At 40.3% G+C, this 288,358-nt stretch overlaps 2 protein-coding genes and 1 non-coding gene across 15 annotated transcripts; 1 reads left to right on the forward strand and 2 right to left on the reverse strand.

The window, feature by feature from the left end:
* Window positions 1-22,915: 22,915 nt before the first annotated feature.
* Window positions 22,916-89,665, forward strand: MCF2 (MCF.2 cell line derived transforming sequence). Of its 12 annotated transcripts, XM_078065280.1 has the most exons (30): window positions 22,916-23,055; window positions 24,406-24,496; window positions 39,572-39,691; window positions 40,439-40,555; window positions 42,091-42,240; window positions 44,075-44,208; window positions 44,501-44,615; window positions 47,245-47,364; window positions 49,515-49,706; window positions 50,643-50,834; window positions 52,138-52,309; window positions 53,598-53,645; window positions 57,206-57,243; window positions 60,044-60,132; window positions 61,291-61,357; window positions 62,039-62,154; window positions 62,269-62,338; window positions 64,159-64,251; window positions 67,436-67,528; window positions 68,197-68,322; window positions 68,992-69,213; window positions 74,906-74,998; window positions 76,128-76,206; window positions 76,770-76,836; window positions 79,283-79,392; window positions 80,822-80,934; window positions 83,211-83,323; window positions 84,228-84,328; window positions 87,982-88,047; window positions 89,105-89,665. In XM_078065280.1, exons 1-29 carry the CDS (start codon window positions 22,931-22,933, stop codon window positions 88,023-88,025), a joined length of 3,210 nt encoding a protein of 1,069 aa, XP_077921406.1. In that variant the 5' UTR covers window positions 22,916-22,930; the 3' UTR covers window positions 88,026-88,047; window positions 89,105-89,665. The 12 variants fall into 12 exon arrangements, with proteins under 12 accessions (XP_077921406.1, XP_077921405.1, XP_077921407.1 ...); XM_078065279.1 differs by having other exon boundaries at window positions 87,982-89,665; XM_078065281.1 differs by lacking the exon at window positions 87,982-88,047.
* Window positions 89,666-99,302: 9,637 nt separating this feature from the next.
* Window positions 99,303-131,472, reverse strand: F9 (coagulation factor IX). 2 transcript variants are annotated; one of them, XM_036075840.2, is made up of 8 exons: window positions 131,385-131,472; window positions 125,864-126,027; window positions 125,638-125,662; window positions 121,616-121,729; window positions 113,860-113,988; window positions 111,455-111,651; window positions 101,782-101,896; window positions 99,303-101,108 (listed from the first exon to the last, which is right to left on the reverse strand). In XM_036075840.2, the coding sequence occupies exons 1-8, from the start codon at window positions 131,470-131,472 to the stop codon at window positions 100,561-100,563; spliced, it is 1,380 nt and encodes a 459-aa protein (XP_035931733.2). In that variant the 3' UTR covers window positions 99,303-100,560. The 2 variants fall into 2 exon arrangements, with proteins under 2 accessions (XP_035931733.2, XP_077920007.1); XM_078063881.1 differs by lacking the exon at window positions 131,385-131,472 and adding an exon at window positions 130,139-130,791.
* Window positions 131,473-254,334: 122,862 nt separating this feature from the next.
* LOC118543970 (U6 spliceosomal RNA) lies at window positions 254,335-254,441 on the reverse strand. The gene has a single exon (XR_004921354.1). It is a non-coding gene; the product is annotated as a U6 spliceosomal RNA (small nuclear RNA).
* Between the last annotated feature and the right edge of the window lie 33,917 nt (window positions 254,442-288,358).

Here is a 288,358-nt window from a genome sequence, read left to right on the forward strand (position 1 = left end):
GCTCTTGTCATGAAAATGGGGTGCAGATATCTTTTTGAGTTCGTGTTTTGTCTTCTTCAGATAGATACCCAGAAGTAGAATTGCTGGATCTTATGGTCGTTCTATTTTTAATTTGTTGAGGAACCTCCATTCTGTTTTCCATAGTGACCACGGCAGTTTGCATTCCCACCAACAGCACACAGAAGCTCCCTTTCCTCTGCATCCTCCCCAGTACTTGTTATTTCTGGTCTTTTTGGTAATCGCTGTCCTGACTGTGTGAGGGGATGGATAGCTCACTGTGGTTTGGGTTTGCATTTCCCAGATGATTAGTTACTGTTGAGCACCTTTTTATGTACTTGTTGGCTTATTTTTGACTCATGTCTCCTGAGCTTTTGGTGTCCTATGTAAGAAACACTGGCCTAATGCAAGGTCACAAAATCACACCTATTTTTTTTTTTTAAAGATTTTATCTATTTATTTGAGAGAGAGAGTGAGCAAGTGTGAGAGAGAGCATGAGCAGAGGGAGAGGGAGAAGCAGACTCCCCACTGAGCAGAGAGCCTTGATGTGGGGCTCGATCCCAGGACCCTGGGATCATGACCTGAGCCGAAGGCATTTGCTCAACCGACTGAGCCACCCAGGCGCCCCTACACGTATGTTTTCATCGGAGTTTTATACTTTCAGTTCTTATATTTAGGTCTGATCCCTTTTGAGTTGATTTTTGTGCACTATATGTGAGTTAGGGGTTTCTTCTTTTGCGTGTGCATATATCCAGGTGTTCCTAGCACCATTTGTTAAAAGAATATTCTTTCCCACTGAAATGTCTTAGTACCCTGGCTTAAAATCAATTGACCATAATGTAAGGGTTTATTTCTGGACTCTCAGTTTAATTCCACTGATCTATCCCTAAGTCTATCATTATACCTATATCGCTCTCTTGATTACTGTAGCCATCATACAAAAATGTGAAATCAGAAAGTGTGAATTTTTCAACTTTGTTCTTCTTTTTCAAGATTGTCATTTGCTATTCTGGGACCCTTGCATTTCCATGTTAATTTTAGGATTAGCTTGTTGTTTTCTGCATAAAAAAATGGCTGGGATTTTGCCAGGAGTCGCATTGAATTTGTAGATCAGTTTAGGGAGTGTCTGATCTTCACTTTTATAGTTGTACCAATTGAGGTTTTCCTAAATATGGGGTATTCACATTTAAGGTATTTGGGAATTATTTACTGTGGTGCATGCTGGCCCCTCAGTGCTCATTTGGGGTGGTTATTCATCAGTAGTTTTTCATGAGTGTAGAAGGATTCCAGTGTATTAACGCATTCCTATTAGGAGGCTTATTCTAGAGACCCTGCTAAAAGCTTAAGAGGCAAAAATGTAAATATCCACAAGAGTTTTTCCAAGGAAAAACAAAAGCACAAATGAAGACAAAAACAGTGAACTATAATCACTAACTCAATTGACTTAGTGTTTGTGGTTCAGCATCCGGTATGCAAGTCTGTGTGGGACCAGGATGGGACAACATCGGGGCAAATGAGAGGCACGCGTTTTGATACCACGTTGACTAGGAATCTGTAAAGACCTTTCCGGGCTGGACAAGACCATTTGTCAGTCAAGTGTGTGATCCCCATCCCTGTGGCAGGAGAAGTCTTTGAGGAAAATAGATCGCGGGGCCTACACAGGTAAGCTTAGGCCAGCTCTGCTGTTGCTTGAAGAAGGAAAAAACATTGATTTGTCCCTATTTTTACTTATAGTAAATCACGTCCTATGTGTAGTTCTCTTTCTGGAATGATTTAGTCCCTCTGAAAATTTCCCTCCACGTATTGGGTTTCTGAGTAATGAATTCATGATGCTGTTGTATTAGGAAAACCCACTGTCTCCATTGGGTGGTTTTTAATCTGAAGTGGGGGAGGAGGATGGAAAAGCTCCATAGCCTTGCTCAGAAATAAACACCTGCTGGAGACCTAGGCTAGGCCAGGCCCTGCTACCTGGGGCAGCAAGCTCTTGGGTGGAGGTCTTCCCCCGTCCCTTCCCATGTGCCGCACCTCATTTTCCTCAGGTGCTTTTTAGCCCTTCATCCCTTTCTCTCCTTGCTTTCTTCTCTTTAGCTCTCTCCTCCTTGCTGAGTGCCTTAGATACTCATTTTTCCATGGATGGAGTGGTTTTTGTTTGTTTGCTTTTGGAAAGGAAGTATCTTTTATTTTTCCATTTTCTTCTGTGTTTATTTTTAATTAAAAATTTTTTTTCAAGGTTTTATTTTTTAAGTAATTTCTACACCCAGTGTGGGATTGGAGCTCACAACCCCGAGATCAAGAGTCTCAGGCTCCACTGACTGAGCCAGCCAGGTGCCCCTGTTTAAATTATTTTTATCTGAACTTTGTAAAACATCTAAACAACATATGCCCATAAACTAATAAGTGGAAGTCACCTTTGTGCCTAGCCCAGTCCTACTCTCTGGAAGAAAACACTACTAACAGTTCAGGTCTGTGGCCATAGGAAATTTTCTATGGACACAGATATATCAATTCAATTAAATTCAGTTCAATAATTGATCACCTCCTATGGGCTAGACACTGTTGGGATATTTCAGTCAACAAAACAGACAAAAATCCCTGCCTTCAGGGAGCTTATTGCTAACTGGTGAGAACAACAATGAAAGAATCCACATATATCTAGGTATTTTACCAACCTCGGCTCATATCCCGTATGCTGATACATGGCTTACATGTGAATGTGTTTATTTTTAAATGATTTCATCATGAAATTTTTGATGTAAGAGTACAGGAAACAAAATATGTGAAGTCAGTCTATTGTGTTATTTAAACGTTTCCCTTGCATAGAGCGTAGAGACGCTACTGCATCTTTCCAGCCTGAAGAAAGCATTTGTCCAGTTTTGTCTTAGTGGGCTCGTATTTTCAGTAAACCCATGGAGAAGCTGTTGTTTTCGAGAATGATGCATTCTTTACACAGTTATTCACACTGCTTATGTCTGAATCAGTACATACAATTTATTTAATCTTTCTGTATTTCCTTGATAGAGACTGGCCCAATTTTATATTGAGACCACCTCCCTCTACTTAGGAAAATAATGAACATTAATGGGAGATTTTTTTTTTTTAACAGGAGATTCTAATACGGACATTATTTAAGAAATTGATCCTCATTTGTCTGATATATATTTATGGATGTAAAGAGCCAGTGGCTTTAAAATCTAATTTCAGTGTCACCATTATTAATTTATTGATAGTCAAATGATCTCTTATTCACTTTGTAAGAAGTAGAAGTTCGAACTTTAAAAAATCAACTTATCACTAACCCCCCCCCAAGACAGTTCCCTGATAACATTTTCTTCACTGGAAATCGAGTTTTAAAATCAAGTTATATAGATTTTTTTATATGTGTGTGCATATGTGTGTATCGTTATATACATATTTCATCTGTATTACATATCATTATGTACTGACTTCATTTTCAGTAAGTTGCTAATGACTCTCTTTGTAAAGCTTCTAGGCAAAATAGAAAGCTTGTAGATGCTACTGGAGTATTCATTTTAAATAGCTTTGCGGCCAGAAAGTCTGGTCCGGTCGTGGTTGAGCTGCCTTTTCGAATATACTTTGGCTGCGTCGGCACCTGCTTCTGTCAGCGTTCGGGGGATGTTGTGGGTTTTCGCTTCCTCAAGCCTTCATCTGCACCGTTGTGCCACTGTTAGTTGGGTTGGAGCATTGGCTCTTCAGCTATTCAATATACACTCTGATGAGAAAAACCATAGGGAATGATTTTCAATGATCTTTCCTCTGTTTAAAAGGAAGCGCTGTGATTAGATATTCTTAGGCTCTTTGATGACACCTACACTTACGTGTATTTGAGGGACAGATTTGAGTGTGCAGTTGCAAGCTGGGTCACGTGAGTCATCACAGCAAAAAGTAGCAGCCAGCCTGGTTTTTATTTGCCATTTTGTACTTGACAGTTCACAAAAGAGGGTCAGGTTTGCTTCCTTAGTTAACACATTCCAAGGACCACGAACAGATGTTGTGTGTTCTGCATGCCTTATGAGCCAAAGTGAGTCATTTTAATTGGATTTACCATTGCAGGTGCTGTGTATTTCAAAATTAGATTTTCTGAACCCAAGAGGTGGTGAATAGCCACAGCATAGGAGATCTGGCATTTAGTCCTGTGTCTACAACGGCTATTGTGAGTTCTGACATTAGTGGGTCATCTCGTCTATTTTTATAGCTTGTGCTTTAAATAGCTACTCTCGAGAGGCCTGAAGTTACAATAAAAATTTAAGAAGAGGCTAGTGTTAATATTTACTTATTGCCAAGCTAGTGTGTTCCGAATTATCTAGTGGTGGCGGTGGCTGTAGGGTTGGGTAGTAAAATTTTGTCTTGAAGCTCATGTTCAAACATATCCCTGCTCCTTTGTACCGCGGGTAGTGAATCAGGATGATTTGGATGAATAGGATGATGCTCCTTTGATTCACATGCCTTTTCCCCAAATTTCTTTTGTTAAGGAATAAATTGGAACATTTAAAATTGTGTGATGAGGAGGGGTTTTTTTTTTTTTAACTGTGCCTTCAGAAGTATCCAAGGGAGCTAATACTCAAAGATACTTCTTTTTTTCTTAAGGTTTTATTTATTTATTTGAGAGAGAGAGAGAGAGCACATGCACAGTGGGGAGAGGCAGAGGAAGAGGGAAGAAGTAGGCTCCCTGCTGAGCAGGCAGCCCCATGCGGGGCTCGATCCCAGGACCCCGGGATCATGATCTGAGCCGAAGGCAGACACTTAACTGACTGAGCCACCCAGGTGCCCCTCAAAGATACTTATTTTCAAAGATTTTATTTTTAAGTCATCTCTACACCCAACGTGGGACTCGAACTCATAACCCCAAGATCAAGCGTTGCATACTCTACTGACTGAGCCAGCCAGATACCCCTCAAAGACATTTATTTTCCTAACAGTTTTACAGTTTTGAAGATGATGCCGATACAGTTTTAAAAGTGCTTTTACCATAGTTCTGGCATCAGCAAAGCTTATGTCAATTTGGGGGGACTGTAAATTTATTTTATTTCATTTATTTTTTGAGTATAGTTGCCTAAGGGGCTGCAAATTTTAAGATACGCGATCAAGTCATGAACGAGCTTTCGTGCTGGAAGAGTAAGAAGAGGCTCCCCACTGCAGTTTTTACCTTTTCCCGTCACTGTGAGCTTCGTCATACTGCAGACAGACTTTGCAAGTGATTTTAAAGATGGAAGAGGGCACTTTCAAAACCAGCCATTTTAACTGCAGTAGTTAAAATTTTCACATTCGTGTACTACATGCATGTGCATAAACACATAAACATCAGTGTTCGCAAAAGTTGCAGAAATGAATAGTTCCCCTTCATCTGCAGGACCCGGTCACAAGTATGTCTCATCTGTGAAAAGGTGGGGCAGCCCACCACCATGTTGTTCTCCTCCTTGGAAGCAGGGCAGAGTCCATCGACCTTGGAGTAACATGGAGTCATGACCTGAAACTCATATGCTGAAATTTGAATCCCAGGAGATATTCAGCATAGGTTAGGGCATCAAACCATTTGTTTCTGGTTTTGCTTTTGTTTTATTATTCTTTTTTTACATGTGATCCCTTTTATCGGGTTAGTGCTAGGTGTCCTTTCTCAGTGTGCACCCAGCAGCCTGGGCTCAGTACTATTTTAACTCCGCACCCTGGGCTGTCACTGCCTCTTGCTCCTAGGTGAAGAGCCCTGTGGGATCCAGGCCAATGTTTTAACTGGTTTCTGTGACCCCGGCAGCGCACAGAGCCTGGTATAAGATAGGAGTCTAACGAAGGTTTGTTGAAAGAAGAAATACATGAGTGATTAGAGTGGCTGGTAGATAAATGAAAGACACCTAACGTGTTGAAATGTGAATTCCTGTTTTGTATTCCTCTTCTTTCCTTCCTCCTCTCATTTCTTCCTTCCGTTTCCCATATTCCCCTAGAATTCCACTTCGTGCTACTGGGGGTAAAATCATCCCACGGTTCCTTCCTTCAAAGCGCAATTAAAAGGTTGAGCATCTGAGGACAGCCCGATCTGTGGACGTTCTTCCCTGAACTGGAACCTATTCATTATTATGGGCTGTGTAAACAAGTGCTAAAACGACGTTGAATGCATAGTAGGTACTCAGCCCACAGTTCCCAATGTTTGATTTGACATTCTACAGTGTCTTTAAAGCACCCTCAGAGTTCCTTTGGTCTTTGTTGCCCTATCTGATTTTTTTCCATTTTAGACTGGCCAAGTCATCGTATTTACTCTTCAGCTCTATCAGGGTAAAAACTCTACCTAATTTGTTCTCTTACTGTTACTCTTGTCACTAAAACAACTTTTAAGGTGGTCTTTCAAAACGGATGCTTCATGAGAAAAGAAATCTGTGGTAAGAACCAAGGCCAAAACCAAAATAGATCTGTGATTATGTTGTTGCACATTTCGGTGCTTGCTAATGTTGATTTTTTAAAAATTGTTGTCTAAATGGTTGGCATAAAAGATTATCTTATTGTCCTTGAGATTTGCATTTCACACATTACAAATGCAATCAAGGATCTTTTTAAATGTTTTTTCTTTGTGAAATGCCTGTTTGTGTTATCTTTTCACTTTTCTATGAGGTGATTTGTCTTTTCTTATTGACTTATAATCTTTCATATATCCTTGATTCTATTTGTTCGTCACTGTATGCATTGCATATATCTGCGCATGATTTGTGGCTTATCTCATCATTTTCTTTATGATGTCTTTTGATGAAAGAAAATCTTGAATTTCATGTAGCCTAAATTATCAGTCTTTTATGCTTTGTACTGCTTGTATTCTGTTTATATAAGAAGTTCTGTCTGCAGGTGGTACAGATAACTCTCCTATATTTTCTCTGGTCTGATTCCCAGTGCTCTAGGCTTTGAATCTTCACCAGTGCATGACCATTCGAACCAAGGTCGAAGTCACTGGGCACTGGCCTGGGAACTGGCCGATGCCGATGCCCTAGGGCGGCTACCATTCTCCGCCGGCTTCTCTCTCAGGATATGCGCCCTTGAAATGGTTTTAGCCTGTGAGGGTTTCCTTGTCTTCCTGCCAGTGTAGCCATGCATTTGAAAGGAAATTTAATTTTATTTTTCCCACCATGCTTTTGTGTTTTGTAACAGGAAGGTTTTTCAACATTTTTAGTTCCCCATGTAACCAATAAGGGAAGCTCCTCTGTGTTTTTTAAACTTGAAAGTTCAAGTCTTTTACTTTTTTTTAAAGATTTTATTTATTTATTTGAGAGAAGAGAGAGGGAGCGGGGCGAGAGCATGTGTTGGTGGGGAGGGCCAGAGGGAGAGGGAGAAGCAGGCTCCCCGCTGAGCTCAGAGCCTGACCTGGGGAGCCCCCCTCCCTGGGATCATGACCTGAGCTGAAGTCAGAGGACGCTTAACCGACTGAGCCACCCAGGCGCCCCGAAAGTTCAAGTTTTATGTTCAAATATGAGATCTTCTAAGAGTTTTCCTGTATGCAAGACCTGAGATAGGGACAAGGAACCATGACGTATTCCCCTATTTGCAGATGAACTAAAAGATGGAAGTGGTATTTTGGCCCCTGCGCACTTGTGACTGGGGAAGGGGAGAATTTAAATCTTTGTAGGACCGCACTGCTAACCCAGTCATTGTCTGCCGCTTCCTGAATGCTCCCTTGTACACGAAACCTTTAACATTACAACGTTGGGGGCGCCTGGGTGGCTCAGCCGTTAAGCGTCTGCCTTCAGCTCAGGTCCTGGAATCGAGCCCCGCATCGGGCTCCCTGCTTGGCGGGAAGCCTGCTTCTCCCTCTCCCACTCCCCCTGCTTGTGTTCCCTCTCTCGATGTGTCTCTCTCTGTCAAATAAATAAATAAAATCTTTAAAAAAAATTATGTTGGTTTTTCCTTATTCTTTAACAATTTAATATTTATTGAGCACTTACCACATACTAGGCAGTGTTCCAAGTCTTTGTCTTTGTATTAACAAATTTACTCATTACAATCACCCTGTGAAACAGGGACTATCATTTTCGTCATTTTACCAATAAAGGAAACTGAGGCACCTGTTTAAGCAAGTTGTCTAAGGTCATACAACTTGCAAGTGCTCGAGCTGAAATTGGAATCCAGGCACTTTGTCCCTGGAGCATGTACTCAGAAGTACTATGCTGTATTACCTCTATAAGAAATATTTATTTTGTGAAAAAAAAATCAGAATTTTGTGTATATACATCACCTAAGATAAAAGCCATATACAGCCGCCATGTCACTGTGGCTTATCTTTATGCACAACCTTCATCTTTTCTTTTTCCTTAACATGTATTTCCAAAAGTTGAGCTTCTGTTTGTTTTTCATGACTAAATTCCATAGGAAGGGGAAGTAGAAAAGGTGCATCCTTTGCTCTAGGGAACATTTTTCTTACAAACACCAATTCTTCCCCTCATTTCTTTTTTTGTCAGTTTTATTGAGATATAATTCACTTACCACACAATTTACCCATTCGAAGTCTAAAATTCAGTGTTTTTTAACACATTCACAGAGTTGTGTAGCTATCACTGCAATCAATTTTAGGACATTTCATCATTCCTAAAAGAAACTCTGTATCCTTCTGCTGTCATGCCCCCAAATGCCCCATTTCCCTAGCCCTAAGCAACCACGAATCTACTTTCTGTCTCTCTCTCTATGCCTATTCTGGGTATTTCCTATAAATGGAATAATATAATTTATGGCTTCTTTCACTTAGTAAAATATTTTCAAGATCCATCCATGCTGTAGCATGTGTCAGTCCTTCATTACTTTATTGCCAAATAATACTCCATTGTATGGATATACCACATTTTGTTTATCCATTCTTCAGTTGATGGATATTTGTGTCGTTTCTACCTTTTGGTTTATTATGAATAATGCTATTAACATTCCTCTGCATGTTTTTGTGTAGATGTATGTTTTCATTTTCTTTTTCATTATATTTCATTTATTTCATTATATTTCATTTTATTTTTAAGTCATCTCTACACCCACTGTGGGGCTCGAACTCACAACCCCGAGATTAAGAGTTGCATACTCCATCGACTGAGCCAGGCAGGCACCCCTGTTTTCAGTTTTGGGGGGTATATACCTACATGTAAAATTGCGGGGCGATATGGTAACTGTCCATTTAACCTTTTAAGGAATTAAACACAACTGTTTTTCACAGGGGCTAAACCATTTTATATTCCTATGTACAGTTTATGAAGCTTCTAATTTGTCCACATACTTGCTAACACTTGTTATTGTCCATCTTTGATTATGAGTGTGAAGTGGTATCTCACTGTGGTCTTGATATGCATGTCCATAATGACTAAATGATGTTGAGCATCTTTGCATATGCTTATTGGCCATTTTTATATCTTCTTTGGAGATATGTGTTCAGATCCTTTGCCCATTTTTAATTGTGTCATTTGCCTTTTTATTATTGATTAGTAAGTGTTCTTTATGTATTCTAGATACATACTCCTTAACAGATAAATGATTTGCAAATATATTCCACCTTTCTGTGGATTGTCTTCACTTTCTTCTTAGTGTCCTTTGAAGCACAAAAGTTTAAATTTTGACAAAGTCAAATTAACAGTTTTTCTCTTTTCTTGCTTGTGCTTTTGATGCCATACATATGAAGGTTTTGCTTAACACAAGGTCCCAAAGATTTATTCCTATATTTTAAGAGTTTTATTGTTTTAGATCTTACGTTTCAATGTTTGATCCATTTTGAATTCATTTTTATATATGGTGTAAGGTAGGGGTCCAACTTTATTCTTTTTTTCCCCCAACTTCATTCTTTTGAATGTGGATATCCTGTTGTTCCATCCCCATTTGTTGAAAAGACTATTCTTTTCTCATTGAATTGTCTTGTCCTTGTCAAAAATCAATTGATAATGATGTGTGAGTTTAGTTTCCTCAATTGTGACATGTACCACTCTGGTGGGGGATGTTGACAATGGCAAAGACTGTGCATATGTAGGGGTAAGGGGTATATGGCAACTCTCTGTATTCTCCCCTCAATTTTCCTGTAAACCTAAAACTGCTCCAAAAATATAGTCTTTTTTTTTTTTAAAGATTTTATTTATTTATTTGAGAGAGTGAGCAAGTGAGAGAGAGAGCATGAGCAGGGGGAGGAGCAGAAGGAGGGGGCGAAGCAGGCTCCCTGCTGAGCAAGGACCCCTATACGGGGATGTAGGGCTCCATGCAGGGCTAGATCCTGGGACTCCTCCGGGATCATGACCTGAGCCGAAGGCAGACGCTTAACCAATGGAGCCACTCAGGTGCCCCTAAAAAATAGTCTTAAAAAAGTGAACTTGATCATTGCAAAAGAAAAGTGGAAAATATGGCCCCCAAATGAATTTTATGGCCCAGAGGAAAAACCCTATTGAAACTGAAGTATATTGCTTTACAGATTTTGTTAAATATGTACATAGTTGACATCATGCTGAATGGACAGGTTTTTTTTTGAAGATTTTATTTATTTGTTTGTCAGAGAGAGAGAGAGAGAGAACACGTACAAGCAGGGGGAGTGGCAGGCAGAGGGAGAAGAAGGCTCCCCACTCAGCAGGGAGCCTGATGCGGTTGACTTGATCCCAGGACCCTGGGATCATGACCTGAGCTGAAGGCAGACACTTAACCAGTTGAGCCACCCAGGCGTCCCTGATTGGACAGTTTTGATTTCTTTTTTCATGCCGCATTATCTTATACTATATGACATCTAAGACAACAGTTGTGGAGGTGCCTGGCTGGCTCAGCTGGTAGAGCATCTCACTCTTCATCTCTCAGGGTCATGAGTTCAAGCCTTACATTGGGCATAGAGCCTAGTTAAAAAAAACAAAATGACAATTGTGAAATGTAATGACATATGTGTGATATATATATATATATCACACATATATATATAAAATGATATATATGTGTGTGTGTATATCTCAACCCCAAAGAGGTTGGGAATTTATTTTGTAATTTCCTATTTTTCCTTTTCGTGTTTGTAATTGATTTGTTATAAGGTACTTAATATAGGTTTTTTTTAACTTAAATTCAATTAGCCAACATATAGTACATCATTAGTTTCAGATGTAGAGTTCAGTAATTCATCAGTTGCATATAACACCCAGTGCTGGTCACATCACGTGCCCTCCTTAATGCCCATCACCCAGTTACCCCATCCCCCCACCCACCTCCCCTCCAGCAACCCTCAGTTTGTTTCCTAGAGTTAAGAGTCTCTCATTGTTTATCTCCTTTACGTAGGGTTTTTGGATGGAGAAATGAAAAACTGAAAAAAATGTGATGGCGAATCTAAGATAGCTCCAGATTTCAGAAATGTTAACAGTGAAAAAAAATGAGTATTTTAGAATAGTACTCAAGTCAAGTTTTATCTGGAGTTTATAACACACAAAATAGGGACTTTCACTTTCCTTTTTCTTCGCACACATTTTGTTGTATAGGTGCTTATAAACAACCTGAGTCATGCGGACCTTCAGTGAATTGTCTGAGGTTCTACTGTAAGCTCGTGGCTAATTGATTATGGAATCCACCAGTTGCTACATCCCTGCTGTGGTGTTACAGGAATTGCCTGCTTGGAAAATATCTTTGCGCTAAGTCGGTGGTCCTGGGTCAGAGGCATTTCAGAAGCCTGCTCTCCTCTCCTGGAGGCATGCGGAGTTCTCCACTTTTTGCTTCTAGTCTTGCTTTCTAGCTGTAGCTAGACTAGACCGTGCTCTAAACTCAAACCCTATCAGGCTACATATAGTCCCTGATGCCTTCACCTACTCCTGCACTGGCACCTTGTTTCTTTTACCTGGAATGCCCTCTCTTCCGCTGTCCATGTGTGTGAATCCTAGTCAATTTTCAAGGCCCAGCTCAGATGCCACAGCATCTATGAAACTTCCCTTTTTCTCACTTGCTCAATTTAGATGTAATAATCTCACCCCCCATATCCTCCCTTGTATGTTTCTCTTATAGCAGATATTGTCCTATATTTTATGGACAGGTGTCATATCTTCTGTTAATTTGTAAGCTTTTTAAGGTGAGAAACTCTTGTTTATGGAGCAGAAGGAGGGGGACCACAGCACCCAGCAGAGGAACAGATAGAAACCCAGGAGATTATTTGGTGAACTGAATTACAGTGGATTGGAAGGAGGCTGCAGTACATCGTTAGCAGAAGAAGGATTTAGCAAGAATCTTGGCTGTCTTTTGTTAGTACAGAATTATGTGAGTCTTTCATACTGTACCTTTGTTGTAGAACAGAATCTGGCATAGTTTGTTCTATTGTGGTGTAATAGGAATTCATTTTGTGATGGTTCAGGAATTATCCTTTTGTTTATTCCACTGTTTAAAGCATAACACAAATCAAGACAGCACTTCAATTTGTTGCCTGTGCTAAGTCATTACTGTTTACAGATGGGTAGTGTATCTGCCTTTCACACTGAAAGGGAAAAATTACACTCGTAGAATCCCATCTGCCTTGCAACAGGATTTAGAACTCAAAACCTAATTTTATCTGAGTTCTGCACATCAGCAGTAGGGAACTTTCAAAGAGATGATTGCTAAAAGTAAGCATCATTGTTAAGAATTTCAGGCTGTAAAAATAATGGAGTTCCTTGCAAAAGATTGTTTATAAACATTCCTGATATAGTTTGGAATGATACTCTTCCTGGAAGAAAATGGGAGGTCATGGAGACATATCTAGTTAGTAATTTGCATTAGAGCTAATTGAGTATATTCTTCTGAGGGCAGATTTTAGATGGTCTGAAGAAGGTTAGGGAACCAAATAGATGACGCAGTAAAAGCTTCTTCTAAGGCTACTAGATTCTACCTTGGGTCTGAATAGTGCTTGGTGCCTGGCAATTGTTCAGTATGAACTTCTTGAATGAATAAATGTGAATGGGAGCCTCTCCAAGCCTGTTTCCTCATCTGTAAGGTGAGGGTTTTAACATCCATCTTGGAGGATTATTGTTGAGACCAGAGCAAACGCATCCAAAGTGCTCTGTGCTGAGCCTGGCAAGTAGGAGGTGCTCGGCAAATGATAGCTATTGTCAATCATACCCGGCACTTTTCCCCTCTGTTTTCATGCTGGTGGTGGCAGTGGGTTGATGGCCATAGAAGAGACTGTATCCCTCTGGTGGACATTTCCATTACTTTCCCTTCTATTTTATTTTATTTTTTAAATGATTCTATTTATTTATTTGAGAGAGAGAGCACAAGCAGGGGGAGCAGCAGAGGCAGAGGGAGAAGCAGGCTCCCCACTGAGCAGTCCTGATGTGGGACTCGATCCCAGGACCCCGGGATCATGACCTGAGCCGAAGGCAGACGCTTCACCGACTGAGCCACCCAGGTACCCCTTTCCCTTCTATTTTAACCTGAACCCCATTTTCGCTTCTTATTTTTAGGAAAACTTGAGAATATAGAGTTACTTCCCCTTTGAAGCATTTTGTTTGCCATAGCTTTTTAGTGCCTGGACAGAACGGGATGTGTGTACAGCATGGTTCAGAACTTGTTTTCTTCTATTGCATATGAACAGAAACCCCAGAGAAAGGATAAATGTACATGAGAGAGTGTCACTGTGAAATAAACCTCAAGGGTTGGAATTACTGCTCTTATACACCAGAATCTAGAGTAAAAATGCTTTCTATAAAATGAGAATGCTTACAGGGGTGCCTGGCTGGCTCGGTTGGAGGAGCATGTGACTCTTGATCTCAGGGTTGTGGGTTCAGCTCCACATTGGGTGTAGAGATTACCTTTTTTTTTTTTTTTTTTTTTAAGTAGACACCATGCCCAATGTGAGGCTTGAACTCACAACCCTGAGATCAAGAGTCACATGCTCTACTGTCTGAGCCAACCAGATGCCCTGGGTATAGAGATTACTTAAAAAAAAATTAAAAATCTTTAAAAAATGAGAAAGCTTATAGATAGCAACTTACTTAACTTTACATTCTTTTTTTTTTTTAACTAGGCTCCACCCTCAGCATGGAGCCCATCGTGGAGCCCACTGTGGGGCTTGAACTCACGACCCTGAGATCAAGACCTGAGCTGAGATCATGAGTCAGACGCTTAACTGACTGAGTTATCCAGGCGCCCCCCAACTTACTTAACTTTCTAAACTATCATTTTCCTTATAGGGTTGATAAACTCAGTAGAATTTAAATTCCTTGGAAAGGTGATACTATCATGGAGGCATAGACTCTTGAAGAAGTAGGACATGAAAGATCATTTATTCTAACCCAACTACACACTTGATTGTCTTCGCTAGCCTCCTTACCACAGAGCAGCTTGGGTTTTGTTCAAACACTATTTGTGATAGGGAAGGGCTGCTTTCTGTACCTACCATGGCAGTCATTTCATCTACAAATAGATCTGACTTTTAGAACAAAATGCTTCTTTACATGGAGTCTCGATAGCTCTCTCTCTCTGTTGCTTTGTCTTCTCTCTCTCTCTCTCTCTGAGGGGAAAAACCAACCAACCAATGAACCAACTACCTAATTAACCAACCAACTAATAAACCAAAAGAGTACATGATCAAATAGGTATGCATACTGCATACATAGCCCAAGGAGTTGCATCGTGTGTATGTGTATGTGCTGGGAAGTGTTGCAGTGTGCTTAATACTCAGTATTTCACAAACGTATTTGATCAGGAACCGGTACTATCCAAACTTAACAGTATCTAACATAGAGTAGGTACTCAATAAATGTTTGTTTAAAAAAGTGAATGAATACAAAATCAATCTTTGAAAACTATGAAGGGCACCTTGTATCAAGGTGACAAGTGTTCTCCATCTCTGCAAGTGACACAACCAAAATGAATCAACTAATTGGATGGGTATACCTGCCTCCTCTGTGAACCATTAATCTAAAATATATTATTTATTTCCACACCTTTTAGGACTTTTAAATTCTTCATATTTGAATTCTGAGCTTGTCTCCTCATTTGCACAAATCCTTTTTTTTTTTTTTTTTAAGATTTATTAATGTATTTGAGAGAGAGAGAGAGACCCCGAGCAGGAGGGACAGAAGGAAAGAGGGAGAGAGAATCTCAAGCAGATTCCGTGCTGACTGTGAGCCCAGTGCAGGGCCCGATCTCACAACACTGAGATTAGGACCCAAGCTGAAACCAAGAGTCAAACACCTAACTGACTGCGCCACCCAGGTGCCCCAATCCTTTTTTCTTTTTTAATCTCTACACCCAACATGGGACTCAAACTCATGACCCGAGACCAAGAGTCCCATGCTCCACTGACTGAGCCAGCCAGGTGCCCCTGTACAACTATCTTCTATGAAAGAAATATTAGTAAAAAAAAAAAACAGTAATATTAGGGGCGCCTGGGTGGCTCAGTGAGTGGAACGTCTGACTCTTGGTTTCACTTGGGTTGTGAGATTGAGCCCCGCATCAGGTTCTGCGCTCAGCAGGGAGTCTGCTTGGGATTCTCTCTTCCCCTCTCCTTTTGCCCCTCCCCCACTTGTGCTTTCTCCCTCGCTCTCTCTAAAGTAAATAAATCTTAAAAAAAAAAGAAATATTACTGATGAGTTTGTGATTTATGGTCAAGGCAGTAAAAGCTTGTCTGTCTTGCTTCCTAATCCTATGTGTAGATTGAATGTCGGCAAGCACTTTTCTTGTCTTTTGTCTGCAGTTTGTACCTGACCGTGCTCAACTGTGCAGGTGTGTGGTTCTGCAGCAGAGGTGAAGACCTCCTCCATCGGGGGGTTTTTAGGGTGTTTGTCAGATTACCTATGGAGTTAGTGCCCTTTTTTTGGCTTCCCAGTCAGCTCTTTTTTTGGTTGAGCAACTAGTCCAAAGTAAGAAGAATGCATGCCTTTCATTTGTGTGTAATTGAGCTTTCCACATGGGCCAGCCTGACAAGCCTCCTGTCAAATGTGAATCTGGCCAACTAGGAACATGCTGTAAAGGAAACTTGATCCAGCTTTGGTGACCTAGGCTATTTATTTCTCAGGCCCAGATGAAAAGAGTTTAAAGGCTCAGCTAAAGGAACGTTATAAATCATATTTCTTCTCACTTTTATATTTCAGGAGGAAATGTGTGTGGAAATTCAAGAGGGTCAGATATGAAGCTGGCTGTAACTCAGTGTCAGCTTTGTCCCAAGTCCCTTGTCTCTCTCTCTGTTCCCAGCAACCATCTCACCTTGTGTTTGCGACTACTCACTGATAACCTTGTGTCTTCTGTCTCCTTTCCTCTGCTGTCTCCTCTCTCTTCAGTCCGTTTCCCATCCAGAACTTGATTATTTCTTAAAGTAGTGACATCTTCTCTTTCAACCATTATCTCATCCTTTTCCATTAGTATGGAAATGTGACTTGTTTTGGCACAGTCATGGGAGACATTTTACTACAGAAACATCGGTATGTTTTCCTTGTAACTCTGGATTTTGCCTGCTCTTGAATCTCCTAGAACGCGAGGGGCCCGAGAAAGCATTTGTTGTAGCGCCCTCACTTCTGAGATGGGGGCCAGTGGGGCAAGTGGTGGGGCGTGACTTGTTCAGGATCACAGAGCTGCTCGGTGGCCGAGCCAGCACTAGGCCCAGGTCTTTCCATTCTCAGCCCTTGGCCTTTTATTTTATGCCCTGGTGTCTTTTATTGTACAGTAGGTGGACGCGGTTTCTGGAGTTGTGCATGAGCCTGAGTGGTAATGGGAGGAGTCAAGTTGCAGATGTTAGTACTTCCAGAGGCGTCATCTGACATACAACTCATCGATTTCTCTCGAGAGATCTTCCTACTGATCAGGATGGGGGAGAAATTTTGGTCTTATTATATAGGAATGTTTTAATGTCTAATGCCGTGTCATTGAAATAGTACGACACCCGTGGAGCATTGCCATTTTGCAGGCCTCTAAGGGCAGAGACTTCTAGTCCTCTGCATTTTCCCCATTCTCACCCCTTCTCCACGTCGCCATACCTAAGCATGTCAGTGTGGGACCCACATTTGCGGCTGCCACAAAGACATTCTTTTAGCTGAGGAGACCTACAGCGTTAAAAAAGAATAACTGTTCAGCAGTCTGGATGTAGAGGCTCAGAAATGTGAATGCACACGCCTTGGCCTGGGACATATCAGGAGTCTACTTGTTTTCGTAATTACAAGGCAGTTTTAGGAATTGATTTTTATGTCCTGACAAATTGCAGATTTTTAATGGTCTGTGTCTTAGGAAGATAAATATGTCACGTAATTTTTTTTTACCTTTCAAATCAGGAGTATTTAGGTGAGGGGAGGATCATCCTGCAACAGATACCCATTCCTCTGTCGACTGTGGACTCATGGGGAACTTGTTTTTCTAATGCCCTTGAGCAGGATTACTTCTGGTAAACAGCATCCATATGGTATGATTTGAGGAGCACTAAGGAGGGTAATGTGTCATCAGCCTGACACCACCCGATACCAGGCCTTTGAAGGCCCTTTGTATCAGAGAGCAGTGGAAAATATGGCTTCTATCAGAGATGTGGAACCACAGGCATTAAAACCAACCATCCAAAATAGCCTTGTTTGATGACCCGTTTTCTTTAAAAAGTTATCCTTGCTCATGGACCAGAGGCAGGTAGTAGACTTTGATTTTTGGCCCCTGGAGAGTGCCCTGGAATGGAACATTACAAATTAGCCCTTGAGATCTGGGGCAACTGAAACATACTGAGCAAAGCGTGGATGTTGTCCTACCCATGATACTCAAAGACAAGTTCATATGTTACTGTTGACAGAACACCAACTACTATGCCAGTTCCTTTGCAGCTACTTGGCACAGCACCCTGTGAGGTAGATGTTATTGTCTTGCCCAGTTTATAGGGTAAGGACATGTTTCTACGGCCAATAAATGCAACAGGCTGAGATTTGAATCTGTGCTTGTCTGGCCCCGAAGCAACACGCTTGACCACTCCACTGTACTCTCTCTGACGCTTTTCCTGACTTCCAAGATGGAATAAGAACACCTTCTTCAGGGTTATTTTAAGGATCCAATAAGATAAAAGGTCCGAGAAGTGCTTTGTAATTGCTAATAAACTTTGCAGAATGAAAGGCATTCTCAGAAGTAGAAGACAGTCTGCCACCGTGTGTCTATGTGACAATCTACCCTTTAAATAAATCTGGATGTCCTGTGGAATTGGGACCTTTGCCCCTGGCTTTCTGGTGAGTGAGAGTAGTTTATGTCCTAGGTATAGATTCTGAGAACTAGGACACTGGTCCTACTTACCCAGTGATATTTTCAAGGGTGTGATTTGCTTGCCATGTAGCTGGGAGGAGGAGAGAGGAGATCAGCAGTGTGTCTGCGGGCCCCCCAGGGTTCCTTTCAGCATAATGAGAAATCATGTGGATGCTTCCAGCTGTGCTCTAACGTTCGTGTCATCTTTCTCCCTTTCTCGCTTGTCATAGAAACTGAGCTGCTTCTCCGTGCAAAGGACATCAGTCATTTCTTAATGCAAGATATCGCCTTCTTGTCTGGTAAGCAGACTTTTCATATATTTAGACCATATAAATGTATGAACCTCTTAGCAAAATGAGTGTGGTCTTTATATAATAAGTAGCCATACACACATGCGTGCGCGTGTGTGCATGTGCGCACACACAGAGATTGAGAAGCACTATTTTATTTTTTTAAGTTTTTATTTATTTAAGTAATCTCTACACACAATGTAGGGCTTGAACTGAAGACCCTGAGATCAAGAGTCGCATGCTGAGAAGCACTATTTTGATAAACATTTATGCATTGTGCACGTAGTTGCTAAACAAATAGACATTTAGAGGATGGAGGTTTTAAGTGTGTTTAGATATGTGATGAAAACAATCTTACCGCCCTCGTACATTTGACTTCCAGGCACGCCTTTGGAAATCCACGGTAGGTGCAAGTAGAGTTCATCTGGGTGGGTGCAGACTGAGAGAGAGGGTGGCAACTGATGTGACTTCTTGGAGATTTTCTCCTCCACCATAGCTCTGATTATTTAAGTGTTTCTTGCAAATGCTGTCAAGTCACCCTAATTAAGAGCACATACTGAGTTTTTTTAGGGTTTCATTTACACATGATAAAATAAGTTTACTTTTCATATATATATATATATATATATATATATGCACACTGGTATATTTATGTGTATTTTATATATAATTTTTAAAAATTATGGTAAAATACTCATAAAATTGACCATCTTAACCATTTTTTTTTTAAAGATTTTGTTTTTATTTATTTGACAGAGAGAGAGCGAGAGAGCACAAGCAGGGGGAGCAGCAGAAGGAGAGGGAGAAGCAGGCTTCCCGCTGAGCGGGGAGCCCAATGCGGGGCTCGATCCCAGGACTCTGCGATCATGACCTGAGCTGAAGGCAGACGCTTAATGACTGAGCCACCCAGGCGCCCCAATCTTAACCATTTTTTAAAGTATGATCTCCATTTTATTTTTTTCCCAGAGAACAGTTATTCTTCAGTCCTTAAGGATTTAACTCCTTACATGAGCTTTGGTGGAGGTGGTGGGGTAGCACCCGCGGGTGTAAATCGGAGTGGCTTAGTCGGTGAAGCGTCCGCCTTCGGCTCAGGTCATGATCCCGGGGTCCTGGGATTGAGTCCCCCATCCGGCTCCCTGCTTAGTGGAGTGGGGAGTCTGCTTCTCCCTCCACCTCTCCCCCCTGCTCATGATCTCATGCTTGCTCGCTCTCTCTCAAATAAATAAAATCGTTAAAAATAATAAAAAGTAAAATCGGGGTGGGGGTGGGGGTGGGGCTGGGGGTGTTGGGTCCTTCCGTGCTTCAGGAGAGCCATCCTGGACTACGTTGCTGTGAATGGCGCCGCTCGCGCAGTAATGTAGTCTCACAGCTTGGGACGCACATACGCCTGGAAGCCATTCGCTTTTAAGCCCCTGATAGAGGCGGTCTTTACTGTGGTCCCAGTAGCAAACCTTTTTTTTTTTTTTTAAAGATTTTATTTATTTGAGAGCAGCGAGCGTGCGTGCATGCGCACGCGCATGAGTTGGGGAGGGGCTGAGGGAGAGACTCCGCAGTCAGACTCCTCTCCCAGCGCAGAGCCTGATGCGAGGCTCCATCCCAGGAGCCTGAGATCATGCCTCAAGCTGAATCCAAGAGTCGGATGCTGAACTGACTGAGCCACCCAGGCGCCCTCGAATAATGAACTTCCCAGTGGCCTTGTCCTTGGTAATGCAGTGGGCGCAGTGGGCGCAGTTGGTGCTGTGAAGAGGCTGCCGTGGCTGAGGCCCTTTGTGGCACAACCGTTATTCCTCCTTTTCTTGGTCATCTTGGAAGCGAGGGCCCGAGAGAGCCCATCTTAACCATTTTTAAATGTACAGTTTGGTGGGCATTAAGTACATTCATATTGTTGTGCAGCCATCCCCACCATCCATCTCCAGAACTCTTTGATCTTGCAAAACTGAAACTCTGTACCCACTGAAAAATAACTCCCCTTTCCCTTCTCCCCGTCGCCCCTGGCAACCACCATTCTACTTTCAGTCTGGATATTTGACTGTTCTAGGTACCACATAAAACGGAATCATACAGGGTTTGTCTTTTTGTAACTGGCTTATTTCACTTAGCATAATATCCTCAAGGTCCATCCGAGTTGTGTATGTCAGTATATGTCAGAATTTCCTCCCTTTTTAAGACTGAATAATATTCCATTGCATGTATGTACTGCATTTCATTTGTCCATTCATCCATTGATGGATACTTGGGCTGCTTCCACCTTTTGGCTATTTTAAGTAGTGCAGCTCAATAGCCTTACTTATTTTTAGAGATATAACTGGTAAACCATCTCTCTCTTTTTGACTCATTCAGAAATCTAGGGAAAGTTTTGCTTAAAGACAAGCAAATGACTTTCAAGTATTAATTTGAACTATACCATTAAACATTATTATATTAAACAGATATGAAAAATTTATGAGTTTGCATTGTCTGCATGGAAATGAATGCTTCTTAGGAGTTGAGAGTATAAAAAATGATCTTATTCCTTTTAAGTAGTTTAATTATTGCTCCTGAAGTGATATCAGCATGCTCAGTTTACTAAACAAGCCTTTACTTTATAGATGATCCTAATTGGACACTTTCATCTGGCCTCTGCTTTAGTGATTATAATTAACGGTAATTGTGAATTAGTGGTGACTTAATTAATGTGGCTTTATGTTTTATTTTATAAGTGCTATAAATGTGTGACATACTGTCACTCTTGAGATTTCCCCAAATCCCCAACTGTGTTCCATACACAACGACCCTCAAGGCTTGTTCTCTCACCCAGACCTCTGCCACAATTTCCTTATCTGCTTTTGGTAGTTGTTTTCAAAATGCTTCAGTATATTGGTTCTTTTGAAGAAAGGGTTTCCAGTGGGAAAAATAATTAAAACCTCCCAATTTAGAATATAAACCCTTCTCGTTCTTTTCTCACACATTTACTACCTAGTGCAACACTCAGTGGTAATAACAGTTTATAGACTGATTGATGATAATTTACCCTTATAAGAACTTATAAGCATTCTTTCCTTTGATAGATACAGCTTTCCTAAGTGCTAGCTGGTTCTGTCTTTAACTGGAGTGCTTACCAGCTTGCTTGGCAAGTCTGTTATATTAAATATTATATATATACATATATATGTTGAATTATATGTCATATATTATTTATTTTTTACGTGTTTATTTTAAGTAAAATAAACGAGCTCATGACCCCGAGATTAAGAGTCACATGCTCTACCTACTGAGCTAGCCAGGTGCCCTTGTTATATATTACTCATATTACTAGTTCTATACTATACTCTACCTGTAGAGGCCCTTTGTTTAATGATTTGCTGTATCTCTTGGTTTGGAGTTGTACTAAAATATATATATATATTTTAGTAATCTCTATACCCAACGTGGGGCTTGAACTCACCACCCCAAGATCAAGAGTCACATGTTCTTCCGACTGAGCCAGCGGGGTGCCCTGCAATTGACATATTTTTATTGCACATTTAATTTTTTTATAGCCTTACATCTTTATTCACTTAAATTCAGCCAAATGAGAATTACAATTAAACTTCTCAAAAAATTTCTATTAGCAAGCTAAATTCAAAGACCACCCTGTAACTTTCCTCCTAAAATCATCGTTCAACTTCCATTTAGCACTAAATATTTATTGAGCACCTACTCTGTGCCCAGTTGTTGGGCCAGCTGTTGTAGGGTGGGACCATGAACATGTATGAGGCTCATCCTTGTACTTAGGTGGCTTTCATTCTCAATGTTCCTTATCCTCCAAGCTGTGTAGAGGGCTCTAGAGTAGGGTGCACACTGAATTTTAACCCACAGAGAATTCATGGTCTTTGTTTTTTTGCATTAGTAAGAGTCCTAAACCATTGTTGCTGTTACTGCTTATGTTGTTTCTTCGACAAATCCATTAGAACAGCACTTATTTCCTGCAGTTTATATCCTGTATTCTTTAAGGCTCACCATAGCTCTAAGTGGCTGATTATATCAAGTTGCCCAGTTTGAATTGAGGCCCATAGCATTGGTACAGAAACCGTTATTTCCCAGTATCCTTGGTTGTCCAATATGAGGGTCAGCTGTGTTTTTAATTATATTTATTATATGTATTCCATGAAAATTTCTTCTGACTATAATCACTCATTTTGCCTTCTCTCTCTCTCTCTCTTTTTTTCTTTATTACATTCTGTTTTCATTTAGAAACTACTCGGCTACTTTTTTTCTTCTTTTTTTAAGTAGGCTCCACGCCCATTGTGGTACTTGAACTCAAGACCCTGAGATCAAGAGTTGGATGCTTTACCGACTGAACCACCCAGGTGCCCCTTGGCTACCTTTTTTTTTTTTTTAAACTTAGGGGCATGGTGCCATTTTGTTTTATGTGGAGGCCGTCATCCTTATAAAAGTTACATTGGCCCAAACCTGCCCCTCTCAAATCCTCTTTCTTGCATTGCTGTCACATGAATTGTTAATTTGGTTGATTTTTTTTTTTTAATATGGTTTTAGGTGGCCGGGGAAAGGATAATGATTGGATCATTACTTTTCCAGAAAATTGTAATTTCAGATGTATACCAGAAGAAGTGATAGCAAAAGTGCTGACTTACTTGACATCTATTGCAAGGTATAGCATTTCATTACATTTCTTTGAATTTGTTATGTGTTAGATACCCATTTGAATGTAATAACAGGAAAATGGCTTTTTAGTGTGACTCTTACTATTATTGTAAGTGATTACAAGACTCACCTTCAGAGTAGATAAGAAAACTTAGAAGGGGAAGCCGACAGCTACCTAAATTGCTATAGAAATTATACTGAGGATCTATGGAAACAAAATTGGGAGTCTAGAAATATTTGTCTTCATGAAGAAAAACGTAGGTTGAAAATGATGATCATACGTAAAACCTTTGATTTGCGTAAAAGGAAATCTTCCTAGCCCAGAGTGAGGGTAGCTATTCTTCCAAGGGTAAAATATGAAGACCAAATGTTAAATAGACTCAAAAGTGATATTGGAATTTATTAGGAGGAACTTCTTGATATTAGAAATCGTTTGAGACTAGAATGCTTTAAAAGGTAAGTTTCAAAAGCTTCCTTGAAGATTTTATTTAGGTTGAAAATAAAATTCTTATCTATTTAATTTTTTTTTTAAGATTTATTTATTTATTTGAGAGAGAGAGAGAACATGAATGGAGGGGAGGGGCAGAGGCAGAGGGAGAAGCAGGCTCCCTGCTGAGCAAGGAGCCTGACACGGGGCTTGATCCCAGGACCCCGAGATAATGACCTGAGCCAAAGGCAGATGCTTAACTGACTGAGCCACCCAGGCTCCCCCAGGTTGAAAACAAAAATTTTTAAAGGAAACATTTTCCATTTATTAACCCTGAAGACTAAGAGGCCATAAATCTACAATGGTAAAAATACAGAGTTTCATGAACAAAAGTCATATCACAGAAAACTGAATTTGTAGTGCATCCCTTAAAGCTTGAAAGTCTTTTAGGTCTTTTTAGGGCAAATAAAAGTTTTATTATTCATTAAACTGCCTTCTTAAGGCACAGACGAGATAGAAACCTATATTTAATAGTGTTTTTCTGAGTGAATAAATGAATGGATGGATCATTAGTTCTTGATGGATTGCCATGAAAAGTTAAATCTGATATCATAAAGGACAGCTGTCTATAAGGTTGTCTCATATCCAAGATTGCAGTATGTCAAATTCATTTTAGTGACCTATCGGCATTATCCTATCACTTGACTATTTAAAAGAATGATGTTAGTGCCAAAAAAGAAATTTTAAATATTGAGTAGTAGAACATGGAATTAAATTGGTTTTCCAGCATAGCACTTTGTGATAGCTTTCCCAATCCAAATTTATCTTTAGTTAAGACATCAAATGTAAATGAAATAGTCAGAATTAAGGACACAACCTAGCAAATTTGGGTAGTTACTAAGAAAGACATTATTTCCTCTTATCTTGCAGGCAAAATGGATCTGACTCCCGGTTTACTATTATTCTTGATCGAAGATTGGATACATGGTCTTCTCTCAAAATTTCTCTCCAGAAAATCTCAGTAAGCACCAGTGCATTCTTCAGTAACTTTTTATTTTTGTTTTACATAATGCTTTCTGTTTGTGGGAGTACAGAATATTTTGGTATTAGGCAATGAAGACAATAAAAGTACACGATGGAAACAATAAAACAAAGATGGGATGGTGAGATGGGAAAGTGGGAAGAAGGGTTGGTAGAGAACAACTCATCCAAAATAAAACCTAATGGGAAAGAATGAGTAGTTAGTGGTTCAAGTTATGAGTGAGAAGACACTCATGGTTCCCTATGCCTTTCAGAGCAAGGTGAGTTTTTATGCGAGCTTTTTTTTTTTTTTTTTTTTAATGGAAATAGCTCTGTTGTATACTCACTGTATATGGAAAAGTATAAAGAAGAAAGTTTAAAACAGTAGTCAGTAATTCATCCATCCATAAATAAACACCTCTTAACATTTTGATGTGTGTCTTTCTAGACGTTTCTCCCCCTGGGATAGAGTAGGGAAGTGACTCAACTGCAATATGACTTATCTCCCCTTTCGGAATCTAGCCCCCAGCTTCCCAAGACCCAGATAGAGGAAACAGTTTCCCTAAGAGAAAAATACAAGAGTTGCAGTCCTACCCCCAGCCAAGATGATCTTTCACAGTGTTAGGCTCAGCTGGATTATAGCGGCGTTCTCTGACATTCTTCCTAGAAGAGGAGGGAGGTGAGGAGCCTGTAGATTACTGAGCTGGCAAGACTGGGGCTGTCTGCAGAACTACCATGTGGCTAACTTCCTCTATCAGACCAGAGTAGCTGGGAATCAATATGTTTTTTTTTTCTTTGAGAGCCCAACATCATCAGTCATCAGAAATTCTTTGTCTCCTGACTGACACGGGAGGCCACTCTCACCAGAGGAAGCTGATTTGGTTGTGAAGGCAAGCCAAAAATCTAAGTTGTTGGACTTCTGAGCCAAGTGTTCTTTTTGCTACACTAACCTAGCTAATGAGCATAAGAAATATACTGGCGCTCACATGGTAAAATGGATGAGATCATTATTTTCATACCCAACTCGCTTATTCTTCATCTTGAGCAAATCAAAGTGGTTTTTTTTGTTTATTTCTTTAACAGAAGTGTGTAACGATAAGCAATGGAGAGAAGAGTTAACACGAAATTCACACAAGTTACTAAAATAAAATAGCAAAACCTTGACTTCATGTAATATATTTTTGCTTTGCAGGTGGGTATTATTATAATTGTCCCATAGATGAGAGAACTACATTAGTATACACACTTAGGGGAAGGTTTTGTGATGAATCCGAGGTCAAATAGCTAAGGAACAAAAAGAGGCAGAGCAAGAATTGAATTTTCATGAACTTCAATTGGTGCTCTTTCCACCTGCTGCTTTTTATCGTTTTCCAAATGACTTGTGGATAGACAAATACATTCAGTGTTTTTTTTTAATAAAAAAGTAAAATTCCTTTGGAGAGAGTAAATCTGCCCAGCATATACTGTTGAGCCCTGTCAATGGGTCAAAGTTAAGTAAAAGCTATTTATTTACCTTGCTCTGGCCTTTTAAGATCCGTCCTTGGGCTTGTTGAGATTTCAGTTCATGATTCTTTTATACTAAATAAAACACTTTTTTAATAATAAAACTTTTTTTTTTTTTTTTAATGCAGCCCAGCTTTTTTCTTTTGGCCAAAACTATCTGCCTGATTAAATTATTTTTCACTGAGTGACCGTTTGGCACATGGCATTAAGTTTCTTGTTAAGGTTTTATTTTTATTAATCAAATAGGCCACTTGGAACAAGTCTTGTTTTTTTTTCTAAAAGAGAAATATAAGATTTGGTCTTGATTCTGTTGGTTGGGGGTCAACAGAGCAATAATGATTTATTTCTTGAGAGGGGAAGCTCCCCTTTCTGTTTCCCTAGGGATGGTCTTTCAGTGGGGAAGTATGAACCATATTCAGCATGGAGCTTGGCACTCAGGGTCCCTTCATTCTCTTAACTGCCAAATTGATGGTGCTAGGCAAGATTGGGGGCACCAGTGATGATGACATGTAATCGGCTATAGATTAAGCGTTGTTTCTTTTTAACATGTTAAATGTTTCTACTTGTGGTATAGTTTCTATACCCATACTCAAGAGCACATTAATTACATCCCAACCATCACTAGCCACTGGGCACTGTTTGCATTAAAGATAAATAATGAATGCAAGCTAATTTCAAGAGCAAAAGTTACATTCAGAAAAGATTTCTGGTGAAAATTGCCCCTGTATAGATAGATGTAACTATCTTTGGTATATTACTTTAAACAAGTATCTTTGAAATAATTATACAGCTCAATTTGAAGACCTTAATTTGTAAATTCCAAAATAAACTATGCAGTTAGGTTATACTTCATAATTAATGATAGGGAAACAAGATTTTTTTAAAGAGCTTTTATTTATTTATTTTAGAGAGAGAGAGCAAGCATGAACAGGGGGAGGGGCTGAGGAGGAGGGAGAGGAAGAGCAAAAGCATCCCAAGCCGACTCCGCACTGAGCCTGAGCCCAGGTGGGGCTCAATCCCAGGACCCCGAGAACATGACCTGAGCTGAAACCAAGAGACTGTTGCTCAACAGACTGAGCCACCCAGGTGCCCTGGGAAAAAAGATTTTTTTTTTTTTTTTTTTTTTTTTTTTTTAGTTCTACAGTGTGGGGAAATGTCAATTTGGGAGAGAATCCTAGCCATATTAGAAAGTTTGTGTGTTCTTCCTGGATTATTATCAAAATTTCACAAACCGTTGACCTTTCACAAGGCTTAAACTCTGAATAGAATTTAATAATTAAAAAAAAAAAACACCAAATCCTGAAGTGAATTTTAAGTTACTGATCCGGGTAGGGCAAGAATAAAGGTATCAGTTAATACTACCTTCACAAAGATTCTTAGCATTCCACCTTAAAAATCAAACTGCGCAGAGGAGAAAGCCAGTCCCAGCAAGCCCCTAGGAGGAGAGTCGTGTGTTTTTTGTTTTTTTTTTTCCTTCCTCCACTCTTAGGACATGCCTGATCTTCTAGAGCAGTCCGGCACCAGCTAATCCATGAGGCTCAATCTGGCTAAGTAATTGGGGGAATGTGTCCACTCTGAATTACAATGAGCAGCCGGGAAGGCTCTGTCAGCTGACTAATCAGGGATAGTGGGGTTTTTGCAGTGCTGCCGCCGTGGTAATGGAAGCAGCTACCGTAGCTTTGTTTGATAGAGATTTTTGGCTGCCGCTTTTAAATACTACCCCAGAAGCAGCTCATATTTCATCAATGTTGCATTGACAGTTGGAAAAGAAGAGTGTTCTTGTGTATAGGCGAGATGGCAGAAGCAACTCCCCCGAGAGGCAAGATGAGGTTCAGAAGGAATGCGGTAAGGGCTCTGCCTGCAGTCCTGGAAAGCCTGTATTCCCAAGTTCAAGTGCAGGGATGCTGCAGCATGGTGTTAGAGCACAAACTGATGCTGAATGGGGCTTTTAAGGACAGATAGAGAGAATGGAGACGTGTATTTGTATGAATTGCATTGATGTGATTACTGTGATATTGACAGGGAAATGGAAAGGAGTCCAGGAGGTTGAATGTGATTTCAAAATCTAAATGTGATCAAGTTGATGAGAAAACCTCATTAGTCATGTTATTTGTTTAAGACCATATGAACAGTTTTGAATTGTTGGGCAGGGTAGCTTTAAATCACTAGTGAAAATAATATCTAACAAAAGGATTCATCCTTTCTTTCACCATGGTCAAGTAGAGTGTGATATCATGGAAAGGTCTGGAGCCGACTTCATTAGCATCTGAAAAGGCAGCCCTTCCTGGGTGTTACTTACTGTTCAAGTGAAAAATTTTAAGTCTAATGATTTGAAATCTTTCAGATTTTCTCTGTTCTCCAAATTCAAACTTTAAAGATGCAGAATTCTAGCCTGTTGACAACTTTTTTTTTTTAAGAGAAAAAAGTGACTCGCTTTTCATTATAGACTAGAATTTAGAAATCTCTCCTGTCAGATAGGTTTCAAACACTTTTCTAATTAAAATTTTCCCTTCATTGTTTCACTTGAATACTAAATTCCCAGCAAGTTTCTAAAGTGATATTTAGATGTATTTTGGGGAAATGTGAAAGAACACTGCTAATTTAATAACTGGTCGTCTTTTAAATGCCACTCTTTTTCTTTGAAAACAACATTTTGATGTTATGATTCAAAATATAATACTTGCTTGTTTAAAAAATCGAGACAACACTCAAAAACATAAGAAAGTAAAAATCAGCCTTCGGAAAAAAATGACATTTGGAATCAAAAGTAAGATAAGGGAACTAAACCAGTAAGAGTTTTATTGGTGTTGGATGAGTGTTAACATCATTGGTTGAGTGAATGATTTATTTTCTGAAAAAGCTTTTAGGACAGAATGATATTTTAAAAATTGCAGTTTAGGATAGCAATCTTTTTTCTTTTGACAAAATTTTATCTTCAGCTCTACACGTGATTTTGTACTATGGGAATAAATAGTTTCAGACTTTTAACAAAATTTCTAACTCACAGGAAATGCCTGTGTATGTGCTTAGCGGTATTGGGTGCAACTGGCATTGGTACTTTTGTTATCAAAAGAAACTGACTTAAACTTTCAGAAAGTTCCTAATTCCTTTATGTGCATAGATGTTTTCTCAGTGCCAAACCTAGATTCATCTATATGAACATATGTTAATATACACACAAATAAATACAGCACACGAGTACTCATTGAATAGACCTATCTAGTCTACTACTGTGCTACACACAGTGTAGGTTACAAAGGTGACCGTGGCATGGCTACTGAGGTGAAAGGGCTCCAGTCTAGTTAGAGAAGGTAGGACACGTTCATAAATAACTATCGTGAAAGAACTTCTAGGTGCTGAGGAAGGCTCCATGAAGATGACATTTGTTTGGACCTTAAACAAGAGCGTATGTTTCTCTTACTTTTCTTTGTTTCTGTCCTCCATTTTTCTCTTCAATGAATTACTTTAAGTGGCCCCTAGGAATACATGTCTTGAACTGAAATTTACTGGAGTAAGTTCAAAGTCCAGAACTATAGTGGAAGATACATTTGTTCTGTTTACATGGGTAGGCTTGACCAGAGTGAAAAATTTGAAACTCACTGGTGACACAATGGTTTGACCTTGTGGTATATCTGGAGTTGGGCCAATTTTGGAGGCTGAGATAGGTAGCACCTGAAAGGATGGGACAGTGGATTTAAAGTCCAAGGAGGGGGTTAAACGGGTTACTCGGTGGAAATTGCAAAGACTGTGGCCATCGAGAGGGAGGGGATGAGAACAGAAAAGAAGGGCAAACCTCAAGGAAGGAGTATCGCCCAGGACTCTTCTGCCCCTGAGGTTACATGGCAAGTTGTTTGGAGGTCTGTGGAGTAACTCATACTTTCTGTACTCTTTAAGGGTGGGGTATGGGAGAAGAGTGTATAAGTAGTTCATGACGTTGGAAATTCTTTTCTTATAGTTTGAGGTCATGAGATTTTCCCCAGGGTATTCTGAAGAGATAGTTCGGACCTTATCAAGGTCAATCACATGCCCACACCTCAACATTATATTCTGTTTTGATATTGGATTATAATAGTCTCTATTTAGTGGGATCCATGATGCTAAACTCTTTCCAACAATTTGTTGTGACTGTTAACATTTGTCCCATTTCGTAGATGTTAAGGTCAAGTCGTTCCTAAATGCTAGGCAGCAAGTCTGAGTGTGCGTTCAGTCTATGCATTGTTAAGTACACGTCCTGGGAAGTGTTACATGTCTTGGAAAGAGCTTACCCTTAGGATTCACAGAGGCCCAAGTGCCGCCGCTCACCAGCTGCAATGTTGGATGCATCCCTGCCCCACTCTGTGCTTCACTTAGCTCATGTGTAGAAAGGCCACACTACCTACTTCACTGCAGTGTTACCAACGCTGCATAGGATAGTATACGTACCAAGCCTGGGACATGGGTCCTAGGCTATCAGTCAAGGGTTCCTCTGATTATTACTGCATTCCCTTGCCCTGAAGATCAAAAAAAAGAGTCTGTGGGAACAGAAGTTGTTTTATAGTAAAGGAACCAAACTTTCATGATGTATAAAACATTTTCAAAGAAATAACTAGAATAGCTGATAAGTGTGTATAGGGTGTATGAACTGCCTCTCTTAGATACCGCACAAAGGATTTAAATGAGGTTAATTTCCAGACTTTAGTAGTGAAATGATGCATCAAGTTTATGCCTTTTGTTGTTATTGGTGTCCTTACCGCTGTAAGGGCCATGTAACTGGAGAATTTGAGGGTAGGCTTGAGAAGGGAGTAAATTTTCTCTAGGTGGGAAAGGTGAGAGCTAGCTAATTCTGTGCCCATTAACTTGAAGAACCAGTAAGAGCTGCTACTGAGGGCTGGGAAGGGCTGGGGGAGGGCTGGGGAGGGCTGGGGGAGGGGCTGTGCACAGTGACTAGAGAAATGGCTCTGAGCCCTGTGAAGGTGGGCAGCATATTCATTTTACTGAGGTGCCTTTAAGCAGTCACATGTTGAAACTCCAAAAAAAAAAAAAAAAAGCCTGCAAGAAGCTTTTTAAAAGCAGTGCTGTTTCCTCTCTCATGCTGTCTTTTTTCTTCTTTTTATGAAAATAAAAACAAAATAAGGCTGACCTTTGCCCACATCCCTTTGCTTTTTTGACAGGTTCTCAAAAACGATTTATAGTTTTAAAATGTAGAGTTTGTGGAAAAAATAGAAATTGTGCTTTTTCATGTTTATATAACCATACAGATTAGAGATTCTTAAAGCAGCATACCAAAGAATTTAGAAATATAGTATCCCCAAACTGAAATGGAAAAGCTCAGTGGTCTTGCATGATCTTTGCTGTCAGATAGGTGCATTGGATATGCCTTATGAGAGGTGGTAGGCTGTTTGTTCATTTAAACACTAGTTTTAAAATGGATTATCTTGAAACTTTTAGACAAATATCTGCATATAGAAAAAAAGCACTCTCTATACCTATGTGTATGCTCACACTCGAATACATGCAACCCGATCTTAAATCCCTATGGCCTTTCAGGTTAAAATTTCTCAAGTGCTCTGTCCCCTCAAGATTCTCCTAGCCAGCGATCACAGAGGAGTACATATTATCGATCCTGGCCCATGTTCAGATACTCGAAACTTTAGTTCAGAGGTTGCAAACTGGTAGTCCAAAGATGTATTTTGTTCAGACAAATGTGTCTAAACACAAGGATGTGTCTGCTTTGTTTTAACAAACGTTGAACTTGTTCACCATCTTTAAAAATCCTGAAGTTTCACACGAATCTGGATTTCTGGCTTCTTTTGAGAAATCAATGACTTGGCAAAGCCCACTTTCTGTCTTACATTTAGCTGAAACTGACTAGTGAGTGCCTTCCCTCCCCCAAGCCCCAGAGCTTTTCAGTTCACCAGAATCTCCACCATTTCCTGTTACTTCTCATCATCTAGGGAGAGTGTGAGTTGTCATTTTCTACCTCATTCAGGCTGTCTTTTGATTAAGCCCTGCCTACTTCACATGTTTACGTGGTCCCCCTAACACATGGTAGGCATTCATGTTTGTCACGTTTGCTGTAGGTTTCAGGTTTAGACTCTCGACCTTGAACCTGATCCTTATACCATCTTTGCTATGCTTCTCCAAATTCCTCCTGTTGCTACTTTTTCTGTCCATTAGGAGTTTCTCCAGAGGAAGGAAAGCTAAAATGAAAAAATACATCTTCTTTTTATTTTTCAATCATAGCCCGTTTAAGAGTCTGGCTCTGCAGTCAGATGAATCTGGGTTCTTCATTCTGCCACTCCCAAGCTAGAAGTTCTAGTGTATTGCTGCTGTAACAATTTAACTACAAACGTAGCAACACAGATATATTCTATTAACAGTTCTGGGATCAGAAGTCCAAAATGAGTCTCACTGGGCTAAAAGAAAGGTGTTATTAGCAGGGCAGCGTTCCTTCTGGAAGCTCTAGAGGAGAATCCATATTTTCTGGACTTTTCCAGCTTCTAGAGGCTGCCCATATTCCTTGGCTCATGATCCTCATCACTGACCGCTGCTTCTGGTGTCACATCTTCTCTGACTCTCCTGCCTCCCTCTTTGTTTAATAAGGATCCTTGTGATTACATTGTTCCCACCCCAGTAATCCAGGATTATCTCCCCATCTCAAGATCCTTAATCATATTTACAACGTCCCTTTTGCCTTATAAAGTAACATATTTATAAGTTCCAGGGATTAAGATGTAGACATCTTTGGGGAATCATTATTCTGCCTACCACAGTCAGTTTCTCCAGTTGTGAAATGAGTATTAAAATAGAACCTAATGTATGTAAAGTACTTAGCGCAATGTCATAATAATGCTCATGATGATCATAATTCTTATAATAGCGCTTTCAATAAAAGGCAGTATTCTCACCCATGGCCACCTAGCCAGTCTCTTTTCCTCTACCATAAGGCCTTGAGAGGTCCTAAGTATATATGAATGTGTGTGTGTGTGTGTGTGTGTATTTTAAAAATTCTGTATTTGGGACGCCTGGCTGGCTCAGTTGGGAGAGCATGTGACTCTTGATCTCAGGGTTGTGAGTTTGGGCCTCATGGTGGATGTAGAGATTACTTAAAAATAAAATCTTAAAGAAACAACTCTTTAAAAAAATATTTATTGGGGCGCCTGGGTGGCTCAGTCGTTAAGCGTCTGCCTTCGGCTCAGGTCATGATCCCAGGGTCCTGGGATCGAGCCCCGCATCGGACTCTCTGCTCAGCGGGAAGCCTGCTTCTCCCTCTCCCGCTCCCCCTGCTTGTGTTCCCTCTCTTGCTGTGTCTCTCTCTGTCAAATAAATAAATAAATCTTTAAAATAAATATATTTATTTATTTGACAGAGAGAGTGAGAGCACAAGCAGGGGGAGCGGGAGAGGGAGAAGCAGGCTCCCTGCTGAGCAAGGAGCCCGATGCGGGGCTCCATCCCAGGACCCTGGGATCATGACCTGAGCCGAAGGCAGATGCTTCACCGACTGAGCCACCCAGGCGTCCCTTAAAAAAAAAAAAAAACTTTGAAAAATTTTGTATTTGAGTCTAGTTGACACACAGTGTTACATTAGTTTCGGGTGTACAGCATAGCGATTGGACACTTCTTTGGGTTATGCTGTGCTCCCGATGAGTGTAGCTACCATCTGTCACCATACAACGCTATACGATCTCATTTTCTATATTCCCTGTGCTACATATATATACATTTTTTTTTGCTAAAGAAAGCTATGAAAAGTAGTCATTCATGTGAGGTTGTGGATTTGCTGTAACTGCACAATATGGCAAGCACCTATTTAGGTTTGGGATAAGTAAAGGGGACCGGGATTGAAAAATCCAGTATATCTGATTTGCACATGGGATTTGATGGGCGTGAGGGATAGAAACCATATACCGGGTCTGAACTTTGTGATTTCATTTTCTAAAAAAACATAACTGACCATTCAGATGGAATTGTTTGAGTGCTACCCAGCTGTTTGGTGGTTGTATAGCTATTGCCTACAAGGTATTTATTGCTCCAAATGGCTAGTAAATTTGAGAGTAGCTGTTAGTTTAACAGAGCACATGTGTTCTAGGAAGATCTGCATGGTAGCAAAATAAAGATTCTAAAATTATCATATAATGAGAAACATTGTAAATGTAATTATACAGGCAATAACTGAAGTTTTCATCCTTGAAAATACATTTTCTTTAAAAATGCTAATTTTTGTGGGCTTTTTGTGACAAGCAAATCACTAAGCATTTTGAAGGAATTAAGGAAGGAGAATGTCTGATAAAATAATCAGGAAGTTTTAAGAATGATCTGATTAGAATGTAGAATTATCTTTAGAAGGATTTTTTTTTTTAACAGGTGTCAGTGTTTGGGATAAACCACTTTATCAAATATAGGCAGTAACTGATTTTTTTAGATTTTATTTATTTATTTCAGAGAGGGCACAGAGGAAGAGGGAGAGGGAAAAGCAGATTCCCCACTGAGCATGGAGCCTGATGCAGGGCTTGATCCCAGGAGTCTGAGATCTTGACCTGAGCCGAAGGCAGATGCTTAACTGACTGAGCCACCCAGGCACCCTATAAACAATAACTGATTTAATAAACAGCTAACAGGGGTGCCGGGCTGGCTCAGTCAGAAGAGCGTGTGACTCTTGATATCAGGGTCGTGAGTTTGAGCCCCATGTTGGGTGTAAGAGATAACTTAAAAGTAAGTAAAATAAAAATAAATGACCTTGAAAAATAAAATGGTTAAAATGTTAAAAAAAAATAGCTAACATAAAATCCCTGACTTATAAGCAGCTGAATACCCCCAAACCCTGTCTGTACTTGCTTTCCTGTGGATTCTGTGGGCAGTGCTTCTGCTTTTCTCTCCTCTCAACTTTGTTCCTTCCTGTGTTGTCCTTGGACCTAGCTGCTGGGACAGCGTTGCTCTCCTAGGAATGGCAAGCTGGAGACCAGGGCCTTACCTAAGGGCAGAGAGTTGCCACATGGCCTTCTGTGTTTCTAATAGTATCCTCACCCTGCTTTTTTTGCTCTGTACCCCCTGACAATTTGGGAGGTGGATGAGTATTCCAGGCTTTAAGTTGGTCAGCCCTAGGGCCTTGCATCTAGAGATTTCCTATGTGATACCAGAGAATATGAATGTTAAGGAAAGTCAGAAAAAGATGATGAGATCAGGTCAACCTAGAGTCCATGAAAGAATAAAACAAATTTTGCTTGAAGTGTTGGCAAAGGTAGGGTGCTTTCAATTTCATTTAAGAGAAAAAAAAAAGTGAAAAGGCAAGCTGGGTCAAGACAGGTAAGTATAATAATGATTCTGGGAATCTACCTATTTGAAGAAGAAGGAAAGGCTTCACTCCTAAAGTGAATGGGATAGAAGTAGAATCTATGCTCTCAATCTAAAAATAGGTCCAGAGTTCTTACAAGTCTGTCAGAGTCTCCCCATCAGCAAGCCTTTATCGATATCCCACAAGTTTTCTACCTAAACCCACTTGCTTTTAGATCCAAGAATCCAAGGTAAAATTTAAAAATGCTCTTATTTTTTTAGGGTTTACAGAATGCCTTTATATTCATTATTTATTTTAATCCCTACAATAACTATAGGAAGTATGTACCCTGTTTAGCATAAAATAAAATACACATTATGTACATACTATAGGGTAGGATATATATCCCATTGGGGCTCTCTGTCTCTACTTCTGGTTCTCTTTCCATGTTAGCTGTGTTCTTTGAGATAAGCTTCCTCTTGCCGCAGGGCTTGTGGCCGCCAGCAGTTCTGGAACTGCCCCCTCCAAGTTTTCCTCCCACAGCACCAGTTTGAATAATCCCAGGGTGGGACTTGGGTCCTCCTTACATCAGCTTTTCATCCCACTGCTAATCACGGTGAGGTGCGTTGGGAGGGCAAGGTCAGGTAGAAAGATGGCAGTTCTCATTTGGAACCCATATTAACACTAATAAGAGGCTATCTGAGTCTGTTTGGGCTGCGGTAACAGAATAGCATAGCCTGGCTTATAAACAACAGGTATTTATTTCTCACAGCTGTGGAGGCTGGAAGTCCAAGATCAGGGTGCTGACAGATTCGGTGTCTGGTGAGAGCCTGCTTTCTGGTTCAGATACGGCTGTCTTTTCTCTGCGTCTTCACGTGGCAGAAGGGGTGAGGGGTCTCTCTGGGGTCTCTCTCTCTTTTTTTTTTTTATAAGATTTTATTTATTTATGTGACAGAGAGAGACCCAGCGAGAGAGGGAACACAAGCAGGGGGAGTGGGAGAGAGAGAAGCAGGCTTCCCGTGGAGCAGGGAGCCCAACACGGGGCTCGATCCCAGGACCCTGGGATCAACGACCTGAGCCAAAGGCAGACGCTTAATGGCTGAGCCACCCAGGCGTCCTTGGGGTCTCTTTTATGACACTTACGCCCTTATGCTCGCTCCGCCATCATGACCTAATCACCTCCCAAATGCCTCACCTCCTAATACCCTCACACTGAGGGCTAGGTTTCCACATGAATTTTGAGGGACATAACCATTTAGTATACAGCAGAGGGGAAAAGGTTTCTCATGAAGGGAGAGGGTAGCACACACATGGCCATCTGGGGGAGTAATGAGTTGTACCATTTGTGTCTATTTAGAATCCCTGATTAATTTATTGATTTGATTTTAACCTCTTTCACCTATTCGTGAGTCTCACACTCAGTCCTCTTGCCTGCTGTGGTTCTCATTGCCACTTAACTATTGATGTTTTATTACCGTCTCAAATTGAATTTAAAGATTTTATTTTTTAAAGATTTTATTTATTTATTTTAGAGAGAGAGAGAGAGAGAGAACGTGAGTGGGGTGAGGGGCAGAGGGAGAAGCAAACTCCCTGCTGAGCAGGGAGCCTGATGCGGGGCTTGATCCTAGGACTTCAGGATCATGACCCAAGCCAAAGGCAGACACTTAAATGGCTGAGCCTCCCAAGGCGCCCCTAAAGATTTTTTAAGTAATCTCTACATCCAACGTGGGGCTTGAACTCACAGCCCTGAGATCAAGAGTCCCATGCTCCACCGACTGAGCCAGCCAGGCACCCTCAAATTGAATTTTTTTTAATTTTTAAAATTTTTAAAGAAGATTTTATCTATTTGAGAGAGAGAATGAGAGAGAGAGAGCGCACAAGCGGGAGGGGCAGAGGGAGAAGGAGAGAGAATCCCAAGCAGACTCTGTGCACAGCCCAACACATGGCTTGATCCCAGGACCCTGGGATCATGACCTGAGCTGAAGGCAGACGCCTAATGACTGAGCCACCCAGGCGCCCCTCCCCAGTTTTTTTTTTTTTAAAGATTTATTTATTTATTTTAGAGAGAACAGGAGGAGGGGCAGAGGGAGAGGGAGAAGGAGAGAAGCAGACTCTGTGCTGAGTGCGGAGCCCAACACGGAGCGCAGTCCCAAGACCTGAGCTGAAATCAAGAGTCAGAGGCTTAACCGACTGAGCCACCCAGGCACCCCTCCCAAAATCCCCAGTTTTAAATGTGTTTTACCCGAGAGTCTAGGTCTTATACCTGAGTGAAAGTTACTCTTTTTGTTATGAGATTTTATTTTTTAGAGCAGGTTTAGGGTCACAGCAAATCGAGCACAGAAAGTGCAGAGTTCCCATATAACCCTGTCTCCACCATATCTTATTAATTTTTGTTTTATAGTTTGGTTCCATTATTAATATTGCAGCATGCCTGAAAGATGGCTCTATTTTAAGCATTTTTGTCATGTTTGTCTTTGTTCTGCTTTAATACACTGTTTGGGGGCTGATGACTTCCAGCTCAACATTCCCAGGCTAGACTTCTTTCCCTCTGGACTTGTCCACACGTCTGTCTGATGGACATCATCTGGATGTCCTGCTGACCCTTCCAGCCCCATGTGTCTGGCCAGGAATGGGGAATCACTATCTTGTCCCCCTCCTTAAAACCTGCTTCTCCTGGGGCGCCGGGCTGGCTCAGTTGGAAGAGCGTGCGACTCTTGATCTCAAGGTCGTGAGTTTGAGCCCCATGTTGGGTGCAGAGATTACTAAAAAAAAAAAAAATTAATAAACTTAAAAAACCTGCTTCTCCTGCATTCCCCATGTCAGCAAGGGTCATGCCATGCACCCCATTACTTGAGCGATTGGTTATTGACTGGCCCAGTCTCTCCTTTCTTATCGGACACATTCTGTCATCATGTCTTGCAGATTGCACCTCCTAAACTCATCAGCCCTGGTCTGGATTACTGGACCGGCCTCCTAGCTCATCTGGCTGTTTCCACTCTTGTCCAAATCCAGTCCTTTACTAAAGCCAAAGTGATCCTTCTAAAATGCAGATCTGATTCTCTTGCTCTGCTGCCTAAAACCTCTTAGAGTTTCCCCTTTCCCCCAGGGAAAAATCCGAGGTCTTTCCTGATCTGGCTCCTGCCCATCTTTCTAACACCACCTCCCATTGCCACACTCCCCCGCATCATTTTCCTCTACCTTTCCTGACTGGGACCTCTTGAAGAGATGGGGCAGTGCACAGTGATTAAGAGCACAGTCTCGGGTGCAGATTAAGACCTCACCAGCTGGGGCAAGTTATACTTAAAGTCTCTGAGCCTCACTTTCTTTATTTGTAAGAGAGGATGGCCTAACTACTTCACAGGATTATTATGAAGAGGCTCTATGATAATGTTGGCAAAATACTTGACACAGTAAGCATTTGATATGTGGTGGTTTATTATTAATATTGGGCCACACTATTCTCTCTCTCACTAATTTTACATAGTGCTTTCCTTGTCTTGTAGCAATTATGCCTTGACCACCTACTGCCTGTCAGTATTCTAGGAACTGGGGGAAACATTGGTGTTTCGGAATGAAATTCTGATCCAGTTAATTCCTTTTTATGCTTCAAAGAGACCATTTTGACCTTTCTAGGTCTAGGATGCTCTGTGCTACCACTTCCTGTTGCATATTATTCTATAATTCCTTTGTTTCACTTATCAACTTGGGTTATAGAGTTAACAGTTACTGATGGACTGCACTATTAGACTGTCATTTTCTTGCAAGCTGGGGAGGGACTACATCTTATTAATTTGGGCACACTGAATGCTAACAGTGCGTGCACTTAACTACATGGAGCGGACACGTAGATGATACTCAGTGAATGTTGCTTGGATGAAAATAAAAATAGGATTCCACAGAACAGGTTTCTTCCATCGTTTAGTGCAGGTACACAATGTTGAAGCTCCCTTTGGCTTTTAGGGTTATCCCAGGAGCCTGCCTCCTAATTCTGTTTCCCAGGGAATAAATGCAATTCAAGTGCAAATGACTAACTTTAAAATGAAGTTCAAGAGTAGAATTCTTTGTAACTTGGGATTTACTGTAGTGTGAGAAATTCCATGCCGTGGACGTTGCGAGGGTCTGATCTGATGACCTTACGCTAGTTTTATTTCTGTTTCCGTGTTTTTAGATTCTATCAATATCCATTTTTAAAGTTTTGTCCTTTTAGTGGCCTTTATTACTTTTAAAGTCATTTCCTTTAATTACATATTTTCTGCTACGTGCTCAGTTGAGTGCATGTTTTGACAATTTTTTCTTTCTTTCCTGTGTTTCTTCTTTCTGCAGGTTTCCTTTCCTGGGAACTTGCACTTGGTTTTGGTTCTGCGTCCTACCAGTTTTCTTCAACGAACTTTCACAGACATTGGATTTCGATTTAGCCAGGAAGACTTCATGCTCAAATTACCAGTAAGAGTATATTATTTAAATGTTTTCTTTCTTTAGTTCTCATGAAGACTTTGTACCATGCTGTTGATGTTTTACCTGTGCTCACAGAGCATTTAAAAGAAAAAGATAGAATTTGTCTTCCCAAACTATAAATTTGAAACGCCTAAAAGTCTTCTGCTTCTGTTGTTAAAATAAAGGAATAGTCTAATCAGTTTGTAACAAGCAATTCCTTTTGAAAAAGATCTATGTCACATACGTTACATGTGTGTGTGTATATGCGTGCGTGTGTGTATATAAAATCAGGACATTTTATTTTTAGAAAAAAAAATTGAGTGTGTGTTTTATGTATTTGACTCCCATGAACTTACATCCTGAGCTAGTTCATAGTACTATGATCTTTTTTTTAAAAAGCTATTTTTATACGTTTTTAGGGTAAGGAATAGAGTCCTCATAAATTATGATACTTTTGCCAAGATTAGTCCCTCCTCATAAGTTCTAACTTACCACATTAAAGCCCTTTTACTTTGGTGTAGGCGTAACATTCTTTCAAAGGTGCAAAATTTTAGATCAAGGAGAATTAGGCATTTGGGTTTCTATGGAGATTAATTTTGCTTTACAGAGAAATGTCTTGTAAATGAAAACTGATTACTTAAAGAACCATTTATACAAGATAACTTTGTGCTAATGAATGCTAAAGTTCATTGTACAGTTGAATGGAGGGATGCCATGAAGGGCAGTTAACAGTATCTTTCTTGCTTATTTATATAGGTGGTTATGCTGAGCTCAGTTAGTGATTTGCTGACATACATTGATGACAAGCAATTAACCCCTGAGTTAGGCGGCACCTTGCAGTACTGCCACAGTGAATGGATCATCTTCAGAAATGTATGTTGCTTTTGCCCTTACTGTAGAGCCTATAGTTCATATTCACCTTTAAATCTAGTTCTAGAATTTTTTCCTCTTGGGGAAAAACAGATTTCTGGGGCTCCTATTTTTCAAAAACATATAATTCAACATCTTGATTTTCTTCCATAGGGAATAATCTAGAAATGATGAAGAGTCACTGAGGATGGCAATTGAAGGAAAGGCTTAGGGAATAAGGAGATGATGCTCTGCCCACCCCCTCCTGTGGCCATGTAGTAACTTGAAGAAACAAAGGGTTTGGGTTCAAATCGTAGCACTGCTATTTTTAGCTATACAACCTGGCACAAGTTATATAACCTCTCTGATTCTCAGTTTACCCAATTATAAAGTGGAAATAATAGTACTTTAGCTCAGAGGGATATTGGGAAGATCAAATGAGATAAGCCCTCAAAAATGCGAGTAATATTATTAATCTCATTATAGTGATGCTTTTGAGACAGATTTATAGCAGAGATTCCTTCTGTTCTAGAAATTTACAAATAGGCAAGGGCCCCATGCCTCAAGGTGTGAGTTTATAGTATAAGAATCTTTACTCCAAATCCCAGAGATTAGGGAACGCTTCTGAAGGAAATGATATCTAATTAAATCAGGATTCTTTTTTCCTCATCTTTATTTGTCGTTCAGCAGTTCTGTTCACTCGTATGGAAGTGTATTGTCAAAGTTAGTGGTGTCTAGCCTTTAATTACCTATGAAACTGTAAATAAAAGAGCAGATAACCTTGAGCTGCATGGGAAACAGAGGGTTTATATGGTCTCTACATGTTGCCCTTTTTTTTCCTGAGTCACTAATTTTGGAAACAATCAACAACACAACCTTACTTGACATTTTAGGGCAACAGAGCTTTTGGGATCACAATTTCAAATCTTCTGCCTGAATGAATTGTTGTGACCAGTTTGTTACCCCATCACCTTTGTCCTTTGCTGTGTTTGGAATGTTAATGCTTGCTCCTAAGTTATAATAAAGGAATGTCAAGTGGCTTTGATGTTCTCATCTCTTCAGAAGTAAAGTTAGTATAAAGCAATTTTACACTTGCAGAGTTTAATAGGATAGGCCTAAACAAAGGCTGAAAACAAATTTCTCAGTACATGGCATCTTTAAGAAATTGTTTTCAGGGCCGCTGGGCTGGCTCTGTTGAAGGGGCATGCAGCTCTTGATCTCAGGGTCATGAGTTTGAGCCCCATGTTGGGTGTAGAGATTATTAGAAAAAAGAAACTTGAAAAAAAAAAAGAAATTGTTTTCAATGGTGTTCAAGAAATAAGTACAGATGTTTGGGTAAAAGACATTCACGAAGACTCTTAACCTCACATTAGTTTTGTAGAGGCTTAGATGCAAAATTAGAGTTGATTGCCAAGGGCAATGCCAACTTTCCTTAGCAGAGGAGAGGTCATAGTATATGTGTGTTGTCAGAGCTAAATAAAAGTAAACACAATTACTGATCCAAGTATTGATATGCTGTCAGTTTCCATGGAATTAAAAGGATCACTGGCTCTTTGCAGGCTATAGAAAATTTTGCTCTCACAGTGAAAGAAATGGCTCAGGTGTTACAGTCCTTTGGAACCGAACTGGCTGAGACAGAACTACCAGATGATATTCCTTCAATAGAAGAAATTCTTGCAGTTCATGCTGAAAGGTATCACATGTTAAAGGTATGTCTGATAGAGTTAACAAACAAAAGTTATCCATGGTCTTTCTTTTCCTAGAAAGGTGTTCAGTGTATGTCCTTTTCATGCTGATTGGTGGGTAGGGAGACAACAGGGGAGAACGTCCTGGATGTGTTGAATGTAAGTGTCCCCTTTGCAAATGGTGCCTTCTCTTGAGAAGTTCTTTATTTGTTGATAGAATAGTTTTTAAGTGCCCCGGAAGTAGAAATCCATAGTGATCTTTGTTATCGTGTATTCTTTATCTTATCAAAAGGCCCTCTCATTTAGAAAGCTGGAGAATCAAAAGGCAGACAGGTGTTCTAGTTTAATATCCACCACAGGTGCAACGTGAAATGGAGAAGGAGAACTTGAGGAGGAGTCAGGGGGCCTGTGACCAAGGCAAACATTGCTAAATGATTACAAGCTTTCTTTTCCATAGAGTACTAGTTTGTTTGTTTGTTTGTTTTTTTAAGCAGGCTCCACACCCAATGTGGGGCTTGAACTGATGACCTCGAGACCAAGAGTTGCATGCTTTGCCAACTGAGCCAGCCAGGTGCCCCAGAGTACTAGTTTTTGATGTTTTGTACAATAGACCTTAGATGGCAAGTTGATTTTGCCCTCCTGCCCAGTTGTCTGGAGTGTTGGCTTGTGAAGGATTCTGAGTCACCATTCAGACAATCACCAAGTACTTTGAGATTCACCTTCCCCAGAAAGTTTAAGAATGATGTGAACAAAAAAAAAAAGATTGATCTAAAGAAGCACCTGTATAGTAATTCATGTCCTTCATAGGATAGTAGGCTTGCTGGGGGGCACTCACAGGTACAAGCTCTATGTAGAGGTGACATTTTTATTTTATTTTTTTATTTTTTTGAGGTGACATTTTTAAATTAAGAAGAGGAGAGAAACTGAAATTTTGAATCATAATCTAAAAGTAAAACTGTTCAAGAAAAGACAGCTCTGTCCCTCCTAAGCTGTGTGATTGGAGAATTTGTTTACCCTCTCTCTGAGTTGGAGTTACCTTACGTGCACAATGAGGTTGATGATGATGATGCATGCATACCTTGTAGGTTCGCTGTGAGGATGAAATGGAGTATGTGATGTATGTACAACAGTGTTTGGCACGTAGCTGGTACTTCATAAGTACTTGCCCTTCATGTCTGTGTTCTTATTCATATTGGTGGTGGTGTCCTGAAACTTGTTCCCAAATACACGTACGCCTGAATTTTTTGCTTAACATTTCAGAGGACCCTTGGATCTCCTGAAGGAAGTCATAGATCACTCTTAGATGCCTGAAGAATCTACCCACCAAGGTTAAGACCTTCTGAATAGAAAGAAGAAGCATATGCTTCATGACGAATTAATTAATCCAAACATGAAGTAACGTCATATGTATGGCAGGCACTAATTGGTAACGATTAAGGTTTAGTAGGAAAGGCATCAGACTCTATTTGAATATGCATTAAATATTATTTTAGCTGTATGCTTTCTAGTGTGCTAGACTTCATTATGCTACTTCTGCTTTATTGGAGCATATTAAAAATATTAGTAGAATAGAATAAATGAGAACTTTCTACCAGTAAGAGGAGACTACAATGGAGCACCAAGTACTTCTGCCCATAAAGATCTTATAAAAATACTGATTGCAACATCCATCTCAGCATGCGGAGGCTTCTTGGAGATCCTCATGGGTTTTAGATTCTGTGGTACTGACATACTCTGTAAAGGCCATTCTAGAACGGCTGTTTCTCTTCTGCGTGCTGTAGGTGTGTGCTTCTTTCTCTTTAGGTCATTCAGATTAGGGGACTAGCGGGCTAATTCGTCCCATTGCGCTTTTTTACAGAATGATATTACAGCAGTAACCAAAGAGGGAAAAATCCTCCTCACAAGTCTGGAAGTGCCTGGCATTGAAGACGCTGTCGGTTCAAGGCTTGAACACCGTCACCATGTAAACGGTGACTGGCAGACTGTTAACAAGTGAGTACTCTCCTTTTGGTTTGGAGTTATTTATTTTATACTTTTGAAAGGGAATTATACATTTGCTGCCATCTGTTAAGTGGGAAAATATTCCTGGACCTCTGGGAATCTGAGAACACCTTCCCTGGAAGAGATTAGTTTGCTTGTAAAAGAGGTTCCATGGACATCAATGGTCTCTTCATGGACCACGTGTCACGGTCCTGTAATTCTTAATGTCCAGACCAAGTTTGTGTACATACCTACAAGACAAATCGTTGTTGTGAAGGAATTCTAATGACTTTTCTTTGTTAAGATTGCTGACTCAAGTACATGATATGGAGATAGCTTTTGATGGATTTTGGGAAAAACACCAATTAAAAATGGAGCAGTATCTGCAACTGTGGAAGTTCGAGCAGGATTTTCAAGAGGTCAGTTAACATTTTTTTTTTCATTATGCCAGAGGTTCTTACTCCTTGATCATCAGAAATATAGTCTCACAAGATGCCCATTTATACCCAGAGAGAGATGGAAAGGGGGCAAATGTGAGTGAACCCTGCCCAGATGTCTTTCTTTAAAAAAAAAAAAAAAGTTATTTAAATTCTAGTTAGTTAACATATAGTGTATTATTAGTTTCGGAGTAGAATTTAGTGATTCATCAGTTGCATATAACACCCAGTGCTCACTCCATCACGTGCCCTCCTTAATGCCCATCACGCAGTTACCCCATCCCCCCACCCGCCTCCCCAAGTTGTCTTTCTTGCTTACTTATTTCCTATAAGAAAGCATTTAAGTGCTAACATATAAGACAGGACTAAGTTGCTGTTCACCCTGATGTTTATTATTGTAATTTATTTTACATATAAAATGTTTTCAGCCTGAAATTTCCTTTCAGCTTTCCAAGGAAATAATACCCACTTCCTTCTTGATTTTTTTTAAAATACCATATACCTATACTGACTATATTTAATACGACGTAACAAAAACATTTTTTTTTTGGATCCAGTAATTTATTTCTATGAAAAGCCTGATGTATGAAGCGGCATCGTGTCTAATTATACATTATTTTAAAGGTTACAAAAAAGTACCTTCTAGTTGGATGCTTCTGGAAAATACATCACACATGGTCAGGCTCCTCACAGTCTCTATCATAGTACTTTACCAGGAGGTCCAAGGAAAACTCACTGCTTTTCTGTCTCGCATGTGGCCAGCCTGTTTTCCACCCATGACTTTCTCACATGCTTGGTATTTCATTTGTTCTGGACACGGGGCTCAGGTCCTGCCAGCCCTTTGCCTTCTGTGATGCCGGCAGATTGGGGAATGCGGTGCTCTCCGTGAAACCTTCCGTAAGGAAAGAGTAGGCCAAGTTGCTCTCGGGCCTTCCAGATATTTGTGTCTTTCCCTCCTCCCCAACTGAATACGTGCAAAAGTCACGCTCTTCCCAAACACACCCATTGGGCCTCTACTTATATGTTAATTTGTACCCAGACAAAATTCTTGTCCTGTAGCTATTTTCTTTCTTCAAATCATTGTTGCCTCTAATTAGTGTTGTTGTCGTTGACCTTGGATTGGAATTTCACTGATGTGATCTGTGTCTCATGGTCACCTGCAAATAGGTTCTATATATATGTAGGAACTTAACTTTAAAAAAATCTTATTTGTAAATTCCAGCCATACAGAAAAGTTTGAATATTCTCAAACTTGAAATGTTTTTGAATATACAGGATAGGAATATCCTCTTGCATAACCACAGTACAGTTAGCAAATTTAGTACAGTTAACAATGATGCAGCACTTTCTATGACCTACCGTTGGTATTCCAGTTTTATCAATTGATTCAATAATGTCATTTCTATCATTTCTTCCCCCGCCAGTACAGGATTCAGCCTTAGAGGGTTGGGTATTGCATAAGTTGTCATGTCTAGTCACTTTTAGTCTAGAAGATTTCCATAGCCTTTCTTTGTCTTTTATGACGCTGCCATTTTTGAAGAATCCAGTTCTTTTTTCACATAAAATGTTCTTCATTTTCCATTTGTCTGACATTTTCTCACGATTAGATTAATCTTTGTGTACCCAGCAAGCATACTATATAAGTGATGTGTTCTTCTGAGGGTATCGCATCTGGTGGTAAGTGAGGTCCACCTGCCCCTCATTGTTGATGTGCACTCTGATTACCCAGTTCTCCACTGTATTATTACTTTCCTCCCACTTGTAACTAGTAGGAAATGGGTGGGGAGAAAATTTAAGGTCATGCAAACATCTTGCTGCTTATCAAAATTTCTTCATAGGTTTAGCATCAATTAATGATTCTTGCTTCAACCAGTCTTTACTATGATGCTTGCTTCAACCAGTCTTTACTTTCCAACTCCATTGTTCCCTCCATATTTCCCAGTTCCCATAGGCGTGCTGCGGGCGCAAGAGTCTTCCCTTCTCCCCGTTTCTTTATTTATCTGATTTTGGGGTTCATTAATTCCTAGTTATGTAATGGTTTATAATTCTTTGCTGTTCTTAACTATTTTGGTGTTTCAGACTGACTACTGTGTCCTTGTGACATGTCCAGACTTTTTTTGTCGTTACCACTTCTTTACTTTCTGGCATAAAGAGATATCCCAAGCTCATCTTGTACCTACTCTGCCTTAGCCCTGGAACCAGCCATTTGCTTGAGGAGCCCTGGTTTCTTTTTCTGGGTTCCAGGTATGCTCATTACTACTAGAGGGTCTTTGTTCCGAGGACCACTGACCACAGAGCCTGGGAATATAATATGCAAGTATATACTCATGCATACGCTTCCGTACATGTCCGCATATACCTGCCAGCCTATGTACATAGTGATATCTTATATATCATAAGCACACACTGAGATCTAGGAGGCTAGATTTTAATAGAGTGTATCAATTTCTAGGAATAAAATAACAAATTATTCTCCACATGTGCCATTTTTCCATGTTGCATTTTTTTAAATAGCATTTCCTATAGCATTTCCTATAAAACTGGATTAAGGGAAAATGCCTAATACCTTGTATGCTTTTAAGACTTGTTTTTTTTTTTTTCCTGTTTATAGCTTGTGAGTGAAGTCGAACTTATGTTAAACCAACAAGCAGAGTTGGCAGATGTAACAGGGAACATAGGTCAAGTAAAACAAAAAATAAAAAAGTTGGAAAACTTAGATGAAAATTCTCAGGTAAGATTACATCTCAGATGTTCACTGTTCTAATAGTTACATTTTGATGGTTTTCAGTAGTATCAACCCTTATGGGCCACCTTTCATAGCAACAGTCTGTATAATTGGTTTAATAATACTGGTCTGTATTCTTTTCTGATCAATGTGAGCCAGACAAGTCATGTAGTTGTAACAGGTAGCTTCTGAGATGATGATGTGAACGGTTTCGGGCCCACCATTAGGAACAAAGGCGTAAATCATTTTGAAGAAGCTAGAAAACTGTCTTATCAAGAATGCTATTTGAGGGGGGCACCTGGGTGGCTCAGTCAGTGAAGCGTCTGCCTTCGGCTCAGGTCAGGATCTCATGGTCCCGGGATTGAGCCCCACATCGGGCTCCCTGCTCACTGGGGAGTCTGCTTCTCCCTCTCTCTCTTTCCCCCTACCCCTGCTCGTGCTCTCTCCCTCTCAAGTAAATAATAAAATCTTGATAAAGAATGCTATTTGGTACTTGGAAATGATGAAAATATACAAGAGCATAATTCCTTAAATATCCATCATGTGGATGTGCAGTTGAAGCAAACATAGATTCAGACAGATAAATCTGCTTAGTCTTACTAGCTGTGTGACCTTGGGTAAATTAAATTTTCTAAGCCTTAATGTCTTCATCTATAAATTGGGGATAAAGTGACTTACTTTGCAGAATGATTATGAGGATTCTTTTAGATGTTGTAGGCAAAACACTTAGCACAGTACCTGGGATAGGTGATTAGATAATAAGTAATCAAAAGAGCCAGCAATTATCATTTTGCTGGTCTTAAAGGCTTGGACTCATAGTTTTAATAGTTAACAAACTAGCTTTGCTCTTTTGTCTTATATGTGAGAGCAAGGCCATTGTATTTTAAGGTGCATTCCCAGCAAACAAATAGATTCATGGGTATACCGTAAGCATCTAAAAGTGAAATTTGAGAGGCCGCAGTTGTGGTGACCAGTTCTAGAATTATGCTTGTAGGTTGTTGTGACTGTGGGGCAGTTTATAAATCTCTGTGGCATACTAGAAAGAGAAGGCAAATTGGCTTGGAAATGAGGGGACTTTGAGGTTTTTATTTGTTTTTAATTTTTTTTAGTTTTAATTGTGGTAAAAAAAACCCCACATAACATGAAATTTACTATCATAACCATTTTTTTCATTATTTTTTTGAGAGAGAAAAAGTGGGAGGGAGAGAGAGTGAGCATGAACTAGGGGAGGAGGGGCAGAGGGAAAGAGAGAGGGAACCTCAAGCAGGTTCCACGCTCAGCACAGAGCCTGATGCGGGCCTTGATCTCAGGACCCTGAGACTATGACCTGAGCCAAAATCAAGAGTCGGGTGCTTCACCAACTAAGCCACCCAGGTGCCCCCCGTCTTAACCATTTTTAAGTATACAGTTCAGTAGTGTTAACTATAGTCACATTGTTGTGCAACAGATTGCCAGAATGAAATTTTTCATTTTGCAAATCTGAAACTGTACCCATTTAAAAAAAAAAGAAAAAACTCCCTGTTTTAACCCTGGGTTTCCCGCCAGCTAGGTAGGCTAGTCACTTTATCATTATGGGTTTCAGTTTTTCTTATTTTACCTTGACAGATATTTCTGACCACCTACTTATTTCAGTCACTATGTCAGGAGCAAGTGGGGGACCAGGGTGGGAGGGGGGATGCCAGTAGTTGATAGAGTGGGGGCAAGGCCACTAAGATCCCCTTTGACTTGGAGACCCGGTGGTGTTCACTTCAGGTATGTAAAGTAGTCAGGTAGATGATGACTAATGAGATTTCCAAGGCTGAGATGGTATGAAATCCGTTAGCTTTCCTTTGGCCCCCATGTACCTCATTGGATAGATGCAGTTCTGTTCTAAATCTGTACATACCAGGAGAAGCAAACCTCATCCACACTCTGAGCGGGCTCGTTAATTTTCTGTTTCTGGTACCAGAAATACGTGGGTTTCTGATGGCGTCACTGCAGTAACTAATGACTGTGACTGGAAGCTTTCTTAGAGCCCGCAGAAGTATGACATCAAATCGTATTTTTGGCACTCTCTGTGCCTTGCTAAACCACTTTGCTTCACAATTACTTTCTTGTTTCTTCTCTATTTGAACAGATATCATACAGTTCTTGTCTTACTTCTTTCTTAAAATTAGGATCTGTTAGCAAAGGCCCGGTTTGTGATATTACACGGACACAGACTTGCTGCAAATCACCATTATGCCCTTGATTTGATCTGCCAGAGGTGCAATGAACTACGTTACCTTTCTGATATTTTGGTTAATGAGATCAAAGCCAAAAGGATACAGCTCAGCAGGATCTTCAAAATGCACAAACTCCTACAGCAGGTAGTGTCTGTTTTTTCTTAGAGGTTACAGGGTAAAGGTCTGTCTGGGAGAGCTTTGGAATTACATTTGTAAGACGTTGAAGGATTGGCTCTGATGACATTCATTTAATCCACGTACCTTTGCAGTACTCGTGGCAAGTCAAGTATTGTAAGAATTTTGGCTTCCGGTTGGGATGGCTTCCTTTCGGTTTCGGGTACATCTCTGAATCCTCTCCTCTGGTGATAGTTTGCAGTCAGCACACTTTTCAAAGCCCTAGAGGCATTTTGCTAAAGCCAGAAACTCCTCCCACACTTCATAGTTACCGCAATAAGAAATTCAACAGTGACGGGAAGATAGTCCTCCATGGCTTGGCGGTCTGACCCCTTTCAGAATTAGGCAGTGAAGAGAAGAGCTGGCCTCGGAAGTGGAATGTAAAATGAGGATATCATTTACAGACGTCATATCTGAACATGAACATTTTAATCTGTACATCTCCTTCTTTGGCAGGGAAACTTTTATCCTTGTCCTTGACAATCACTACGCATTTATATTACACTTGATGTTTTGCGAGGCATTTCATATTTCATTTATTGATTTGGGGAAAAAATAGCATGCAGCTGAAGTGTTAGTGTTGAGAGAATGGTCAGACTCTTCACTGCAGAATGAATTCCTTGTTATGAAACAAGTACAGTGCTTCCCAGCCTTGGCTGTGCTTCAGAAATACCTGTGAAGCTCTGCAGAAATTGAAATGCCTGGCTTAGGGCCCAGAGCTACTGAATCGGAATTTCTGGGGGCAGAACCCAGATATCTTTATTTTTAACAGCTCTGAAAACAACTCTGATTCACAGAAGCCAGGGCTGGTAAACACTCCTAAAGGACAAATATATTTCTATTTATTCATTCATGGTTTTTTTTTTTTGTGTGTGTGTGTGTGTGTCTGTGTGATTTGCTCATCAGGCTCGTCAGTGCTGTGATGAAGGAGAATGCCTTCTAGCTAATCAGGAAATAGATAAGTTTCAGTCTAAAGAAGATGCTCAGAAAGCCCTCCGAGACATTGAAAACTTTCTTGAGATGGCTTTGCCCTTTATAAATTATGATCCTGATACCCTACAGTATGAATTTGATGTAATTTTATCTCCTGAACTCAAGGTAAGAGGTGTTTTTTTTTTTTTCTTCAAATGAACAAGTGTTTTTAAAACTGTAATTCCAGTAGTGTTGGCAAGAGTTTTACTACTTCACAGCTGACTTTATGTCAAATTGCAGTTACATGCTTCTCTTAAGGATGAGGCATGATATTAGTACCACTGGTAAGCCTCAGAGAATACAAAGGCTTGAAGCGTCATGCTGGCTCAGTTGGTAGAATATGTGACTCCTGATCTCGGGGTCCCCAGTCTGAGCCCCACGTTGGGTGTAGAGATTACTTAAAAATAAATAGACTTTTTTAAAAAAGCATCCCAAGGCTTTATGCTTGCTATATAATGAAGAATAAATCCTCTTTGAGCTGTGATGCCATTATTTTTCAACTCTTTTCACATACTAGGAGTTCTTACATATACATCATTCTGTGCATCCTTAGAGAAGGGGCTAAAGCTATCCTAGGACAATACTGGGCCCTTGTCAAGAGCATTCTACTCCAAATGTCTTGTCTTTCTGCTGCAGTTACTACCAACAGATGCTGTGTGGACACACATCTGGCTTTCCTACTGAGTTTGAGATTGAAGGGATAAAGAAATGATCTGGGGCTTCTTGGGGGCAGGGTGCAAGCAGACGTTGGTATTAACAAGGTAGAGACCTACGGGTTACTGCAGTACCACCCTGTTGGAGATGTCATGAAGCACTCTCACTACGTTGTAGTTAAGAGATTTTGTGATACTATTTGTTGCCAAAATGTGTAGTTGACTCTTAAGTCTGGAAGAAGATCTAAAACCATGCTTAGCTGCAGATCTTAGGGGATGCCCCAGAAAATCAGAAACGTGGCCACAACAACCAAGTGATTTCTCTGGAAGCAACCAAGCGAATCTCTAACTGCCTCAAATCATCTAGGAGGGTCTAGGAGGAGCTTTTTACACCACACAGAGAACTGTAGAACGTCCTGCAGGCTAACACATCACACACTGCTCTGACAGTGCTTAACTGGTGGCTTTCTTGTGCTAAACGTGCCTCCTTTTCCAGCCCTTACTCCTTCCAGCCATGATGGGTAACGCACTTTAGACAGTGACCTATTTCATGACTGCTCGATCAATTTCTTCGAGTTGTTTTGGTTGAGATCTTCTGGTTTTATGACCATGTGAAGGTAGTGCATCCATCTGTTTTCTGTTGCTTTCCTAATTTTTTCTAGTTCTATTTTAAACTCTAAATTAATTTTTTGACCGTCTGGGTCTGAGAGATGTCATAAGATTTGTAATGACCTCAATTCAGAAAGTATTTCACAGAAGTCTCGTGCAACCTGCAGGTTCAAATGCAGACTGTACAACTGAAGCTTGAACACATCCGAAGTGTGTTTGAGAACCAACAAGCCAGTTTCAAGAACCTGACGGACAGGCCTGTGAAGCCAGTCCAGTTTGTGGGACCTGCTTCTGACAATTTGATGAGATCTAGAGCATCATTGTTTTCACCTAAACATGGTAAAGTATCTTACGTTCACTCTTCTTTTCCTGCTGTTGTCTGTTACTCTTGATGTAAATACTGAACGCATTCTTCAGTCCTGATAAATTGAAATTTTATTTAAGCATCTTTGGTCACGTTTACACTCTGTTGCACAAGGCAGGAGTCATGGTCAAGATTATTGTATGACAGTAAAACATAGTAGTAACGTAGTGTAGTACAGAATGAGGACAGTCTGGACTGAATGGCCCAACTTTGCAACGAGCGTGAACATTTTACAGGCATCAAGCCCACCCCTTTCTTCTGCAGGTGGAGGAAAGCATATGAATCTGGTACACACGGGTATGCGTGTGCATACGCACACACATATTTACTACTTACGTGGATAGATTATTACTTGGTTCTTATTAGCTTCTAGTAAGTGAATGGCTTAGGTAATAGAATGGATTGCCTTTTCTAAGTAAGTGCAGGTAAACAGAGTAATTTTGCTAGTAATTAACAGTTAGAGTCCATTTTCTGGTTTTAATCTTTGTAGACTAGTTTTAACCATGTGATATCCATTTCCTTTCTACATTCTGTAGGATAAAATAGCTATCCTGACTGTGGTGGTGAACTAATCTGGAAGTAAGATGATTCTGTTGCCCAAAGTTTCCCTTGAGCTGCCTCTGGGGCCAGGGCCTCTTAGGGGAGAGTAATTTGACCTTTGGGGCCCTAAGTTAGTTGAACGGGTGAACATGGAACTAAATTTTGTCTGTCTGATCTGAAGGATCAGAGACCTCATTAATATATGGGAAGTGCTTTGAAATTCGGAGAAAGCTTGAATCAAGCATAAGGAGCATAAAAACCTCGGTCAAGTCCCCGCATGGATCATTATGAAAATGAGGTGACGAAAGCATGTCACTCAGCTAGGACGCTAGAAGTTATGTAGTTAATAGTTATTAAATATAAAAATATACTCACAAATGAAACTATGAACAGTGCCATAAGTGAAGAATATTGACTAAGAAGATACAGGGCAAAAGAATAAAACAACCCAAAAAACCAATAAAGGGCTACAGAGCAACAGCTATGGGAATAAAAATAGGATAGGTTTATATTCCTTAGCAGAGGACAGGGCACAGTTAGATGTCTGGCTCTGTTTATCGGCTGTGTGACCTGGGGCAATTCACTTAACCTCTTTTAGCCTAGTTTCCTTGTTTGTAAAATAGGACCAATAATGCCTAGTGACTTGAAAGGGTTGCTGTGAAGACAAAGAGGAAAAAACCTTACAGTATTCTTATTTAATGGCATTACACTTTTTTTCTGCAGTGGGAGTTGGATACTCTTTCTTTCAAGCATGTAAACTTTTTTCCCAAGGTACCCATCTTTATTACTTTTCTTCGGTACATTTTCTGAGTTTGTGTCCATGTGAAAAACCAGTTTGACATCTAAAACCAGCAGCAATTCATTCTTGAATTTTGCCCACAATTAACACTCTCCCTTTTTTTTGTAATAATCATCCGTATTCTCCCAGCATTAAACTTACCTTGGAAAATGACTGTCTGAAAAGTAGCTTATGCTTCTAAACTCTAGTCTCATCAAATGACCACCCATAAAAAGAAACCAAGGAAAACAATTGGCTATGTTAAAATAAATCAAGCTTTCTTTCATTTTAGAGACTCTTGTGTCTACCACAGTGCAACCGTTTGTTGGGAGTAGCTTGAATTTTCTTCAGTTTAAGACTGTCTAATGTATTTATGTGGAAGAAGACAGCTGACTGAATAAATGATATGGATGGATAAATGATTTTACCCATTATTTATCGTGGTTTCTAAATTAAACCAAAACATCATTTATGCTACCATTGTTTCTTTTTACCTCATTGCTCTGTGAGTAATGGGGATTATAACAATCAGGTCTAAATAATTCTTCAAAACTTTTAATTGCTAAGCCAAATATATAAGATTTGGTCAAATCAGATTGTGTTACTCTTTCATGCAGTAAGTCAAACTGGTTTTGTTTGTTTGTTTTTGTTTGTTTATTTTTATTAATTTGCATCAAACAGAATCCTATATCTAGCACAGTGCCTGGCAACTAGCAGGATGCAATAAATATTTGTTGAATTAATTTTTTTAAAGATTTTATTTATTTGAGAGGGAGAGAGTGGGAGAGAGTGCAAGCGGGGGGAGGGGCAAAGGGGGAGAATCTCAAGCCGACTCCACGCTGAGCACAGAGCCCCATGCGGGGCTCGATCTCACGATCCTGAGATCACGACCTGAACCAAAATCAAGAGTCAGTCGCTTAACCCCTGAATTAATACTTAATACAGAGGGAAGTTAGCAAAGAACATTGTGAGGTGTAAAATGTGGTTTGAGCTCCTAAATCTGTAGCTCTAGTCTGCATCTTTCTCGTAAGCTTCAGAGCTCCATTTACAATTTGCCTCCTTGAATTTCCTATAGGCAGCTCAGACTCCACATAGCCCAGCCTGATAGCCTCTCCTGCAAATCGTCCCCTCTTCCTCTGTTCCTCATCTCAGTGAATAGTACTCTGATTCCCCCCGGTCATCCCAGCCTGGGGCCTTGGCTTCCCTTTGCACTCATGCCCCACCTTTAACCAGTCACAAAATCTGCTTCTTTCCATCCCCACTGCTGTTGCTCACTGCCAAGTCCTTAATCCAAGCTCATGTCATCTGTTGCCTTGACAACCGCAGCCGTCTCCCTGTCTCCCCACTTTCCCTTTCACATGCCTCTACTCGCCTTGCCCGTCAGACTTTACAGTACTGTTCTCTCTCTGGGACACTACTTCCTTCCCTCTCCCTTTCCCCTTTGCTGGCTTCTTTTCCTCTAGCAGATTTCCTGTCCCTAGTCCTCTTCCTTCACGGAAGCTTTTCTTTCCTGCCTCTCCTCCTTGGCGCCCAGTTTGGTTGAGCGACCGTGCTATGTGGTAACAAGTCCAGCCATGTGTCTTCACCGCTTTCGTGTAATTGCCTGTTTTCCATCTCTCTTGTTAGACTGGAAACTCTGTAAGGACAGGGCCTGTGTGCAGTTCATGTTTGTATCCCCAGCACCAAACATGGAGCTTAGCATATAGTACAGGTGCTTCATAATTTCATGTATCTATTTATGTTGTTGAAAGAATGAATTTCTCTACCTTGCTTTTCAGAAAAAGCTGCATTCCTCATGAGTTGTGTATATATTCCTTTTTTTATCTTTTAATGTAGTTGCAAAGAATTAATTAGTAAAGCTAATTAGTAAGGCTCCCTCAGTTACCTTTATAAATAAGTTTGGATCTCTGTGTATCAGGTGTCTTTAAAGCGGTGAACATCAGTGTTCATTGAGAAATTGATTTTATGTGGTAAGTTGCCACTAAGTCTAACTTACATATTTATATATACTATGCTATAAACATAAAGCTTGTATATAAAATATATATATTTTTAACTTTTTTTTGAGTATAGTTGACACACAATGTTACTTTAGTTTCAGGTATATGCATAGTGATTCAGCATCTCCATATGTTATGCTATGTTCTATACATAAAAAAAAAAAAAATATATATATATATGTATTTTAAGTAGGCCCACTCCAAACGTGGGGCTTAAACTCATGACCCTGAGATCAAGAGTTGCATGTGCTCCTGACTAAGCCAGCCAGGCACCCCTATAAAATATATTTTTATTTTTACTTTTTTTTAGAAAGTTTATTTATTTAAAGTAATCTCTACATCCAATGTAGGGCTCGAACTCATGACCTCGAGATCAAGAGTCGCATACTCTTCTGAAGAGCCAGCCAGGGGCCCCTAAAATATATTTTTAAATAATGAAAGTGAAATATAAAATGTAGAGAACCTAACAGCATAGCCTTTCCCGGAGTGTGCCTTGCAGTGGTTCCTGCCAAGGAAGAAAGGGCAAAAAGTATATTTCTTCCAGAGAGAGAAGAGACCCCTGCAGCCTGTGTGGGTGGCAGCCTTTTTTAGCAGTGCTGAAAATAGGGAACTCAAATGACCTGGTCTTGCACTGGACCATGCCCTGGGGTTTGTAGGAACATTTGGACTCCTTGCTTAATAATATAGGGGCTCACCCACTGTAAATAGAACAGAAAGATGAAACAAAGAAAAGGAGGGGTGCCTGGCTGGCTCAGTCGGAAGAGCATGCAACTCTTGATCTTGGGTCGTAAGTTTGAGCCCCCCCATTGGGTGTAGAGATTACTAAAAACAAATAAATAAACTTTAAAAAAAATACAGATCACTTTCAACATGTTAAAAAAAAAAAGGAGAGATGAAACAGGAAGAACAGAAAGATTAAAGCTTAGAATTTTGATGAAGTTGTTTTTTTAGCATTTTAATATGCTTCAGAGTTTCATGTAGTTGTGAGAAGCACGTATTCTGAAAGTAGACTATGCAGATTGGAACACTACCTCTGCTTCTTGGACAAGATACTAACCTTACTTACTTATCTATGAAATGGGGATAGAAATAATACTATCTGTTAGGGTTGATTTGAGGATTAAAAACCAAAATGGGTGTGTAGGGCTCAGAACTGCCTGGCATGTAGTTATTAGTTAAATACAGATGTTTTTCCAAACTCTTTTGGATACAGTTAGTCAGTGAGCTACAATCTGATTAAATGCTTATGTGTCAAACACTAAATCTGCAAATAATTACAAATACTAACACCTTCATGCTCACTTGGCAATCACGTGGAATTTTGATGAGTCAGAGAATGTGTGAACACGTAGCAAAGTGGATGCTCAATAAGAAGTTGAAATCATATAGATGAATCTAACCAGTCAACTGTTTTGTATAGTGTGATTTAAAAATACTAATATAAATATGTTAGAATATTCATAGCTCTCTATTTAATAAACATGCATGCGTTTTAATTAAAAGTATTGATTTTAATTCTGGCTTGAAATTCCTCTTTCATATTTTTCTACCAGGAAAGAAGAGTTGGAGACAAAATGAGAGCAACTTAAAAGTAAATACCATTAATTAATTCAAAATTAGCTTTATTGCTGTAGTTGCAGAATTGGTATGGAGGCTGAAACCATATTTTTAATCCACTAAACCAATATTGTACGTTTGGAAGCCTGTTTAATCTAAAAGAAAAAGCTGTTGCTGCATTGTGTCTAATTGCAGTCCTGGCATATCCCCAGGTGTATGAGCAGTTTCTCAGGTCTTGGCTCAAGTTCAGAATTAATTTCCGTAAAACATCTATAAGTCCCAGCTTCTCTTTCCCCCCACTCCACCTCAATAAACTTAAATAAGTATTGCATCTTTCTACAAGAGGAGGTTTCTTTCATAACTGATTACATTCCTATAAGTATAAGACATGGACAAAGGACAGGTTCTAATGGTCCATACGCTGGACTCAAAAAAGACATCTATTCGTTTCTTGATCGATACAAGACTCCTTCTTAGTTGTCCATGATATTCTGGTATCTGCAGAGAGTAGCCTCATCATAACTGTAGGGCCCTACATTTTCCTTGTGTCTTCCTGATGGTAAATAAGGACAAGAACATATATCTCCAAGTGGTTACAGTATAGCAGTGATAGTGACTACCTGGCTTTTAATCCCAATCCATCAGTTACTGGCTATATAACCCAGGGTAAGTTCTCTGGAACTCCATTTCCTTATCTATAAAATGGGGATAATAACAGATCACCCTCATCATAGAGTTCATGTAAACATAAAATAATATTTGGGAAGTATTTCGAATAAAAGCATGGCATATGGTAGCGTTCTTCATGTTGTATACCATTGTGAGCAGGCTAGTGAATGGCCTGTACTGATATACCATGCCTGGTTATCATGTTGTACAGCCACAACTTCTGTTTTCAAGAAGGAAACAGGCTGAATACCAAATTCCATAGTCTTACGGGCCTTTCGGTTCCAGTTTCCACTCATGGCACCCTAACGTTCCTCTATGTGGATTTATTCGTTTACATATCCCAGGGGGAAATAGGAGGCTGTGGCTCTTGTACATTTTCTTGGTGAGATTTGTAGCTAGTGAACCGAGGTCCAAAATGCACACGTTCTTCCAATTCAAGTCAATTTGCACAACCCTTAGGCATTTACAAGTATAAATTTATGTTTCGAAACTTTCCAAACTTGTATTTCAGAAACCTGTTAGGAATAAATGATACATACCTATCTGATGAGTGAAGAAGTATGCACCATTATCAGTCTTACTTATAGTAGTAAAATGATGATAGTTGGTACATTCAGATAGAATGAATCAAAGCATAGTCTTAAAAAGAGGGAGCATAATGGTGGCTGTTTCATCACTTACTAGGTATGTGACCTGGGCCCGGTTGCTAAACCTCTCTGAGCCTCAGTTTTCCCATATGTAAAATGAGGATAAGTATGCCATAGCTTGCTCAATTGCTGGGAATATTGGATACAATGATTTGTGTTAAGTACCTACAACTGTGCCTGCACAATGTATAGGAAATAGTCAATAAATGTTTGTTCCTTTCCACATGTGTTTGTAATATTTTGTGGAAATGCATTTTAGCTGACAGATCTCATCACTTCATTTTGGGTTCTACTTGTGACAAAGTAATGCTACCTTTACTTGGAGTTCAGGCATTTTGCTGGCTCAGAAGTCCAAATATAGCCAGGATCCCTGGAAAATAATTCTAAGGCTTCTGAAGAACAAATAACCACCACAAGTCTCATGTAGTTGACTCAGTAGGCCAGTCCAAGTCCTGTAGAGCCTTCAAAATAAGACAGTGGTTTAGGATCAGGGAAGTTACTTGTAGCAAAAACTGACATGTGGCAGAGAGCAGAGACAGAGATCAACATTTTAAGAAAGAAGAGACAGTTAGTTACCCACATGTTATTAGCCCTGGGGTGTATCATCAGATTTTTATCACATCATTCATGTTCCTGATGATACCACTGAAGCATTAGAGAGTCAATGATGTTGTGTATCCTTGGTTAAAGAATTCAAGGGTTCATGTAATATTTCTTAGAAAGTTTCCATCAAAAATCATTAAGGTTTAAAAGCTGGGTTTTTTTCTTCAATGAGTAAACTTTAGTTATCTGGAAACTCAGCTTTTTACAAATTAACCTCACTTCCCCAAAGTGCCAAATAAATGAGACATTATTTAGTGTGTAAAATAAATTATTTTTTTCTTAGAGCTCGAGTGGGGGTTGGGGGAAGGTGGTGGGAGGGGCAGAGGGAGAGGGAGAGAGAGGATCTTAAACAGGCTCCACGCCCAGCCCAATCCCACGACCTTGAGATCATGACCTGAGCCGAAATCAAGAGTCAGATGCTTAACCGACTGAGCGACCCAGGCGCCCCATGTGTAAAATAAATTCTAATTAGTATCTTAAATCCGTCCTCTTTGGCAACTCAAATAATTTTTATTTATTTATTTATTTTTAAGATTTTATTTATTTATTTGACAGAGAGAGACATCGAGAGAGGGAACACAAGCAGGGGGAGCAGGAGAGGGAGAAGGCTTCCCATTGAGCAGGGAGCCCGATGCGGGGCTCAATCCCAGGACCCCAGGATCACGACCTGAGCCGAAGGCAGACGCTTAATGCCTGAGCCACTCAGGCGCCCCTCAAATAATTTTATAATAATTTTTTACCAGTACAGATTTTTTTTTTACCAGTACATATCAAAGTCATTCCTGAAAAAAATAATCCTAGTGTTTTCAAGTTATCTACACAGGACCTAGAGAAAACTTAATTTGAGCTAGATTTTCTTCAAGAAGAACTATACTTACATAGATGCTAATTTAACTTTTATTTTCATCATTTCAGATTGAAGTGGTGCATGATTGTCGGGAGAAGAGAAGTTCTGGTCAATCCTCCAGTTTGGACAATGACAATAGCTTGGATGTTTTACAGAAGTATCTTTTCTTTGTTGACATATACTCATATACACATCTACCAGTAGGAATCTCTGATTCTGTGTTGAAGGCGAATGTGCTTGGATTTTGAAATCACAAAATGGGGTTCTGTTAGGTTGATGAAAGGAGCACTAGATGAGGTGTCAGAAGTCCTAGAATTAGGGCTGGCTAACCTATGCTCTGTTTGTGTGACTCAAAAATTAACTAGAGTTTTCCAGAATCTTCATTTTCTCTTTTGTAAAAGAGGTAAAAGTGAATGAGACAGATGTTTCAAAAACTATAAGGGTTATGTATATATACAATGTTATTTTATAAATGTTGACTTTTATATAATTATGTTACTATTCTAGACATAAGAATATTCACCTTTTTTTAAGATTTTATTTGTGGTACCTGATGGCTCAGTCAGTTAAGTGACTGACTTATGATTGTGGCTCAGGTCATGATCTCAGGGTTGTGAGATCAAACCTCACGTCAGGCCCTGTGCTCAGTCTACTTGAGATTCTGCTTGAGAGTCCCTCTGCCCCTTCCCCCACTTGCACTCTCTCTCTCTCTCATATAAATAAATAAATAAATAAATAATAAATAAATAAAACCTTAAAAAAAAACAACTCTTACAGCTCAGTGGTAAGAAGGAAAAAAAACCCACAAATAAAAAAAAACCGATTTAATTTATTTATTTAAGAGTGAGAGTGGTGGTTGGGGGGGGAGCAGAGGGAGAGGGAGGAGGGGAAAGAATCTCAAGCTGACTCTCCACTGAGTGCAGAGCCCGAGGCGGGGCTTGATCCCACAACCCAGAGATCATGACCCGAGTTGAAACCAAGAGTTGGATGTTTAACCAACTGAGCCACCCAGGTGCCCAGTAAATTGATTCTTAAGCTTAGTGAGATAGAAATAAAGTGGTTTTTTTTTTTCATTTAAAAATAAGCCCTGAGCCCCGTTTCCTTTCTTCTAAATGTATTTTAGAATCTTGTGGGTGGTACTTATTCTAGAAACCATACAATTAATTTTGTATTTTGTTGATAAAACCAAAACCATTGATAGTTCCTACGCATTAACCATTTTTACGTTGGACAATTTATAATGAGAATGATTGAAAGGTCATAATAAAATTCTAAAGCAACAAAATAACTGATAAATATTGTCTTTTCACTTTAGCCATGTCCTAAATGAACTGATACAGACAGAGAGGGTGTATGTTCACGAGCTGTTTACTGTTTTGTTGGTAAGTGACTCAAATGATATTTTCCCATCTCTGCCCAAATGTTCTCCTGCTATATTCAGTAGGAGGTGTTGAGTTTTCTCTTGCACTCTGCTTCCTTGATTGTCATACACCAGCAGTAGGTACTTCTCCCACTGTTTGAGTCTGCGTGTGTGTGAAATGTGCATGTTCAGCTTCTCCCTCAGTAGTGAGAATTGTGGAACCCAGATTTTATTATAGAAGAGATAAGCTGTTTTCTTAAGGATCCAGCAGATTGTTATAATTATTCCCAGGGTGCTATTTAGCGATTGTGATGTAAAAAACTAAAAGTAGGAGTAAAACAGTCATTTGATACAAATTCATAATATTGATTTGGTCTGAAAAACCTAAACATGTATTGCCAGTTTGAGGAGAGGTTAATGACCTGTAATGTATTTTTTTCATGCTTGGTTTCTGTTTTGTTTCCTACACTATAAGCTACCCTGAAGGCCAGAGAGTCACTTTATTCTACCTATTGAGTGGGGAACCATGATTCCCTTGTCTTGCTTTCTTAAAAAAAAATTTTTTTTAAATGGATAACTTTGGGTACTGGAAGATTTGATTATTAAAAACCAACAGCTTTACCCACTCATCCCCTATACATTCTGCTGTATCTGTGATAATGTGAATATTTTTTAAATGAATAAATGTATTTATTTTGGGTAGGGCTATAGAGCGGAGATGGATAATCCTGAGATGTTTGATCTTATGCCACCTCTCCTGAGAAATAAAAAGGATATTCTCTTTGGAAATATGGCAGAAATATATGAATTCCATAACAAGTATGTAATCGCTGAATTGAATTTTCTTTTTCATCCTATTATTTAAAGGGCTGTTGACCAATTTATTATATTTCACGTAAAATTATCTCATTTTTTTCTCTGAAATTTTTACAGCATTTTCTTGAACAGTCTGGAAAATTGCATTGACGCTCCAGAAAGAGTGGGACCTTGTTTCCTGGAAAGGGTTTGTTAATTATTATTTTAAAATATATAAATATGGGCCACTAAAATAGCAGCTCATTTTATAGGACCAGATTTAGAGACAAAGTAGGTATTGTTTTTTTATGTCTTTATGTTTTTGTTTATGTTTCACTCCAGCAAGTATTTAATGTTAGACCAAGTTTTGTTATAGAAGTTGATGCAGTGAAGTATCCAGAGCATGCACGTGGCCATTGTCTTCCGTGGTATCAAATGCTTCAATGGCTCAGCTTGTGACCACTGACCTTTGGGTGATCCCAGGAGTCCAGGGACCATCCTGGCTAGGAAGATGTGAGACTTGGAATCACCTTCGCATAACCATTCTTGGTTTGGTTAATTTTTAGCCTCAGAGATGCCTTGGCATTCCCCTCGAATACGTGTAAAGGCTTAGCCTCAAACATAGTCTGGCTTTCAGCACCAGGGTATCTGTCACAGGAACTTTGTGAAACAGAGGGCTGTCTGTTCTTTTTATTCTATGAGATCATTCAGGGAGGCTCATTTCTCCATGTCTCAAGAGAATGCTTAGCACAATTGACTTCCCAGACTTTGTAATCCTACCTCTCCTCCATTAGAATTTTTTCTTAGACTGTTCTCTGCTTTACTATTTCCTCCTCTTCCTAAAAAGTCAGTTCCATCTTGATTTGAGAGTCAATTTGATAATGGTGGTCATTGAAAGCTTCCGAATAGATGTCTTATCCCAGAGAGTGTTAGTGGACTCAGAATACAATAAGGTGAAGAAGAAACTATTTGTCATTACATTTCTCAATATATTCTAACTTTAAACACATTTGAGTGATAGCCAGATTCTTCCCTGACTTCCCTAAGCAACACCAGTCTCTTTCCTTTGGACTTGTGTAGTACTTATTGTCTGTGCTACTCATTGGGGATTTTATATTTGCTATGCATTTTGACACATATTTGTGAATTCTGTCTCCCAACCAGATGAAAAACTCTTTGAGGCAAGGTCCATATCCTATATATCTTTGTATCTCTCATAAGGTGAGCAGAGTCATTGGCAACCACTGATGGTTTGATAAATGCCTATTGATAATGTTCATTCATTCAGTACCCATCTACTGAACGCTTACTATACACCAAGCACTGTGCTAGGCAATGTGGATAGCAAGACCAAGACTGTTCCCACAGAAAAAGGGGGAAAAATAATTGTATTCAGTGTGAGTTGTGCTATATCAAGGATATACAAAGGATCCTGTAGGAGCCAAGAAGAGGGGCATCTTACGCAGACTGGAGGTATAAATGGTGGCTTTCTAGAAGAGATGACTCATGAGAAGGATGTTAAAGAGTGAGTAGGAGGTAGCCCAATAGATGAGGGTCAGAGAGAGATGATTCCAAGCAGAGAGAATAGCATGGGCAGATGCCTAGTAGGGTTATAATATGATGATGATACCCCAGTGATGAACCAAGGACCTTGGAAGTTAGCTCCAGCTTCGTTCACTAGGGACCTGAGAGACTAGTAGCATGGAAAGAGCATGTTTCTTTGTAACCTGTTAGCTCATAATTATGAGAAAAATTCGTCTGTTTTTATAGTTCAGAAAAGGTTTTTCTGTCTCTAACTCTCAGACTTGGTAAGTGAAAGTTAGGGAATTACTGGGATAATTATGTGTTCCTCTACTCAGTCTGGTGGGCATGCTTTTCTTGGAATACAAAGAGGGCTCCAGTGTGGCAGGTCCTTCAGGCCACATTCCCTATAATGCTTGGCCCCACTCATTCTTGTTCAGCCTTTCTTGATAAGAAAAGTACATATTCACAAATTGATAATACATTTGAATTTGTTTTTTATCACAGAAAGATGATTTTCAGATGTATGCAAAATACTGTCAGAATAAACCCAGATCAGAGGCAATTTGGAAGAAGTATTCAGAATGCACCTTTTTCCAGGTATAGTAATTATTCAGGTATTGGATATACTCCTTCTGGAAGATACTGGGGTATTTCTTATAAATTCCTTTTCTACTCTGGGTTATATACAATACAGATCAAAGAACAATTTGACCCTGCTGCAAAACACGCACATGCGCACAAATATATATGCTGCTTCTCAGAGGCAATCACTTTCAGTTCTTTTAGCTACTTCCTTTGGTATTTACCTCCATGTTTCCAAAAAACATGTTTATATTGCTACTTTAGCCCTCTTCACTGCCTCTGCCTCACCACTGGACACATACACATACTTCTTTTCCTCCAAAACATCCACTATGGTTATAAGTTTAGTTATATAGATATACGGTGTTAAATTATTAAGACTATGTAATTCCTATGCTCAGATGAATCGTGTGGTATAAGATGGTTGCTTTTCCATCCCTTTCGTTTTTCTTGCAATTGTCTTTTTTACTCACTTAATTTTTAATTTTTTAAAATTTTATTTATTTATTTTTAAAGACTTATTTATTTATTTGAGAGAGCGAGCGAGCACCTGCATGAGCAGGGGGAGGGGCGGAGGGAGAGAAGCAGAGCCCCCACTGAGCTTCCTGGTGAATAAGGATCTGGTTGTCAGTGTTCTGGTAGCCAAGCTGGGGGAAAAGGCTGGGAGTCTTTAATTGGCTACGTAAATATTCAAGTAATCTCTTTGCTTTCAGTATGGTACTCTGTCTTCAACTAGATCTGCTATTCCCCAGCTCAAAGGCCTTCCGTTTCACTCTTTTCAGATAAACATCTGTTCTTCTGCTCTCCAGAGGGAGAGGCATCCATCCTGTTATGCATAGCGGCATGGCTTTCTGAGAGCCTTCTCTTTCCTCACCTTTTTTTTTTTTTTTTAATTTGCCATTTTAAACGTTTTATAAAGATTTATTTATTTATTTATTTATTTATTTATTTATTTATTGAGAGAGAGAGTGTGTGAGCGTGTGAGCAGGGGGAGGCGCAGAGGGAGAGAGAGAGAGAGAGAATTCCCAGAAGACTCCATACTGAGCATGGAGCCTGATAGGGGGCTCGATCCCACGACCCTGAGATCATGACCTGAGTCAAAATCAAGAGTTGGATGCTTAACTGAGCCACCCAGTGCCCCCTTTCTCTCCCTTTTTAAAAATACTTTTATGCCCATTTAATTTTTTTTGTAACAGCTTTATTGTGATATAATGAAAATACCAAATAATTTGCCCTTTCCAAATGTGCCATTAAGTAGTTTTACTATATCCACAGTGTTGTGCAACCATTACTGCAGTCAGTTTAAGAACAATTTCATACTCCACAAAAAACCCACCCATACCTTTTAGTAAACACCTCCGACGTTCCTCCAACCCCTACAGCCTTCTGCAATTAGTAAGCTACTTTCTATCTTGCTAGATTTGCCTGTTCTGAACTTTCATATAAATGGAATCAAAATATGTGATCTTTTGTGTTTGACTGATTTCACATAGCATCATTTTTTTGCAGTTCATCCACGTTGTAGCATGTTATCAGTTCTTCATTCCATTGTATGGGTATTCGACCTTCTATGTACCCATTCATCAGTTGATGGTAATTTGGTTCTTTTCCACCTCTTGTGTACAAGTTTTTTCTGTGGACATATATTTTCATTTCTCTCAGCCATATACCTGGGTATGAAATTGCTGGGTCGTTTGGTAACTCTCTGTTAACTTTTTGAAGAACTGTTGGATTGTTTTCCAAAGTTGCTGTACCATTTTATATTACTTCTGGTAGTGTATGAGGGTCCTGATTGCTCCACTCTCTCACCAACACTTGTTAGTATCTACTTCTTTTTTAGCCCCCTCCCCCAGTATCTACTTCTTTTTTTTTTTCCTAGACATCTATTTTATTATTATTTTTTTCCTTCTTTATTTTTTTTATTAACATATAATGTATTATTTGTTTCAGGGGTACAGGTCTGTGATTCATCAGTCTTACACAATTATCTACTTCTTAAACAGACTTTCAACAACCATATTTTTTTCAAACACACCTTCATCTCTCACTTTCAGGGGTACTTGATGTCTGTGATTCTGGACTCTTTGTGGAGGGAGGGGGAAACTGAGTTAATTGTACCTTAGCTTTTCCCTCTGTCAGCTTGAGATTCACTTTTCTCTAGCGTGCTCACTTGCTTACCACCTGTCAGTTTGGTTTCCAGGTTCCAGATTTGGTTGATGGTTTTTCCTCTCCCATCTTTGTAACTTTGGGTTTTGTCTTGTAAAAATGACTCTTAAAAATCATTTTAGTTGGGCTTCATGAGTGAGGAGAGCTAAATGCATGTATCAGTCCATGATCTTTAACCATAAGTTGCTAACTGAATTGTTTTTAAAGATTTTATTTTTTTTTTGAGTCATCTCTATACCCAACGTAGGGCTCAAACTCACAATCCCGAGATCAAGAGTCGTATGCTCCACTGACTGAGCCAGCCAGATGCCCCCTAACTGTTTGAATTAGATTGTATATTGTTTTTTATCCATATCCAGAGGCAGGTCCCAGATCTTACACATGTATATCCTCTCCTACTCCCTTTGCGTTCTGTAGTTCTTAAAAGCACATTTCATCCTAATCGGCCCCATCTTGCTGTCGTTATGGACCCTACAGCGTTCCCAGGACCCAAAGTCATGACCCTTATATTTATCATGGCATTGAGCCAATAATCAGATGAACTATAGCACCAGTTGATGAGGTCTGTATTTTTCTTGTGATATTAAAAAAAAACTCCCTCTCATACCCAGTTTGATTTATATGCTGGGCCTTGGCCTGTGGAGCTGAGCCTTTTGTTAATTTTCTTAAATACATTTTTAGTCATGTTTCGTTAATCATGTTCATTTCTGGCCATTCATTGTTTTCTCATCTTTCAAGCATTCCACATCAATGTGCATTTTATGTAAAAACTTATTTGTATTTGAAATTTTAGCATTTTCTACCTCTCAAATCCTTGAAATAATGTTTACAGTAGTTTTTTTTTTTTTTTTTTTTTTTTTTTACATTTATGGCCGCTTATAATTTCCATACGGTCCGTAACAGCGGCTTTCCTGGTAGATTTTCCTTGAGATGTAAGAAACCTGCATGCATTGGGTCTAATCAGTGTACACTTGGCATTTTCATAGGTACATGTCTTAATTTAAATTTACTGATAATTATATTTTAATGACAGGAATGTCAAAGAAAATTAAAACACAGACTTGGTCTGGATTCCTATTTACTCAAACCCGTGCAACGAATCACTAAATATCAGTTACTGTTAAAGGTAATTACGCGAAGCATTTGTTTCTTTCTTTACTTACTGCTGTGGGTCAGATGTGGCAAAGCCATTAAAAAGGAAGCGGCTGGTGAGGAAGCCCCAGGAGCAGGGAGGCTCAGTGAATGGGAAGGCTGGAGTTAACAGTATGCTTCCTTCTTCACTGTGGCGATCAAGTGCCCAATGCCTAGATGTAAGCAGAGACTCTCTAGAGTCTTTTTAGCTATTTAATTGTCCACACAAGTTACGTTGATGTATGCGTAACGAATGCAGAACTTTTACGATCATTAACTAAACAAATATTATACATGTTCACCACGTTCTATGGTCTATGCAAAACAAAGAAAACAAATTGTTGCATTTGGAGGGCCAAAAAAGTGTAATTATTTTAAAAATCAATCTCTAGTGTGTCCTAATGGCTGTTTTTCTGCAGCTCCAAGAGCACTGAGTGCCCTTTACTTGATACTGTTTAGTCACTATTCCATTTCTTCCCAAATTTTGACACAGTTTTTAAAATAGAGGGTTAATGTGACAAATGGCAAATGAAAGATATGACTCCAAAAATGACATTGTCTTTAGATTCCTCCTTGAAAGCATGTTAGCCAAAAATGTATTCATTTTCTCCAGCTATTAATATCTGCCTGATATTAAGTTTAATTCTTGACTTCTAATTACAGGAGCTACTGAAATATAGCAAAGGCTGCCAAGGGTTTGAACAATTAAAGGAGGCACTTGACACAATGCTGGATTTACTGAAGTCAGTTAATGACTCTATGCATCAGATTGCAATAAATGGCTATATTGTGAGTAAATTTTAATGCTTGTTGCAGTTTTGTGGGTAAACATGTTAAGAGCTCTTTCTTTGTCTCCTGGAACCAAGTGAGAAATAAAAAGGGCAGAAAAATGGAGATCCAAATGTCAGCATTATTGACAGTGCTAGATGAAGAACTGGCTTCAGATCAGCAGCCAAATGGATTTGTGATATCCCCTTGTCCCTAAAAGCCTACCTCCGGCTCCAGCCTTGAGATACCCTGATTGAAGGAACTGTTGGGGTCTTCTAAGGAGATGTATTGTCCCAGAATTGCTGCTTGCCCTAATCCAAGATAAATGTGGGAAAAAAAAAATCAAGTCTTTAGAGTAAGCTCTGCCCAGTTGTGATGCTTGCTCTGGTAGATGTCAGTCGCCAGTCAGGTTTGAGAAGATGGGCAGAGCTACCCTAGTTGAAAGAGTCCACATGGAGACAGGAAGCCAGGGAAAAGGAGATTTCTTCTGTCTCTTGTTCCCGCCATAATTTTGTACCTGTGTGACACAGGGCATGTGTTAATGTAAACAGTTACGATGAATAAAATTGTAAAACCTGTACAAATTGCATTTCAGAGTTTTAGTGGCTCATGCTAAACGGTATCATGTTGATGGCAGAGGTCTGAATGTAGCTGTGCTTTGTACTGATGAGTGTTGATTTTCCTTCATAGGGAAACTTAAATGAACTGGGCAAGATGATAATGCAGGGTGCATTCAGTGTTTGGATTGGACACAAGAAAGGCGCTACAAAAATGAAGGATTTTGCTAGATTCAAACCAATGCAGCGGCATCTCTTCTTGTATGAAAAAGCCATAGTTTTTTGTAAGAGGCGTGTTGAAAGTGGAGAAGGCTCTGATAGATACCCGTCATACAGTTTTAAGCACTGTTTGAAAGTAAGACAATTTAAATTGTGTAACATAATATTATTTCATATATATATATATAAAGTTTGTACACCTTTGCAAGTGAAATGAATGGTTTTATACTTTAGTTGTGTACCCCTTTTTTTTTAAATGAAATCTTTTTATTCAGGTATTATTGACATACAACACTATGTTCATTTCAGGTGTACAACATAATGATGTGATATTTGTATATATTGCAAAACGATCACCACAGTAAATCCAGTTAACATCCATCACCACACAGTTACAATTTTTTTTTTCTTGTGACAAGAGCTTTTAAGATCTACTCTCTTAGCAACTTTCAAATATGCAATAGAGTATTGTTAGCAAAAGTCACCATGCTGTGCATTCCATCTCCAGGACTTACTTATTTTATAACTGGAAATGTGTACCCTTGAACCCCCTTCACCTGCTTCATCCACCTCCAGCCCACAAAAGCTTAAGTAGACGTCTTGTGTTGAAATCAGGTAACACAGAACTTTTGAAATAAGAGTGAGGGAGAGCAGAGCCTTACCTCCTTCCTTTCCTCTCTCACTCCAATCCCAGGCACTTGAAATGACCCAGGTTCTCCCATGAGCACTCTCTTACCAGTGGTAATGGGTAGAGTTGATGGTCTTGGTAGCAGGGAGCCTTTATTGTATGGGAGAGATGAGGAAGGAGTTTCTTCTTTTTTCTCCACGCAATTTAAAAGTGGGTAACTTTTGGGGTGCCTGGGTGGCTCAGTCGGTTAAGCGGCTGCCTTCGGCTCAGGGCATGATCCCAGAGTCCTGGGATCAAGCCCCACGTCAGGCTCCCTGCTCAGTGGAGGGCCTGCTTCTCCCTCTCCCTCTGCCTGCCTCTCTGCCTACTTGTGCTCTCTCTCTCTCTCTCTCTCTGTCAAATAAATAAATAAAATCTTTAAAAAAAAAAAAATAAAAGTGGGTAACTTTTGTGCTTAGCGTACTCCCACCTTTCTTTTTGTATCCCTCCTCCATTCCTTAGCCCTTTCTCTCCTGGGTGTCCAAAGCCACCTACAGCTGAATCCTGCCCACATCTTCTTCCTTCCTATAACTTCTCTCCTATAACCCAAACTGTCCTTTTGTCCTAATACTAGTTTGGTATTAAAATGAGGTCAGCGTTGTTTGAGGGAGTCACTGGCAATCCAGTGATATTCCCAGCAGGTTTTGACATTTGACAAGAGGAACTTCCAATTCATACAAACCTATAGCTGGCGAATTTGATATTTTTTATATCCTAGTTAATTTTATCTTTCAAGTTTTAAATTGTAAAATCCGGGGGTGCCTGGCTGTCTCCGTCAGTGAAGTGTGCGACTTTTGATCTCGAGGTTGTGAGTTTGAGCCCCACGTTGGGTGTAGAGATTACTTAAAAATAAAACCTTAAAAAAAATAAAGTGTAAAATCAACATAATAGTGGTTATAGAAAAATTGGAACATAGAGAAAACTATTACCTCGATTCTCCAACCACCATCGCTTGAGTCATTTTTTATGAGCATGTTCTTTCATTGTTGGCAGCCATTTGCGAATTGATGACGTTTTCAGCAGCAGTGATAAAGAGGACAAGCAGTGTGTCCTGAGGTGTTTGTGTCAGGAGTCTACCAGATAAGCAGGCCCTGCTTTTGATTCTCCCCAGAAGGTCAACAGTCCCATGCTGTTCGTAACAAAGTTCCTGCCCAGAGTTATGTCTCGGACTTCTTCCTACTGTCCACTTGCCCTGCTGTCATGTTTCCTTAAAACTTGCTGTTTTTACAACAGATGCCCAGTTGCTCCTTTGCTATTAGCAACCCACCTCCACGTCCCCAAAATCTCCATTGGTCTATTTTATGTCTCTAATAAACATTGACAGAGAACCAAGATTTTATAGTTGACCTCAGCTGGGGTTTAGATTTCTTGCTGTCTATATATCTGTTTCTGGGGAAGAGACTTGACCTCCATAGGCATGTTGGACCCAAATGCATTTGGTTAATGTTTCTAAAGTACAATAGAGTAAGGAAGGACTGGAAAGAGGGAACTAAGTCATGAGAATTCAAACTATAATGGTTACCATGGTAACGGTGGGATAGTTGCAAGACACATTTCAGTGGAAGGTGGACAGATGGGCTTGGTGACTTACTAGATACAGGAAAGAAATAATACCTGACAGTTGAAGGAACAAAAATCAGTGTGATTTTTCTTTGGTTTCCCAAAAATGCTTAGCATTTTTTTTTTAAAGATTTTATTTATTTGACAGAGAGAGCACGCATGAGCCGGGGCGGGGGGCAGCAAAGGGAGAGGGAGAAGCAGACTCCATGCTGAACAGGGAGCCCGATGTAGGGACTCGATCCCAGGACCCTGAGATCATTACCTGAGCCACCCAGGCGTCCCACGCCTAGCATTTTTAATAAGAAAGATTATTCAGGGGGCACCTGGGTGGCTCAGATGGTTAAGCATCTGCCTTCGGCTCAGGTCATGATCCGGGGTCCTGGGATCGAGTCCCACATCCCTCAGCAGGAAGCCTGCTTCTCCCTCTCCCTCTACCTGCTGCTCCCCCTGCTTGTACTCTCTCTCTCTAATAAAAAAAAAAAAAAAGATTATTCAGTGATGCCTGCAAAGATTTAGACCAGGTATACTAGGAAAATGGTGATTCCGCTGACAGAGAAAGATGGAAGTTTGATGGACTTCTTAAGCCTCACTCTGCTTACCCTCTTGCTTTCCTATTGTGAGACTCCAGGATTAAATGCTGGCCAGCAATACTAGTCAGTGTGTGACATAACCATCAGGGTTACTGGTTTCAGGGTTTTCTTCTTGGTAGAGAGGATGGATGCAGAATGCTCTCCACTGCTGAGCCGCTTCCCTGTCCCTTTTAGTGGACTCTTGTCTTGACTTCATCCTATCAGGCTAGAACCCCATGGCCTGATGATTGCATGCTGTATTTTAAGTCGGCCACCTCTATGCCAAGGAAAGGCCCTAAGGTCACAGTCAAATGCCAAGATTTGAGTTCTTTGGATTCCTCAGTTCATGCATTTATTATCATCTTTTTTTTAACTTAATAAACATACACACAGTGCTTACTATTTGCTAGAAACTCTTCTAAGTGTTTATAAATAGCAATGTTAACTCATTTAACCCACATAGCAACTTTATATGAAGTAGGAACTATTATTAACCCCATTTTGAAGATGGGAAAGCCAAGTTCCAGAGAAGTGAGTAATTTGTCCAAGAGCACATAGCTAGTAAGCTGTGCAGCGCAGATTCAAACCCAGGATGATGGTTCTAGAGTCCATGCTCTTAATTACTGCACCCTGCTGAAAGGCCTTGTGTTTTGTTCATTCCTTCTTTTACTCCTTCCTTCGTTCCTTATTCTCCACACTTAATTTCCTCTCTACCCCTCTAGCAACCATTCTAATTTATTTGATGTATGCCCTTCAGTTTGTGTGTTTTTGTTAAATGCATATTAATGTTCTGTGTACATCTAGTTTAATTTTCATAAATTATATTCTATTATGATCCTCTTTTTCTTTCTACTCTTTCTGGTCTCAGAAACTGTTCTTAAGATAGAGCCACGTGACTGGTTTATACCCAGTACCTTGCTTCTAACTGCTTCGTAGCACTTAAGTTTAGCTATATTTTTTGTTAATGTGATTCAAGATCAATTTTTAAAATTATACTAATCCAAGAAGTAAATAAACTCTATTGCAGAGACAGAAATAAAAGTCTTAAGATTGGTAGTTGTTGGTCATAACTGCAGAGTTCTTGACCCACTGGGTGACTTTTAACAAGATGTTTGACAAAAAATTAGGTTAAAAGTTGGAGCCCTCAGCCTTTGACACAGTGAGATGTCTTCAGATCAAATGCTTTATAATAAAGCATTTATATTCATAGCTACCAGGAATATCAATGAAAATGTGAAAGATAAGGCAGAGGCCACAATTAGGATGTGACTATAGAATCAGCCTTGTTATCTTGTTATTTTATTATAATATGTTATATAGTATATTACTCATATAGTTAGACCTTTAACTGCCTCTAGATTCTAAAACTGAGTGAATTTCATGGTATAGTGAACATTTCATGGTATAGTCACATTTAATAACATTTAAAAGCCTTTCAATAAAACCTTTATAGTTTGTTATTTGAGAAAATATATACATCCACAAAATACAAATGGATTGTATTCCAGTGGAAGAAGTAAGTGAATTATTTGGAACTCAGGACAGTATTGTCTGATAGACATCATGGTTAGATTTCCAGGGTAACTCAAAAAAGCTCATTTAATCTATAATGATGTGCTCTATGTATGCAATGAAAAATCACAAAACTGTTTTGCAATTCAAATAAGGGAAAGTTTAGAAAGCAAACTCATATACTTAAAAAAGCTCATTATATGATCTAGGCATTTAATGCAAGCTATTTAATCCCTTAATAAACTCTGTGAAGTAGGTATTCTTCCCATTTTATAGTTGAGAAAACCATAGTTCAGAAAGGTTAAGCACTTTGCACCAGAACACAGAGCTCCTAATGGTCAGTGATGAAGTTCCAACCCAGGCCCCTCAGACTCCAGAGCCCCGCACACTATCCATCTTATGCTACCGAGAGAAAAGTATGTGTTGAAACGCAATTGAAATAGAGATTGAACATGAGATTATTATTTATCTTAAATCCTGATGCTGGAGTAGGTTTAGCTAGAGCAGTTGAGTAGGAATATGAAGATATTTTTGGAGATTCTGGAAGTCACTGCTGATTACATTCAGGATAGGTGTCAGAGACTCTTGTATGTATAGATCTCCTTTCATTTCTAAGCACAATCCCTTTTCTTTCCCTGGCTATGCGATCTCACTAGCAGTACTTTTAATGCTTATCAGCTCCAGTTAGGGCCGTTTGGAGGGCTTGTAAGTGGAACAGAGAGTGAGATATTCCTTTAGATAATTAGACTGGAATTGAACAAAAAGAGGAGGCAGAAGAGTACTAAAAGAGAATGTGTGTATGAGGGAAGGAAACTGCTCAAAATGGAATTAACCAAGCTATTAGCAGCACAGGATGAAAGAAAATGGAAGAGTTTGTGCTCTGCACAATCATACAGAGAAGAAAAATCATGGTAAGGAAGGGATATTGCGTATAAAAATTTCACTGGCTACAAGATCTCACTCTCCTATGACAGATCATTTGTTTTCTAGAGAAGCTGAGAGGTTGGTAGAAATAGAGGGGAGCCTTTGTACCCAGCTGGTTTCCCCCACCCCATAAATTGGATGTTTGTCACTTATAAAACTTCTATAGAGATAAGTAATGATCTACAAGATAAATTTATCTGACAAATGATTTTTAAAAGTAACCATTTAACTTAATTTTGGATGAGCTTTTTTATTGATGTTTAATTTTAGTCCTGTGTTTGACATGATAATTTAATTGTGTGCAGTTAATTTATAGTAGGATTCAATCGTAGGGGGACTAGTTGGATGTTCAGATTTATGACATTTGTTTCGATCACTGGAATGGAGCATGTAATCTCTGCTATAAGTGCATGGTTCAGTGAAAACATTTAAATAGGGCTGTGATTGTATTTATCATTTCATATTCTTGAATATAAAATGTGTATTTTGCCAAGTGAGAAATTCTAGTTCACTTAGAAGATGATGGGGGGGTAGATTTAATGTAATCTCATATTCCAAGTAAAACGCTCATGAAAATTTTGACCAAAATATTACAGATGGATGAAGTTGGCATCACCGAATATGTAAAAGGTGATAACCGCAAGTTTGAAATCTGGTATGCTGGCAAGGAAGAAGTTTATATTGTCCAGGTTGGTCCCTGAAATATTATTCTAGAAACCATAACCTGTGTTAAGACACAAAAGTCTGAATTTGCAACCAAAAACAATGCTGGTTACGTTATTATAAAAGTTCTCATTCCTTTCATCTAGATCACTTAAAGATTATTTAATAATCTTTGTGAAGCAGTTACATGGTTTTCCGGTAGCCCATGTTCTCTCTGACTTGAGAAATGCCTTTGGGGCTGTCTAGGGCTTTGAGGTTTTACAACTACACCAGGATACTTATCGACTCTAGCTGATAGCCAAGAACATGGCTCCTCTGTCCCCATCAGGTTTCTAGAGTTACCGATTGAGAATGGTTCTGGGTTCCTCTTGTGCTTGGCATTCTGATGCGGGACACAGGGATGGGACAGTTCACATTTGATCCTTGTCTCTAAAAAATATGCTTAAGACTACATTTATCATGATGAAAAAAAATAAAAATATGCTTAAAGTCCTGGCCTGATGTGCTGTACGGTCCAACCTGTTTCAGGGAAGGGGAGAGGAATGAGAAAATTTCCAGAGGATGCTGTCATCTCAATAAGTATTTGTATCAGGACTTGTGACCGGTGAATGTGCTGTTACCCTGTCGAAAGTGCTCAGTGTTTTTTCTTTGTTTTAATTCTGTATTAGGTGATTAGAATCCATAGAAACACATTTTCTTGGCTTGATTTAGATATAAGACTTCTTGCTCTCCTTCTACAACCTTGTAAGTTATCAAGATTGCAGCAGATTGTCTTTTCAGAAACAGGAGAACTTGTTTTATTTTACCAAAATGAGACATAAAAAGCATTTATAGTTTTAAAAGGACCCCCCAATAAAATAAATAAAAAAATAAAGGGACCCTCCTACAAAGAAACAAGAAGTTAGATTATATTTCACTTTTTCTCTGAGCATTATTTTTTAAGGGCAGTTTCGAAATGGTTTTGACTATTATTTCATCTAACCGATGGCTACTTACTTGCTTCTTAGAAGTTTTAAGAAGCAAAATGGCAGAGCTTGAATATAGTGGTTTAGGATGTAGATCATGCTTGATATATATAGTGACGTTTATTTCATTATAAAGGGTTCTTTTTCAAAGGAAACATGTCCTCCCCTCCTCCCCTTTTAAAATCCTTAGGCTCCGAACGTAGACGTGAAGATGACATGGTTAAAAGAAATAAGAAGCATTTTGCTGAAACAACAGGAACTTATGACAGGTAATTTCAGAATAAGTACAGTGACAGCTCATTGACTCAGCTTTTGTGATAATTGGTACAGGGAATGGGGCTGATACTTTAGACTATAACGAAAGGGTTTGTTAAACCAATTAGAAGAAGATCAAGATTCAAGGGGTTGTTTAAACTATTTTGGAAAATGAACTTTACACTAGAAAGGGAACCCTGGTGCATGAGAAGCAGTTGCAAAATAATACAGCAAACGAACTGTGTTAAATTAATTCTAAGCCCTTCTTATGAGTCAACTCTACCAAGGACCTCAAGGAATCAGTGCTTGGTAGTGTTGGCATGGTGATGGTTATAAGCCTGAATTTCTTGATAAAATATTACACAGTTCAGTCCTTTTCCATATTTGAAATCCAGACTGGCCTTTCGTCTGGTTATTTCAAGCCTGCGAAGGTTAACTCTAACAGGAATGGGGTGTGTGTGTGTGTGTGTGTGTGTGTGTGTGTGTGCGTGCACTTGCACATGTGAAGGACATTGGTTTCCAAGGAAGAAGTGTGGCTTCTCAATGATGCTTTCAGAAGCTTTGTTTTCTTTCACAGTTAAAAAACGAAAGCAACATAATCCGTTAACAGAACAGGATCAGCTTTCTTCTCAGCGGAATGATGAGTAAGTGATTATTCTTTAAGAAATATCACTCCTGCAATCTTCTGTTTCCGTGTGTACAGGAGTCAACGTCATTATCAAGTAGTTCGGACACAGACTACCCTCCCTTTCAGCAATAACTCATCAGGTTCCTTAAATGCATCATCTTCTCAGCTCTGTCCTTATACTTGGAGCCTGATAGTCCTTCATCATTATCCCATTGTTCCCCTTGATGTTAAAAATAATACGAGAGTTTGGGCTAATTTTTAAACATGATCACAAATGCTTTGTTCTCGGTATATCCTGGGGGGAGGGGCGTGTAGGTGAAAAGTGGCTGCACTCTCAAGGTTTTCTCTTCAAAATATTTTTGGTCACCTCCCATCTGACTGGAGAAAGAGAGTGGTACGAGTGATGAAGGACTGGCAGTCACTGCTGGCCCCACAACTCCACTGGCCCTAGATGGAGACCGCTGGCTGGCAGCTTGGCCTCTCTTTCCATGTGGTCAGAGAGGAGGTATGGGTCCTGGGAGGGCACTGTGCCTGCATACAACCGTGAAATCTTTGAGGAAGGTAGGGGCCCTAAATGATGGCACTGCTGCTGGTTTAGAGATGTCTTCATATTCTGCCTCTAGGAATCCTAAAAGACGGAGTTGCCCATAGATCATGTGCACATATGCAGAAAGAATCCCCACACTGATTCCAAAGCCTTTGCACAGAAATTCACCATGCAGCATCTGCATGATATAGGGATCATTGAATGGTTTTTTAAAAATAATTTTTTAAGATTGTTTTTTCTGAGAGGGAGAGAGGGAGAGAGAGTCTTAAGCAGACTCCATGCTGAGTGCAGAGCCTGACACGGGGCTCAGTCTTATGACCCTGAGATCATGACCTGAGTCGAAATCAAGAGGCGGAAGCTTAACCAACTGAGCCACCAGCTGCCCCCCCAAAATACTCTTTTAAAAAAAAATTAAAATAAAGGGGCACCTGGGTGGCTCAGTCAGTTAAGTGTCTGCCTTCGGCTCAGGTCATGATCCCGGGCTCCTGGGATCGAGCCCCACATTGGGCTCCCTGCTCAGCGGGGAGTCTGCTTCTCCCTCTCCCTCTGCCCCTACCCCCAGCTTGTGCTCTCTCTCTCTCTCTCACACACTCTCTCTCTCAAATAAATAAAATCTTTAAAAAATTTTAAAATAAAATAAAAACACTCTTTTTCTCTTTGTTGCATACTACCTTTCAGAGGTAGCTAAAAATCAGGATCAAAGTGTGCTGGTCCCATCTGGGGCTTTAGGAAAATCATTTAAAAGTCACAGTGGAAGTCTTTATCTTCCAGAGTCACAATACTCAATCTTTTGTCATAGATCACGGAAGGAAAGTCTTTAGATTTCATACAGTAATTGACTTTACAGTAGGTGATACAGCCCAACAGTATTAATCAGATTAAGGTTTCAGTGACATTTATATACACCTTACCTAATTCATTGAGGTTAAAAGATCATACAGCAAGCAACAGGGATTTTTTTTTTTATAGCTTTCTGATTTTCCCTTCAAGAACCTTCTCTGCTCTATTCAGCCCATATAGCTCAGATGACCAGACTATTATCTTCTCCTAGTTCAGGGATGGACATGTAGTCCGACCTAGGCTGCGACGGGCATTGCCACAACTTTTATCAGAGCTATCAGGAAGGAGGTTTTGTTCTTTGAAATGAAAAGTTCTATTAAGCCTCTGAGCTTAGGGCCATTTCTCCTTCCACATGTGACTGGGGGAACAGGGAAGCAGAGATGGGAACCTACACAGAGGAAAAGCAATGCTGAAACAAATTCCTGATGACATTACTTAAGCACCTGGATCTGTATGTGTTCAGCATTAATCCTTAGACGTTCAGTTACATGAACCAATACATTCCTCTTTTTATGGGATTTTTTTGTTTACATTTTCCCAACTGTATTGAATTACAGTTGACACTTAAAACTTGTATATCTTTAAAGAGTAAAACTTGATTTGATATGCATATGCATTGTGAATCATTAAGCCCAACCATCCTTCTATGTGTGTGTGTGTGTGGTGAGACCACTTAAGATCTACCTCTTAAAAAAAAAAAAAAAAGCAAAGGCTAACAACAATAAACAATAGAATAATTAATAAAAAAAGATCTACCTCTTAGCAAATTTCAAGTGTATAATACAACACACAATAGGAATTTTAAACAATATAACTGCCGTGGGTCCAGAAGGCATTTTTTCCTTGCATATTAAAGAGAGACCTTGCTGGCTTGGAGCCTAAAATTTAAACTTTTGTTATATTGTGAACTATCATTCTACAGACTTAAATTAAGGGGGAAATCAGCTGTGTTTGAATGATTCTCAGAGCATGTTCCTAACATACGGTATCAGTGGGAAAAAAATACCATTTTTAATGTCTTGTTATTCTTAAACTGGATAAAAGCTCACTGATTTTTACACATTTACTATTTCAGAAAGCAGCACGGATCTTTTCTGGGAGCCGAGGAAACCGAGCCAGAACCCAGTGGCGCTCTGGTGGAAGTCCGGGAGGCAGGTGCATCGGTTCCAGCTGAAGCTAACACAAGTATGCGTAACCGCCCCAGGGAGGCGAGGCCCATGGCTGTGCACGTTGTTTTCTGCCATTGTTAGCTCGGGAAGTCTACCTCTCTCTTACCTTTGTATAAAGAAACCAGAGTGAAGCCATTTTTATAAGGCTCTTTTGTTTTCCACATGCAAGATACTCTGGTGGGCACTGCAGGCAGGGGGTGGGGGTGGTTGACCAGTAGTGTCGGCATCACGTGGGGACTTGTAAGGAAGGCAGATTTTCTGGGTCTGCCCCAGACCTGAGACAGAAACTCTGGGAGTGAGGCCCCGCCATTTGTGATTTCACACGTTTTCCATGTGATTCTTTCTGATGCATGCTCAAGTGTGCGGGAACCCCTGCTATATAGTGCAGAGATGAACAAGACACATACACCATAGCTGTTTTGAATAGAGAAGAGTCATTTACAGCTGGAATATTTATTTTTCTTTTGCACCTTATCTCATTTAAGCTGATTTCAAACAAGGTGTTTAATTCAACAAATAGAACGCAGCCCAGGTGCCGGGAATTGTGCAGAGCTTTGGGCATACAGTCTAATTAAGAGACACTCAGCTGCCATCCCTACGAAGCCAGGAGGGGAGGAAGAGAATTCAGCAAGCAATTAAAATTAAATGTGATCACTGTTATAACAGAGAAGTGCAAAGTGCCTGAGTCTGGAGGGGTTCTCTACTCATTGAAGAGAAACAAGTAATGACAATCTTGGTCAACTGAAAGCCACTGCCCTTGGGTCATCTGCGTGGTGGCCCCCTGAGCAGTCAGCAGAGAGCCTGGTACCAATACCTTCATTTGACAGATGAGGAAACCAAATCAGAAAAAGCTGACATGACTTTTCCAAGACAACATGAATGGTTTAGTATGGCCAAGATGAGATTCTGTTAATTCTCTGCCTATGTTAGGTTGCTTAATCGGTGTCAATTCAATATATTGTATGAATTAAGTACCTCTTACACATAAGGCTCTTAGAGAACATACAATGCGTAACGCATGGTCTCTGCCTAATAAGAGAGATAAGACAAGTTAAAGATAATATTACTAGGTAGGATGTTCTAAGTGCTATTTGAGTAGGACCGATAAAAATGCCCTAGAAAAAATTTGGGAAAGGGATTATTTTCTGTAAGAAAGGGTAAATATTCTCTGGAACATTGTTTAACTTATTATTTTTGATAACTGTCCCACCAACTCCAACTTGAAACCATCCTAAAAAGTAAAAGGAGTATATGACATTCCAGGCCTTTTCTGAAATTTCAGAAATTCCAAAATAGTGCAGGCTAATCAGAGGTTTTATTATATAAAGATAATATTCTTGGACCATTGAAGGTGACAGCCTTGATTATTATAGTTAGTTTTACTTCTCTCCCTGTGTTGGACCAGCACCATTAAGTAACTGCTCCCTTCCATGTTTTTCTTATAGTTTGGACCCAGGTGTCCTCACCTGCAGAAATCTCTGAAGACCCCGAGGAATGGTCAAGCAACTATTTCTACACTTCTTACGATGACAATGAAGAAGAAGAAAGGCCCCTAATGGTTAGTGATGACATATTCAAATAAAGAAATAAAAACTCTCAGGGCAGTATTACTGATGCAGTAGGCAGGCATGTGGGGGCAATCTTCTGTCCATGTCCTCGAGGTCATTTAGGTAGATTTCATCGCCAGAAGATTCGAAACCAGTCTTACCACGAACACTCAGTAGTAAGCACTTCTGTCTGCAAGAGCTCGTTTGAGCTATACGTGGTGCTCCTCCTGAAGTTGATGAGACAAATGGTCCATCATTCCAGTCTCTGTATATCGACCAGTTTTATCTTTAGCTGAACTTGACCACTGTGTTTTCAATCTAAGCGTAGGAGATAAAATCAGAGAACGAAGGAGAGTCAGATATACTTTAAAAATCAGCTTAGATGCCAGATTGGCAAATCTAGGGAATAAACTTTACACGTATGAAACTACTTGAGAACATCTGGGGAGTATATTTTTGTGGGCTGCCAAAACACGTGTTAGTGATACCAAATTGGCCTAACAGAGCAAGGGAGCACCCCGTAAAACTAAAGGAGTTTGCTTTAGAGTAAAGGTAACTGATAGAAGAAATAGTGTGCAGTGTGGTTAGGATCCTAGTAGATTTTGGGGGGCGGTTAGGACCGTTTAGGGTATACCTGCAATTTCCTGAAGTCAGCAGCTCGGAGGGTGGGATGCTCCTTGGTGCCCGTCAGAGGAACACATTCAGTTTGGCAGCTCTAATGTTGGTGTAAGGGAGTCGCAAAGCTGCGTAGCATCGACTCTGGAATGCTTTCTTTAAAAAAGTAACAGAATACTCTTTCTCTTAATAATACAGTGAGCGTAATACATACGTGTAGGGTAGTTTCCCTCATGAATTCTGTCTGAAGATGGGAGAGGCACTTGTTCAGATGCAAGCCGAAAATCAGAGGAAACCAGTTTGGTTTTAAATGTTTTCTGCCAGGTCTTGAGTCACCATGTTCCCAGCTCGGGTGTCAGAAAATAAAGCAAATATGCAGAGTTGATGACTACTTTAATCCTTGAGGATGGGAATGTAGAAAACCCCATAAGCTCTCTCTTCTTGCCGTCACTCCCTGACTTGTGCTACTAAAGAAAACATACAAAAGAGCAATACAGTGCATTCTAGATCCTACCACCTGTACCACGCCCCTCCCCCCAAATATCGCCAAAGCCAGAAAGCAAAACAGGTTGGAATGAGATGCTCTCTTAGCCTCACTTTATCAAGTCAAAAGCTAAGAAAGAATGGGTGCTGCCTTCCTTGGAGAGGCCGGTGTCAGAGATGGCTCCTAATTCGATGAAGCTACTCTAGGAAATGGCAGGTAGCTCTTCCCTGCCTGCTCCTCAGCCCATTTGATAAAAGTACTTCTCAAAAGACGTTTAAGCCCAAGTGATGTGGATATTGTTTTCAGGTTAACTCCTTTGCGTGTGCACAGAATCAACGCCACATAATTCTTTCATTTAAAAGATTTTTAGCCATGGTACTACTCCTTTTAAATTCACGTATTCAATGTGTAAGATATTGTGCTAGAAAAATCCTCATCTCAGAATACTTTTGGACTTGGGGCACCTGGCTAGCTCAGTCGGGGGAGCGTGCAACTCTTGATCTCAGGGTTGTGAGTTCGAGCCCCACGTTGGGTGTAGAGATGACTTAAAAATAAAATCTCTTAAAAAAGAATATTTTTGGACTTGAAAGTTATTTCTTCTCTATCTACTTTGTAACGAAGTGCAATCAGTGTGCCTTGGGTAATTTAGCTTATTAATAAATCAAGTTCACATTATAGCTGCCAGAAGATTAAGGCCAAGTAAAGCACAACAGTATGGTTTAATATGCTTTTATTGGACCCAGAGTTTTCATGCTTATTATTTTTACCTGTGCAAAATGATACAAATCCCAGAAATCCTTTTGAGGGCATTAGTGGGTCTTTGTTCAGGGCCGCTGCCTTTAATATGTGCCTAGATAAATTTTCCATGAGCATAGTTTACAAATAACAGTATTTAAAAATTATTTTCATGCTGGGCTTTTTCTGAGTTTATGCTTATAATTCATATAAGTTAAATTAGTCATGCTCTGTTACTTTTTGTGTAATTCTCTTTTTGCGAATAAAAATGAATTCTTCAGGTTAAATAAACACATGTTCTGCTCCGTGTTTGTTCGTTCCTGCCTAAGCTGCTGTAAGCACCCCTATTACCACTGAAGTAAAGAGTGCATTCTTTACGTCACAGAGCATGCAGTTAATGCAAGTTCCTTTACAAGCAAATTTGTAATGTAATTTTTCAAAACAACCTTCCAGTCTCCAGGCAAATACAAAGCCCTAGCAGATTGTAGGAAGAGGGACCCAGAAGACCTCCTGATTAGAAATGGAGATGTCATTCAGTTTCTCCATGAAGATGCTGAAGGTCAATGGTAGGTGTGTTCTCAGTGCTTACGATGACCTCCGCCAGGGGCATACAGATATCTAATCCGATGTTCTGCTTTACTTGTATCTTTGTTATACAGTCGCAAGAAGCAGAAATACCACATTTCTTATCAGTGTCTCATTTTCATTGCTTCAGCTATGCCTATATAGCTCACTGAAAGGAATGTTAACCTTTGGTGAGTGAAAAATGCTTTGAAAGAATGAAATGCTGTGAGTCTGCATGCTCTTTTGTGGTTTACCTTTGGCCCAGACATTTCAGCTGATAGATCTGGCTTTGTAATGGCTACAGATCATACTACATTTGGTCATTTAAGTCATTCATTAATTCATCACATTTTTAATGAATGCTCACTATTTCCAGGAACCATGCTTTGCTACTCTACAACATAGCCACCCTTCTCTTTATCAATTCAGATATTGACTTTTTAGTCTTGCCGTTCTATTCTGATGCATTTTTCATATGGCACCAATTGCAAAGATGGTTCTGCCAAATATACTGTGTAATTATAATGAACCCAGAGCAGGAAGGAAATATTGTTTGGAAGAGGACTGAATGAAGCTTCCATAAATCTTTTGGAATGTTTATGTGAAATAGTTCTGTCTCCGTTGTGTCAATAATTTTAACTGAAATGCTACATTGACTGTGTACTTTGACCCTAAAGGTGGAAGAATACACACAAGGGTGAAAAGTAATGACGGATCATTAAAGTAATAACCATTTTTGCTAGTAACCTAAGTCCTTTGTAGGTTACTCAAAGGACTCAAGCACAATGTCATGAAAGTCTTTGAATACATGCAATAGCTTTGTGAAAATTTGAACTGTAATGCGATGTATTTGTTTTTTACTACTGTATATTACCATTGTTGGCTACTAATTCATTTATTATTTAGGTTGGTGAAAAATCTAAACAGAAGAAAAGAAGGTCTGATTCCAGGAAACACTGCGCAGATTTTAATCGGTGACTATAGGTTTCGGAATGCCAAAGTTACAGGTATAATATGAACAGACTGTATACTATTTGTTTGAAGGCTAAAATTTTTAAAGCTCCACCAAGGATGCAGTTGACATAGGGTAAGAACCTCTCTGCACTTAGAAACAGAGCTGCAAACCTGTTACGTTTGCTAGGATTTAATATTTTCCTTTAACGGTTTTAAATTAATGAAGAAAGATTTTTAAAACATGTTAAACTTTTCCCTGCAAGGTTGATAGGTATGGAAGAGCGTTTCAGATACTGTGGTGTCTTGTAAGAGATCCTTCAGAACTAAATACTGATGATATGCTTTTAAGGTACCAGCCTTAATGTCTAAGAATGTTTTACCAGTGTGTTTTCACCTAGTTCTAAGAGCACATTATTTCCTTATGGTAGCTTTCAGCTACGCGCACACACACACAGCCGTGTCTATGTCCAAGGCTTAATGTATGAAGGTAGTATGAAGCAATGAGTGCTAATCTGATATTTCTTTCTATTAACCACTTTTTTTTTTTTTAAAAGATCTTATTTATTTATTTCACAGAGAGAGATAGCGAGGGCAGGAACACAAGCAGGGGGAGTGGGAGAGGGAGAAGCAGGCTTCCCACTGAGCAGGGAGTCCGATGTGGGGCTCGATCCCATGACGCTGGGATCATGACCTGAGCCGAAGGCAGACGCTTAACGACTGAGCCACCCAGGCACCCCAACCACACCCTTAATACATAAAATTTCTGGATTTTGAAATAAACCCCAGTATTCTTGTACATTTTCCCCCTAAGTAATACTGAGCTATCTATAAAGAGGTATCACAAAAAAAGAAAACAGACTTTTTTGTGAACGAGATTATTATCATACACACATATTTCCTTTGAATTCCCAGTTTTGGACTTGTATTAGAAGTCTGGGTAATGGTACACTGGGTTGAAATGAATCTAATATACCGGGAGTAACTTTTTTGGTTCTGAATATCATTTATGACATGAAACAAAATCTACAAGTGATAGGGCTAAATATAAATATCTGGACACATGGGAGCCCCACAAATAGGGTCACTTCTTGTTTTTTTTTTTTTTAGGTAGTCTAAATCTGGATCACCTTTCAAAGTTTTTCTGTACCAGTTGTTGAATTATTATTATTTTTTAAGTAAGCTCCATGCCCAACATGGAGCCCAATGTGGGGCTTGAACTCATGACCCTGAGATCAAGACCTGAGCTGAGATAAGAGTTGGACACTTTACCGACTGAGCCACCCAGGCGCCCCAGGTGTTGAATTATTTAGATATTTATTGAATTGCTGAATTATTTAGATAATTAGTAATCAGAAGAGTCTGACATATCTGAACTAATTGACATTTACTTAAAACATACAGCCGACAACTGCAGAATACACCATTACTTTTAAGTATGCATGGAACATTCACCAAGATAGATCATATGCTGGGTCATTAAAATAAGTCTCAATACATTTCAGAAGAGTGCAATCATATAAAATCTTAAAAAGCATTATAGTAGAAACTGGTATCTGGGGGCACCTGGCTGGCTCAGTTGGTAGAGCATGTGCCTCTTGATCTCAGGGTTGTGAGTTCAAGCCCCACGTTGGGTGCAGAGCCTACTTAAAAAAAAAGAAAGGAATTGATATTTGTAGCTATCTGGATATTAAATGACATACCTCCAAAGAATTCATGGGACCAAAAAGAAAGCATAAGAGAAATTCAAATTATTTCAAATTGGATGTTTAAATACTTGCATCACCCACTTAAAAATCAGTGTGATTCACCATATTAACATAACATAGGGGGAAATTATGTCATCATTTCAATAGATACACAAAAACGCTTGACAAAACGCCATACTTCTCCATGGTAAAAACTCTCACCAGATGAGGAATAAAGGGAATTTCCTCAATCTGATGATGTACACTAATGAAAAACCACAACTAACGTCATACTTAATGGTGAAGTATTGGAAGCTGTTGCCCTGAGATTGGGAACAAGCCAGGGATACTCACTCTCCCCATTTCCATTATAGCCAGTGCCAATACCTCAGATAAAGAGAGAAAACAAAATGAAAAGAAGAGGCAGCACTGTCATGCTGAGCAGATCATATATATGTACAAAATCATAAGGAATCTCTACACAAAAGACCCTACTAGAAGTAATAAGTAAATTCTATAAGGCCATAGTATACATAATCATTATACAAAATAAATTGTAATTCTATATTCTGGCCACAAAGAACTGAAAAAAAATTGTAATTTCAAAAAATAATACGATTTACATTAGTAATATAAACTGTAAAATAAATAGGCATAAATCTGCCAGTAGATTTCTCCCATCCAAGTACTAACCAGGCCCGACCCTGCTTAGCTTCCGAGATCAGACGAGATCGGGTGCGTTTGGGGTGGTATGGCCGTAGACTGCCAGTAGATAATCTAAGGCTTCTATACTGACAACCACAAATCACTGCTGAGATACATTTAACAGGACCTAATAAAGGGAGAGAGAAACCATGTTTAAGTATTGGAAGTCTCAGTGTTGTTAAGAAATCCATTGTCCCCAAATCAACCTCTAGAGTCCATGCAGTCAAAATCTGAGCAGCCCCTTCTGGAAAAAAAAAAAAATCCGGTTTATCCTAAAATGTATACAGAGAGGCAGAAAATCCAGAACAGAAGAATCCCCAAAATCTGGAGTATTTACATACCTGATTTCAAGACTAACTATAAGGCTACAGTAATGAATGCAGTGTGGTATGGGAGTTAGTATAGAAAAATAGAGATTCCTAAAATAGATCCACATATACATAATCGATGAATGTTCAATCAAGGTACCAAGTCAGCTGGATAGGGAAAGGAAGGCTGTTTTAACAAATGGTGCTCCAGCAATTGGGTATCCATATGGTAAAAGAAAGGAACCTTCATCCCTACATCTTACTCCATAAACGAAAAGTAATTTGAATTGGATCTTAGACCTAAACATAAAACCTAGAGCCAAAGTTTCTAAAAGCACAGGACAATATCTTCATGACTTTGAGCAGTTAACAATTTCTTTCTTGTATTATACAAGGCAGAAAAAGCACTCACTGTAAAAAGAGAGTATTGGGCAAATAGAAGGAAATGTTCCACATGCTGAATTGAGCACTTTACTACTTTAAAAATTTATATCTGTTAGGGGGCGCCTGGGTGGCTCAGTCAGTTAAACATCACACTCTTGATTTCAGCTCAAGTCATGATCTCAGGGTTGTGAGATTGAGCCCTGTGTCGGACTCCACAATGGGCCTGGAGCCTGCTTCTCTCTCTCTCCCTTCCCACCTCCCCTCTCCTTCGATAAAAAAAAAAAAAAAATTATATCTGTTAGAATAAGATAAAATCTAAGCTAGTAACACTATGAATGCTTTCAGAAGCCAAATAGTTGTAATGAATCACATTTTCCCCCAGATTTCACCGATTCCATTTTCTACATTGAAAAGCTAAGTTTGAAAGTAAACATGGCCAGCTTTCTGATAACTGCTTTATGCTTAGTTAAATCATTAATGAGAGAGAGAACTACGTGAGTCACTTGAAGTATGTGTTCAAGAAGCTGTTTAAATTAACGTATATAAATTGTTTTTTTATGAACCAATTAAAAAATCAATAAAGCCATGCATGTACCAGAAAATCATGGCCTTTCTTGTGCTCAGGTCTCCAAGATTCAAAACTGAAAACACCAAGTGTATTCATCTAACTCCATATAATATAGGAACTCGGTAGTTTTTCCCTAACTTGTATCATCATTTTAAATGTAGAGCCAGACGTCCTCCTACTTAATTCAGGACAAAGTTAATTATGTTACATTTTAGCTAACTGTAATGTGGGACATGTAAAATTACATATTTGATTAGTTTTAATTTGAAGTGATTGCATTACTGTAACCGATCACAGTAGATTGTGTATCACTACCCTTTGAAAAGCGCGTGGCAAAACGACAACTTAAATCTGCTTTGGGCCTCTGTTTCAGGCAGTAAAGAGCTTATATGTTAACATATATCCACGTTAGCTGGCAAAAAAAATCCCACATTCTTCTTCTGTAGTCATTTTTATTTTCTCCCATCAGTACTGTTTTTCAATGCTACTAGATCAAGGGACTAAGTCCCCTTGGTCCCTGTTCTCTAGAAAGTTCTGACTTAAGACCTTTTAAAAAATATGTAGTCCTTTCAAATAACATGCACTTACGACTTAGGTCAATTGACAAATTCATACTTACCAGTAGATTTTTGTTGAATGCTATAATATCAAGTGGTCTTGATTGAGATCTAGCCTACTACAGTGCATTGGGCAAAAGAGTATATTGTGGCCTACAAAAATAGAATGTGTGCCAGTTCGTGGATTAGGAAACTACAGTTGACCACCTCTGCAACTGTCAGTAGCATTTAGGTTTAAAAATAGATATTAGACTATCTTCTTTGAGATCTGGCAAATACAGTGATACTTATGTGCTTACCATGTCTCCTGTTCTCTATACGCACACAGCATAATTCATATAATATTTATGAAATCCAGTTATAGGAGTTGTGAATTCTGTTGATTTTGCTTCCAGTGAAGCTATGCCACTCATAAACTAGATGCCTCTAAGAAGTAATTTTGTAACAGAATGACGACTTTCATAGTCGTCATAGTTTCATAGTCAGACAACCAAAAGACATCACCTTTGAATCCAGGACGAACCTTTTGAATCCTGCCATTTAGTGTTCGAAGCCTCTAGCACGGACAGTTTGGGCCTTAAAAGTCACTTGAGTATTAACGTCATTCTTCGTTACTTTGTAGATGCTGCTCTGAGTAACACAAGGAAACTCAGTTCCCCTTGAGTTAAAGGAGAATGAATAGACTTTTAAAAATAAGATTTCCTTTGGAGGTGTGAACTAGATTATATTTCTTAAAAGTGTTACAGGCAAACAGCACAAGAGTCAGGATGATCTGTGCTGCCCATGACATTCACAGAATTTCCTCAGGCCTGAGGAGGACTTCGTCATTCAGTTTGTCTCATTCTTGCAAGAACCGTCTTCACACCTTCCGTTCCCCTCAGGTGTAAAGTGCAGTGTTGCTTCGTCTCCCAGTGGGGTTTTTCATGGCATGCATTCAGATTCCGTCTCAAAACTAGAAATCAGTGATTTTGAACATGTGCAGGTAAAAAGCTTTACCTGTAATTTTTTGCATAACTTTTCTTTTTTTTTTTTTTTAAAGATTTTATTTATTTTCTTGACAGAGAGAGACATAGCGAGAGCAGGAACACAAGCAGGGGGAGTGGGAGAGGGAGAAGCAGGCTTCCCGCAGAGCGGGGAGCCCGATGTGGGACTCAATCCCAGGACCCCGGGATCATGACCTGAGCCGAAGGCAGACGCTTAACGACTGAGCCACCCAGGCGCCCCTTGCATAACTTTTCACTAGCAAAACAAAACAAAAACCCAAAGAGAGAAGAGAGATCATCAGAGATCTTAAACCCCTTTGTTGGTTGATAGTTTATTTTATTCTTTGCTTCTGTTACCTAGGGGACTATAATGTACCAAAGGGATGTATGTTCTGAAGGACCTCTTTTGCACTTTGACTGGTATTTAGGGTTGTCAGAGCTGTCTTACGGTTCTGGAAAGATCCAAAGCCAAAAACTCCTGTAGTTAGGATGTGTTGAAGTTTACATTTTATGCATTGAAATTTAGATACACCTATCACAGCTTTAAGTTAAATATTCATATTTGCACAAGAGGTGTTCCTGTAACAAAGTTCTACGTTCCGGTGTCTTGAGTTGCTTTTGAATTTTGTAGAAAAATCTATTCTGGTAAAGGTGTTCTTAAGTTATATTGTGTTTCTTCCTAGGGTTTTTCTTTGATGATACATGTGTAGATGTCTTTCTTTTAAACATGTAAAAAGTATGATCACTTGTTTTAAAGCCCAGGACCAGTTGTTGCATGCAGTGTTGAATTTATGCTTGGAGTATTTTATATTCGGGACCAGTGAAGACAGTGGTTTGAAATTGCTGCCTTTTGAATCACAGATTGTGAGTTTTACTGTCAAGTTGGCTTATTAGGTGCATGTTTTTTGATTATTGGTTTTACAATAAACAACAACTATATTATACGTAAATTTGTCTTTTAAATAGGTTTGTGTGTCATGTCAAGATCATAGTCTATGCCAGTGGTATCATTTGATGTAGCAGTTTGTATGACAAACCAATTGTATTTTATTCAAAGGCACCTGCAAATTATAACTCTTCTAATGTCCAATTTGCTGAACTTATGATGGGTGATTTATAACTCACTCATGAAAATGCCCATATATTTGATTGTTCACTTAATGCTTCTACGACAATAACAACAACAAAATGAGATTAAAGTACATTTCTTTTGCGTACTGATCCTGTAGTTAGAAGACAGAAATCGGAGATAAAATGTTTGATTGATGATGCCCCTCTGCACAAAACGTTTTAATTTTATGGTATTAAACTAGGGATTTTAATCCTTTAAGACAATACTGAGTTCTATAGATTCAAACATACAGTTATAGTCTTTTAATGTCTTAATCACTGTACAATGAATGCTACATTTGTATATGTATTTGTATATGGAATCGCACTGTATTAATTTTATTGGGCTATAAATGTGTGTTACTATAAAACATAGCAGCAATTTCCCTTTATGTCTTCAAAATTTAATTACATTGTAAATGTACTTACAATGTAAATGTACTTGTGTTAATTCCACATTAAAAATATTCAACCTTAAATTTATTCATGTATTTTTTTCAGTTTAGTATCAATTATACATTGAAATCTCCTTTCCTCTCATTTATTAGTGACAACCTAAAGGCACCATAAGTATTTTGAGTTAAATGTTTACCTTCAGGTTCTTCATAACGCCGTCATAAATAAAACAATGAAAATGAGCTCAACGATAGCTAGATACAATGGAACAGAGAAGAGAAACCAGAAACAGAGTCTTACATATATGGAATTTGCTGGGTTATTGGATGTAGCGTTGCGTGTGGGGACATGAGACTGTTTAATAAATGATGCTAGGAAAACTGGAAAAAAACCAGATGTTTACCTTCAGCCTTGCTTCATGATTCTCTGAGAGAGAGACAAAGGCAGATCTGACTAGAACTAGGGTAAAATGTTTTGCTCAAAAAGTTTCTTCACCCACATTTGTAGGATAGCAGCAAATGAGGTTTCAGGAGTTAGATAGCCACATTTATGAGTGGCTATTTCTACACACTGAGAAACAATCTGCTTCCATTTAACGCAGCCCAAGGAAACCTGGAAGACCCCTCGATATCTGCGGTTGTATTCTGAACCATTGCTTGCTTTTGCAAGGGGCTCGTAGTTGGGTGCACAGCCCATTAGGGACCTAGAACTTCAGGCTTAATATAGAGAAGGAATACATATCTATCCAGTTGGTTTGACTCAATCTTCCATTTTTTTTAAAAAAACTGAGAATGTTTCAGATGCCTCAATGAGCATCCCATTGCAGAATCAAGTATTTCTTTTGCCTTTAAATTTATTTTGAGTCCTTTTGAGGAAGTGTCGTCAGTGAACTAGTTAATAAGTTAATCCATCTCCCAAGAGCTCCTTGAAGATTAAAATGTGTATTCCAGTTTTTATTCCTCTGTTGGCCGAAGAGTAAATGTTATTGTTGACATTTCCAAAATTGTGTACTACGAATATCATACTATAGAGTATGGGGTTGTTAAGAAAGCCACCCTGACATCTAGGCTACAGTATTCTCTTAAGAAGAGAGAACTTCTCTGAGTATATTTTTGTAAGTGTAAGGGAGTGTAAGATATGCTTCACTTGAAGAGAAATTAGTGATTTTATTTGGGACTTAGAAATCAATCCAGTTTCACTCAATAGACTTTGAGAAAAATGCTTATTATTAATAGGTATTAGAGCACAGAAACCTGCTTCCCATGGGGGCAGCAGACTTGAGAGTACTTAACAAATCACGTTGCAAGCAAGTAATTGTGAAAGCAAGTTATTTTTATTACATTTTAGTACATTTCCGTACATTGATTTGGAGTGGTCAGTTTGCAATTGGTTTCATGGGGCCTGCCCAAGGACAGCGAAATACTTAGGAACAAACCAGCGTTAAAGAGAAAACCTAAACCCTTTATACTGGTCAAAAGAAAATCATAGAAGTGACAGCAGGCTTTTCTTTTTAGTTCAAAATGTATCTTATATATTAAAGCTCATGACGTATTCAAGCCTTAAGTTCTTTGCATTTAGAGAGGGCCTACCTGGTATTTGTTGATCATCTCATTTTTACATGTGCGAATTAGCACATTACATCATGAGGAGAGAGTTTCAGCATATGTCCCCCAAAAAGGACTACTAACGTGTATTGAGAACAGACAATGAAGTTGAAATTCATGAAGATGTATTCCTTCAGCTAAATGAAACTTTCCTTAAAGCCAACCAAAATAAAATAGAAACCATTTCAAAGATACATTTCATCTACATATTTGTGAGATAGACTAACTCGATCACTACCAAAATAAGCAAACAAGTACAACCAGGCTGGAGAAGAAAGTAAGGTACCACAATGGAGCTGAAGAGAAAGTCAAAGATTTGAAACTTGAAAAGAACGTGATGTGCCTAGGATTACTTCAGTTAAGTTTTAAACTCAGTTTGATAGTGACACGCTCTTTTACATGACAATCTACGAGAAATCAACTGAGAACCAATAAAATGTTATTAACTAAGTGAACTGTAACTCTTCAACCACAGTGGACATTTTGGAATCTGTCATTAGAAGCTAAAATGATCTCTTTACTGAGCATGGGGAGCATACAGGGCTATACCTATCTGTGCATTTACAACTAGTTTCAAAATACCCGAATTCAGTGCAAAACAGCTATTTTACATGCAAATAGTAGTAACTTAAAAACCTGCCGGTATTTCTAAAAATACCAAGTGTTGGGGAGGATATGAAGCAAGAAGAATTCTTACACATTGTTACTGGGAGCATAAATTGGTACAACCCTTTGGCGAACAATTTTCTAATACTAAGTGAAGTTGAAGTGAATACCACATACCTTAGCAGTCCCATTGCTGAGTATCTGCCCCAGAGAAACACACACGTGCTCGAGGAGATGTGTGGCAGAATGTTCATAGCAGCATTGTGAAGAATTTGGAGACAAGAGGAATGACCATGAACAGAAGAATGGACTATTAACAGAATATCCTACAACAAAGTACTGTGTAGAAGTTAAAATGAAAGATCTAGGAGGAAAAAAAAAGATCTAGAGCTATGCTATCAACGTCAATGACTCTCACAGGAAACTGACTGCAGGATAGATATAGCATTCATATAAAGTTTTAAAATATGCAAAATGGGGGGGTGCCTGGGTGGCTCAGTTAGGTGTCTGCCTTCAGCTCAGGTCATGATCCCAGGGTCCTAGGATGGAGCCCTGCATCGGGCTCCCTGCTCAGCAGGGAGCCTGCTTCTCCCTCTGTTTCTGCCCCCGCTCATGCTCTCTCTCTCTCGTTCTCTCTTGATCTCAAATAAATAAATAAAATCTTAAAAATATGCATAATGTGTACTTTTAAAGCATAATTTAAAGTAAAAGTATGTGCTAGGGCGCCTGAGTGGCTCAGATGGTTAAGCGTCTGCCTTCGGCTCAGGTCATGATCCCAGAGTCCTGGGATCGAGTCCCGCATTGGGCTCCCTGCTTCTTGAGAGCCTGCTTCCCCCTCTGCCTCTCTCTCTCTCTCTGTCTCTGTCTCTCATGAATAAATAAATAAAATCTTAAAAAAAATAAAGTAAAAGTATGTGCTAGATAATGATGAACATCAAGTTAAGGATGGTAGCCGCCTCTGAAAGTAGGGGGAGAGAGACAAGGAATGGATGGGTGTTCATACTTGGGAGTTCATGATACTATTCTCTATACATTTTTATGTGTCTAAAACATTTTATACTGTAGAAAACTGCTCACTTTAATTCAGTACTGGAAAAGTGCGATATAATGTCTTATCCCCTGATGATTGAAAGGTAGTGAAACCCTGCACAAAATTTATATTCCACTCATCTCTGTGGGGATTTTTTTTTAAATCTTAGATGCTGGCTGAAAATAACAGTCAGGAACTCTTCTCCACAGTCTTTGTAAATATCTTACCAATTACTGTGAACTAACATACCAGCAGAAAGCTACCATAGAATAAACCTTTGTCAACCTAACGTGTGAATGTGTTCTGTAGGAGAAATATTTGCATTTAAGAAATGTTTTATTTTGCAACATAAAATACCTGTTGCTATCTGAGAACAGCTTTAATGGTCTGATTTTTTAATATTTCTAACTTGTGAACACTATCCTTCCTTAAATAACTTAATTAAAGTCTTATTTACATTGTTATTTAGTGCTCACTCATAGCAATAATTGAGTAGCAGGACTGTAAAAATGAAGGCTTTTTAGTCAAATAATCAGATTGTGCCCATTGATTTGTTAGTAAATGTTATACAATGGAGTCTCTTTAAAAAACAAAAATAGGGATGCCTGCCTGGCTCGGTTGGAAGAGCATGTGACTCTTGATCTTGGGGTCATGAGTTTGAGCCCCACGTTGGGTGTAGAAATTACTTAAAAAATAAAATCTTGGAACACTTGGGCGGCTCATTCGGTTAAACGTCCCCCTCTTGATTTTGGCTCAGGTCATGATGTCAGGGTCATGAGATCAAGTCCCACATTGGGCTCTGCACTGGGTGTGGAGCCTGCTTGGGATTTTCTCTCTCCCTCTTCCTCTTCCCCTGCCTTCCCCCCACCCAGTGCGTACACACTCTCTTTCTCTCACAAAAAACCGAAACAAACATTTGTAGTGTTTGTCAATATCTATAGTGTAAATGTCCCTCCCGTGGCAGATTTCAAGTCACTGCCATGAAGTCACTGTACTGGGAGCTGGAAAGAGACGTACAAAATTGGCGTTTGTCAGTTGGCATAATAAGCAAGTTCTAGCATACCACCGACATTTTTATGAAATATACAGTGCGACGCCCACAGCAAATGCTCAGTAAAATTTCTTATTAGAATGTGCTAAGATTTCTGAATTATAACCCACCCTTATGTAACACGTAGCTGTTCTTTTAGCATATCTATAACACAAATTGACATTTTCTAAACCAAGGAAGCAGAGATTGTGATCTGAAGTGTGATCATCTAGGACTAGAAACAGTATATGGAAGAGTGGACAGTGAAAAATAGGGGAGGCATATTTTAATGGAAGAAATGAAATCCTTGTGGCCAAGAACAGAAGTTTGATTCAGATATAAAGCTTTAAAATATAAATTAAAGCTAAGAACTGACTCTATAAAAACAAGGTACAACAACAAATTATCTATGAGGATACAAAGCACAGACGAGAGGTAAGTCCAGTTTCTAGAGAACACAAACACAAAAGCAAGAAATGTTAACAGGAGAGGAAAAGGCCAGGGCTATAAGCATAGTCTTCTAGGCTAATCTTTTTTTGCATTTCCTAGAAATTAGTGTTAACTCCTCTTTATATCCTTGGAAGTAACTGATTGTAGAAGGTCTCTCTGTTGGTCTGTCTCCCTTTCTATGGCATATTCCCGTATGCGTTCAGGATGGTGATCTCATTGCTACCTTAGATGCCTGAATTTTGCATTGATGTGGTCTGTAGTAGCTTTTGTCCTCCCATTTCATTCATGTATTGGTTCATTCATTTAACAAGCATGCGCTGAGTTTCTCAGAGACTTGTTGCATTCATAATTTGGCTTCCTTTAGAGCTGAGTTTCAATATCATGAAAATGCATGCTTATTTTTGTCATGTTCCAATTGGAAAATAGATTTTTATATATAGATGTTCACCAAAGCACGTAATGTCTAAATCATGGGATCCCTTTATCTTTATGAGGTCGGTGCTTAAGCCACTTCACGGTTAGAGATCTGGAGAAGTTAGAGAGTACCGCATTTCTAAAAGCTTAAGAATGACAGCATTCGGAAGATTTACTATTTCGGCAATTTTTATAGATTAAGATCTCATATTTAACATTGCAATGAAGCAACCGCTTGAAAAGAAGTCTTTGGCATCAAGAATATCCCTGTTCCTATTTCCATCCTTCTCTGGACCAAGAGGGAAACTCCTACCAGAGGGAAAGGATCTGGCCAGGGGTGGGAGATCCTGCTGTCGACCTGTGAGGGTGTGGAGAAGACACTTTGGCCCTGTTCCAGAAGCCGTGGCTTCTTTATCTATAAGAAAGGCTGCTAGAGGTTGAAATAACTCTGGAAATCTCCAGGCAAGCCATAACTTCAAGGATAGGGTAAAAAGGGTCTGTCTTGAAAGTACTGTCGGAGACAATGAGTCGCGTGGTCAGTGTACCTGGATAGGTTGAAAGGGCGGGGACTCCACAGTCTCTTGCCTCCTGTGACTCCTCGGCAGCCACCAGAGTGTGCGGAACATGCTGATTTTTGTGGCTTTCAACCATGAGATTTCTAGATGGCATTGGCTTCAGGTTCGGAAAGAGCCCGGATTTCCTGAGCGCTTTGCTCAGACAGGCCTGCCAGCCGCCGAAACCGGTTTCCTGGCCCCCCCCCACGGCTGCACCGCTTGGTCGGGAGCGCCGCTGCCGTGGGCCTCCCAGCTTGGGGAGTGGCCCGCGGGCCCCCGCGAGCCCCGCGCGCCTTCGCCGGCACAGCGGCAGCGAGCGGGCGGACATGTGCCCGCTGACACTGACACGCTGGCTCTACAAGTCAGGCGTCCCATCGGGAAGGCCCCCCGTGCCCGCAGCTGGGCTGACAGCCGGACCCGGCACCCGCAGCTGCGTTCCCCATGCCCTCCCTCCCCAGTGCCTGCCCGGAGCCGGCGGCTGCAGGCGCCCCCCCCCCCCCCCCCCCCCCCCCCCCGCTCGTTCTTTGCCCGCCACTCTGCCTCCCAGACTCCCTGAGGGTCTGGAGTCGGTCCGCCTGTTTGTCAATGAGAGCATCCCTGGTAGGAATTCTAGGCGATTTGCGGTCCCAGGGTTGGGAGGACTGGGATGGCCACCGGGGTAACACTTCCACGGTTCAGAGCGGGAGACCTGAGTTCTAGTTCCGACTCTGCCATTGTGTCACTCTGGCCCGGGCCTCATCTGTTAAATGGGCAGAGTGGTTTTGATGGTGTCTGAGGGCCCTGGCAGCTCTGACATTCTTAAATTGGACTGTGAGCCTTTGGGAGTTGTTGAGAAATGCGAATTAAGCGACTTTGTGAACTGGTCTGCCATGGGTTAGGAGAGCAGGGGGAAAAACCTTTCCTTTTCCCTTGACAGAGCAAACTGGACAGTACTCTGTTCCTGCCATCACAAAACAGCTACTCTTCCCAAGAACCAAAGCCAGTCCTCCTTAAGCGGCAAGTTACAATGACTGCACTGCATTAACACAGTTTTCTTCGCTCAGCAAGACTCTATTTTCATGCCACCCACAATGTTGCAGCAGCATGTTTCCGCCCATTTAAGTTAAGTAGCTACAGCGATTTCGAAAGCGAATGATTCTTCCGTGGCGACCGCACATGGCCTAGGGAGAGTCTAGCGAGGCCCTGGCTCTGAAGGCTCGGGCTCTCGGGTGGGCTGAGGGGTCCCACGTGTGTAGCGCTGCAGGGGGCTCGTGAGGAATCCAGTCGTGTTTGAGCTCATGGGAAAAAGGCTAACTGTGGCTTGGAGCTTTGTGGGCCCAGGATCTTCTTTCTCTGCCACCGGGAAGACCAATCACAGGAGGTGTAAAGCCACCCCCCCCCATTGCTGCCTTTGTCAGGGGTGGTCTCCATGGCAACCAGGCCGGAACGGCTCACTTTTACCAACTGCTACAGACCTTTAGTCATTCAAATGTGAAGCGACTGGGATTTTTGGGCACGAATCAGTATCCTCCTCAAACCTAAGGCAGACAATTGTAGTGTCTCCTCTCTTTCCCTCCTTTAGCTAACAATAGCAGAACTGATTTCTTTTGTTTGTTCCTGAAACCTCAATCCCACTCACTATTGTTATTTATTATGGCCTCCTTTCAGGACTCTCGATACAAGACTAATCCCTGCTCTGGAATAAACACGGGTTCAGATTCAGCTAACATTTGTTGAGCATCTACTGGGTAGTAATGTATATACATTATTTTAGTTAACTCACAAAATATATAAATATGGATTCAAGTTTAATGAACACATTGGTGTTTGGCACACAGTACTCAGTCCCTGAATATTTGTCGAATGAAGGAATGAAAGAGCAGGAAATCACAGACTATCAAGGTCAACAAGGGCCTTTGGAGAGCATCCTGTCAAACGCCTTCATTGTACAAATGGAGAAATCAGAGCCCCAAATGTGGAGTGATTTATCCAAGGCCATATCCACAGCTATTTAAACTCGATTCTGTCCCAGGTGGATCCAGACCACTGTCCTCTCCAGGAGAGAACACACCGCCTCATATGAAAGCCGGGTGACAGCAGAGCATCGAATTCTGATGTGTCGTATTGCACTTGGACACATTATGCTCAGCGTTCTGCTGAGTGGGGTGTTTGCGGTACTTCTCTGTGAATGATGCAAAAGAAACGCTTTTTGAGAAATTTGAAAATACGTTAATTGGTGCTTACGTTTGAAAGACTAAAGTAAAGGGACGCCTGGGTGGCTCAGTTGGTTAAGCGACTGCCTTCGGCTCAGGTCATGATCCTGGAGTCCCGGGATCGAGTCCCACATCGGGCTCCCTGCTCGGCGGGGAGTCTGCTTCTCCCTCTGACCCTCCTCCTTCTCATGCTCTCTCTCTCTCATTCTCTCTCTCTCAAATAAATAAATAAAATCTTTAAAAAAAAAAAAAAAAGAAAGACTAAAGTAAAAAGGTATTAACTAGAAGCACTTGAAAGAAATCAGCAAGAGTGAGGCCTGGCTGGGGGTGGGGTGAGGGCAGCAGCTTGGTGGGGTCAAAGCGGTCCCAAACCTGATTTTGTCAGTGGTCTCACACATCATGAAATACGGGATGACTGATTCACATCAACCAAATTCACAAAAAGCTGCGGTATGAACCAGAACACCAGTTTATTAATTCACAAAGGGAGCCATTCTAACACATCAAAGTACATGTGTAGGTTGGTCAGCAACCCTGTAGAAGATTCAATATGGAAGGCCTAATTATAATCAAACAGTTGCCTGGAGAGCATGAAACCAGAAAAGGGGGAGTGAGCCACCAGTGCACCCTTCTCCACGGTGCGGATATGCTCGTTTAGGAGACATGATGCTCATGTTCTCTGGTCTAGGGCAACTTCTTCCTTAGCCCTGGGCGGTACTGGAGACACACTGTGGAATTCTTCCTTGAAGACTCTACTAGTTCTAGATTGCAAACTGACTGTTCTTCTCTTTCTGTTAACATTTTTTCAGATGGGGGACGAGACACGTGAGGTGACGCCACCCTTCTTAGAAGTTACCTCCATCACAACGCAATGACAAGCTCTTAGGGAACTATTCTGATGGGTCATTCCTTCCGTGATGTATGTATTTTAATAACATGACTCTCTCAGAGGAACTTTTCCTCCCAAGTTCTTCGGGCACCTTACTTCATCCCTATGCTCTGAAAAGCAAGTCAAAGACCAAACTGAAAGCAAGTCTGGGTTTGACAGACATGTACAACTGTGGACAGGAAAACAGCATGATGTGCCCCTTCCCTCCTTTAATCCCTTGTAGGGAAAAGAGGAGAGAGGGAGGGAGAGAGAAACTGATTTCGGGATTAGGAAACGGAAGAGATCGAGGAAGCAGGAATAAGGGTACAGAAAAGGAAGTAGTGTTTTCTGGTGAGTTTCCACCTGTCGGCTCCCCCTGTGTTCGTCCTTTATGAGTGTGGTGCTCGCCTTGTCGTGAACTAGACCAAATATCCCAGATATAGATCTAATACGTTTTGATGATTTTGGTGGGAGAGGTAAGAAAGATCTGGAACATGGAATGCTGCTAAGGAGGGAGAATCAGAGAGTTGCCCCAGTGGAGAAACTTAATGCCCGATGGGCAGGATGAAGAACTTAACTTCACAGTTTTGTCAAGGGCTGGACCTGTGGGAATGGTCACAATTTCCTATCACAGTACATTCCTCTAGTGATTACATTTGCTAATCTACTTACTCTAGTAAAATAGGAATTCTAGATAGATTTCTCCCCATAAAGAGAAAAAGCAGTATTCATAGAATGCAGACAGTCAAATCTAAAGAGATAGGAAAGTGATTAGTCAGTAAAGGCCCTTGTCCATCTTCAACCCCAAATATGTCAACCTTGGAAATACATTTTTTTTTCTTTAAGTGAGCTTTGTCTTTTCTTTAATCCAGTTGACATACCGGGACACCTTGGTATATATTCCGTATTTTCCTTTCATTGCACACTCTTCACCCCAGCTAATGATTCCAGTTAAGAAACTGATGCCTTCCACTTCGGTAACATGGGGTCCCCCACTATCTCCCTGGCATGAATCTTTACCTCCCTCATGGAAGCCAGCACAGAACATGTTATTATAGATGGTGAACTTTGTGGAGCGAAGGCATGTGGCTCGGTCAACAAGTGGAACTTTAAGGTACTGAAGAGTTGAAGCTGATCTCCCTCTGTTGAAGACTCTCCCCCAGCCACTCACGTAGCCGGATCCAAATTTGAGGAAGATGTTCGTGTATTCCCTGTCAGCAACGCAAATAGGTGTTACATAGCTGTTTAGCGTTAAGGGTTCATCCAGTTCCAGAAGGGCAATGTCATGGTTGTACTTATTAACAGTTGCATTGTAGCTGTGGTGAAGAATAGTGCGAATCACATTTCGCTTTTGCTCTGTAGGTTCCCTCACCTCGGTGTTATGTTCACCTATGGAAAATAAATTTCTCTTCAGTCACAGGTAGACGTACACATAAGGAAACAGATTGGCCAAGATTCTCGGCATCCCTCAATTAACTGGCAACCAAGTGTCAACAATCTCAGTCTTACATTGCTAGGATTTTGGTAAAATGTAATGAGGGCCAATGCATACATTTCAGACCAAAAACCCATTCGGGACCATCATGGAGCTGGCTTGTTCTCCCATGCTGGTACAAACCTTACGTTGTTGAGGTGGTAATGAATCTACTTGGCATGAATTACCCTAGACTTTCCTAATTTCAAGGATTTTGACCCCTTTTTTTGAGCACAGATAATATAGTCATTGGGTCATTCATTCAAAGGTCGTGCCAGGCACCAGAGGTACAAAGGCGAATGATACGACACGGCGTTGGGGAAGGCTCAGTCTGGTGGGGAAATGCACACATCATACATAATTGTACCCCTGTGAGATGGGGGTGAATCTGGGCACACCGAAAGAACTATGGGGGGCTTGGAGGATGGAAGAAGTTAGGTTCTAGAAATATGGCTCCTCCTCCTAGAAATACGGCACTAGCCCAACTTATTTCGCAAAGAACTTAGTAGACCTTAGGAAAATACGATGCACCCATCATATAGAAGATCTAGTGATACTGCCGATTCCTATCCTTTTTTGTTTATTTACCTGCAACCACGGTAATTTTATCATCAGGCTCAATGCAGTGGGCTGCAGTTACCACCCATTTTTCATTGATGATGGAACCTCCACAGAATGCATCAACTTTCCCATTCAAAAGGACCTGTGGAAACAAAATCATGAAACTTACTACATAAGGTGTTTGATCCAGAACAAAATAAATACAGGTGCTGTTGATAGGAGTGGGCAAAGTTTGATTCTAGGTGCTGGCAGAACGGGAGTGTTTCTGGAAAGTGTCAGCTTTGCAGATGAGTTAGTGTTTCTGGAGCGCAATCAAAAAAGCCATTTCTGTAACTGTCTTGAAGAGAATGTGCAAGGAGAGCCAGGGGGAGCTCTAGAGGAGGCGAATATGAGGGAATGGCTTCTTTTGGTGATTTGGGGCCCTTGGCTGCTTTTTCCAGGTGAGTCAGATTCTCTGATGGCACAGATTGTTTCATGGGAATATGGCAGGTAAATTCAGAAATTTACTTGACTCCTCCAGATCCATAGTTACTATTGAGTCTTCTGTCGCTGCATGAGGAAACCTTGCTACAGGGTGATTTGAAAGAGAAAAAGTACTGATTTTTCCCTGAGGTTTTTTTTTTTAAGATTTTATTTATTTATTTGACAGAGAGAGAGAGAGAGTGAGCACAAGCAGAGGGGGGCACAGAGGGAAAGGGAGAAGCAGGCTTTCCGCTGAGCAGGGAGCCCGATGCGGGGCTCGATCCCAGGACCCTGTGATCATGACCTGAGCCGAAGGCAGACGCTTGACGACTGAGCCCCCCAGGCGCCCCTCCCTGAAGTCTTTTTAAGCCCGTTTCAAACTATGAATTGAGACCACTGGCCTCCGTAGGAGCTGTACTTACAGCCATCCGGGCAGTGAGGAACAGCAGGGCACATGCACGCCTTCCTTTTTCCCCTAGCCATATTCCAGTCCCCTTGGCTGGACGTGGAAGCTGCCTCTGTCCCGACAGGTCTCCTTAGCTGTGCTTGGGCAAAGTGGACAGAGGCATTCGGGTGCTGGTTTGAGCCTGGGCATTATTAGATAAGAGGCCAGTCCGTTCTTTCATCTGTACATTTTATTGTATAACCAGAGTGGACGATGAATATTTTTACCACCTCAATGTCTAGATCAACTTGGAGAATTTCACTTCCAGTGTGCCCAAAGGCCTCGAGCCACCTCTTCAGGAAGGAAGCTGAGAAGTATGGACACTAGAGGGTGCACTGAACATTTGATAAACCCTATGCAGAAGCCGACCAGCTCTTACGAACTCATGTCCTTTTACTAAAGCACACCTCCTCTCAGGCATAAATCCATTTCTAAACCAAGGGAAAAAAGTGGTCAGTGCCCTTAAGTGTGAGTCTGAGAAGGTTCTAGTGAAGATTCTTTTTGTCCTGAGTTCAATTTACTGAACACCTACTGAACAAGTCCTAGACACTGAAGCATTGGCCTCCTACTCGGAGACCTTTAGGGCTGACTCACTGCAAGCTTCTGACCCCTTTTTCCACACTTTAGCTTTCTTTCTCCTTCTGGCTGTTGCTTTTTATTTTGAAAAGTTGTAAAAATATAGGAAAACTCACATAATAATATAATAAACACCCGGGTAGCCACCACCACCCAGACGTAACAGTCTTAATTTTTTTGAACATTTATCGATTGCTTACCATGGACAAATCATTGTGCTAAGTGTTTTATGTACATTTAATACACCACTTTGTGGAGTGATATTAATATATCCACTTACAGATGAGCAAACCGAGTTTTAGATATGTACATTAACTCCTTTAAGATCAGTGGTGAAGCTAGGATGCAAACCCTAGTCTACCGGGCTTCAGAATCTATGCTCCTAAGAGCACAGTAGGTCTCCAAGTGTGGTCGGTGGACCAATTGCAGTAGAAGCATCTCAGATACTTGTAAAATGCAGATTTGGGGGCCCACCGGAACTTAATTAGAATATTTGGTGGGTGTGACTGGAGGAAATGAAGATCTCCAGAAAATCCTTATGCGTGATTAAGTTTGAGAAATTCTGTTTCAGAATTTCCAAGGCTTCGTGACCTTTGTGTTTTAAAAGTGCTTGGTCCACACAGAGCTGGCTACATAATTTGTGGGGCTCAGTGCAAAACGAAAATGTGGAGCCCCTTGTTCAAAAGCCAGGAAAAAAAACATGCCATTGAAAATACTTAAGTACAATTTTTTTTTCTTTCTTCTATGGTCTCTTGCAATCTATCATGGGGTTTTTATTTATTATTTATTTTAAAGATTTTTATTTATTTGCGAGAGAGGGGAGAGAGAGAGAGAGTGCACAGGTAGGGGGGAGAGGCATAGGGAGAGGGAGAGGGATAAGCAGACTCCCTGCTGAGTGGGGAGCCCAACACGGGACTTGATCCCACGACCTGAGCCGAAGGCAGACGCTTCACTGACTGAGCCACCCAGGTACCCCAAGAGGGTTTTTATTTTTTATTTTACTTTATTTTTTTTAAAGTAGGCTCCACGCTGGGTGTGGGGCTTGAGATCAAGACCTGAGATCAGGACCTGAGCTGAGATCAAGAGTCAGATGCTTAACCGACTGAGCAACCTGGGTGCCCCGATGGTGATTTTAATTTTACTACTTCATGTCATGCGTTCTCAGGCCTGGGGGCTATTTGTGGGGAGAGTGCAGACACTGATGGGTGCCCAGGAGCTGCACCCTATGGTTTGGCATGCAAGCACAAATGCCCTTGGCTGCCAGGCCCCCTGTCCCACCGACCCCATGTCGCAGCAGGGGAAGGTAAGTCAACCTGCCCTTCTCACTGGCCCACTGCAGCAACCAACAGTGGAGGCATGATTCTCAAGCGGTTACAACTTCCATGCCGGGACGTGCTCAGCTCCTGCAATGGAGGCGGGCAAGAGGCTTGCCCCCACCATCCACCCTCCAAATGAGCTGTGACACACTTCTGGGCCTGAGATGCTATGTGGCCGTGCCCCCTCCCCAAATGGCATAGAGTGTGTACACCCAGCCTCAACCCTCCCTGTGCTGGTGCAGGAGGAGGGGGACGCAGATGGCTGTTGGAGAAGTGGAGGGGAGTACGCTAGCGTGCCATGGGCTGAGGGTGGCAGTGGTCGTTGGGCATGTATGGGGAGGAAGATGCAGACCTGGCCAACGAACCAGGGGACAAGGGAGTGGGAGGTGAAGAATCCATCCCAGGGAGGTGGTGAGAGGTTCTAGGCTCCCAGCGCACGGCTGCTTCCCTGTCTCATCAGACTCGAGTTACAAAACACAAAGCATTAAACTCCAAATTTGGGACCCTTCCAAAAGCAAGGCCTCATGCAGGTCCACTGGTTACAAGCTCATGAAGCTGGCCCTGACCCCAGGTGATTTGTATCACTAGGCACGGGGCCTCATGGTCACATCCGTTCCAGTAATTGGAGTTACGAATTCACAAGCAACGACAGAATGGTGCTTTTCCTCTGTATTAGAGGTGACTGGGCATCTCTCAGCTTAATGGGTTGGTTAGGCCAGACTGAATGATATCCACAGCCCCTGGGCACAGAGACTATGATGTAGCTAGTCTGACTCCTGCCAAAGACTTGCTGCCTGGAGCTTCTATTCCTTTCTGGTGGATGGCTGAGAAATATGATTGCGTTTTTTTGAGCCCGAAGAGCATTTTTTTTTTTTTTTTTGCCAGTCCCTGATTGGTATTAGAAATTTTAGCAAACATCTTTGCCAATAAAACACCCTAAAATATATTTGCATTTAAAGATATTACAAATGACTAGATTTTGGAATGTTTGCTTGGCTACCACAGGATCACAGCTATCTAAATATGAGCTATTTGGAGATGAGCTGTCTGCTTGGCCAAGGACAAGTTCTTGTAAGACATCACTTTGGAAAATGAAGGGAAAAATGGGAAAGCATATGTTCTGAGCAAGGCATCCAAGTTCTGATCTGTCAATCCTTTTCATGTTTGTCCTATCCTAATAGGAGCCTGTTTTCTCTCTTTCAGACACATACACAGATGCACACCAAACACACCCACATCCATCTAGAAAATACACACTTATCTCTTCTGATGCTCTTCATTGATAATGCCGGCCCCGAGTAATAGCTGTCGCCCTGTTATTCTCTTCCTAACCTTTAACTTGAATCTGGCCTTTCCCTGTGATTTTCAGTAAACTCTTCCTCTCTCTCTCTATGAAGCCACCTCCAGCTTTCCAATTACATTTTTTTCCGGTTTGCACACTCATTCTCTCATATCAAAAGTACAACCATTTCTGCAGGATGGACAGCTCGTTATGCCCACAGGTGTGATTCGCCCAGCCATTGGCCCGACTTCATTTTTCTGGGCACAGAGGGGATGCTCATTCTCTTTTTCATTTTCAGTTTTTAATGGTTAACTAAACTCGTCATTGAAATAGCTTTCACCGGGGTGCCTGGGTAGCTCAGTCCTTAAGCGTCTGCCTTCGGCTCAGGTCATGATCTCAGGGTCCTGGGATCGAGCCCCGCATCTGGCTCCCTGCTTCGCGGGAAGCCTGCTTCTCCCTCTCCCACTCCCCCTGCTTGTGTTCCCTCTCTCGCTGTCTCTCTCAAATAAATAAATAAAATCTTAAAAAAAAAAAAAGAAATAGTTTTCACCAATCCATCTTAGAGAATAATAATCTAAATGTTCTGTCCAAAATAGTTTTGTGGGGCCAGGTGAGATCAGTCATGTTTTTATTTCTCTTAATTGAAACTTTATCATTTGAGGATTAAATTTTTCCAGGTAAAGACGTGTCTATAGTCTTAGGCCCATCATATAAAATCTTTCTCCCAATCCTCCCCTTTTCCAATAAAAAGAAAGAAAAAGTTCTGATTCATACATATGGTAACTGTATGCTATCTGCCATAGGGATGTGTCTTAACCCGATGGAAAGGATTGGGCGTGTGAGTAGCTGTGCAGGTCAAGAGCTCAGGTATCTTTAAGGATAGTTTCAGGCCAAAGCTGAGGAAAGCTGAGACTGGGGAAAGTGCTGAGATGTTTTAAAGATTTTTTAGGCCAAGAACAGAATAAGGAATAGACAGACTGCTTCTCAAGACATTTTGCTGGTTAAAACATTTGAATATTGTCAGTTGTATACGATACAAACTAATATAAAGGTTAAGGAAAGCTTAACCACTTGGCTTCCATTGTATTCCATTTTTTCAATCTGGTAGAATGATCTCCAAATTATTAAATGTAGAATAACTATGGCTAATACAGAGCTGAGGCCCATGATGAAACAGAAAATAGAAAGACCAGGTACTTCACATTCAAGGCCAGACAGCTCCAAACCCAAAACAGAAGAGGCGGGAGGAGCTCTTGGGGCAAGTTTGTGCATGCCCAGAATTATTGGCTGACAAGGTTAAGGGCAAGGGACCAAAACCAAATTAAAGCTTTAGAAAGCCAAAACATGGTGTTGTTTTCTACAATTTCTCTTTTAAGCTGTTGATGAAGGTGTTTTGATTTCCCTTTTTTCTCTAATATTCAAAGGTTTTCATGGCTTCCCTATGTACCTGTATGAAATTTGAGTCTTGTTTTTGTTTCCCACTCTAAGGATAATAGTGACTCTAGGAACTGTCCTTTCTGTTCCTGTGTAGTGCACTTCACCCTCCAGCTTCCTCTGCTGGCTCCTGGAGTATCCCTGCAGAGTCCCTGCCCCCTCTGCCTGAGCTCTCCAGAGGCTCGGAGCCCTCCGCCGCCATCCGGAGGGAAGATGAAGGGACTTGGCCTCACGCCCGCCCGCCTCCCCTCCACCGCAGGGAGGTTAGAGGTCCGGCAAGTCCGCCAGCACCTCTGGCCTTAGGTGTCGGGGGTGGGGCTGGCCTGAGGGGTTATGGGAACGCCCCCGTGGCAGGGGGTAGGCCCAGTGCGGCTTCGCCTCCAGCCCGGAAGCTGAAGGGTAAGCCCTCGAATAAGGTAAGGACTGAACATGGCCACGTTTGAGCTAGGGGCAAGGTGAACCTCACTTCTTAGGTTCTCAACCTGGATGGGGTGGCAGAGGTCCCCTAGCCTGCTCTACTCTCCCACCAGATGAACCAAGGCCCTCGACGCTCTCTCCACGGGTTGATCAGGCCGGTGCTGTCCCCAGCTCTTCGCGTTAACAGTTCAACAAACATGGGTTCAACCAAAGTTACCTCCCAAAGCTGCCCAGCCCACCTCGCCGACACTGTGGTTGGAGAGGGCTTTCTTAACCGGGGCCAGAATCTGCTTGCCTGCCTCTAACTTTCACGCATAAACCCTAAAAGAAAAAGTCGCCTTCTCCCTTCCTCTGTGGCCCCTTCGCTCTTGCGAACAGCTAACTTAGCCCTTTTCCTTAGCCCGCTAAACCTTTCCAGCTTGATGCCAGTCATGACTCCAGATGAAAGTGACCTCCCTACGTTCTTTTTGTGCGATTTGTTCACCCAAGTGGTCGCTTCATCCCCCGCCCCCACCCTTTTAGGAAGCATGGGAATTGGGAATCCTTTCTGGGTGCTGTTACTAAACTGCTTCATATTTCCGAGCCATAGATGTACTGTTTGGGCCATGGAAGCCCCAGCTGTTGCTTGCTTTCTCTTGGTGCCTTGGCTGCAGCAGGTGTATTGCAGTCTTGCCTGCAATCAGATCAAGTATTTCCACCTTGCAGATTAGCCGGGCTGTGGAGCTGGCTCATCCACAGATGAGAGCCTCTGGTTTGTTTCATTTCCTGTTTCGTCTTTGCAAGTGACTTTTGTACACTCAGTTTATCTCTTAGTTTTGAAAACCAGTAACCTTTTGTGAGAAAGTGGCTGGAGGTGGGTGTGGAGAGACCTCTCTTGGGTGAGAAGGAAACAGTGCAGAAGTATGACAGGGTCTTTCTCAAGTACTCTAGAAAGGAGCTCAGCTCTTCACCCTTGAAAAACACTAAAACTTAGGGCTTTGTGCCTCTACAGTCAGTAATCCTACTTCATATGGACGAAATGGGGAGTGAACATGTGCTTGAGTGGTCTTGAACATTCCAAATGATCTTAGCTAGGCTTGATGGGAAAGAGTCAACAAGTATACTATGTAAGTGTGCAATGAGGATGACATCAAAAGATTTGAAATGATGTGTATCATTTATATCTTCTTCCTTAGCAGACAACTGCAACCATCATCTAATAGTTTCTTCTATTTAAAAGAAAAAAAATAACTTGCTAGAGTTACTAAAACTTCTATTAGGAAAGACTTGCATTGTTAAAACTTTGGCGAGCATCTGGCTTAAAGGGGGTGGGTGGAGAGTGGAGAGATTATGTGACTAAATTGGGACTTTATACCCCCCATTAGCTCTTATTTAAGTGTGTTTACCAATTTCATTTCTGGGTTGACAAGGGAACAATGCTGAGCCCACAATGTGTGCATCTTGGGATATTTTTTTAATGCTGGAGTGTTTTTGTTTTTTTTAAAGAAAAGTCATCTTTTAGCTAATAAAACACCCCTGGGTTTATGGATCCTCCACTCTAGGGACTGCTTTATGTCCCACAACCCCAAGGAAGATAATTATTATAAAGTAGGATCTTTTGTTCCAACCACCTATCCATGGAAGTTGGATACATAATGAATGAGAATGCCCAAGAACACAAATAGTAAAATTAGATAGAATTAGATACATGGATGTTAAATAGAATGAAAGCATAATTAGAGTGGCTGGATCCAGTTGCGATTGTTCAAGGAAAGATCAGTGGAGAAGATCATTCTTATGAAGAGTCATGAAGGAGAATAGAGATGTGGATAAGTGAAGGAAGAGGTCATGGTGAATGAGGGAAGCAGTGCTGGTAGGATGCCTAAATAGGGGATAGAGGGGGTATCAAGGAACACACAGTGTATTTTAGTGGCTGTAAGATCAAGTCCAACAAATATTCTTAAAAGCAAAGCCAAGGTGGGGCTCAGTCCGTTAAGCGTCTGCCTTTGGCTTGGGTCGAGATGCCAGGGTCCTGGGATCGAACCCCATATCGGGCTCCCTGCTCAATGGGGAGTCTGCTTCTCCCTCTCCTTCTGCCCTGCCCCCTGACTTGTGCTCTCTCTTTCTCAAATAAATAAAATCATTAAAAAAAAGGCAAAGCCAAGGTAAAAGAACAGAAAATATAGTCTTTGTTGGGAAGGCCTACCCCCCTTCAGTACCATTCTCTACAATGTGCCAATCCCTACCTCCCAGGCAAATGTTCAGTATCTTAACACCCATTATATTGGAAAATGTCAGGCATTCTGAAGAATCCTGAATAGATACATAGTTTCAGAGAATTCCAGTGGTGTTACACCTGGGACATTTACCTGATCCTGGCTTAAATTGTTACTGGTTTGATGATTGAAAAGTCTTTGAAGTTACTGGTCCCTGATGGCAAAAATTCAGACCTCAGTAGAGAAAATATTTTGGAGTGAAGTATTTTGAAATAGCCACAAAATCATATGACTGTGGCCACTAGGGAGTTTTGAGTTAGACTAAACTGTTCTAAGCACTGTCCGATAGAACTTTCTGCAATGGTGGCTGTGTTCTGTACCTGTGCTGTTCAGTACCATGACCACCAGCCCTGTGTGGCTATCGTGCACTTGAAATGTGGCAGGTGTGCCTGAGATGAGTTTTTAATTGTACTTAATGGCAGTTATTTAGATTTAAATAGCTACATGTGGTTAGTAGTTACGTTAATGGACAGCTCCACTTTATATAAGGACCAGCCTGGCTCCTGGCCTCTGGGGTCTACTTCTCGCAGATGGAATCACTCAGACTTTAGCTGTAGGGTCAATGACAAGTTTTGCTACAAATCTAGCTCTCGGTAGTTGCCTCAGAAATGTGCACAGGTGATTCTCATGTGGGTTGTCTGAAGATCACATCTGGAGAAATGTGGGTCTAGGTACCATGAGTTTACTGTTTGGTGTTTGGTTCCTTTGGTTTCAAATTGTAGTATGCATTAAAATCACCCAAAGGGCTTGTTAACTAGCACACAAGTTGCTGTCGCCCCAGAGACTGTGTTTCAGTACCCTTCAGTGGGGTGTGGCACGAAAATTTGCATTGCTAACAAGTTTTCAGGTGATTCTGTTGCTAGCACACTTTGAGCCTTGGACCAAGCCCCTATTTCAGACTCTAGTTCTAGTAACCCAGTTCTTGCTTTACTCCTTCCTACGTGAGTCCTTTTAAAAATCCCTTCAACGGCGCCTGGGTGGCTCAGTCGGTTAAGCGTCTGCCTTCGGCTCAGGTCATGATCCCAGGGTCCTGGGATCGAGCCCTGCATCGGGCTCCCTGCTCAGTGGGGAGTCTGCTTCTGCCTCTACCCTTCCCCCCTGCTCGTGATCTGTCTCTCTCACTGTCTCAAATAAATAAATACATAAATCCCTTCAAAATAATCCAGTTTCTCTGGACCTAGACTTTCTTTCATCAGTTCTCCCATGAGCTGAAGTAGTACCCTGAACCCCAGTACCTGTGACCTCGCTTCCAGACCTCCCAGTTTCATGTCTGGAATCCTGCTATGCTTTCCTTGGTGTCAAACTCTTCTTGACCTTGTATGGTAGCTGTCCCTGGACTTCTCTCTCACCAGCTCCCCACTACTGAGGGCTTCTTCATATTGCTTAGTGTTGAAACTTGCCTAAACACTTGCCCCACCGCAATAGGCCTGTCTAGTGCCCTCGCCTCAGCCCCCGCCTGGCCTGTCCCTTGCCCTCTGGGCTCCAGTTTTGACACACCATTAATATAGAGTACCTGCCAAGGGAATTGACCTGGTTTGGCATCTTTTCCACCAACAATTCGAGTAAGGTCGTTGAGAGGTTGGGTGAGGTTCTCGAAATTTTTTTCCGCTTCAGTGGAATTTTCATAGTCCATATTGGAAAAAACAGTTTCAGCACGGGTGCGTGTCATAGAAATGTGTGGGACAGAAACTCTTCCACATGGAAATGGCACTAGAAACATGGGAAAAAAATTTAGTATTCTGATATTTCTCATTGGCAAGCAGAGCGTGTATTACAGAAATCGAGGATGAGGCCTGTCCTTGTCACTTCTGAGAAGCAGGCCCATCAATATTTTAAAAATCTAATCAATGAATATAGTCTCAAACTAAAAGGTTAATTGCATTATTTTCATGGAAAGTTTTCAAACCCTTCATGAAAAGAACATTTGGCTCAGGGATCCATCATCTTTACGGAAATAGAATAGGTGTTCCAGAATCAAATTTTGTAAGAGTTTTATAAAGTCTAAGGGCTTTTTTTTTTTTCTTTACTAAAAAGCCTTACTCCTAAGTACTGTCCCTAAATGGGATTCTGATGACTGGTGCCCTGTAACTTTAACTTTAGAATTAGGTAAATGGGACTTCTGCTGCTTCTTGTGAACCAGGCTTTCTTTAGTAGACTAGAATGCCTTCTAGACACCAAGGTGGATTTAGGGGTATGCTGGCGAGAAATTATGATTTAATTATTTAATTTGGTTAAGTATTAACCAAGTAAATTACTGGGGCACCTGGCTGGCTCAGTTGGAAGAGCACGTGACTCTTGATGTTGGGGTCATGAGCTTGAGCCTCACGTTGGGTGTAGAGATGACTTCAACTTAAAAAAAAAAACAAAAACCCTTTAACCAAAGAAATTACTAATATGATTATCATAGTCACATCCGCCTGGGAACTGGCCACCTTTTTACCTTGGGTCAGTTTATTTCCTAAAGACAAGAAATCATCTCCTGATACACTGGGGACAACCAGAATGGAAATTTGTAGTCAAGCAAAGTCACCTCACGTTTCATTTTCATTTCTCACTTTCCTTCTAACCACATTCCTTCTAACAGACATTTCTATAGCAACCAGCTGCAGCAAAGTATCATGAAGACAGCATGTGGTTGGGAAAACAGGAAATTAGTTCAAAATACTTATGTATAAATATACATCATCAACAATGGCTAGAGAAAAGGGACCATTACTGTTGAAAGGCAGGAGAGCTTATTTTAGGTTTGGCCTACTTACTCTGCTAAGGATAAGGCTATATTCAAATCTAACACTTAATGGCTCAAGGTGGTTCTCAATTCTTTTTTTTTTTTTTTCTAACATAGAAGGGCTTATAAGGGTTTAGCTACTATGCCATCTTTCTATGCTGGAAGTTAGATTCTGAAGGTTCAAACATATAGATCTTCTTCTCTGGAGCTGAGCTAGCTGTGAAGCATTGCATGTAAAGAACTGGGCAGAAGGATGGGTGGGTAGGTCCCTGAAGCATTAGAGACTCTTCATTTTAGTTGCAACAGTATATATACTCTTGGCGTCTGGCCCTTTCTTTCGTTTCCTCTGCCGGGTGCTTTGGTGAGATAGATATCAAACCCCGTTAACAGAGGAATGGTGCATTATTTAATGTATCAATTTAATACCAGGCTTTGAAAATGCAAAAGAAATGATACCTAGTTTGCTTCAAAAAGGCCCCTCATTTATCAAATATCATTGATCCTGCGGAGCCTACTTTTTTTTTTTTTTTTTTATCAAAGTTTCTATGGCTTTCATTTCAGAGAAGAGCAGTATGAGTGTGGAGTGGAGATGTTCTGAATGCACTGTCAACACGGTGGCCTGGTTGACATGACTGGGAAACGTTGTTTTGTGGTGGTCAGCCTGGCACAACTTGAAAGACATGGTCGTTGGAACTCTTCGGATGCCAAGCGTGTAAACTCAGCCTGAGACCCAAGGATAGGAAATAACCTTCTCAGAGTAAGCCAGCCACACCCTGACAGAATCAGGCTTAACAGTCACCATTCCATGTACTAGAAGCCTATCAGTCAGTCAATCAGTTATGTATCTTGTATGGCCTGCGATTACTACAGCAATTTGACTCGATAAATTACAAATATACAGAAATCACACAAATTGATTGCTTCATGATCAAAAAGTCAGAAAAAAATGGGCATGGAAAAGAATGCAGACTGAGGACAGTTGCAGAATTTCTATTTAAAATGACGATGCCATTTGGAAAGTTGTCCAATTCAAGCTACTAATCTTTTCTATGATCTCAAAAGGAAGTAGAAACAAATAGGGATTATAAAAGTAGGTAGGCTAGTTAAAATGCCCTGAAGGTTCAAATATAGATTTGGAGGATGGATCTCCCCAGGTTAAAAAAAAAAAAGCAACTTATTTAGATTTTGACCTGTTGGTTCACAGGACCTTTGGTCTTCCGCAAGTTGGTACCCTGTGGTGCAAGAGCAAACCACCTTGTTACCAGCGCCCAATTTACAAAACTGCGTGCATCTGCCATTCTTAATGTTGCATGTTACATCTGAAAGAGAGCAAAATCAACAGCAATAGCATCATTTCACATGCATTTCTCAAGAGTACATGAAACCACTGACTCATGGATAGGTCAAATATAAGCAGGGGGCATTCATGGAGAGAAGCTTGGGAGCCTCGAGCTAAGAGTGGAAGGAAAGATAAAATTCTTAATAAGGCATAAAAATGGCAGCAATATATTTGATTTGGCATAAACTGAAGGTTTGGGTATTCTACTTTCACTAAATCTTGGACTGCAATTTTAAGAAGCTGTTTATTAAAGGATAATATATATTCAGAGAAGTCCCTCAAAACTTCAGGGTGAATTTTCACAAAGTGTGTGCACCTGTTTAAACACTAAACCGATCAATGCATGGGCCATTATCCACATCCCAGAGGCTCTCCCCATGCCCCCTTCCACCACTACACCGGTCCTCCTTTCCAAAGTTGCCATCCATTACCAGATTCTAAGAGGGAATTTTGCCTGTTAATGAACTTTATGTAAATAGAAGCTCACAATATGCACTCCTCTGTGTCTTTCATGTAACACTTTGTGAGATTCATCCATGTTATTTGTACAGCAGTGGTTCATTTGCATGCTAAGTAGTATTCCGTTGTGTAAATATTACTGTTTTATTCATTTTACTGTTGATGAATATTTGAGCTGACTTTCCAGTTTTGGGCTCTTAGGTGTAATACTGTAAAGAACATTCCTAATACATATCTTTTGGTAATATATGCATGAATCCTGGGTATATACTTATGAGTGCAATTGTTGGCTCATATGTTCAGGTTTAGTAGATACTGCCAAGTAGTTTTCTGACATAATTGTACAAATTTAAATTCCCAGCGTCGGTGTGTGAGGGTTCCAGTTCTTGGACATACGTATTGCTGGTTTCTTCTCCCACTCTGACTTGCCTTTTTGTCCTAAAATAGTGTATTTTGTTGAATAGAAGTTCATAGTTTTTTTTTTAATGTTTTATTTATTTATTTTTAAAGATTTTTATTTATTTATTTGAGAGAGAGAGCACAAGCAGGGGAGCGGCAGAGGGAGAAGGAGAAGCAGGCTCCACAGGGAGCCCGATACGGGGCTTGATCCCAGGACCCTGAGATCATGACCTGAGCTGAAGGCAGACACTTAACGGTCTGAGCCACCCAGGCACCCCCATAGTTTTTTTTTTTAAGATTTGTTTATTTATTTTAGAGAGTGGGGGCGCAGAAGGAGAGAAAGAATCTCAGACTTCCTACTGAGTTTGGAGCCTGATGCAGGGCTTGATCTCATGACCCCGAGATCATGACCTGAGCTGAAATCAAGAGTTAACCGCCTGAGCCACCCAGGTGCCCCACTGAAGTTCATAGCTTTAATATAATCCAATTTATCTAAGCACACTTGAAGCTGGCTGAGGTGGGTATATATCAGCACAAGAGAATGAAATCAGGTCCTTTAAGGTGGCTAAATGCCAAAGATATTATGTGTGGGCACTTATGAGCATTCTAGTGGCCCACATTTTCTTTACTTTCCTATGCAGTCTCCCTTATTAATATGAGGCGGTGTTTTCTCTTTTAATCCTTTTTGTCTTGGATTCTATTTTGCCTGATATTAAGATTGCTTCACCAGTTTCTTTTTGTTAGCATTTACCTGGAAATATTTTTACATCCATTTAGTTTAGCCTCCTGGTGTAATTTTATTCTAGGTATCTTTTTTTGTCAACAGCATACAATTAGATTTTTAACTCCAGACTGAAAATTGCCATTAACCCCAATTCACATTAACTCTGACTTCTGTTAGAATGGCAAAAATTGACAAGGCAAGAAACAAGAAATGTTGGAGAGGTTGTGGAGAAAGGGGAACTCTCTTACACTGTTGGTGGGAATACAAGTTGGTACAGCCACTTTGGAAAACAGTGTGGAGGTGCCTCAGAAAATTAAAAATAAAGCTACCCTATGACCCAGCAATTGCACTACTGGGTATTTACCCCAAAGACACAGATGTAGTGAAAAGAAGAGCCATATGCACCCCAATGTTCATAGCAGCAATGTCCGCAATAGCCAAACTGTGGAAAGAGCCGAGATGCCCTTCAACAGATGAATGGATAAAGAAGATGTGGTCCATATATACAATGGAATGTTACTCAGCCATCAGAAAGGATGAATACCCAACTTTCCCATCAACATGGTTGGGACTGGAGGAGATTATGCTAAGTGAAATAAGTCAAGCAGAGAAAATCAATTATCATATGGTTTCACTTATTTGTGGAACATAAGGAACAGCATGGAGGACGTTAGGAGAAGGAAGGGAAAAATGAAGGGGGTGGAAATCGGAAGGGGAGACAAACCATGAGAGACTATGGACTCTGAGAAACAAACTGAGGGTTTTAGAGGGGAGGGGGTGGGGGGATGGGTTAGTCCAGTGATGGTATTAAGGAGGGCACGTACTGCATGGAGCACTGGGTGTTATACGCAAACAATGAATCATGGATCACTACATCAAAAACTAATGATGTATGGTGATTAACATAACATAATAAAATTAAAAAAAAAACCTCTGACTTCTGATCTATTTGGTTTATTCGTGCCATCTTATTTTGTATTTTTTAATTACCGTGTTTTCCCTTTGTTTCTCCTATGCAGTCTCAATAACAGGAAGTAGCATGGTTCAGGGCTGGCTAGCTGAGACCTGCTGAGTTAAGAGAAACAGGCTCTGCCCTTGGGCTTATTTCTGTCTCTAGAGCAGCACAGGAACACAATGGATAGGAGATGCCTTCCTCCTTACCTAGCTGTTCAACAACAGTACCACTTTCAAGAGAAACGCTCACTTGTTGGTGTAGTAAGAACACGGAAAGTGTGAAAAAGAGCGACTCTATTAGACATCTGCTATGTGCCACCCTAGTTCCTCTCAGCCCCATGGCTATCTTTGCCAGTGCTGTGGCCATCCGCTGCTCTGCAGCGACTTCTGACCTCATACAGGTGCAGCCTTGAATTGCCTTGGCTCGCATTCACACCATGTGCCTCTCCCTTCTTACCTGGCACTTCCCTGTTGACGCTGAGGCATGGGATCCTGCATCACCTGTGCGGGCCCCCCCAGTGAGTACAACCTGGAGATGTGGGGGAGTTAAGGGCCCCTCGGCTAAACTTCTGACTACTGGGAGACAGATGCTGATGGACAAATTCTTTCATCACTTCTCCCCTCCCAGATGGACTGTCCTGAAGTCAGTTCCTCTGGCTCCATGGAAAATAGTCCCAGGAGATCCAGTGATCAGTTGCAGATGAGGAGAGATGACTCTTTCTAGGATCCGTTCTCCTTTCCTCACTGCCTCACGCCCCTGTCCCTTACTCTTGCTCCCTAGGATTGCACACCCTAATAAATAAGCTCCAGTCACAGACTTGGGGAATCCGGGCTAACAGAGTGACTATATGGGTTTGGAGTATATTATGGATTGTTGAGTGTTGGATCTCACTTTTCAAATTCTATTTTACATAGGCTCGCATAGATTAATGTAATCATTTGCTCATGTTCCTTACTGCCACTTCAGGAATTAAGGGGAAGCAAATCAACTGTTGCCGCATAGGTAAAGGAACCCGCCTGAGCTTTAATCTGTGCTGCCAATAATCTAAGTGCGTGAGCCAAAAAGATGGCACTTGGTCCTTCATATTTATTCCCTTCATATTTATTTTTAAAAGACCTTTCTCCTTACTCATGGTGATTACATCCCTGGCTCTTTTCATGTTTTTGGCTATCATTTTGTTGTTACAAAGCAATACTAAAGTGTTCAGCCAACTCAAATACCACCTGTAGAAAGTGTTCAGTCAATATGAGATTGTGGTCAGTTCACAGAGGTAGGTGGTAGGTGCAGCCTAGTGTGGTTCAGGGCATGTATGATGGGAATGAATACACTCAGGGTGGTTTTCCCAATTCTGATTCTGTGTCCTTGGCTTAAGTTACTAGACCTGTCCACCATTTTCCTCATGTGCCATCTTTCTTCATGGCTTGTGTTGTGTGTGCAGTGGGAAATATTGCTGTCCAATCAGCAGTCTTTTGCTCTCAGAGAAAGGACTCAAGATTCTGGAAATAGAATAGTAGCCCAAGGAGTTCCAGTGGGGAGGTCTCTAGTCCAGGATCTAAGGAACAGTCACTATGGGACTCACTCATCAATGCTTTATTGAGCATTTAGATGTCCAGCACTGTGTTGGGTATGGGTTCTCCCTGGTCCCGAGGCTGGTCTCTGTGCCTAGAATATCTGTTGAGCCTCTCAAAGCATCTGTTCTTTTTCCCCTTCATATTAGCCCAAACACCTCTTTCTAATTCTGCCCCTGCCTACTACCAAAGTTATCCTGTTCTGCTTTATTTTACTCTGCCTTCATTTTCCCTCATATATTCTGTGATGTGAAAACTAAAGCTCAGACAAAAGATGTTCTATTTAACAAGCTTACCATAGAATATACTGGTATTCAGCTACACTCGAGATATTTTCTTTCTCCATTCCACAGAAATACTCAGTAAATAAGAGTGTGGTGTCTACAGTGTGTCAGCAAAGTGTAAAAAGTGTTTATGTGCTTGTGATTTTTCTCTCTCCCTCCTATCTTACTGTGGGTAGATGCCTTTTGTACTCTTCAAAGGGGAATGACCCAAGTTCTTACAGACCTTGGTCTATCTGGAAAGGCCTCAGACGTGATGTGTAAATGGGGACCTACAGTGGTCATTATTCTAACCACGGGGACACAGTAGCCAATTCATTGTTGTTATTTTAACTAGAAAGCACGCCCTGAATGTTTGTACCTCTTTCTCCCAGAGAGGAGTCTGATGAACAAGGGAAAAGGCAAATAACAAGATCTTAACAATGGAAATCTCCCCCCCCACACACACTTTTTTTTCCAAGACAAGGGTGAGGCAAGAAATTTGGGGCTCCAGTGCTCTGTAAACCGTGCTGTCCAGCAGCCTTTGAAGTCAGTCCGTAGATCGGTTTGAAGCAACTGCTTAAATGGGAGTTTGTATATGCTTCTGTTTTCCTCTAGTGTCTGCGATAAAAAAGATTTTTGGGAGAATTCCCACTTTGTCTCTGGACTAACTGCACCAAGAGGATTTTTCTTGACCTTGATCAGGTAGACCGGGGGAGATCAACGCTCCCTAGAGGCCAGATACGGTAGCAGACGAAGTTGCAACTGCAGAGCCCTTCCCAAACCAACGTGTGCGGGACCTGAGGCCTGAGGAGGTGGCGGGTCTAGACAACACTTCTGCTGTGTGGCCCACAACCTCACGTGGGTAGCAAACCCTGTTACGGAAGTTCTGTGCTTATATTTACATTCCTCGGGGTAATTCTCCTCCATTAAAGTGTCTTCATTTTAAACTAAAGACATTTAGGAATATTTAGTGCTAAACATTATTTTTAAAAAATTGCTCCTAATTTTATTTTATTTATTTATTTATTTTAAAGTAAGCTCTGCACCCAACGTGGGGCTTGAACTCACAAGCCCGAGATCAAGAGTCGTGTGCTCTACCGACCGAGCCCGCCAGGCGCCTCGCTAAACACTATTTTCAATTATACTCTACTACAATGTGCCCTTCATTTTGAACTGAGACTAATTGAGTTATTCATTCCCTCAGCTCCAATGGCTATATTATTTAAGCTGCTGATGAGTAACTACTCCACAGATTTCTGTAGGTTTCCATAATAGCAGGATCAGGTTTATCTACGGAAATCTGAATTTGAAATTAGAAACTTTCAGATGAAAGTAACACTGCAGAGATCTCGAGCAAGTTACCACAACCCCAGGAAAGGTAACCCAGGCATTGGTTTGCCCCCATGCTGGGAAATTTGAGGGGATGGGGCGTACCCCGAGCCAGGGGTATCAGATCCTCTACCTGCATCCATTCTTTTCTTTCTTTTTAAATGTTTTTGCCCTGCCACCTTTTCCTTTTGTTATCTTCTATTCTTTTTTTAAATCTTTTTAGCTCTCAAAGGAAGATGATCTGTGGAGTTCTCTTTAGTACCGAAAAGATTTCTGAACAACATTACAGGTGACTTTTTTTTCCCTTTCTCTGTAGGACAACTGCAGCTGCTGAGTTTCATTTTGTTTTATGTCTTTTTCATCTGTGTGTCAGGTGGATTGCGAGAAAGTCTTAATAGAGTCCTGCCAATTTTCTACTCTTTGCCCTTAGTCAGGTAGACTGTGCTGTTGAATTCTTTCCCTAGGATTGCATCTCCATTCTTCTGGAGTTTCAGAGGAGAGAGAGACTCTGTCATTAGCATGGTGTGCCTTTCACAACCATAATACCAGTAATCTTGCATCCAGAGATAATAAGCAAGTAGGAGAAGGACTTGGGGATTTACTGTTCCAGTTGCCAAAATCCCGGGGGTGGGGGGAATATTCTAGGCTATAAGGAGAAAAGATGCACAGTGCTCCTAGATTTGCTATGCAACTCTTTCAATGTGATCCATATAGTCAAATTCAGGAGTGAGCTCCGATTTTTGTCAACAAATTTAACATGTGAAGTGGTTAGTATGTGCAGAGAAGTGGCTATTTTATGGAGAATTGGCCTCACCATATCTCAGTTCTATATTTCATTGACTTCCACTGCCTATGTTGATAACAATTTAGTCACGAGTTCAATTTTATGGGTTTGATTTTCTTTGCATTTTGTGGATAGGAGAAGGGTGGGTTTTGGTCAGACAAAGTGAAGTTCAAGTTCTAGCTCAACCACTTACTGCCTCTGTGATTTTGAGCTGTCTGAGCTATAGTTTCCTCATCTGCACAGAATGGGGATAATAACGGTACTGAGGGCATATGGTCGTATTGAGGATTAATAAGTGAGGGGAGCATCATTACCACTTAATATTAGCTACCAAATATTATTATTGCTCTTACTGTAGTTTCTTGAACTCATCCAAGAAACTAGGACTACAGACCCAATGAATGTTTATAAGCTTTGAAAGTATATGCTTTACACAATGGAATATTATCAGCCTTTTTAAAAAAGGAAATCCTGTCTTATGCAACAACACAGATGAACCTGGAGTACATTATGCTAAATGAAATGAGCCAATCACAGAAGGACAAATACTGCATGATTCTACTTATTTGAGGTGTCTAAAATAGGCAGACACATAGAAACAGAGAATACAGTTGTGTTTGCCAGGGGCCGAGGGAAGGGGAAATGGGGGAGCTGCTGTTCAGCGGGTATAAAGTTTCAGTTACGCAAGATGAAGGAGTTCTAGAGATGTGCTGAACAACACAGTGCCTAGAGTGAACAGTACTGTATTGTACACTTCAAAATTTGTTAAGACTATAAGTCTCCTGGGACAGCTGGGTGGCTCAGTCAGTGAAGCATCTGCCTTCTGCTCACGTCATGATCTCAGCATCCTGGGATCGAGTCCCGCATTGGGCTCTCTGCTCAGCAGGGAGCCTGCTTCTCCCTCTCCCTCTGCCCCTCCCCTTGCTTGTGCTCTCCATCTCTCTCTCTCAAGTAAATAAAATAAAATCTCAAAAAAAAGAGTATAGATCTCCTGTTAAGTGTTCTTTACCACGATAAGAATATGTTTTTAAGAGAAAATTATGATACATAAATATTGCATTTTCTAGTTTCATCTGGTTCCACAGGGAAGTGTGGAACCACGAGTAATCAAAAAATAGTTACTTACCTAATTCACAGTTCTTTCCTTCAAATCCAGCTTGACACCAACATTCATAGGAATTAATATCATCTTTGCATATGCCACCATTTAAACAGGGATTGGACTCACATTGATCTCCATCTTTGAGATATGTTAAGAAAATTGAATTAGCAAATAAACTGCTTAGAATGCCTCCGTGCACAGACTCATGGGGAGGGGAGCCTGATTTTAGGGTCAAAACTGCTGACGCTGCTGCTTATGGGATGCCCCCTGTCTTCCTGAGTTTCTAAGAGCAACCCAAACAAAGGTTTTCAGGCTACTACCGTCCTAGGAAGAGGGAGAAGAATGTTGGAGGTTAGAAATGGACTATCTGAGCATAGGGGGAGAAGGGTTTTCATTCCTTTCTTCGAGAATGAGGACAAATTAGCTCTAAATCAAACCCCATCCCTTCAACAATTGGTATCTCTGTCATACAGGCCTGTTGTGGCAGGTCTTCCAGAACATGCTGAGCTGGAGAGCAGATGGGACTTCTACTCAGAGCCCTGGCAGCCTCGGCTTGGAGCAAATGCATCTACTTCTTTCTGGTATCATTTAACTTCTTAAAGTATTGTATGTAGTAATGGTTCAAAACAATGGAAGAGATGCCAGAAGCATCTCTCCCTGCTGAAAGGTATTCTGCTGTCTCTGAGTTAGGTCCCAAATGGTCTAGGTAAAGTGAGAAGCAACTTTTCTTTTTTAAATTTTTTTTAAAGTTTTAATTTTTAAATTTTTATTTTTTTAGTTTTTTTTAAGTGTTAATTTTAATTCCTGCTTGTTGACATATAGTGTTACATTAGTTTCAGATGAGACACTGCTTTTCCCACAAAGAATCGAAAACAAAAAGGTTCTGAAGATCTGCGTTATTTATGTATAGGTCGGCTGTGTTTCCTCTCTACCTTTCCTGAAGTTTGGACACTCATGGAGTTCTTGAGAGCCTTAGAAGACACCTGGGGTAGGAAACCAGGAGGAAGGAACAGGCAAGTGGAGAAGGGTCGGGATAAGAAGGGAGCCTTTGAGTCTTGTTTCTGAAAGCTCTTGCTCAATCCATACTGCTAAGGAAGCTGCGGGAGAAAGGGATGAATAGAACCACAAGGGAGATGGGTACACACCTTGAACTAAGAGAAACAGCTCTGAAGAAAGAAATAAGAGCTAGGTCGGCCAGAGTAAGAGGTAAAGATGACCTAAGAATGAAAGAGAAAGGGGGCGATGAAAGAGAAATTTCTAATTCTTGGTCCGACTTTGGAGCAACCCCCCCACCCCGCCATCTAGTGTGTAGGTTGCTTGCCCCGGGGGGCAGGAGCAGCTCATCTGTCACGCTCTTGGTCAGGAGTTCGCATCCAGCTCCCATGGACTAAGGGCTCCTATCCCTTTCTCAGACATAGTCCTTCCCTGGAAAATCTGCTTGCTGTAAAGATTAGACCTTGTCCCCTCTGCCCCTTGATCCAGTGTGCTTTTGCACAGATAGTTCAATTTGTTCCAATTCTATGAAAACAAAATACGTTATCTCTGGTTTATTGTTATTGATGTTCAAACTGGTCTAAAAAACGAGCTCCATTTGCACTTTATATTATAGACCAACGGATCTGCATTATTTAGGATGTTGCACTGAAAGGCTCTGGGCTTGCAGCCAACTACACAGCGACTCGTTTGCTGAGACGTATCTTTAAAGTGAGTGTCATTTTATCCTGCATTTAGTCCTCCTTCGGGTGCTTGTCTGTGTGTACTTTGGGCTCAGGCAAAGCCACAGACAGTAGGGGTCAAAGACAACAAGGGACAAGACCTTGATGAGTGAGAGATTCCGTTGAAGGCTCCTAGGTGGTTGTTTAATGAGTAACCGCATCTAGATCTGAAGGCCAGGAGGGGTGATCGTGAGAGCAAGGCCTGGCTCGTTAGAGAAGTTGGGTTCTCTTCTGGGCTCTGTGACTCCCCAACTGGATGACCTCTGGCAAGTCTTTTAGCCTCCCTAAGCCTCAGTGTCCTCTGTAAACTGAGGCTAATAATGCTTTGCTCACTAGGTTGGTGTGTGGATTAAATATGACAGGCACTCTGTAAACTGTAAAGTGCTTGACGGATGCTAGCTAGCTCATGTGCTTGGACGATCTTTCTTCTTCCACCAGGCTGTTGATAGTAGAGGATAAGGCAGGCATGAGGGGCTTGCGCCCTGCAGTATGTGAAAGCCCACAGGGTAAGAAATAGCATCAGCTATTTTGGGGTGGTTAGGAATCTCGGCTGCAACTGAAAAGAGGCAGGGAGTTATTTTCTTTTTGCTTTTTTGTTCTCGTTTTTGGTGGATGAAGCAGTAGTGACAGAATCATGCCCCTGAGGTTTCCGGGATATATTTACCCTGGATACAGTAAACAACGTGGCCTTTGACCCAGAAAGCAGGGGCTCAGCTTCAAAATATGGTGCTTAAGAGGTTCTGACCAACCCCTGCTGGGGAGTGGGGTGGGCAAACGAAGGGGTCATGGGAGTTTAAATACAGCCTGGATTTTTTGGGGGGGGGTGGGGAAGTAGAAATTGATTTGCTTTAAAAATCTAACACAAGGGGCACCTGGCTGGCTCAAGTTGGTGGAGTGTTCGACTTTTAATCTCGGGGCTGTGGGTTCGAGCCCCATGTTGGGGGTAGAGATTACTTAAAAAGAAAATCTTAAAAAAAAAATCACAAGATTTCAAGTTTTAAATATAATGGAAATAAAGAATAAAAAGTCTCATTTGGACTAACGGCAGGGGAACACCTGAGTAGAGAACTGGGTTGGTAGTCTTCATTACTAACAGCAAGGAAAGGCCGAGAAAGTCAATGTAATGGAGTGGACCTCATCCTCCCTCAGGAGTTAAAAACAAAAGTGGAGAAATTGAGTTACTAGAGTATGAACAAGTTCCAGAATAGCAAGTGGAACATAGCACTGGATCTCCACTTGCTGGAACTCAGTGAATTTGCTGTCTAGGTTCTGTCCGTGTGGATGGTCTTAGATAAGTCAACCTCTGGAACGTACGCTGCCTCAAAATCCTGCTGCTGGATTTTACGTTAGTTTTAAAGCTTGGTTGTCATGGAAGTTTTGACTTTTCCTCCTTTTGGTCAATTCATTCAACAAATATTTATTCAGTGCTTCTGTACCAGATAGTGTTCAAGGTACCAGGAATACATCAATAAACAAACACTTGAACACCCCTGCCAATGTGAAGCTTGCATTCTAATGAGGTGGGGAAAATAGATAATAAATAATAGAAGTAAGAACATTCATTATATGTTCCCTCAGATGGTGAAAAGTGCTGTGAAAAATAGGAGAGGAGGTTGCGGTATCTAGGTGATGGGGTTATAGGGAGGCAGGTTGAAGTACTAACAGATGGTCAAGGTAGGTAGGCTTCATCGCGATGGTGACATTTGGCTGAAGAGCTGAAGGAGGGGAGGGAGCGAGCCTAGGGGAACCTGGCAGAGGAGCATTCCACGTTCAAGGAACAGTCAGGTCAGAGACCAGAGCGGAAGCATGCCTGGAGTGTGCTGGGAGCCCCAGGGAGGCCAAGATGGCTGCCCCTCTCCTCCCCGCAAACCTCCCCACCCCTACATGTGAGGAGGAGAGCAGGAGAGGAGGGTCTGAGGGCCAGTGGAAAGGGAGGGCCGGGACGATCATGGAGGGCCTTGTAGGCCATCATAAGGAGGACTTCTAAGCAATAAACATTTAAGTCAGTCAGCGTTTTCACATTCTCTGCCGAAGACTGCAAACTCCCTCTCAGTCCCCAGGTGCAGTCATCTTAGTTTCTTCCTTCCAGCTGCCTGGAGTACAACAATGTCTTGTTGAAGCCCTAGGGAGGAGTAAGCTTATCTGCCAGCTCATAGCCACCCCGCCCCCCACCACCACGGGCATAAACCTGTCGTATATCACCATTCAGTCTTGGGTAAAAGAGTCAGACCCTTTTGACAGAGTTTAATATATTGTCTGTTTACACAGAGAAATGATACCTAATTCTCAGATGTTTCCTATACCAGCTAGAGGAAAAAATTAATTGCTTACCAACATATTGCTTCCAAAATTCAGTCTATAAAGAAAAAGAGGACAAGTTAGTGGTAGTACTCAAAATATTTTGGATTCGATTCTTCCCCTTTTATAACTTTTATAATACATATATATGGGTAGACATTTTAAAATTCCAAAGAGAAGTTTCTTTCTTTCTTTTTTTTCTTTTTTAGTTTTCTGTACTTTGCTCTGCATCTGAAGAATATTATGTGGAGATACTCACGGTTTTTTCAGTGTTTTCAAAAACTTCTCGAGCTTCTTCAAAACTACACTTTTCTTCCATACATTCTCTCTCAAGGTTACCTTGAACAAACTCTTCCAGTTTACCTGAATTATACCTCTTTGGCCGATTCAGAATTTTGGTGGCATTTTTGCGATCAAGAAAAACTGAAATTCAAAAGAACAATTCTTTAGCTTTAGGAAAAAGAAAACATCATGAAAATTAAATACATCTCTTAAGAAAGGCTTTGTTTTTAATCCAAGTAATCCCAAAGCCAATTTATCTTTGGGGCATGGAACCAAAATCTGTGATGTCCTCATGGTACTGTATACACATGGAGATTTAGGAATTAAAATTCAATTTGGCTTTTAGTCAAGAGAGTTCCAGTAATGAAAGGTCAGATTTTCAATCGTATCTGAATTTACTTTGGATGAAAGAGAAAGTTCCCAAATAAGCAGTTAAGTTCACACTTTGTCATCATTTGAAAATAGCTAATTGCAGATCCTTGCAAGGTGATCCATCACCCAGGCTGGGCTGCATTCTCGGGATGCGGTTGCCCAAATGACTTTGCAACAAATTTCTCTTGGAAGAACAGAAGCCGAATTGTGGTCCAGCTGCAAATGCAACCCCAGTGTCTCTCACTAGATGTTAAAGAAAAACCACTGCATTAATTTGTTTATTTTCAGACTCACAGCACCTTCGGTTGGCATGTGTTAAGGGAATTCCAGTGACCTAAGTCTTTCTCCGGGATTCAGGATGTGACTGACTTTAGCTGTGACAGCCTAGCCTTTAGGGACACTCCTGAACTCTGGAGGATTGAGGTCTTTAACCTAATTCTCTCCTTCCCTCCCTTTTTCCCCACATTCAAATCCCACTGTCTCTCTCTCTGCCTCTCTCTCTCTCTCTCTCTCTCTCTCTCTGTGTCTCTGTGTATGTCTCTCTAGGTAGATATTGAAAACATATCTATGTAATTAATAACAGGAACTCAAGAAGTTGCCGGAGTTGTTCCTTTCTTCAGGGGACTATCTGATACGATCTGAATAGGACCAGGTGCTTATAAGATGAACTTTACAGGCATTTTGGGACTGCTTTCTCATAAATTCAAAAAAAAAAAAAAGAAGAAGAAGAAGAAAGGAAGAAGAAGAGGAGCTAAACTGTATTCCCTTATTTTCATTGCAGCTTTCACTTAATGGAGACTTCGAGTCCCCTGACAACCTCACTTTTCTCTTGCTCTGCGAGTCCCCTTGGACTTCACGTTTTTTTGGAACTTAGCTTAGACTTCTCTTCAACTCTTGCCAACTTTCTCAAATCCCTTCACTCCTTCCTCCGTGCTGCAATACCCTGCAATGCCAGGCTCTAGATGAGTGCGGCCATCTGCCTGTCTTCCCTCCCGGGGCCGCTGAGCGCTGTGGGAGAAAACCACCGAGCTGCAGATGGATGCCACCCCATGGTGATGCCTCCCAGCCGCCCCGCCAGGCCCTCCTCTCTGCTTGGCCCTGGGCACCCTGATGGTAGCATCTATGTCTGCCCCCAATTACAGTGGGGCTGAGTGGAAAAACAGGGGTTTGCAGTCAGATCAGACACAGCTGGACTTGAACCACATGTTTACCACCTGTTGGCTGTGAGACATTAGGCAAGTGACAAAATCTCTGAAGCTTAACTTGGTCAAATGCAAAGTGGGTATACCAGTGGTATAATAAGAATATCTACCTCACAGTGTTGTTGACAGGATCCGTGAGATAATACGTGTACACGGTACGTGGTGTACGCAGGTTCTCTCTCTCTCTCTCTGATCCTCTCATGCTGGCCTGCCTTCCTGTTTCTCAATTCCTTCTAGTGCCTTAATGCACTTTTCTCTGGCTCTTTCCCTTCTTTACTCCCGTCCATATAATGAAATAACTATTGTCAGGATCAGCAATGACTTCCTAAAGGATAATTATGAGTTTATGTACTTCTTGACCGCTCTGAAACATTTCTAATGCTTGATCTCTCTCTCTCTCTCTCTCTCTCTCTCTCTCTCCATGGTACTCTTTCCATGAAGTCACTCTACTGGCTCTTCTCTTTGCTCTAACTCTTGTTATTCATCCACCATTTGAATCAATGCATTCCCCTTTGGCTGCCTGCCCCTTCAATGTTCGGAGTTCTCTCAGGTTACTGCCTTAGCCTGGTCATGCCATATGTCTTTACCACAGGGCCGGGACTAGGGTGAAGTAAACAAGGCATCTAGGGCACAACATGTAAGGAGACCCTGTCTCTCAGTGTGCACATGCAAGTACAGTTACACTCTATGTATGTACCTTGCTTACCTCCCCCTAGGCCGGCCCTGACTCTCTCAACACCAGTTTCTTTTCCTTTTCCTTTTCCTTTTTTCCTTTTCCTTTTCCTTTTCTTTTCCTTTTCCTTTCCCTTCCCTTCCCTTCATTTTCTTTTCTTTTCTCTTTTCTTTTCTTTTCTTTCTTTCTTTCTTTTTCTTTTTCTTTCTTTCTTTCTTTCTTTCTTTTTCTTTCTTTCTTTTTCTTTCTTTCTTTTTTCCTTCCTTCCTTCCTTCCTTCCTTCCTTCCTTCCTTCCTTCCTTCCTTCCTTTCTTTCTTTCTTTCTTTCTTTCTTCTTTCTTTCTGTTAGTCTTCTGAGTGCTCACTGCAGCCAGGCCCTGTGTCAGCCGCCACATTATCTGTGCTCACTCCCGGGACCCTCACACACACCGTCGGAACTGCTCTTTCTCCAACGGTGGGGGTTCCAAATATCCACCTTCTGGTCAGATCTAACTTCTGAATTCCAGATCCTCTTTCCAGCTCCCTAACTCTACATTGTCCTGCGACGAATCAGAGCTGATGTTTATCTAATGCTTCGGAAGGGCTGGACCCTGTGCTCATTGCTTTGGGGCCATTATTTCATTCCATCCTCACAGTAGTCCCACAAGATAGGTACTGTCATCTCATTGTTTGTAAGTGAGAGGAATGGAGCTTCGGAGAGGTCAAGTTACTTGGCCCAGGGAGCACACTAAAGTGTCAGAGCCGGGATTTCGGGGCATTGGCAGTCAGACTGCACAGCCCATTCTCGAAGCTATGATGCTGTGTCCTGTAATCATGTCAGATGCCCAAGACCACCCTCCACGCTTCTCTGAACCGGTTCCCCTTCCACACCCAGATGGTGATGGGGGGGTTAAAGAGTACACGTATCAGGATGTGCACCGAGTAATGTATACAATTGTTGGGTCACTATATTGTGCACCCGAAACTCATATAACAGTGTACCATGTAACCAGCTACCCATACTGGAATCGAAATAAAAAACTTAGTAAGAAAAAAAAATAGTAAAAAAAAGAATTTTGTCAGACTGAGCATTCTAGATCAGCCATCAGCGTTATTCGCGTTTATACTTCTGATGACCCAATAATTGGGTTCTGGTGTCCAAACTTCTTCATTTCAGAGTTTCATTATCTGATGACCTGACCCTGTCTAGCTATCCTACCTCACTTGTCATATTTAATATTCAAAACCTACTGAGTTCCTGAAAGACCTCACATTCTTTGTGGATCTGGATCTTTGCACACATGTGATTCTCTCTGCGTGTAATGCCCTAGATCAGACATTTAAGGAGACTGAACCTACTCATCTTTTAAGACCCATCTTTTAAGATACTGTCAAGTGTTTTCCCAGTTAACATATTCCTTTCTGTATGGTCCTTTAGCACCTGGCACACATTTTATCACCTTACATTGAAATCTCTCGCTTGACTTTGTGGGGCTTTAGGTCAAAGAGGGAATCTGGATTATCCCTGTGCCCCTGATACCTCACCCCGGTACCTGGCACCATGCTAGTCGCTCAGTTTTGTGACGTTTTGTAAAGCGTACGGACCGAAGCTGTCTCTCATTCATTCATTCTGAACGAAAGACACCTTCAGCCCAAACACCTTATAAAACTGAATTGGTTTCACAGAACAGTTTTGATTTCAAGATTCTAAACAGATGCAAATAATACCTAAGGGCAGCAGTCATGAAAATGTAACATCTCTGTAAGTCATTCACAGAAACAGCTTTTCGAAGCCAGTGACAGTTTAAGTGATGCATCAGTGCTGCCGTCCTGAGGGAAATCTCCTGGCTCTCTCCTCAAGGGCCTGTTATCTCTGACTACAAGGACTCCAGAATCACACTGCCTTTCTCCTCAGTATTGTCTGAGGGTCATTTATTTAGCCTCTCTTCGGGTTTATCTCTTCTAGCCATTATTTCCCCAGCGCAGAAATCCTAGTCCCTCCCCCCGCCCCTCCCCGCCACCATACCTCTCCTTTTTTCCAACATCTGAGGTCTTCAAGGGAGAAGTAGCCCTCTTGAAACGTCCATTATCTCAGCACTTATCCTGAAGGAGGGACTTGGATCTTTTGTCCTCCTAGATCTCACACTGATGAGATATGTGTGAAGACTTAGCTTTATGTCCTACTTGGTGAATTCTCCGGCTAAATTTCTTTCTTTCTTCACTCTACCCACTTGGCTAGTTTGATTTAATCTTTGCATGCTCGGATCATCATTCCTGCATTTCAGTCTGACATCATGTCTGGAGAGGGAAACACAGGGCCAGTCTGCTTTCCGGGGACCCTTAGGGTTGGCACCCCTGATCCTGGTACTGTCAGCTACTAGATTTGATTAGAGTAGGTTGACAAGTAAGGGTGATAAATGTTACCTGTGAGAACACACTGTCTGCCTAAATGGGGTAATTTCTTCCCTGTGTGCCTTCCTTTGGGAAATGCATAAAGTCACTGAAGTTGTGAAAAAACCAAGTGATACACATTGCATTAACGAAGTTCCTACTCCTTATGTCAGTTCTTGGACTTGTTTTGCTCAAGTGAGTATTGGGTTTCCCCATGTATTAACTCTGTGATGTTTAGAATCAGAGACAAAATAATTTTTCCTAATTTATGAAAAACTTTAGGGATAAGTAACAACTTAGTAATGAAAAGTTTGTTGTAAGTACAACTTAAAATTGTAGGTGTATGATTTTAGGGATATTTAAAATTAGAGGCTTGCCTCATTATGTAGTTCTAAAATTTTGAAACAGGTCAGATACCTTAAAATCAAACTTTGTGTGTAAATAAAGCCATTGTTTGTAGCTTTAATGTGACACATCCCATTTTGATCTCAAAATGGTGAGTTAAAAAAAAAAAAACAACAAAATGACAGGGTTAATGTCTTCTTCACAGTCTGCTGTTTCCTGGTTAAAACATTTTCCCACTCTTACTTTTCTTTAACCAAGGAGGTGACTGTTTTCTAAGCAGAATTACATTGTCAAATCACAAGCCTAACAGTGTCCATTAAAAATAAAAGTACCGTAAGCATTGTAGATCTATTTAGTTTTAACAATTAAGAAGACGCAGCTACCAGAGAACCAGTACTTAGCAACCCACATGTTGACAACGAGAATCTGAAACGTTGCTGTCAAATCCTGTAATCGTTCTTTAGTGAAGATAGCACCAGACATTTCTAGATCTAAAAGACAAGCATACTCAATGTATCTTTAAAAAGGAAACAAACCTGTACATTCAGCACTGAGTAGATATCCTAAAAGGCAGATGGTGACGAGGCCCAGTGATTCTGCCATGATCCTATTCAGGCACTGCATAACCTTTGCTGACGAATTGTGCAAGTGGTAAGGTTGACCAATTGTTCCAAAGTACAAGCCGAGCTGTATTTACTTCTGGGAAACAATGTCCATCTCCCTCAGTGGGTCTTTGGGCTATTTCCAATGGCCTCTTGGGTGAAGTGAAGAGTATAGACAGTGTTCATCTTTAAACTTCACCTCTGATTCCATGGGCTTCTGCCACTGTGGCTGATGGGAGGCTGAAGCAGGAAGCAACACATCATCAGAAACAGGAGGAGGTATAATGGTAGTTGCTGTGGCAGCAGAATTCATCAGTGAGATCCATCTTTATCCTTGTCAGGGAGCACTAATGTCATAGAGTTTAAAAATAAAGAGCCAGGGGCGCCTGGGTGGCTCAGTTGGTTAAGCCTCCAACTCTTGGTTTTGGCTCAGGTCATGAACTCAGGGTTGCGGGAATGGAGCCCCACATTGGGCTCCGCACTCAGCACAGAGTCTGCTTGAGATTCTCCCTCCCTCTCCCTCTGCCCCTCCCCTCCACTCGCACTCTTTCTAAAATAAATAAATAAATCTTTAAACAAAAAAGTATAGAGACAGAACAAAGTCATTTGGTTATCTACCTTAAAACACTCCCATTGTTTACATACATTTAATCACCTGGTGGATCCTTTATGTTCCTCCTCATAACGAGTTTATAAACTTTATTGTGCCATGTTCCCATAGAGTGAAATGTGAGGACCCTGTCTCAGAACATATGTATGTATGTGTGAGCATATGTGTATGCATGTATACTTATATTATGTATATAAAAAATATATGAATATTATCTTATAATAGTTTGTGTTAGTATATTATACCATTTCATGTATAATATAAAAACAATAGTATACCAACATTTACCTATCATTCTTTGTGCTGCTGTTGTGGTACATTTTATTTCTACCTGTTATAAACCCTATATTACATTATTCTGCTTTAAGCAGTCACGTCTTTCAAAGAAATTTAAAAATGAGAAAAAACATTTTATATTTAGCCGCATATTTGCCATTATGATATTCTTCATTTCTTTGTGTAAATCCAAGTTTCAATCTGTTAAAATTTTTCATCACTCTGAATAATTCTCTTTAGTAATTTTGATAGTGTAGGTCTTCTTATGAATTTTCTCAATTTTTATTTGAAAATGTATCTATTTTACTTTTTTTTTAAGATTTTATTTATGTATTTGTCAGAGAGAGAGAGAGAGAGAGCACAAGCAGGGAGAGCGGCAGGCAGAGGGAGAAGCAGGCTCCCCGCTGAGCAAGGAGCCCGATGCAGGTCTCCATCCCAGGACCCTGGGATCATGACCTGAGCCAAAGGCAGACACTTAACCGACTGATCCACCCAGGCATTCCAATTTTACCTTCATTTTTAAAAAGTAATTTGGCTGCATATATAATTCTAAGTTGACACTTTTTTTTCCTTTCCGCACATTAATGTCATCCTATTGCCTTCTGGCATGCATTGTTTCTGATGAGAAGGCAGTGACTATCCTTATCACTGATTTTCGGCAGTTTGCCTACGGTGAGTCAAGGGAATTCTTGGATCTGTGGCTGGATATTTTTATTAAAATGAGGAAAATTTTTGGACATTAATTTAAAAAAATTTTTTTGAAATTATCATAGGGTCCCCGGAAATTGTAAAAACAGTTCAGAGAGGTCCCATATATCTTTCACCCAGTTACTCCCAATGTTTATATCTCACATAAATATAGGATAACATCAAAACCAGGTAATGAACATTGACGTAATGTATGTGTGTAATTCTAAGTAATTTTATCACATAGGCAGATTTATGTAACCACCACTACGGTCCAGATACAGAACAATTCTATCACCACAAAGATCTCCCTTGTGCTACTATTTTATAATCATACCCACCTCATTCCTCCCAATTATTCCTAACCCTGGCACTACTTACTAATCAGTTTTCAGCCTCTGTAATGAGAATGTTGTATAAATAGAATCATAGAGTGTGATCTTTTGAGATTGGCATTTTTCATTGAGCACAGTGCCTTTGAAATCCATCTGGGTTGCTGCAGGTTTCAGTAGTGAATTCCTTTTTGTTGCTGAGTAGTATTCCATGATGTGGATATACCACAAATTGTTTATTCACCTACTGAGGAACATTTTGATTGTTTCCAGTTTTTGCTATTGAAATAATGTGCTATAAACATAAATGTACTGTTTTCTGTATGGATGTAACTTTTAAATTTCTCTGGGATAAATGCCCAGGAATGTAATTTCTAGGTCATATGGTAGTTGAATGTTTAGCTTTTTTTTTTTTTTGAAGGATGTTATGCCAAGAGAAGAAATTTGTTTTTGTTTTTTTTTATTTTTTAGCAAGAGAGAAAGAGTGAGCAAATGGGGAGAGGGAGAGGGAGAGAGAATCTTTTTTTTTTTTTTTTAAAGATTTTACTTATTTGACAGAGACACAGCGAGAGAGGGAACACAAGCAGGGGGAGTGGGAGAGGGAGAAGCAGGCTTCCCGCTGAGCAGGGAGCCCGATGCGGGGCTCGATCCCAGGACCCTGGGATCATGACCTGAGCCAAAGGCAGACGCTTAACGACTGAGCCACCCAGGCGCCCCAGGGAGAGAGAATCTTAAGCAGGCTCCACGCTTGGTGCAGAGTCTGACACAGGGCTTGATCTCACGACCCTGAGAACATGACCTGAGCCAAAAGCAAGAGTCAGACGCCTAACCAACTTAACCACCCAGGCGCCCTGAATGTTTGGCTTTTAAATAAACTGCCAAACTGTTTTCCAAAATGGATGCATCACTTTACGTTCCCACCAGCAATGGGTGAATGATCCAGTTTCTTGGCATCCTTGCCAGCATTTTATATTGTCACTGTTTTTTTTTTTTTTTTTTTTTTACTTTAGACACCTTGATGGGTGTGTTGTGATAACTCATTGTATTTTAATTTGTATTTCCCCAATGGCTAATGATGTTGAACACCTTATAATTTACTTACTTTCTGTATATCCTCTTCAGTGAAATGTATGTTCATGTTTTTTGCCTATTTTCCAATAAGACTGATATTTTACTGTTCAGTTTTAGAGCTTTTTAAAAAAATATTATAGATGTGAGTCCTTTTTCTCAGATACATGGTTTGCAAATACTGTCTCCAAGACCATAGCTTATCTTTTCATCCTCGTAACTGAGTCACATAGCCAAAGTTTTAGGTTTTGATGTAGTTCAATTTATCTTTTTAAAAAAAATTTTATTTATTTAGCATGCATGTGAGCTGGGGGAGGGGCAGAAGGTGATCGAATCTCAAGCAGACTCAACACTGAGTGCTGAGCCTGACACGGGGCTTGATCTCATGACCCCAAGGTCATGACCTGAGCCTGAATCAAGAGTCAGACACTTAACCAACTGAGCCACCCAAGGGCCCCTCGGTTTATCATTTTTTAATGGATCATATCTTAATGTCCACATTTAGAACTCTTCCACTAACACTGATCCTGAAGCTTTTTCCCATTTAAAAATATTTTATACTTTTAGGTTTTAGATTTATTCTGGTGCTCCATTTTGAGTTAATTTTTATAAGGTATGAGGTTTAGATTGATTTTTTTTTTTTTTTGGGCCTGTGGATGTCTGATTCCTTTAGCACCATTTATTAAAAAGATAATCCTTGTTCTGTTGAATTGCTTGTGCAGTTTTTTTTTTTTTTTCCACAAATCAGTTGAGTATATTGGTTTGGGTATATTTCTAGGTTTCCTCTTCTGTTCCATTGCTATATGTGTTTATCCCTCTGCCAACCCCACCCTGTCTTGATTACTATAGCTATATGGTAAGCTTTTGTATCAGCTAGAGTGATTTCTCCCACTTTAATATTTTGTGGGAAGATTATTTTGGGGGGGTTACCAAATAACTTTATTTTGAAGGAATGGTACAAATGAAAGAAGTTAAATAGATGTTTTGGTACAACTTATAGAAAAGGTAAATATAACCCCACCATGCATACACTGCCTTGGTGACCAGGGAAGTCACCCTTGGGGCTATGGGAAGACCCTAAGGTTTAACTCTCGTTATCACTGTTTCCCAAGGTATGCTTGTCAGAGAGATACTGTGCCATGCCAGATTCGGGAGCCCCCATCTTGCACAGGTTGGTTACATGGTCACCCAATTCTTTGATGGATTTCACTTGTTTGTTCAGGTAATGAGTCTCAATGAAGTCCCACAGATGGGGTCATTTTTTATCAGTGACCAGTTTGTGTAGTTCCAGTATTGACTGATTCACACTCTTTTCCCAAGTGTAACGCACACTCCATTGCATTTGGTCCATTTTCCCAGTAATCATGGTCTGGTTTCTTGATATCCTGAGGGTCTTCCCTGCAGCTTAATCAGTTTCTCAGCATGTTCCCTCTCCTCATGAGATGGATGAAGAAAATATTTGGCCAAGTTCTTCGAAGGCTTCTTTGTGGTCAAAGTAGTAAGACATGGACTACAGGTAGACATAGGCGTAGAGCTCCAGGTTGATCTGGAGGTCGAGGGCAGCCTCCGAGTCCTGGTGGTAGTTCTGGTGCACCTGTAAGAGGGACATAGTCTTATGACATAGACTATGTCATCATGGCAGCCGCTGAGGAGAGTGGGGGTGGCTGCAACAGGGACGGTCTGTGGGCACTGTGAGGAGATGGCGGAGGGGTGACTCTGAGCAGCCACAGGGTGGGGGACGAGTGCCGGGTTCTGTCCAAGAACTGTTGAAGCAGGAAACTTCAGTGACTTTCGATGGAGACTCAATATTCTGTGGCAAGATTGCTTTAATTATTCTAGGGCCCATAAGATTTTATATAAATTTAAAAATAATCTTATCTGAAGCTACAGAAACTTTTGCTGGGTTTTTTTTTTTTTTAAGATTTTATTTATTTATTTGACAGAGAGAGAGAGACAGCGAGAGAGGGAACACAAGCAGGGGGAGTGGGAGAGGGAGAAGCAGGCTTCCTGTGGAGCAGGGAGCCCGACGTGGGGCTCGATCCCAGGACCCTGGGATCATGACCTGAGCCGAAGGCAGACGCTAAACGATTGAGCCACCCAGGAGCCCCTTGCCGGGGTTTTGATAGGGATTTTGTTAAACCTGAATGTAAATTTGGAGGAACTGACATTTTCACTGTGTTGAGTTTTCCACCTGATGGATGTGGTATGGACATGTATGTCCATTTCTTAAGGTCTTTGATTTCTTTCATCAGCATTTTGTAATTTTTAGCATACAGATTTTATATAGTTGGTCTTTGAGCAAGACAAGTTTGAACTGCACACAGGTCCACTATATGCGGATTTTTAAAAAGATTTTATTTATTTGAGAGAGCGCAGGAGCGGGGGGAGGAGCAGAGTGGGAGGGAGAGGGACAAGCAGACTCTCACTGAGCAGGGAGCCGACCGGGGGCTTGATCTCAGGATCCTGAGATCTTGACCTGAGCTGTAGTCAGATGCTTAATTGAATGAGCCACCCAGGCGCCCCTGCAGACTGTTTTTTTGGAGTCTAGTTGACGCACAGTGTTACATTAGTCTCAGGTATACAGCATAGCGATTGGACAAATGTATACATTATGCTATATTCACTGCAAGGGAAGCTACCACCTGTCCTGATACATCGCTATTACAGTGTCATTGATTGTATTCCTTATGCTGTGCCTTTTATTCCCATGACTTACTTATTCTGTAACTGGTAGCCTGTATCTCCCACTCTCCTTTACCAGTTTTGCCCAACCCCAAACCCCCTCCTCTTTGGCAACCATCAGTTTGTTCTCCGTATTTATAGGTCAATTTTGCTTTCTGTTTATTCTTTTTTTTTTTTTTAGATTCTACTAATGAGTGAAATCATATGTTATTTGTCTTCCTCAGTCTGACTTATTTCACTTAGCATAATACCCTCTAGGTCCATCCATGTTGTCTCAAGTGGCACAACCTCATCCTTTTTTATGGTTGCATAATATTCCATCATAGATATGTGATGTGATATATATATATGTATATATATATATCACATCTTCCTTATTCATTTGTCTATTGAAGAACACTTCAATATTGTAAATAATGCTTCACTAAACATAGGGGTACTTACATCTTTTCAAATTAGTGTTTTTGTCTTCTTTGGGTAAATACCCAATAGTGGAATTATTGGTTCATATAGTATTTCTATTTTTAATTTTTTGATTAAAATTTCTAATTTTAATTTTTTGAGGACTCTCCATACTGTTATCCACAGTGACTGTATTAATTTACATTCCCATCAACAGTTCCTTTTTTCTTCACATCCTTGCCAACACTTGTTTCTTGTCTTTTTGATTTCAGCCATTCTGTGAGGTGTAAAGTGATACCTCATTATGGTTTTGATTTACATTTCCCTGACGATGAGCGATGTTAAGTATCTTTTCCTGTGTCTGTGGGCCATCTGGATGTCTTCTTTGGAAAAATGTCTGTTCAAGTCTTCTGCCCATTTTTTAATCAGATTGGTTTTTTGGTGTTGAGTTGTATAAGTTCGTTATATATTATAGATATTAACCCCTTCTCAGATGTATCATTTGCAAATATCCTTTCCCATTCAGTAGGTTGTCTTTTTGTTTTCTTGATGGTTTCCTTTGCTATGCAGAAGCTTTTTATTTTGAAGTAGTCCCAAGAATTACTTTTTGCTTTTGTTTTCCTTGCCTCAGGAGACACATTTAGAAAAATGTTGCTATGGCCAGTGTCAGAGAAATTATTGACTGTTCTCTTGTAGGATTCTTATGGTTTCAGATCTCACATTTAGGCTTTAATCCATATTGAGTTTATTCTTGTGTATGGTGTGAGAAAGTGGTCCAGTTTCATTCTTTTGCATGTAGCTGTCCAGTTTTCCCAGCACCATTTATTGAAGAGACTGTCTTTTCCCCATTGCATATTCTTGCCTCCTCCGTCATAGATTAATTGAACATATAATTGTGGGTTTATTTTCGGGCTCTTTATTCTTTTCCACTGACCTATGTGTCTATTTTTTGCCAGTACCATACTGTTTTGATTACTACAGCTTTGCAGTATATCTTGAAATCTGGGATTGTGGTACCTCCAGCCTTATTCTTCTTTCTCAAGACTGCTTTGGCTATTTAAGGTCTTTTTTGGTTCCATACAAATTTTGGTATTATTTGTTCTAGGTTTGTGAAAAATGCTGTTGGCATTTTGATAGTGATTGCATTGACTGTAGACTGGTTTGGGTAATATGGACATTTTAACAATTAACAGTATTCTTCCAATCCATGATGGAGTATCTTTCCATTTGTTTGTGTCATCTTCAGTTTCTTTCATCACTGCTTTATAGTTTCAGAGTATAGGTCTTTCATTTCTTTGATTAAGTTTACTCCTAGGTATTTTATTCTTTTTGGTGCAATTGTAAATAGTGTTGTTACCTTCTCTTTCTGCTACTTTGTTATTATATACATGGATTCTTTACAGTCCTGTAAGTGTATTTTTCTTATGATTTTCTTATTAATATTTTCTTTAGCTTATTTTATTGTAATAATACAGTATAAAACACATATAACATACAGAATATGTGTTAATCAACTGTTTATGTTGTCGATAAGGTTTCCAGTCAACAGTAGGCTATTGGTTGTTAAGTTCTGGGGACTCAAAAAGTATACAGGGATTTTCAACTATGTGGGGGTTGGCACTCTTAAGCCCCATGTTGTCAAGGGTCAACTGTACATGTTTTGGTGGGAGTATATCTATGTATTTCATTTTCTTTGGAGTAATTTTAAATACTACTGTGTTTTTAATTTGTTTTCACATGCACATTGGAATGCAGTTGATTTTTGCACATTTTTTGTATCTTCTGACCTTGATGAAATCACTCGTAGTTCTAGGAGTTTATTTTTCTTTTTGTAGATTGCTTGAGGTTTTCTATGATGAAATCTATAATTTCATATTATTTGCAAATAGGTATAGTTTTATTTCTTCATTTCCAATCTGTATGCCTTTATGTATGTATGTATGTATGTATATACACACACATATGTATATATATATATCCTACTGTAATTGTTAGAACTCTCAGTACTGTGTTGAATCACAGTAGTGAAATAAAAAAATCCTTGTCTTAAACCAGAAACAGATTCTTAACTCTAGAAAACAAACTGATGGCTACCAGAGGAGAGGAAGATGGGAGGATGGGGGGAATGGGTTGACTAGGTGATGGGGATTAAAAAGTACACTTACCATGATGAGCGGTGAGTAATGTATGGAATTGTTGAATCACTATATTGTGCGCCTGAATCTAATATAACATTGTATGTTAATTATACTGGAATTAAAATGAAAAAACTTAATTTAAAAAATCCTTGTCTTGTTCCTGATCTTAGTAGAGAAAGTATTCAGTCTTTCTACAATAAGTACAATGTTAGATGTAGGCTTTTTCTAGATGTTCTTTATTGAGTTGGGGGTAATACTCCTCTTTCCTGAGCCAAGATTTTTTTTAAAATCGTGAATGGATACTGGATTTTGTCATGCTTTTTCTCTGTTGATTGATAGGATCACAGCATTTTCCTTTTTTAGCTTCTTGATAATGTGGATTATAGTGATTGACTATCAAATGTTGAAACAGCCTTGCATACCTAGGAAAATCCCACTTGGTCATGGTATATATATATTTATACATTGTTAGATTTAGTTGCCTGTTGTTTTGTTGAGGATTTTTGCATGTAATTTCATTAGTAATATTGGTCTTCTTTTCTTTTTTGTACTTTGTCTGGTTTTGGTATATGGTAATAATGGTCTCCTAAAATGAGTTGGGAAATGCTCCCTCATTTATATGTTCCAGAACAGTTTATGTAAAGTTGAAGTGAATTCTTTGTCTGTTTGGTAGAATTCTCCAGTGAAACAATGTGGTCCTGGCGATTTCTTTCTGGGGAATTTTAAAATAACAAATTCAGTTTCTTTCATGGTTGTAGGGCTATTCAACTTATTCATCTTGTTTGAGCTTTGCTGGTTTGTTGTTTTCAAGGAACTTGACTATTTCTTATAAGTTGTTGAATTTATGAGCCTAAAGTTGTTTGTAGTTTTGTATTCCCTTATTATATTTGATAGTTGCAGGATCTATAATAATAGTCTCTATTTTATTCCTGATATTGGTGATTTGTTTCTTCTCTCTTTTTTCTTGTCAGTGTTGCTAGAGGTTTATCAATTTTATTGATTTTTACCAAAGAACCATCTTTTTGTTTAATTAATTTTCTCTATTGTTTTGTTATTAATTTCATTGATTTCTGCTCTTATACTTAGTATTTCCTTTCTTCTGCTTGCTTTGGGTTTTTTTTTTCCTTGTGCTTTCTTGAGATAGGAATGTAGATTGTTTATTTGAAACCTTTTTTCACTCTAATGTAATCATTACTGCTATAAATTTCTTTTTTGGCACTGCTTCAGCTGCATCCCCCAAAATTGATGTCTTATATTTTTATTCAGTTTGATGTGTTTTTGGATTTCCCTTGAGACTTCCTCTTTGACACATGGCTTATTTAAAAGGTAGTTGTTTGATTTTCGTATGTTTAGATATTTTCCTGTTGTCTTTCTGTTATTGACTTCTAGTTTGATTCCATTATTGTCAGAGAATACACTGTGTAAGTTCAATTCTTAAAATTTGTCTTATGGCCCAGAATGTGGTCTATATTTATAAATATTCCATGGCTCTTGGGAAAAAGATGGTATTCTGCTGTTGGGTGGAGTGTTGATTGTGTTGTTCACATGATCTGTGTTGCTAATTTTTTGACTAAAAGTTCTGTCAGTTGCTGAGAGGGGGGTGTTGAAGTCCTCAACTATAATTTGGGATTTGCTTATTAACCTTTTCAGCTTGATCAGTTTTAGCTTCATGTGTTTTGAGGTTCTGCTTTTTGGTGTACACATTTAGGATCTTTATGATTTCCTGGTGGATTAATCCTTTTAGCATTCTATGTCCCTCTTCATCACCAGTTTTTTTTTTTTTTTTTTTCCAAAGATTTCATTTATTTATTTGAGAGAGAGAGAATGAGAGAGAGCACATGAGAGGAGGGAGGGTCAGAGGGAGAAGCAGACTCCCTGCCGAGCAGGGAGCCCGATGCGGGACTCGATCCAGGGACTCCAGGATCATGACCTGAGCCGAAGGCAGCCGCCCAACCAACTGAGCCACCCAGGCGCCCTCACCAGTTTTTTTCTTTGCTCTGATGGTTACTTTTATTTTTTAAGTAAACTCTGCCCCCATTGTGGGGCTTGATCTCACGACCCTGAGATCAAGAGTCACATGCTGTACCAACTGAGCCAGCCAGGTGCCCCTGATGTTTACTTTGATATTACTGTAGCCACTCTTTCTTGTTTTTATTATTAACAATTGCACAAAGTATGTTTCTTCTATCCTTTTACTTTCATCTTACCTATGTTGTTGAATTTGAAGTGAGTGTCTTATAAACAACATCTGGTTGGGTTAAGTTTTTTTAACCACTCTGCCAGTTTCTGTCTTTTGGTGTATTTAGACCATTTATACTAAAGATTATTATTGATATGTTAGTGCTTAAGTCTGCCATTTTATTATTTGTATTCTCCCCACCCCCATTGTCATTCCTTAATTCTCTTTCCATGCCTTTTTGTGGGTTACTTGAAACATTTTTAGAATTCTATTTTGATTTATTTATAATTTTTAAGTGTACCTTGTGTCATTTTTGTCGCTGTTGTTCTGGGTTTTTACAGTATACACATGTGACTTATCACAGTCTACTGGCATCAGTGTTTTAGTACTTCAAGCGAAGTATGGAGCCTTACCTTGATTTTGGTTCCTTAACCTTCCCCACTTTTAAATGTCATTGTCTTGATAACCAGTTGGTGTTGTTTTTTTGTTTTAATTATTGAATACGATTTATGAAACTCAGGAGAGGGGTAGCCTCATGAATATACATATATATGCTTTTCCCATTGCTTCATCTTTCTATTTATTGCTTCCTATTCAGTTCTTTCTTTTATCATTTGCTTCTCTTTTAAAAACTTCCTTTAGCCATTTTTTTAGCCGTTTTTTAAGGATAGGTCTCCTGAGAGCAAAGTCTTTCCATTCTCCTTTGTCTGAAAATGCCTTTATTTCTCCTTTCTTAAACGATAGTTTCACTATATAGAATATAGACTATAGATATAGAGATTGTGGTTGACAGTTTTTTTCCTAGGACTTGAAAAACATGCCATTTTCTTCTGGCCTCCATGGTTTCAGATGAGAAGTCTATTGTCATTCAGTTGCTCCTCTTCTATAAGTAATGTATCAAATATATCTGGCAGCTATCAAGATTTTTTTCTTTGTCTAGTTCTCAGAAGCTTAGTTATGATGTATTTTGCCATGGATTCCTTTGGCTTTATACTGTTTGGGGTTCATTCGACATTTTGAATCTGTAAGTTTGTTTCTTTTGCCAAAATTGGGAAATTTTCAGCTATTATATCTTTGGCGCCACTTTCTTTCTCCTCTGCATCTGGGATTCTGATGACATGAATGTTTCATCTATTTTATTGTCATGCAGGTTTCTGAGTCTCTTCTCAGAGAGAAGTTAGTCTGTATTTTCTCTCTTATCAGGTAAATTCTCTTCACTGGTGAGTTCTCTTGCATTCTCTTTAAGTTCGCTGAGTCTATCCTCTGTCATCTCCACTCTGCTTTTGAACCCATCTAGAGAGGTGAAGTTTTTTTTTTTTATTGTTTTTCTTTAGCTTTATAATTTCCGTTTTCTTCTTTTTTATAACCTGTACATTTTTGCTGAGGTTTTCTACTTTTTCAAATTTTTTTTTAGCTAATCTGTAATTGTTGAAATGTTTTTATGATGGCAGCAATTTCAACATTTGATTCATTTCAGTGTTGGCGTCACTTGATTGTCTTTTCTTATTTAAGTTATGATTTTCCTGGTTCTTTGTATAATGAATGGTTTTCAGTTGTTTCCTAGACTTTTTATCTGGTATGTTAGGCTTAGCACACATGTTCTGGTTAATTTTTCTGGGCTGTGATTCCAATGGCAATTTAGCTTTCGGATCCTTTGTAGTAGTATTTTGGTAATTAAAGTTTCAAGTCAGTTGATGCTATGAAATGGAGATTATCTGGGTGGGCCTGACCCAATCAGGTGTGTCCTTTAAAAGTAGAGTTTTCTCCAGTTGCTAGCAAAAGGAGAAGTCAGATTCAAAGTACATGACAGATTCAGTGAAGCATTGGTAGCTTTAAAGATTTAGGGTTGGGTGGGGAGAGCATGTGGAAAGACCAAAGAATGTTCTCTAGGAGCTGAGAGCCATTTCTGGCTGAGAGCCAGCAATAAATCAGGAATTTCAGTCCTATAGCCAAATGAAATTTAATTCTGTCAACAAACTTAATAAATCTGAAAGTGGATTATTCCCTAGAGCCTCCAGATAAGAGCCTGGTTGGCTGACACCTTGACTTTGGCCATGTGAGACTTGAGATGGCTTACACTTCTGTTTACTGAACTGTGTAATAATAAAGAGATACTATTTTAAGCCACTAAGTTTATGGCAGCTTGTTTTGTGACAATAGAAAACTAACACTCCATTATTAGTGTTTCATTTGTGATAAACATTGCTTTCTCATGAATTTCCTTTTGAACTGTTGGTACCTCTGGGAGGGTAAATGTTCCCTTTTGAGAAGATTAATTTGAGTTTATAAAAGCTTTATAGTTTTAATTTATTTTTTAGTGTATGATACATCTTTTTTTTTCCTGAAGATTTTATTTTTAAGTAATCTGCCACCTTGAACTCACAACCCCAGGATCAAGAGTCACGTGCTCTACTGACTGAGCCAGCCAGGTGTCCCTATAATACAGCTTGAATAAATTTTCTGTAAGAAGTGAGGTTAATATTTAAGGTTAATTTTTTGTTCTTTACAAATACGTATTTTTTCCAGTACTATTGATTGATAAGATGATCTTTCCGCCTTCATATTACCTTGCTATCTTTGTCAAAAATCAATGGACTCTGTACATATGAGTTTATTATTGAACTCTCTGTTCTGTTTGCATATATTGGAATTTATACAGATGGGTGTGTATTACATATCTCATTGTTCTTCTTAAATTTTTGCATTCAGTGCCTTCATATTAAGATTCATTTTTATTGCCATGCACTTACCTAGTCTAATGCTTCTAACTGCTGCCTGCTGTGCATATACCACATTTTCCCCCCTAACATCTCTCCCAGTTATTGACATCTAGATTGCTTAAAACACCTTGCTTCCAGATACTGCCACAATGGACACCTTCTCATGAGTACCCCTCTGGAATAATGTGATAATTTACTTGGGATGTATATTCAGCAGCAGAATGTCTGGGTCTTAGGATATTCATATTCCCGATCTGTCTAAATGCTGCCAGATTTTTTTTTCAGATTGGCTGTGCCAATCTACAGTCCTACCAGGAGTGCACGTAGATTTCTATACTGCACAGTCATGCCAATTCTTGGCATTATCATCCTTTATAATTTTTTTTAAAGATTTTATTTATTTATTTGACAGAGAGAGCGAAAGCAGGAACACAAGCAGGGGGAGTGGGAGAGGGAGGAGCAGGCTTCCCGCTGAGCAGGGAGCCCGACGTGGGGCTCCATCCCAGGACCCTGGGATCATGACCTGAGTCGAAGGCAGACGCTTAATGACTGAGCCACCCAGGCGCCCCGATCCTTTATAATTTTTGACAGTTTAAAAGAGAAAGTGCTATCTTACTGTTTTAATTGATGTTTGCCTTATTACTATGAATTAGAACATATCTCTTTATGCTTTTCAGACTTTTGGGTTTCCTCTTTGGTAAATTGCTTGCTTATAATCATTGCCCATTTTGGTACTGGATTTGTAAAATTGAAGGCTTTTCTTGAATGTTCTAGATATTATTTCATTATCAGTTTTAGACATTGCAAATAATGTTTTCCATTCTGTCATATGTCAGCTAACTTTGTGACTTTCTTATGCTTTGTTGAATAGAAGTCCTCACTTTGAATTAATTAATTGCATCAGTTTTGTTTTATAAATCTTTTTAAGTTTTGAAAAATACTTCCCTGCCCCTAGGTCACAAAAATATTCTTTTACATTTTTATACTAAATTTATAGCTTTATCTTTCACATCTAAACTTCTAATCTATAATCTAAGTCTAAAATTTGGATTGATGAGAGTGTGAGGAAAGCATACTCACATATACTGTTGGTGGGAGTATAGAATTCTGGAGGTCACTTTGGCCTTATCAAAAGCCTCAAAAATGTATTTTTTTGACATAGAAATTAAGGAGATAATTATAAATGTACAAAAATATTTGCCTCAAAGGATATATTTTGCAGTTATTATGATCGTGAAATACTGAAAATAACCCAAATATGAGAATTATGGTACCAATTAAACAATTGACCTTTGAGCTATTAACATGGTAGAGTTTGCCAGAAGAGCCAAAACAATGGAGCGTTGCTTTTCAATGGGTATGAAGTTTTAGTTATGCATGATGAATAAGTCCTAGAGTTCTGCTGTATATTGTCATGCCTGTAATTAAAATAAATAAATAAGAAGAGCAAAGTTGGAGGATTTATGCTTCCTGTTTTAAAAATTTACTACAAAGCTATAGTAATCAAGAAAGTATTGTATTGGCATAAGGATGAATGGATTGTATTAGTTTCCTATTACTGCCGTAACAAATTGCCACAAACTTAGTGGCTGTAAAAAATTTATTATCTTATGCTTCTGGAGGTCAGAAGTTCAAAATCAGTCTCTCTGGGTGAAAGTCAAAGTATCATCAGCACTGGTTATTTCTGGAAGCTCAGAGAGGATAATTTATTTCCTTGACATTTTCAGCTTCTAGAGCTTGCCTGCTTTTCTGGCTCATAGCCCCTTCCTTGTGTTAATTTCAGCCTCTTGTTTCCATCGTCATGTCTCCTACTGACTGTGATCCTATTGTCTTTCTCTTATAAGGATCCTTATAATTATATTAGGCCCACTAGATGATCCTGGAAAATCTTCCCTTCTCAAGATCTTAATTACACCTGCAATGTCCCTTTTGCTATGTAAGGCAATATATTCATAGTTTCTGGGGATTAGAATGTGGGCATATTTTGGGGGCAGTATTCAGCCTATCATACAGAGCAAAGGATTAGAACTGAGAGTCCATAAATCCTCAAATTTATGGTTAATTGATTTTTGACAGGTATCAAGACAATTCAGTGGGGCAAAGAAAAGTCTTTTCAACAAATGGTGCTGGGACAGTTGGATATCCACATGCAAAAGAATGAAATTGAATCCCTACCTCACATTATATATAAAAATTACCTAAAAGATGAATGGATCATAGAACTAAATGTAAGAATGAAAACAATAAAACTCTTAGAAGAAAACTTAGGCATAAATCTTCATGATTTTGAATTAAGTAATAGTTTCTTAGATAGGACACCTAAAGCACACACACACAAAAACAAAGGAAACAATTAACAAATTGAATCTCATCAAAATTTAAAACTTTTTGCATCAGAAGGCACTATTAGAGAATGAAAATACAACCCACAGAATAGGAGAAAAAATTTGCAAATTATGTATTTGATAATATTTTTAAAGATTTATTTATTTACTTTAGAGTGAGAGATTTATTTATTTACATGTGGGGGGAGAGGCAGAGGGAGAGGTAGGGAGAGAATCTTAAGCAGACTCCATGCTGAGCACAGAGCCCAGCGTGGGGATCGATCTCATGACCCTGAGATCACAGCCTGAGCCAAAACCAAGAGTGGGACACTCAACTGACTGAGCCACCCAGGCGTCTTAAGGGACTTTTTAAAAAATGTTTTTAAGTAGACTCCACACCCAGCATGGAGCCCAACATGGGGCTTGAACTCATGACCCTGAGATCAAGACCCAGGCTGAGATCAAGAGTCAGACACCTAACCAACTGAGCCACCCAGGCACCCCTGATAAGGGACTTTTTAAATAGAATATATAAATAATTCTTACAACTCAGCAAGAAGAGCACAACCCAATTTAAAATTGGCAAAAGATCTGATCAGACATTTCTCCAAAGAAGATATACAGGTGACTAATAAGCACATGAGAAGACACACAACTTCATTAGTCATTAGGGAAATGCAAATCAAAACCACAATTAGAGACTACTTTAAACCCACTAGGATGGTTATAATCAACAAAATGGAAAATAAGTTTGGGGAAGATGTGGGGAAATTGGAACCCTCATACATTTCTCTTGGCAATGTAATATGGTGCAGCTGCTGTGGAAAACAGTTTTTTTCTTTTTTTAAGATTTTATTTCTGTGAGAAAGAGAGAGAGAGAGAAAACAAGTGGGGGGGGGGCAAAGGAAAAGGGATAAGCAGACTCCCTGCTGAGCAGGGAGCCCAATGCAGGTCTTGATCCCAGGGTTCCAGGATCATGACCCGAGCCAAAGGCAGATGTTTAACTGACTGAGCCATTCAGGGGCCCCCAATTTTTTGTTTTCTCAAAAAGAGTTTCAGTTCTCCTAGGTATATACTTAAGAGAAACGAAAGCTTATGTCCACACAAAAACTTGTACATGAATGTTAATAGCAGTGTTATCCATAGTAGCAAAAAAAAAAAAAAAAATGGAAACAACTCAAGTGTCCATCAACAGATGAATGGATAAGCAAAATTTGGTAAAGCCCGGCGGTGGAATATTATTCAGCCATAAACAGGAGTTAGGGACGGATACATGCCATGACACAGATGAACCTTGAAAACATTGTGCTGACAGAAGCCTGTCACAAAAGGCCATGTTTTATATGATTCCATTTATATGAAATATCCAGAATAGGTAAATCTATAGAGACAGAAAGATTAGTTGTTTGCTGAGGGCTTTGGGGCAGGGTTGAGGGGAAATGGGTTACTGCTAATGGATACAGAATTTCTTTGGGGGATGATTAAAATGTTTTTTTTTTAAGATTTTATTTATTTATTTGACAGAGAGAGAGAGACAGCTAGAGAGGGAACACAAGCAAGGGGAGTGGGAGAGGGAGAAGCAGGCTCCTGGCTGAGCAGGGAGCCCAATGTGGGGCTTGATCCCAGGACTCTGGGATCATGTCCTGAGCTGAAGGCAGACGCTTAATGACTAAGCCACCCAGGCGCCCCAGTTAAAATGTTTTAAAATTAATTGTACATGGTTCCACAACTCTGTGAATATAATAAAAATCATTAAATTGTATACTTTAAATTGGTGGAGAGTATGGCATGTGAATTACATCTCAATCAAAATAAAAATAAATGAATTAGAACTAAAAATATGGTTTACAATGATTCCCACCTGGAACATTTGTTTTATTTTTCACAAAAGCTTAAAATAAAAGCCTTAGACTTAAAAAAACAATGATGGGAAAGTGTATTTGACATGGAGAGATGCTCACAATTGCTAAATGAGGAAAATCCAGCAGCATGTTAGTGTGATTATATTCACATGTGTGTATTCATGTGTATGTAAATGATTTTAACACAGACATGCACAATTTTGGTCACAGTAGATTACCCCAGAGTTTTCTGGGAAACTCTATATCTCTCCTTCTATCCTGAATGATAGCCTTGCTAAATAGAGTAGTCTTGGTTGCAGGTTTTTTTTCTTTCAGCACTTTGAATTTATCATGCCACTCCCTTGTAGCCTGCAGAATTTTGCTGAAAAATCAGCTGATGGCCTTATGGGGTTTCCCTTATAGGTAACTGTTTTCTCTTGCTGCTTTTAAAATTCTCTCTTTAGGGGCCTCTGGCTGGCTCATTCAGAGGAGCGTGTGACTCTTGATCTCAGGGTTTTGAGTGTGAGCCCCATGAAGGGTGTAGAGATAACTTAAAAATAAAATCTTTAAAAATTTAAAAAAAAAATAAATTCTTTATCACTACTTTTTGACATTTTAATTATGTGTCTTGGTGTGGACCTTCTTGGGTTGATTTTGTTGGGGGCTCTCTGTGCCTCCTGGATCTGGATTTCTGTTTCCTTCCCCAGACTTGGGAGGTTTTCAGCTATTATTTCTTCGGGTAAAATTTCTGCCCCCTTTTCTCTCTTTTCTCCTGGGATCCCTATAGTGCAAATGTTATTATGCTTGATGTTGTCACTGAGTTCCCTAAGTCTATTTTCATTTTTATTCTCTCACCTGTTTAGCTTGGTTGCTTTCCATTACCCTGTCCTCCAGTTTGCTGATCCGTTCTTCTGCTTCCTCTAGTCTATTATTTATTCCATCTACTGTTATTTTTTTAAGATTTATTTAGAGAGAGAGTGAACAGGGGGAGGGGTAGAGGGAGAGGAAGACTCAAGCAGACTCCCCACTGAGCGTGGAGCCTGGGCTTAGTCTCATGACCCTGAGATCATGACCTGAGCTGAAATCAAGAGTCAGACACTTAACCGACTAAGCCACCCAGACACCCCCATCTAGTGTATTTTTAATTTCAGTCATTGAGTTCTTCATCCTCTGATTGGTTCTTTTTTTTTTCTGTTTTGTATCTCATTGTTGAGGGTCTCACTGAGGTCCTTCACTCTTTTCTTAACTCCAGTGAGTATCTTTATGACCATTACTTTAAACTCTCTCTCAAACATACTACTTATCTCTGTTTCATTTAGCTTCTGGCTGTGATTTTTGTCCTGTTCTTTCATTTGGGACATATTCCTCTGTCTCCTCATTTTTGTCTATTTCTGCATGTCTGTTTCTGTGTGTTAGGAAAATTAGCTCCATCTCCTGCTCTTGAAAGTAGTGGCCTTATGAAGAGGAGGTCCTGTAGTGCCCTTCAGTGCAACGTCCCCTGTCACCCCCCTGTCACCAGAACCTGGTGCTTTGGGGGTGTCTCCTATATGTGTTGCATGTGCCCTATTGTTGTGGTTGAGCCACATTTTCCTTCAGTCCAGTTGTCCACAATGGCTCTCTGCCTGTTGTGGGCTGGGTCTGGTCACTGTGTTGTTAGTGGGCCAGTCTGGGGCTGCCTTGGGCCTGAGTTGAGTCTGACTAGGAATTTGCCAGGCATGCAGTGGTACTGAACTTCAGGGTGTTTTCTCTGTGTTGTCCCCTGTGGATCTTTCGTTGGTGAGTGGAGCCCGCAGTCTGACCTGATATGTGCCCCCAGCCAAGTGCTGGGGCTGAAGTTGGACTGGGGTATGTGGTTATTTTCCCCCTCCCGGGAGCAGGAGTCCCTGTGGAGTGGTGCTGGCCCTGAGTGGGGCTGCTTGCATACTGGCAGCCTTGTGGCACCATTTTGGATGGACTCTGACCAAGAGCATATTAGAGGGGGGAGGCCCACAGGAGAGCATGGGGGTAGGGTGTGCTGTTAACAAGTTAGATGGAGAGTGTTGGTGCTGCACTGGTTCCTACAGGTGTCCCTGTGTCCAGGCTGAGGGGATGGGGAGGGAAATGGCACCTGCCAGCTCCTTTGTTCCGGGACAAGTCACCTAAAGATCCTTGCCCCTCCAGCATACTCTCTCAGATTAGTAAATACACCTTCCTCTGATATACCCAATGTGTTTTTCAAACTGCTGCTTCTATGCTGTATCTCAGTGGGGCTGTTTGTTGTGCTGTCTCTTTAAGGGTGGGGACTCGGTGTCCTCTTGCCCTCCAGGTTCTCCCAGAGCAGAGCCAACTGATTTTCAAAGTTCTAGGTGTTAAGTCCTGCTGATTGTAAGGACTTGTGAAATCATGCCCCTCTGGTTTTCAAAGCCAAATGTTATGGGGATTCGTCTTCCTCGTGTGGGTTCCCCGCACCTGGGGTGCCTGGTGTGAGGGTCTGTTTCTCTCCTCTTCCGGCACCTGCCATGTCCCTCCCTCCCACAGACAGTCCTGTGGGTCCATTTAGCTTCCAACCTTATCTCTGCCCTTCCCACCCTCTTCAGTGTGGCCTCTTCTTTACATTTAGCTGTGGAGAGCCTGTTCTGTCCGTCTTTAGGTTGTTTTCTGGGTTATTTACACTGATGTGGGTGTACCTAGGGGTATTCTTGGGACAAGGTGAACTTAGGATCCTCCTATTCAACTATCTTCTCTGGAAAGTGCATTACCCCAAAGTTTTCAAAGTGTGTTTTTCTTGAGCTAGGTTGCAGGTTTTTAGTTTCCTTTTTTCCTTATTTATAATTTAATTTTTTGTAATGAGCATGTATTTTTCTTAAGAATAGAACTTCTAAAGCTTATATACTCAGATGTAGTAGTGCTTAGGAAGTAGAAAAGTCCATAAAACCTCAGTTTTTGCCCTATTGCCTCTGCTCTGGAGCAGGTGTGAGGGAAGACAAACTTTGCATCATTGATACGATAGAATGAGCGAGCAGCTTCTTTCCTAGAGTGCACTGGAAGAATTGGGTGATAATGGGCACAGCGTAGTGTTTTTGTTTGTTTGAGGTAAACCCTCAGAAGAGCAGGTGTATCCACAATCAAAGGTAAGCACCCAAAACACCTAAAGCTGAATGGAAATGAATTTTTAAATGGCTATTATTTTTCTGATTAAATTCCCCACATCTTTGTTAATTTGTATTAGTACAGTGAAATATTGTTTGGCATCTGTTTGTAAGTTGTTTCATTTTGTATGTTTGGTGTCCCTGAGCAGCTTATGGGTTTTTCAAGGCTATGGGATCTTGGCTTTTATTCCAGTTCTTGCTCTCCTAGAACCCAGTAATGGTGCTTTGCATCCAGCAAGGCCACAGCCGGTAGAAAATGAAGTGGTTATATTGGCAGAAATCAGGAGACACTCTAATCACCTAGCCCTGCCATGTATTTGTAGCCAGAAAGATTTTCTGTGTTTTATTCTAAAACTAAAGTTGTTATTTTTGGCAGGGTGTCCTCACCATCTAACTGCCTTATAATTAACAAATGAACTGCTGTTTTTGGCATACATTTTAGAATAAGTCCATTTTCATATGTTAGGTACTTATTTTTGTACAACAAATTACCACAAACTTAATGGCTTAAAACAACGCACATTTATTATTTCAAAGTTTTTGTGGGTCAGAAGTCTAGGTGTACCTTAGCTGGGTCCTCTTTGTAGGGTCTTACAAGGTGATAGTTGAGGTCCCAACCAGGCTATGTAGTCATTTGGAGACTTAACTGGGTGAGAATCTGCTTCCATGTTCACTCAGGTGACTGTCAGAATTCATTCCTTTTGGGTTTTGAAGACAGAGGGCCCCCTGGCTTCATGTTGACTGGCAGCTGCTCTCAGGTCCTAGAGGCTACCCACAGTTCCTAGAGGCCACCCACAGGTCCTAGAGGCCACCCACAGTTCCTAAAGGCCACCTACAGGTCCTAGAGGCCACCCACAGTTCCTAAAGGCCACCCACAGGTCCTAGAGGCCACCCACAGTTCCTAGAGGCCACCCACAGGTCCTAGAGGCCACCCACAGTTCCTAAAGGCCACCCACAGGTCCTAGAGGCCACCCACAGTTCCTAGAGGCTACCTACAGTTCCTAGAGGCTACCCACAGGTCCTAGAGGCCACCCACAGTTCCTAAAGGCCACCCACAGGTCCTAGAGGCCACCCACAGTTCCTAGAGGCTACCTACAGTTCCTAGAGGCTACCCACAGGTCCTAGAGGCCACCCACAGTTCCTAAAGGCCACCCACAGGTCCTAGAGGCCACCTACAGTTCCTAGAGGCTACCCACAGTTCCTTGCTATGTGGGTTTTCCCAATATGGCCACTTACTTCATCAAGCCAGCAAGGAGTCTCTAAAGCCAGGCTGCTAACAAAATGAAGTCTGTACAATATAACCTAATCACAGGAGTAACATCCCATCACTTTGGCCATTTGTATCATTTAGAAACAAGTCACAGGTCCCACCCACACTCTGAGTGAAGGTATTATACAAGAAGGTGGATACTAGGAGGAGGGCATCATGGGGATCCTTGGGATTTATCAGCCACACTTTGTGATTTATTTTAAAGTATATACCAGGAATTTATGCTGTCCTAGGTTAGACATTTTATGATTATTTTATATATATATATTTTAAATAACTGACACGAGTATTTGATTTACTATAGCTAGACTCACTGCTAACGCACATGATTCTGTGCTTAACTGGTAGTCTGAAAGAGCTCCATTTCAGTGACTTGTCAGAGAACATTTCCTAGGACTTGCTGATGCTGAAAACCAAAGCTCAGTTGTAGGAACCGTATATATGGAGAATTGCCTACAAATTATGTCACCTACCCATTCCTACAGAAATTCTACAACCTTTCTCTAAGCCAGACCTTTGTAGATCTGCTTACCTCAGTCCAATTACTCTGCCTCCCTGTAGAAGTGCTTTGGCAGGATTGTGCTTTGGCTTGAAATCATCAGCCTATGGCGAGTGTGCCTACAGGAAACAGCCCCATGAAATGTGTTGCTATAGATGGTGTAATGTAATGTCTGGTCTCAGTACCAGGAATACTTGTACTTCTCTCGTTTGGCTTACTCTCTGAAGGCACTGTAAATCGTGTAACTGCTTTTCTGCCTTCACACTGGCCAGTTTTGTGGCTTTGCTGTTAGCAAATCTTCCAGACTTTCAGTAGGCATTTTGTGTACTAACCTTTACTCCTGGCCTTGTTTTTACCTTTCCACCTTTTAAAAAAATCTTGCCCTGATTTCCTGACCTTTTATCTTATTTATAATTTTTATTTTATCATGAAATAAAGAATATCATATTCATATAGTAAGCTACCTTAAATCCTTAACAAGGAGAAGTGTAAACGACTTGTCTGAATGCTACAGAAGTCTCAAAGTGAACATTGTAGCTATGCCCATAGAAGCCAAAGCATTTTTCTTAAATGGAAGGGTAGATATTCTGCTGAACGATTTGAACCCACAAAAGCTACTGCTGTGTTCAGTAGTGAGTCAGAAAGATCATTCTTCCGTGGCAGTCACTTGCCTTGGCTAAAGGGAATACCAATCCAAATGGCTAGGTGCTGAAAAGTTAGAGAGGAGACGTTAAGTTAGGGTGGTAGTGGTGACTGGCACAATGCAAGGAGGAGGGGTGAAACCAGAGAGAAGGAGGGACCCTAAGAGGAAGGTTTATTCCTTAAGGATCTTATTTGCCCTCAAATTCCCGCTTTTTGCAGGGATGATTCTTGGGTTGCTGGTCCCCCTCTCCTGATCATCCTTGTCAGTCCAGGGCTGTATGCAAGATCTGGTAGAACGGGTTTGAGAAGCTTTGCACAGGGCCAGTGTATGGGCAGAATTTTCTATGGAGCCCGGTTGACTGAAGAAGGGTACCATCCTGCAAGTTATCAACCTATGCCAGAAGGGGAGAGGATAGAAACATTTGGCCAGGAGGGAAGCCAAGGCTTAAAGTTCGGATGGATGAGATTACCTGTCTAGCTGAGGGGGTGATTTAAAGTTGGAAAGGTCAGGGGCCAGTGGATGAAAGAGGTTAGAGTGAAGAAAAAGCTATGGAGTGAGCGAGGGTGGGCAGTTGAGGAAATGAGTTTGTGCACACTGGGAATGTGGCAGATGGTGGCAGGGGCAGCTTGTTAAACCACAGTAAAAGGCCACACCCTATTTCTTCCTAGGAAAAGGCCAATTAAAAACTTCCTGGGAATTGACAGTTGTGACGTGTTCCCATTAAGATGGAATGAGCCATTAAATTAATGCCTGCCTCTACTTGCCTGACATCTACATTGTCTCTTTTTGGCCAAAATGGAGCCTCTAAAAATGTTTGATTCAAATGTCACACTATGCTTTCTTCCAGTAACCATGACCCCAGAGAAGAACTGTTGAAGCAGTTGTTGTTGTCAAGTGAATAAAATTGAGAAATAATACCACATTCAAATAAAAATAGCACTTTTTTCAGGACTAATATTGGAAAAAGCTAAGCTAAAAATCTATCAGATTTCTTTCCATTCCCCCTGACTTCTTCCAAGATGGCTTGATTTTTCATTCTTTTTTTTTCTCTACTACATTGCTTTTGACAAATCTTGATTTAATTTTTAAATTTAAGGAGTGATAAGGTAATATAAACACTCGTTTGCCTGTTCCTTATTAAATTATAAGGCAAGAAGGAAGCCTAACATTGAATACCTGTTAGGTACCAGGATCTTTATATACATTAACCCCCTAAATCGTAGCAACAGCCCTGTGAAGTAGGAATGATGTATTTGTTACAGATGGGGGAAATTGACAATCTATAGTTAGACAGGGTCTAAGTTTGTCCAGAGTCACATAGATGTCAATTGGGGGAGCCACAAATCAAATCCAGAACTTTCTCGTTTCAGAACCCTTGTGGTTAGCTACTCCGTTGACACTGACCTCTTAGCGTTGTCAGGATAAAATAAGACAATGAGTATTAAGGTACTTAGCAGAGTAATATACATAAATTACATAAATAGCTCAATAAAGAGCAACTGCTATAACTACCACCACCAGGATTCTGCTTTCCAAGTAGTTGAGACTGGCTGGAATACAGATTGTGTGAATAACTCACTACAGTCTGAATCATTGAGATATATTTAATGTATCAGCGATGCTCACTGAATGTGAGCCATATACCAGAGTCTTTTCTCACATTCTTATTCTCTTTTCATCCTGACAACATTGTAAAGTTGGTAGTTTTGCTCTCTCTACTTTACAGAAGGGAGACTGAGCCTGAGAGAGATGGGGTTACTTGCTTAAAGTTATACCTAGGAAATGGCAGAGTCCGAACTTGGCTCCAGGTTTGTCTAATTCCCAAATCTATGCTTTTGGTGCTCCACCTTCATGCCTCTCTGTAATTGTTAAGACCAAATTACTGAGGTTATTTCTGTATCTCACCCACATGTTGTACTCTAGAAATAATACCCTCCACTCACTAGGCCATAATTTATGTGGATTTATTCGAAGGTCCCACTAAAGAGAGTTTGGTTGTGATCACAAATTTCCAAGGACCGTAATAACTTCTCTTGAACCTGATTTGTTCAGTTTTTCTATAATGTGACATAATGAGTTGGAAGAAATCTGGGAGTGTTAAATGCTCTGATTAAAGTCTTCGTCAGTCACCAGTTCTGATCTCTGTGGCTTCAAAATGGGATCAGAGGGTGGTTCAGAATTTAATGTAGACCCAGTCCTCAGAGCATGCTTAGGGTTCAAAGGGATACATCAAAGGGTGCTCCTGAGAAATTCCTACATTACACTTTCATAGTTAAGATAACTCAGAGTCTTGAATAGTGAGGCCTGTGAAAGGGAAGCAGTTCTAATCAATTCATAAAGAAAAGCTTTTGAATATAAACAGTTTACTTTTCTTCACCAAAGCCTATGGAATGAGAATGATGATTAAATATACAAAGGATACTAAAATTAACAAAGTACTCTGTATTTTGGAGGTGGACAAAGCAATTACTGAAAAAATGGTATTAGAACAACTGAGTTATTAGGAAGAGACTTCTCCCAGATTTGCTTAGCCATCCACAAAATAAATAACCGTCATGCTGCAATATATCTGGGAAATAATTATTACTGTCAAATGACCTCTTGGTTAACAAGACAAGCCAGCATACTCAGAAGATGACAGCCCAAAGAGCCCCCCTGTGCAGAGCTGGGCAAGAGAATCTCATGCCAAGAATGATGATGTCTAGGGGCTTTGCTGTTATAATTTCATCTCATCCTTTTCACTTCTCTCTGGGTCTTGCTGGGAGAGAAAGCCTCCAGCATCATTCTCTGTTGGTATCCCCTAAAACACTCTCCTGCATTTCTGCAAGAGAAACAGCCACAAGAAATGATGGAGGTATGTCCTAGAAATCATTGCACTGATTTTTAGAGATGAGTTTATGTTACACGGCGTAACAGTAGGTCGTAGAATTGTTCCATTTCCATATATCAAATTCTGCAGGGAAACCATGTTATTTTCCTCTATTCAATAAACTACTGAGTATTCTCTCTGCCCAGAGATAGCTCTGGGTGTCATCCTCTGCCTTCTCCAGACGCTAGCCTATGGACTCAGCCCCAACCAGCCCTGAGGCAGAAAGGATGTTAAGAAGTCCCATCCCTACGATCAGGTGAGGCCCGGAACTACTTCTGCTACCAGGCTTATATTCACTATGCCTGACGTGAAACCCTCTTCCCCCATCCGGGACATATGACTGGGCGGTTATCTAATTTTTCTCCACCTTTTTGCCCACCAGTTCTCCACTCTTGCATAAACCTTCCATCAGGCTATATTCTCCCTGGAGCCTGGAGCTGGCCCTTATAATCTCAGCTGCTCATTGCTTCTCAGCCTTTTAGCTAAGATCAAGTGTCATCTCAGCTGCTCAGTTTCCAGTTCTGCGGTGCTGATGGGTGCTGCACAAATTCTAGGTACCTTAACTAGAACAGGTAGCCCACTTATATTTAATGTATTTATGAATATATTTGGGATTAAATTTTTCATTTTATTGTATAGTGTTCTTGGGACCTTTTCTCCTTTGTCTTTCAGTTAATTATTTTTAATCTTTTTGTTATTTTCCCTTTACCAGTTAGAAAGTTATGTACTCTTTTTCTATTCATTTAGCTATTAGCCTGTAAATTATGACATACATAAATAACTTATCAAAGTCTAAAGTGAGTCAAAGCTTTTATCCTACTCCTAGGTACTATAAGAATTTTGGAACATACTTATATTTTGTTCTCCCCTCCCCACCTTAAGCTTAAATATTTTATTGCCTGGTATTTAAAGCCTGTCATGTTTTACTTCTCTTTTTAATTCCAATAGACATTATTATTATTGCTTTTATAGTCAATATTCATTTATATTTGCCCACATTTTTACTACTTTCTTTATTCTTCATTCCTTTTTACACCTCAGATATTCCATTTGGTATATTTTCCTTTGGATTTAAGTAAATCTTTTATTCTTTTTAAGTAAAAGTATGACTAATAATGCATATTATTATTATTACATTACCTGTGATTGTCTCTATTTTGTATGAATTCTTGAAAAGTATTTTTGTAGGGTATAGAATTCTAGGCTAACAGTTACTTTTGTTCAGCACATTGAAATAGTATACTGTCTTCTGTTGTTGGTATTGAGAGCTCAGCTGTTTATTGATTATTCCTCTAAAGGTAATTTTTTTTTTTGTGGCTACTTTTTTTATAGGTAGGCTCTATGCCCAACATGTGGCTTGAACTCACAGCCCCAAGATCAAGAGTTGCATGCTATACCGACTGAGCCAGCCAGGCATCCCTCTGGGCTACTTTTAAGGTTGATCGATTCTCTTTCACATACACATACGACCTCTTCTCTCCCCCCACTCAACTCCATCTCTGCTCAGTTTCATTATTATGTATCTAGGCAGGGATTTCTTTTCCTTTATCCTCCCTGGAATTCACTGGACCTTTTGAATCATAGAATTTGTGTCATTATTCTGCCTGTGGTGACTATATAATTTATTCTCCCAACGAGGACTCTCCTTAAAGTGGAAGGAGGGGATATTAAGTACTAAGCTGGGGATAACAAGACTGAGTTAGACTGTCCCAAGGAAACAGGATATATGTGGTCACCATACCTCTGTCCCTCCAGCCATCTGATGCTTACAGTTTACAGGGTATATCTCTTTTTATTCATTTATTTTTGACCTTTCAGTGTTTTCATAGTTTGTCTCTTATTGGCAGCATATGGTTCAATTTTGCTTTTTTATCTTCTCTGACAATCTGTTCCTTTTAATTGAAGTGGTTATACCATTAGTTTAATCTAATTATTGATATGGTTGGATTTAGGTTTACCATTTTATTGTTTTCTGTTTGTTTCTTCTGGGTTTTGTTGTTGCTGTTGTTGTTGACCCTGTCCTGTTTTTCTCCCTCATTTTGATTATATGAGTATATTTTTGTATTCTATTTAATCTATTGACTTTTTAGCTGTAATGGTTTGTATTAGTTTTTAGTGGTTGCACCAGCAATTAAAATAGATATTCCTGAACTTTACTAGTATATTTAGAATTAATATTGTACTATTTCATGTAAAATGTAGAAAGTTTTTAATGATATCATTTCCCTTTAATCCCCACTTTCATCCTTTATAATTGTCCTATGTATTAAATCTACCTACATTGAAAATCAGACAAAAAAATGTTACTCTTTTTCTTTAAACAGTTGTATGTATCATAAAGAATTTAAGAAGTAAACCATTTCTAATGCTTTTCATTTGTTCTTAAAGAGTCAAACTTCTCTCTAGTACTATTCCCCTTCAGTCTAAAAAAACCACCACAATTGGGGCACCAGGGTGGCTCAGACATTTGAGTGTCTGACTTTGGCTCAGGTCATGATCTTGGAGTCCTGGGAGCGAGCCATGCATCAGGCCCCACATTGAGCCCCATGGCAGGCTCTGTGCTCAGCAGGGATTCTGCTTGTCCCTCTCCTTCTGCCCCTCCTTCTGCTTGTGCTCCCTCGTGCATGCTTGCGCTCTCTCTCTCTCAAATAAATAAATAATATCTTAGAAAAATAAAAAATGCTAAAATATATTTTCTTCCTTTTCTTTTTGCTGAAAATGTATTTATTTTACCTTTATTCCTGAGGGATATTATCACTGGACATAGAATTCTGGGTGACTTTTTTTCTTTCATCACTTTCAATATGCTATTCCACTATCTTATATTCTTCATATTTTCTGATGAAAAAAATCTATGGTCATCTCATATCACTGTCATCAGATAAATGCAAATTAAAATCACTGTGTGGGACCTGTAGCTTCTGATAAGGTGGTATAACCTCAATAGACCAGTCTCCTGCTGGTAACTTCACTTGACAAAATACAAAAATAACCACCTGAGGACTCAGTGAAAAAATGTAGGCAGACAAACTGTGGAGGAGAGCTGAAACTTGGAGAAGAAATGGGCATGGATGTGAGTTGTGCTTTTTGTTTTTGTGGCCTTGCCCCAAGGGCAGGCATCAGTTGTTCAGTGAGACAGGACAGCAAAGGCAGCCTCAACTCAGAAAAAAAAGGTGCTGGCTTTCTGGTTAGGAGAACCGGGGAAAGAAACCCAGGCAACCATGACTACAGAGTGAGGGATAATTCCCAGAGGGGAGAGATGGAGAGAGGGATCTCCTAATCATGTATATGAACATCATGGAAGTCTTAGACTGACCTATGAGCCACATATGTACAGAATAGACTCAAAGGAACAGAGTAAAACTTAAAGACTTGATCTGATATTTAAACCGCAATCACCCATGGATCATGGTTATTTTGTTTGTATTGTGTAATTATCATTCAGTTGAAGTTTTTTTTTCCCCCTCTTTCTGTTACTAATTTCTATTTTCATTCTATTCTGGTTAGAAAACATATTCTGAATGGTTTCAGTATTTCAAAATGTGTTGAGGTTTTCTTCAAGGCTCAGCATACCATTTATATCAACGTGGATGAAACTAGAGGTATTATGCTGAGCAAAATAAGTCAGTCAGAGAAATGCAATTATCATATGGTTCCACTCATACGTGGAATATAAGAAACAGGGCAGAGGACCATAGGGAAAGGGAGGGGAAACAGAATGGGAAGTCATCAGAGAGGGAGAAAAACCACGAGTGACTCTTTTTTTTAGGAAACAAACTGAGGGTTGCTAGAGGGAAGGCTGGTGGGGGTGGGGGGGGTAATTGGGTGATGAGCATTACGGAGGGCACGTGATGTGTTGAGCACAGGATGTTATACACAACTGATAAATTATCGAACACTACATCTGAAGCTAATGATGTACTATAAGTTGGCTAATTGAATTTAAATTAAAATAAAAGGCTCAGCGTATAGTAGATTTTAATAACTGTTCCATGTGCCCTTGAGAAAATGTAAATTCTGGCTTTTTGGATGCAAAACTCTATAAATGAATATTATATCAAGTTTGTTAATTGTGCTTTTCAGAACTTTTATATGTATACTGATTTTTTTTTTTGTCTGCCTGTTCTATCAGCTGTTAAAATAGATGGGTTAGTATTTTATGATTGTAGAGTCGTCTATTTCTCTTGTTTCCTCAGCTTTTTCACTTTGTATAATACTTAGAAGCTATATTATTATGTTATACAGTTTTAGGATAGTGGTATTTTCTTTTTGATGATTTTAACCTCTTTATCATCATAAAGATATTGAAGAGCTATTGACTTGTTTATCACTACAAAATGTTGCCCTTTATCTCTAATAATGTTTATTGTCTTAATATTTACTTTGCCTGATATTAGTGTAGTTATGCCAACCTTCTTTTAGCTGATGTTTGAATGACATATTTTTTGAGTCTTTTTACTTTAGACCTTCCTATGTCCTTATATTTTTTAGAAAGTGTTTTTTGTAAGCATGTTATAGTTAGCTTTAAAAAAATTATAACAGCTTGGGGCACCTGGGTAGCTCAGTTGGTTAAGCATCTGCCTTCGGCTCAGGTCATGATCCCTGGGTCCTGGGATCGAGCCCCATGTCAGGCTCCGTGCTTAGCTGGGAGCCTGCTTCTCCCTCTCCCTCTGCCCTCTAACCCCACCCCCCTCCGCCCAACTTGTGCATGCATGCTCTCTCTCAAATAAATAAATAATATCTTTTAAAAAATTATAACAGCTTTACTGGGATATAATTTACATACTATACTATTCATGCTTGTACGTACAATTCAATGGTTTTTAGCATATCCATAGAGTTGTGAAACCAACACTACTAATTTTAGAACATTTTCATCACTCCAAAAAGAAACTCTGCATCCATTAGTCTTTTCCAATTCTCTCCTCACCCCAAGACCTTAGAAAACATTAATCCTCTTTCTGTCTCTATGGATTTGCCTAGTGAGATATTTCATATAAATAGAATCATATAAAATATGGTGGTTTGCATTTGACTTCTTTCAGTTAGCATAATGTTTATAAGGTTCATTCACATTGTAGCATTTATTAATCTTTCATTCCTTTTAATGGTTGAAAAATATCCCTTTGTATGTATATACCACATTTTTAAATCTGTTTATTACTTGATTGACATTTCAGTTGTTTCCACTTTTTGGCTATCATGAATGATGCTGCTATGAACATTCATGTAAAGGTTTTGTGTGGACATATGTTTTCAGTTCTTTTGAGTATACACTTAGGAGTGGGATTGATGGGTTATATCATCAAAATATAGGTTTTATATTTTGAAGAACTGTCAAACTGTTGGGCTCCCAATTCTATTCTGCTGATTTATGTTTATTTTTATGTCAGTATCACAATGTCTTAATTACTACAGCTTTGTAGTAAAACTTTGAAACCAAGAAGAATGAGTCCACCAACTTTGTTCTTTTTTGTGATTGCTGTGGTTATTCTAGATCCCTTGTATTTTCATTGATCAGCTTGTCAATTTCTGTACAAAGCCAGCTGTGATTTTGATAGGAATTGCATTGAATTTGTAGATAAATGTGGAGAGTATTGCCATCTTGACAATATTAATTGTTCCAATCCATGACCTTGGGATGTTCTTCCATTTATTCAGGTCTTCCTTAATTCCTTTCAACAATAGTTTGTAGTTTTCAGTGTGTGAGTCTTGCACTCCTTTTGAAAAATAAATTTGAAAAATTTATTCCTAAGCATGTTATTCTTTTTGATACTATTGTAAATGGAATTGTTCTCTTAATTTCGGAATGTGCATTGGTAGTATATAAAAGCACAATTGATTTTTGTATATTAATTTTTAACCTGCAACTTTGCTGAAATTGTATTCTAATAGGTTTTTAAAAAGATTTATTTATTTGAGAGAGATCATGTGCATGAGTGGGGGGAGGGGCAAATGGAGAGGGAGATAGAGAGAATCCTCAAGCAGACTCCTCGCTGAGTGTGGAGCCCAATGTGGGGCTCAACCCCCAGGCCCCGAGATCATGACCTGAACCGAAATCAAGAGTCAGCTGCCTAATCGAGCCACGCAGGCAGCCTATTAGGTTTTTTTGGAGGGAGGGGCGGGATTCCTTAGGATTTTATGTATATAAGATTGTATCATCTGTGAATAGAGATAGTTTTATTTTTTCTTTTCCAACTTGGTATCTTTTATTTCATGGCTAACTCTCCAGTAAAATGTTGAATAGAAGCAATGAGAGTGTACATCTTTGTCTTGTTCCTGATGTTAGTGGGACAACATTCATTTTGTTTTCCCTAGTGCATATGATGTTAGCTGTAGGTTTTTCATAGATGTCCTTTTTCAGGTTGAGAAAGTTCTCTTCTGTTCCAAATGTGTTGAGTGTTTTTATCAGGAAAGGGTGTCAGATTTTGTCAAATGCTTTTTTTTTTCTGCATCTATTGAGATGATCATGTGATTTTTGTCCTTTATATTAACATATTAATATGGTTTATTATATTAATTTTCATGTTTTTATTAAGTTTTTACTTTAATTCCAGTTAACATACAGTATTATATTAGTTTAAGGTGTACAATATGGTGATTCAACACTTCCATACATCACCCTGTGTAATTCTCAAATGTTCAATCACCTAGAATTCCCCAGATAAATCTCTTATGGTCATGAGTGTATAGTCCTTTTTCTATGTTGCTGAATTTACTTTGCTAGTATTTCATTGAGAATTTTGACATCCATATTCATAAGATAATATTGATTTGTAGCCTTATTTTCTTGTAATGTCTTTATCTGGTTTTAGTAACAGTGTATATAGTTGTGTTTTTGTGTTTGTTTGTCTTGTCTGGTTTTTATAATCTTAGTCTTTTACTTGGAACAGTTAGCCCCTTTACATTTATTGTAATTACTGATATGACTGATATATATCATGTTGTCATTCATTTCCTTCTTGGCCCATCCATTTTCTTTTTATCACCCTTTCTTACTTTCTTTTGGGTTAATATAAAAATATATTGTGCTGTTTTTTTCTTATAATTTGTTACATTTTTTTTTTTTCTATTCTAGTGTTTAGTCTAAAGATTTGGAGTGCTTCCAAAGATTTTTTTGCTATTCTAGTGGTTAGTCTAAAGATTTAACATGTGTTTATGAATTATTTCATTGGAATACAAATTGTTATTTTGCATTATCCCCATAACCTTAGAGCCTTAGAATGTGTAAATTCTATTTACTTCTGTTATTGTTGTCATTTTGTTATTAATATTCTTAATGATATTCAATGTGAATTCTACAAGACACTATTATTTTTACTTTGTGAAGTCAATACTTATTTATATTTATCCACATATTAGTCCATTTTCGTGTTCTTTATTCCTTCCTACATTTCCACATTTCCTTCTGGGATCCTTTTCTTCTGTCTCAAGGACTCTCCTTATTTATTTAGTGTAGGGCTTGAAATGGTTGTATACACTTTAGATATGTTTTTAGGGTCATCTAGTCCAATTGTAACTGAAGCTCTCTCAGGCATTTAAAATATGAGTTTTGTAATGTATCCATATTTAATTAGTTATTACAGCAAGTGTATTTATTTACTGTGATTTATTGTATTCTACCTGAAAGCAGAAGTTGTGAGATTATTTTACAACATCCGTTTCTTTCTTTTTTTTTTTTTTTTAAAGTAGACTCCACACTCAGTGTGGGGTTTGAACTTGTGACCCTGAGATCAAGAGTCGTGTGCTCCACTGACTGAGCCAGCCAGGCACCCAAGAACACTTTCTTTAAAAGTAAGCTCTGTGCCCCATGTGGGGTGTAAACTCACAACCTCAAGATCAAGAGTCATATGCTCTACCAACTGAGCCAGCCAGGCACCCCTAAATGTCTGCTTCTTAAACTTGATTATAACTTGCATGGAGGTAGGAATGTTGTCTGCTGTGCTTAGTTTGGGTTGTCTGACATTTATAAGTTATTTGTGAATAAATTAATGAATAGGTGAGGTAATGTCTGTAAACTGCTGGTCAGATAGTAGGTATTTGAAAAAATAAATGGTTCTTCTCTATCTTAACTCCCTAATTCCTGTCCACTTTATATCATACTAAGGTGGGGGCTAAAATTTGCACCTATTATCAGTTATTTTTGCCTGACTTTGAATAGAGGGCAAAGAGAATGGAATAGAATATTTATTAATAGATATCAATAATAGAATATTCTATTTGAATAGAACAAGTAAAAGCATAGGGAAGGCTACAGGGCTGGGATGTTGAGGTACAAATGACCTTACTTATACAGGTTTGCTGGAGCTCAGTGACTGAGAACATGAGGATCTGACCTTTTTCATTTTATGGTTTTGAGATTTGGGTTGCAGTGGTGGATGATTTGTGAAGTAACCACTCTCCTATTTCTGCTGCAGAAACATGTTAAGTTGTACTTAATCTATTTATGAATTCAAACTGGAGGATGTGATGATAATCACTTAGCATCCTCTCTGTGTAAGAATCTGCAAATGAGCAAAGGAGCCTGGGGAAAGTGAAGTGCATAATATGAATACATGGATAAAAGGAGCAGAGAGGACCCCATTCTATCTAGGTTACATAATAAGGTTTTCGACATATAAGAAAATAGTGGTGTATAAGTAGCTGGCTTTCAGTATGTATCTCAGGTCCTTGTAAAAGTAGTTGCTGCCTCCCTGCATTCTAGAATCAAGAGCCATATTGGTAGGATATAGCCAATTATAAGTTAGCCAACCACTCTAGTTATCGATTGTTATGACACAAATTGAGGGTAAAGATTTATACTTGGTCATTTTTCAGAATATCCTTTAGAAAGGATATTCTAAGAGACATTCATTAGCTTGTCTGAAATTCTTAAATTATTATCCTCAAAGTTGTGACATTTTTAGAAGAGAAGCATCATATTGCTTCCAAAGATAATACATCGTAGCAGATGAAACATAAAAGGAATTTTTGAGTGATTCAACACAATGATGTTTTTTTGCTTTTTAAAGCACTTTATTTTTGGGGGGAGCCAATAGTTTCTACATTTTAACAATTCCATTTGCTCTCCCATCTTGAGAATCAAGTTAAAATAAGTTGCTCCTAGTTCTCCCAGTAGTTCAGCTTATACATGGACAGCATGGTTAAATTTATAGTGCTCACTCCCATTCATTTTCTTTTGGGTCTCATAGTAATCCTTTGAGATAGGCAGGGAAAAGAGTGGCTATCTGTCTTACAGGTATAGAAACCAGGAAACTGAGTTCTTGCCTTTATTCTACTCTGCCATCTGAGAAGCTGGGTTTATGTGGACTAGGTTAGTTATTATTTGTTCAGCCATTTTAAACCCCCACATTTCAATTTTTAATATATTAGATAGGAAATGAATAAATACATTTTTTTAATTCTTGCTGGATCAAAAGACCTTTTTTCTCAAATATTTAATTAGCCTTGTGTATAGTAACCGACCTTGAACTCTGCTTTCATCTGAGAGGTCCTGTCACAGTAAAATAGGTCTGGGAAGAAAAATATCAAAAGGTAAAAAAGAAAAAAAATGCAGGTTGAGATGAAGTGCTTGATTTAAAGAAAAATTCTTGCAACAATAGCTTTCCCACTCAAATGACAGAAATAAGTGGTAAGAAAGGCAGGGTTTTACAGTAGAAAGGGCAAACATGATTATTAATTCATTAGGAAACCACATTTCCCTCCTGTAGCATTGATCATTTTCCTTCTGTTGAGTCTCATCTGTTTTTCTGTTGATGGTGAACTATTAGGTGAAAAAATAATCAGAGTTGGTAACAGTTTATAACTGATTATATCCATTTGATGTAGCAAAATGAAGTTTTCAACCAGAGGTTGGATGAATCTGCCTTTTTTTTTTTAAGAGAGGGTTGGAGGGGGAAGGACAGGGGGAGAGGGAGAGAGAATCTCAAGCAGGCTCCATGCCCAGAACAGAGCCCAATGAGGGGCTCAACCCCACAACCCTGAGATCATGACCTGAGCGGAGATCAAGAGTCAGACACTTAACCAACTGAGCCACCCAGGCGCCCCTGAATCTGCCTTTTTTGTATGGTTAATCGAATTGTCAGTAGCGCTTCATCATAAGCTTTGCAAGTTATTTTTACAAAACATTAGGCCTACAAAATTGGCCTTTGCCCTAGTAGTGACCCAGGGGCTGGAAACACCTCTGCTCAGCCACCTCACGCCCCTTCTTGTCTCTATTGCTTTGTTGCTGACTGATATAGGTTGTGTGTGTGTGTGTATGTGTGTGTGTATAGTCCCCAGATAATTGGCTGAGTGAACCTTTTATTCAGTGTATAGCTACTTTAATAACCTTATTTTTATTCTGAATTTACTGTTGCCTTGGGATTTAAATTCATTTATTCATATGGTGTTTATTGAGCACTCACTATGTGTGAGGTACTGTTCTAGGCTCTAGAGATAAATCAAAAAATAAGATAGGAATAACTCTTTGACCTCATAGAATATATATTCAAGTGTCAGGGGAGACAGAATCAAACAGTAAATAAAACATACAGTATGTTGGTGAAAAGTGTCATGGAGTCAAAAAAAGGAACATAGAGGGACAGGGAGTGTTTCTGTGGTATATGGGAGAAGGTGCCATTTGGAATTGGGTAACAAGGGAAGGCCTCACTGATAAGGTTCCATTTGAATAAAGATTTACAGGAGTTGAGGGAGTGATGCATACAGACCCCTGGGAGAAAGAATATTCCAGGCAGAGGCAGAATAACAAGTGCAAAGACCCTGAGTTGGGCCTACGTATAGCCAGCTATGTGAAATGCCAGGTGACTGGAGCTGAGTGAGGGAGATGGAACATAGTAGCAGACAAAATCATAGATCACAGGGAGGCCCAGATCATGGAAGGTTTTGGAGTCCAATGCAAGGATTTGAACCTAGATACTGGAAGAAGTTGGGAGCCAGTGCCAGAGTTTGCACAGAGAAGGGATATGATCTGGCATGTGTTACCTGGATCACTCTGCCTGCTGTGTTGAAAACAGACTTAAAGAAGCATGGGCCAGAACAGCTCATTGAGGAGGCTGTTACAGTAGTCGAGGGCAGAGATGATGGTGGCCAGACCAGGGTGGTAGCTGTGGAGGGAGTGAGAAATGATGGGGTTCTAGATGTATTCTGAAGGTATTGCCAGTAGGATTTTCTTGCACATGAGGTATGGGTGTGAGAAAATGAGAGGAGTCAGGATGACTCTAAGGATTTGGCCTGAACCACAGGAAGGATGGGATTGTTATTAACTTAGAAAGGGAAAATTGAGGAGGAGCAGGTTTTAGGGGAAAGTCTGGGTTTTTGGTTTTAGACATGTTAAATTTGAGGTGCCTGTTCAATATTCAGGTGGAACTATTGAGGAGGCAGCTGGATACACACATCTGGGCTTCAGAAAAAACTATGTATGTACATTTGGGAGTTGTCTGCCTATAGGTGGAATTTAAAGACATGGGACAGATGAGATCACCAAGAGAGTAAGTGTGCAGAAGGAGAGATATCCAAAGACTGGGCCCTGGAGCCCTCTAACATTTAAAGGTCAGGGCGATGGGGAAGAGCTAGCAAAGGTGACTAAAATAGAGATGGCAGTGAGGTGATCTTAGAGACCCCAAGTGGGTGCCTGACAGAGTAAATGCAGAACAAAATTCGTTTCCAGGAGTCCATCACTCTATTCAGCCTTTGGGGGAGGGACTTGAGAGTGGACTATGTGTAAAGGGACTCTCGCTTATTTTTAAAGTTTGGGGAGAGATAATCCCCTGATAATTTGGTTACAAGATGGCAAAGACAGTGGGCAGTGACAAATGTGTCAAAACAACCATTGTAATGGGACCACTTTTTGTTCTAGTAAATGCAGTGTGTTTTAATTAAGACATTGTTGCATTCCATAATCATGACAGGTCAATTTAGTACTTTGTCAATTTCTTTCTTTCTTTTTTTTTTTTTTTTCAATTTGGGGATAGGCTGAGGTAGGATAGGAATGTAAAGGTCAGAATGAGGCAAGAGAAACTAACCATTTGGATATTTGACATCGTTTATTCTGACATTCAACAACAGGTTACACAAAAGAGGACCCAAGAGCTGTTTTTCCCGTCTGCCACCATTAAATGTCATGTCACCAGTGACAGCTTGGAGGCTGATTCCATATCCCCATTTGTCTGAAGAGCTATCCTTGATATACAAATGTCTTCTGAAGCAGCAGGTCAAGGCCACGTGTATTGTGAATTGAACACTCAGTCCCACGTTTGGTTCTTTGCTCTTTGAATTTTACCTTCCCTGAACTTGCCTGCCAGTGTCTGTCATTTTTAAGAATCAATTTAGAAAATCAGTGAGCAGGTGCAAATTCTGAGAATACCTTCGGGTCCCAGGTGAGCTTGCCTAAAGCACAGCGGCACTGCGGCATCCTTGCTGGTACCTAGGAATAGTACTAATTACTTTCCAGGGCCTCTCCCCATCTGAGAATTTTGGTCGGAAAGCCTCATTTCTAAAAGATGGCCTGGAGCAGATTTAAGCACAGAGCCCTGTAATTGGCGTGAGCGAGCAACAGTTGGACTTCCTGAATTGAGTTCTTCCATGGTTAACCAGAGCGCATCGAGACAGCACTGAGTGCCTCTTAGCTCCCAGAAGGAGAAGAGGAGGGGGAGAAAAGAAAGCAAAGCCGCGAATGGTCTCACTGAAGTAGTCCATGGGCATTGTTTCTTGGATCTGTTTCTCCACGTGAACCCTATTTTGAAAATAAAACATTTGAATTATAAACAGGTAGTATAGCATTTGGACTACATAATTTTTATAATTTGATGTAAAACTTCAAAAATCTGTTTCTGTGAATCGTAACTTGAAGTGACAGGGCTTGATATTTGATCCTGCCAGGTTTTCTGAAACCTTCCTTTTCTTTTTGGGTTAGGCTTAGGGAATTTAGGCTTTTTTTTTTTTTATTTCAATACTGAAATATTCTCTTGGTTATTACACATGCATGCGCACACAAAGGGTTCTGGTTTATGAGAGCTTTTCATTTCAAAAGAGAACCGTCAAATTCGTGAAAGAAGAAAGAGTATAGAGTATGTGCTCAATTATAAGATGTCTCATTTTATATGGAATGACTCATATTCTTAGGCAGGTAAGCTATATATAAACTCTTTCCATAAATAGATACTACATATGTGAATCCAAGAGAAATTGTGACGGGAGAGAGAAGTACTGAGAGGGCTTCTGTGTCGTATTCTTGAGGCCACTGTTGACCACGGTTACAAGGCAAGCATGGGGCAGGGGCCTTTTGGGTCACACTGTACCCTTGCACTGCCTTGCTAAAAAGATCCTGGGGAAAGCGTTTCAAGTTTCTCCAATAGGCTTTCTTAGTTTGCCGAAATGAATATAACGAGATGTGGCAAGAGCCATATTTCACCAAGTTCCAGATTAGCAACACCATGGCCGACTCCATAAGAACCTGCTAGAATCTCTGGAGCCCTGGTGGCTGGTCAGTCACCACCGTGTCCAAAACATCCACTTTCAAAAATGCCCATCATGCCAATCTGCAGGATTTGCACCTTATCCTAGTAGCTTCAGATTTTGACAACTAGATTGAAATACTGAAGTTCTAGGCAGTAAGACATCCTTTTCATTATAATTTCTCCTTATTTGTTAGGTGTTCAGGTCCCACACTTAACTCCTGCTCAGCCTAGCAGGAAATGAGGATGAGGGGTTTTGCAGTTGTTTTCTCTGAGTGTCCTCTTATTGACTGGAGCATGCACAGCTGCAAATGAAGGACTCGTCTTTGTCACATGTCTTGCCCCAGGTGTTGGCCTTGTTGACACCCTCACCTGGTGCTCTCTCCCTGTCTGTCCATGCAGGCCTTTGCCTTGCTGTTTAATCTCAGCCATGCAGAGCAGTGTGTGAAGTTCAGATTTCAGTAGAGGCAAGACCTGATTATTTTGTCTCCTTCTCTTCAGATTCATCTGTTCATTTATTCACTCAATCATTCAGACATTTTTCTGGAAATAACTGGGGGAAACATCCTGTGATACTTTGTATCCAGTGGTAAGTAGTACCTGAGAATTATAAAGTGGCAGATAAAACTGTTAAAAAGTTATAAAGCTGTAACTGCAAGTTGCTGAAGAAATAGGCGGGCTTCTGGAGAATCTGGGATGAGACTTGGGCATAGGTGATGAAGTTGTCTTCAGAAATGCACATAACTATCAGTTGTTTAAATCTTCTCTCCCCTTCTCCTTTGTTTCAGAGGTGGTGTCCTCCCTTCTTTGTGACGATTCCCACCTCCTCCCATTCCCTTCAGGACTCTGTTCCATCACTGTACCCTCTCTTCATAGTTCTTGAAGTTCTCTCTTTCTTCTGGGGCCTTTCTCTTACCTGGAAAACATTCTCCAGCTTCCACTAGCCCCCAGGCAATGTCCATGACCTTATCATATCACAGCCCTTATCTGCTTTTAGTCTGCTTTCTGTACTTGCTACTGGGCTGAAAGTGCTCCTTCAATGGGTGTTGTGGGTTGAATTGTGTTCCCGCAAAATATGTATGTTGGTCTTAGCCCCCGGTACCTCAGATTGTGACCTTATTTAGAAATGGTCTTTATAGAGGTAATCAAGTTAAAATGACATCTTTAAGGTGGGCCCTAATCCAATATGATTGCTGTCTACATAAAAAGGGGAAATTTGGACATAGGCAGACATGTACAGAGGGAAGACCATCTACAAGCCAAGAAACACTGGAGGCTATTAGAAGCTTGGAGAGGGGCAACGAACAGATTTTCCCTCACAGTCCTCAGAAGGAACCATCCCTGCCAAAACCCTGATCTTGGACTTCTAGCCTCCGGAACTGTGAGACAATACATTTCTGTTGTTTAACCACCCAGTGTTGTTACTTTGTTATGGCAGCCCTAACACACTAGTACAATGGACACAACTATGGTTTCCTAATGATTAAATCCAAAGGCCTTTTCTTAATCTGGTCAACCCCTCTGTACATTTTAACCCTATTAGCCACCTCCCTTTTAAAATTTGAGAGTCAGCATGGTGAGGTGGCATAAACAGAGAGCTCTGGAGTTAGACCACCCTGGGCTCAAATTCTTGGGTAATTTAATTCATCTTCTGTATGCCCATTAAATGGAATTTGTATCTACCTCAAATGGTGGTTGTGAGGATTACATGAGCTAATGCATGAAAAATACATGTTGTCCAATAAGCACAATATAAATAAAAGCTAAATGTTAACTCTGTAGCCAAGTTGGGAAGGACCTAGACACTGAGAAGTTAGCTGAGATGACAAGTCAAATGGTAGGACCCTGGGAACGAGATTCTTGATGGTGCTTTAGCCAGGGTTAGTGTTTGCTCTTCTTCCATGCTTCTACCACTCTCACTGTACCTAGCAGGCTGGATATTTTCATTTGTGCATTTCCTCTCCTATTAGATTTTGAGGTCATTGGTAGTAGACATAGTAAATATTTGATGAGTGAAGAAAGAACTGAATGGAACAAATCTAACAGAGCATTCTTGGCCAGTCCAAGGACTGAGGGCTCATGCTGTTCTGTCCACACTCAGTGTGGAAAGTAGTGAGCTGTAGGAGTCTGCAAATCACAGAAGCTGCTGTTAAGGAGTTGATTGTTTGGGCTAAAATGTGTTTTTCTGAAGTTCTTACCAACTCCCTTAGCTAGGACTAGATTTTTAAAAAACTTATTTTTGGTAAATCATTACTGTAGTCAATCTGAATGAGTGATGAAAATGCACTTTCAACATAGGTTTTTTTTGTTTGTTTGTTTTGTTTTGTTTTTTAATTTTATTATGTTATGTTAGTCACCATACAATACATCATTGGTTTTTGATGTGGTGATCCACGATCCATTGTGTTCGTATAACACCCAGTGCTCCATGCAGTACATGGCCTCCTTAATACCCATCACCGGGCTAACCAATTCCCCCTCCCCTCTAAAACCCTGTTTGTTTCTCAGAGTCCATAGTCTCTCATGGTTCATCTCTCCCTCCAATTCCCCCCCCCTCATTTTTCCATTCCTTCTCCTAATGTCCTCCATGCTATTCCTTATGTTCCACAAATAAGTGAAACCGTATGATAATTGACTTTCTCTGCTTGACTTATTTCACTTAGCATAATCTCCTCCAGTCCCATCCATGTTGATGGGAAAGTTGGGTATTCCTCCTTTCTGATGGCTGAGTAATATTCCATTGTATATATGGACCACATCTTCTTTATTCATTCGTCTGTTGAAGGGCATCTCGTCTCTTTCCACAGTTTGGCTATTGCAGACATTGCTGCTATGAACATTGGGGTGCATATGGCCCTTCTTTTCACTACATCTGTGTCTTTGGGGTAAATACCCAGGAGTGCAATTGCTGGGTCATAGGGTAGCTCTATTTTTAAATTTTTGAGGCACCTCCACACTGTTTTCCGAAGTGGCTGTACCAACTTGCATTCCCATCAACAGTATAAGAGGGTTCCCCTTTCTCCACAACCTCTCCAACATTTGTTGTTTCTTTCCCTGTCCATTTTTGTCATTCTAACTGGTGTAAGGTGGTATCTCAATGTGGTTTTGATTTGAATTTCCCTGATGGCTAATGATGATGAACATTTTTTCATGTGTGTGTTAGCCATTTGTATGTCTTCTTCAGAGAAGTGTCTTTTCATATCTTCTGCCCACTTTTTGACTTGATTATTTGTTTTTTGGGTGTTGAGTTTGAGAAGTTCTTTATAGATCTTGGATACCAGCCCTTTATCCGTAGTGTCAATTGCAAATATCTTCTCCCATTCTGTGGGTTGCCTCTTTGTTTTGTTGACTGTTTCCTTTGCTGTGCAGAAGCTTTTGATCTTGATGAAGTCCCAAAAGTTCATTTTTGCTTTTGTTTCACTAGCTTTTGGAGATGTATCTTGAAAGAAGTTGCTGTGGCTGATGTCAAAGAGGTTACTGCCTATGCTCTCCTCTAGGATTTTGATGGATTCCTGTCTCACATTGAGGTCTTTCATCCACTTTGAGTTTATCTTTGTGAATGGTGTTAGAGAATGGTCGAGTTTCATTCTTCTGCATGTGGCTGTCCAATTGTCCCAGCACCATTTATTGAAGAGACTGTCTTTTTCCATTGCATGTTTTTTCCTGCTTTGTCAAAGATCATTTGACCATAGAGTTGAGGGTCCATATCTGGGTTCTCTATTCTGTTCCATTGGTCTATATGTCTTTTTGTGCCAGTACCATGCTGTCTTGGTGATCACAGCCTTGTAATATAGCTTGAAATTGGGCAACGTGATGCCCCCAGCTTTGTTTTTCTTTTTCAACATTTCCTTGGTGATTCAGGGTCTTTTCTGATTCTGTACAAATTTTAGGATTGTTTGTTCCAGCACTTTGAAAAATGTCATTGGAATTTTGATCGGGATGGCATTTAAGGTATAGATTGCTCTGGGTAGCATAGGACATTTTAACAATGTTTATTCTTCCGATCCATGAGCATGGAATGTTTTTCCATCTTTTTGTGTCTTCTTCAATTTCTTTCATGAGTGTTTTGTAGTTCCTAGAGTACAGATCCTTCACCTCTTTGGTTAGGTTTATTCCAAGGTATCTTATGGTTTTTGGTGCTATTGTAAATGGAATCATTTCTCTAATTTCTCTTTCTACAGTTGCGTTGTTAGTGTATAAGAAAGCCACTGATTTCTGTGCATTGATTTTGTATCCTGCCACAATACTGAATTGCTGTATGAGTTCTAGTAATTTGGGGGTGGAGTCTTTTGGGTTTTCCACATGAAGTATCATGTCGTCTGCAAAAAGAGAGAGTTTGACTTCTTCTTTGCCAATTTGAATACCTTTTATTTCTTTTTGTTGTCTGATTGCTGTTGCTAGGACTTCTAGTACTATGTTGAACAATGGTGGAGAGAGGGGGCATCCTTGACGTGTTTCTGATCTTAAGGGAAAGGCTCTCAGATTTTCCCCATTGAGGATGATATTTGCTGTGGGTTTTTCATAGATGGTTTTTATGAACTTGAGGAATGTTCCCTCTATCCCTATACTCTGGAGAGTTTTAATCAGGAAAGGATGTTGTACTTTGTCAAATGCTTTTTCTCCATCAACTGAGAGGACCATATGGTTCTTCTCCCTCCTCTTATTAATGTGTTCTATCACATTGATTGATTTGTGAATGTTGAACCACCCTTGCATCCTGGGGATAAATCCCACTTGGTCGTGGTGGATGATCCTTTTAATGTATTGTTGGATCCTATTAGCTAGGATTTTGTTGAGGATTTTGCAATCCATATTCATCAGGGATATCGGTCTGAAATTCTCCTTTTTGATGGGGTCTTTGCCTGCTTTGGGGATTAAGGTAATGCTGGCCTCATAGAATGAGTTTGGAAGCTTTCCTTCTGTTTCTATTTTTTGAAACAGCTTCAGTAGAATAGGTATTATTTCTTCTTTGAATGTTTGGTAGAATTCCCCAGCGAATCCATCAGGCCCTGGACTCTTATTTTTTGGGAGGTTTTTGATCACTGCTTCAATCTCATTACTGGTTATTGGCCTATTCAGGTTGTCAATTTCTTCCTGTTTGTCTTGGCAGCTTATTTGAGGAAGGCCTCCATTTCAACCAGATTGCTCAGTTTATTGGCATATAGTTGTCGATAATAATTTCTAATAATTGTTTCTATTTCCTTGGTGTTAGTCGTGATCTCTCCCCTTTCATTCATAATTTTATTAATTGGGGTCCTTTCTCTTTTCTTTTGGATAAGTCTGGCCAGTGGTTTATTGATCTTATTAATTCTTTCAAAGAACCAACTTCTAGTTTCGTTGATCTGATCTACTGAGTTTCTGGTTTCTAATTCATTGATCTCTGCTCTAATTTTAATTATTTCTCTTCTAATGCGTGGCTTAGGCGTCGTTTGTTGCTTTTTCTCTAGTTCTTTAAGGTGTAGAGTTAGTTGGTGAATTCGGGATTTTTCTATTTTTTTGAGTGAGGCTTGGATGGCTATGTATTTCCCCCTTAGGACTGCCTTTGCAGTATCCCATAGGTTTTGGACTAATGTGTTTTCGTTCTCATTGATTTCCATGAATTGTTTAAGTTCTTCTTTGATTTCCTGGTTGACCCAAACATTCTGGAGCAGAGTGGTATTTAGCTTCCAAGTGTTTGAATTTCTGCCAATTTTTTTCTTGTGATTGAGTTCCAGTTTTAGAGCATTGTGGTCTGAGAATATGCAGGGAATAATCTCAATCTTTTGGTATCGGTTGAGACGTGACTTGTGGCCCAGTATGTGGTCTATTCTGGTGAAAATTCCATGCGCGCTCGAGAAGAATGAGTATTCTGTTGTTTTACGGTGGAATGTTCTGTATATATCTATGAGGTCCATCTGGTCCAATGTATCATTCAGAGCTCTTGTTTCCTTGTTGATTTTCTGCTTAGATGATCTGTCTATTGCTGAGAGTGGAGTATCGAGGTCTCCTGTAATTAACGTATTGTTATCAATATGACTCTTTATTTTGGTTAACAGTTGGCTTATGTAGATGGCTGCTCCCATGTTGGGGGCATAGATATTTACAATTGTTAGATCTTCTTGTTGGATAGACCCTTTAAGAATGATATAGTGTCCTTCTGTGTCTCTAATTACAGACTTTAGTTGAAAATCTAATTTGTCTGATATAAGAATTGCCACCCCAGCTTTCTTTTGAGGTCCGCTGGCATGGAAGATGGATCTCCATCCCTTCACTTTCAGTCTGGATGTATCTTTAGGTTCAAAATGAGTCTCTTGTAGGCAGCATATGGATGGGTCCTGTCGCTTTATCCACTCTGCAACCCTGTGCCGTTTTATGGGAGCGTTTAGGCCATTCACGTTGAGAGTGATTATTGAAAGATATGAATTAATTGTCATCATGTTGCCTGTGAAGACGTTGTTTTTATAGATTGTCCCTGTAAATTTCTGTTGTAGATCACTCTTGGGGTCTTTCTCCTTTTATAGAACCCCCCTTCATATTTCTTGCAGGGCCGGCTTAGCGGTCACATATTCTTTCAGTTTCTGCCGGTCGTGGAAGCTCTGCATCTCTCCATCCATTCTAAATGACAACCTTGCCGGATAAAGTATTTTTGGCTGCATGTTCTTCTCATTTAGTACCCTGAATATGTCTTGCCAGGCCTTTCTGGCTTGCCAGGTCCATGTGGATAGGTCTGACGTTATTCTGATATTCCTCCCTTTGTTCGTAAGGAATCTCTTCCCCCTAACTGCCCTTAAGATGGTTTCCTTGGTTCTAAGATTTGCAAGTTTTACTATTACATGCCGGGGTGGTGGCCTCTTTTCCTTGATCTTGGGAGGGGTCCTCTCTGCCTCTAGGACGCGAATGTTTGTTTCATTCCCCAGATTAGGGAAGTTCTCAGCTATGATTTGCTCAAATACATCTTCTAGCCCCCTCTCTCTCTCCACTCCCTCTGGGATTCCAATTATTCTGACATTGGAACGCTTCATGGTGTCACTTATTTCTCTGATTCTATTTTCATGGATTCTGAGTTGTTTTTCCCTGGCCTCCTCTTTTCCTTTTTATCTATTATATTGTCTTCCAGGTCGCTTATTCGTTCTTCTGCCTCACTTACCCTAGCTGTTAGGTTATCTAGATTGGATTGGATCTCATTGATAGCATTTTTAAGTTCTGCCAATTCAGCTTTCATTTCTGCCCTTAGAGACTCTATGTTGCCATTAATTGATTTCTCCATTCTAGCCATTGTCTTCACAATTGCTAGCCTGAATTCCATCTCCGACATCTTGGTTATATCTGAATCCATTTGTAAATCTGCAGCATAAGTCATAATCTCTGAGTCTTTTCTATTTTGGGGACTCCTCCTCCTAGTCATTCTGTTGATGGGTGTTTGAGGGAATGTATAGAGTCCAAATTATTGACCAGAACCCAAGCAAGATGCACCTGTTTTCTTGGGACCTTAGGGTTGCTGGCCTCTTGTTTTCCCAGCCTGTCTTCTGCAGGAGGGGCCTGTCACACTGTTACTCAGGCAACCCTGTTTGGGCGGAGTTGCCCTGCGCCCCTGTGGCGGGGGATGGGCTCAGTGGGACTCAGTCTTTGGGGCTTTTGTTCTCTGGCGCCTTTCCCTGGCGGCTTTCCGCGTCTCTTCCGCGAGTCAGAGCAGAAGAGACCGTTTCCAACCCTCTGCCTCAGAGCAGAGAGACCGCAGTCTGTTCTTCAGTGAGCTCTCCAGGCCACACCGTCTCCGTTTCTGTCCGTGCTGCTATAAACTGCAGCGTCCTGGGTTGTGCGCCCCTCCGCAGCGCTCCCAGTTCTGCCTCCAGGTCGGGGCTCGTCTCTGCCCTTTGTGCTTCTAAAACCGCCAGCCGCTCCCAGTTCGCGCGGTACGATCCCGCCACTCTGGGTTTCCGCCCCGGGGGCTGCCCTAAAGTCCGTTCCCCGCCGCTACCAGTCTGCAAGTGTGTGCCTGTCCCCAGCACGCGAGGCTGTCACTCACTGGCGGTGTAGGATCCCCACGGCCAGGCACCCTCCCACTGCCGTTTATCCTCCGATATCTGCCCGCAGAATCAGGGCTCCCCGCTTCGTACCTCAAAACCAACTGCCTGCGATATTCTGTTTGTAGAGATCCAGATCTTCTTACATCTCAGGCTGGTTTCGTGGGTGCTCAGAGTGGTCTGGTAGATATCCAGCTCAGTTCCGGGGACCAGTTGGAATAGGGTCCCCTACTCCTCTGCCATCTTTCCTTCCAAATCCTCAACATAGTTTTTGAATTTGTGTATTCTAGTATATCACTGTTACTTCTGTGATTTCATCATCAGATTTGTCCACTTGTGCCACTCAGATGCAGAGATAACATTGAGATTGACCTTTTACTTATTTTTAAAGTAGTTTTTCACTTTAAAAATGCAGAATGCCAAACCAGAAAGAGCACTCAATTTGTGGGCCAAAATTCTATGGCAGTAATCCTAGAAATCATAAATATGAGTAGAATGAAACTTAGTAGTTCCTTTTTTTAAAGATTTTATTTATTTATTTGACAGAGAGAGACACAGTGAGAGAGGGAACACAAGCAGGGGGAGTGGGAGAGGGAGAAGCAGGCTTCCTGCGGAGCAGGGAGCCCAATGAGGGACTCAATTCCAGGACCCTGGGACCATGACCTGAGCCAAAGGCAGACGCTTAACGACTGAGCCACCCAGGTGCCCCTGGAACTTAGTAGTTCCTATGTCACTTCATAAACTAAGCTGACTGTGCACAAAAATGGACTTCCTCAGCAAATACTAATTTTCCTTAATGAACAATCTGGAGGCTCTTTGTATTCCTTATTACATGAGACTCTGAAATAGGTTTGCATTGACTTTGTTATAATTCAAACATAAGGGTTGCCTTTCACATCAGTCTGAGGGCTATCTTTTCTAGTTATTCAGGAGTCTGAATGGCTTTCCAAACAACTCAGTATTTACTCATTTTACCTATGCCCCTTCCCTTACCCTCCATTTATTCTAGTCTAGATACAAATATTTCTCAGCTCAAATATAGAAAGAGAAAAATCACGATAGATTTTTCTAGTTCTAGTTCTAGTTTTCTGTTCATTTCAGGCTTTATTATGGAGCTTAAAAAAGCAGTATTTCTACTTCACTTGGAAGGTTTGCTTGGCTAGATAAGATGCTAAACATTAATAAAATATTAACAATATTTAAAAAGAGGCAATGGTTGTGTTACCCCCTGCCCTTGAAAATAAAAACCACCTACAACTCTGTGTCAACTAATCTTTGACAAAGCAAGAAAGGATATCGAATGGAAAAAAGACAGTCTCTTCAACAAATGGTGTTGGAAAAACTGGACAGCCACATGCAGAAGAATGAACCTGGACCACTTTCTTACACCATACACAAAAATAAATTTAAAATGGATGAAAGACCTAAATGTGACACAGGAAACCCCATCAAAATCCTAGATGAGAACATAGGCAGCAACCTCTTTGACCTCAGCCAAAGCAAACTCTTACTAGTTAAGTCTCTGGAGGAAATGGAAACAAAAACAGAAATTAACTGTTGGGACTTCATCAAGATAAAAACTTCTGCACAGAGAAGGAAACAATCAACAAAACTAAAGGCAAACTATGGAATGGGAGAAGATATTTGCAAACGACATATCTGATGAAGGGGTGGTATCCAAAATCTATAAAGAACTTACCAACTCAACACCCAAAAGACAAATAATCCAGTTAAGAAATGGGCAGAAGACATGAATAGACATTTTTCCACAGAAGACATCCAGATGGCTTACAGACACATGAAAAGATGTTCAACGTCACTCATCATCAGGGAAATACAAATCAAAACCTCAATGAGATACCACCTCACACTGGTCAGAATGGGTAAAGTTAACAACACAACAAACAGCATGTGTTGATGAGGATGTGGAGAAAGGGGAACCCTCTTGCACTGTTGGTGGGAATGCAAACTGGTGCAGCCACTCTGGAGAACAGTATGGAGGTTCCTCAAAAAGGTAAAAGTAGAACTACGCTACAACCCAGCAATTGCACTACTAGGAATTTACCCAAAGGACACAAAAATACAGATTTGAAGGGGTACATGCACCCCGATGTTTATAACAACAATATCAACAATAACCAAACTATGGAGAGAATCCAAATGTTCATTGACTGATGAATGGATAAAGAAGAGGTGGGGTATATATACAATGGAATATTATTCAGCCATCAAAAAGCATGAAATCTAAGGGTGCTGGGTGGCTCAGTTGGTTAAGCATCCAACTCTTAATTTTGGCTCAGGTCATGATCTCAGGGTCGTGAGATCAAGCCCTGCATCAGGCTTCATGCTCAGTGGGGAGTCTGCTTGAGATTCTCTCCCTCTCCCTTACCCCTCCCTCTGCTCACATGCTCTCTCTCTCAAATAAATAAATGCTTAAAAAAAAGAATGAAATCTTGCCATTTGCAACGACATGGATGGAGCTAGAGTGTATTATACTAAGTGAAATATGTCAGAGAGACAATTACCATATGATCTCACTCATATGTGGAATTTAAGAAACAAAAGAGGTGAACGTATGGGAAGGGGAAAAAGAAAAAAAGGAGAGAGGCAAACAAGCCGTAAGTGACTCTTAAGATAGAGAACAAACTGAGGCTTAATGGAGGGAGGTGGGTGGAGGTTGGGCTAGATGGGAGATGGGGATTGAGGGCAATTGTGATGAGCACTGGGTATTGTATGTAAGTGATGAATCACTGAATTCTACTCCAGAAACCAATATCGCACTGTACATTAACTAACAATTAAAAAAAAAAAAACAAAAATAAAAACCATGAGGTAGGGAGTGGCAGGAGATGAAGCTGAACACCTAGGCATTGTTTTGAGAAAGAGGAATAGATTGCTTCCCAGCTCCAGGCCAAATCCTTGGCCTAACTCTGACTTGACTGAGCACCGTCCAGTGCACACTTTACTCTAAAAACTCAGTGTATGATATACATAATCAATATCCTTTTGTATCATACAACCCAAGTTTTCTTATAAATATCCTGTCATGCATGTTCTCATCTTAGTGTTACTTATAACACTGAAAAATTAGGAACAGCCTGAATGTCAAACAGTACAGAACTGGTTAAACTATGATATAGTCACGTGATGGCATGTTATGCAGCTGATAAAAATTTTGTTGTAAAAAGAGATTTAATGACATGGGATCACGTTCACAACATATCAGTAATTAGGAAAAAAGCAAATCATGCAATCATAAGTCCAGTAGGAGCCTAGTAAAATATGTACATACATTCATAGAAGTCTGGAATATAATTTCTCAAATTGTTAACACTGGCTATCTCTGGGCTGTAGAAATAAAGAAGGGTTTTATTTTTGTGCCTTTTTAAATATTTTCTATACTTTTGGTAATGAACAGCTATTAACTTTACAATCAGGAAAAGAAAAAGAGAGGATACCACTTCTTGTAAACACTATTATAGTGGGTTGAATGGTGGACTCCCAAAATGTATGTCTATACCCTAACTCCTAGAACCTGTGAATGTGAACTTATTTGGAAAAATATCTTTATAGATATAACTAAATTAGGATCTGGAGATGAAATCGTTCTGGATTATCTGGGTGGACCCTAAATCCAATGAAATTGTCTTTATAAGAGATGGAAGAGGAGAAGGCATAGACACAGAGGAGAAAGCTGTGTGAAGACAAGGCAGAGTTTATGATGTGGCCATGAGCTAAGGAATACTGAAGCCACCAGAAGCCAGAAGGGGCAAGGAAGTATTCACCCCTAGAGCCTCTGGAGGGAGTATAGCCCTGCTGACTGGCACCTGGATTTTGAAATTCTGGCCTCTAGAACTGCAAAAAAATAAATTTCTGTTGAGGTTTGTGGTTATTTGTTACAGTAGCCACAGGAAACTAATATATACTGTAATGGACCATGCAGCCCACTGGCTAGTCCTTCTGCATGGAGAGTGGGATCTTCTCTCTTGTTCTCCTCTGCCCTGGATTACTGGGTTTGCCATCTTCAAAGAGCCACACTGAGCTCTGTTGCCAGCTCATTGTCCGTTTTAAATTGGTGTGCCTCCCATGAAAAAGTGCTCAACATCACTCAGCATCAGGGAAATCCAAATCAAAACCTCAATGAGGTACCACCTCACACCAGTCAGAATGGCTAAAATTAACAAGTCAGGAAATGACAGATGTTGGTGAGGATGCGAAGAAAGGGGAACCCTCCTACACTGTTGGTGGGAATGCAAGCTGGTGCAGCTACTCTGGAAAACAGTATGGAGGTTCCTCAAAAAGTTGAAAATAGAGCTACCCTATGACCCAGCAATTGCACTACTGGGTATTTACCTCAAAGATATAAATGTAGTGATCCGAAGGGGTACGTGCACCCCGATGTTTATAGCAGCAATGTCCACAATAGCCAAACTATGGAAAGAGCCAAGGTGTCCATCAACGGACGAATAGATAAAGAAGATGTGCTATATATATACAATGGAATATTATGCAGCCACCAAAAAAAGAAATCTTGCCATTTGCAATGACGTGGATGGAACTAGAGGGTATTATGCTAAGCGAAATAAGTCAATCAGAGAAAGACAAGTATCATATGATCTCACTGATATGAGGATTTCTTAATCTCAGGAAACAAACTGAGGGTTTCTGGAGTGGTGGGGGGTGGGAGCGATGGGGTGGCTGGATGATAGACACTGGGGAGGGTATGTGCTATGGTGAGCACTGTGAATGGTGTAAGACTGATGAATCACAGACCTGTACCTCTGAAACAAATAATACATTATATGTTAAAAAAAAAAAAAAAAAGAAGATAGTAGGAAGGGAAAAATGAAGGGGGGGAAATTGGAGGGGGAGATTAACCATGAGAGACTATGGAATCTGAGAAACAAACTGAGCGTCCTAGAGGGGAGGGGAGTGGGGAGATGGGTTAGCCTGGTGATGGGTATTAAGGAGGGCAAGTATTGAATGGAGCACTGGGTGTTATATGCAAACAATGAATCATGGAACACTATATCAAAAACTAATGATGTAATGTATGGTGACTAATATAACATAATAAAATAAAATTTAAAAAAAGAAAAATAATAAATTGGTATGCCTCCTTCGTGTCCCTCTTCTCTTTGCTCTTATTTGTGGGACCTTCCTTTTAATCACTACAGACTGCACCTGTTGTTTGGTCCAGGCTGAGAGCTTGTCCTCCAGTTTCCTTGGCAAGTGGACATTTGTTACTACATATTCTCAAAAGGGTTTTATTTTTTATTTTTTTAAATTTTTATTTAAATTCCGGTTAGTTAACATACAGTACAGTATTGGTTTCAGGAGTAGAATTCAGTGATTCATTGCTTACATACAACACCCAGTGCTCATCACAAGTGCCGTCCTTATTTAGCCCATTCCCCACCCACCTCCCTCCATCAACCCTCAGTTTGTTCTCTATCGTTGAGTCTTTTACAGTTTGTTTCCCTCTCTTCCTTTTTTCCCCCTTCCCATATGTTCATCTGTTCTGTTTCTTAAATTCCACATGTGAGTGAAATCATATGGTATTTGTCTTTCTCTGACTTATTTTCCCTACCATAATAGACTCTACTCCATCCACATCATTGCAAGTGGCAAGATTTCATTCTTTTTGAGGGCTGAGTAATATTCCTCTCTGTGTGTGTGTGTGTGTGTGTGTGTGTGTGTGTGTGTGTGTGTGTACACATACCACCTCTTCTTTATCCATTCATCAGTCGATGAACATTTGGGTTCTCTCCACAGTTTGGCTATTGTGAACATTGCTGCTATAAACATTGAGGCACATGTGCCCCTTCAAATCACTACAATTGTATCTTTGGGGTAAATACCCAGTAGTGCAATTGTTGGATCGTAGGGTAGTTCTATTTTTAACTTTTTGAGGAACCTCCATACTGTTCTCCAGAGTGGCTGCACCAGTTTGCATTCCCACCAACAGTGCAAGAGGATTCCCCTTTCTCCTCATCCTCATCAATACATGTTGTTTGTTGTGTTGTTAACTTTACCCATTCTAACCAGTGTGAGGTGGTATCTCATCATGGTTTTGATTTGTAAGGGTTTTGTTTTGTTTTGTTTTACTTATTTTTTATTTGTAAGGGTTTTAATGGCTGCCCAGGGCCTCTGTATTTTCGAAGGAGACCTTCCCCATGCTTTAAAATATCTGCTTAAAGAGGCTCCCAAATGATATTGGCACGCAGGATACTTGGGATACATTATTATTCTGTTAGGGGAGAAAGGGAAATTCTTTATAGCAAATGAGGAAAAAATATTTCCCAGTGTCCCTGAAGAAGTTTCCCCAAACACCAGAGGTAGATAATTTGTAGATATTTTGTTGTTCCTATTTGCCAAGGAAGTGAAGATAGCTCATTGGTGACTTGACTCAATCTACCATGCCAGGTTTATCTCCCACCTCTTGCTGATAGTAATCTCTAAGTGCTGTGTTCCTTACCCTCATGTTACTGTTCCCATTCTGCTCTGCCTGAAATGAGGCCCTCCTCCACCAAGGTCCTCTTAGCCCAACTCACTGCCCTCCCTTTCTCGTAATCATTCAGCTTTGGCTCAAGCATCACTTTTAAGAAGCCTTTTGTGACCTCAGCTTCTCAGCCTGGGCCAGGTACAAGGCCTGGCCTTTTGTGCTTCTTCTATAGCATGACCTCACCTCTATTTCTGCTCTAAGCGCAGTGTGTGGAAGTGATCTCTTTGTGGAAGTAGGACATTTTCAAGTTCATGTTACCTGATGATAGGGTTTCCATAAGACAAAGGAAAGAGAAAATTAAACAAACTTTTCTGTGAATGGAATATTGTCTGTGGCTGAATAAGGCTATAAAAAGGCTATAATAAACCACTGCCATAAAAATCTTTTATCTTCTGCCCACTGGATCTATATGCAAAATTCCCTAAGGAAAACTCATTTTTCTCTTGTAAGAAAAAAAAGGTAGAAGCTAATGAGAAAAAGTTGAGCAAGGGCTTCCAAAATGTGAGAAAATGCTTGCTTTCAGTGATCATAATACAAAAGGCGCTGGCTCTTCTCTGCTCTACTGTGAGCTACTTGAGCAAGGCAACCTCTGGAATGCCTGTACTTAGTGCAGAGTTGGCACTCCTTAGATATTTGTGAAATAAAAGAGAAAATATTATCCTCCTGGCCCTGTGCTTTGTGTTCAGGAACTGTGAGGAGAGAAGCAGAGCAAACAATTTGATACCATATCTGCCATTTGTCCGGATTAGTGTCCTGAAGCCCTTAGACAAGACCTTCCTATAACCCATCTGAGAAGCATGAAAGCATGACAGGATTTTGAGCAGGTGAGAATGGGGAAAAGCAGATTATACTTTTCCTTTTCAGTCCAGAAAAAGTACCAGCAAGGAGCTTTATGCTGGGAAGGTGGTAAGGACACCACACACAGTGAATCAATTCATAGTCCTTCTGTGGTCGATCAACATGGAAATTTTGCTAAGAGACTAATCAACTCTGGTCCTGACATCCCTCTACAATAGGACCCAGGATTTCAGGAATGACTGATGGAAGGTGGTGCACCCAGGCATTTTCAAGCTAAGACAAGACAGGAGGTGTTTTTCAGTTATTGCTCAGACCTAAGCACACAATTGTATGAGCCTTCCTGGAATGGGACAGAACTATGATTCCTAGTTAAAAGGTCCTGGAGCCAAGCCAAATGGTATCTTGGAACTGAGTCTCAGGAAGTTCTGAGTCTGGAAAATGAAGGCAATTTATAGCTGGGAAAGAAAGCCAGAGAATCAAGAGCCACAAGATTGACCAAACAGGTCACCACACTGGAAGGGCATTGTTAGCTAGAAGCCAGATAAGCATAAGGGAGCAGGCAGAGAGGAGAGCAAACTGCAGGGGGCTGAGACAGGTGTCACAAGTCATTCCATGAACACAGCCTTCCTCTGCATGGCCTGGTATGCTCCACTGGCAAGGGGCATGCTTCTAAAGCTCTAGAATCACTGTCTTTCCTCCTTTCCTGGCCCAGTTTGTCAGCCCTGGGCTGACAAACATGAAAAATTGTATGTTTTGGGGTGGAGTGGGATTAGGAGACCCCTGCCAAACGCAGTCTTTATGTTGAAGGGTTAATTTGAGGATTAATGACATGATATCCTTTGTGATGTTCTATGTATCAGGTATTTACTGAGCTGTATTTATTGAGTGCAAGACACTCTGATTAGAGTAAGGAAAGTATGGAAATGGGTATTACATTCCATGTTCTCAGTAAATACAGTGTCTCAGATAGTAAAAGCAGGGAAAGAGATTAGAAAACGTTGGTCATATTCCAGGTAGAGTGCCAGGTAAAGGAGGGGTGTGACAGGGAATGAGGCTGAGAAGATATGTCGGGGTAAACTCCATTGCTAGCCAGATTAGCTATTACTTAGAATGCTAGTTGGCTAGTACTGTATAGAATATCTTGGAAGTGTGGAAGGCAGCTGGCTACTACTGTAGTTTAAGTAGAGAGAAAGTGGGACTGACTCACTCTGGTGGCCGTAGCAACAGACTAGAGGAGACAGGACTGATAGACATTATTGGGGAGCTAAATTGGTTGTGACTTGTGACTGTTGGAAATAAGGTAGAGAAGAAACAAAGATGACAGTACGTTTGCAGGCCTGGGTGACTAGATGAGTAGGGTCATTCATAGAAATAAAGAGATCAGCTGCAGTCATTGATTTGAAGAAGGAGATTTGCCTGGCTTTGAACATGTTGGGTTTGCAGTGCTGGTTGAACATCTAAAGAGAGATCCCCAAATCGCAGTCAGAAATGTAGAGCAAGACTAGTAGATCCCATTGCCGTAGGTTCCCATTGATCTCTGTACTCTCCCTACCTCTACACTCACCACCTTCCCTTGCACCTATTTGTGTAATGAGTTTCTATTAGCTTGGAGTGGAGAGGACTTTGCTTGTTCAGTGTGTAACTGAGAAATCATGGGTTCACAATACTGTTTTTTTGTTTTAAATCAGGGACTAGTGATTGGGAGAGAGGTCAAGGCCAAGATTGATGGGTCACATTCGCAGAAGTGATCATTCAAGCCAGTGAGTAGATGAAATCACTGTGGAAGTATTATTGGTTGAACTGTTTCCCCCAAATTCATGTGTTGAAGTCTTAACTTCCAGTGCCTCCGAGTGTGACCTTATTTGGAGATGGGGTCTTTACAGAGGTAATCAAGGTAAAATAAGGTCCTTAGGGTGGGTTCTAATCCAATATGACTGGTGCCCTTATAAAAAGGGGAAATTTGGACATAGAGACAGACATGCTATATGTATTCATCCAGGATTAGCTGAATAATATTGCACTAAGTCAACCCTAAATTTCAGTGTGTTTTTAACCCATTTCTCAGTGAGAAATGCTGATTTCTCACTTATACTGTATACCCATCATAAGCCAGGGGAGAGGTCTCTATTTGACTCAGACCGACAGAGGCTTCAATCATCCTGCTCTACCTAATGGAATGTGATGTCTCTTTAGTTGCTGCTTCAAGGAAAAAGTGCATGAACATTTCACACTGCTCTTCTAAGCTTATGTCCCAGAATGACATGTTGCTTCCACTCACAATTCATTGGCCAGAACTAGCCACAGGAGCTTATCTAGGTGCACGGGAGTCTGAAGTGCAGACTTTATACACTTGGGAAAAGAGGAGACATGGATATTGGTGAGGATACGTCTGGTTTGCTCGGAAGGTACAGAGAAGCTGAAGGAAGAGTGGTTTAGCCTGGGAGGGAACTAAGCATGTGCGTAGGCCAAGACAAGGGTGCCAGAGGAGGAGGAATTTGAAAGGGGAAAGGAGCAGGGTGAGAAAAAGCGAGAACGAATAGCGTAAAGTCCTAGAAGAGGGATGGACCCAAAAGCCCCACTGAGGGTGGGCTTAGCCTTGGAGAGGAGAGCTGTGTTTCTTCTTTAGAGTCAAATGTGAACAAAAGAGGGAGAATGAAGCCTGTGAGCTTTTGTAGGGCACACAAATTCTCATCATCACCATTAGCAATATTATTATGAGACTTGACCTGATCTTCCTTTCTCCTTTCTAGATTTCTATTCACAATTCTTTCATATGAGAGTTCAGACAGTTCCAGCACTTCCAAAATTAACCCAAGACGATTAGTCAACAGGACTAAATTAGCAGGGCATTTCAAGAGTCAATTGCATCGCTCTCATCTTAAAGGTGAAGTTCAGGGGCGCCTGGGTGGCTCAGTTGTTAAGCATCTGCCTTCGGCTCAGGTCATGATCTCAGGGTCCTGGGATCAAGCCCCGCATCGGGCTCGCTGCTCGGCAGGAAACCTGCTTCTCCCTCTCCCACTCCCCCTGCTTGTGTTCCCTCTCTCGCTATGTATCTATCTGTCAAATAAATAAATAAAATCTTTTTTTAAAAAAAAGGTAAAGTTCAGAGTTGAATCAGAGCAGGTACTTCAGGGTCGCCTAGGGAATGGCAGCTTGATGTTTTCCTTTTCAGGTTACGTTTTCTAGTGCAGGGGTTTCCAAAGTGTCAGCTCTCCTGGCCATTAGCATATTGTTACAATTTGAATAGTGAATAACCTTACTGGGTTAGGGAAATGGTAATGCTATTGTTTCCACTGTACTTACAATTCAAAGTGATGAGCAACAGGATTCTACGTCTGCAAGGGAGGGTGAGGTCGGACCACACTAAACTGACTAAAGTAAATGAAGAACAATTTTTTCTATTTTTAAGAGCCTACATCAGTGGCCGATTATCCAGTTGTGTCTTTACCACCTTTTTGCTAGCCTAGTTCACTCATCTTGCATTTGAAATGTCTGTTCTCTTGTTTTGCCCTCTGTGGACATGGAGAAGAGCTGTACAAGCCTTTAGATACGTGAAGACCATTTATTATTTTGTCTTCCAGTCTTAATTTCAAACTCAGAATATCTTTTCTGTTTACAAGTCTATCAAGTGGCTAATAAGTGTCAGTTACTGGGGCTATAAAATTAATAATAAATCAGTCTGCTTTCACAGAACTTGTAAGGGAGGAAAAATAACTTTCCCTGCGCGCTTCTAGGTTCTTGGCTGAGACCCTGAACCCCTACCCCCAGAGAAAAAGTTTAACAACATCTACCCCTCCTGTATGTACAGGCCGTTTTCAGGCAAACAGGCTCGAGCAATGGAATGTAGAAAAGGCCCATCAGGGGACCCACCTCAAAATACCCATAGGCCCTAACTGACCAATGGGCTTCTTACAACTAGGCACTAGGCACCGTTACCAAAGTTGCCATACCTCCCCCTCTCCTCTCTTTAAATACAGCCCCCGCCCACCACCTCACTGCAGGCCACCTCTCCTTTCAACCCCCGTGCCATTGGCTTCCACCTGATCATCACCGCCCCTTTGGGGGCCCCCAACCAATCGGACAGACACCCCCATTTTGACACCACACACTATATATGGGAGATTCCCAGGAACACTAACTCCCCCAAATGGCCCAAAGATCACTTTAAATACCATCTCCAACTAAAGACAAGAGATGGGGGTGGGGAGGGGAGCCAGATATAGGAGATTATCAGGCAAAGCACAGTAAAGGAGGGCATTGTTGTTATGCAGATTTACGTCATCCCCATCTCCATTTTGGTAAGAGTTTCTAGAGATTTAGTCATCTTCCTCTTCCTGGGGCTGAGAGGGAGACACCTTACAAATAGAGATTTCCTTTATAAATGTAGATTTCTCTCACAAAAGGGTAACTTCTACAGGTTTTCATAGCTTCTGCAGTGTCTGCTGTTTCTTAAAAATCACCAGCTCAAGATAATCCATATTACCAAAGAAACATCTTTTGGGGTGACACATCCTGCTCCCCTTCAAACTCATAATCTAGTTGGAGAGAGTCACACATTATATTCTGATGTATTTTCCCCCCCTGTGGCTTAACAGTGGTAGGTGCAGGAACTGTAGAGCACGAAGAAGAAATGAATTCTGCCTGGAGCCATCAGGAAAAGCTTCACGGAGCTGGTAACAGTTGACCTCAGTCCTTTAAAAAAAATTTTTTTAATTATTTGTCAGAGAGAGAGAGCACAAGCAGGGGGAGTGGCACGCAGAGGGAGAGGGAGAAGCAGGCTCCCCACTGAACTCTCCCCACCTGATGTGGGACTTGATCCCAGGATGCTGGGATCATGACCTGAGCCAAAGGTAGACGCTTAACTGACTGAGCCACCCAGGTGCCCCAATTGACCTCAGTCTTAAAGTCTGAGCTGGGGTTCCTCCCTGTCTGTGATCTTTAAATCTTCAGGAACTCTACTTCCCTCTGTAGTTACATAACTACATTCATATGCCCAAATCTTCCCATCTTCAGGTTTCACCCTATCCTTTATAGCGGACTCTAATCCCACCCAATACAAAGGGGGCAGCCTAGAGGACCTCCCGTATCTCTGGAGATTCTTGGTGAGGGCTGAGGACTGTTTTACTAATGTGCCTCTGAATCCTGTTCTCTGGTGGCCACTGAATCTGTGGTCTTTGCTCTGAGGCTTATCTCCTGAAGTAAACCTGCTTCTCTTTTCTGGAATTTCTCCATGAAAATTCTGCACTGGGTTGGGGGAGGGCTTCACTGCCCCCCCCAACCTTTGACTTAGGGCTGTGTGCAGTATGCTTTGCTAAAGGTTTGAAGACCTGGAAAGGAGGATTGAGGGGCGAGAGGGGACTGAAATTCAGCCCATGAGCCACTCACCAAACCCTGTGCCCTAGCTGGGTCCTGGGAGGAAGCGATACCTTTTTCTAGTTAACCCAAACCTTTGGTATGGATTAGTGACAGCCCTGAGAAGGATTAACACTCTTAGTACAGCTAAACAACCTCCGACAGAAATTCTTAAAATATTTATCATTTCTGCTCCGGGTAGGATTGCCAAATTTAGCACCTAAAAATATAGAGCACCCAGTTAAATTTGAACTTCAGATAAACAACGAATTTTTTTTAAAGTGTAAGTATGTCCCAAAAAAATTTGGGACATAGTTATACTAAACATTATTCCTCGTTCACCTGAAATTAAAATAGAAGGTCCAGGGAGCCTGGTGGCTCAGTTGGTTAAGCAACTGCCTTCAGCTCAGGTTATGATCCTGGAGTCCCGGGATCGAGTCCCACGTCGGGCTCCCTGCTCAGCAGGGAGTCTGCTTCTCCCTCTGACCCTACCCCCTCTGGGGCTCTCTCTCTCACTCTCTCACTCTCTCAAATAAATAAATAAAATCTTAAAAAAATAAAATAAAATAAAATAGAAGGTAGAGTTAAATTTGATCTGCAACCCTTGCCTCTGGGAGATATTCTTCAGACCTTCCTTATATTTGTGATTCAGCTGTCCATTGTGCTTCGAGGCCTCTGCCACTTCTCTCTCCCTCTCTGGGGCCTTTTCTTCTAACCACTCCAATTTTGTTAGTTTCTTATGGAGAACAGTTTAGCTTTTAGGATTGTCTCAGCCCAGACCATTCAGGCTCTGCCTAGGAGCTCATGGTCATAACCAAACACGTTTTTTGTCCTTTTTTTAAAAAATTTTATTATGTTATGTTAGTCACCATACAATACATCGTTGGTTATTGATGTGGTGATCCATGATCCATTATTTTCATATAACACCCAGTGCTCCATGCAGTACGTGCCCTCCTTAATACCCATCACCGGGCTAACCAATCCCCCCTCCCCCCTCCCCTCTAAAACCCTGTTTGTTTCTCAGAGTCCATAGTCTCTCATGGTTCTCTCTCCCTCCAATTACCTCCCCCTCATTTTTCCCTTCCTTCTCCTAATGTCTTCCATGCTATTCCTTATGTTCCACAAATAAGTGAAACCATATGATAATTGACTTTCTCTGCTTGACTTATTTCACTTAGCATAATCTCCTCCAGTCCCATCCATGTTGATGTAAAAGTTGGGTATTCATCCTTTCTGATGGCTGAGTAATATTCCATTGTGTATATGGACCACATCTTCTTTATCCATTCATCTGTTGAAGGGCATCTCGTCTCTTTCCACAGTTTGGCTATTGTGGACATTGCTGCTATGAACGTTGGGGTGCATATGGCCCTTCTTTTCACTACATCTGTGTCTTTGGGGTAAATACCCAGGAGTGCAATTGCTGGGTCATTGGGTAGCTCTATTTTTAAATTTTTGAGGAACCTCCACACTGTTTTCCGAAGTGGCTGTACCAACTTGCATTCCCACCAACAGTGTAAGAGGGTCCCCCTTTCTCCACAACCTCTCCAACATTTGGTGTTTCTTTCCCTGTCCATTTTTGCCATTCTAACTGGTGTAAGGTGGTATCTCAATGTGGTTTTGATTTGAATGTCCCTGATGGCTAATGATGATGAACATTTTTTCATGTGTCTGTTAGCCATTTGTATGTCTTCTTCAGAGAAGTGTCTTTTCATATCTTCTGCCCACTTTTTGACTTGATTATTTGTTTTTTGGGTCTTGAGTTTGAGAACTTCTTTATAGATCTTGGATACCAGCCCTTTATCTGTAGTGTCATTTGCAAATATCTTCTCCCATTCTGTGGGTTGCCTCTTTGTTTTGTTGACTGTTTCTTTTGCTGTGCAGAAGCTTTTTATCTTGATGAAGTCCCAAAAGTTCATTTTTGCTTTTGTTTCACTAGCTTTTGGAGATGTATCTTGAAAGAAGTTGCTGTGGCCGATGTCCAAGAGGTTACTGCCTATGTTCTCCTCTAGGATTTGGATGGATTCCTGTCTCACATTGAGGTCTTTCATCCACTTTGAGTTTATCTTTGTGTATGGTGTTAGAGAATGGTCGAGTTTCATTCTTCTGCATGTGGCTGTCCAATTGTCCCAGCACCATTTATTGAAGAGACTGTTTTTTTTCCATTGCATGTTTTTTCCTGCTTTGTCAAAGATTATTTCACCATAGAGTTGAGGGTCCATATCTGGGTTCTCTATTCTGTTCCATTGGTCTATATGTCTGTTTTTGTGCCAGTACCATGCTGTCTTGGTGATCACTGCTTTGTAATATAGCTTGAAATCGGGCAACGTGATGCCCCCAGCTTTGTTTTTCTTTTTCAACATTTCCTTGGCGATTCGGGGTCTTTTCTGATTCCATACAAATTTCAGGATTGTTTGTTCCAGCACTTTGAAAAATGTCATTGGAATTTTGATCGGGATGGCATTTAAGGTATAGATTGCTCTGGGTAGCATAGACATTTTAACAATGTTTATTCTTCTGATCCATGAGCATGGAATGTTTTTCCATCTTTTGTGTCTTCTTCAATTTCTTTCATGAGTGTTCTGTAGTTCCTAGAGTATAGATCCTTCACCTCTTTGGTTAGGTTTATTCCGAGGTATCTTATGGTTTTTGGTGCTATTGTAAATGGAATCATTTCTCTAATTTCTCTTTCTACAGTTGCGTTGTTAGTGTATAAGAAAGCCACTGATTTCTGTGCATTGATTTTGTATCCTGCCACAATACTGAATTGCTGTATGAGTTCTAGTAATTTGGGGGTGGAGTCTTTTGGGTTTTCCACATGAAGTATCATGTTGTCTGCGAAAAGAGAGAGTTTGACTTCTTCTTTGCCAATTTGAATACTTTTCATTTCTTTTTGTTGTCTGATTGCTGTTGCTAGGACTTCTAATACTATGTTGAAAAATAGTGGTAAGAGTGGGCATCCTTGACGTGTTCCTGATCTTAAGAGAAAGGCTCTCAGCTTTTCCCCATTGAGGATGATATTTGCTGTGGGTTTTTCGTAGATGGATTTTATGAACTTGAGGAATGTTCCCTCTATATCTATACTCTGAAGAGTTTTAATCAGGAAAGGGTGCTGTAGTTTGTCAAATGCTTTTTCTCCATCAACTGAGAGGACCATATGGTTCTTCTCTCTCCTCTTATTAATGTGTTCTATCACACTGATTGATTTACGAATGTTGAACCACGCTTGCATCCCAAGGATAAATCCCACTTGGTCGTGGTGGATGATCCTTTTAATGTATTGTTGGATCCTATTGGCTAGGATTTTGTTGAGGATATTGGAATCCATATTCATCAGGGATATCGGTCTGAAATTCTCCTTTTTGATGGGGTCTTTGCCTGGTTTGGGGATTAAGGTAATGCTGGCCTCATAGAATGAGTCTGGAAGCTTTCCTTCTGTTTCTATTTTTGAAACAGCTTTAGTAGAATAGGTATTATTTCTTCTTTGAATGTTTGGTAGAATTCCCCAGGGAATCCATCAGGCCCTGGACTCTTGTTTTTTGGGAGGTTTTTGATCACTGCTTCAATCTCCTTACTGGTTATTGGCCTATTCAGGTTGTCAATTTCTTCCTGTTTGTCTTGGCAGCTTATAGGTTTTGAGGAAGGCCTCCATTTCATCCAGATTGCTCAGTGTATTGGCATATAGTTGTTGATAATAATTTCTAATAATTGTTTCTATTTCCTTGGTGTTAGTCATGATCTCTCCCCTTTCATTCATAATTTTATTAATTGGGGTCCTTTCTCTTTTCTTTTGGATAAGTCTGGCCAGTGGTTTATCGATCTTATTAATTCTTTCAAAGAACCAACTTCTAGTTTCATTGATCTGATCTACTGAGTTTCTGGTTTCTAACTCATTGATCTCCGCTCTAATCTTAATTATTTCTCTTCTTATGCATGGTTAGGCATCATTTGTTGCTTTTTCTCTAGTCTTTAAGGTGTGAAGTTAGTTGGTGAATTCAGGATTTTTCTATTTTTTTTGAGTGAGGCTTGGATGGCTATGTATTTCCCCCTTAGGACTGCCTTTGCAGTATCCCATAGGTTTTGGACTAATGTGTTTTCGTTCTCATTGGTTTCCATGAATTGTTTAAGTTCTTCTTTGATTTCCTGGTTGACCCAAACATTCTGGAGCAGAGTGGTCTTTAGCTTCCAAGTGTTTGAATTTCTGCCAATTTTTTTCTTGTGATTGAGTTCCAGTTTTAAAGCATTATGGTCTGAGGATATACAGGGAGTAATCTCAATCTTTTGGTATCAGTTGAGACCTGATTTGTGACCCAGTATGTGGTCTATTCTGGAGAAAGTTCCATGTGCACTCGAGAAGAATGAGTATTCTGTTGTTTTAGGGTGGAATGTTCTGTATATATCTATGAGGTCCATCTGGGCCAGTATGTCATTCCAAGGTCTTGTTTCTTTGCTGATTTTCTGCTTAGATGATCTATTGCTGAGAGTGGAGTATTGAGGTCTTCTACAATTAACGTATTGTTATCAATGTGACTCTTTATTTTGGTTAACAGTTGGCTTCTGTAGATGGCTGCTCCCATGTTGGGGGCATAGATATTTACAATTGTTAGATCTTCTTGTTGGATAGACCCTTTAAGAATGATATAGTATCCTTCTGTGTCTCTAATTACAGACTTTAGTTGAAAATCTAATTTGTCTGATATAAGAATTGCCACCCCAGCTTTCTTTTGAGGTCCGCTGGCATGGAAGATGGATCTCCATCCCTTCACTTTCAGTCTGGATGTATCTTTAAGTTCAAAATGAGTCTCTTGTAGACAGCATATGGATGGGTCCTGTCTCTTTATCCACTCTGCAACTCTGTGCCGTTTTATGGGAGCATTTAGGCCATTCACGTTGAGAGTGATTATTGAAAGATATGAATTAATTGTCATCATGTTGCCTGTGAAGACGTTGTTTTTATAGATTGTCCCTGTAAATTTCTGTTGTAGATCACTCTTGGGGTCTTTCTCCTTTTATAGAACCCCCCTTAATATTTCTTGCAGGGCCGGCTTAGCGGTCACATATTCTTTCAGTTTCTGCTGGTCTTGGAAGCTCTGTATCTCTCCATCCATTCTAAATGACAACCTTGCCGGATAAAGTATTCTTGGCTGCATGTTCTTCTCTTTTAGTACCCTGAATATGTCTTGCCAGGCCTTTCTGGCTTGCCAGGTCTCTGTGGATAGGTCTGATGTTATTCTGATGTTCCTCCCTCTGTACGTAAGGAATCTCTTCCCCCTAACTGCCCTTAAGATGGTTTCCTTGGTTCTAAGATTTGCAAGTTTTACTATTACATGCCAGGTTGTTGGCCTGTTTTCCTTGATCTTGGGAGGGGTCCTCTCTGCCTCTAGGACGCGAATGTTTGTTTCATTCCCCAGATTAGGGAAGTTCTCAGCTACGATTTGCTCAAATACATCTTCTAGTCCTCTCTCTCTCTCTCCACTCCCTCTGGGATTCCAATTATTCTGACATTGGAACGCTTCATGGTGTCAATTATTTCTCTGATTCTATTTTCATGGATTCTGAGTTGTTTTTCCCTGGCCTCCTCTTTTCCCTTTTTATCTATTATATTGTCTTCCAGGTCGCTTATTCGTTCTTCTGCCTCAGTTACCCTAATGTTAGATTATCTAGATTGGATTGGATCTCATTGATAGCATTTTTAAGTTCTGCCAATTCAGCTTTCATTTCTGCCCTTAGAGACTCTATGTTGCCATTAATTGATTTCTCCATTCTAGCCATTGTCTTCACAATTGCTAGCCTGAATTCATCTCCAACATCTTGGTTATATCTGCATCCATTTGTAAATCTGTGGCATAAGTCATGATCTCTGAGTCTTTTCTATTTTGGGGGCTCCTCCTCCTAGTCATTCTGTTGATGGGTGTTTGAGGGAATGTATAGAGTCCAAATTATTGACCAGAACCCAAGCAAGATGCACCTGTTTTCTTGGGACCTTAGGGTTGCCGGCCTCTTGTTTTCCCAGCCTGTCTTCTGGGGGAGGGGCCTGCCGCACTGTTACTCAGGCAACCCTGTTGGGGCGGAGTTGCCCTGCGCCCCTGTGGCGGGGGATGGGCTCAGCGGGAATCAGTCTTTGGGGCTTTTGTTCTCTGGTGCCTTTCCCTGGGGGCTTTCCGCGTCTCTTCCGCGAGTCAGAGCAGAAGAGACCGTTTCCAACCCTCTGCCTCAAAGCAGAGAGACCGCAGTCTGTTCTTCAGTGAGCTCTCCAGGCCACACTGTCTCCGTTTCTGTCCGTGCTTCTATAAACTGCAGCGTCCTGGGCTGTGCGCCCCTCCGCAGCGCTACCAGTCCTGCCTCCAGGTCGGGGCATGTCTCTGCCCTTTGTGCTTCTAAAACTGCCAGCCGCTCCCAGTTCACGAGAGCGTGACCCTGCCGCTCCGGGTTTCCGCCCCGGGGGGCTGCCCTAAAGTCCTTTCCCCGCCGCTACCGGTCTGCAAGTCTGCACCCCGTTCCCCGCCCATGAGGCTGTCACTCACCGGCGGTGTAGGATCCCCACGGCCAGGCACCCTCCCGCTGCCATTTATCCTCCAATATCTGCCCACAGAATCAGGGCTCCCCGCTTCGTACCTCAGAACCAACTGCCTGCGATATTCTGTTTGTAGAGATCCAGATCTTCTTACATCTCAGTCTGCTTTTGTGGGTGCTCAGACCCCCCTTTTTTTTTAAGATTTTATTTCTTTATTTGTGAGAGAGAGAAGGAGAGACAGTGAGAGAGTACAAGCGTGGAGGAGAGGGAGAAGCAGGCTTCCCGCACAGCAAGGAGCCCAACGCGGGGCTCCATCCCAGGACCCTGGGATCATGACCTGAGCCGAAGGCAGATGCTTAACCGACTGAGCCACCCAGGTGCCCCACGTTTTTTGTCTTAAATGAAAAACAGTTCTCTCCTAGAGAGGCATACTGCAGCCAGCTCAAGGTCGAAAGTGTTCCTGTTGTTCAGTATAGTTGTGTAGCCAGATATTGAGCAGAGTTCATGAAGGGAGGGTTGACCCATTATTGTGATAATAGTTGGCCCATCTTTCTTATGATGAATAAACAAACGTGATAACCTTAGTTGGGGAAGATAATGTCACTCATGTATTTTCAATCTGGCAATTGAATCACTGAGCTCAGGATGTTAGCACTGAGATTATTTTAGAGATTCTCTAGTCCATACTCCTTCCTCAATTTGTGGATAGAGGAACTGAAGCAAAGAGGGCAGGTGGATGTGACTTGTTCAAGGTCCCAGAAGTTCATGTTAGAGCTTGGACTTCCCTGAAGCTTGTAATGCCTATTCTTGTCTTTCAGGAGATGCAAATGATTTGGCAGAATTTGCTTTTTTCAAAGAAGGACCCTCTCTCCCCTTGATTGTGATTTTGTCTGGTGGTTCTTCTGTGCTGGGCTAAGGGGAAGGGAAGCTTCACAGTTTGTTACTCAGCCTCCCTGGGAGACTCTTCGGTGGTATGTTCCTTCCCAGGCCCCCATGCCTATCTTTGCTGGACTTCAGTGGCAGGTGCCCTGGGGGAGTTGGTTGCCCTCTGCTTATCCCCCTGGTCCTACCAGGGAGTTGGATTTATCCCTAATGATTTCCACATAAAAACAACAACTACAGATGCCTTTACAGCATCACTTTCATTGCAATGAAGAGGAAGCACTCAGCTCTGAGTTGAAGTGTAGATGTCTTCTCACTGCAAGAATATGCCCAGTGTGATTTCATGGCAAAAAAAAAAAAAAAAACATATTTTTTTTAAGTAAGCTCTGCATCCACCATGGGGCTTGAACTCACGACCCTGAGATCAGGAGTTGCACACTCCACCAACTGAGCCAGCCAGGCGCCCCCCACCCCCCCGCCCCACCAAATATTTCTTGTCAGTGTGCAGTGGTACAGAAATTGCTAAGTTTCTCCCTCAGCTCTTTACCTTGAAGCCATTATGCAAGAGCCAGTCCAGCTGAGAGTGTTTCCTTCTTGTCACTTTTGTTTTTCCCATGTTTGTTGCTTCACTAAATGTAAGACACTACTTCCTGACCTTTCTAAATTAGACCATGCTGCTAAAGGGAGCCAATCAGTCATGCTGCAAAAAGACTCAGCCCCTTTTGGTGAAGACTTGGACATTTTTAGGACTTCCTTGTCTTAACCTCCCCCTGCTGGTGAAAAATAGTCCACATACATTCTGTTCAGAAGCTGAAACTTTAAGGGCAGGTAATTTGAGTGTTATGGTAACAAAATGCCTTCACTTACACAAAGGTAATGCTTTTGCCTTTTAAATAGAGAAAGATAAATGAATAGTTCTCCCACCATCCATTACCTGATCATTACCTGGCTGCTGGTAAGAAGGAGCCCGGGTTCTCTTGCCCAGTGTATTTATATATGACACATTTCACAAATGTCATGAAGTACTATAATCCATAGATTGACCCTGTGTTCTTTGGCATTTATGATGTATGCGTGTGGCTGTTGGAATGCCAGTGGACCATGAGATGAGAAGGAATAGCCTACTGTGGGGCGACCTGAATCGGTGGGGAGGCCCAGGGGTGCTGGTGGTGAGAGAATCCACCCAAGGTGGAACAAAAGAGATAGAAGTTCATTGAATACACTGTAAGGAGCCGTGGGCAGGACAGCAGAGGAGAGACTGCCTGCCACAAGGAGGTGGTGAGGGGCCATGATTATAGGGTGGAGTGAGGAAGTATGGGGATGGATGGAATTTTCCTTTTTTTGGTAATCTTAGGAACGGTGCCTGGTTGTAACTGGTCAGTTAGGGCCTATGGCTGTTTCAAGGTGGGTCACTTAATGAGCCTGTTTGCATTCACTCAGTGGTCACTGTGGGCCCTTTTGCTTTGTGCAAGTTTCCATTGCTCAAACCTCGTGCCTAAAAGCAGCACCTGCACTGACTTCTGGCTGACCTTTTCCACTTTCTGTTTGTTGGTTTTCACTGGCTATGGGATATGAAAATTAGATGTTTGTGCCTGTTAGAACTTTGCCCAAACTCAAGAGTGAAGGGTCCCAGAGTGAGTTCCTGGCACAGAGAAGTCATGAGCACTCCATAACTATGGAATGAATAAACGTTACAGAATTAGTGCAGTATATTTCTCTAGTGTCTATACTTTGTAAAAATTTATGTTGGCTGCCCAGAGGAATTTTCTGCTTCCTTTTTTATTTTAGGTAACTTCTTCATGGTTGAAGCTGATTGGTATGTAGCTTTTAGATAAGTTAGATATTAGTATACTATTGGTAATTCTGGGAATTAAATTAAGATGGGAAACAATGAAAAATATTACAGGTTATTATAATAGAAAACAACATTTTCTAAAAATATGTGATCCTTTCCACAAGCTTAGCTCTGCAGTGTACATCTGTCATTTATGAAAGCTCCTGTACTGAGGAATGATGTGGGGGAATACTTTAAATTGTAACATACTTTATAAATGTTAAATATCTAGCCCTTTTGTCCATTTGAGATCTAAGGGTGTAGATAATCCATTTTTCTTATTTGCTACCATTATCACACATTCCACCCGTTTTTGGATTGCCTATGCTAATGCTGAAGGATGTATAGAGATGATTAAGGCACAGTACCCTCAAGTTGCTGACAGCCTATTAGGAAAAAGAAGCTATGGACACAATGTTGATGAAAAGCATGGATGGAGACCTATAGTCTGGGCTCTGCTTATAAAGGCCTGACACTGAGCTCCATGCGTATGAGTTTACTCATCTGTAAAATAAGGGCTTTTTTATTTAAAAAAATTTTAAGTAAACTCTGTGCCATATATGGGGCTCAAATTCATAGCCCCAAGATCAAGAGTCATATGCTCTACCAACTGAGTCAGCCAGGCACTCCTGTAAAATAGGGCTTTAGATGACATGAAATTTAAAATTATTATTCAATGATTTTATGATAAATACCATAAAATGTATGACCCATGAGATCAGTATCCTTTCTGTGTCATTCAGTGCAATTTCTTTAGCATCTACCATAGAAGCTAGCACACGGTAGGTGCTTAGCTGTTTACTGAATGACTGAATTCACAGAAAATATACTAAAGAAATCAGAGCAAGGGGAGCTCATTTGTGGATTGGATGATCATTGAGGACTTTATGGAGGAGATAGTATTTGAAACAGACACTTTAAAAAGATGTTTTCGGGGCACCTGGGTGGCTTAGTAATTTGGGTGTCCAACTCTTGATCTCGGCTCAGGTTGTGAGTTCAGGCCCCGCATTGGGCTCCATGCTGGGGGTTCAGTTGAAGGCACTTTGTATCCAAGGAAGGCTGTATGGTGTAGTGGGAAGAATATAAGACTTTGAACCAGAAGATTTGAGTTCAAATTCAAGCTCTGCCACTCATTAGAATGTGTCCTTGGGCAAGTCACTAAACTTCTCAAAGGCTCAGTTCCTCGTGTATAAAATGGGGGTGATGATAACAATTCCTTGACAGATTAGTTATGAAGATTAGATGAGGTGGTACAAGGTGTATCATCTGATGCAGTGCTCAAAAAATTGTGAATTTGAAGGAGTAACAAACATCATAGAAACATGGAGTTAGAAAATGAGAAGTATGTCTACAGACTGGTGGATATTCTGTGTTGGCATAGGGTACAGTTGCAAAAGATGTTGGATTCAGGCTGCGTAGAAACATGCATGATGTGGTTAAGAGTGTGGAAGAATCTTCTTTTTCCTTCTCATTAAATTAATTCAGTCATTTTCAGCTGAAGTTTCTTTGCCTTTCTGCATGTGTTGATAGGGTTTTAAGAGAAAATTCCAAAAAACGACTGACCTTTTGCCTCCCCCCATCCACTTTTATCTGCAATTAGTCACAGGTGTTGAATGTGAAATAGGTAGAGTTCAAATAATTCAATGATTCTAGGTCAAGTTACTTAAAAAGGTAGAAGTACCCAATCGGTGTTTAATGATAGGGGTATTGCTTGGTCCAGGTCAGCTCTTATAATCTGAGACTGTCTTTGGGAACCAAGAGCACAGGGGTAGTTCTCTAAGCAGGACATCTCTCTCTTCACAGACCACTGCTAGCTGGGATCAGATGGCTTGTGTTCCCATCAGGACAGTTCTCCAGAAATGTCCATGTGCAAATCAATGATTGATTAATGGTGACTCACTTAAGCTGCTTTTAGATAGCCAAGGTGTCACCATGAAGGAAGGCTGATGGAGGCCTTTAACAGCAGCAAGAATTGCTAGTAAGCAAGGCCAGTGAATTATTAATCATTATTTTTATCCTTTCATTTGTACTTTATCCAAAAAAAGGTTTTGAGGTGACGTAATGAAACAGTACAAGATAAAAAAATAAGTGAAGGCTTTGGGTGTGAAGATGGAAAAAGGAAAATGGGCACGTGCTTGTCCTTGGCTTTGTCCTGGTGAAGCTGAGTATGCCTTCTCAACCTGGCCCCACCCTGGCTTTGATGGCTGATTTCAGTTGTAGGAGCACAAGCTCTTCCTGTTCTGACTTAGCCTGTGACTTGGAATTTCTGGCAAGATCTCTATTCTAGTAACATTGACTTGAAGACTTGGATCTTTCTCAATTTATTGGGTACCTCCAGTGCCAGCTCTCTGGGTCTCTCTCCAGGAAGCTGGAAGCCTTGGTTAATTAATGCATATGGGAAGTACTAGGAGATTCTTCATTCTCACTTGAACAGGGGCCTGAGTGTCTGTTGAATTAGATACTTATCACCTCTTAGATTATCTACCTCACACCATTAGAATTCATAGGAGACAGTACTGGCAACCTGTAAGTAGCTCTGGGCCTCTCATTGAAAGGATTTTACTTCTTCCCATTAGGCCTTCAATCTAATTTGATAATAGTAGTATCATTCATGTAGTCAATAACATTGAATGCAATCATCATGATTATCACTAATGATAGCTCAGGGCTGTACTAAAAGTCGTTATGACTATTTCCTAGTGAATGTACATGTGAGGAGTATAACTTAGCATCAGTACCCAGGGGACTGCAGCATATCAGCAATCATATCATTAATAATTTGGTTTATGTTGCAATTGTCAAGAAGAGTTCAGAATTAATGTTATGGATTTATTTAGTTCACTTTCAGGGTGCAGCCTAATACTACTTTTCTGGTCATCACGCATCTCAAATTTTAATCACGGACTATCTCATATGATTTATAACAGAGAATGAGAGATTCATTTTGCTAATTCATATGCTAGACTTCTAAATGGAATGTGGTAGAAAGGAAAGACTATTCTTATACACCTCTAGATCTCACTTAGGCATGCACGGTGTGGAAACTGAAATGATTAAATGTTTAGCTTTAGGGGGGCTTTGGTTGTATTATTGTCAGACATTCAATGATTCATGTCCTGGTGAGTTCTAGAAAGTTCTGATATATTTTTTTTCTATTTGCTTTTCATTTTCCTTACTAAGAATTACCTAATTTGTGTCTTACTGAAATTTTCCTTATCAGCAAATCAATTCAGTCACTTTCAGCTAAAGTTTGCCTTTCTGCATGCGTACACAAGACTTTTAAAAAAAATTATATAAGTTTCAGGTGGACATCATAATTTGACACTTGTGTATGCTACAAAGTGATCATCCCCCAAAGTGTCATTACCATCCATCACCCTACAAATTGACCTCCTTCACCCCTTTTGCCCACCCTCCCAGCACCTTTCCCTTCTGGTAATCACTGATCTGTTCTCTGTATCTGTGACTTTTTCTTTTGTTTGTATGTTTGTTTTTTTTTAGATTCCACATCTAAGTAATATCATACAGTATTTGTCTTTCTCCTTTTGGCTTAATTCACATAGCATAAAGCCCTCAAGGTCCATGTATGTTGTTGCACATGGCAAGATTTTTTTTTGTGGCTGAGTAGTATAGATACACCATATCTTCTTTATCCATTCTTTCATTAATGGACATTTAGGTTGCTTCCCTATCTTGGATATTGTAAGTAATGCTGCAGTGGACATAGGGATGCATTGATCTTTCCAAATTGGTGTTTTTGTGTTTTTCAGATAATTACCCAGTAGTGGAATAGCTGGATAATATGGGAGTTGTATTTTTTTTAAAGATTTTATTTATTTATTTGAGAGAGACAGAGCACAAGCAGGGGATGGGGCAGAGGGAGAGGGAGAGAGACAAGCATACTCCATGCTGAGCACAGAGCCCAACATGGGGCTCAATCCCAGGACCCTGAGATCATGACTCGATCCGAAGTCAGGTGCTTAACCCACTGAGCCACCCAGGTGCCCCAAAGATTCTATTTATTTATTTGTTTAGAGAGAGTGAGAGCATGTGAATGGGGGAGGGGAAGAGGGAGAGAGAGACTCTCAAGCAGACTCTGCACTGAGCATGGAGCCCTGTGCGGGGCTTTATCTCACAACCCTGAGATTGTGGCCTAAGTGGAAACCAAGAGTCAGATGCTTAACCCACTGAGCCACCCAGGGGCACTGGGAATTCTGTTCTTAAGTTTTTGAGGAATATCCATACCGTTTTCCATAGTGGCTGCACCAATTTACAATCCTGTGAATAGTATACAAGGGTTCCCTTTTCTCCACATCCACTCCAACATTTGTTATTTCTTGTCTTTTTGATTATAGTCATCTGACAGGTGAGGTGGGATCTCACTGGGGTTTTGATTTGCATTTCCTTAATAATTAGTGATGTTGTAGATCTTTCTATGTGCCTGTTGGCCATCTGTACATCGTCTTTGGAAAAATGTCTATTCGGATCTTCTGCCTATTTTTTGAGTTATTTTTTGTTGAGTTTTATGAGTTCTTTATACGTTTTGGACATTAACCCCTTATCAGATGTGTGATTTGCAAATATCTTCCCCCATTCAGTAGGTTGCCTTTTTAAAAAAAAAAAAAAGATTTTATTTATTTATTTGACACAGAGAGACACAGCGAGAGGGAACACAAGCAGGGGGAGTAGGAGAGGGAGAAGCAGGCTTCCTGCGGAGCAGGGAGCCCGATGTGGGACTTGATCCCAGGACCCTGGGATCATGACCTGAGCCGAAGGCAGACGCTTAACGACTGAGCCACCCAGGCGCCCCGGTTGCCTTTTTGTTTTGATGATCATTTCCTTCACTGTGCAGAAGATTTTTAGTTTGATGTAGTTTTATTTGTTTATTTTTGCTTTTGTTTCCTTTGCCTTTGGAGTCTGAACCATAAAAACTTTGCTAAGACCAATGTCAAGGAGCTTATTGCCTGTGTTTTCCTCTAGGAATTTTATGGTTTTGGTCTTACATTCAAGTATTTAATCCATTTTGTTGTTGTTGTTGTTTCATTTTGTATTAATTTTTGTGTGTGGTATGAGATGGTAGTGTAGTTTCTTTCTTTTGCATGTGGCTGACCAGTTTTCCTTACACCATTTATTGAAGAGACTGTCCCTTTTCCATTGTATGTTCTGGGCTCCTTTGTCATAAATTAATTGTCTTTGTATGTGTAGGTTTTTTTTTAAAGATTTTATTTATTTATTTGACAGAGAGACACAGCGAGAGAGGGAACACAAGCAGGGGGAATGGGAGAGGGAGAAGCAGGCTTCCCGCTAAGCAGGAGACCGATGCAGGGCTCAATCCCAGGACCCTGGGGTCATGACCTGAGCCAAAGGCAGTCGTTTAACGACTGAGCCACCCAGGCGCCCCATGTATGTGTAGGTTTATTTCTGGGCTCTCATTTAATGTTCCATTGATCTGTGTATCTGTTTCTATGCCAGTACCATAGTGTTTTGATTACTGTAGCTTTGTAGTATAGTTTGAAATCAGGGCGTGTGATACATTGAGCTTTGTTCTTCTTTCTCACGATTGCTTTGGGTATTCAGGATCTTTTATGTAGGTTCTGTACAAATGTTAACATTATTTGTTCTAGTTCTGTGAAATATGCCATTGGAATTTTGATAGGGGTTACATTAAATCTATAGATTGCTTTGGGTAATATGAACATTTTAACAATATTTTCCAATCCATGAGCATGAAATATCTTTCCACTATTTTTCTGTTTTTACTTTATCAGTGTCTTATAGTTTTCAGTGTATAGGTCTTTCACCTCCTTTGTTAAATTTATTCCCAAGTATTTTATTCTTTTTGATATAAATATAAATGTCATTGTTTTCCTAATTTCTCTTTCTGATAGTTTCTAATTATGTATATAGTTTATAATTATGTGTGTAGTTAATTGTATGTAGCAAACCTCAGTTCTGATAAGCAGCAGAAATCATTTGAAAGGTTTCTTCACCTAGCTTTAGGCAATATCTTGGGGTTAGGGGAAAGAAGGAACTATGTTGAGAGACTTTACTAGAGCCTCTGCAGTGAGCAGGTATTGAGGGAGAAGCATTGGAAATAGTAAAAGTTAAGAGACAAGGCAGAGTTATAGGCTATGTTCCTGAGGCATGGCTATCTAACAATGGCAAGTGCAGTATCTCGTGGAGTGGGGTGAACTCTTTTTGACCAAAGGTTATATGGAAATCTTCAAAATTCCAGCCTTTATGTGCACATGTGGGTTGGAGGGGGGCATGTGGCCAGATTGGGGAGATGCTCTTAAATCAAGTAGAGGATATCTTTTGGTTCTTTTGGAGAGGGTCCTCAAACAATAGATGGATCAACTGAGAACAGGGTTTAAAATCCTATAGGAGAGGCCTGATCAGTTCTGGGGTGGGGCATGGCTGGTTTGCAAAGGTGAAATTAAGTCCTGGTAGGAAACTGGGACAGAAGCCCATGCAAAAAGACTACCAATTCAGAAAGAACTCTAAGAAAATTATGACCAAATATCTCAGAACTTAGTTCTACTCAGTGTACATTTGCCAAGTATTTACAGTGTGCTAGATTCTGAGCCAGGCATTGAGGATATAATGCCCATAGATTGTAAGGAACTGAGAGGCCAGTGGATATAGTATGTACCAGGCTGACCTAGGATCATATGAGGGCAGCAAGACACAGTCTTGATCCCATCTCTTGGTGTAGCTGGCGCTCCCATGAGACTCTGAACTCTAGTCAGGATTGGTTTTAATGTTTAGCATATTCCCTGCCTAGCTCATTATCACACTTAGAACTTATAGATAGATAAAAATTTATAGATGGGGCACCTGGGTGGCTCAGTCGGTTGAGTGTCTGCCTTTTACTCAGGTCATGATCCCAGGGTTCTGGGATCGAGTCCCATGTCAGGCTCCCTGCTCCCTCTCCCTCTGCTTGCTGCTCCCCCTGCTTGTGCTCTCTCTCTCTGTCAAATAAATTAGTTAATTAAAAAAATTATAGATAGGTAGATAACTTAAAATTTATAGGTAGATGGGTGGATGGATAGATGGATAGATACATACATGGACAGAAATGAAGCTCAGCAATTCCAGCAGAGTGGGGTTGCAGAAGGCAAGGGCTTAACAGTTTATAACAATTAAACACCCTTCCATCCTTGGAGAGTCATGCAAGGAGCATTTAACACTCAAGATATCAGTAAACAGAGTGGTGCAGCTTCCTGTCACTGTGAATGTTTCCAGAGCTATGAAAAATCTATAGCTGACTAAAAATCCCTGAGTAATCTTGCTTAGGATCAAAAAGCTTTCATTAACATCTTTAATCTGTGTAATGAAATCTTAAACTATTTTTTATGCCTTTATTGCTTCAGTAACCAAAATCTCAAGAGAACCCAATGAATTCGAATGTGACCTAAAATCAAGAGCAAAGAGTCATCAATCAAAAAGGAAGATTATTTGGGGAACAGGAATGATTTGAATACCAAAGAAGCAGTGCTTGTTGACAGAAATATATGTTTGTAACTATTGTTTCATTGGTCATGTAGGCCAGAGAACAAATCAAGGGCCTGTGTCATATCAAAAAGAAATTTGATTTTAGACTTCCCTCTACCACCTTGATTTTCTGGAACTTCAACTTACTCTCTATGAACCTTGGTTTGTTTCCTAGAGTTAAGAGTCTCTTATAGTTTGCCTCCGTTTCTATCTTATTTTTCCTTCCCTTTCTCTATGTTCATCTGTTTTGTTTCTTAAATTCCACATATGAGTGAAATCATATGGTATTTGTTTTTCTCTGACTGACTTATTTCACTCAGCATAATACTCTCCAGTTCCATCCACATCAATGTAAATGGTAAGTATTCATCCTTTCTGATGACTAATATTCCATTGTATATATATACCACATCTTCTTTATCCATTCATCTGTCAATGGATGTCTCGGCTCTTTCCACAGTTGGGCTATTGTGGACATTGCTGCTATAAACATCGGGGTGCAGGTATCCCTTCGGATCAGTACATTTGTGTCTTTGGGGTAAATACCTAGTTGTGCAATTCCTGGGTTGTAGGGTAGCTCTATTTTTAACTTTTTGAGGAACCTCCATACTGTTTTCCAGAGTGGCTGCACCAGCTTGCATTCCAACCAACACTGTAAGAGAGTTCCCCTTTCTGTGTATCCTCGCCAACATCTGTCGTTTCCTGACTTGTTAATTTTAGCCATTCTGACTGGTGTGAGGTGGTATCTCATTGAGGTTTTGATTTGTATTTCCCTGATGCCAAGTGATGTGGAGTATTTTTTCCATGTCTGTTAGACATTTGTATGTCTTCTTTGCAGAAATGTCTGTTCATGTCTTCTGCCCATTTCTTGACTGGATTCTTTGTTTTTTGGGTGTTGAGTTTGATAAGTTCTTTATAGATCGTGGATACCAGCCCTTTATCTGATATGTCATTTGCAAATGTCTTCTCCCATTCTGTCGGTTGTCTTTTGGTTTTGTTGACTGTTTCCTTTGCTGTGCAGAAGCTTTTTATCTTGATGAAGTCCCAATAGTTCATTTTTTAGTTTCCCTTGCCTTTGGAGATGTGTCTAGCAAGAAGTTGCTGTGGCCGAATGTTCTCCATCTTGAAGAAGTACTCCACACTTAATTTTTTCCATACTCTCTCTGCCAGATCAGGTCATTAACAAACAATTCTCAAATGGCAATGGCTTAACACAATAAATATTTATTTCTTGGTCATGCAAAATTTAATGTTGAAGTTCCTGACAAGTCCACTGTCATGGGCAGCTCTCTTCACTCTCCTTCCTCCTTGTGATGCAATATGAGTCTCCATGGTTATTGGATTAGGGAAAGAAAGTGCAAGGATGGAATACTTGACCCTTAGTCCAGAAGTGGTACATACTCCACTTCTGCTTTTATTGCATTGGCCAGAACTAGTCATATGGCCCCACATAGATGCAAGAAGGACTGGGAAATGTAACCCTTGGTGGGGCAGTTCCTTTCCAATGACAGCAGTACACTTTGGTGTGCTGCTGGCTGTTTCTCTTTTACCATCCTTTGAAAACATTGTTCCATGAGAGTGCCTCAGCTCTCTTCTGATTCCTAGGTGAGCTGCTCTGTTTCTATTCCAGCTGATCTATGTGTAATCCCAAAATCCTCCACAAATCAAAGCCATTGATAAGAAATGCAATCCTTTCTTTGAATTTAAATAATGTATCTGGAGAAGAATGGGTGCCTTTTTATGTACATAGCTGCAACATCATACTATATATGCATTCTAGAGCCAGAAAATCCCCTTTTAAAATTGGACCATCACTTGGAGGATAAAAATAACCAAATGCAATAACTGACAATAATTTCAGCTCAAATTTTCATATTTGTTTAATATAGTTGGTATTAATGAATTTGGGGAATAAAACCTTGATCTATTTTTCTTAGACAGAAGCTGGCTGTTGATGGGCCCAGTTGAGTTCCATGAGTTGTATTCTCTGGTAGTGGTTTCTGACACTTATATAAACAAGAGTGACTCACATCTTGTTAAGGAGTCTCTGTCTTAAACACTTAGCTCTGGGGTCACCTTTCAGCATAACACATCAGCAAAAAGTCTACATGTATACATATATGAATGGATCCTTCTAAGGAATGAAAATACTGCATTTTATTGCCCTGCCTCCCTGGATTCTATTAACTTGCAGAGACCAAGGAATAACCTGGGGTTCTTAATGTTCTGCGCTTAATTTGGGTCCTGTTATTTACATAACCATTTATTTTCTGACAAGGCCTGCTGTTCTCCAAAGATAGGGGAGTAGTTAAATAAATTATGCTTCATCTGTATGTTGGGGTATTAAGAAAACTTTAAATTTTGTTTCTCAGAATTTTTAATGACCATAAGAAAATGCTCATAATATTTAGTTTTTAAATGTATATAGAAGTGATCTCGATTTGTGTGTGTAAATATATATGCATAGCAAAAAATATTGGAAGAAAATATATCAAAATGTCAACTGTGGTTATCCTTGGGCAGTGGGATTGTGGTGACTCTCAGTCTTTATATTTTTCTGTGTTTTCCAAAGTTTAAAAATGAGCATGAATTATTTATGAGAAAAAAGTTAGTCAAAATACCTGTCAATCAAGTCCACCATCTAACCATTCTTGTGGAAATTACTAGAGGCTAGTCTAAAGGGGAACTTTGGCTGTCTTAAAGTGGTTGAATCTTGTGTCTTTAGATGAAAAAAAGTAGGGTGACGTAATATCCAAAATAATAGTTTTATCACATTTTCCCTCTCTAAAATTTTACTGGTGAAACTTACTAGACCTTGCAGATAAACCTTTCCATGTGAACTACAGTTTTGCTTTTTCATTGCAGAAGCTTATTATAGAATTATAAGTTGTACAAACACGCGTCAGAATTGTTGTGAAATGTGAACCTCCAGGTGGTTAGCATCAGTCTTTAATTTCTTTTTTTTTTTCATAGGAGGAGTCAGTATTGTGTAAGAGACCTGACATAGGCTTGAGAGTCCTGGGCCCTAGTCTTGGCTTTGTTGTGTACTAGCTGTGTGAGTTGGAGCAAGTTACTTCAAGTGTCTGAAACATTTGATGGCCTTCCCCTCCACCAGTAGTAATAGTAATTCTGTACTGTCTAGCTGTGCTGAAGTCAGCCAGGTCAGTTTGAGTCATCTAACTTTCACTTCCAGGCAGGGCTATCTTCAGCTGCTTTTCAGGAGCAGGACAAGCCTTTTCATCCATTGCCCCCCTCTCTCCCATCTAACAATTAAGGAGTTAAGTTCTAGTGAAGCAAAGGACATCCACTACCACTAGGTCCAGCCTTCGGGCCTGCATCTTTTCTGACTGTTCAATGTTTGTAGGACACTGATTGTTAAATATTTGGATATTACATCTGGTTCTAGTCAAATAAAAATGAAGGGGAGTCATTTATTTCCTATGTTACAGAGGAAGACAATACCATAATGGCCAACTGTGTTTTAACACTGAAGCCTCACAAAGTAGATTTCCAATAAATGTAAGTTGGTAGATAAAATCTTTATTAGTCCTCTTTTCTTTCCGTGATTTCCTCCCTCAAATGGCTCTGTTCAGGCCAGTATTGGTGAATGCAGCTGCCTTGATCCTTGGGAAGCGTCTTTACAGATAGGGAAGATAGCATTGACACCAATTGGAAGTTTTTCTTTCCAATTTCATTTTCTAAGAGATATAAAATGTATCTCACCACAAGCAAACAACAACAACAACAACAACAACAAATAATTTCTACAACCTTCTTAAGTATCTATTCTCTGGTTGGGATTTTAGGAGAGAAGCCAGAGACTGATATGTACCATGAGTCAACATGAACTTTCTGTGTGGTCACTTATGTACATTGTCTGGTCCCATTATTACATTGCAAAGCAAGATCAATGAAGACAATCTCACTAGAGCATTAAGTTCTTGAACTATCATCCATATTCTTATGCATTTTAATTTGAGAGCTTGGTTATGATTGCATTAAGAAGGGAGAGAGATAAATCTTCCTTGAATTAGATGATCTGTATGAGATATAGTGTAGAATAGTCTCCAAAAATAATTTTAGTTTAACCCAAGCTCTTAGAATTAAAATGTCTTGGCTATAAATTTGTCTTCTGTTCTCCAGGTACCTGTCTGGCTTAGTCAGAGCAGCGTACAACTCTTGATCTCGGGGTCATGAGTTCAAGCCCCACATTTGATGTAGAGATTGCTAAATAAATAAATAAATAAATGTAAAAAAATTGTCTTCTGTTCTCAATCCGAGAAGGACACTAAAAGATGAGATTTCCTTGCCTCTGCATAAAGTAAATGAAGAACTCTCTTATGGACTTAAAGTTTGTGTCTCTTCAAAATTCATATATTGAAGCCCCAACTCCCAGTGTGATGATATTGGGAGGCGGGGCCTTTGGGTTGTAATTATGATAAGCTGAGGTCATGAGGGTGGAGCCCCAATGATAGGGTTAGTGCTCTTATAAGTAAAGGAAGAAGTAGCAGAGCTTTCTCTCTCTGCCATGTATAGATACAGTGAGAAAAGAAAGTGGCTGTCTTTAAAGTACAAAAGGAGACCTCACCAAGAACCAAATCTGCCAGCACCTGGATCTTGGACTTCCCAGCCTCCAGAACTGTGAGAAATAATGTTTGTTTTTAAGCTGTTCAGGCTATGGTATTCTGTTATAGCAGCCTTAGCAGACTAAGACAAACTCTGTGACCCCCAATCTTTTTGTAACATAGGTTCAGTTGTATTGCTGGCCAAAGCATGCACTCCAGATATAACAACTCTGTACTGAAATGGATATCAATGTTCTCCTTCAGGACTAGCATTATATTGGGATTTTAGGTGGCCATTTTATACGGATAGGTTTGTAGGAGAATGGATTTGTATTTTACCTGGGCCACACAGTTAGTGATGCCAGAGATTGCTGGTCTGTGCCTTGAAAAGTTCTTCATGAAGATCAAGTCATTTGGACAGTGGTTAGACTGAGTTGGTCAAGGTAAAGCCAGGTATTGGAGCTGGGAGAAAAGAGATCATCTTTTTGAGTATCTGTATTTGTGCCTGGGGAGTTGACAGAACAATGTTAGACACTGTGGACATAGAGATAAGATAGTATTGCTCTCTAGAGATTCTTGTGCTACCAGCCAGGGGAGGCCCGTGATAGTAGTCATTTGTTTTGACAACTACTTGAGTGTGTCTGCTGTTTTTATTTTTTATTTTTATTTTTTAAAGATTTTATTTACTCATTTGAGACACAGAGAGCACAAGTGGGGAGGAGGATCAGAGGGAGAGGGAAAAGCAGACTCCCTGCTGAGCAGGGAGCCCAATACAGGGCTTGATCCCAGGACACTGAGATCATGACCTGAGCCAAAGGCAGATGCTTAACTGACTGAGCCACCTAGAGACACCCCAAGTGCTTCTGTTGTATTTAAAGGTCAACCATTTCAAGCCTCCTCCTTGGCCTACCTTGCCAGCCAATCTGCAATTAAGGAGATCAGATTGTTGCAACTTTAGCTTCCAACCTTTCTGTGGTCTTTAAAACAAATTCTGCTGTTAATATTTAATCCACAGGAGTGTATTTTGTTTTTTGATTGTTCCTTTTCTTTATAGCATTGTGTCTTGTACATGTGTTCTATATTTAGTCTTTTGTTCTCATTTTATGGTGTTTAGGAAGGAACCATGTGTGGTTCAGTTTGCCACAACCGGAAGTCTCCCAACATACACCATTTTAGCCTTTCCTAGAGACTGATCCTGTCCCTTCCCTATCTACTTAATGACTCTATCAGATTTAGTGTCCCATGTTAATTCCAGCCTGCTGGACTGTGTTCTCTGCTATTCCAGCTGCTACTGTTAAAGGAGACGACCTGCTCCACACAAAGAAACCACTCAGATACAGGTTTGGTTTGTTTTCTCCCTGTACAAGTCTTGGCCTAGTGGATTTTGGAATTGGGTGGAATTGAGTTCAGATCCTGGTACTGTCATTTACTTACCACACGTAATAGTTAACTTCTTTGAGCCTGAGTTTTTCTATCTGTAAAATGGACATAATATCATTATCTGAGTTTTAAGGAAGACTGTCTTGGAGAGGAAAAATTTATCTTTACCCTTCAAGATTCTTATGGCTAGTCTAAAAATGAAATTGACATGAGACAGATTAATAGGAGAAAAGTGAACAGAAGTTTAATAACATGTATATGTCCTGTACACATGGATGGGACCCAAGAAAACTGAGTAACTCCCTGAAATGGCTGAAGCTATCACCTTAAATACCATCTCCAGGTAAAGACAAAAGAAGTTGTGGGGGTGGGGAATCAGTTATGAGAGGTGAAAAGGAAAAGCACAGTAAACAAGGGTAAGGTTGTTATGCAGACTTAAGTCATTGCCTTCTCCCTTGATGACTGATTCAGCCTTACAAATGGAGATTTCCTTCATACATGTAAATGTCCCCTATATAAGGGCTAACTTCTACTCAGTCTTCAGAGCTTCTTCTGTATCTGCTGTTTCTTAAAAATTACCTGCTTAAAATAATCAAAAAGGCATATCTTTTTTTTTTTTTTTAAAGATTTTATTTATTTATCTGACAGAGAGACAGCGAGAGAGGGAACACAAGCAGGGGGAGAGCGAGAGGGAGAAGCAGGGCTTCCCGTTGAGCAGGGACCCCGATGCGGGGCTCGATCCCAGCACCCTGGGATCATGACCTGAGCCGAAGGCAGACGCTTAACGACTGAGCCACCCAGGCGCCCCCCAAAAAGGCATATCTTTAGGGTGGCAAAATTTGCTCCTCTACAACTATATGAGTTGAGAGTTTAACAACACTTGACAGGTTACCAACACTATCATAGATACAATGAAGGAGAGTTCTTATATTTATATAAGGCAGGGGGAAAGGCTGAACAGCTGTTTATCTGCACAATTGATTACCTCAATGGGAAAAAAAAGAGGCAAATCAGGTATTTGGTATTAAATACAAAAGAAGTATGTTATTAGATACTTCTAATTAGTCTAGAATTGACTAATATAGTCACTTTAATCAGGAGAGACATTTGTGTGGAAAATTTCCCTAAGTTAAAACAAATGAATTTTTTATTGGGTTTACCAACATACCAACACCTTTAGATTAGTGGCTTACTAAAGTGAAGGCATTCTCTAGTTGAAATGAATCAACAATTTGGGTGCTTGCAAATCTATTTCAAATGTAGTAAGTAAGTGCAGAGGACTTGCTGTGGCCCTTTTCTAGGCCATAAAATGAGAAGGTGGAGGGGTGAGTGATAAAGCATACATGGGGCCTGCTCTGAAGGTACTTGCGAGAGGGGCTATGAGATGGATACTTATGTCACTACAACAAGCATAATGCACGCTGAATAAATTCTAAGAGCTCATAGGTGTCAGGGTTCTTTTCCCCTTGCTATCGTTGTGGGTTAGACATGGGGGATGGCATTCTGGAGGGAGCGGGCTTTCATCTCCTTTTAAACAATGTAGGCTCTTTGTTTGTATTCTTGGATGAAATGGTCAGTCAGGTATGGTCACAAGGGGAGGCAGAAGAGAGGCTCAGGGAAATAAAGTTTATTATGCTCCTATGTGCTAGAGACAGGAGTCACCGCTCAGCACAGAGGGGCCACAAGAGAAAGGCACCAGGTAGTCAGAAGGCAGAAGACAGGAATGAGGGAAGCTTTAGGTGAGGCCTTTATTGGGGTTTCGGAGGGAAAGGCAAGGGAGGGTGAACAGTTTAGGACTGGCTCATTTGAATAATTTCCATGGGCTTTGGGCAGTAGGGATGATTAAGGCACAGGAATATTGTTTCCTGGGGTGTAGGGACCAGACAGAGGAGATATGACTCTGCATTAGTTGGTTTGCATATCAAAGGCATGCTCCTGGCTGGGCCCTTTGTTATCTCTAAGACTTGGCTAGTCTGGGAGGGGCAGATTTTTCCAGCAAGGAAGGTTTTTTTAGGATGTCAAAACACCATGATATATAGAAAATTTCAAATGTTGAGAAATACACTTCTCTGGCTTATCCACGTTTTGACTTCTGAATGTGTAGTAAGCGACCTGCGCTGTCAGCGCAAAGACGCAGGGGACAGACTGGTAGCAGGAGTTCTAACAGGAGAAGCGAAGCTGTTCTTAGATGTGGCTGCAAATATGAAGGCTGATGATATACAGCCCCATGGCCTTCTTTTGTCAGGGTCTGGAGGTCTGGGTCAGCTGATCTCCGACAGGGCCCAAGGCAGCTGTTCTGTCTAATACATCTTTGCTTGAACAATTGGATTAAGGTGATGTTTTGATATATTGCTAGTCATCTTTTATAGGCCCAAATCTCTGACATTCTTGGCTTCCTAGATGATTGTATTCCTGCTGGCTGTGGCAGCCCTGTGAGTGCAGCAGTCTGAGAGTCAAAGGAACAGAAATACCCTTTCTAGCCCATATCCAGGAGTGTTCTGAGATTCTGCTTAGTATAATCAGCCGTACAGTGAACATTTGGCTTCCATTGGCCATCTTCCTGGGAAAGTAATACAGGAAGGAATACTGATAAGTCACTTTCTTTTTTTTAAAGTTTTTCCCTACAGATTGGAGTGTCATATTATTTCTTTTATAACAGATGATAAAATATTAGCATTAAAGAAAATTTCAAATCAGATAGACTCTGATATCTCACTGGCTTATTACGGTACATATTTGTTCCTTGATTATTAAAGCCCAATTGGCAATGGTAGGGGTGAGGCTCTGTCTCATACTCAGGGCCTCAGACCGACAGAATCTGCCATCTTCAATACATGATTTCTTGTTATTGACGTCCAGCTGGCAGACAAGGAAAGAAACCACATGGGAGATGTGTGTGGACCAGGCAGGGAGGCTGCTGACATAAATTCTACACAGGTCAATTGGCCGGAACTCAACCACAGGGCTCTACAAGGATGCAAGAGGAACTGGGAAATGTACTGACAGGGCAGCCACTTCCCAGCATCAGCTCACTTTGGTGCGGCTGCACACAGCTACTATATTCAATTCGGCATCATTGCAATTATAATCATTGTGTATCTTGCTTTTTCACTTAATATATTAAAACCTTTCCTATTTGCATAGTTTGCATGATTATTTTTAATGCTATTCTATTTTATTGATTAATCATAATTCGAGGCCATTTCTTACTGGACATTTAGATTATTTTTCTGGTTTTGAGAACTGTACCTTTTCTGTGAACATTCTTCTGCTTCAATATTTATCCCCCTTTAAATCATTTTCTTAGAATAAATTCTCATAAGTTGATTTAGTGAGTCAAAGAAGATGGCTCTTACATATTGCTAACCTGCTTCCAAAATGATGCTACTGTTTACAAGGCCATCAGCAGAGTGTGGAGATTCTAGTTGCATTTGAGCCTTATCAGGCACTGAGAATTAAAACTTTGCTTTTCTGATCTGCAGAGAAGCCTGGAGTAAGCATAGTCTATTCTCTAGCTATTACTTAAAAATTATCCTCAAATATTTGCAGAATGTTTCTTGGTCAAAAACGGATAGTGAAAAATTCTTCTCCCCAAGTGGTTGAATGAACTGTGGCACATCCATACAATGCAGTATTATGCAGCTGTAAAAGAAAAAGAATGAAGGAGATTTTTTTTATTTTTCATTATGTTCAGTTAGCCAACATATAGTACATCATTAGTTTTTGATGTAGTGCTCAGTGATTCATTAGTTGCGTATAACACCCAGTGCTCATCACAACACGTGCCCTCCTTAATACCCATCAGCTGGTTACCCCATCCCTCCACCCCCCTCCCTAATGAAGGAGATTTGTAATGAATGGATTTGGAATAATTTCAATGATATACTCTTTTTTTTGAGAGAGAGAGAGAAAGAGCTCTCACAGGAGCAGGATGGGGGGTGGGGGAGTGGCAGAGGGAGAGGGAGAGAGAGAATCCCAAGCAGGATCCATGTTCAGCACCGAGCCCAATGCGGGGCTTGATCACACAACCTGAGACCATAACCTGAGCCAAAATCAAGAGTCAGACACCCAACCAACTAAGCCACCCAGGTGCCCCAAGGATATCCTTAAGTGAAAAAGCAAAGCACAGAAATCTATCTGTACTATGCTATCCTTCATGTAAGGAAGAAAGGGTATAAGAAAATGTATAGAGATCTGCTCATTTGTACAATGGATACAAGGATAGATCAGAAACTGAACACACTGAATATCTATAGGGTCTGGATGAGAAAAGGGTAGAATGAAGAGAAGAGTGGAAATGAGACAGTAGGGATGAGGAGGCAGTGACATTTCTTAGAGTTTATCTTTTTGTAAGGCTCTGATTCTTAGAATGGTGGTAATGGTCCGCATACCCAGCCAAAAACGAATGATAATTAAAATCAACCAAGATGGGTGGGAGGGAGAACCCAATTGGAATACAAGTAGTAACAAATGAACCTAACCATATTTTAAATGAATAATATAACCACACTGAAGGGGATGGTGAGAAAAGAACAGACCTCAGTTACTGTGGTAGGTAGCCTCTAAGATGGCCCCCTAGTGATCCCTGCCTCCTGGCTTTACATCCCTTGTGTAATCCCTTCCTTTTTTTTTTTTTTTTAATTTTATTATGTTATGTTAGTCACCATACAATACATCATTAGTTTTTGATGTGGTGATCCATGATCCATTGTTTTCGTATAACACCCAGTGCTCCATGCAGTACGTGCCCTCCTTAATACCCATCACCGGGCTAACCAATCCCCCCTCCCCCCTCCCCTCTAAAACCCTGTTTGTTTCTCAGGTCCACAGTCTCTCATGGTTCATCTCTCCCTCCAATTCCCCCCCATTTTTCCCTTCCTTCTACTAATGTCCTCCATGCTATTCCTTATGTTCCACAAATAAGTGAAACCATATGATAATTGACTTTCTCTGCTTGACTTATTTCACTTAGCATAATCTCCTCCAGTCCCATCCACGTTGATGTAAAAGTTGGGTATTCCTCCTTTCTGATGGCTGAGTAATATTCCATTGTATATATGGACCACATCTTCTTTATCCATTCATCTGTTGAAGGGCATCTTGGCTCTTTGCACAGTTTGGCTATTGCGGACATTGCTGCTATGAACATTGGGGTGCATATGGCCCTTCTTTTCACTACATCTGTGTCTTTGGGGTAAATACCCAAGAGTGCAATTCCTGGGTCATAGGGTAGCTCTATTTTTAAATTTTTGAGGAACCTCCACACTGTTTTCCGAAGTGGCTGTACCAACTTGCATTCCCACCAACAGTGTAAGAGGGTTCCCCTTTCTCCACAACCTCTCCAACATTTGTTTGTTTCTCTCCCTGTCCATTTTTGCCATTCTAACTGGTGTAAGGTGGTATCTCAGTGTGGTTTTGATTTGGATTTCCCTGATGGCTAATGATGAGGAACATTTTTTCATGTGTCTGTTAGCCATTTGTATGTCTTCTTCAGAGAAGTGTCTTTTCATATCTTCTGCCCACTTTTTGACTTGATTATTTGTTTTTTTGGGTGTTGAGTTTGAGAAGTTCTTTATAGATCTTGGATACCAGCCCTTTATCTGTAGTGTCATTTGCAAATATCTTCTCCCATTCTGTGGGTTGCCTCTTTGTTTTGTTGACTGTTTCTTTTGCTGTGCAGAAGGTTTTTATCTTGATGAAGTCCCAAAAGTTCATTTTTGCTTTTGTTTCACTAGCTTTTGGAGATGTATCTTGAAAGAAGTTGCTGTGGGCGATGTCCAAGAGGTTACTGCCTATGTTCTCCTCTAGGATTTGGATGGATTCCTGTCTCACATTGAGGTCTTTCATCCACTTTGAGTTTATCTTTGTGTATGGTGTTAGAGAATGGTCGAGTTTCATTCTTCTGCATGGGGCTGTCCAATTTTCCCAGCACCATTTATTGAAGAGACTGTCTTTTTTCCATTGCATGTTTTTTCCTGCTTTGTCAAAGATTATTTGACCATAGAGTTGAGGGTCCATATCTGGGTTCTCTATTCTGTTCCATTGGTCTATATGTCTGTTTTTGTGCCAGTACCATGCTGTCTTCATAATCACAGCTTTGTAATATAGTTTGAAATTGGGCAACGTGATGCCCCCAGCTTTGTTTTTCTTTTTCAACATTTCCTTGGCGATTCGGGGTCTTTTCTGATTCCATACAAATTTTAGGATTGTTTGTTCCAGCACTTTGAAAAATGTCATTGGAATTTTGATCGGGATGGCATTGAAGGTATAGATTGCTCTGGGTAGCATAGACATTTTAACAATGTTTATTCTTCCGATCCATGAACATGGAATATTTTTCCATCTTTTTATGTCTTCTTCAATTTCTTTCATGAGTGTTTTGTAGTTCCTAGAGTATAGATCCTTTACCTCTTTGGTTAGGTTTATTCTGAGGTTTCTTATGGTTTTTGGCGCTATTGTAAGTGGAATCGTTTCTCTGATTTCTCTTTCTACACTTGGATTGTTAGTGTATAAGAAAGACACTGATTTCTGTGCATTGATTTGGTATCCTGCCACATTGCTGGATGAGTTCTAGTAATTTGGGGGTGGAGTCTTTTGGGTTTTCCACATAAAGTATCATGTCGTCTGTGAAAAGAAAGAGTTTGACTTCTTCTTTGCCAATTTGAATACCTTTTATTTCTTTTTGTTGTCTGATTGCTGTTGCTAAGACTTCTAGTACTATGTTGAACAATAGTGGCAAGAGTGGGCATCCTTGATGTGTTCCTGATCTTAAGGGAAAGGCTCTCAGCTTTTCCCCATTGAGGATGATATTCGCTGTGGGTTTTTCGTAGATGGATTTTATGAACTTGAGGAATGTTCCCTCTATCCCTATACTCTGGAGAGTTTTAATCAGGAAAGGATGCTGTAGTTTGTCAAATGCTTTTTCTGCATCAATTGAGAGGACCATATGGTTCTTCTCCCTCCTCTTATTAATGTGTTCCATCACATTGACTGATTTGCGAGTGTTGAACCACCCTTGCCTCCCGGGGATAAATCCCACTTGGTCGTGGTGGATGATCCTTTTAATGTATTGTTGGATCCTATTAGCTAGGATTTTGTTGAGGATATTGGAATCCATATTCATCAGGGATATCAGTCTGAAATTCTCCTTTTTGATGGGGTCTTTGCCTGCTTTGGGGATTAAGGTTAATCCTTAATCTATTAATCTCGTTACTGGTTATTGGCCTATTCAGGTTGTCAATTTCTTCCTGTTTCAGTCTTGGCAGCTTATAGGTTTCCAGGAAGGCCTCCATTTCATCCAGATTGCTCAGTTTATTGGCATATAGTTGTTGATAATAATTTCTAATAATTGTTTCTATTTCCTTGGTGTTAGTCGTGATCTCTCCCCTTTCATTCATAATTTTATTAATTGGGGTCCTTTCTCTTTTCTTTTGGATAAGTCTGGCCTGTGGTTTATCGATCTTATTAATTCTTTCAAAGAACCAACTTCTAGTTTCGTTGATCTGATCTACTGTGTTTCTGGTTTCTAATTCATTGATTTCTGCTCTAATTTTAATTATTTCTCTTCTAATGCGTGGCTTAGGCATCATTTGTTGCCTTTTCTCTAGTTCTTTAAGGTGTAGAGTTAGTTGGTGAATTCGGGATTTTTCTATTTTTTTGAGTGAGGCTTGGATGGCTATGTATTTCCCCCTTAGGACCGTCTTTGCAGTATCCCATAGGTTTTGGACCGATGTGTTTTCGTTCTCATTGATTTCCATGAATTGTTTAAGTTCTTCTTTGATTTCCTGGTTGACCCAAACATTCTTGAGCAGAGTGGTCTTTAGCTTCCAAGTGTTTGAATTTCTGCCAATTTTTTCTTGTGATTGAGTTCCAGTTTTAGAGCATTGTGGTCTGAGAATATGCAGGGAATAATCTCAATCTTTTGGTATCAGTTGAGACGTGACTTGTGGCCCAGTATGTGGTCTATTCTGGTGAAAGTTCCATGTATGCTCGAGAAGAATGAGTATTCTGTTGTTTTAGGGTGGAATGTTCTGTAAATATCTATGAGGTCCATCTGGTCCAATGTATCATTCAAAGCTCTTGTTTCCTTGTTGATTTTCTGCTTAGATGATCTGTCCATTGCTGAGAGTGGAGTATTGAGGTCTCCTACAATTAACGTATTGTTATCAATATGACTCTTTATTTTGGTTAACAGTTGGCTTATGTAGATGGCTGCTCCCATGTTGGGGGCATAGATATTTACAATTGTTAGATCTTCTTGTTGGATAGACCCTTTAAGAATGATATAGTGTCCTTCCGTGTCTCTAATTACAGACTTTAGTTTAAAATCTAATTTGTCTGATATAAGAATTGCCACCCCAGCTTTCTTTTGAGGTCCGCTGGCATGGAAGATGGATCTCCATCCCTTCACTTTCAGTCTGGATGTATCTTTAGGTTCAAAATGAGTCTCTTGTAGACAGCATATGGATGGTTCCTGTCTTTTTATCTAATCTCCAACCCTGTTATGTTTTATGGGAGCGTTTAGGCCATTCACATTGAGAGTGATTATTGAAAGATATGAATTAATTGTCATCATGTTGCCTGTGAAGACGTTGTTTTTATAGATTGTCCCTGTAAATTTCTGTTGTAGATCACTCTTGGGGTCTTTCTCCTTTTATAGAACCCCCCTTCATATTTCTTGCAGGGCCGGCTTAGCGGTCACATATTCTTTCAGTTTCTGCCGGTCGTGGAAGCTCTGCATCTCTCCATCCATTCTAAATGACAGCCTTGCCGGATAAAGTATTCTTGGCTGCATGTTCTTCCACTTAGTACCCTGAATATGTCTTGCCAGGCCTTTCTGGCTTGCCAGGTCTCTGTGGATAGGTCTGACGTTATTCTGATGTTCCTCCCTCTGTACGTAAGGACTCTCTTCCCCCTAACTGCCCTTAAGATGGTTTCCTTGGTTCTAAGATTTGCAAGTTTTACTATTACACGCCGGGGTGTTGACCTGTTTTCCTTGATCTTGAGAGGGGTCCTCTCTGCCTCTAGGACGCGAATGTTTGTTTCATTCCCCAGATTAGGGAAGTTCTCAGCTACGATTTGCTCAAATATATCTTCTAGTCCTCTCTCTCTCTCTCCACTCCCTCTGGGATTCCAATTATTCTGACATTGGAACACTTCATGTTGTCACTTATTTCTCTGATTCTATTTTCATGGATTCTGAGTTGTTTTTCCCTGGCCTCCTCTTTTCCCTTTTTATCTATTATATTGTCTTCCAGGTCGCTTATTCGTTCTTCTGCCTCACTTACCCTAGCTGTTAGATTATCTAGATTGGATTGGATCTCATTGATAGCATTTTAAGTTCTGCCAATCCACCTTTCATTTCTGCCCTTAGAGACTCTATGTTGCCATTAATTGATTTCTCCATTCTAGCCATTGTCTTCACAATTGCTAGCCTGAATTCCATCTCCGACATCTTGGTTATATCTGCATCCATTTGTAAATCTGCAGCATAAGTCATAATCTCTGAGTCTTTTCTATTTTGAGGGTTCCTCCTCCTAGTCATTCTGTTGATGGGTGTTTGAGGGAATGTATAGAGTCCAAATTATTGACCAGAATCCAAGCAAGATGCACCTGTTTTCTTGGGACCTTAGGGTTGCTGGCCTCTTGTTTTCCCAGCCTGTCTTCTGTGGGAGGGGCCTGCCGCGCTGTTACTCAGGCAACCCTGTTCGGGGGGAGTTGCCCTGTGCCCCTGTGGCGGGGGATGGGCTCAGCGGGAATCAGATTTGGGGGCTTTTGTTCTCTGGCGCCTTTCCCTGGCGGCTTTCCACGTCTCTTCCGCGAGTCAGAGCAGAAGAGACCATTTCCAACCCTCTGCCTCAGAGCAGAGAGACCGCAGTCTGTTCTTCAGTGAGCTCTCCAGGCCACACTGTCTCCGTTTCTGTCCGTGCTGCTATAAACTGCAGCGGCCTGGGTTGTGCGCCCCTCTGCAGCACTCCCAGTCCTGCCTCCAGGTCAGGGAATGTCTGTGCCCTTTGTGCTTCTAAAACCGCCAGCGGCTCCCAGTTTGCACTCGCACGACCCCGCCGCTCTGGGTTTCCGCCCCGGAGGCTGCCCTAAAGTTCTTTCCCCGCCGCTACCGGTCTGCGAGTCTGTGCCCGGTCCCCAGCGCGTGAGGCTGTCGCTCACCGGCGGTGTAGGATCCCCACGGCCAGGCACCCTCCCGCTGCCCTTTATCCTCCGATATCTGCCCGCAGAATCACGGCTCCCCGCTTCGTACCTCGAAACCAACCACCTGCGATATTCTGTTTGTAGGGATCCAGATCTTCTTACATCTCAGGCTGGTTTCGTGGGTGCTCAGAGTGGTCTGGTAGATATCCAGCTCAATTCCGGGGACCAGTTGAAATAGGGTCCCCTACTCCTCCGCCATCTTTCCCCCCTCTGCCCCTTCTTTTTTTTTTTAATTTAAGAAAACTCTGTGCCCAGCATAGGGCTCAAACTCATGACCCCGAGATCAAGAGTGACGTGCTCCACCAACTGAGCCAGTGTGGGCTTGGGATGGGCTGGATGTAGTGATTGCTTCTGACGAAAAGAATGTGGCAGAGGTGATGGGATGTCACTTTTGAAATTAGAGTACAAAAAGACAGGGGTGTCAGTCTTAGGCACCCTTCCTTCCTTGCTTACTCTCTTTTGTTTTTTAGCCAGGGAGAGAGAGGTGGGGGGAGGGGCAGAGGGAGAGGGAGAGAGAGACTCTCAAGCAGACACCCTACTGAGCTTGGAGCCTGACACAGGGCTCAATCTCACAACACTGAAATCATGACTGGAGGTGAAATCAAGAGTCAGATGTTTAACTGACTGAGCCACCAAGGCACCCCTGTCTAGTGTATTTTTAATTTCAGTTATTGAGTTCTTCATCCTCTGATTGGTTCTTTTTTTTCTGTTTTGTATCTCCTTGTTGAGGGTCTCACTGAAGTCTTCCACACTTTTCTCAACTCCAGTTAGTATCTTTGGACCATTACTTTAAATTCTCTATCAAACACATTACTTATCTCTGTTTTGTTTAGCTTCTTGCTGTGATTTTGTCCTATTCTTTCATTTGGGACATATTCCTCTGTCTCCTCATTTTTGTCTATTTCTGCATGTCTGTTTCTGTGTGTTAGGAAAATTAGCTCCATCTCCTGCTCTTGAAAGTAGTGACCTTATGAAGAGGAGGTCCTGTAGTGCCCTTCAGTGCAACGTCCCCTGTCACCCCCCTGTCACCAGAACCTGGTGCTTTGGGGGTGTCTCCTATATGTGTTGCATGTGTCCTATTGTTGTGGTTGAGCCATGTTTTCCTTTAGTCCAGTTGTCCACAATGGCTCTCTGCCTGTTGTGGGCTGGGTCTGGTCCCAAATATCAAAATATCCATTTGTCCATACTGATTTAAATAAATGATTGCATGAAAGGTATCTCAGTCTGTTTAGGCTGCTATAACAAAGTACCATAAAGTGTATGGCTTATAAACTGCAGAAATTGATTTCTTACCTTTCTGGAGGATAGAAGCTCAAAGTCAGGGTGCCAACGTGGTCATGTTCTGGTAAGGACCCTCTTTAGGGTTGCAGACTCCTAACTTGTCTCCTCACATGGCAGAAAGAGAGCAGCAAGCTCTCTCTTGACTCTTAAGGGCACTAATTCTTTATGACTCATCTAATCCTAATTACTTCCCTAAGGCTTCACCTCCTAATATCATCACATTGGAGGATAGATTTCAATACATGAATTTTAGAGGGACATAAGCAATCACTGCATAACAGAAGAGAATGGGTAGTTCTTCCTTACAGAAGAATTCCAATTAATACATGCAGAGTGAATGAGCAAAATACAAAATCACCATTAGGCAAACACCATAGTGATAATTATTTATTATAAGATCCACTGATGGATTCAAATAAATCAGTAGGTGAAAGTTTGAGGGGAGACAAGATATTGGTATAGTCTCAAAATATCCCAAAGATGTTTACCAATTGCAAAGGTAAAATATATTAACTTGACAGTGGAGAAACCAATCAAAAGCCACCTACACCAAGTAATCAGGATTAACATCAACTAATAAGACACATGGGCAGGATGTCCATGATATGTGCACTAAGAAAGGCATGACATGACTTCTGTGACATTCATGCCAACACTACATAACCTCAACCTGGCCATGAGGAAAGTCAGACAAACCCAAATGGAGGCCCATTCTGCAAAATAATTGCTCAGTTGTCTTTAAAAGTGTCCAGGTCATGAAAGACAAATGAAGACTGAAGAATTAGAGTACAAAAAGACAGGGGTGTCAGTCTTAGGCACCCTTCCTGCCTAAAATATAGGCAGGATGGAGAGGAATGAAAAGAAATAACAACTGAACGCAAGGTGGGATCCTAGAATAGAAAAAGGACATTAGTGGAAAAAGTGGTGCAACTTGAATAAGGCATGTAGTTAATAGTATCTCATTAATGTTCATTTCCTGGTTTTGATGATTGTACTATAGTTATGTAAGATGTTAACATTAGGAGAAGCTAGATAATGGGTAGATGTGACCTCTCTATTGTTTTTGCAGTTTTTCTGCTGGGAAAATTCCTTTTTAAAGATCTCTAGTCCCATCCCGAGGGCAAGACTTGCCTGGTTTTCAAGGGGAGAAACTTGATTCCGAGTCTGATGAATATTTCCCTAGGACACACACACTTATTAGCTATATCTTCAGAGGGTTAGTAATCTCCAGTTTTATAAGTCTATAAATAAAAATGATCTTGTATCATTTGACCAAGAACCTCAGAATTATGCTGTTTCTGCCTGCTTCTAAATAGGTGTTGTCTCTCTCAGGCTCTGCTTTGGGCTATGTGTAATGACACATGGTATGCTCTTGTATGTTGAACGGGAAAAGGCCAGGATAGTTACCATGGTCTCCAGCAGCCTCCAAGAGTATTGCAGAGCTATTGCCACCAGGATCCTTTTGCTTTCTATCTCTGAAGAGCTCCTAAACCACTGCTGCAGACAATAAAAGCCTTGGTTGCTTCTTTAACTCACCAGATAGTTTATGTCTTCTGTCAAATGTTCTCTTGGCCAGAATTTGTTTCACCACAAGCAGAAGGAGAAAGAATTACATGTTGGAACAGTACAGACAGTATATGTTCAATAACTGAAATCAGTTGGAAATTGCCCTAAGGGGTGACCCTGTAAAGCTGTCCTGACATGGGAGACTTGCAGTGAAATCCTCATTTTAGGGTCAAAAATAAATATTTGGCTGTCTTTTTCCCTTTCCTCTTTATCATAGATTGATCCTCTAATTCATTTTAATAGGAAGGAGTAAAATATAAAAATGACATAGGCTAGCTATAAAAATTCAAGCAATACAAAAAAGTACAAAGAATATATTTTTAAAAAATCTGAAATCTCAGTGCTCAGAAATGAATAATATTATCACACTTTGTGGCCATTATTATAGATAGCTCTCTCTATAAAGCTAGAAGTATGAATAGATGTGTAGGTCTGCAGACAGAAACAAACTTAAAGGAATTGGATCATATAGAAGCATGTTATTATTTTAATAATAAGAAGTATTAGATTTTATTTTTCCTGAATTTAAGAAAAATAAGATAGAGCTGAAGAAATCACTGGTGAGATAAAACTTTCTTTGCCATAAGAGATCTTGGTTCCCAAAAGATCCCTTTAAGATTAAGAAAACAGATTTTAAAGATCATTAGGAAACTGAAGTAATTATTTGTTGTAGGACCCAATATTTTAATTTCAACAGTATGAATGAGCTTATCACCTTAAAAGACTACATATTTAGTTCTCTTACCACTTGTCTTACTTCCTTCCCTCCAATCTCAGTATTTGCTGCTTGTATTGGTTTATGTCTTCAAGGCTTATAAATGTTTACATGTTCTTTTGAAAGCACAAGCCCCTTAGTTGTTTAAATTGTATGCTTAATTAGACTCAGTGCTTACTGTCCCATTACTTTATCTGGTCGTGTGATCTTCATTAGGTTCCCCCCTTGGTGGGCTGAATTTCGTTATCGAAGAGTATTTCTTCTGAGAGGCGCTCATTAGGGCTACATTTCCTAAGTGTTTAATTTATTCATATTTGAGAATATCTGCCTGTTGTTTTTATACTTGAACAATTTGTCTGGGTAAAGTATTTTGGAGTCATATGTACTTTTCTTTAGGATTTTGTTCTACTAGCACTGAAAGTTTCCAGGGAAGAGTTTGAGACCAGAAAGAATCCCACTCCTCCCACTGCTCCCCCCGCCTTGTAGATAACTTATTTTTTTCTGTCTGGATACCTAAATAGTTTTTCTTCATAGTTCAGGTTTTTTTTTTTTAAAGATTTTATTTTTAAGTAATCTCTACACCCAACATGGGGCTCAAACTTACAACCCCAAGATCAAGTCACATGCTCTACTCCATCTTGGGCCTATGGTTTTCTTTTTAACAATAATATGAATTATATATATTTGGTCTTTGTCCAGTTTCAGGTACAAAGCTCCTAAAACCCTTGGAATTTCTTAAGTGAAGAGAGTTATAAGGGTGTGTTTTGTTTATGTTAATAGTGACTTTTGGAATCCTCCTAGATTACCTAAGAATGGGGGTTGACCACCAGAGGAACCAACCTGGTGATTAGAGGATTAGGGAACTTTCAGTCCCACCCCCGATGACCCTGGGGCCTGGAGAGGGGCTGGAGGTTGAATCAGTTGCTAATTAATGATCTAATTGGTCATGTCTGTGTAATGAAGCTTCCTTAAAACTCCAAAAAAAAAAAAAAAAAACAGGTTCAGAAAACTTCTGCATTGGTGAACACGTGGGAATTTGGGGAGAATTATGCTCCCAGAGGGGTTGGAACCTCCATATCCTTTTCCACATAGTTTTCCCTATGCATCTCTTCCATCTGGCCATTCCTGAGCTACAACCCTTTGTAATAAATCAGTGATCTAGTAAGTAAAATGTTTCTGAGTTCTGTGAGAGGCTCTAGTAAATTAATCTACCCAAAGGAGGGAGTTGTGGGAACCTCTGATTTAAAGCCAGTTGGTCAGAAGTATAGGTAGCAACCTGGACTGGTAATTGGCCTCTGAAGTAGTGGGAGCAAGGGTAATCTTGTAGGATGGAGCCTTTAACGTGTGGAATCTGATTTTCTCTTTGGGGAGATAGTGTCAGACTTGAGTTGAACTGCAGGACGCTCATTTGGTGTCAGGAGAATTGCTTGGTGGTGGTTGGGAAACCCCTCCTGCCCATGAATTGGAATTGGGATCTGGACGGTTACCCACTTTCATTAATCTCAAATCTTTCCTCCAGGCAATTGATTCTCTTTTCTTGTCATTTCCTATTTATTTTTTATAATCTATATTAGGACCATTTTAGTTTTCATTTTATTTTCTTGGTTCCTCTATCTCTTCTGATTTTATATTATATTTTAATTCTTGTATTATTCCCTCCCCCCTTTTTTATTAGCATGAAATACTTCCAGAAAAAATTTAAAAAACTGCTTTGGTTGCTTAAGTTTTGTTTTCCTCCAGCTTTGCTGAGGTTTTTTTCTTTCATCCCAGTCCCCTTCTTTCCCTTCCCTTTCTCCTTTTCTGCAGTAGTTTTCTTGCATAGTTGCTTTGTAATTTTGCATCTCATTCCTACTTATTATTGGCAGTTTTGTCCAAACCTTTTATTTATTCTGCAGTAGTAAGTGATGATGGCCTTTGATGCCCTTCCTGCTTTACCTATGTTCATCTTTTAAACTCCAGTCCCATGCTAAGGTACAGCTCTGGATATTGGTTTCTGTAGTCTCACTGCTGGAGGAATGTTCTTTTAGGTGAAGTGGTGTTATTGGTGGAGAACTTGGCTGGTGTAGCATGAGTATTGTAGAAAAACCTGTGGTGAGGACTCTCTTCTAAGATCTTATTAAACATGTCAGGGCCCCTTTACCCATTCAGGGGTGTATTTCACTAGTATGGGCTTTGACCTGTTTCCTCCTCTCAACACACTGCTTTGGAAAAGGTGATGAATCCTGATGGTTTTTGCTGCCATTGCTGAGGCCCCACAGGAAGCAATGTGCTGCTTTATTCCATTTCTCTATAAGTTGAAGGTCATTAATAAAACTCTCATGATTTATTTGAGTCATCTTCCCTTTTTTCAGTTCTGTTTCTGAGATGTGGGATTGGGGTTAGGAGCCCAGAGAGGCTATGTTCTGCTGGGTTCACTATCCCTTACCTGTCTCATATCTTTTCCTCCTACCTTTCCCAGCTTAAATTACATGTTAACTCATTCTCTTGGTCCTTGTAGATACCCTCTAATCACTTGCCTTCATCTCTCATGTGGCAAAACCATAGTACTGGCTAAATGCAATGCTGCCCTCTCTATGCATTCACCTATGTAGCTGAACATGGCTAATAAACATATAGCCTTGCTGACTGGTTTCATGAACCTCAAGTGGGCCCTTAGTGCCACCTAACAATCTTACTACGTTTTTCTAGTCCATTTGTGCACCCACTCTCCCAGATGACTGTTCACACATTCTCCTCTCTCCTCAAACACCCAACACCTCCTCCCTCAAGTTCTCTTTCAGATAATGTTCATGTTTCCTACTCCACTGAGAAAATTGAAGCGATCAGAAGAAAACTTCTGCAGACTTCTACCAAAACATCTACCCACATACATTCATGTGTACTCATATTTTCTGCCTTCTAGTTACTAAAGATGAATTCCCATTGCTTTGAAAGCCAACTATTTCATCTCTACATTAGACTCTATCAGCCCTCTTACCTACTCAAGGACATCCCTCCAGCAATTGTACCTTCTCCCTCATGTATTTTTCCTTTTCTACTGGATCAGTTTCAGCAACATAAAGACATGCTACTAGTCCTCTGAATTTAAAATAGTCTTTTGGGGGCACCTCAGGGTCATGAGGTTAAGCCCCATGTTGGGCATGGAACTTACTCCAAAAAAAAAAAAAAAAAAAGTCTGGGCAGCCTGGCTTGCTCAGTTGGTAGAGCATACAACTCTTGATCTTGGGGTTGCAAGTTCTAGTCCCACACTGGGTATAGAGATTACTTAAAAAATAAAATCTTAAAAAAAATAGTTTTCTGTTGACCCCACTTACCATCCCGTTTTCCACCTCCCATTTACATAAGAATTCATATAGTTGGAACCTGGAAAAGAGGGCAGAAGAGTAGGGGACCTTATTCCAACTGGTCCCCAGAATTGAGCTGGATATCTACCAGACCACTCTGAACACCCACGAAATCAGCCTGAGATGTAAGAAGATAGTTCTGGATCTCTACAAACAGAATATCGCAGGTGGTTGGTTTTGAGGTACAAAGCAGGGAGCCGTGATTCCACGGGCAGATATCGGAAGATAAACAGCAGGGGGAAGGAGCCATGGGGATCCTACACCGCCGGTGAGTGATAGCCTCCCATGCTGGGGATAGGGCACAGACTCACAGACCAGTAGCAACAGGGAAAGGACTTTAGGGCAGCCCAAGGATGGAAAACTGGAGCGGTGGGGCTGCATGTGCAAACAGGCAGCAGCTGGCGGTTTTAGAAGCACAAAGGGGAGTGACATGCCCCGACCTGGAGGCGAGGACTGGGAGCGCTGCTGAGGGGCACACAACGCAGGATGCTGCAGTTTATAGCAGCACTGACAGAAAAGGAGATAGTGTGGCCTGGAGCGTTCACTGAAGAACAGACTGCAATCTCTCTGCTCTGAGGCAGAGGGTTGGAAACTATCTCTTCTGCTCTGACTCTCGGAAGAGATGCAGAAAGCCACCAGGGAAAGCTACCAGAGGACAAAAGCTCCCCCAAAACTGGTTTTCACTGAGCCTATCCCCCACCACAGGGGGCAGGGCAACTCTGCCCAAACAGGGTTGCCTGAGTAACAGTGCAGCAGGCCCCTTTCCCAGAAGACAATCTGGGAAAACAAGAGGCCAGCAACCCTAAGGTCCCTAGAAAACAGGTGCATCTTGCTTGGGTTGTGGTCAATAATTTGGACTCTATACATTCCCTCAACCACCCCTCAACAGAATGACTAGGAGGAGGAAACCCCAAAATAGGAAAGACTCAAAGACTATGACTTATGCCACAGATTTACAAATGGATAGAGATATAACCAAGATGTCAGAGATGGAATTCAGGGTAGCAATTGTAGAGACAATAGCTAGAATCTCCATTCTAGCTAAATCGATTAATGGCAACATAGAGTCTCTAAGGGCAGAAATGAAAGCTGAATTGGCAGAACTTAAAAATGCTATCTATGAGATCCAATCTAATCTAGATAATCTAACAGCTAGGGTAAGTGAGGCAGAAGAACAAATTAGTGATCTAGAAGACAAATTAATAGACAAGAAGGGAAAAGAGGAGGCCAGGGAAAAACAAAACAAAAACAGAATCCATGAAAATAGAATCAGAGAAATAAGTGACACAATGAAATGTTCCAATGTCAGAATTATTGGGATCCCTGAGGGGGTGGAGAGAGAGAGAAGACTAGAAGATATATTTGAGCAAATCGTAGGTGAGAACTTCCCTAATCTGGGGAATGAAACAAACATTCGCATCCTAGAGGCAGAGAGGACCCCTCTCAAGATCAAGGAAAACAGGCCAACACCCCGGCATGTAATTGTAAAACTTGCAAATCTTAGAACCAAGGAAACCATCTTAAGGGCAGTTAGGGGGAAGAGATTCCTTACGTACAGAGGGAGGAACATCAGAATAACGTCAGACCTATCCACAGAGACCTGGCAAGCCAGAAAGGCCTGGCAAGACATATTCAGGGTACTAAATGAGAAGAACATGCAGCCAAGAATACTTTATCCATAAAGGCTGTCATTTAGAATGGATAGAGAGATGCAGAGCTTCCACAACCGGCAGAAACTGAAGGAATATGTGACCACTAAGCCGGCCCTGCAAGAAATATTAAGGAGGGCTCTATAAAAGGAGAAAGACCCCAAGAGTGATCTACAACAGAAATTTACGGGGACAATCTATAAAAACATCTTCACAGGTAACATGATGACAATTAATTCATATCTTTCAATAATCACTCTCAATGTGAACGGCCTAAATGCTCCCATAAAACGGCACAGGGTTGCAGAGTGGATAAAGAGACAGGACCCATCCATATGCTGTCTACAAGAGACTCATTTTGAACCTAAAGATACATCCAGACTGAAAGTGAAGGGATGGAGATCCATCTTCCATGCCAGCGGACCTCAAAAGAAAGCTGGGGTGGCAATTCTTATATCAGACAAATTAGATTTTCAACTAAAGTCTGTAATTAGAGACACAGAAGGACACTATATCATTCTTAAAGGGTCTATCCAACAAGAAGATCTAACAATTGTAAATATCTATGCCCCCAACATGGGAGCAGCCATCTACAGAAGCCAACTGTTAACCAAAATAAAGAGTCATATTGATAACAATACGTTAATTGTAGGAGACCTCAATACTCCACTCTCAGCAATAGATAGATCATCTAAGCAGAAAATCAACAAAGAAACAAGAGCTTTGAATGACATACTGGCCCAGATGGACCTCATAGATATATACAGAACATTCCACCCTAAAACAACAGAATACTCATTCTTCTTGAGCACACATGGAACTTTCTCCAGAATAGACCACATACTGGGTCACAAATCAGGTCTCAACTGATACCAAAAGATTGAGATTACTCCCTGTCTGTATATCCTCAGACCATAATGCTTTAAAACTGGAACTCAATCACAAGAAAAAATTGGCAGAAATTCAAACACTTGGAAGCTAAAGACCACTCTGCTTGAGAATGTTTGGGTCAACCAGGAAATCAAAGAAGAACTTAAACAATTCATGGAAATCAATGAGAACGAAAACACATTAGTCCAAAACCTATGGGATACTGCAAAGGCGGTCCTAAGGGGGAAATACATAGCCATCCAAGCCTCACTCAAAAAAATAGAAAAATCCTGAATTCACCAACTAACTTCACCCCTTAAAGACTAGAGAAAAAGCAACAAATGATGCCTAAGCCATGCATAAGAAGAGAAATAATTAAGATTAGAGCAGAAATCAATGAATTAGAAACCAGAAACTCAGTAGATCAGATCAATGAAACTAGAAGCTGGTTCTTTGAAAGAATTAATAAGATCGATAAACCACTGGCCAGACTTATCCAAAAGAAAAGAGAAAGGACCCCAATTAATAAAATTATGAATGAAAGGGGAGAGATCACGACTAACACCAAGGAAATAGAAACAATTATTAGAAATTATTATCAACAACTCTATGCCAATAAACTGAGGAATCTGGATGAAATGGAGGCCTTCCTCAAGACCTATAAGTTGCCAAGACTGAAACAGGAAGAAATTGACAACCTGAATAGGCCAATAACCAGTAACGAGATTGAAGCAGTGATCAAAAACCTCCCAAAAAACAAGAGTCCAGGGCCTGATGGATTCGCTGGGGAATTCTACCAAACATTCAAAGAAGAAATAATACCTATTCTACTGAAGCTGTTTCAAAAAATAGAAACAGAAGGAAAGCTTCCAAACTCATTCTATGAGGCCAGCATTACCTTAATCCCCAAACCAGGCAAAGACCCCATCAAGAAGGAGAATTTCAGACTGATATCCCTGATGAATATGGATTCCAAAATTCTCAACAAAATAGGATCCAACAATACATTAAAAGGATCATCTACCACGACCAAGTGAGATTTATCCCTGGGATGCAAGGGTGGTTCAACATTCACAACTAAATCAATGTGATAGAACACATTAATAAGAGGAGAGAGAAGAACCATATGGTCCTCTCAATTGATGCAGAAAAATCATTTGACAAATTACAGCATCCTTTCCTGATTTAAAACTCCTCAGACTATAGGGATAGAGGGAACATTCCTCAAGTTCATAAAAACCATCTATGAAAAACCCACAGCAAATGTCATCCTCAATGGGGAGAAGCTGAGAATGTTTCCCTTAAGATCAGGAACACGATAAGGATGCCCACTCTCGCCACTATTTTTCAACATAGTATTAGAAGTCCTAGCAACAGCAATCAGACAACAAAAAGAAATAAAAGGTATTCAAATTGGCAAAGAAGAAGTCAAACTCTTTCTTTTCACAGACGACATGATACTTTATGTGCAAAACCCAAAAGACTCCACCCCGAAATTACTAGAACTCATACAGCAATTCAGTAATGTGGCAGGATACCAAATCAATGCACAGAAATCAGTGGCTTTCTTATACACTAACAATGCAAGTGTAGAAAGAGAAATTAGAGAAACGATTCCATTTACAATAGCACCAAAAACCATAAGATACCTCAGAATGAACCTAACCAAAGACGTAAAGGATCTACACTCTAGGAACTACAGAACACTCATGAAAGAAATTGAAGACATAAAAAGATGGAAAAACATTCCATGCTCATGGATTGGAAGAATAAACATTGTTAAAATGTCTATGCTACCTAGAGCAATCTATACCTTCAATGCCATCCCAATCAAAATTCCAATGACATTTTTCAAAGTGCTGGAACAAACAATCCTAAAATTTGTACGGAATCAAGAAAGACCCGAAATCGCCAAGGAAATGTTGAAAAAGAAAAACAAAGCTGGGGGCATCACGTTGCCCAATTTCAAACTATATTACAAAGCAGTGATCACCAAGACAGCATGGTACTGGCACAAAAACAGACATATAGACCAATGGAACAGAATAGAGAACCCAGATATGGACCCTCAACTCTATGGTCAAATAATCTTTGACAAAGCAGGAAAAAACATGCAATGGAAAAAAGACAGTCTCTTCAATAAATGGTGCTGGGACAATTGGACAGCCACATGCAGAAGAATGAAACTCGACCATTCTCTAACACCATACACAAAGATAAACTCAAAGTGGATGAAAGACCTCAATGTGAGACAGGAATCCATCCAAATCCTAGAGGAGAACATAGGCAGTAACCTCTTTGACATCGCCCACAGCAACTTCTTTCAAGATACATCTCCAAAGGCTAGTGAAACAAAAGCAAAAATGAACTTTTGGGACTTCATCAAGATAAAAACTTCTGCACAGCAAAGGAAACAGTCAACAAAACAAAGAGGCAACCCACAAAATGAGAGAACATATTTGGAAATGACACTACAGACAAAGGGCTGGTATCCAAGATCTGTAAAGAACTTCTCAAACTCAACACCCAAAAAACAAATGATCAAGTCAAAAAATGGGCAGAAGACATGAACAGACACTTCTCCAAAGAAGACATACAAATGGCTAACAGACACATGAAAAAATGTTCATCATCATTAGCCATCAGGGAAATCCAAATCAAAACCACATTGAGATACCACCTTACACCAGTTAGAATGGCAGAAATTGACAAGGCAAGAAACAACAAATGTTGGAGAGGTTGTGGAGAAAGGCGAACCCTCTTACCCTGTTGGTGGGAATTTAAGTTGGTACATCCACTTTTGAAAACAGTGTGGAGTTGCCTCAAAAAATTAAATATAGTGCTACCCTATGACCCAGCAATTGCACTCCTGGGTATTTACCTCATAGACACAGATGTAGTGAAAAGAAGAGCCATATATACCCCAATGTTCATAGTAGTAATGTCTGCAGTAGCCAAACTGTGGAAAGAGCTGAGATGCCCTTCAACAGATGAATGGATAAAGAAGATGTGGTCCATATCTACAATGGAATATTACTCAGCCATCAGAAAGGATGAATACCCAAATTTTACATCAACATGGATGGGACTGGAGATTATGCTAAGTGAAATAAGTCAAGCAGAGAAAGTCAATTATCATACAGTTTCACTTACTTGTGGAACATAAGGAATAGCACAGAGGACACTAGGAGAAGGAAGGGAAAAATGAAGGGGGGGAATCGGAGGGAGAGATGAACCATGAGAGACTATGGACTCTGAGAAACAAACAGGGTTTTAGAGGGGATGGGGGTGGGGGGATGTGTTAGCCCAGTGATGGGTATTAAGGAGGCCACGTACTGCATGGAGCACTGGGTGTTATATGAAAACAATAAATCGTGGATAACTACATCAAAAACTAATGATGTACTGTATGGTGACTAACATAACATAAAAGAAAAAAAAAAAAGAAATCATACGGTTGTCTACACTAGCTGTCTCCCATTCATCTCTTGCCATTCTCTCTTGAACCCACTCCAGAAAGGCTTTCACCCTTACCACTCCACTAAAATGCCCTTCACAAGATGCTTATGACTTCCTTCTTTCAAATTCAGTGTTCTATTCTCAGTCTTCATTTCACTTGATCTGTTAGAAGCATTTTCCACAAATTGATCACCTCCTCTTCTTGTAAACACTTTATTCACTTAGCTTCTAGAACAATAGAGTCTACCTTCTTTGTTTTCCTCCTACTTTACTGGCTACTCTTTCTTAGTCTCCTTTGCTTGTTCTGTATTATCCTTTGAATTCTTTTTTTTTTAATATTTTATTTGTTTATTTGAGAGAGAGAGAGAACACAGAAGGAGAGGGAGAGGGAGAAGCAGACTCCCCACCAAGCAGAGAGCCCAACATGGGACTTGATCCCAGGACCTGAGCCGAAGGCAGATGCTTAACCAACTGAGTCACCCAGGCGCCCTATCCTCTGACTTCTTAACTTTGGCATGACTAAAGCTTAGTCCTTGGACCTTTTTTCTTTATACTTACACCCTTGATAGTCTTATCCAGTCTCATGGATTTAAATACCTTACATGTGCTTTCATCTACCAAATATGTATCTCTTGCCTGAATCTCTTCCTTAAACTTCATGCTTGTGTATCCAACTTCCTACTTGACATACTTACTTGGATATCTAATAACCATCTCAAAACTAACATGCTGTAAATAGGACTCCTGATTGCCACTCATTCCTCATACCTGCTCTACTAACAGTCTTCTGTATATAATTTAATACCAACTCCATCCTTCCTTTTTATTAGAACAGGCCAAAAACTTTGGAGTTCACCTTGATTCTTCTCTGCCTCATATCTTCTTATACTCTATGTCCAGTCCAGCAGAAAATTCTGTTGACTTTACCCTGATTGATTGATTTTTTTTTCTCCCCTCCTTCTCTCCCTCCCTTTCTTACTTCCTTTTTTTTTTTTTTTTCCCATTTCATTCTGGAATCTGACAACGTTTTCTCCCTCCCATCACTATCATCCTAGTCCAAGCCACCATCATGTTTTATCTGCATTTATTGCATTAGGTTCCCCACTGTTCTCCTTTCTTCCATGCTGCCCCCTATAGTCTTTTCTGAGTGATTGCTTTACTAGTACATTTCTTTACTCAAAACTCTACAATGTCATATAGTGGCCCACAGGACTATACATGATCTGGTTCCTTGTCTCTCTTAACCTCATCATTTGCTTTTCTTTTCCTTAATTATTCTATGCCAGCTTCCTTAGCCTCCTCACTATTTGTCAAACATGACAGACACACTCTTACCCATGGCCTTTGTACTTGCAGTTGCCTTCTACTTGGACTTCTCTGATAGGTTAGCAGTACCTGGCACTAGTAGACACTCAAATGTGTAGAGCTGAAGTCACTGAGTTCACAAATTAAGCAATAGATTTTCTGAATGTAGAAGTTATAAGAGCACCCAACAGATCCAAATAATCTCTTTATTCTTTTTTAAAAAATTTTATTTTTGAAAAAATTTTATTTATTTGACAGAGAGAAAGCATAAGCGCGCACAAGCAGAGGGAGAAGCAGGCTCCCCACCCTGAACAGAGAGCCCGACATGGGGCTCGATCCCAGGACCCTGGGATCATGACCTGAGCCGAAGGCAGATGTTTAACTGACTGAGCCACCCAGGTGCCCCCTCTTTATTCTTCATTGTATTTTGGCTTCATTCTTTCCCTTGGCTCTTCTTTCATGTGTTCAGCAAGGAGAGGAGATGGGACATTAGCTCCTTTAGATTCACATCATAGCTCCTTTTCTCATATGTGAGACCTCACCCTTTTTGCCTGTTCGCACAAACACCAAGGGTTTTCTCTTGCTGACATGAGCATTCTTGGGCATCTGGGAAATATGAGTATCTTCTTGCTTTCCGGTTAGCAGAGCAACAAATGAGTGTTCAGAGAGCACATTCAGTCAGTTTTCTATTTGAATATTCTTTCTGGCACTCCTAATCCATCAGTTAGAACATTACTACTCAACAAAAAACACTGTTTTAGTTGGAGAAACAATGTTCAGATTGCAGTTTCCCTCATCCTGCTGGGTAAAGCATTGCCTTTGGTCTGGCACTCATGTATTTGTACTATGTTTCATTTAACAAGTACTTGTAGTCTAATCCTGACTTAATTCCTGGGGAGACCTACTTGCGTGTTTACAGTTAACAACATTGTTTCCAACTAATTAAACTCATTCTTGACTTTTTTTCTCAATTGACTTTTCTTCATTTAACATGTATGCGCCTACAGGGTTACTCTGTTACAAGCCTCTATAATTTTCTGATGTCAGATCTGAGTTTCAAAGCTTACTGACAAATATTACTGTTGGCTACCTTTTAACATAGCATGTGAAGTGCAGTGGATTTTTAGTTTTAAGACTTAAATTGCATTTATGTGATGGGGAAATTGTATTCATTGGTAAGGAAGATTTGGAACAGCAGTTGGTATGACTGCAATGTGTCTCTACTCTTTAGACTCTCTTCCAGGTATATCTTGTGGGTATAAGTGGAAAGACAAATGATAAAGAATGAGGAGGATAAATTTGTCAGGATTTCCTATCCCTTGGGCTTATAAAAATGGATTTTTAAGGACACTGCTCATATTCATCAGGTCTAAGAGAAAGTAACTTCATGTCAAACAGCTATTGGTACTACTTTGAAATCAAAGGTATTGCTGTGGGCATTACAGCGTCCATAAAAAATTCATTCTGCAAACACTTTCATTGGTGCAATCATCACTTTTTTTTGCCTTTGGATTTTTTATCTTATCTGACTAACCTGTAAAAAGTGTTATGCTGGGGGCAAATCATTTATTCTGAAAAAACTCATATTATTAGAATTTATTTGGCAACCAAGCACTGGGCCTTTGAAAACTGAAGAACTGATGAAGTGTTCTTATTTTCTGGGTTGTTTTCCCTCTTGCCATGTACAAATCTCTATCTGAGAAGTGTTTTCTTAGTAAGCTGAAAAGGTCCTGAGACTTTATTTCTTTGCAGTTATGTGGTACTTGATTATAGTTATAAAACACTTCTAAAGACTCCAAATTGTTTCATATGTACAAAGGTACTTCTCAGGGGTCTGAAGAAAAATGCTATGGTCATGTTAAATAAGAATCAGGTTATAAAACTGTGATGTACTTTTCTCAGCAAAGTGGTGAGGATATATATATATTTTAGTGACGGTTGTGGGTTAAACTGTGTCCCATAAAAGATATGTTCGAGTCCTAACCCCTAGTACCTGTGAATATGACCTTATTTGGAAAGTAAGGTCTTTTCATATGTAATCAAGTTAAGATGAAGTCCTACTGGAGCATGATGAGCCTTTATCTAGTATGACTGCTTTCCTTATAACGGGAGAAGGGACCCTGACACACATAGAAGATTGCCATGCAAAGACAGAGGCAGAGATTGGAGTTAGGCTGCCACATACCAAAGAAAGACTGGGGGTACCAACAGGTGGAAGAGCCAACCAAGGAAAGGGCCTCCATTAGAAGGTTCAGAGGGAAGATGTCCTGCCAACATCTTGATTTCAGACTTCTGGCTTTCATAACTAGGGAGAATAAATTTCTGTTATTTTAAGCCACATAATTTGTGGTAATTTGTTACAGTGGCCCTAGGAAACAGATACAGTTTGAAAAACAGGCAGGACATAATTCTCTAAAATGCTTTAAAACTGCCTACATGGAGGCATAATTTGATGAACAATGAGGTATATGGCCTGATAAATCTAATTATGGAACTCTGCATATGTTTCAAAGGTAGGAGGCAATGGTTTTTGTTTTGACGCTCCTTACCTGTTTAGACAACAAGCAAAGAATTGTGAGCAGATATGAAAGGGACCTCAGTGAATCTGACGGTCAGTGAGAGGACTTGGTTTCCCATAGCAACTTCATTTTCTAATGTTGGGCATCTTGTTCTCAGTCCAGAAGTCCCCTAATCAAATTGGTACCATAGCAATGATGACGGCCCCTGTGTCAATGAGACAGTGCAGTGCAACCCACTCTGAAATCTTGGTGATGGTACAAAGGCAACATAATTAAAACTTGGATACCAAAGTTTCAGGATTTCCTATCATGAAAACTGTAATCTTTAGTCATGAGCATGGAAAATCAGGTCGATCATCCCTAGATATCTCATACTGCAGGGTTACCAGCTGTAGGGAAGTGGCTATAAAAGGTGTGCCAGTCTTATGCTGAATCTTTACAATATGGACTGACATCAGGGACCCCTCTCTAACTCCCTGTCTAAACAAGATGAAATAAAAACAAAGTCATGTTCCTAGGTCTCTCTCAGCCTGTATGTAGCATATTCATCCACACTCTCCCTTTATAGAACATAGCTGATCTCTTTGACATTAATGTTCCCCTTTCTGTTTAGCAAACTACATGAATGGTTTCTTATATTATTACATACAAGTAAAAAACCAACAGTTTTGTTTAAAAGTCAGCAAACACAAAGAAGATCCTAAATGTCATCATCATCATTATCATGATCATCATCAACAGTCATTTATTTAGGATCTACTGTGTAAGGTAGCTAATGTCTTGGGAATACAAAGAAGCTTAAGGCATTATGTACTGACTCTCAAGAGCTGACAATCTAGTTGGAAAGGCAGAATATAGAAATGAAGCAAATGTGGCATGTTAAGATTTAAATGAATGAAACTTTTTAAAAAAGATTTTTATTTATTTATTAGGGAGAGAGAAAGAAAGAGCAAGCATGAGCAGGGGTGAAGGGTGGGGAGAGAGGAGAGGGAAAAGCACACTCCCCACTGAACAGGGAGTCCTATGTGGGGCTCTATCCCAGGATCCTGGTACCATGACCTGAGCCAAAGGCAGACACTTAACTTGACTGAGCCACCCAGGTGCCCTGAATGAAACTTTCAATAAGTATACCAGCACCAGTTGGTGGGAGATAGAAGTTTGCAATGAATTGTAGAGTTAGCAAAGATTTCATGGAGATGAGACTTGAGCTTGAACCATGGGAGATAAATACAACTTATTTAAGGGGAGATGATGGGAGAGTTCATCTCCTTCTAGATGAAATGAGTGTAGTGAACAAAACCCTGGACAAGGGAATGCATGAGGTATCTTTAGGAGACCATAGCTAGATCTGTTTGATTGGATTGGAAAGTTCCTAAAGGGGAGCAAATGGAGGCTAGATTGTGGAAGATCTTGAATGTCTGAGTTGGGTTTTTTGACCTTACCTATAGGAAATTGCTGAGCATGAGGATGTTTGCAAAGCAATATTTTCAGAGGTGCGACTAAGGGGAACCAAGTAGAAAACTCAATGGTACTTTGATGATCTGGACTAAGGCACTTGGAACAAAAAGGAGTTGATTGGGGGGCGCCTGGGTGGCTCAGTCGTTAAGCATCTGCCTTCGGCTCAGGTAATGATCCCAGGATCCTGGGGTCGAGCCCCGTGTCGGGCTCCCTGCTCGGTGGGAAGCCTGCTTCTCCCTCTCCCTCTCCCCCTGCTTGTGGTCCTGCTCTCGCTGTGTCTCTCTCTGTCGGATAAATAAATAAAATCTTAAAAAAAAAAAAAAAAGGAGCTGATTGATGTAATTGCTATCATTAGGGCAGATTTTGGAGAGTTGACTTACTGGATTTGGGAATGGGAAGAAGGAACATGGGAAAGGAAGCAATCAGAGATTCCTTAGACTTTAAGTTACCTTTTACACCTATTTAAGAATGTTTGTTTTTATTTTTTAGCCAACGATTAATAAGCTCTGATAATGTGTCAAGCAGCATGCTATGTATTGAGGACATAATGATGGATAGGGAATGATTTTCAGCATCTAGGAGCTCACACACAAACTTTCCAATAATTAAAATCTGTAGCCAATGCTTTATCTAGTTAATATTCATTGGTTCCTATCTTCATAGTGTGATAGATCCCTTTGAGAATCCAAGAAAAGCTATTGTTTAGAATGTGCTTATTCCAGACATATACACAATAAAGTACATATGCCTATCCTTGCACCCAGGTTAAGAAATCTTATCATAGGGGCGCCTGGGTGGCTCAGTCATTAAGCGTCTGCCTTCGGCTCGGGTCATGATCCCAGGGTCCTGGGATCGAGCCCCACATCGGGCTCCCTGCTCTGCGGGAAGCCTGCTTCTCCCTCTCCCACTCCCCCTGCTTGTGTTCCTGCTCTCGCTCTGTCTCTCTCTGTCAAATAAATAAATAAAATCTTAAAAAAAAAAAAAAAAGAAATCTTATCATAGATCCAAGTGCAAAGTGCCATAGAGGTCTCAGGGCAAGAGTCACAACATTTTTAGGAGTGTTGTGGGAAGTCCTCACAGAAGGATGGTGTTGTCTCACAAGAAGAGAGCGCTGTAGTATAGGCATGGGAGTTAAGAATTCAGGGAAAGGCATAAAACTATGAATTTGTATATGTTTAGGTGATAGCAAGTAATGTGGTATGGCTGGAGTGTACATATGTGTGGTAGGAACTCAGGGCAAGATTGTGAACACCCTTTTAAGCTATCAGTAATAATAATAGCAGTAATATTAATGAAAATGATAATGGTAAGAAGATTTGCTATTTATGGGGCTTCTACACCCTCTGATAAGTATTTTATTTTTAAAGATTTTATTTATTTGAGACAGAGAGTGAGAGAGAGCATGAGCAGAGGGAAAGGCAGATGGAGAGAGAGAGGCAGAGTTCCCCTCTGAGCAGGGAGCCCAATGTGGGACTCAATCCCAGGACCCTGGGATCATGACCTGAGCCGAAGGTGCCCCTCTGATAAGTATTTTAAATACATTGAAAAATACAACTGAGCCACCCAGGTGCTCCTCTGATAAGTATTTTAAATACATTGTCAGTAAGCTTTATATCAACCATGTAAGTCAGGTATTATAGACATTTTATAATGAAGAAATTGAGTTATTGGCGAGATTAACTTCTTATTTATTTATTTGTTATTTTTTATTAACATATAATGTATTATTTGTTTCAGGGGTACAGGTCTATGATTCATCAGTCTTACACAATTCACAGCGCTCACCATAGCACATACCCACCCCAATGTCCATCACCCAGCCACCCCATCCCTCACACCTTCTTATTCAAAATTACACGGATAGTAAGTGGTGAACTGAGAGTTTAAACAAGGTCTGATTCCTGTTCTCATTCCACTATGTTATACTATTTCTTTAAAAATATTTATACTGAGTCCTATAAGCACTGGGGAGCCATCAAAGAATTCAATGAAGAGAAGTAGCATAAAATAGGTGAGTGCTTTAGAAACATAATTTTGTTGGTAATATGGAAAATTGAATGGAATGGAAGGGAATGGAAACTTGAGACTTGTTTTGTGGCCTAATATGTAATCTATTCTGGAGAATGTCCCATGTGCTCTTGAAAAGAATGTGTATTCTGTTTTAGGATGGAATGTTCTGAATATGTCTGTTAGATCCGTCTGTTCCAATGTGTCATTCAAAGCCACAGTTTTCTTATTTTGTTTGAAAGATCTGTCCATCAACGTAAGTGGGATGTTAAAATTCCCCTACTATTACTGTACTACTATTGATTACTTCCTTTATGTTTGTTATTAACTGCTTTATGTATTTGGGTGCTCGCATTTTGGGTGCATAAGTATTTACAATTGTTATATCTTCTTATTGGATTGTCCTGTTATGATTATATAGTGTCTTTCTTTGTCTCTTGTTACAGTCATTGTTTTATGTATGTATATATGTATTTATTTAATTTTTTTTCATAAAGATTTTATTTGAGAGAGAGAGATAGTATACAAGCAGGGGGAGCAGCAGGCAGAGGGAGAGGGAGAAGCAGGCTCCCCCACAGAGCAGGGAGCCCAATGCGGGGCTCAATCCCAGGACCCTGGGATCATGACCTGAACCGAAAGCAGTCGCTTAACGAACTGAGCCACCCAGGTGCCCCACAGTCATTGTTTTAAAGTCTATTTTGTCCGATATAAGTACAGCTACCTTGGCTTTCTTTTTACAGCCATTTGCACGATAAATGCTTCTCCTTCCCTTCAATTTCAAACTGCATGTGTCTTTAGGTCTGAGATGAGTCTCTTGTAGGCAGCATGTAGATGGGTCTTGTGTTTTTTTTTTTTTTTTTCCATAAAGTAGATAGAAGTCTATTGAATACACTGTAAGGTTATGACAGGACAGCAAAAGAGAGGCTGTCTGCCTAGATGGGTCTTGTTTTTTTAATCCATTTTGTCACCCTGTGTTTTTTGATTGGAGTGTTCATTCCATTTGCATTCAAAGTAGCGATAGGCATATACTTAATTGCCATTTTGTTACTTGTTTTATGTTTTTTTATATTTCTTCACTGTTCCTTTCTTGCTCTCTTTTCTTATGATTAGTTGATTTTAGTGATATACTTGGATTCCTTTCTCTTTATTTTTTGCATATCTATTATTGCTTTTTGATTTGTGTTGAATCACTATATTATACACATGTAACGAATATTACACTGTATGTTAACTAACTGGAATTTAAATAAAAACTTTAAAAAAGTTTTTACGTCATAGTATTTAAGTTATGGTGTATCAAAGATAAGAGTAAACGTCACTCAAGGGCTTTACTTCCTTTCTTGGTAAAGGGATTGGTGTGTTTTCAGTTGTATACAAATATCCATATCATGTCAGGTGAAGTTATGACCTTGTTATTGTCTTTATTTGGAGATTAAGTATGGTTTAAGTAGAAGCCTATGGGTGCCAAGTTGAGAAGGGCTGGGTTTGTGATGGTTAATTTTATATGTCAGCCTTAGTAGGCCACAGATAATTGGCTAAACTCTCTGAGTGTGTCTGTGAGGGTGTTGCTGGATGAGATTAACATTTGAATTGGTAGACTCTCGAGATTCCCAATGTAGGTGGGCCTTACCCAATCCTTTGAAGTCCCTAATAGAACTAAAAGGCTCAATAAATGAGAATTCATTATCTCCGCCTGACTGTCTTCCAGCTGGAAGGAACACTGATCTTCTCCTGCCTGTGGAGTCAGACTGGAACTTAAACCATCGGGTTTGGTGGTTCTGAGGCCTTCAGACTTGGACTGAAACTATATTATTGGCTTTCCTGCGTCTCCAGTTTGCCAACTACAGATCTTGGGACTTCTCAGCCTCTGTAATCATGTGAGTCAATAACTCCTATAAATCTCTTTATCTAATATATATTCTCTTTCTCTGAAGGATGCTAATACAAGTAGTAACTTGCTATAAAAATCTAAGAGACCTTGGCCTGTTTAGAATACATTGCTTCTTTACTTAATGACCTTGTGCTTGAACAAAACTTTTTCCTTTTACAACATTGCCCTTCTGTGGCTCAAGACTGTGCTCAGATGTGTTTGTAGGATGCTTATAGCTATATTTTGGATGAGCTCAGCTAGGAGGCATGTTGGGAATTCAGTGAATGATAGGAAGCTGGGACTGAGGGAACTGGGGCAGAGGCAGTGAGGAAGGTAGTAGCCAGAGGTGCTGTGTGTATTGTTCTAAGGTCTTTTGTGAGGTCAGGCTTCTGTGAACAGCAATGACCATGACATCTGGTATCTCAAGAAGTGGAGCAGTTAATGTGAGGCTGCAACCAGTGTTACAATTCTAGGTGATCCATCTGTTTGTAACAGAATGCCAGAGAGTAACAAAGCTGGAGTAACAAAGGAGAAGAAGTTGTCAAGAACTTCGGCAGATGTCAATCAAGTGGGCTGACTCTCTGGACAAGGTTCTAGTCCCAGCAGAGGAACTGGCGGGTTAAATGGGACCATCAAAGGTGGCTAAATATATACCGTGGGAATGAAGAGAATACTATATAGCTCAATAGAAAAGGCGGTGCCCAGGGCTCATTCTAGTGATCCCAGATATAATTCTGTACCGTACCCAGTGGTAGTATCTGTTCTATTTCAGCCCTTTTAATGCAAGCCAGTGAAGGAGTTTCCAGAATCTAACAATCAGATTAATCATTTCAACTGTCCTCTTGCAACTTTTACAGATTTATAGCCTTCTGAAAGGGACTACAATATGATTAGATCAGTAATTGTATGGGCTTGAACCTGAATGAGAGAAAATGGAGATGATTCATCATGAAATGAACATGAGAAATTAGAATCCGAGATCATGCCTTTTCCTAACAGCAACAAAAGGAGCATTCTTATTGGGTGACTGGGCCAGGGCTAGGGTGGAGCAAGCAAGGTACCTAGAATTTGTGCTCTAGGTGCCTTGCTTGCTCACCCTATTAGTGACCCTATTGGTTGGCAATATTAACCCAAAGTTATTTGGTGTAAAGCCTAAGAAATGTGGGGGAAACAGCCAACAAGAGATGAAAATTGGAAAAGGGAGGGGCACCTGGCTGGCTCAGTCGGCAGAGCCTGTGACTTTTGATCTCAGGGTTGTAAGTTTGAGCCCCCCGTTGGGTATAGAGATTACTTAAAAATCTTTAAAAAAATTGAAAAAAGATGCTAGAATCGTAGACATTAAGCTCTGTGTTCTGGAGTTAGAGGGCTCAGTGGCAACAGCAGAGATGAAAAGCACTAACATGGAAGGGGAACAGTAAACATTCTCACAGGAGAGTGGAATCGCTCAGTGCTAGTGGGGAACCTGACTTGGTAAAAAAGCATGATGCCAAAAGCAAAGGGTATCTGAAATAGGAGAGGTAAACTCAGAGTGCGTGCGTGTGTATGTGTGTGTGTGTGTGCGTGTGTGTGTGTGTTTGTGTGAGAGAGAGAGAGTCAGTGTCCTTTTTAAATATAAATTTCTGGACTTTGTTGTGACATTATATTTTATGGTCATGTATTTGCCTGTTCTTTTTTTTTAAGATTTATTTCTTTATTTTAGAGAGTGAGAAGGTGCGTGTGTGAATAGGGGGAGGGGCAGAGGGAGATGGAGAGAGAGCCTCAAGCTGACTCCACGCCCAGTGCAGAGCCCCACATGGGGCTCAGTCCCATGACCCATGAGATCATGGCCCGAACTGAAATCATGAGTGGGACACTTAACCAACTGAGCTACCCAGGCACCTTGCCTTTTGTTATTATACCTGGATTTAAATCAGGAGTTCTTCCATTGTAATCTTGGGCAAGTTGCTTAACCTTTCTGTGTTTCAGTTTTTTCAACTGTAAAGTTGGTCAAATATGGCACTTAATACATATAGTTACCCTGAAAACTAAATGAATTAATGCACATAAAGTACTTTGAATAGCACCTGAATATCATATGACATTCAACAAATATTGTTGCTGCCACTACTGTTGCTGTTCTTATTAGTAGCAGGACATGAATCTAATTACAGCAATACCAAAATATGTTGTACATAATAATGACTGTAGCTCTGTTTTTTAAAAGATTTATTTTCGAGAGAGGGAGAGTGCATGAGTGGAGGGGAGGGGCAGAGGGAGAGAGAGGGGAGCTGGATGCATGGCTTGATCATGACCTGAGCTGAAACCAAGAGTTGGACACTTAACTAACTGAGCCACCCAGGTGCCCCAGCTCTTTAATAAATCATTAATTATGTTAATTTAAGAGTGCCTGAAAATATACATTGGATGTTGGAATGATTTTTGTCATACTGTGGTTAAATAGGTAAGGTTGGGATTTAAAGAGTTCACATTTGCTTATATGGAAAACTTACCTGTCTTAAATTGCCATTTTTAGATACTGTTGGTTAATTAAGATGTTACCATAAACAGTTATAAAATAGTCTAAATTTATTTTTTTATTTTAATGACAAAAGAAGAGTCTGTCATCATACACACACATTCTCCTAGGAATCATTTCTGTTTGGCATATTTGCTATGAGATGGTAGATGCACCCAAAGCTGCTACTCATAAAAACTAAGCTCCTGGGGGCACCTGGATAGTTCAGTCGGTTAAGCGTCCAACTCTTGATTTTGGCTCAGGTCATGATCTCAGGGTCGTGAGACTGAACCCCACATTGAGCTCCACACTCAGCGTGGAGTCTGCTTGCTTCTCTCTCTATGCTTCTCCTCCCCCCTTATAATCTTTCTCTCTCTCTCTCTCTGAAATAAATAAATAAAATCTTTAAAAAACAAACCAAAACTAAGCTTCTGATCTCTTCTGAGGAACCCCAGTCCCCTCAAATTAGATAAACAACCATGGCTTGGATTTGAGGCAAGAAACCATGGTTCTCTCATATATTACTTCATCATTTCACTTTGACTGGAGGGGGACGTTTGGTCCCAGGTGGAAGAGGATACCATCATCTAGTTACTTGAAGGAAGAATTATCCTAGGGCTTGTGGGTTGCTCCATCACCATTCATCCTCCAAGTTTATCCTGAGACCAAAGAGGTTTCTGTAAGGCCCAGTAGGTGGGTGGAAAGTACTTGGCCTCAAAGCTTGGAAAACCGTGATATATATATTTCAACTCTGTGACTTGCTCTGTGAACTTGGGCATATCACAGTGTCTCTGGTATTATGTGGTATATGAATTCAGCTTCCTAACTCATAAATGAGGGTAATATCACCCTTTCTGTCTACCTCACAGAATTATTCTAAGGATCATACAGGGTATTGTATGAAGATATGCTTTTGACCTGTAGAATGCTTTGATAGTAAGGCATTGCTCTACCACTGTCTAGTCATTCATTCACTTAACAAACATTTCTTGATTACTGAATGTATATTGGACACTCTTCTAGGTTCTGAGATACAGCAGTGAAAACAAAAACTTCCCATAAGGGAGCTTTTATTTCACCGGATAGTAGAAAAACAATAAACAAATATTTATGATATAATCAGGTAGTGATAAGAAGAAAAATAAAGCAGATTAAGAAGAGAGAGAAAAGTGGATGATAAGTAACAGGACTGTTTTAGATAGGGTATGTGGGAATGGAAGGGCCTACTTATAAGCAGCTGAAAAATTAAAAAGAATTAAAGCATATGGAATAGCAAAGCCAAGAGAATAGCATAGTCTCTCACAAATTGCCACCCACAGCACAATCCTCTTTTAGTGCGAGGTGAGGAAAACTTTTTACATGTGTGCGTGTGTGCGCACAGTTTCAGGGTTAACAAGTGCACGGGAGGAAATTCAGGGTTTAGAGAGTGGTACTCCTCCAAGGATTTTGAGATCTTAAAAAGAATTCCGTGTTTTCTAAATGGTAATGGGAGAAATCACTCAGTGAGTAAACAAAGTTGCAGCAGCGTATTACAACACACAGCAGGTGGCAACAAAATGTTTTGGCAATTGATACTGTACAATTGCCAATTGGGAAAGCCTGTTTTTGCAACCACTTGAAGAAGTGAGAAACCTAAATGACATGATCTCACTTTGTCTTGTGCCAAAAAATAGAACGAGGAGGTGGATTCTCTCTAGCGAGGATGGTTGAGACTGATACATTGTCTTATACTAAGCAATGCAGGCCCTGCCTCCGGTGTGAGTTATTTGGCTTTGGGACAAAAGTAGTACAGAGGATGTGCTCAGGAAATACTGGTGTAAAGAAGCTCCACAATCTCCTTGAGCAGCTCATTCTTTAACAATTCCGCTCTAGGAGAGCTGGCTATCGCACCAAAGCTCAGACTGAATTAGAAAAATCCATCTATTAATTTACGGTGAAAATATAACCATCAAATGATGACTCATGTTAATGCTTTACCTTCCTGGAAGAGAAAACCATAGTAGGAGTATCCTTCTCTACTGCATTGGGGTGTACAGTTGGTTGGTTATTTCATTTAAATTTTTTATTTTATTTTAACAAAATTTTAAAAATATAAAATCATTGTGAGGAACCACCATGTACCATGTATCCTTTACTCAGATCCATCAACTATTTACATTTTGCCCCATATATGCTCTCTTTTTCTCTAGATTATATCAATTTGTACACAAGACACACACACACACACACACTCACACATGTATTTTTTTTTTCATGAATCTTTTGTCAGTAATTTACAGACATGGTGCCCCACAAATACTTCAGTACGTATTTCCTAAGAACAAGGATAAATACAACATGATTACCCGAATCAGGAAATTTGACATTGATAGAATCCAAACCTATTATCTCATTCACAGTCCATTTTCAGATTTAGCCAATTCTTTTAATAATGTCCTATATAGCTAATGTTTTGCCCGGTATAGGATATAGTTCAGGATCATGCATTGCACTTAGTTGCCATGTGAATTGAATCTCCTTTATTATTTTTTAATTGAGGTACAGTCGATGTACAACATATTAATTTCACATATACAACGTGATTTGGTAACTGTGTATATTATGAAATGATCAACTCAGTAAGTCTATTTAACATTACATATCACACATAGTTTTAGAATTTGTTTTTCGTGTGAGGAGAACTTTTAAGATCTACTCCCAGCGATTTCCAAATACGCAATACGCTATTATTAACTGTAGTCACCATGCTGTACATCCCCATGGCTTACTTATTTTATAATTGGAACTTTGTGCCTTTTGATTCCCTTTGCCCATTTCACCCATTCCTTGCCTCGGCAACCACCAGTCTGTTCTATCTATGAACTCGGTTGGAGTCCACATATAAGTGAGACCATATAATATTTGTCTTTCTCCGTCTGACTAACTTCACTTAGCACGTTGCCCTCTAGGTCCTTCCATGTTGTCACAAATGGCAAGATATCATTCTTTTTTAATGGCTGGATAGTATTCCGTTGTATATATATATACATACACACACACACACACACACACACACATATATATATATATATATATATATATATATACACACCACATTTTATCCATTCATCCGTTGATGGCTACTTAGGCTATTTTCATGTCTAGGCTATTGTAAATAATGCTGCAGTGCACATGGGTGTGCAGATATCTTTTTGAATTAGTATTTTAGTTTTCTTTGGATAAATACCTAGAAGTGGAATTGGTGGATTGTGTGGTAGTTATGCTTTTAATTTTTTGAGGAGCCTCCATACTGTTTTCCATAGTGGCTGCACCAATTTACAGTCCTACCAACAGTGCACAACGGTTCCCTTTTCTCCACATCCTTGCCAACCCTTGTGATATCTCACTGTGGTCTTGATTTGCATTTCCCTGATGGGATTTGATCTCTTTTAATCTGGAATAGTTCCTCAGCCTCTCTTTTCTTCTTTGATCTTGACATTATTGAAGAGTATATGGCAGTTATTTTTTAGATTGTCTCTCAATGATTTTTTTCTCAGGTTTCTTCATGATTAGATTCAAGTTATATATTTTTGGCAAAAATACCACAAAAGTGATATTATGTCTTTCTCTTCATCATGTCATTTTGATGCTACTGTAAATGGAGTTGTCTTTTTTTTTTTAAGATTTTATTTATTTGACAGAGAGAGACACAGCGAGAGAGGGAACACAAGCAGGGGGAGGGGGCAGGCAGAGGGAGAAGCAGGCTTCCCGCTGAGCAGGGAGCCCGATGCGCGGTTAGAGCCCAGGACCCTGGGATCATGACCTGAGCCGAAGGCAAGACGCTTAACGACTGAGCCACCCAGGCGCCCCTGGAGTTGTCTTTTTAAATTTCACTTTCAAGTGTTTCCTTTTAGTATATAAAAATATAATTGATTTTTGTATATTGATGTCATATCCTTATACTTTTTAGTTCTAGTAATTGTTTTGGAAATTCTTTATAATTTTCTATATAAACAATAATGGCAACTACAAATAACAAATAGAGATTAATTTCTTCTTTTCCAATCTTTGTATCTTTTTTTCCTTGCTATATAAGATCATCTACTACAATAAAAATGGCAAGAATGGATACCCTTGCCTTATTATGAATACAGGGTATAAGATTAGCTGTAGTTTTTTTGAAGATAAACTTTATAAGATCAAGGAAACGCCCTTCTATTCCTAGTTTTCTGGTGGTGTTATTATGAAAGGGTGTTTAATTTTGTCAAGATACTTTCTGCATTAATTGAGCTATGTTTCTTATTTTTAGTCAGTTAATGTTGGCTGACATTGGCTTTTATTTATTTAAAGATTTAAAGATTTTGTTTATTTGAGAGAGAGAGCGCATGCGCACAAGAGGGGGTTGTGGGGGTGGGGGCAGAGGGAGAAGCAGGCTTCCCGCCCAGCAGGGAGCCGGATGCAGGGCTCCATCCCAGGACCCTGGGATCATGACCTGAGCCGAAGACAGACGCTTAACGACTGAGCCACCCAGGCACCCCTGGTTTTTATTTATTTAATTTTGTTTTTAAGTAATCTCTACACTCAATATGGGGCTCAAACCCACAATCCTGAGATCGAGAGTCACATGCTCTACCAACTGAGCCAGCCAGGCGCCCTGACATCGATTGATTTATAAATGGTAATCCATCAATTGATTTATAAATGGTAATCCAACTTTGTATTTATGGGATAAGCTCCTCATGGTCCTGATGTATTATCCATTTTATGTCTGGGCTGAATTATCTTTGATAATACTTTGTTACAAAATTTTTGTTTGTTTTTATGAAGGATATTAAAATATAGCTTTCTTTCCTTGTAATGTTTCAGCTGGTTTTGTATCAGGATAACACTAACCTCATTGAATTAAGAATGTTACCACCTCTTATATTTTTGAGAAGGGAGTGATTAGAAATGGTATTTTTTTTCTTTCTTAATTGTTTGTTGGAATTCACTAGTGAAGCCATCAGGGCCTAAAATTTTCTTTGTGGGAAAGTTCAACTCAACTTGTTAATAGATACAGGGATGATATTCAAATAATATATTGCTTCTTGGGTAAGCTTTGGTACTTTTGCATTTCAAGAACTTTGTTAATTTGGAGTTGCTAAATAGTGGGGTATAAAACTGTTCATGAAAATCTTTTTATCCTTTTATTGACTGTAGGGTCTATATTGATGTCCCCTCTCTTATTCCTGATATTGGTATTTTGTGTGTGTGTGTTTTTTCTATTTTTTTCTTACATTTTAAAAAAACCAGCTTTTATTTTCATTGATTTTTCTCTATTGGTTTTCTTTTTTCTATGTAATTGATTGATTTCTGCTTTATTCTATCTTCTTACTTCGGCTTAAATTTGCTCTTTTTTTTCATTTTTTTTAAGGTAAGATTTTAGAGCATTGATATGAGATCATCCCCCCACCCCAATATAAGCATTCAATGCATGATATTTCTTTCTAAGTACTGCTTTAGGTGCATCCCCCAAATTTGGATGTTTTATGTATTTGGTTATATCAGTTCAAAATGTTCTTTTTAATGCTGTGTTTCTTGGTTTTATTTGAAACTGCATATTTTTAGCATTTTATGGTAGGATTTTATACTCATCATTTATACAGATTACAAGGTTCTGCTTCAAGTCTTTAAAAATTTTTTAAAAAAATTAAGCCCACGTGCAGCAAAAAGTATGGAACGTTTCACGAATTTGCATGTCATCCTTGAGCAGGGGCCATGCTAATCTTCTCTGTATCGTTCCAATTTTAGTATATGTGCTGCCAAAGCGAGCACCAGTTCAAAATATTTTTATTTTCCCTTGATCCTTGATCCATGGAATCATATGGAACCATATTTAGAGATGTTTGTTTAATTGTCAGATATTTGGAGATCTTCCAATATCTTTCTGGTACTGATTTCTAATTAAAAATTTATTGTGGGAATCATGGAACCCTACATCAATAAATAAATAAATAAAGCAGTAAAAAAAATTTATTGTGGTTAGAGAATATTCTTTGTATCAGTTCAGTCATTTAAAATTTATTTAGACTTACTTTTTGGCCCATTACGTAGTATATATTGGTAAGTATTCCAAGTGTTCTTGAAAAGAATATTTATTCCATTATTTTTGGGTGGCGCATTCTGTAAGTGTTAATTAAGTCAAGTTAATTGACAGTATTGTCCAAGTATTTCATATTTTTACTGATTTTCTGTCTAATTAGTTCATAACGATTGAGAGTTTGGTGTTGAAATGTCCAAATATAATTGTAGGCATTTATTTCTTTCAGTTGTATCAGTTTTTCCTGATGTACTTTGAAACTCTGTTATTGGTGGCATACATATTTAGGATTGCTCTGTATTTCCAATGAATCGGCCCCTTTTATTTTATGTGACCTCCTTGTTTTACTCCTGGTGATAATATTCCTTGTTCTCAAACCTACTTTGTCTGGTAATTGATGTGGATATTCCATCTTTCTTTTGATTAGTGTTTGCATGGTATATCTTGTTCTATCATTTTACTTTTAACTAAACTATGTCTTTATATTCAAAGTGGTTTCTTTTAGATAGCATATAGTGGAATCTTGCTTTTTTGCACAATTTGTCCACCTCTATTACTCGGCAGGTTTAAACCATTTGTATTTAATGTGTATTTTAAGATAGTCGGTTTAGTATAATTATTTATTTTAACTTAGGTTTACCATTTTGCTTTTTTGTCTTCTATTTGTCTCCTATCTTTTTCCCATTTATTTCTTTTCGTTTTTTGGGAGGTTAATTGAATATTTTTGGTATTCCATTTTAATTTTCCTATTGACTTTGAAATTTGACCTCTTTGCTATTTTCCAATGATTGCTCTATAGATTGCAACATGAATCTTTAATTCTGGTGGTCTACATAGAATTAATACTGCATTATTTCACATAAAATATAAGAAATTTGTAACTGCACAATTTTTAACTTTGTCTTTTGTCTTATAGTTTTCATATATACTACATCTATGCATGTTGTAAACACAAAATAATTAAAAATTTAGGAAAAGAAAATTATATATTTTTATATTTAGCTACAATATTTACTAATTCAAGTGCTGTTAATTAATCTGGAGATGTGAGTTACCATTTGGTGTCCTTTCCCTTCAGCCTGAAGAACTTTCCTAGGTATGGTCGTGACATATATTCTCAGCTTTTTTTTCCTTTAAATATCAAAATGTCTTTGTTTTGCCTTCATTTTTGAAGGATACTTTTGTGGATGTAGAATTTTGAGTGAAAAGTTTCAAAATTTTTTCAGCGCCTTAAACATGTTAGTTCTTTGTCTTCTGGCCTCTGTTTTTTTCTTTTGGGAGTCCAGGTATCATTTGCATTATTGTTCTCTTATATATCGTGTCATTTATCTCTTCCTGTTTTCAAGATACTCTTCATCTTTTCATCACTTTGACTGTGATTGATTCAAGTGTGGTTTGACTAGTTAATTTTTCAGTGACAGTTGTAGGGATTAATGAAAATGTTTATATAATAATACTAACATTTTAATTTAAAACAAAAAATGTACATTACTGATCAGTATTTAACATCAGACTGTTTTTTCCTTTGCATTAACTGTACCTCCTTTAATGTTTACAGTTTGTATTTCTTTCAACTGGGTGATGAATTTGATGACACTACAGTGCAACTGAATATAAAATCCTTCTAGGTCTTTACTGTTCTCTTCATTGGGTCACAGATATCTTGCCCATATAATTTTACAGTGACTTGCATTTATAAAGTCTTTTTGAAGTATTCAATTTAGCTTGTCTAGAATTAAGACTATTTTTAGAGCAGCTTTAGATTTGTTAAAAAAATTGAGGGGAAAGTACAGAGGTTTCCCATGTACCACCTGTCCCCCTCTCCCACACATGCATAGTCTTCCCCATTATCAGTATTCCCCACCAGAGTGAAACATGTTTCCATGGAGATTCATCAATTGTACCAAATCTATAATCACCCAAAGTCCATATTTTACATTATGGTTCACTCTTAGTGTTGTGCATTCTATGAGTTTAGACAAATGTATAATGATATATATTCATCATTATAGCAGCTTATAGAGTCTTTTCACTCTACTAACAATCCTCTCTGTTGTGCCTCTTCATCTCTTCCTCCCTCTTCTAACCCTTAGCAACCACTAATATTTTTATAGTCTCCATAGCTTTGCTTTTTCCAAAATGTTGTGTTGTTGGAATCATAAAGTATATGGCCTTTTCAGATTGGCTTCTTTTACTTAGTGGTATGCACTTACGGTTCCTGAATGTCTTTTCATGTCTTAAAAGCTCATTTCATTTTAGTGGTGAATAATATTCCATTTTTTGGGTGTATCACAGTTAGTTTATCTGTTCATTTCCTGAAGAGCACTTTGGTTGCTTCCAAGTTTTGGCAATTATGAATGAAGCTGCTGTAAACGTCCATGTGCAGGTTTTGGTGTGGACATAAGTTTTCAACTCTTTTGGGTAAGTGCCATGGAGCATGATTGCTAGATTGTATGGTAAGAGTCTGGTAAGTTTTGTAAGAGACTGCCAGACTAACTTCCAAAGTGGCTATACCATTTTGCATTCTTACCAACAATGAAATGCTCCACATCCTCATCAGCATTTGGTGTTGTCAGCATTAGATTTTTGCCATTCTAATAGGTGTTAGTGGTATCTCATTGTCTTAATTTGCACTTCCCTGATGACATGTAGTAGGGAGCATCTTTTCATATGTTTATTCGCCATCTGTATGTCTTCTTTGGTGAGGTATCTGTCTTTGGTCCATTTTGTAATTGGGTTGTTTGTGTTCTTGTTGAGGTTTGAGATCTTTGTATATTTTGTGTACTTTGCAAAATTTTTTTTTCCAATCTGTGGCTTTTCTCATTTTGTTGACCTTGTCTTTCACCTAACTATTGAGTTTAACTTTTATACAAAGAACAACTCACATTTTTACTGAACTTTTGTTTATTTGATTTAACTAATATTTTAATTAAATCTGATAATTATAATAACATGTAAAATTTGAAAAAAACAGACTTGGGAATAAAATGAAACTTACATTTAGTATGCACAATGCCTAATGGAAGCAGTGTGGGTGGGTATACTAGAACATAGCTTTTTATCCTTGAGGATTCAGCATACAATGGTCATTGGACAATATATTTTACAGATGGAATGAAGTGTTTCATTAATTTTTCAAGTAATTTAAATGGAAATTGTTTAACAGAGATTCTGTTTTACTTTGGAAACTTTGTAAGAGCAGAAGGATGCGTGATTAAAACAAAGTCACAGCAAATGGATTTGGATAATCCTAAAGTGTATATTCAACCAGCTGTTGTGACCAGATAAATTACCCTTTTACATTGTAGGGATATTTACACCTGCCAAGTCATATGGTTACTTAAGTCACCAAGAGGCAGGAGACATTCAGTCCCACTGATTAGAATGAGAGTGTTATGGTCTGAAATTAAAAACATGGGGAAAAATGCCGCAAATTAGGTACTATGGAGGAAAAAAGATAAAGCCAAGTTGTGCCACATGAAGCTTTTTGAGTATGAGGAAATACCTCTGGGACTCAAACAGATGGTAGAGAAGGATTGGGAGGGGATTTGTATAGGTGAGGCTTCAGACCTCCTCCAACTGCTTACCCAGAACAACTATAATTTTTATCCATTTGCCTTTTGGGCTTGTGCTTAAAAATTTATTGAAGAAGAATTATGACTTTAAAATAATTTTAAAAACTTGCTGTAGAAGAATGGAAAAGGAGTAAGGTACCCAGTAATTCACAGGGTAAATATATGAAGACACTTTCTCATGGCTTCAGATATTAATTTCCACTGTATATAGAATGGGTCGTGACCAAAGTGACCTTAAAGATTTCATATATGGAGTTCATATTATCTCCTAGGTTTTGCTGAGATATATGAGTGGAATTCATGATTAGAATACTGTAATAGATGTATGCACTTTATCTAAAAAACTCATCTGATAGGGGTTAAGAGTTGCAAGATACTGTACCTCACAATCTAAATCCAAAGACACAAGGAGAAACATGATGAAAAGCAAGCGGGTGGTGACATTTCTGGGAGAATACTATGGACTTCTTGAACTGATAGATGGCTGTTTTGGATGATGCTTACATGGATGATGCTTACATGGTAAAATAAAAGCAAGCTAGAGCAGTGATGGCACGTTTCAACTATACTTATAATGGCTCGAGTTCTCCTTCCATTGCATAGCAACCAGAAGGTGATTTACTCACCTTGCTGGCAGTTTTAACTCTCAAAAAGAGGGCTTTATGTGCTTGAGGTTGAGAAAGGCATTCCATAAATTACAGAACTTGTTGCCTCTATATTGGCAAGTATCGGTCAAAATAGTGATATGAATTAATCTCTAGAAGTTATCTCATGATTTCCAGTAACATCATTTTTGCAAATGGTGGACCCCTCTCTTTGTGATGGTGTGTCCACTTTGGAGTCTCTTTTTCCTCATGCTTTCTAATCAGTAATAGGAACTTAGGCCACATTCTTTCTTAGAGAAAGCCCCTTTATTAGAATTTCTTCCTTGTGCATCCTCAAACCCATCTCTACACATCAGCCACTTTAGAATCATCTGGCAGGACAGGATGGGGCTAAGGAAAAGTGCTCTAATTCTCAGGGTTGGTTTTTCTGTACTACCCATGGAAGATTAAGTCAGAAGGCCAGGATTTGGTGGGTGGGAAGGTGGGTTGTTCAAGAGAAAGGCATAGGCTTAAGCTGCATGGCCTTTTCCATATCTGAGCAAAAGGAATTCTTTTTTTTTTTTTTAAGATTCATTCATTTGAGAGAATGAGAGAGAAAGAAGGGGCGAGAGGGAGAGAGAGAATCCTCAAGCAGATGAGTGTGGAGCCCGGCACAGAGCTTGATCCTGGGACCTCAAGATCATGACCTGAGCTGAAGTCAAACACTTAACTGAGCCACCCAGGTGCCCCTGAGCAAAAGGAATTCTTAAAGCTTCACCCTGCTAATTAGATAAGAGAGCCCACACACAGATTTGGGACAGTGTTCCAGCTAAGTGTAACCAGTAGGTATTTGACTTTAATGTTATGTTCCTTAGTACAGTAGTGACAGTGGGACTGATTCACAGATTCAAAGATCCTCAGCTTGGGTACATTGTACTAAAGTAAGAGAAGTAATGGAAACTGTGAAAGATGGGGAATACTCTAATGTTTATAAAAGCAAAGAAAGGGGCTGAGGTGCCTAGCTGGCTCAGTCAGTGGAACTCACAACTCTTGATCTTGGGGTTGTGGGTTTGAGCCCCATGTTGGGTGTAGAGATTAAAAATAAAATCTTAAAGAAAAAAACAAAGAAAGGGGAAGGTGTGCACAAAAGCCCATCATAGACTGTGATTTCAGAAAGTTCAATAAAAAGTCAAGGATGAATCCATGGCCCAAGACTCTAGAAAGGGAGATTAGATCAGGAAGATTAAAGCTCAGATTGAGTTGAGAGTGTCAAAAGAAGACAGAGCATGACTAAAGTGCTTTTTTAAAAAATATATTTTTAAAGATTTTGTTTATTTATTTGACAGAGAGAGAGACAGTGAGAGAGGGAACACAAGCAGGGGGAGTGGGAGAGGGAGAAGCAGGCTTCCCGCTGAGTAGGGAGCCCAACACAGGGCTTGATCCCAGGACCCTGAGATCATGACCTGAGCCGAAGGCAGATGCTTAAACAACTGAGCCGCCCAGGCGCCCTGGGTTTAATTCTTAAGACAAATGGCATATGATAAGAAAAGTTTCAAGAAGGCTGATTTGGTTAATTTTTATTTTACTCCTCTCCTTTCTCTTAAGAGAAATGGCCTTCATCAAATTCAACACTGATTGCTAGTGGCCTCCTTGTTTCTTCAGGTCATTGTAGGCATGAAGACAACCACACCATGGGTTGTCCCTTTACTTTACTGCCTCCATTCTTGACCTGCCACTAGCACCACCATTCCACTGCTACTGGTGAATAGAAAGCAGTAAGAAGCCGCTGGTGCCATTTGCTGCTAATCCTCTGCTCTCTGGCTGAGAATGCTGCTAGATTGTTTCTGCTATGTTGAAATTTGGTGGTTAAAGGCAGCAGTTTATGGCAGAAAGACTTGGATTCCAAATCTTCACCATATACTACTATTTGAACTTGGATGCTTTCTAAACTCCAAGCCTCAGTTTTCTAATTCTACCAACATATTCCCTACTTCCCAAGGTTTCTGTGAAAGTTAGAATGTTTTAAAACCTGTAGAATAGTGTCAGAGTCTTTATAGGAGCTCAGTAAATATAGATTTCCATGTCCAAAGTATATCTGGATACTTGGTCCTGAAGAAATGATATTGTGTTCACACAGCTGCTGTTTGCCTTAATTGCAGACCCAATGCCTAGTAGGAAATTATGTCTCATGAGTCCTAGCCTCAATATCGAAAGCTTAAAAGTTGCCTCTGAAGCAATTTTTTGATCATTCATTTTTATTGCCACCTAAACTCAAAAGTGTGCCAGCTTGGTTAAACTACAGAGCAAAGACTGCCAAATGTAAAAACATTTCTGTTGGAAATATATTTTTTGAAGACTCAATTTAATTTAAAAATTATTGATGATCCTCTTTATATCTGTCTCCATTCTTTGGCATATCAGAGGGTTTGGCTGGCCGTATGCTCCCCAGATGGGCTCCACTTTAAGAAAACCTAGTAAAGCAAAAAATCTGAACTTATACAACATAATCAGTGTACCTTGCTTCAGGGGGTTTCAGTGTGTGTGTGTGTGTGTGTTTAGCAGGCAGGTATAAGATTATCCTGTAGGGCTTTGTAAAATGACATATATTCCCATATTCCTCTTCTCCTCTTTTACTATCTCAGTAAGGCATATAGCTCCTCAGGGAGCAGCATGAACAGCTTAAAAATTCAAAAAATTGCAGCTGACTCTGAAACAATGCTAATGTATTTGCTTTACCAAAGTTTTGGTTTACAAAATTACTTGTCAATGATGCCACAGGGAAGGTACGTATTGTAACTCCATTCATTGAGAAAATACAGCTAAATTTATAATGACTCATTTCACACTCTGGAAACATATCTACTGCCTAATGTAAGGAATGTGTGGAAGTGTGATTGTCACTACAATCTCTCCAAAGCATTCTCTCTTCCAGTCAGCATTATTTTTTTTACTTCTGTCAGAGAAGAGTTGGACGCTGGAGAACAAGGAAGGCACGAGGGAAGGAGTTTTCTACAAAAGGATTTTGGGTACATATAGTGGTTCTTTCTACCCTCCACCCATTGTCCATCCGTAAAGCATAGAAGGCTGTTATGCTTTCACAAGGAGGTGACATTTAGGCTGAGACCCAAAGGAACATCAGACTGGGGCAAAAGGACAAGAACTGGCAGAGAGCAGGACTGGTAACTCCATCTTGATCACATTACTGCACTGTCACCTGTTATGCAGAGACACAGAACCAATAGGAGACGTATATCTCTGTGTAGATAGGCCCCCTCCGTCTGTGTGTGTCTGTCTGCCTCTCTCTCTTTCTGTCTGCTGGTAACTCATGTTTGTGGTAGGAATACAGACAAGAGATGAATGGAGCTCTCTATAGAAAGAAGGAAGGGAAGGGAGTGAAGGAAAGGATAAAGGGCTACTTGTGAATACCTGCCACTATAAGGTTTGAGGATATGACACTGCAACATTGCCTGTTTCTCAAAAAGCAGTATAAATAACATAGCCTGTTTAAATCTAGTTAGGTGCCCTCTGGCACATATAAATACAGACGTTAATCAATATGCATGAGTTCAATACATGTCCAGCTAAATTTAACAAAGCAACAGGGAAGGGACTCATTTTCATAAATGCTATTGAGATAACTTGACATTACCATAGGGAGAAATTAACTTAGACCTATATCTCATGCAATATATCATGATCAACAACATAAAAATTAAAGTGTCAAATGTTAAGGAAAATATAATTACAGGGAAAAAGAGAAAATAGAGCAATTATTCAGTCTGTGGAAGGAGATAATGTTTGATTAAAGGAGAAAAATAAATTAAAAGGAAAAGATAAGCAGTGTGATTAAACAGAAAATTAATATAACTAAAATACAACAAAACCAAGAGAAAAGTTAAGTGACAAAATCGAAAATATTTAATACATATGATGGCATTTCAAAATATACCGAGTTTGTATAAATTTGAATTAAGTTCACTGTAGACAGTGTCAAAGCATATGAAGAATCATTACATAAGATGAAACACCATTAGTAAATTAACATAGGAAACAGTGTAAAGTCTTGCCAACAATTAAAGAAGGGCAAATTAAAACAATGATGAAATGTCACTTTATAACTCTAAAGTTAGCAACAATAAAGGGACATTATTAAAACTAGTGAGACAGCTTTTGGGGAAATTGAAACATTTATACATTTTTAGTGACATAGTAAACTATTTCAGTCAATTTGATGAACAATCTGGCTGCTTTTAGCAAGAGCCATAAAAATGTTCATACCTTTTTAGTGAATAACCTCATTCTAAGGTATTTGTTTTAAGGATATAATTCAGAAGAAGGAAAGCATTATGTGTTATTTATTATCATGGAAAACTTGATATATCCCAAATAGCCATTAATAGAGAGATGGTTATAAAATTACTGTATTTTAACTTAATGGACTTGCATGCAACCAATGAAAATGATAAATATGAACATTTTTGAGACACACAGAAAATTATATACAAAATATTAAATTAAAAATGAAATAATAACAAATTATAAGAGCCCATGTTAAGAAGGTCTGAAGGGGTTGGAGCTGTGTATTCCCTATGATCTATTAAAATTGACCTACTAGGATGCCCTGTCCATGATGGAGCCTCATATTGAGGAGAAAAATCTTAGAAGTTGAATAAAATTTGAACATGTGAGGAATAATAGAGAAGGGAAAAGAGAAGGTCCAAATAAAAGTTGGGGAGGGAAACAGATACAAGAAATCTTAGAAAGTGAGAGGCCATATTGTTTAACAAAGACAGCAGAAGACAGGACCCTATAAAGTTAGAAAATCTTTATGAATTCTTCCTCTTTCTAAAAGTTGAGACAAAATAAATTAACATTAAAATAAGCAAAAGAAATGCCTCATGTTAAAATCTCATATATAGTTACTGTAAGAAAAGAGAATAAGGAGCAAAATAATACCCCTTCAGAACATGGAACCCTATCAGGAAAGCATGATTTAAAAATAGATCAATATTGCCACATATTATTTTAAACCCAAAATATATAAAAATGATACAAAATATGAAAGAATAATATAAATCAGAATTAGACAAACTCATAAATTAGGGTACCAAACTTGAAAAATAACTAGAAATAGTGGGGAAAGTTCAATCTAGAAATGAATAATAAATTAGAAGAAATACAAGAGCAAATAAACACAGCAAATAATGCTTTAAAATAAGATGTACCCTCTTAGCAAATTTTTGAGGAAGATTTTTTTTTTTTTAAAGATTTTATTTATTTATTTGACAGAGAGAGACACAGCGAGAGAGGGAACACAAGCAGGAGGAGTGGGAGAGGGAGAAGCAGGCTTCCCGCGGAGCAGGGAGCCCGATGCGGGGCTCGATCCCAGGACGCTGGGATCGTGACCTGAGCCGAAGGCAGACGCTTAACGACTGAGCCACCCAGGCGCCCCGAGGAAGATTTTTAAAATAAAAAATAAATGAAGAGCTGAAATAACTTGAGCAGAAATAACACATATGGAAGGCAAGCAAAGAAGGTCCCACATGCAGATTATGAGAGTCCCTGAAGAAGGAAAGTAGGCAAGGGAACAAAACAAATACACACAACACGCACACACACACACACAAATATATATATATATTTAAAAAAATACTGTGTACTGAGCATATTGACCCAGAATGACAAACACCAGGAATATATTCTAGTAAAATTACTGGCCTTTAAAGAAAAAGAAAAATTCTTTAGGCATCCTGGATAGAGAGTGAGGCTTACAGGGAAAATTAAAATCAGATCATAGACTTTAACAAGAATGTTTTATGCCACAGGGGAATTGAGATATTCAAGGAAAGCAAATGTGAGCCAAGAATTTTATATCCAGGAAAACTGACCTTCCAGTATAGAGGGCACAAATTGTTCACAACATGTAGGAACTAAAAGAATATTGACTGTGTAATTATCTCTCATTATTTTTAAAAAGATTTTATTTATTTGAGAGAGGGGAAATGGGAGAGCATGAACAGAGGGAAGGGGCAGAGGTAGAGGGAGAAGCAGGCTCCCTGCTGAGTAGGGAGCCTGATGCAAGGCTCAATCCCTGGACCCTGGGATCATGACCTGAGCTGAAGGCAGACACTTAACCGACGTGCCACCTAGGCACATCCCTCTCTTATGATTTTTTAAGATTAGTATAAAACCCTCAAAATAATGTATGAAAAAGAAGCATATATAATCATAACCCAAATGTTTGTTGATAACCTATAGGGCATAATCAGTAGGGATGAGTTAATATGATTAAATATTAACTTAATTTCACATTGTAAAGCATTATTGCCATTGAATACTATCTGTATCTGAGGACATACTTTATGTTTTTAAAATTTTTTTCCTGAGGACATACTTTAATTTTACTTGCTCACTCCCTACTATAACTTTACTTTTATGTGAATTACAAAATGTTGTGGTATTTTTTAAGTTATAAACTTATTAAATCAAAACCAGTTGGGAAAAAAAAAAAAGAATATTGATATAAGCCCTTCCTGAGGAAAATAACGGGGAATGAACTTTTTTAAAAAGATTTTATTTTTAAGTAGTCTCTACACCCAATGTGGGGCTTGAATTTACAACCCCAAGATCAAGAGAACAAGAGTTGCACACTCTACTGACTGAAGTAGCTAGGTGCCCTGAGAATGAACTTTAGATAACCAAAAGATCTCTATATATTTCTAGAGATATGTCAACATAAGGATTAGTGGTGAATATTAAATATATTCTACAAGTAAGTCTAAATGAGAGTTAAAAGGGAGATAATATGGTAAATGATGAAGCATTGTATATGTAGTGTGACCATAAAACAAATGGGAGAAGAAAGGGGTTAGCAAATGCCAAATGTTTCAACTAGTCAATAATGATATTGGTGGAGGCAGTAATAGTATTGTTAGGTAGGTATTTCTGTGTGTGTTGTATGAGTGTGGAATATTCTGTCAGGTATACTCAGCGGGGCTCATATTGCTCCAAATGGGGGCAAAAAATGATCCTTGGAGAGTGAAAAAAAATTTGACGCAGAGTTCATCTATTGGGAAAAGACTTTTCCCTGGGAGTTTTTGTTAAAATTATTTAGGGATGGGGCGCCTGGGTGGCTCAGTCGTTAAGCGTCTGCCTTCGGCTCAGGTCATGATCCCAGGGTCCTGGGATCGAGCCCCACATGGGGCTCCCTGCTCGGCGGGAAGCCTGCTTCTCTCTCTCCCACTCCCCCTGCTTGTGTTCCCTCTCTGGCTGTCTTTCTCTCTGTCAAATAAATAAAACCTTTAAAAAATAAATAAATAAAATTATTTAGGGACAATTGTTCAAGTTCTGTTCTGTCTGAGCCAGTTCAATGGCACAAACAATAGCTAATGAAAAGCAAATGAGGCAAACATTGGCCGATCCAAAAGCTTAAGAAAAACAGCTGGGGAATGAGAGGTCAATAGAGACTTTGAAAATCTCCAACATAATCCTGGGAATTTAAAGGACACACTCATTTGTAGGGCTGGTACATGCTCAGTAAAAGCACGAGAAGACCAAAACTCACATTTAGGCTGGCATTCATTCTCTGCACAAGAAAGAAGTGAAGACTGAGGCATGGTTGAAAACTGCCTGGCTGCCTGTTGGAAGTATGCCCCGACATGCACACAAAACCTCTGGGTGACGACTGGGAGACTTCCCGGTCGCAGGCATTTAAGGAAATCCGTACGCTCGCTAACGGAGCACTAAGCTAGTCAAGCAGAGACTTCAGTGACCACACACCACAAAGAATGCTGACTTTATATAATTAGTGTAGGAAATGCTCTAAACAAACACATAGCAATAGTAACACACTGTGGTGATGATTGTGAAAATACTAAAAACCACTGAATTGTACACTTTAAAATGATTAATTTTATGATGTGTGAATTACAGCTCAGAAAACGTCATTCCAGTCAGAGTGAAAATAAAATTGTAGAATGTGAACATTTTGAAATTGAGCCTAGTGGCTGCTAACCAGTGACTCCATGAGACTGATCCAGACCTGACCCCACCAGGATATACAGAGGAACGTGGTGAATTGCACCATGAATATGCAGTCAGCAATACGCAGGCTATGGGGAACTCGGCTAAACAGCATCTTTGCCATTTAAATTGTACAGAAACAGAAAGGGATGGAAGGAGAGCTTACAGATTAGTAGAGGCTTAAGAGATATATCGAGTTTTTAAAAAATTGGGCAAGATTATTCTGTAGTGCCTAGTGAGTCACCCTTGAGTGTTGAAACCATAAAGAATACAATGCCATAATGACTAAAATTCAGGGTAGTGGTTATATTTGGAGGGGAAGAGGGAGCTGTATTTGAGATTGGGCATTTGGAGGAGTTTCTGGGTGGCCCTTTTTTTTTTTTTTTTTTAGTCAGGATGGTGGTCACATAATAATTCACTGAGCTTTACTTTTGTTTTATGTGGTTTTCTGTGTCTGTTTTAAAACAAGAAGAGGGGCACCTGAGTGGCTCAGTCAGTTAAGCATCTGATTCTTGATTTTGGCTCAGGTCATGATCTCAGGGTCATAGGATCCAGCCCTGAGTCAGGCTCCACACTCAGTGTGGAGTCTGCTTGTCCTCTCCCTCCCCCTTCTGCCCCTCCCCTCACTCTCCTTCTCTCTCAAATAAATAAGTAAAATCTTTTAAAAAATTTACAAAACAAAGTAAAGAAAAGACCCGCATAAAGCTAAAGGTTGGAAGAGGTTAGAAGAACAAAAATATGGGTTATGGGTATATGTTTTCAAGTAAAATTGATAATAAGACTAATTATTAGGAATTGACATTCTATCCTATCCTAATTATTGCAATGGAGGAATTGCAAAGCAGAATAATCTCACACTATATCTAGAATGATTTTTTGGATAAAAGGAACAGTGTCCTACTATGCTATAAATGGGGCCACTCTACACAAAGAACATCCATCTTATACCCATGAATTGTCCAGGATGAATTTTTAATTTAGTCAGCCTCTGCAGTCATTTTTCAAAAACTACAAACAATAGGACCTTTATTTAAGAATGTCATGTTGATTCAGGATCCTTGATGCAGAAATTCAAGCTTGTCCATACCCAAGGGAGTTCCTCCCACCAGTTATTTCAGATCTCGCCTTCTCTCCTCAAGCCTCAATCCGCCCCCAGCCTTAGCAGATGACCTCTTCTACTTTGTGGAGACTCAGTCCCTTGTATGTCCTCTTACCCCAGCCTCAACTCATCTCTGCCTCTATACATATTTATCGTTCTTCTTTCCATTCTCACAGGAAGAACAAGGGCAACGTCCTCCTCTCTAAAAAATGGTCCTTCTGTCTCCATCTTAGTTTCCAAATGTCTGTTGAACACTTCAGCCTTGATAAATTGCCATATACATCTTACTTTCATCAAAGACACCTCTAAAGTATGTAGCTTTGGAGACTGAAGATTCTCTGTGCCACTGATGCCAAAGACATAAGTGTAAGGGAGATGACAGGCTGGTTTTGGGAAATGAAGAATTCCATTTGAGATACGACCCATTTGGAAAAATGGCAAAGAGCACACACTGAAATTCCATGGCCTGTGGTATGTCTGCTATTAACCTGTCACTGTTGTTATGCTTTATTTAAACAATATTTATTATTCACCTAGTATGTGAAAAGTAATGTTCTGGGTGCTATGGGGGAGGGTGAACACTGAGATGAATGAGGCATAGTCCTTGCCTTCAAGGAATTAACAATACGCAACTTATTTTAATATTCATAATATACAAGGCAGTGGATAAATGTAAGGTTGGGATGGGTGGGAACAAACAGAATGCTAAGTGTGGGGTAAATATGGAAATAAGCACTTGCAAGTTTTCCAACTGGAAAGTTCTAGGCAGCATTGGTGTGTTCCGTACTCAGGAGTCCTTCAGAACAGCTGGAAGAAAAAAGTAGCTCTTTTGGGCATTATTTTACCCCTGTCCCTCTAGTATTTCAAAATTTCCTTTTTTCCGCAGACAATGTGAGGTAGATACAAAGACATAAAACCATGACACCTGACCTCAAAGAGTTTACATTCTAGTTGAGATAAGGCACATCTATGAACCTAGAGACAAATTGTGAATTAAAGGGTGCTACAGAAGTAAATATTATTGGAATGCCTTTTATGAGTTAATGCTATTCCAGGAATGAGAAGAAAGATACCAAGATGATGCAAATAGATCCTTGCACCTACTGTGGTTAAGCCACGTTGATCTTGTTTTAGTTCCTAGAATATGCCAAACAGTTAGAATTTGGTAAGATTCAGAGAGCAATGATAAAAGCTATTAGTAAAAGCTGTGCTTTAGCAAGATTAACCTGAAAACATTTTGTGGTAAAGGCTGAAAAGAGACAGTAAATAAGGTCTAATAAGGCAGTGGAGTCGGCCAAGTGAGAATTAATAAAGGGTCACTTGTCCTGTCTGAGCCTCACTCCCTGTACTAGTCAGGGTTCTGCAGAGAAACAGAACATCTATATATGGTGATTTATTATAGGAATTAATGGACGTGATAAAGAGGCTGAGAAGTCCCACAGGCTGCTGTCTGCAAGCTGGAGAGCTGGGAAAGCCAGTGGTATATTTCAGTCCTGGTTCTAAAGGGCTGAGAACTGGCGGAGAGCTAATGGTGTAATTTTGGACCAAAGGTTTGACAACCAGGAGCACAGATGTCTGAGGGCAGAAGGTAGATGTCCCAGATCGAGAGTGAATTTGTATGTCCTCAGCCTTTTTGTTCTAGTCAGGCCCTCAACAGATCGGATGATGTCCACCTGCATTTGTGAGAGCAATCTTCTTTACTCAGTCTACTGATTCAAAACCTAATCTCATTCAGAAACACCCTCATAGACACACCCAAAAAGAACATTTACTATTTATCAGGCCATCCCTTAGTCCAGTCGACCGACAAACAAAATAAGCCATCACAGTACCTTCAGATGTTGGAGATGGAGAAGAGGCAACAGATGGGAGAGATACTCTGAAGGCAGATTAGAGAAGACTTGACAGTTAATTAGAGGTGGGGAGTGAGGTGGGCAGGAATCAAAGATGCCAAGTCTTTGGGCATGGGTGACTGGGATGTCATTCATAGGTCCAAGGAGCACAAGATGAGAAAGTAGGTGACAATGGCAGGCAGAGAGCTGGAAACATAGAACTCTGGAAAAAGTGGTTGGGGCTGGGAATAAGTTTTGGGGGTCATACACAGAGTGGGTGTTTACTCTTCAGATGGCAGGAAGCTGTATGTGTCTTACCTTTTCTCCTTAGCTTTCTGAGAACATTGAATAATGTACGCAGAGATGAGGAAATCTGTAATCCAGGGCATATGCACTTCTTTCAGAATCAGCTCAAAGGACAGAACACAATAGTGACTTATTTCCCCTGGATCCTGATGCCCCTAATTGTAATCATCACACTTAAGATAAACAGCGAAGTAGATGACACACAGGAGGGCAGAGGTATAGACTGTGAGCCTAGGGAAGTTCCTAAGATTGGCTGTTAGTGGTTTTAAGCTCTGAGAGCCCAGACTGACTATCTGGTTCATCACTCCATGTTCATCCCCTTGCACAAACTTGGTACATAGCAAGTGCTCAATAAATATCTGTGGGATGCATGGCTATTGAATTAAAACGGACCCATTAGTCATGATGATTTTATCTTGGAAATATCTGTTCATTGTCTTCCCACAGCCATTGCCCAAGTTCCAGAAATAATTAAAATTATTTCTCATCTGATCTCTTGGAGTCAAAGAGACCTGGGGTTCTGGTCCTGATTCAATCCCTTATTGTTCCTTGACTTGATGGACCTGTTTTTGGTTTATCTCCTTCCTTCTGAAGCAAGTATTAAACATTTCTCAACAAATGAAAATGTGGCCTCAGAGTCACTGTGAATTTGGTACAATCCACAATTGATGCTGATTCCCTTGACAGAATGCTACTTCTATTTTAATGTTTTCATAATACAATTGATGGAGAAGAGAGAGCATTTTTAAAACATTTCTCAACACAGGAGAATATAAGTGGCTCCTAGTCCTTTGTAGATTGTTGAGAGGATGTGGCAAATAAAGGGAAACCTGGAAGTTGCTCAGTCACGGAAATGAGGTCCTTTGGGCTCTTGGCAGTAAGACAACACTGATATTCTTGGTCCTGGTGCAAATGGACCTCAGATGTGGGTTTGGAGCTCAGGCAAGTATTTATAGGCAGTCAAGAAGCAGCCATCCTAGAAAGCTTCCAGGAAGACAGATCTGCCTTGTTCATAGATGTATCCCCGGCACCCAGCACTGTGCCTGGTAGTGGTTACATAAATGAAACAGGGGCAGGGGTGCTTCTCAGTATTTACGACTGAACTGAGTTGGATACTGGGCTTCTTGTCCTGGTTCTGCCACTCTACCACTTCTGTGACCTTAGGAAAAATCCTTTCTGTTCTTGAGACATCAGTTAGCCTATCCAGAAAATGATCTTCAGTGTTCTTTGTGTTCTCAAGTTCCGCAGCTTATATCACTACGTGTGGTTCTTCACAATTAATCTACAGAAAGTCTGCCCGATTGGAATAAACTCAAGTGACAAAACAGGGCAGAGAAGCAGACTCCCTCAGTCTGACAGTACACAGTGTGATTTTGGCTTCATCTTTGTGCCTAAAAAAAATTGTCTTCTCTGTGCCCAGAATGTTGGAGGCTTGTGGTGCCATATTAAATAACTATCCTCTGATCAGGATAAAGGCATGCCCTTCTGCAAACCCTTATTACCTCCCAGAATCTTCAACTACAAGCGAGGCAGTCATTTATTCATGAGGCCATGGCATCAAGACATTCCACCAACATAGTGCTCTGTCTGTGACATAAAGCTTGTTCGAAGTGATAATTAGAATAGAGGCTCTTAATAGTAGAACCATTCAGTGTCAGCCTCAGGGGGCTACTAACTCATGTTGGAAATTCTCTCGGCTGCTTTTAATCAAGAACGAAGCTACAGAGACTCTTTTTTAAAGTTGCTACTTCAGTAGGGAAAGAACAGTACAAACGTTGCTACTTTAATATAATGACCTTCAGCTTCACAAAGCATCATGGGAACTTTTTTCCCAACAGTGCAGAGCAGGGATCCCAAAACAATTTACTAGAATGGGCTTATGTATCTTGAAGCCTTATCTAATTGGTGTTCAAACCTGTTGCTGTCTCTTCTCCTTTTTCCTTATCTCTAAGGGCTTTCAGCAGAGAGGACAGAGCATCCATTAATCACCCCTTCCTTCTCCCCACACACTCACTTGCATGCACGTGCTTACATGAAGGCACACACCTCTCCCATGCCGTTCCACCCCAATCCCTACACACACTCAGGGCCTTGGAATAGAATTGTGTTAGATCTGGAAAGAACCAGAAATGTCATCTGGGCCATCTCCCTCCCTTTTGAGCTGAGGCTCAAAGAGAAGTTGGACACAGCAGAGACCGCACCCAATCCCAGTTCTGGTGCGGTCAGTCAGCATCATGTTTCTGTATTTCCCCACCATGAACTCACAGTTTCAAAGAAGCGCATAAGCTTATTCAATTCAACTCAATGTATACATCGTTCACTCTCTGTTTATGAAACATTATGCTAAGTCTTGGAGGTATTTTATAGGGGAACCAATTATAATCCTGATCTAGTGGAGGTAAATAGAGATGTGTGTAAATGTGGTGAGTACAAGCAGGTTGCTAAGTGTTTACGTAGATGCACCAAGTAATTTGGAGATTAAAGTCAGAAGATATTTGTTCAAATTGAATTGTTGGTTGGAGGTACCTGTTCTGGGTTTCATGGAGAGAATTTTCATGATGCTTTGAGAAGCCAAAGATTATATTAAAGTATTAGCATTGGCATTGATTTTTCTCCTCTTGCTTAGGGAAACTTCAAAAGTACCTCTAATGCAAATAAATACTATCTTTTAGCTTCAGGAAATGTCAAAAAATGAAAATAGGTAGGTTTGGGGAGGGTGCAAGGAAATGGAAAGATGCATACATTACTGCTGGCAATCATGAACAATTTCACAGTGTGTATTGGGAGCTTTAAAAATGCACATATCTTGTTACCCAGTATATTTGACTTCTAGAAATATATCTAAAGGAATGAATATGTGTTCATGTGTGTTTAATTATATATATTATATGTGTGTGTGTGTAAAGGATGAATACAGGAAATGTTATAGTGCTAAGTTAAAAAATCAAGGGACAAGACAATTGTTCTGTTAAAATGTCACTTTATGTATTTTATGTACCCACGTATATCATTCGTAACCCAAATGTAGGCCTGTCCTGTTTCTACCATTTGTCCACCTTGAGGTCTGTAACATAAGTCACATTGAAATACATCCACAAATCCAAGTCTAAGAATAGACAAATGATGTGGGTTTTAAGGATTTCATGAGAAGATAGAGTTATTTCATATATCAAACAGCAAAACCTGCAAGTCACTTTCCCTTCAACCTTCCTCTCTTGTTGATGTTTGATGTCCTTCTGTAGCTACTTTTCTCCTTTTCTTTTTTCTCAAACCCCTTCGGAGATTCTCCCCCTTTCTGTTGCTGACATCTCCTCCTTTTCTTCCTCCTCTACTACCATGACCACTGTGCAGCCTCCTCTGGTTCCCTAGTCAAGCATTATCCAACAGAATTCTCTGCAGTGAATAAAATGTTTTATAAACTTCTCTGTCCAGTATGGCAGTTGCTGGCTACATGTGGGTATAGAGCACTTGAAGTGTGACTGTTGCCACTGAGAAAATGTTTTAAATTTTATTAAATTTTACTTTTTTAAAAAGATTGATTTATTTTTGAGAGCAAAAAAGCATGCACTTGTGAGTGAAGGGAGGGGCAAAGGGAGAGAATCTTCAAGCAGATGCCCTGCTGAGCGCAGAGCCTGATGCGGGGCTCAATCTCCGGACCCTGAGATCATGACATGAGCAGAAACCAAGAGTCGGATGCTTAACTGACTGAGCCACCCAGGCACCCCACAAATTTTATTTAATTTTAATGTAAGTTAAATTAACCACAGGTGGCTATTAGGCACTTGAAATACGGTTAGTGCAACTGAGGAAATTTATTTTAATTTTATTTAATTGTAGAGATTTTAAATTAAATTACCCGTATGTGGCTAGTCACTATCCCATTGGGCAGCATAGCTCTAGTGCCTTCTTAGGCAGAACAAGCTAGGTTTCCTTTGGATCTTCAACTTTGCTTTGTTGAGTTCAGGGGATTTGAGGGGTGGCTCAGTGACTTTTCTTCAGCATCCACCTTGCTTAGAAAATACTGGAAAAGGTAGGAGGCATTGTAAATAACCATTAATTTTAGTTATTTTCATGGGTACGCACAGGGAAAAAACCAGACATAAATGAAAGTTGTTGTTATGGTTAACTTGTAGTAATCGGATAATGATGACTTCTTTTTGTTTTTTCTGTTTTTCAAGTAATGTAGAGTGGGCATTTATTGCTTTTATATTTAGAAAAAAATGTAAAATACTATTAAAATACCTCTCATGTATGATTTTTTTAAAAAAAAGCAAATTGAGGAAGGCAACTCTTCTGAGGGTCCTGTAACCAGTTCCCAGAGCAGTATCTCACTTAACAAATGGGGAAAAGCCCAATGGCAGGCCCCTCTGGAGCAGAGCCCAGGAATGGCATGTGTGTACGTTCTCCCAGCTGCTTCCTCACATCAAATAGCTAACAAACCAGAGCTCCAAAGCCAACCCAGTTCCCGCTGTCATCATTGATGAAGCCTGTACACAGATGGAGAAATAAATAAAAGGGAGAGGTGATGAGTTTTCTATATTTGACCCAGTTACTATTTTTGCCGAATAAGGAGGAAAAAAAGCTTGGGATTTCAAGCATGAAGACATAGGTCCTGATTTTGTGAGCAAAATCTTGCTGCTCTCTTTTAGCCTTTACTGGATGTGTGTTTCCTTCTTGGAATCAGGGCAGAATTTGGCGATTTGGCAGAATCCATGTGGACTCAAGAGTTGTGACCTTACAACCAGCCCAGAAGAAGGGGCTGTTGGAGTTAGGCACAGAAGAACCACACAGAGGGTCTGAAAAATGCCAGTTGACCTGGAGATCCACGGAGTAGGCATGGGGCTGAAACTTTCAGTTTAATATTTAAAGAATTATCATTACCCAGCCTCCAAATTTGGATTCCAAACCTGCTTAAGAAAAGGGGTCCCCTCTGGAAATGGCAAACACAGCAGTAGGTTCAATGAAGACCTTTGTGCAGTCTTATTTCTGGCTTAGCCACACCAAGGCCAGCCAAATGGCCGTGTCTTTGGCAGTATCCTGCCTTTCTTCTCAGTACCTCCTCCTCAGGATACAGTGCCAGAAAAATCTCTGCAAGCCTCATTTACTCTCTCCCTCGTACATGAGAACTGTAAGGGTTCATGCTTTGATACCCTCTAGCGTTTTCATGGTTTATTTCTTAGAGGGCCCTAGAAGGCTGAAATGCTTTATGGGACGCAGAAGAATGAAGCTAGAAAGAGAAAAAAAATGTTATGGTAATTGAGGGTTACTTAGGGGCAGGGGGCAGGGCCTTTCCACCATCATACAAGCAGACATTTCCCATTGTACTTGCTTGCTGAGTGGCTTTCCAGGTGAGCTGCCCTACTCTGGGCCTAGTTGTGTGGCAACGAAAGGTAAACCACATTTCAGCCTTTGATTTTGTGTTATTTTCACTGGTTATTTTTAGTTGGTTCAAGTCTAGGAAAACTTAAAAATCACTCCTTCCTGAAATGGCTTTAGTTCCCTGAAATTGGAAAACTAAGACGCTCTCAAGTTGCAAATCACTGCACTGATGATTATAAGACATTCTTTCTATTAAGCAGCCAGAGATTAAGTGAGCAGGAAATAGACCCTCTGGAGTCCTGAGGTGTTCAGTGCTTCTACTCTGTTTGATCATATTGCTCTTGAACAGGGCCCACGGAGCAGTTTCTAAAATGTTCTCTTCTGGCAGACTTCAAGTGGCTCTAGAGAGGTAAATGCACATGCTCCTTGTTTATTATACACAACATTCTTGACACCATTCGTTTGCCAAAGGACTGTCTTATCTCTAATCTAGAAGTGCCTTGAGGATATTACTTGTAGCACACCCACACTGGGCCGTTCAGCTCTCAGGTGGCTAGAGCCGGGCACTGATGAGGCCAAGAGCATAGATTTAATCCCAAATAGATCATTTAGCTTTAGATAGACTAGAAAGTTATATTTTTGTGCTTCTAGATTGTAGCTCTCCCATTACCTTCCAGGTTGCAAGGCAGTGTGCTCATAAGTAGGACTGTGGCTTGGTGTCCAGCCTAAGGGTTTCTCAGAGCCTTTTCTAGGAGGTAAGCAGGGGCATGAGGATTCAGAACTCTAGGTCACAGTAGAAGGACCATATTAGGAAGGCAGTGGAACCAGGAGAAAAGAAATGAACCCCAGAGTAGTGCAAGTGTTTTTGGAGGGGCATAACCAGGGCCTCAAGTAGGAGATGGCTCACCAAGCAGATTGAGTATAGTAGCTAGAGAGCAGTGGGTCAAGGAATGGTGAGCTTATGTGAAGGAACCACCAAAGTTATGTGAGGAAAGTATGGGAAAACTTGCTGTGCCTTTGGAATATTTCTTTATCTCCTCCCACCCCAGATTTATTAAGATATAATTTACATATGATATTGTGTAGTGTGATAATTTCATATACATACATATTGCAAAATGATGATCAAAATAGGGCCAGTTAACCCATCCTTTGCTCCCATAGTTACCATTTTTTCCAGGGTATTAGAACTTTTAGGATCTACTCTCCCCGTATACTTTCTTTTTTTTTTTTTTAAGATTTTATTTATTTATTTGAGAGAGCGGGAGAGAGAGAGCGAGCGAGAGAGCACAAGCGGGGGGGGGGGGTGCAGAGGGAGAGGGAGAAGCAGACTCCCCGCTGAGCAGGGAGCCCGACTTGGGACTCAATCCCAGGACCCCGGGACCATAACTTGAACTGAAGACAGACGCATATTCTTTAGGGAAGGATTTCAAGTCCATGCCGTTTCATTTTTCATGCAATTCAAAAGGCTAGAAAGTTATCTTTCTATATTGAACGCAAATCGGTCTGCCTGTGATGCCCTCCCATTAGACCTACCAAGTTTTGCCTCATGGAGCCTCCCAGAATAAGTTTAATAGATTCTGCTGTATCTGATACCTTCTGACAAGCCTTGATACATTTAAAAAGAGTTCTCCTGTCATTCTGAAATTAGCTCTTTTCATAAAACCCCCAGATGTTTCAGCTATTCCTCAGAGGACATAGCTTCCCCACACCATCACAGATTTGGATCTGTGGAGGTAGACATTGAACGGACTTCAGGGTGCAAGCCTTTTACTATGGATCAATGCTTGTGAAAGGATCGAGGAAAAATCGGATTGTGGGGAAGAAGAATTGGAACTACAATTCAGGCTTATCAGTCTCAGCTAATCAGGCAGGGAGCTCTGGAGAGAGCATTACCTGTCAGAATTGCCCAGTGGTGGGCTGAAATGGCTAGGCATTATGCCCCACCTCCCTCAGTCTCCGTATATGGGAAGTGTCGCCTTGGGTGAGGCAGTTCTCCACAGTTGAGGCTGTCTGCTGACTGCCCTATGCACAACTGGGCAACAAGTCCTTCCTTGGAGAAGGATATGGGTTAGCACATTCCCATATCTATCACAGTCTATGCATTGTATCGTGTTCAATCACTTCTCCACACAAACTCACCACCTGCCTTAACAGTTCTAGCATTTCAACTTCACTCAGTATGGGCCATCACTTTTTCCTTGCTTGTAGGAGCCATCCTATTATGGGGTTCACACCATCTCTTGGGGTCCTCGCCAGGGTGTTAAATCCTGCATCTCTGGAGAGTACTCACAAGTCAATAGGCTCTTCATATCTAATTTTATGATCCCTCCCCCCAATCAGGCAACCTCATATGTTATTCCCCGAGCTCCTATGGTACATGCTGGCCAGTTCTTGCAGCTTCTATGGGGGGATAAGTCCCTTTCCCCTGCCATAAGGTTTACCACCATCCCAGCCAGGTTATGCTGCAATTTAGCCCTAGTTACAGGTCTAGTTGTCAGGAGTGGGAGGGGGGGTTACTAAGGGAAGAACCTGTTGCCTTTTGGTTAGAGACTTTTGAGTCATCTTCCAGCAATGATATGGAGAACTTGTTCTTACTAGGTGGACCACTTCTGTAGGCTCACAAGGTTCAGAAGTAACTACTGTTTCCTCCATAAAAGCTTGATACATCTTGCCCACTAGTGCCTTCTTTTCCATGGAACTACCCTTTCGATTCTGGTGAAGGTTTCAACCCCTGGACCTCCACTTTGGGCTTGGAGCTGTTTGTGCTTTACCTATTACTAGTGAGGGCATCCTCCTCGCTGGCCAGGCTGTGTGTGATCCAGCTTCAAAGGCCTATCTTATTACCTGCTTCCTTGGACCACTCCTGGCCCCAGCTTCCTCACCCTGGGTTTCTTGGAAGCAGACACTAAGATGGAATTTAGAGTACAGCATATTTTTTAGGGACTGACACCTGTGAAAGGAAGCACGCTTGAAGTAGAGGAAGGAGTCCAAGTACAATGGAGGCCCGACAAAGCCTTGGCCAATCTAGCAAGGAGCTCTGGGTCAAGGGTTACCCTTCACAGTTGCCCTGTGACAGGCTGAAGTGGCCAGACCTTTTTATCCCCCAACGCTTCATCCGTTTGGCTGTTGCCAGATGATGATGGCAGCCTTGGGAAAGGCATTATACCCCAGGTCACTTGGGTCTCGGCAGGCATTACCTCAGGCGAGGCTGCTCTCTGCATCTGAGGCAGACCCTGAAGGAACGGACAGCTGGAGGCCGTGTGTGAGCACACTTCCCACAGGTGGGTAGCTAGTCCTTCCTTGAAGCAGGATCCGGACAGTGTGTTGGACACTGCCTATTGACAAATTGTACAGCATGACTCTTATATAGCATGCTTTCCACATTCTAAAAAGCACACTCTTTCTACTGCTACAAGTTTTTCTTCCACTCTTCCTTAGCCTTGTGCCAATGTTTGCTGGTAGCTTGGTGAATGGAATGCTGGGAGACTTGAGCGTGGCCCTTCCGAAGGGAATTGCCCCCAGAGCACCAGCACGCTCTATTTACCAAGCTCAGGTCTGTTGAAAACCTTCTAAGAAAACACTGATTTCAAGACACCCCAAGAGCCAGTTTGGGGCCCTTTGTTGTCCTTCCTCTCCTATGTCCTTAGAATCCTGAATACAGCAAAATGTTCTTTCTGGCCAGGTGGAACTAGGCCATAATTTGCCTTGCTCAGGGCTCTCAAATGTACAGGCAGCCCTGGATCTTCATCTTTCATCTTGAGACCAGGATCTCATGTGCTTTTGAAAGTGTGTAAAGCATGTTATATAATACTCATTTCAGTGTTGGCTCACAGCTGAGATTAAACCTTGACTGATGAATGAACCTTTCGTATCTAAAGGCAATAGCTAAGTATTAAAATCCTTGAACCGGCAGCAGTGCGATAGCGTACATGCTAGGAAAGTATAAGCAGCTTTAAAAACAAGCATCTCCTGCTAATTTTAGCTTTCCTACACTCTAAGAAGACTCACCAACTCCGTGGCTCCCTATTTCAGAAATAATGAGAACTGCTATGCTCTTACCCCTTATTCTTCATTTTCTCACACGAGTGGTAACTTTCTCTAGGCAACGACCATCAGACCATTACCTCACTATCTACAAATTATATCCATTACTGTCATCATTATTATAGAACGTGATCCTACCCTTGCCTGAATTCCCCTCCCCAGGCCTGTTTTCTTCAGGACCCTTGTCTAAACCACTTCAGAATTCTGTACTCTGACAGCCGTCATCAACATTCACTTGAAATGCAGTGATACTATGTTCTTTTGGTCTAGTGTATGCTTCTTCTGTTCTGACTCTACAAAAGAGAAAGTGTGTGTGGCACTCACCAGCAAATCCAGTTGCTACACCTTCAAAAAACATCCAGAATGTGATTGTGTGTATTCAATATTTTATATGTAATCTCTAGCCTGGACCACAGCCAAAGCCTCCTAACTGGTCTCTTTGGTCACTCTGAGTGATCACACTTGCTCCAGGAGCAGCCTGAATGATTCTTTAGTAGTGTAAATGACATCATGTCACTCTCCTGTGCAGAAGCCTCTGACCACTTGTGATTATATTTGGAATCATACCCAGACTTCTTGCCGTGTCCCACAAGGCCTGTCTGACCTCTTAAGCCTCATCTCACTCTCCTCCTTTCTGGATGAAATGAGATCAGGCGGATGTTATAGCACGATGGGACATTTCCCATAGTCCTGGAAATTTGGCTGAGGCTCAAAACCCAGAGCAATGGGCGTTAAGTAAATTAATAACAAAAGCTTGCAGTCATTCATCACTTACTATGTGCCAGGCATGTTCCTAAATGCTTTCACATGGGTTGACTCACTTAAACACAACCCCACAAAGCAGGTACTATTATCATTCTCAGTTTACAGATTAGGAAACTGAAGTACAGAGCTGATAGGTCCCTTGTCTGAAGTCACACAGTGAGTACCAGGTTCAAGAGTGGAACCTGGGTGGTCTGGTTCTGAGTCCAGGCTCTTCATGGCCACATTTCAGCTGCTCCCCACAGTGTTAAGGGATCAGCCAAGGAGCCACCAAACACACTTTTCCAATATTTGCAGAGGTGGCTAAACTACCCCTTTTGACCCTCCCTCCTTCCCCCATCCACCCCGGATAAGCAGAAGACTGGGGCTTTTAGAAGATAGGGTAGTCTTGGAAGAGAAGGAATTTGTATTAGTGAGGAAAGGGGGGCTTCCTTCCTCATAGGGAGCCAAAGACTCCTCAAGTTCAAGCCACGTGAGACTGAACTGCTGATGCGTCCTGGAGTATCAGTTGCACTGAGCTCTTTAATGGCAGGGGCTATGTCTTTTTGGGTCTGTGTATGCACAGTTCCTAGGACAGTGCCAGGTACAGGATAGGAGTTCGGTACCTGGAGTGAGGCACAGGTGCACCAGGGAATTTGTCGGTGGAGCACTTGCTTCAGCTGGCTGGGGGAACACCCAGGAAATGAGATGGATGGCTTGGGCCTTGAGCAGCTTATGATTAGACAGAGAGATGGAAAGCAGGGAGCAGATGCAAAAAAAAAAAAAAAAAAAAGAGAGAGAGAGAGAGACAAGTACAGAAAGACACAGAGAAAAGTCCAATTGCCAAGTATGAAAACTAAAGTAAATCAGCAAGGAGGGCTTAAAAAAGGTTGTAGTTATTGTAATCTTCATTTAGTAGATGTCAAAACAAGAGGCAGAAAGATGATGAAGGCCGTGGATTTATGCCCATAGTGTAATCAGACATACCATTACCAGGAAGATTGACTCACTCTGATTTGCTGGGTCTCACCTCCTAATTCCTGCGACTGAGGGGCCCCAAGGACATGGGGATGTTATTGCAGGAAAAAGCTTGGTAATGAAACTTCCTGGAAAATAATAACTGCATCTTACAGCTGCATCTGATTTCACTATGTCTGTGCCCATCACCTCGGTCAGCAGTACCAGAGTCACTTGAGGAATTGTAGCCAGAGTTAGGCAGCCAGCTGTGGCCCCCGCAGCAGGTGCTGGAGCTGGGAAATGGAGTAAGGAAGTGAGGGAGAGGGGTACACTTTCAACAAAAACCGTGGGCAAGGGGATCAGAGAGGTCTTTTCACAAATAGGTGGCAGGGTAGTATAGACTATCGCCTATGAGTTAGGGGCATTTCAACCACAGTGTCTGGCTTCAAATTCTGGCTCTGCTTTGTAACTGTGATTAACTTATGAATTCTGGCACCAGCATGTGACATGCTGATTAACTCCTATATGACTGTTTTCTCATCTGGAAAATGGAACTATTAACATTGCCTACCTCACTGGATTGTTATGAAAGTTAAATGACATAGTGTGTGTACAGTGCTTGGTACTTAGCTAGTGCTTAACAAATATTTGCTCTTTTTTAAATTTTATTATGTTATGTTAATCACCATACATTACATCATTAGTTTTGGATGTAGTGTTCCATGGTTCATTGTTTCCGTATAACACCCAGTGCTCCATTCAGTACGTGCCCTCTTTAATACCCATCACCAGGCTAACCCGTCCCCCCAACCCCTCCCCTCTAGAACTCTCAGTTTGTTTCTCAGAGTCCATTGTCTCTCATGGTTCGTCTCCCCCTCTGATTACCCCCCTTCATTTTTCCCTTCCTACTATCTTCTTTTTTTTTTTTTTTTTTTTAACATATAATGTATTATTTGTTTCAGAGGTACAGGTCTGTCATTCAACAGTCTTACACAATTCACAACACTCACCATAGCACATACCCTCCCCAGTGTCTATCACCAAGCCACCCCATCGCTCCCACCCCCCACCACCCCAGCAACCCTTGGTTTGTTTCCTGAGATTAAGAATTCCTCATATCAGTGAGATCATATGATACATATCTTTCTCTGATTGACTTATTTCCCTCAGCATAATACCCTCCAGTTCCATCCATGTCGTTGCAAATGGCAAGATTTCATTCCTTTTGATGGCTGCATAATATTCCGTTGTATATATATACCACATCTTTATCCATTCATCTGTCGATGGACATCTTGGCTCTTTCCATAGTTTGGCTATTGTGGACATTGCTGCTAGAAACATCAGGGTGCACGTACCCCTTCAGATCCCTACATTTGTATCTTTGGGGTAAATACCCAGTAGTGCAATTGCTGGGTCGTAGGGTAGCCCTATTTTCAACTTTTTGAGGAACCTCCATACTGTTTTCCAGAGTGGCTGCACCAGCTTGCATTCCCACCCAACAGTGTAGGAAGGATCCCCTTTCTCTGCATCCCCGCCAACATCTGTCGTTTCCTGACTTGTTAATTTTAGCCATTCTGACTGGTGTGAGGTGGTATCTCATTGAGGTTTTGATTTGGATTTCCCTGATGCCGAGTGCTGCTGAGTACTTTTTCATGTGTCTGTTGGCCATTTGGATGTCTTCTTTGGAAAAATGTCTGTTCATGTCTTCTGCCCATTTCTTGACTGGATCATTTGTTCTTTGGGTGTTGAGTTTGATAATATTTGCTCTTATTATTAACTCCTACCAGTATTTTTCACACTGTGGTTTCAATCCATTAACAGGTGAGACAAATCATTTAGGTAGTCATGACTTGGATATTTCATTAATAAAAATCTCATTAGGTGAAAAATAGGAGTGCCTTGAATGTTGCAAATATTGTTTCATGAAACTTGTTTCAGATATTTATGTGTGTGCATGTGTAACACACATGGACACATGTATTGCAAACACAAATATGTGGGCATACATGAAAATATGTACAGAATTATATGTGTAAATAGACATACACTTATACAGACACAAACCTAAAAACACATATTCACATGTACATACATAGTTGCACACATATTTATGGATATACAAACATATACAGACACAGACACATGTATACAGATACACATCCATACAAATATCTGCACGTATATACAAACATGCAATGCATGGATACATATAACCATGCTCATATAAACATACTCCTATAAACCCATACACACAACACATATACGCACATTAATGTACATATACACATACATACTTACATACAAACATACAAATGAACATACACGCAGTAGACACACATACACAGCATACATAGATACATGTTTACACACATGCTGCACACACAAGTGTATACATATGTATTCATACCACATGCACAGATACGAGCACACTCACACATACCTACACAATACACACACACACACACACACACACACACACACACACACACACAGAGCACTATTTTGTTGGCATGAGAACCAGATTCTAGATTTCAGATATGCCTTTGCTTCTGATTCATGTTCAGACTAGATCAGTCTTAAGACCCTAGAACACTTGGTACCAGTGGAGAAAAGTATCTGATCACACCAGAAGCATATTAAAACAATTATTTGCAGATTTCATTACTGCTTTTAAACCAATTATATTACCTACCAAAGCAAAGATTTTAAAAGTAGCTTTGACTGGAATTCATTTACAGATTTGCCTTTGGATCTTTAAAAGGAGAAACAAAAGGCATCAGTAGCTACCTCTTCAGCCAAGGAAGGACACTTTGTGGAGTTACTGAGGTTGGCCCATTACCACTCAGTAAAGACTGGTGACAGGGTGACTGGCTGGCTCAGTTAGAAGAGCATGGGGCTCTTGATCTTGGGGTCATCAGTTCAAGCCTCATGTTGGGGGTAGAGATTACTTAAATGAATAAACTTAAAAACAAAAAAAGACTGGTGAGGTCAGTCATTCCTGTTCAGATCCTTTAGCTTCTGGGAGATGTTTGGACTTGGGTTGTATCACCAAAGCTTGACTCCATGGAACAGACTAGTGCTGCTGGGAATTGTTTCAACTAATTCCAGAACGGCTGATCCCTCACTAGAATTCAAGGAGAAAGGGAACTTGCATGAACAACACATATCACAAAAACAGACAAACAGAGAAACCCCGAATTAGAAGACCTTTTATATTTATGCAATATAAAGGAATTTTAAAATAAGTGACTAGAGAATTACTGAACTGTACTTTCAAACTCTCTAAAAAATTGTATGGAGGAGAAGCTCACTATCTTCATTAGGTGGAAGAAAGGGGAACTACTGCAGGTATTTGAAAGCCAAGAATCCTGGATCCCTCTTCTGCGGTGATGGAAAAGGCTTGGGGAGCTCTAGGGTTCAGTCCATATATGAAGGGTGAAGGGAACATAATTATAAAGGTTGAGGATGGAGAGTACCAGGTAGAGAGACCCAGTAGAGATAGGTCACAAGAAAGAAGAATTTAAGATTCTCCTGGCACAATGCCAGCTTGACTTCTTTGTCCCCCATGAAGAAATCATCCCCGTGCTGAGTCTGAAGATACCGAAAGAACAGGAGACAGCCTCTGATCTCTAAGAGCTTAGAGTCTTACCCCACCCTTACTCTGCCCATTCCAAGCTTGTTACCCTAGAACCTAGATAGAAATGGCTAGCTGTCCAGTGAAATCCATGTTCCCTTCCCACCATATGGAGTGGTTGCTGGAAAGTGGCTGCACACCCAGGGACTTACAGTTTGATGGGGTCATGTGACTAGTTGTCGCCAATAGCATTAGAGAGAAGAGATGTGTATCACTTCTAGGCCAATCATGTTCATTTTCTGCATCCCATTTTCCCTTTTCACTGGCCTGATGCAGAGGAGCATGGTGATCTGGGAAGCCATGTGTTGAAGATAAAGGAGCCACAAGGTAGAAGGAGCCTGGATTCCTGAGTTGCTGCTTAGAAGAGAGCTACCTGCCTAGCAACACCCATTTGGGCTTTTAAATGAGAGAGAATTGAAGTTCCATTGTGTTTGAGCCTATCACATATTTGAGTCTGTTTTTTCTAACAGTTACCCTACTTTAATTAATACAAATACTTTCTGTGAGATGCATCTTTCTGGATTTATAATTTATATCAGAATATTCCTTGAGTTTGGTCATTGTCTTAGTCCGTCCTGGCTGCTGTAACAAAAATACCATAGACTCGGGGCTTTTAAGAAAACAAATTTATTTCTCATAGTTCTGAAGGCTGGGAAGTCCAAGGTCAAAGTGCTGGCAGATTCCATGTCTGGTGAGGGCCCACTTCCTGGTTCATAGACAACTGCTTTCTTACAGTGTCCTCACATGGTAGAAGGGGAGAGAGAGCTCTCTGGGGTCTCTTTTATGAGGGCACTGATCCCAGTATGCTGCTTCCACCCTCATGGCCTAATCACCTATCAAAGACCTCACTTCCTAATACCATCACACTGGAAGTGGGTTTCAACGTATGAATTTTGAGGGGACTGTTCTGTCTATGGCAGCCACGGATTCAAAGTAATGTGAGGCTATCTAAAACCCTCTCTGCTGATTTTGGCCGTTAGTCCTTGTGCTCTGCAAGTAGGTTGAAGATTTTTAATAAAGGAGACAAGCAGCTAAATTACTATTGACCTTCAGATACTTTGTTTAATAATTAAAAAAAACACTCTGCCAGGCACTGTTATAACTGCTTTATACATATTAACTTGTTCAATTTTCTCAACACTTCTGTGAGCCAGGCTCTATTAATGTCTCTGCTTTACATATGAAGAAACTGAGGTGCAGAGAGATTAAATAATTTACCCAAGATCACACAGCTAGTAAGTGGCAGAGTGGGGAGAAAAACCCAGGCTATCTGGTTCTAGAGCTCATGCTTTTATCCACCAGAGCAGATTGCCTCCATTAATGGATAAACTGTTTTTTCTGCTCTACTCTTAGTAGGAAGCAGATCTGATTCTTTCTCTTGACCCTAAAAGAGGTAGTGGTTTTTCAAGGAGTATTCAGGATCATAGTTTTGCTTTGAGCAGAAGACAGCCTCCAATCCCCAAACTCTTCCTGAATTAAAAAGTAGATGACTGCTGCCTACTGCCTCCATGACACCACTTTTGAGTGTTCTTGGAGGTTGCATGTGTGCACAGGGAGGGAGGGAGCCAGCCCCACATAGCTGCTTTGCTTGTGAGAATTAATAGGATCACAGCACACAGTGGTATGATTGCAAATAGAAATACTGCTCTGTTCAAACAAATCTGTTTCTTGCTTCATGCCAAGAACTACAGTGGGTAAACTTGCATTCAAATTGGCCTTGGTGCATGGAGTGTTGTTTCTTCTGTAACAAACCCTTGGCCTTGGCCAGATCTTGCTAGTCCACGGTCCCCATCAGCGAGTGCTCAGTAGGGCAGAAATGGACCATGGGTCTGAGTCATCAAGGGTCTGTCTGCCATGTCTTTGGGTGAGAGGGGTGCAGAGAGGCGAGTAGCCCACCACCCACAGTCCTCTCTTGTCATCATGAGACCTATTGAGGTTGGGTTGTTGACTCTTATACACTCCTTTCTGTACTCCCTACTTAGAAGTTCCTGTGGAAATTTTTTTTTAAAGATTTTATTTATTTATTTGACAGAGAGAGAGAGACAGCGAGAGAGGGAACACAAGCAGGGGGAGTGGCAGAGGGAGAAGCAGGCTTCCCGCTGAGCAGGGAGCCTGATGCGGGGCTCGATCCCAGGACCCTGGGATCATGACCCGAGCCGAAGGCAGATGCTTAACGACTGAGCCACCCAGGTGCCCCTCCTGTGGAAATTTTGTAACTCTTTTCTCTATCACTTTTTATTCCTAAAGGTTCAACTCATTACGACCTCCACTAACCCCATTATTGAGGCACTCCCTCATCCCTCTGCCTCTATCACTTCTTTAAAAATCTCAAGAATGTGGTGTTTCTACATGTTTATATCTCTATATATAAAATCATGAGAACTTAGAGAATCAGAGATGACCTTCTACCCTAACTCCTTTATTTTAAAAGCAAGGAGGTGAGGGGCGCCTGGGTGGCTCAGTCAGTTAAGTGTCCGACTCTTGGTTTTGGCTCACGTCATGATCTCATGGGTCGTGAGATCCAGCCCTGTGTTGGGCACTGCGCTCAGCGGGGGAGTCTTCTTGAAGATTCTCTCCCTCTGCCCCTCCCCCATGCACATAGACATGCTTGCTCTCTCTTGCTCTCTCTCTCTCTCTCTCAAATAAATAAATAAATCTTAAAAAAAAAATAAATGTGAGGATGTGAGGTCTGTGGGAGGCTGACCTGTTGCACGGATATATACCTGCAAGTGGAAGTGAGTAAAACCTATGTCCCTAAGTCAGGGCTGTTACACTAATGAGCCACATTTTCCCAGACAAAATATTGGTGTTCTATGGGGTTGGTCTCCTAACTAGTGTACTTGGCAGAGTCCTGGCTACTGTTCAGAAGGCCGCATGATTTAATGAGTGTTCTGGGCTGGTAAGCAAAAGTGGGACCCAGTGCAAAAATTTGAGTAATAGATGCAGACCTCAAATCCCCTACTCTAGCTCAGCTGTTGGGCTGTGTGCTTATGTTCTCAATTTTTGAGGCAACTAAGGGTTAACTATCACAGCTAGAGTATCTCATTTTGTCATCTCACTGAAATCTTCCAAGGTTGGTTTTATTATTTTACAGATGGGTAAACTGAGGCAAAGAATAACTTGCCAAAGGTCACATAGCAGGTAGTTGCAGACCGAGGATTCACACCTAGCTCTGTCTGGCTTCACAGTCTCCATGTTAAATACTGTGCCAAAGGGGGACTATGTGGCCACAATATGAGATACTCAGATGGTCCCAGAAGTATGTGTACATTTGCTTTCACTAGTCTGAGAGCTCTTTGCCTGTTTGCTTTGGAAGAATCAGTAGTAGCATCTCAGAGCCGTGTCTTGGCTGGTGACCAGGCCTTAACTTGGACCCCATTTTGTAGCGGGAGGAGTTTGGCTTTCACAGCCTGCTGGCCCCTAGTAGCTCATCATTTCCCCAGGTGACCCACTGCCAGGTGGCCTGCTGAAGTTGCTCTGTAAGTGACCTACACCATAAACTCCTTCACAGTAAGGTACTGGAAAGTTTATAG

This window comes from Halichoerus grypus, chromosome X, assembly GCF_964656455.1.
Source record: "Halichoerus grypus chromosome X, mHalGry1.hap1.1, whole genome shotgun sequence".
NCBI classification, from domain to species: Eukaryota; Metazoa; Chordata; class Mammalia; order Carnivora; family Phocidae; genus Halichoerus; species Halichoerus grypus.

What these genes read in the sequence shown, in the direction of transcription:
- MCF2 (XM_078065279.1), top strand. Translation starts at nt 22,931, where the DNA reads ATGGTTTTAGGTGGCCGGGGAAAGGATAATGATTGGATCATTACTTTT. An exon ending in ATGTAAACTTTTTTCCCAAG is followed by an intron (nt 53,646 to 57,205) that starts GTACCCATCTTT and finishes TTTTTCTACCAG; the next exon opens with GAAAGAAGAGTTGGAGACAA. An exon ending in TCGGAATGCCAAAGTTACAG is followed by an intron (nt 84,329 to 87,981) that starts GTATAATATGAA and finishes TCTTGTGCTCAG; the next exon opens with GTCTCCAAGATTCAAAACTG.
- F9 (XM_036075840.2), bottom strand. Translation starts at nt 131,472, where the DNA reads ATGCAGTGCCTGAATAGGATCATGGCAGAATCACTGGGCCTCGTCACC. An exon ending in AAGGTCCTGTGAACCAACAG is followed by an intron (nt 111,652 to 113,859) that starts GTCAAAATCTAA and finishes CCATGTTTCTAG; the next exon opens with TGCCATTTCCATGTGGAAGA. An exon ending in TAAAATTACCGTGGTTGCAG is followed by an intron (nt 101,109 to 101,781) that starts GTAAATAAACAA and finishes TATTTTCCATAG; the next exon opens with GTGAACATAACACCGAGGTG.